Source organism: Xiphophorus maculatus, chromosome 9, assembly GCF_002775205.1.
Source record: "Xiphophorus maculatus strain JP 163 A chromosome 9, X_maculatus-5.0-male, whole genome shotgun sequence".
Classification (NCBI taxonomy): domain Eukaryota; kingdom Metazoa; phylum Chordata; class Actinopteri; order Cyprinodontiformes; family Poeciliidae; genus Xiphophorus; species Xiphophorus maculatus.
In genome coordinates this window covers 11870128-12158485 of record NC_036451.1, presented here as the reverse complement: position 1 = coordinate 12158485, position 288358 = coordinate 11870128, and the positions used below count along the sequence as shown (strand labels likewise).

The 288358-nt window shown below is 39.4% G+C and overlaps 8 protein-coding genes across 18 annotated transcripts; 4 read left to right on the top strand and 4 right to left on the bottom strand.

The window, feature by feature from the left end:
- Nucleotides 1-27757: 27757 nt before the first annotated feature.
- On the top strand, nucleotides 27758-29488 carry hes1 (hes family bHLH transcription factor 1). The gene is made up of 4 exons (XM_023339215.1): nucleotides 27758-28073; nucleotides 28191-28286; nucleotides 28397-28484; nucleotides 28631-29488. The coding sequence occupies exons 1-4, from the start codon at nucleotides 27966-27968 to the stop codon at nucleotides 29170-29172; spliced, it is 834 nt and encodes a 277-aa protein (XP_023194983.1). The 5' UTR covers nucleotides 27758-27965; the 3' UTR covers nucleotides 29173-29488.
- Nucleotides 29489-91257: 61769 nt separating this feature from the next.
- Nucleotides 91258-98138, top strand: c9h2orf72 (chromosome 9 C2orf72 homolog). 3 transcript variants are annotated; one of them, XM_023340198.1, is made up of 4 exons: nucleotides 91262-91440; nucleotides 92384-94520; nucleotides 96005-96121; nucleotides 97310-98132. In XM_023340198.1, the coding sequence occupies exons 2-4, from the start codon at nucleotides 93797-93799 to the stop codon at nucleotides 97396-97398; spliced, it is 930 nt and encodes a 309-aa protein (XP_023195966.1). In that variant the 5' UTR covers nucleotides 91262-91440; nucleotides 92384-93796; the 3' UTR covers nucleotides 97399-98132. The 3 variants fall into 3 exon arrangements, with proteins under 3 accessions (XP_023195967.1, XP_023195966.1, XP_023195965.1); XM_023340197.1 differs by having other exon boundaries at nucleotides 92208-94520; XM_023340199.1 differs by lacking the exon at nucleotides 96005-96121 and having other exon boundaries at nucleotides 91258-94520; nucleotides 97310-98138.
- A 1263-nt stretch (nucleotides 98139-99401) lies between these two features.
- psmd1 (proteasome 26S subunit, non-ATPase 1) lies at nucleotides 99402-134450 on the top strand. Of its 2 annotated transcripts, none has more exons than XM_023339940.1 (25): nucleotides 99402-99576; nucleotides 100137-100180; nucleotides 100376-100449; nucleotides 100599-100768; nucleotides 100947-101155; nucleotides 101451-101594; nucleotides 103208-103434; nucleotides 103540-103600; nucleotides 103704-103829; nucleotides 103931-104019; nucleotides 104108-104186; nucleotides 104271-104444; nucleotides 104565-104676; nucleotides 105045-105241; nucleotides 105591-105686; nucleotides 106101-106165; nucleotides 117708-117822; nucleotides 120697-120813; nucleotides 121698-121800; nucleotides 126786-126955; nucleotides 130251-130343; nucleotides 130661-130747; nucleotides 132315-132488; nucleotides 133191-133356; nucleotides 134250-134450. In XM_023339940.1, the coding sequence occupies exons 1-24, from the start codon at nucleotides 99561-99563 to the stop codon at nucleotides 133335-133337; spliced, it is 2889 nt and encodes a 962-aa protein (XP_023195708.1). In that variant the 5' UTR covers nucleotides 99402-99560; the 3' UTR covers nucleotides 133338-133356; nucleotides 134250-134450. The 2 variants fall into 2 exon arrangements, with proteins under 2 accessions (XP_023195708.1, XP_023195707.1); XM_023339939.1 differs by having other exon boundaries at nucleotides 99561-99576; nucleotides 103701-103829.
- On the bottom strand, nucleotides 106568-116217 carry htr2b (5-hydroxytryptamine receptor 2B). Of its 2 annotated transcripts, none has more exons than XM_023339941.1 (4): nucleotides 115861-116217; nucleotides 115095-115671; nucleotides 111933-112133; nucleotides 106568-110178 (listed from the first exon to the last, which is right to left on the bottom strand). In XM_023339941.1, the coding sequence occupies exons 2-4, from the start codon at nucleotides 115339-115341 to the stop codon at nucleotides 109226-109228; spliced, it is 1401 nt and encodes a 466-aa protein (XP_023195709.1). In that variant the 5' UTR covers nucleotides 115342-115671; nucleotides 115861-116217; the 3' UTR covers nucleotides 106568-109225. The 2 variants fall into 2 exon arrangements, with proteins under 2 accessions (XP_023195709.1, XP_005800379.1); XM_005800322.2 differs by having other exon boundaries at nucleotides 115095-115529.
- Nucleotides 134451-144783: 10333 nt separating the features above from the next.
- On the bottom strand, nucleotides 144784-197470 carry acap2 (ArfGAP with coiled-coil, ankyrin repeat and PH domains 2). 4 transcript variants are annotated; one of them, XM_005800305.2, is made up of 26 exons: nucleotides 197023-197470; nucleotides 184469-184526; nucleotides 181447-181566; nucleotides 180910-180963; nucleotides 178033-178091; nucleotides 176143-176326; nucleotides 170867-170911; nucleotides 170662-170757; nucleotides 165485-165559; nucleotides 164010-164021; nucleotides 161839-161901; nucleotides 158742-158854; nucleotides 157833-157884; nucleotides 156790-156890; nucleotides 156513-156618; nucleotides 156057-156265; nucleotides 155366-155435; nucleotides 155139-155233; nucleotides 154223-154425; nucleotides 153612-153713; nucleotides 152950-153042; nucleotides 151814-152040; nucleotides 151560-151669; nucleotides 151371-151481; nucleotides 151092-151153; nucleotides 144784-147345 (listed from the first exon to the last, which is right to left on the bottom strand). In XM_005800305.2, the coding sequence occupies exons 1-26, from the start codon at nucleotides 197073-197075 to the stop codon at nucleotides 147242-147244; spliced, it is 2577 nt and encodes an 858-aa protein (XP_005800362.1). In that variant the 5' UTR covers nucleotides 197076-197470; the 3' UTR covers nucleotides 144784-147241. The 4 variants fall into 4 exon arrangements, with proteins under 4 accessions (XP_005800362.1, XP_005800363.1, XP_005800365.1 ...); XM_005800306.2 differs by lacking the exon at nucleotides 161839-161901; XM_005800308.2 differs by lacking the exon at nucleotides 153612-153713 and having other exon boundaries at nucleotides 197023-197469.
- A 1000-nt stretch (nucleotides 197471-198470) lies between these two features.
- Nucleotides 198471-220172, bottom strand: ppp1r2 (protein phosphatase 1 regulatory inhibitor subunit 2). Of its 2 annotated transcripts, none has more exons than XM_005800309.3 (6): nucleotides 219793-220172; nucleotides 211070-211177; nucleotides 209932-210018; nucleotides 206609-206703; nucleotides 203621-203812; nucleotides 198471-200929 (listed from the first exon to the last, which is right to left on the bottom strand). In XM_005800309.3, exons 1-6 carry the CDS (start codon nucleotides 219921-219923, stop codon nucleotides 200910-200912), a joined length of 633 nt encoding a protein of 210 aa, XP_005800366.1. In that variant the 5' UTR covers nucleotides 219924-220172; the 3' UTR covers nucleotides 198471-200909. The 2 variants fall into 2 exon arrangements, with proteins under 2 accessions (XP_005800366.1, XP_023195838.1); XM_023340070.1 differs by lacking the exon at nucleotides 198471-200929 and adding an exon at nucleotides 200941-202810.
- Nucleotides 220173-224292: 4120 nt separating this feature from the next.
- rnf13 (ring finger protein 13) lies at nucleotides 224293-260104 on the top strand. Its single transcript, XM_005800310.3, has 10 exons — nucleotides 224293-224517; nucleotides 225516-225764; nucleotides 225915-225995; nucleotides 236100-236222; nucleotides 248882-248969; nucleotides 249686-249776; nucleotides 250229-250334; nucleotides 251546-251639; nucleotides 258629-258709; nucleotides 258960-260104. Exons 2-10 carry the CDS (start codon nucleotides 225651-225653, stop codon nucleotides 259313-259315), a joined length of 1134 nt encoding a protein of 377 aa, XP_005800367.1. The 5' UTR covers nucleotides 224293-224517; nucleotides 225516-225650; the 3' UTR covers nucleotides 259316-260104.
- Nucleotides 260105-262138: 2034 nt separating this feature from the next.
- On the bottom strand, nucleotides 262139-270987 carry LOC102228356 (profilin-2-like). 3 transcript variants are annotated; one of them, XM_023339535.1, is made up of 4 exons: nucleotides 270893-270987; nucleotides 270646-270790; nucleotides 268138-268330; nucleotides 262139-263928 (listed from the first exon to the last, which is right to left on the bottom strand). In XM_023339535.1, the coding sequence occupies exons 2-4, from the start codon at nucleotides 270772-270774 to the stop codon at nucleotides 263831-263833; spliced, it is 420 nt and encodes a 139-aa protein (XP_023195303.1). In that variant the 5' UTR covers nucleotides 270775-270790; nucleotides 270893-270987; the 3' UTR covers nucleotides 262139-263830. The 3 variants fall into 3 exon arrangements, with proteins under 3 accessions (XP_023195303.1, XP_005800368.1, XP_005800369.1); XM_005800311.2 differs by having other exon boundaries at nucleotides 270646-270957; XM_005800312.3 differs by lacking the exon at nucleotides 262139-263928 and adding an exon at nucleotides 264120-264338 and having other exon boundaries at nucleotides 270646-270963.
- Between the last annotated feature and the right edge of the window lie 17371 nt (nucleotides 270988-288358).

Sequence of the window (288358 nt, the reverse complement as noted above, 5' to 3'; positions counted from 1 at the left end):
TGTTATTGACCAGAACTTTCAGAAAAATGTTTTGTGGATTCACAAGACAGGAAATTTTCATTGCATGAAAGAAAATCATACAGACAGATAGACAAACACAGTGGTGATGGCTTGCTGCTCTGGAGCTGCTTCACTTCCTTAGGACCTGGATGAAACCATTTTCTGCTCTCAAGTAGAAAACCCTGAAGGACAATGTCCAGCCATCACTTCATGATCTTAACCTCAGTTGTACTTGGGTTGTGCAGCAGGACGATGAACCAAAGTACATCATCAAGTCCATTTTTGAATAGTTTAAACAAAAAAAGTGAAAGTTTGAACCGAGATCCAGTTGAGATGCTGTAACTTGATCTTAAATACGCTGTTTATGCTTGAAAACCCTCCACTGTGGCTGAACAGTTCTTCAAAGAGCAGATCAAACTTTTTCCACAGTGATGTAAAAGACTCATGGCAGGTATTGTGAATGAATGATGGAGCTGTTGCATCCAAGAGTGGCACAGACACTCAAATATGGTTTTGAGGGCAAGTTATTTTCTCAAAGGTTCAGTGTTTAATTTCCCTTTATTACTAAAATCATATTTTAAAAAAAGGTGCATTTACTCTAGGAATCTTTCTTTGATGTTGACGTTGAAAAAACATATACATTAGCCTTTTTTTTTTAACACTATATATAAAAGGTGAGGTGAGGAAAAACCTCACATGAAATATCTCAGATAATTATTGTTTTTTTCTCCACAGACAGCTGAATTTGGCATTAGCTGTGCTTGCGATTGTGAAGCAGGTTGTTTTTGTAATGGGGTTGTTCCAAAGTGTGAATTTATGACCTTGCGGTGAACAAGTGGCATCTGCTCTCCATTGAAGTCTGATGTTCTCAGAGCTAGTCGAAGAGTTCCTTTGTTTCCAGATGACTTCCCAGCAAAGAAAATGTCTGCCTCACTCAGCCGTCACCAGGAGCAGATAGCAGAAGTACAATGACTCGCATACAATCGAGTCTTAAAGTTTGTGCAACTTGGATGCTGTTGGCTTTGATGTTTCCTTATGATGTTTTGTTTAGCTTGGTGGATGCCGTGAACCACAAAACCATTCTGTCCCGTGTTTGTGAAGCCACAGGATTAGTGGTTTCGGGAGTCCTTCTAATGAAGCCTTTTTGATGTGAGGGCCCAATTACCACAGGGGAGCTTAGAGAGAGGGTGGGGTGTGCGTTCGTGTTGGAAGGGCTCCATCCACTGCGACAACCCAAATGACCTCGCCATCCACCTTTAGCTCTCATTAACACTCGATGTCTGATTGTCTTTACTGCCGGTTTTCAGATGTGCATGTTGATAAGCCTGAAATGTAAAGACAGGATCAGAATATATAATAGAAATAGGGCTTTACATGGAGTCAGGAAGTATCTCAGCGTAGATGTCAACTGTGTATAGACCGTTGCTGCTGGTAAAAATCCCAAATTAGTTGGCATATTGAAAAAGATCTTTTTGCTGAGCAGCAGCCAAAACAGATGATAGATTACTGCATTTTTATATAATTAAATTGTCAATAAACAATAAAGGATATAATCACTGGGCAGCATCCACCTGAGCTGTGGATATCTTCAGCTCCTCCTAAGTTACCATGGGCCTATTTACCAGCTATTCAGAATAGATGGATGGACAATACAGACATTCAAGTCACCATAACTAACACCTTTGCTAGGTATGATTTTGAATAAATATTCATAAAATAACATAGCCACTGTTTTTTTTTTAGAAAAGAGAAAGAAGAGCTTTTCAATGCTATGCAAATATGTGCAAAAACAAACCTTTAAAAATCAGCAGTTTGCTAAAAACAAGTATAAGAGAGAGTGAAAACTAAAAGAGAGTGCTGAAATGCCTCCCCATCGTTTTGGCCCGTATCTGAACGAGGAGTAAATATTTGGTTTGTGGGAAGGGAAGAGGTTGAATTTGTTAGTGAACATGTAAAGTGTGAGAGGACGTCTGGCTGCGTGTTCCGTGCCAATATTGTTTGTACAAGAGGAGTGTGCGGTGGAGTGTGTGAGTATTAGTGTGAGTAAAAATATACACATATTTCTGCAGGGTTTGTGTGTGTGTGCGTGCGTGTGCGTGTGTGTCTGTGTACATAGAATGTTTTCCTAAAAGAATGAAGGATTACCACTGCACTGCAGTTAACCAACAGCCTCATTCCACTGCTGGGTCATAAATAACTGAGCTTCAGACCGGTAGCGCTGCACTTTCGCCATAAAATAACCACTTCCTCTGTGTGTGGTTTAGTAGTGACTTGTTTCATTGATTAAAAAAATCAGAAATGCATTGTAAAATCTTTCATCTAAAAACTAGACTGCAAGAACTTTCCTTTGAAGTAAAACCCAACTATCCCTTCACAAACTCAAATTGATAGTTTCCTTTCTATTTTAGTTTGATTGCTATATTATAGGAGTTTTGTGTTTATTTGATTAACACAGACATTGATATTTCCGTCTGATTGTAGACACTGTCTACCTGAAGCTCAAAACCAGACTGAAAGCCTCATTCATCAGCAAGCTGTCTGCCCCAAAATCATGACAATACTGGCAAGCTGTGATGTCAGCTTCTCCCTCTGAAGGATGGATCAGGTGACATTACAGGTACAAGTCACATTTTAAACCCAAGCATCTGCTAAACTCTCAAACTGCAAATGAGGGTAATTCTTATTTAAAAAATAGATGTATTTTAGGAGTATTCTGTGTAGTACTTCTCAGTAATCATATTTCTGCCAGTTTCAACCATCCTTCTGTACGTGATTATCCTTTCAGGGTTGCAGGGCTGAGCAGTTCCAATTTTGGAGAATCTGGGAGACGTTCTAGTAGGCGAGTCAAGCTAACCACTGTGTTTTTTTTTACATTTTTGGAACTTATTTTGCATAGCAATGCAAGACATTCTATCTAAAATGACTGTCTTGTCATTTTAGATGTGTCATTTTTTACACATCATTACACAGGTAATGATGTGTAAAAATCCAAGTTTTAACAAAGAAAGATTTAAGTTATTTCAGAATTGTTTTCATCTATTTATTTCTCTGTTGGTATAGCTAAGACCTACATTTTCTCGAACAAAAGGAAATAAATCTCTTCATCCATTATCTTACACACTTATCCTTGTCGAGTAAATAAATCCTCTGGAAATAATAAAAAAAAACCATCAGATCAGATCTGACTAACAACATTAGATCATATACTGTTGTAAGTGGTATAGGTGTTACTGTCCTGAAAAGAGTCAGCTCCTAGTAAACACATTTTACACCTCATTTACGTGAACATTTCACCATCAGCTCATTCATTTTTGACTGGGTGGTCTTTGAGGAGGCAAGGATGTCGGAAAAGAGCAATCTGTGGGCTGAGTGATTTCATAAACATAGACAAGAGAGGAAGTGGAGGACACGCACTCTGTGGCATGGCAGTGCTGGGTCAGTGGGGGTTACAGTGGTCAAAGAGGGTGGGTGTTCTGGTGTGTGCGTGCGTGTGTGTGTGTGTGTGGAGGTTGCAGGGTGGGGGTGGAGGGGGGGGAGCACTGCTGCATGCCAACAGGGTTCTGTTTGCATCTCCAGAGAGGCCTGGAGAGGCGAGATCTTATCTGGCGCGTGCCTTGGCCGCTGTTTCCCACACTCTGCATGCTCCACTGCCAGTAGGGCTGGGGAGGAGGGGAGGACTTATGGTCATGTGTGTGTATGTGTTATGCCGGCAGGGGTCCCGTCCTGTCAACTTACGCTGTTTTGACTGCCATGACATAATGTGCCTCAATACAGTGACCCCCTCCCCACTGCCTCAAAACTCACACACATACCCCCTCTACTCCACTCTTTCTTCTTCAAAGGTTCCGCTCACCGACGACGGGCCTCCTTTTCTGTGAATGTCGCATATTTGGCTTTTCATCACTGCCCGCATTTTTTTTTCTAAAAGCCTCCATTCCTCCCCTTTCGGTCCCCCCTTGACTATGTCTTGCACTTTGATTGGGGCTTTGGTAGGATTAAACCCCCTCCTTAGCCCCCAACCATTCCCAATGTGTCTCGCTTTTCTTTTGCTGCATCCAATGAATGAGAAGCATTGAACCATTACAGGGCATATTGCAGAGATTAGGTTATGATGTTGGCAGCTTTGTTAATAGAAACTCTCTCCAGACCAAATTCTGCAGAATTTTTTAAAAAAGCACATAGATATGTGCACACATCTTTCTTAAAGGTTTGTTCTATGATCTAATCTGAAGTACAGTGTCTTTGATTGTCATTCTTTCACAGTCCAAAATCATCATGGTCTGAGGTGTCCGACAGGTGATTTGGGTGGCTTGGTGCCATTTAGACTATTTAAACCTGAGAATGTAGTAACACAGTTATTGCATTTACCATTCTGCATCTTATAATATTTTTTTGTTAAAGGTCAGATCCCAACTTCAACAACATGAGCTGAATTATTTTTCTGCCTGATTATAAATAGTTTCCATCTTATCTCTCTCAAAACCAACCTAGCATATAAAGAGTCATGTAGATTGCAAGTATTAGATGGTTATGAGTATCAAGGTATACTAATTGTGAGGGGTTTATCTTCCAGCAGACAGAGTTACCATGAAGTTGATCAGATCAAAGCATATACATGTGTTACAAAGGACCAGTCAAAGTCCAGACCAACATCTGCGATGGGGCTTAAAAATCAATGTCAGACACTTTCCACTCTCAATAATAGAGCGGAGAGAAGTATTTGCAAAAACATTCAGCCTGAAGCTGTGAACATCTGCCATAAAGACGGAGCAAGAGAATTGCAGCTTCACTTCCTGCAAAAAGTACTTTTACAAAATAGTAAAATTAATGGGGTTTTCATACATTATCACACTTTCAGGATTTTTCTTAGTGAATATGCAATAAAGTTGGGTATTTCATATTTTTTGCGACATACTGCATTGTAATTTAATAAACTGTTGCCTTTTATTGAACAGTTACATCTGTTTTGTGTGAGTTTGTGTGTGACCAGGAGTTACCTGCAATTTGTATTCAGTCTTTTGCATATTTTGGTGACTCGCACCAGGTGGAGCCCTGAGCCAATTACTGTACATGTGTTGCCACCACTTCCAGGTTCAGAAGCTGGTGTGTGCTTGCAGCCACCCCCACAGATGGGAACCAATCGATGCAGTGCTCCGCCAGCAGGCTCCTGGCCCCCCGGCTGCTGCCGTCTGAGAGTGAGAGGCGGCGGGATGTGTCTGATTGGGAGGACGGATGGAGGGAATGAATGCGTATCAGGGGAGAGATGAGGAAACAAAATGCAAGGTGAGGATGAAGAAAAGAGAGGTAGGGTGGGAGAAACATGAAACATCTTCCCTGGCTGACTCATTCTCTCCTTTACATCCCTCCGTTGCTCTCAACCACACATACCATGGCTCCCCTGAGAACACACGCAAACATGCACCGACCCACACTTATGAACACACTCCCTCAGCTTGCCAAGTGCTCCTGTGCCCCGGCTCATCTGCGTGGGGGGGAGGCCTGCAGGCAGTCTGGGCCCTTACGTGCCCTCTCGTTACACACACAGATGTATTCACACACACTCCCGGGCAAACAGTGGAGCTGTGTGTGAGACACGCTCTGATCCTGCAACCTGATGATGAAAGACAGGCAGCCGGGCTCCTGTCTTGGTGCCAGAGAGCGGGACCCGATCAGAGAGCGCTGATTCTTCATCCTCCACCTCTGCCTCCTCCGTCTTCATCGGCATCGGCGTCATTTGAATTTTTCCACCTTTTTGCTGCACTTATATTTATTTCAAATGACTTTCAGTTATCTGACTGGATTGCGGAAGGCAGCTGTGATCAGCAGGGCTAAAGAGGTCAAGGGTTCAGGGTTTATAATATTTTTATGAAAAAATGAGTTAAAAACTGTTGTTTTCTTTACAGAAACTAAATGATTGTCTCATGAATATTCCATGGTCAATATAATGTCTCAGCTGTGCAGTGGAGTGCAGTGCTTCTTGTTTTTACATGCATAGCTGCTAGCCTCACACCTGGCAGGATGGGAGTTCTGGTTCCACCTCTCATCCAGCGATTCCCACCTCCACAGCCACCCACTAACCCTCACCCAGCAGAGGGATAGACAGTGGGACCCCTCTTTGCTTCTTCTGACACACAAACTAAACTGTTGGGTCTAAATTAAACCTGTTGCCCACATTCCTGTGCTGTTTAGAGAGGATGTGCTTTATGTCTGATGGTCTAAGAGATGAAGGCATAAATTAGCCTGAGCACAAAAGGGGGATCCCCCCTCAATTGTTCTGATGGATTGCACACAAACCCCGTGAGTCTGGCTGAAGCAGGAAGATCACACACTCTCCCCGTCACAGCCTCTTAGATCAGTCTGTGCAGCGCTTCCTGTAATCCCTCCTCTGTAACATTAATTATAAACTGGTGCTTTGTGTCCTGTGGACCAACCGTGACTTTCTCAGGACAATTAAAGTTACTTAGTAAGAGGACCAAGAGGGGAGGACCAAGGATGGAGTCAGAGAATTGGACTGGAATTGTGTCTAAAAGCGCAGAAATAATTCATTGGTTGAGATGGGAGTGGGAGTTTTGGGCAGGGTGTACAGAGTGTCTACATTCAGCTCAGAAAGGGATAAGGCAAAGGTGCTGGAGCCTTTTACTTTGCTGCATAAGTGAGGATTTTACCATAAGCTGTGGCCCCTCTGTCGAAGGTTGAACAGGGAATGGCTAGGTGGGCAAATGCCGAGTGGGGGTGGAGGCGGATTAACGGCCATCTCAGGGGAGTCTTCTGCTGATGTGTGGGAAACAAAAGCCAGTTCTAGTGCTACACATCAATGCAAACAGAAGTAATGGAATACTTTTGAAATGAATATACTTTCTCCTTGACCTTCTTTTTATTCTGTCAATAAACTATAGCGTGTTACTGTATATTAAGATTTTAAATGATATGCCAACACAAAGTAGAAGGAAAATGATTCATTGTTTATAACAATATATTTTTATATAGAATTTTTCAAAAGCAAGCACTTTATGAAACTTTACTGAAAGTCTTTCAGCAAAGACTTTCAGTTTTACTCTAAGTACAGGAGTAAAACTTTCTTTATGTAGCACCTTTCAAGATATGAAAATCATGAAGTGCTTTACAAGGATCAATAATGCATGACAAACAGAAATGTATCTAACGTCACTGTGTGCAGTGTAAATTTTCTGTTTAGCCAAATCTGAACTGAGTACCTGCTCTTACATGTTTTCCTTGACTTTTACATGTGATAAACTCCACTCAGGACGTCTCGGGGCTTTCCATCAACAATATCTTATTTCTGTCCACTGTAATGGTCAGATGTGTCTACAGATTCTCCCACCTGAGCTGTGAATCTCTGCAGCTCCTCCAGAGTTACTGTGGGCTATTCTAAGCCGTTTCTGAGAGACACGTTATCCTTGTCCAATCTGTCCGATTGGATAGATGGCCTTGTCTCGTTAGATTTGCAGCTGTATCGTATGCATTCCTTTGGATGATGCATTGAACAGCAGTCTATAAGCAGCTTAGACTATTGTCTCCATGATGCTCGTCATGCACCATTGTTCTCCTCCAAACCTCTGAGGGATCCACAGAATAGTTGCATTTATACTGTCAGGCATTTGTATGCACATGAGTGACATCATATAATAATTAAATAATTATTATTTATTATTTAATTAATAATTAAATAATTAATTAAATTATTAATTAATTTATTATTTAATTAATAATTAAATAATAAATATGCCAACAAAATGTTAAAAAAAGTGTAAGATATAAAGCATTTGTTTAGAAGTTTAAATCACCGTCTTTGCTGCATCTTTGCTGTATTTGTTTTAGTGGTATGTTATAATTGCCTGAAAGTCTTCCCCACTGTTCGCTGACCTTTACCAGGCCACCAAATCACTAAATCCTATATCACTGGCTTTTTAAAATTTTTATTTCCTACCATGTGTGACTTGCTCCACTGGGAACACCTGCAACGCCCTGCACTGGCCTTCAATAGGTGGGGGAGGGGCAAAGACGTCAAATATTCGGCAGTGACGTGGCAAACAACCTGTGTCCCTGCCCTGCACTTTGCCTTTCTGCTTTGAGACGACTGCTCTTATGTGGCTTACTGTGCCAAAGGCAAACTCTTTCAAGTTGCTCGGGATCTGTGCGCTACATGAGGATTGAATTCGAGATAACTGGGGCCAGAGCAGTTTGTCAGGCAAGCCGGTAAAGTGGTTCATTTGACAGATGCTATCTAAAATGGATCTGATAGGCTGGTGTTTAATCCTTCAGAAGCACCTTCCTTCAGGACATTGGCTTCCACAGAGACGCCCTTTTTATGAACTCTTGGCAGAACAAACAGAATTACTCTGAGTCAGAGTAACGATTGCTTTTGGGATCGAATGATGACATTGTTTCTTGCTAATTCAACAATCTTGCAGTACTGACTGATAATTATAATTTTTGAATGGCAAAATCTCTATGACTGCCTTTAGATTCAAGCAACCCATTGTTGCTTGAATGCGAGAAAAAATATATAAACATGGACTTTCCCAAACACTAGTAAGACTTGTGTGTTTCAGTCAGATGAGACTAAAATTGAGTTCTATGACAAAACATCCAGGAATGTCTGGCATGGAAAAAAGGGAAAATATGTGGAAAAGAAGCTGCTGCATTGGGTGGAGGACCTGTCATGCTGTGGGTATTTTTTTCCAAACATCTTTGAAACTTTGTTAGAGTGAAAGGCAACATGAGCTATTTGACATATCGCAATATTTCGAATCTAAGTCGGATAGTCTCTGCCAACAAAAAAGGAAATTAGTTGAATCAACAAAACACATCATTAGACATAAAATCAACCTTTTTTCATGACCATGTCAGTTTCCAGATGGAAAACCAGTGGGATAAATTGAATGATTTCATCCAAATCCGAATTAGTGAAGTCAATGTAATCTTATAACCTGAAAAAACAGGAAACGCAACAGAAGAAATCTGAAATGGTGCTTTTTTTTTCACAATGCACAAGTACAAGTCTGAATAGGTGAACTTCTACTTCCCCAGAAGTAAAAGTTTGTATTTTGCTCTTTTCACTACAATAACCAGAGCATGTTGGTTTACTGACCCTCACCTCATCAGTTGTTTCAGTGCAGCATAGCAAGACGTGGATGTCCTGACATTAAAGTCAGAGGACAAGGCAGAAAGTTGGAGGCAGTAGAGAAGTAGCTGCACCCCCTACGATCCACGCCAACTGTGCCACAGGCAAAAGAAACTACACAACAAGAAATGGTAATGTCTTCTCACTTGGTAAAGAAAGCAAGGACAGGTAGCGCCTCGCTCCACCGAAACGTTTTAAAATTGTAAACAAGACCTTGGAATAAAATTACTGCTTTCTTTGTTGCTCTTATTTTTAATACCCTAGATACCCTGCAAGAGGGAGTGTGGAGTTTGTGTGTGTTTCCTCTCTACCTCCAGAGAAAATCCTGTGGTCAGTGTCGTTTTTGATTAGCTTCCACTATCAAGTAAATATTTCGAGTGTCAATGCAAGTAGTGGCTTACAAACCATAAAAGTTAAAGATATCATTAAACTCGCAGGCATTCGTGGTCAAATAATGAGTGCCCTCAAAGGTTATGGTACCTTAAAATGCATTATTCAGGTTTATTAAGAGTTAGGAGGGATGGTGGGATGTTTGAGGGAGAACATATGGATTTTAAATTTGCTATAACATTTTTGGTTATGCCTATTGTTTAGGCACTGTCTGTAAGACACTAAAAACTATGATTGGGTTGAAAAAGTGTAATTACTAACCTAATTACTCATTACTTAAAATATCCTCCTTCACAGCGCCTTACTTTGGTAAAAGGTTGGATCATGAAGCAAAGAACTAGAATACTGTATGCAATGCATTAGGAGTTAGATGCTATCTGCTTCTCATGAATATGTTGGTGTATCTTCAACAAAGCCTCAAATAAGTTATTCCATTTATTGATCCTTTGGGTCATGTTACCCACGTAAGCTTTTCATTTAAGCAATGTAGAAAGAATTTATCAACAAATCTGAATATATTTTTCTATGCATTTGTGAAGTAGTCAACACACTGTGGCTCTGTTTTGCATAACTTAATATTATGCAAACTGGGAGTTATTTCCATTCTTGTTAGAATAAACAGTTCTTTCTTGTAGTGCTGACATTTACCCCTTAGAGACCAACACCTGACTTAAGTTAAACTTAATTTTTTATTTTTTATTTATTGGATTAAATTACCTGCCCGGTACTCCAAAGCCCAATTAGTAAACGTCTTGATTTGGTAACTTTGAACCACATTAAGAGTCATTAACCACAAATGACAAAAACATGGAACAGTGGGGAACCTCCTCAGCAGTGGTCAGTCTACGGAAACAGCAAATTTCCTTACGAGCAAATATCTGACTCAACCCGGAGGTCATTAAAGAACCCAGAACAACATCTGAAGCTCTGTAGGCCTCATCAACCTCAGTTAAGGTCAATGTTTGTGACCAACACTACGAAATTGGACAAAATGGCCTCTGCGGGGGACTTTCAGTTCAAGAACCACCAGAGGCCAAAAATAACTCAAAACTTTTACCCGCCCTGATGATCACCTAGACTTTTCAGAAAATATCCTGCTGTCTAAATAACAAAACAAAAGTAGAAACTTCTTAGAAAATATGTTCCCCGTCCAAACTAAGACAGTATTTCAGAAAAACATTGGGGTGAAAAACATTAGGGCCAGCAGAATTTCCCATAATGCAGCTCTCAACCACAAAATTCTGAAGGAGAACATCTGTCCTTGAGTTCATGACTTCAAGCATAACTTTATTTAACAGAGCAATATTCCAAGGCACATCAACAAGTAGACTTCTGAAAATTTATTTCTTGTCAGGATCTGTGTTTTTCTGTGTTTATTTAGAGTTTTCTGTGTCCTTTAGTCTCTTCGTTGTCCTGTCCTCCCCTTGATTGTTCCCAGGTGTGTCTCGTCTCTGTGATTACCCTCCCGTGTATTTAACTCCACCTGTGTTCTTTGTTCCTCGTCGGGTCCTCGTCTACGTCTAGTCTATTCGTTGTCAGTGTTTCCTTGTGCCTGCTGCTTGTTCCTGGACTTATTCACCATTAAAATCATCATTTTCATCCCACCTGGGTCTACAGCGTCTGCCTCACCACTCTCACCACCCGCACCTTATGACAGAAGGACCCGACCAGGAAGAACGGTGAGGCACGCTATTTTTTTAGTTTTACATCATGGACCCAGAAGATATAAAGGAGCTGACGGAAACGATCAGCGAGTATAAGGAGGCGATGGCCAAGCCGTACGCTGCCATCCGACGGCTCGGTTTCGCCATCCGCTTGGGGCTCCTGTTGGACTACTGGGTTCCTCGCTTTCCGCACCCGGGGTTGGTGGAGTTGCAGAGGGAGGCAGAGTGGGAGCGTATGGCGGCTCTAGCCGTCATGGCTGGCGAACCTCTGCCTCCCAAGCCGCACAGTCTCTCCGCCAGCCCGGATCCAGCTCCAGCTCCGGGACCAGCACCCCCAACCGGTGCGGCCGGCGCACCCGGGGCCGTTTCAGCCGGCGTTCCAGCCGGCGCACCCGAGGCCGTTTCAGCCGGCGTTCCAGCCGGCGCACCCGAGGCCTCAGCCGGCGTTCCAGCCGGCGCACCGCAGGCCGAATCAGCCGGCGTTCCAGCCGGCGCACCGCAGGCCGAATCAGCCGGTGTTCCAGCCGGCGCACCCCAGGCCGAATCAGCCGGTGTTCCAGCCGGCGCACCCCAGGCCGCCCGGAGACAGCGACGTGAGCCGCCGGTGGACCCGGCCCCTCGTCGCCTTCCGGAGCTGTCACCTCCGCTGCCGGTTCCCAGGCTCCGCTGCGGCTCGCCCCCGCAGCCGGTTCCCAGGCTTCGCTGCGGCTCGCCCCCGCAGCCGGTTCCCAGGCTTCGCTGCGGCTCGCCCCCGCAGCCGGCCCCGAGGCTCCGCTCCGGCTCACCTCCAGCCGGCGCACCCGAGGCCGAATCAGCCGGCGTTCCAGCCGGCGCACCTTCCGAGACTCCCAGTGTTCCTTCCGAGACTCCCAGTGTTCCTTCCGAGACTCCCAGTGTTCCTTCCGAGACCCAGACTCCCAGCGTTCCTTCCGAGACTCCCTGCGTTCCGACTCTGACTCCCTGCGTTCCGACTCTGACTCCCTGCGTTCCGACTCTGACTCCCTGCGTTCCTCCAGAGACCCTGACCTCCAGCGTTCCTCCAGAGACCCTGACCTCCAGCGTTCCTCCTGAGACCCTGACCTCCAGCGTTCCTCCTGAGACCCTGACCTCCAGCGTTCCACCCGAGACCGAGACTCCCTGCGTTCCACCCGAGACTCCCTGCGTTCCACCCGAGACTCCCTGCGTTCCACCCGAGACTCCCTGCGTTCCACCCGAGACTCCCTGCGTTCCACCCGAGACCGAGACTCCCTGCGTTCCACCCGAGACCGAGACTCCCTGCGTTCCACCCGAGACCGAGACTCCCAGTGTTCCACCCGAGACCCCCAGCGTTCCGACCGAGACCCCCTGTGCTCCACCAGAGACCCTGCCTCGGGGGGCTCGTCGTCGCCGTCTGTGGGCGGTCCCCGGGACTCATCGCCACCTCCAGCGCCGCGGACGGCCGCCGGACCGCCTCCGTGGTTCCCGCCTCCAGCGCCGCGGACGGCCGCCGGACCGCCTCCGTGGTTCCCGCCTCCATGGTTCCCGCCTCCAGCGCCACGGACGGCCGCCGGACCGCCTCCGTGGTTCCCGCCTCCAGCGTCGCGGTCGGCCGCCGGACCGCCTCCGTGGTTCCCGCCTCCAGCGCCGCGGTCGACCGCCGGACCGCCTCCGTGGTTCCCGCCTCCAGCGCCGCGGACGGCCGCCGGACCGCCTCTGTGGTTCCCGCCTCCAGCGCCGCGGACGGCCGCCGGACCGCCTCCGTGGTTCCCGCCTCCAGCGCCGCGGACGGCCGCCGGACCGCCTCCGTGGTTCCCGCCGCCGCGGTCGACCGCCGGACCGCCTCCGTGGTTCCCGCCTCCAGCGCCGCGGACGGCCGCCGGACCGCCTCTGTGGTTCCCGCCTCCTTTGCCTCCGCCCACCCTGTGGGTAGTTTTTTGTTGTTTTTGGACTCTTGGCCCTCCCTGTGTTTCCGCCCACGATGGTGGGTTGTTTTTTGTTTTTCTGGACTCTGGCCCCCCGTCCAGCGCCCCTCCGCCCACCCTTGTTGTGTTTTTGTTTTGTGGGCGTCTGGTAGCCGCCCTTGAGGGGGGGGTACTGTCAGGATCTGTGTTTTTCTGTGTTTATTTAGAGTTTTCTGTGTCCTTTAGTCTCTTCGTTGTCCTGTCCTCCCCTTGATTGTTCCCAGGTGTGTCTCGTCTCTGTGATTACCCTCCCGTGTATTTAACTCCACCTGTGTTCTTTGTTCCTCGTCGGGTCCTCGTCTACGTCTAGTCTATTCGTTGTCAGTGTTTCCTTGTGCCTGCTGCTTGTTCCTGGACTTATTCACCATTAAAATCATCATTTTCATCCCACCTGGGTCTACAGCGTCTGCCTCACCACTCTCACCACCCGCACCTTATGACATTTCTGAATATAAAATTGATTGAGATGCTGTGGATTGATTTTGTGCCTGCAAAATCACCTGCTTGACTTAAAAAATTATGAAAAAAAATAGGATAGTGATGTAAAAGACTCATCGGCAGATATTGTAAAACACATGGTGGTGAGCATTGCAGCCAAAACGTGGTATTATCAGTTAATAGGCATATTTGGATAACTTTTCTTCTCTTAATAAATGAAAAAAAAATATGTTGAAAGCTACATTTAAAGTTTTTATGATGAGAAACAGTCCCAGTAAAAATTGGCCCAACCAAGAAAATAATTATATTTTCAAATCACAAGAGTAGAGCTAACAGGTACCTGACTCTTCACCTCTTGAACAAAAGGTCAGTCTGGACCTGAACTGGGTGTGGTAGTGGGGAGACTAAGCAGTGTGTTAATGTGACTGGAGCAACACTTTTGGTGGAGCAGTAACGTGAAACCTGGAATGTGCTGCTGATGAGGTCATACCTGTGTGTGTTTGTGTGTGAAGCCTCAGAGAGGATTTGGTTCACAGCGTCTCGACGCCCCATCAGTAATGATGTCATGGGAAACTCTTCAGCCCACCTTGGCTATTTGTAAACTCTTTCTGATTCCTTGCAGGAATCTGCCGGCCACATTAAAGGCCCAGGTCTGAACTCCTGAACAAAACCCCCCCATCGTGTCTGAAGGGAGTCTACTGTAACATTACTGCGCTGAAGCAGGCAAGTGGAAATGTACTCCAGCTTGGACAAGATGTAAATCATTACTCTTTCCTTTGATGTTCTTCCCATCTCTTCCTCTCGCTCGCCCATCTCCCTCTTGTCTTCACTACTTATCATTTCCCTTGTCCATAAACTCTGTGAACAGATCCCTGCTGCTGTCCTGCTGGAGCACGGGGGCCCTCCCCTTTTAGTGCTGAAAAACAGATCAACTTGGAGGACCTGGGAACATGAAAGGAGCGAACTAACTACAGGGGATAAACGCATTCCTGTGCAACTCGACCTGCTACCACCGCTGCTGCTGCTGGCCGGTGGCAGGGCAGGGGACGCGCAGCGAGACGCATGGATGGCTCAAAGTAAGGTGGAGAAGGGGAGGGGTGGCTAAATTTCCCAGCTCTCTCAGATCTTGCATGCAGCAAGCGGCACTTGACCTTTCCAGCACTAAAGGAATATGACAGCCGTGAAGCCGACAGAGAGAAACGTGATGGGGGCATAAGGAGGGGAGACGTGAGCGAGAGACAAAAGCCACACAAAGTGCAGGCTGCCACCAAAACAGTTAGTTTGCAATCAACGTCAGTCATCCCCCCTGTCGGGACAGTTTGATTTTCACTTTTCAAATGAGGCGTTTATTTTTGGCCTGATAACAGGGCTGGCTAAATTGAAATTGGCAGCTCGACAATCTACAGATAATAGTCAGCTACGCAGAAGATCATGTGACAAGCCTTTTCTTTCATTTTGCCCGAGCCCCCGCCCTTTCTCTCCCGTCGAAGGCGAGGAAAAGGGATAATCTTAGCAACAATCAGAGGAGGCTGAGAAGGCAAAAAAAAAAAAGAGGAACTTAAACTGATGGGAAGAAGACGACGACGAGCGAAAAGGAGGGAGGGAAAAATTGCAGTTTGAGTAATTTGCTGATGATCAGGAGAGGGGGAGGGCGAGGAGGTGAGATGGGGTGAGGGGTGTACAGGAGAGGTGAGGATAGAAAGAGAAAAGAAGGGAATTACTTTAATGTTTCTGGCAGCATACCAGCTGAGGTCTCAAGGTTATCCTGGCTTTCCAAACTCCCACGGGAAAGGTGGAGTGCTGAGGGCCGGGGGGAGGGACGGGGTGAGGGCTGGAGGTGAAACGGAGGAGGGAGAGAAACCTGCCCTTTTTCTACTGGAGGGAGGCTGTTGCTCAGAGGGGGAGAGTAATCCTCAGACCCGCTTGTATGATAAGGTTGGCCTTGGCCCAGGTAGGAGGAGGAGGTGAATAAATGGCTCTGGGGCTTCCCAGGGCATCTCTGCTGCACAGGAGCGAAACGAAAAAATTTCATAAAAGTTAACTGGAGTCATTACAAGCAAAACAAGGTGATGAAGTTATTTTCAGCTGATTTCCACTGTGAAAATATTTTGGACTAATGCTTTATCTATAAATGCAGTGCCTTGCAAAAATGGCTCGTACTAATTGATAGTTTATATTTGATAATTTGTTACTTATAACCACAAACTTCTGCATGTTTATGACAGACAAATGCAATGTGATGCAAAACTGGCAAATTAAAGGAGAACTGTTCTCAATAAAATTTTAGAAAAGTTTGGGATGCAGTTGTTGTAATTTTTAATCACTTTTCATTGCAGTTATAGCTGCAGCTCTCTTAGTTTTTGCTCCATTCTTCTTGGCAAAATAGCTCCACCTCTGTCAGATTAGAGGGAGAACATCTGTTTACAAGGCTTTCCAGAGATCACTTTTTGGTCTGGACTTTGACTAGGGCATTCTAACACATAGATATGTTCCGATTAAAAACTTCTGTTGTAGTTCTGGCTCTATGTTTAGTGTTGCTGGAAGGTGAGCCTTCACCCAGCAGGACTTTTTGCAACTTCTAGAAGCTTTCCTTCCAGGACTGACTTTCAAACTGTTAAGCGAAGTTTCTCTGGCTCTCTTTTTCAACAATGTCTGACTTCCTGCCATTTCTGCAGGTCAGGTTTGTGAAGTCCACCACTAATTAACCCAACATTTCTTCATTCTCCTGTGAAGTAACAAAACCCATCTTCAACGTGTGATTGAATCAGTGTTTTAGAGTCACAAAGAGATGTTTGTTGATATTGGCTGTATTTGTTGACACCAAAGTTGGCTTATTAGAGATAATTGATTCACGGCTCCAAGCTGTCAGTTGTGTGTATGCTAGCTGGATCTTCAAAGGCTGGCCTTCCTACCGTCAGTCAACAAACAGTCTGCTCAGAAGTAGACTGGGAAGCCTCGTTAACCTGTAATTCAAATGTGCTGAGAGTAAACAGGGGGAACTCCTCTCTCACTCATTTAATGTGGATCTGATCATAATTGATGGGATAATGGAGAAGAACTGTGAAATGTTTGAATCACTAACAAAAAGGCCTAAGTGGCCTTCCCCCCTCTTAGCTGCAAGCTTTGAGACAAGTCAACATGATTTTGTACGAACACATTTAAATACATTAATCCTGACTAAACATTGATTCAGCTCCGAGCAGTAAATCTGGGAAAGCAATAGATGTGTTTGAAAGCATTTTAAGGAAAAACAGCACAAGTGAAATATGCTGGGTAACGGGAATGTAAAAATGTAGTGCCTTGTAAAAATATTCATACCTACTGACATTTCAAGTTTGTCACTTTACAACCACAAAATAGTATATTTTTGAGATTTTATATCATAGCTGTATAAAAAGTAGCATAATTATGGAAAGGAAGGAAATGATGCAGGATTTTCTAGGATTTTTACAGGTAAAAATTTTAAAACTGTGCAATACATTTGGATTCAACCACCTGTAATTTAATGCCAAACTTTCCAGGAAATGGGTGTTAACTTAAACTGAACATCCAGGTAATGAAAGAATTAATGAGAAAAGAGGAGAAGTGCCTGGCGGTGACTGTGGAGGATCTGAAAAGATCCACAGCTCTGGTAGGATAGGTTGTTGACAGTAAAACTATTAGTTCTGCAATCTTCAAATCTAATATTTATTGATAGATGGCAAGAAGAAAGCAGACACTGAAGGAAAGCCCTGTTAGCAGTTTGTCACACGTCTGGTAGGAGACTCAAAAAACTTATGGAAGAAAGCGCTTTGAGAACATCAGAGCAAAATTGAAATTCTTGGCCCACATGAAAAATAGCAGGAACAGGAAAGCTGATCCTTCTGCATACATGCAGAATGATCAATAAAACTTTATAGAGGATTAGATGGATGGTCAATGTCCTTCCAACAGGACATTGACCTTAAACATACTGTCAGAGAAACAGTTAAATTATTTAAATCTAAGTATATTAATGTGAAAAAATGGTCCAGTCAAAGTCCAGATCTACATCAAGGAAGAATCTCTGATAAGACTTGAAATTTGTGGTGTACTGAGCATGAATCATGTGCAAAGAAGAATCAATATGAATGCATGCTAGACTTTTATAGGTTTTTATTTGGAAAACATTTTGAAAACCAAATTTCAAACAACCTTCCACTTACCAAGCACAATTTTGTGTTGGTCTTTTACATAAAATCTTAATAGAATAGAACAATTTTCAACACACCGTGTGCATGAAGTTATACAGTATTTCTGACCAGAATAAAAGAAATTGAAAATGCTATAAGAGCAACTCTGGGAACACCCCAAAATAAAATGAAGTGTAGACCTTATTTTAAGTGGGTGCAGTGTTTGTACCTGCTCCTATTGTGTTACTTTATTTATTCACTCACTCATGCAGTGTTGCATCAATTGGGCAGAAACATTTTTTATATATAAACAAAGAAACTGAGATTGTGAACATCTAGCTGGAATCTATTCTAAAATCTTTAATCTCTCCTTTTGCTCAATTGTTCAAAAATACGTCCGCGGTCAGAGCATCCAGTAAACTGCGGTTCATTTGCATGAGTGGCCCTCACCCCAACTCTTGCATCACAAAGAAGCAACAGAAGATATATTCCCAGTTTGCTCCTGCCTCAGGCATGCTAACCAGAGACAGAGGCCAACTCACTGGTCCTCTCCCTAACCACTTCCTCTTCACTGCTGCCGGGTTTGACTCACCATGACCTCTAACCTTCGACGCTACACCGCCTCCCCCACACATGCAAATAGCGCCGGTCTGCTCCAGGAGGCATTAAAAAAAAAAAGAAAAAGACGGAAGGAAAGAAACGAGAACAAGTAGAAGGAGCGGTGTGGATGGATGGAAGCTCAGGGAGCTGAGGCTGGTGAGGAGGAGAAGCAGGACCCCTAAAGGAAGCTTCTTGGTCTCTGAAGTGGAAGGAGGCCATGGCAGCTGTCTGGGGAACCTCTGCTCTGCAGCCCTACACTGAGGCCTCAAAACATCTCCCTGCTGAAGCCAGCCAAAACGGATCCCAGCTCCTGTGTCTGCGAGGCTTTCAGTGACCCATCCTGATCTCTCTCTGTGTGTTGTTGTTCGTGCATGCGCTGGCTCGTACGGGGGAAAACGAGCACCTTTACTGTACTTAATGTTTTCCTTGCTCCCAGGCTGCTTCGGGCTCTTCGGTTTGTGGGTCTGAGGGGAGGCAGGCGATGTGTGCGGCTGCATCTGGAGAGCCTCCAAAAAAAAAAAAAACAACAACAACCCTCATCTCCTCCCGTCTCTCCTCTTTCTGTTCTCTCTGCTCGGAGGATCTGTCAGTTCTCCTCCTCTCTCTTTGTCCCTGCTTTGATCCTGCTCTCCAAGCCTTGGCTGGCCTCGCTAACAGCAGCTGAGCACAGGTCCTGCTTCACTCCCACTATAACAACACATATTCATTCCGCACTGGGATGAAGCGCCAGAGCGCGTGCACACATACACACACGCACACACACGCACACACACACACACCCACACACTTTCACTTGCTGCTTCACTTAGCCCTCGGTAGCACACTCCAGAATCAGTAATAACAGACTCTGCTATCATCTTGTGTAAGTTGTCGACGCTAATCGCTTTCGCACGGTGAACTGTAAACTGTAACCAGACATTCACACCTCGAGCACCCTGGGTGATGGGTCACTCTGGCTGATTGTGGGTGATACTTCTGCTAAGAAAAGCTTCTCTTGGGCATTGTGTTTATATAAAGTGTGTTGTTTTCAAAGTGTAAGGAGTCTATAATTTGCAGATTTGATTACTGCTTCTGCACGGCTGCAGCCATACAGAAGCTGGCAGATTATTTTAACATCATGACTTAAACATGATGGGAAACGGTGGTGCATTTGGCTTTCATGCAAACATAACCTTTGTAGACTTTAAGAGCTTCTGCATAATCCACTTCTCCATTATAGATAGATATACATATATATAGAAAGATAGATGAATATATAGATTTGTATATGTTTACATTTATGTCCCTTTCATTGCTCTTTCTGGAGAGCCTTTAAGCGTCAACAAGTATAAAAGTCAGTAGAAATGGGTCAACGTACCTTCAGTATTGTGTCATTATGCAAGGTTGTATATTTAGTGTTTCAAATTTTGTCACAATCATGAACCTTTTTTGGGATTTAATGTAATTATCAACACAAAATAGTACACAATTTAAAAAAATTAAAAAATATTTCGAGGTATGTGAGCTTTGTACATGTAGAGACTGAAGCTTTGATCCAAGCTATTCCATGCGCTACATCAGTCTCAGGTTTTTCTTCCAGGATTGTCCTGCTTTTAGCTCTGTCCATCTTTTCATCAACTATGTCTGCCTTTCCTATCCTTGCTAATGAAAAGCAACCCCATGGCACGACACTTTTAGAACCATGTTTCACTATAGAGATAGTAAGGTTTTCTCTACATATATTCCAAAAGCTTCACTTTTGGTCTCATCTCAGCAGAGAACCATCCCTCACATGTTTGCTGTAACCTCTACATAGATTGTTCCAACCTGAAAATGGTATTTCTTGTAGCTTTCTTTCATCACAAGAAGATGAGTGTCTTAGAGCGTACAACTAATGGCCCTTTGCCACTAGCATCTAGAAGCACAGCTTGACTCAGCTCTATTCTACTCTATACAGTTTCTTTTCCATTACAGCTGAGTAACAGCTCCAGTGGGTGAGGTGGTCCTGGGCAGCCCCAGAGTCTGAAAAGTAGTATGACATGATCTGTGGCTTTTTGTCAGACTCAGTGGCTGCTGTGAGTTTTTCAAATGGCGGTCGTAGTATTGTAAATAGTTGCTTTTGTAGACAAAAGTGACTGTTTGTGTCGCTTTTGGCTAGAGAGTGACGGCACCCCCTAGCTGATCAGTGGTCAGCAGTCTTCTGGCATTGCATTTTTAGCCCAACTGCAGGGTATTAGGTATGAAAAAAAGGATGCTAACCCCATTATTGCTACAATGCGCTGAGTTGTTGCTACTGGAAATGTGTCATAGTAGTTGTTCTGTTAAAAGATTCTCCCACTTGAGCTGTAGATCTCTGCAGCTCCTCCAGAGTCACCATGGGCCTCTTGGCTGCTTCTCAGATTCTTCCTGAACTTTCCAATCAATGTCAGTGTTAATGTAAGTGGACCGCCATGTTTTGAAATGTTTATAGTTGTGCTTTGATTTCCATTTTCATGTGACAGATCAAACAGCTTTCTGAGATGCTTCTTGGACTCTGGACTAAAAGTAGACAAACACAAAACTTTGAAAAACCTTCACAGAAGAGAGGCTTTTTATCAAGATGACTTTTAAAGACTTCAAAAGCAAAGAAAAATAAATTAGTTGGCACAGTACCTTATGTCACCTGTCAGTTAACTGACAGTTTGTTTTGCTTCTTCTCATGCGAAGTAATTAACCTAAAACTATTTTTATTCTTCTTAAATTCATTGTTTTTTTTCTACTTTTACCAATGGAATTTCTTTCTGATTCATCACTTGATGGAAATCTGGTCCATAAAACTTGGGAAAATGAAGAGATGAGTACAAACCCTCCAATGCCTCAGAATTTAGAGCTTTTTATTTTTTGCATTTACAAACAAAACTGCAAAATCCTGTCTGCAGCCAACTGCACATTCACTGCTAACTTCTTCTAGGAAATGAAAGCAGCTCTTGTTGACTGTGTTAATCACATTGTAGGCTCTTGGATAAGTCAGGTCAAACACTGTTTCTGGCATCCCTCTTGGGACAGGATACTGTTTCCAACCAGTGCCATCCTCAGTTTGTATGCAGCAGCCACATTATCGCTACAGATTTCTAGCCACAATCTGCCATTTAGCTCTAATCCAACCTTTCTCAGCCACATCTGGCAGCCAAAGCTTACACATTAAGGCGCTGTGTGGCAGTGAGACACTTTTTCACTCATATATACTCCGAAGGTCCTTGGCTGAGTACAATATTGCAGTATGTGGCGGTCCTTACACAAGAGAGACCAATAAAGATATGAGTCCTGGGAAAATGTGAGCAGAGGTATGAAAAGAGGAAGAGGGAGATAAATGGAGAGAGAGCTGATATAAAACAAGAGATAAGAGCAGTAATGATAAAAAAGGATCAGGGTTGGAGGAAACCATTCAGATTTAGTTCCTCTTTGTTTTTCTGACTGCTTCTTGTCAGAGATGTGATGTTTTCTTTGAAAAAAAGCCAATTTTCTCAAAGCAATACGTTCTCAAAGGTTTTCACAAAAGAGATTCACGGTTCGCTGTGATTCCGCCCGTTTCCCACAGATTGGTGCGCAGGTAACACTCCGGGGACCGACAGAGCGGCCAGGTGTGCCCGATAAGACTTTCAGCCTGCAAGGGGGGAAAAGTGGGAGGGCCTGACAGAGCCAGGACTCCGTGACTCAGTTCACAGCCGGAGACCTCTTGCAACATGAGCGTGAGAAAGTCATTCAGGCGGAGAGTGTTTCAAAACCTACCCTGTCTGCCGAGCACCAAGACGTTTGTTTAGCAGCTCTGTCAGTGCCATTGTGTGCAAGGGGAAAAGAATGAGTCAGGTGCCCAGCTCGCAACAATAGGAGATGTTGATGATGTGTTTGACAGAGGCAGCGCACAGTAGGTAGCTTACATGTGGGATTAAAACTGGCTTACGGCCTCATGTATGCACCAGCATCACTTTGTCAATTACGCAGACAAGACGTGTGTGACTCTGCAGTAGTTCAATAGGAAATATCTCTTCTTACTATAACCACATTGTTAGATTTTAGAGAAAAACCTGGCAGGGGTGACTGTGGGAAGTTTTCGAATGAGGGCAACTTTACTGGGTACATTTAAATTTTGAACATTATGGACTTTTGTAATATTATATGTTGTATAGGAGAGTGGTTGTGGGCATTCCTTAAAGAACCATCAAAATGACATTGAAAGAAAATGTAAAAAGCTGTTGCAAATCATGTTGTGAAATCTACTTTTTCAAAACTATATTCACATAACTCTTAAAGGTCAAACGATGTTTTTTTTTTTTTTTGTTTTTTTTAATTTGGTCAATGTGGCATTCTGCCCAGGATGGCACAATAAAAACATCTGCAATTATGATTTCTCCTTATTCACTTGTACATCCTCCTTGTGAGCACAGTACATGCACTGTATGAAAACATACAGCAAAGAACAATGCAAAATAAGCTTTCCTTATTATAGTCTGGTTTGGATTTGATCATTTCTAGGGCAAAATAGCAAGTATTCACACTTAAAAGTTTGGATTATTTACTGGAGACTGTTAAACATTCAATAAACTATTATTGTTTGATTTTTTTTTAAAAAAAAAAAAAGCACACAATCTCTATCTACCCTACTGTTTTTCTTATTAATATTTCTGATTAGGTAAGTTATAAAAAGTTATTTTTTGTGTGTGAATCAGTTTTACTGCTTGTGTGTTTAGTTGCACGCACCACTCTCACCTCAAGGTCTGAGCTGAAAAACTTACGTATTTGGTCACTCAACAAGAAAATGTGACAAATAAAGTAGCTAAACTGTTTCAGAAGCGTCGCTCCTGCTCAGTCGACTGTCTAAATACCCGCGCAGCCCCCTCCTGGTTGCCCTTCAAATTCAGTATCTTGCGGCGAACCGCTGGCGACGCCCCGCAGATCCAGGCGGCAAGCCGGCGAGAGCAGCGCCTTCCCCCGTCGCCTGCGCGCCACGTGTCGCGGTCTGTGCACCAGCTGGAAGTGTGTGAGGCTCGGTTTAACCTGTGCGTGTCAGTCTGACTTCTTTCATGTTGATTTAATCACTTTTTTTTTTTTTTTATCTTTGTCGAACATCGCGCACGGTGTTTTCAGCTTTATAAAAACTAAACAAAATGCAATTAAGCAACGTTCCATTTCTCTTCTCATTTCTCTGTATTTTATTAACGACCGGGTAAGTTTAAGGCTTACCCGGGAGTAACATCTTTATAGATAAGATTTTAGTGTAGGCAATGACACACAGCGCAAGTTTAAAAGCGTTCTTGTTTGTGAAGTTGCACAACCTTAAGAGCTGCTGCTCCTCTATAAACCCCAAAGGGCGATAGTTGGCATCGTGTTCCTCTCTTTATGTCCGTCTGCTCTTTCGCCTATCTAACTACAATAAAGATAAGGAAATGAAATTATGACCTGATAACTACAAAAGCCTTGAACGCCGTGGGACGGCCACAGGCGGAAAGGAGGAGGAGGAGGAGAAAGAGGAGGAGGCATCGGTGTGAGCTCTGCAGGCTCAGAAATATCTCTGCTCTGGCTCACATTCCGATAAGGAAGCCCGATCCAGCTCGCTCTGTGGGCGTGGTTTTCCCAGGCTTTTAAAACAGCAGCTGCTATTTACCTTCCCCTCTAATGTAAACCACCGCCGCCGCCACATACCCTCCCCTCACCGCGCATGCACCCTCCTCCGCCTCCTGCAGCCCGGCGGCCAAAACCTCCAACCAGCGCGCGCTCATAAAACATCCTGGCACGTGCTCCACATTCACAGCACCGGCGGATGATTAAGTGGCAGATTCTGCACCACAGACCTATAGAAGCTGCAGTGTGACGTGGAAACGAAGTGATGCGCGCGCTCAGGGTCACGCTCGTCTACGAAAGGGAGACTCGAGGCAGAGGTCAGCCTCTCATGTGTTCCTCTCATGAGGTTTTAAACTCGTCATGAGTTGTCATCCCAAGTTGGTCCCTTTACAAATGTAATTATTCCAGTTGGTTGGAAAGAACCCAACACTCGGCCCTCCTGTGATTCTGTTGCAAAGGGCTGACCTGAGGTGGTCAGCGGCTGTTCCTATAAGTGAATTTAGGTGAAGCACAAGCCTAACAGACCTTCCAAGTTTGAGTCGTAACTTAAAGTTGTTTTTTCTGATGAGCTGAGAAGACATTTGATCAACTCTAGTTGGGGCCTGCCATGCAAAGCAATGGCAGGAACCTATTACTATTGTCGGAGAGAAGCGTCTCTTTAATCTTTATTTTTCTTCCGTAACCGTTAATGCGGCTCGTACCGCTGGGTGCACACCTACAAATGAGGTATCAAAACGTGCAGAAAATTCACGCCATTGGAGCTATTACTTCTGGTGGGATTTGGGCTTAACGTGGCGACATAATTCGCAAAAAACTACGAAAAAAACCCCATTATAACTCAATGGGAAAAATCCTAGAAATACCCTATTTTTGAGGATTTGCTGTGTCGTCACAAATTCACCTAGAAATGCCATTCAAATTTCATTTTGTAGATACGTCTGTGATCTCTTCGAAAGTGAAGACGGCTCGTCGATACCAGTTACGGTTTGTCCACAATTTGCCTCTAAGCGACCCAAACTTTCTCATTTTTGCTGAAATTACAGTGACAGCCCATCTCGGTTCATATCTGGGCACAACATTTCTTTCTCTCATCACTGTAAATGCTCTGAGTGAGGTACAGATATGAATCTCGGGACTATCGCAGAAGACACATTGAACTGTCATACGCTCGAAACGCTTTTCGAATATGTATTACGGTTCCCGAACAAGAAGGATTTGTTTCCAATGCTTTTTTTCAGTAAAGTGTGTTTGCTCAAACACACTTGTGTGTTTGAGAGCTCACAGCTCAGAGCTCACACCTGCTGAGACCATTATTTGCCATAGCAACGGAACTCAAGAGGCTATTGGCTGCTGATTTGGACTACGAATACGCATCGCTGTAGTTCTATCTATCCTCAGTTGAAACAGATCAGGACTGAGAACTGGCCTTTAGAACTACTGCTGCTATGGGCTGTATATAACTGATTTAACTCAGTAACTGTTACACATGGGATTAGTTTGGAACTTTAAAATGGAGCATAATAATAATTTCAAAATAAAAGCCTTGAATAGTTTTACATCAGGTAATTGCTGTTTTTGGCTTTATTTGACGTTTTCATCCAAAGCACTGTTACACATGGGATTACTTTGGAACTTTAAAATGGAGAATAATAATAATTTCAAAATAAAAGCCTTGAATATTTTTACATCAGGTAATTGCTTTTTTTGGCCGTATATGACTTTTTCATCCAAAGCAATGTTACACATGGGATTAGTTTGGAACTTTAAAATGGAGAATAATAATTTCAAAATAAAAGCCTTGAATATTTTACATGACGTAATTGCTCTTTTTGGCTTTATTTCACTTTTTCATCCAAAGCACTGTTACACGTGGTATTAGTTTGGCCCTTTGAAATGAAGCATACTGAAAATTTCAAAATAAAAGCCTTGAATATTTTTATATCAGCTACTTGTGTTTTGAGCATTATATAACTATTTTAACCCAAGGACTATTACGCATGGGATTAGTTTGGCCCTTTGAAATGAAGTTTAACAAAACTTCCAAAATAAAAGCCTTGACAACATTTTAAATCGTACCGAATGGTGCACGTCCGCCTTGCTTAACGTTCTTGTGGTTCTCCGCGTGCCACTGATTACGTTGCGGCGTTCTTTAGCGTCGACGCCAATTTGTGGCGTGACGACGCCGGGCCCGAACCCGACGGGCGCGCCTTGGCAGGCCCCGGCTAAATTTCTTCCGAAATTTTCTAGTTTTAAAATAACGTTTTGTGGTGTCAGATTGTAGTATTGTTATTGTGCAGAAATCTGGTGTATCAAGATTGCATAGAGGCGGCCATATTGGGCCCTTTGATAATTTTGAGTTAGCAGATCAAATCAAAAAAACATTATAGAATTTCCTGACTTTTATGTATTGTAGTCATATACAGTATATGGGGACAAGAAGGTGGTCATTTTAACTCGTCTTAGCTTGACAATTTTAAAAATGCACACAAGATTGCCTGGTCAGGGTTACGACTACTCTTAAATATCTGAATCCTTTTATATAAAAACCACTAAGCTGGCCAACGACTATTCCTGAAACTGCTCAATATTTATTACCTGATGTATATTGGTCATTTTTGTGCTTTAAAGTTGACTTTAAAGAATTTGCCCGTCTCCAAATCCCTTTATGATGACGGTATAATGAAACTCTGGGTTGTTGGGGTGACATTCCAAAGAATACATGTTGACTCCTATGAAAATTTTATGGAGGCACCCATGGGTTAATGGCTTTAACATGTGGCTATCAGTATGAATAAAACATAAAAAGGATTTTTGTAACTTTACATATATATATTTTCCAATAACACAATATATTGTAGTCATCTGCACTTCTCTTCAACTAATGACAGTCAACAACAAACTGTCAAAAGCAGATGGAAATTAATGGAAATGTTCTATTAAATTATTTCAAGAATATATAGTTGAACATGTGGAAGAAAGTGGTTCTGTCAAATGGGACCAAGATTCAATTTAATGGCTAACACAAAAAGCATTAGATGTGGAGGAAAACTAACACACCCTGAACGTGTCATCCTAAAGAAGAGCATGGTGGTGGCAGCATCATGCAATAGGGAAGCTTTTCTTCAGCAGTCACAAGAAACCCAGTCCAGGTCGACAGTTTGGGGATGTAAGCTTGGATCATCTCTTCATAGCCTTATGCGCATAATCTTCTTTATGTCTGAATTTAAGAGAAGAAAAGACCATTTTGGGGGGTAAATTCTGTTCAGTTGATTTTGGTACATGGCTACTTCATATCCTTCACTTACAGAAATTTAGCTAGCCATTTTTTAAACAAAACTGAAATTCTGTTATGGGTTTTGGATTTAGTGGTCCACATTGAGATTATTAGTGGCCCCCATCTGGTCACCCCTCATAAAACTTTCTGGAGGCACCCCAGAGATTTCCTCTGAACGGGGTTTCAAACGCTGTTACGTTTAATGAGAAACACGAAAATGTGCGAAAACAGAGTTGTTGCCGTTGCTCTTATTTTAATTCTTTGCTGCTAACTCGTGCCTGGCAGATAGGAGGTCTTTGCGCCTCTCTCAGTCAGCGGCTCCGCTGTTAATATGTAAACGCTACGATGATTGAAGACTGCAGACAGTTTCCCCGGCTGCGCCCTCAGCCCGGGCCGTGCGCCATTGGCCGCCAGCTCCAGCAGGGCCAAACAGCCAATGGGAGGGCGCCGACCACGAGCCGTCCTCCCTCGGGCCTCGTGTCCCTCGCCCTGATTGGTTGAAAGTTACTGTGGGAAAGAAAGTTTGGGAAGTTTCACACGAGCCGTTCGCGTGCAGTGAAAGATATAAATACAAGGCACACGCGGAGAGCCCGACAGAGAGAGAGAGAAACTGCGTCCGCTCCTGCTGCTGCTGCGCATCACTGACGGATTCTAACTCATCCCGGGATTTGCTTCCGACAGAGACGGACTTTAAAATACTAGCTGACAATATCAGCTGCATTTTTCTACACAAGTGGATGGAAGTTTGCTGTGATTTTGTTGGATTTTTCTAATAAGAAAGAAAAGATGCCTGCCGATATGATGGAAAAATCCTCATCCTCTCCGGTCGCTGCGACGCCGGCGAGCATGAACACAACTCCTGACAAGCCCAAGACAGCATCTGAACACAGAAAGGTTGGTATTTGTAAAATAATAAAAACAATCATATTATTGTTAACAATAAAAATTATGGTGGAATTCTGAGCTCTGTGCGGGAAGTGGTGATTTCAATAGCTTGCTTTCACTTTTTAGTCATCAAAGCCGATCATGGAGAAGAGGAGACGAGCCAGAATAAACGAGAGCTTGGGTCAGCTAAAGACTCTCATTCTGGATGCGCTCAAAAAAGATGTAAGTACTCAGCCGTCCTCGTGGATATTAATAAACGTCCAAACAGTCTGTGTCAGCCATGGGAAAACTGTGCGCGTAACGCTAACCAGGTGCGCTTTGCGCCCCCGCAGAGCTCCAGACACTCCAAACTGGAGAAGGCAGACATCCTGGAGATGACAGTGAAGCACCTCCGGAACCTGCAGAGAGCTCAGATGACCGGTAAGTTCAACATCCCACTCTGATTTATTTCTTAACTTTGAACGCATCTATAAAAGTCCCTCTTGTTTCAACATTTCCGAACTTTTCCTAATAATATCCTCGTGCTTCCCCCCCCCCCCCCCCCCCCCCCGTCTGTTTCTCTTTAGCTGCTCTGAACACCGACCCCTCCATATTGGGAAAATATCGCGCAGGATTCAGTGAATGCATGAATGAAGTCACCCGATTCCTTTCCACCTGCGAGGGCGTCAACACCGAAGTCAGGACGCGGCTCCTGGGCCACTTGGCCAGCTGCATGACGCAGATCAACGCCATGAACTACCCCAGCCAGCATCAGCACCAGCACCAGCTCCCCCCAGCCGCCGGGTCGACGCACCCCTCCTTCGCTCAGTCCATGGTTCAGATCCCCAGTTCCTCCCCGCAGGTGCTCCCAATGAACCCCGCGTCCTGTAAAGGGGGCTCCCCGCCGGCCAGCTTACCGTCAGACGCGACCAAAGTGTACGGCGGCTTCCAGATCGTACCTGCCACAGACGGACAGTTCGCTTTCCTCATACCCAACGCGGCATTTGCGCCGAACGGCCCCGTTATCCCCGTGTACGCAAACAACATGAGCACGTCGGTGCCTGTTCCTGCCGCAGTGTCCCCCGGAGCCCCATCCGCCAACACAGACTCAGTGTGGCGACCCTGGTGAAAAAAGAAGCACCAGGAGGGGAAAAAAGACTAGCTATACACTTATTAGTTTTAAATCTTTGGTCAATAGAAAGTTGTTTCAAACCTGTTTTTATTTTTCTTGTAAAATGGAAAGAGTATGCACTATATTTGTACAGCTAACAAGGGAGTAAAGTTCATATTGAAATGAGATTTGTATCGTGGAAGTCCGTTCACTGCATTTTTTTATATATATATTTGAGTTGTCTTTTTTACTGTGTGACGCCAAAGATATGTTCAATGCTCTTATGCTGTTCTTCGTTTTGGAAGACAAATAAATTTGTAAAGATACGGAAAAACTGGTCTAAGCGTTGCTTCTTGTAGAAGAAAGGTTTTTAACTTGTCGGGAGTTTGCTTGACTAAGTTTCTGTGGGTGAAAGCTCACTTCAGCTGCGCCAACAAGTTGAACTTTCTTTAGGTCTATTAGGTTTCTAATTAAGTAATTGTTTGCCGTATAAACGCACTTTTAAGAGCCAGAAGTTGGTTAAAATGTGTACATTTAGACATAATTATAGGAACAGCAGCTGTGTTGGAATTGTAACTACACGTTGTTTCAACCTTCAGACTTTGCATTTTATGAGAATGCACCAAATATTTGATATAGGCCTACTGTATATATATATATATATATATATATATATATATATATATATATATATATATATATATATATATATATATATATATATATATATATATATATATATATATATAATTCTAATTTAAAGTGGGTTGTGAGTGGCGTTGCGGAAAAGTTATCAACCAACGAAGGTCCGATTAGAGATCAATAAGCTGAACAAGTTGTGGGGGATGGGCTGGGGTGGGAGTGAGGAGGGGTGCAAGATCATCTGTTTGTGGTGTTACGCGCAGGTTCTCCAGCTGTTGGGACTTTCTTGAAGAAGCTCTGCAGCTTAGCAGAGGTCACTCACGCCATCTAGCAGCAGAAAGCGACACTGCAGTCTGATTGGCACAGTAGGATCGATAGAGTCAAGCACAATAAGTGGCTGCTGGTGTGATAAGTTAAAGAGACTTGGATGTTAGAGAGAGAGTGGGAGACTAACTGCTCACTGTTTTTAGAAACTATGGATGGGAGATTTTAATTCAGTATGTTCAATATTAATATTCAAAAGTTGTTGAAAGCAACCGGTGCAATGCCTGGCAAAGTATTCTTGAAATATGTTGAGGTTACACAACCGCAAACCTCACTGTGTTTTCTGGGTTTTTCTTTTTGACATGGATTGACTATGACAGAGCAGTGCTGATGACATTTTTACAAATGAGGTCAATACTTTGTACAACCACCTTTCCGTTCTGTTACAGCCACAAGTCTTTATTGATATATGTCGCTTTGCAAAACAGCATTTTCCTTCCATTGTGAAACGGAAGGAAAATGATACATAGTTTTAAAAACAAAATGAGTTTAAATATGAACAGAGTGATATGGAAATTGCTCCAAAGATGCTTAATTGGATGCAGGTCTGGACTGGGACTCAGACATTCAGACACATAATGTCCCTGTAGCTCTGGCTGTATTAGGTTTGTTTGTCCCGCTGGAAAATGAATGGTTTTTCATGACTACCTTACATTCACACCTCTTACCAGGTTTCCCTGCTAGTTGCTGTTGAATAAAGCATTCCTGCAGATTGAAACTGCCACTACCATGTTTCACCAAGGAGATGGTGATGGTTTTCCATGTTGGCTACAAGACATTTGTTTTGTTTGCTGGATTTCACTTAATCAGTTCCAAAAACTCTAGCTTGTGTTTCTTTAATAGTGGCTTTCTTCTTGCCTCTCTAGCTGTCATAGAGGACAGCTTTATAGAATATCAATTTTAGTTTTTCTATCACTGGATTCTCTTATGTAAGCTGTGGATCACTGCAGCTCCTAGATAGTTACTATGGACCTTCTGACTGTTTCTATGCTTAATCAGTAGGTTTTCAGCTGTATCATAGTATTGTCATATTCAGACGGTGGATTGATGAGTTCTCCATGACATTTTCAAATCTCAGGATATTGTTTAAAGAACAAAAACTGCTTTTTTATTCTCCTCATCCCTGAGCTTTCCGCGTGAGCTCCTTCATCGTTGTGATGCTGATTGTTCACTAATGTTCTCTAACAAACATCTCTTGCCTTCACAGAACATCTGTAAAAAAAAAAAAGAATAACTGTGTCATCTTTTACTTCCCACCACATTGCACAGTGTCATATTGTCATTGTCTATCACTTAAAATTCCAATAAATACAGTAAAGTTTGTGATAAAAAAAATATATATATATATATAAACCTCAAGAGATATAAATACATTTTGCAAGGTACCATATTGGCAGTGTTTGAATGTTTTGGGTGTTTTGTGTTCGGCAAACAGCCAAAGATTTACTCTAACAATCTTAAAAAGATCAAGCGCCGATAAAGCATCATCATAATGGGGATCTCTGCAGTTTTCTCTTGAGCAGCAACATTAATCTCGTGGAGGGGAAGCACAGAGAGGAGCCTCGGGCTGCGTCTTTAATCAGGGCTCAGTTCCTCGATGCCAGGGGGCCTGACGGAGGAATGACACGATAAACACATCGTCACTGAGCATGTGGTAGCGCTCTGCTCTGCCCAGGTGTGTGTGCCCCCTCCAGCTATCCGAGTGTGGCCCTTCTTTGAAGGGGGTATGGGGGGGTAAGGAGGTGGGTGCAGGTGTTTGCAATTATCACTGTGCTAAGAGGCACAAAGTGTGGATAAGTGCCATCATTTTGAATTTCCATCACACCTTTTTACAGAGGAAGGGGGGCATGCACCCGGTGTGATTGAAGCCATGTGTGTGCTCATGTCCGTGTGTGCATGCTTTCTGTACAGGGTGTGGACGTGCCTGGCTAAAGGGCGCGAGGGAGGTGAGGCACTGGGGGTTAAATGGGATGAGGGGAGTTCAAGGAGAGGCCTGCATGCTGCGGAGGCTAACAGTCAGCATCCTGTGTTTTTAGGCCCTCACACACACGCCTGGATGAAGCGTTCCCACAGCATTCCAGCTGCGCTCGCGCTGGTGTCGAGCTTCCTGCTCCCGGCCCCTGGGGCCACAGCTGGACACGGGACGTCTGGGAGGCACGTGGTGCGACCTGGACAACACCCAGCTGCTGAGTCCTCCCACCCTGCCTCGCTGCCTTTCAACCAATTCCTCTCCCCTCCCCAACCCATCGACATCTTCAGTGGTCGCTCTCCCCCCTCCTGGAAGCAGCTTTACGAGCCTCTCCAATTACCCAGTGCAGTGGCCGAGCTGCTGGAGTGACCGCACACATGTCACAACACGACCAAGAGGTTAGCTGCCATGCGTGTCCATTAAGTTTTCCCACACTCCGCGTGCATTCAGGGAGCGAAAATAGGGGGAGAAAAAACCCTCTGCTTCCTCCTTGGCTCCGTAAGTGCTACCATATGGTCCACTCTGCTTCTCTCTCTCACACAGTCCTCCTTTCTGTCTCTACATCTCTCTCCCAGCCCATCACTGCGGCTGGCTTTGATTGCAGCCCAGACAAGCGAGAGCTTTATGATTTAAGCCCAGAGCTTGCTGTACCAAGCCCTGGACTCGCATTGAAGCCAAACTCTTCTCCCTCCCCTCTTTTTCCCAGTTCCCTTGCAGCCCCCGCCTTCTCCTGCAGTTGCAAGGGAAGGCTGTTTTCTGGCAGGAAATGAATAGCTCCCAGATGAGCGCAGGAACCTGAGAGGTCGTGAGAAAGAGGCGAACCCCCCTCCGCAGGCCCGGCTTGCTGCCAGCCGCCGGGGGAATGTGGGAGAGCGCCTCTCTGACACACGCATCAACCCCTCTGCCCTCCACCACACCGCCTGACTGACTGCCTGCCCGCCTGCCTCAGCGCTGGGCCCCGAGCCTGGAAATAGACTGACAGACGGGGCAACCGCCACCGAGGCAGGCGGCTCGGCTTCGTCAGCCAGCCAGGCAGGGAAAGGGAAAGCTGTGGGAGGGGAGGATGAAGTGTTGGACTTGTGTGGGCAGAAGTGGATCGAGTTGTGTGTTTGCACTGAGAATCCTGACCCAAGCACGCATAACACTGCATAGTTAGGTCTGCAGCTTTACTTTCCTTGGTTTCAACTCATTTATGTTCCATTTACACAGATTTTGTTTGCAGACAGAGCAAGTGTGCACATGTGCACACTTGCTCACAGACGCTCTTCTCTCTCCCAGATGCTCACTCTCATTCCAGTCAGGACAGGTGTTCTCTGTCAAAGGAAAATGGTTCTCTCTTTGGTTCTCTGTGTACTGAACTAACATTTACCCCTCCTGAGGCTGACACTGTTATTGGATGTGGTCAGAAGTTTAATTACAGCTGTCCAGAAATATTCCAAGATCTTTTTTTAATCATTGCTCTGCATCCGCATGACTTGCTCTGATTAACTCAATATCGAGCGAAGACCAGCTCTTTTGTTTCCAAGTGTAACAGATGTAGAGGATCATGTCTGTCGGCCCAGACCAGGAGTGTGTAGTGGTGATAAGTAATTTTGATATACAGTGTAAAAATGAGTCTGCATGCATATTTATTGTAGGAAGCCAGAAATGGACTGGACACAGGTGTGTAATTCCTTACAAAAATTTTAAGAATTTGTATGTTTTCAACATTTTTGAAGTGTACAACAACTAACTTTAATGTAAACCTTTGCAACCTTTTGCTGCAACTCAACACAAAGTTCCACATATTTGTAAAGTGAAGTGAAAAAGGATAAAACATTTTCTTTTTTTTGCCCATTTTTCCTTTGCAATATGGCTAAAGTTCAGTCAGACAGGATGAGCTCAGTTAGACTGTGAATATTAATCTTCAAGTATAACCATAAATTCCCATTTGGATTTCGATCCAGACCTTCATAGCATCTTATCAACTCTGTTTATCTTCCTCGCACCCGCTGAAGAAAATGATCCCTGCAGCCTCATGCTGCCACTGCCATATTTCAGCCTGTGGATGGTGTGTTCAGGGTGATCTGGAATGTTAGTTTTGCATGTTGGTCAAAACGTTCAACTTAAGTCTCATCTCACCTGAGTGCATTCTTCCTCATGTTGACTATGTCCCCTACATGACTTAGGAAAAACTTTGAAAATGGTCCTTGATTCAACAATAGGTTTCTTTTTTAGACTTTTGTCCTGAGTTGTGAATCTCAGCAGTAAGGACCTCTTGGCTACTTCTCTGATTAATGCTTTACTTTATGGCCTGCAAGTTCAGGTGGCTGGTCATACATTTGTACTGTTGCAGTTCACTAATTGTTCTTATTCAGACAGATTGAAGTCCGGTAAATGGTCACCCTTTTTCAGATGACAGAACGTTTCAGACAAAATTTGTAATTTTTTATTTCAACAAATGGTGTCAGTAAAAAACTATCTAAAGGAAAAGTGGAAAAGCAGAGTCCACTGAATTAAATGCAGCAGTAACGTCATCCATGATGTCATTCAGGTGAGAAGATAATCTAAAAACGGTTAAAAACTTAAACTACACTAAAAACCTTTTTAGCAACCACCCATCACACAAGAAAAGCAATTTGAAAATTATGTGTGTTTGTGGTCTTGGTGAACCAACCAAGACATTGTCCATCTGTGTTGGTGTCAGTCAGGTTGGAAGGTACTGTGCTGTTTAAAAGCATTTTATTTTTAGACATTTAGATTATTATCATTTGGAAAATGGAAAGCAGAAAGGCTTGGAAGCAGAAATTATATTAGTACTTTAGTCTTTTATTTTCCAGTACTCATTCAGACTCTCCAAATTCTGGACAGCTACACAGGAAAACTGGAACTCGGAACCAATTAGATTAAATGTTTACATTAGACTTATTTTCCATGCCCTAAATGCAGGACTTCTTGATTCTAAACTGGAAGCCTATGCACTTACTTATGGCTAATAATAAATAACATGTTCCATTTGGCTCACATTTGACACTCGTCTATTAAAGCTGATGTTGTCAGGGACAGAGAGAGGGAGCTTGAAATGAAGTCTGGTTGCTTGCAAAAGGGCATCCAGATCACATGGATTTAATCTTCACTCCACTATTATTAGTGTATCAGTCATAAAAGTTATTTTGTCCCTTTAGTTGTCCACCTATAATGACTCAGTCCCCGTTTAACTCCAGACAACATGCCTCACCCCCCTTCGTGCTGCTGTTTCCCAGAGTTCCTGTCGTTCTTTCCCATACTGTCTTTGTCTCTTACAAGCCCGGTTGGTGCCGAGCTCCTATGGTAACCTGCGGGCCCAGTAAACAGGACAAGCTGTGTGCCCACTCCTCTTGGCTCACCCTGCATGACAACAAAACCCCCACCAGAGGCTCCCACTGCCAGCCCATTCAAATGTCAGCCGTGCCGTTTGAAGTCGCAGGCCACTATGTAAATCCACGGTGTTTCTCACCGCTCACATGCACTCCAGAACAAGAGTGCAGGCAAAAGGTGGTCCTGTGATGCTAGATGATAGCTTCTTTTATGTTCTCCACTCCTTAGAAGGCTTTCTTTCATCCCTCTAGCCTATCCTCTGAGTTTTAATTAGTAAATATCTCTTTTCTTCTTGTTTGTGCTGTGTAGTTTAACAGCAGAGTGACTTGAGGAGAGCCTGACATGGCAACCATATGTGGCTGTCAGTTGAAAAGTTGGCACATCCCTCAAGTCTGAGTGGTGACAGTGATGACCCTATCAAACTGCGCCTTTGTTTGACCTGTCCTCCAGCTACTCTGGGACCCAAGGCAAATTGAGTGGGAGGTCTCCCTCCCTCAGAGGCCATCACAACAAACAAATAGAACAGGCAAGCAAGTTCCCACCACACTATCGTCCAAACAACTGCCAACGGTGACAGTTGGGTTGGTTGTGATAACCCACAAAGAGGTTCTTCACGGACCACTCGGGGGACCTGCTTTGATCTCTCAAAGCCAAGGTTTTCTATGGTGCACTGAGACCCCCAAACTCTTTTCACAGGTTCGAAAACACAGATTATAAAATGCATATAGTATAAGTACAATTCTTAGTCCTGTTGATGTCAGAGCTTTCCTTGCTGTATCCATCCTAATGCAAGTTCTTTTTTGGGGGGTCATTTTCATGCCCCAGCACCCAGTTACGTCCAATTATGAACCACCTGACCCAAACTGTCACCTTCAGATGAAAAGAAATCCAATCCATGCTCAAGAACAAACTAGCCACTACCAGTAACTCTATCATAAACTTGAATGGTGAAGTGATATTTTCATCACCATCATTATGGACCAAGAAAGATGCCAATACTTCAAGACTGATATCAACCAAATTTCAGTCACTGAACTTGGCTGAAATATGTAGCAGGACAATTGCTTTCTTAGAAACATTTTAGGATCAAATAACAAAAGAGTCAGGTGAAGTTTTCAAACCTAAGAACACCATCTCAATTATAAATCACGGTGGTGACAGCATTATGTTGAGTGTATGTTTAGTTGCTGCTACATTCCATGAAATCAGTGGGCATAATAACTAGAACAGCCTCCAGTTTCCCATACTTCCTCTCAAATAAAAATTCAATAATTTGTAGCGGATCCAGCATTGGGGCATGAATAGTCACACCTACAAACTTGCTGACCATCCCACTTATCCTTTCATTCTCAGGTCTGGCTCCCTGTAAGTGATGACAACAGCATCATAAATCTCTTTCATCTGGTTGTTCCTTTAAAAACATCTGGAGGTTGCCCTTGACCATAAAAACTAGAACATCATTGAGTGCTCAAAATTAACCGCAACCTTACACCTCCACTCCTACAGGGCAAAGGGAGCTAAACTAAGCCTGTGACCTCAACACTGTTCAGTCTGACCAGAATAATATCAGAACACCATCTACTTACTAACTGACTTGTTAACTTTCATGTTTACTTATGCACATTTAAAAAATAAAGTGCCAAGTCTTTCAAAAACTATTATATTCTAATTATAAAGTGCTCTGCAACACTATTCATAAATCTTTTCTTCTTGATATTGTGACAAGTACAAATTTATTTTATTGGGATTTTACAGACCAACAGGAACTAGTGTACAGTTTGAAGGGAAGAGACAGGTAAGAAATAAAGTTGTAGAGAAGCTTAAAAGATGGTTAAGTTATAAAACAAGAATCATACAGTTTGAAAATATTGCAGATGTAGAGGGGTGAAAAACAAGTTGTTAGTAAACAAAACCAAGACGTAAGAAAATAGGCACCCCAACATAATTTTTCATTTTGTATCTTTAATTTCTCATCGTAATAAGTTCTGTAGTGTTATTTCAGTTAGTCCGTGCAATTCTACACATGGCCGCTAGGGGCGCTGACGCGTTAGTGACCAAGAAAAAAATTGAGCACACCAGAAGAATAAATCTTCCTGTTGAAGGTAAAAGGAGCTTAACGCGTGTGTCTCGTCTTTTCTATATCTCAGGTCAGTAAAAATGTATTTTGATGCATAAATGTGGTGTCCTTTAAGAGTTAAGAGGTTATAGACTCGAGAGTTAACTGGTGGGTCACTTTGTACAGCTTTGGATTGACATTGTGTAGAAAACGGGACGTATTTCGGGAGGCTAACTTATGCTAATGCGAGCGGACATTGTATATGTGTTGAGCTAGCTGAGAAACAGTTGAAGGATTAGAGATTGAATTCATTTTGAACTTATTGTAATTTTCACTTTTGAAATGGTAAAAGACATTTTTCTGGTGTCGTTTCTTTATGGGTTATTTAAAAAAAAACACAGAAACAATGTTGTTGTCAAACTCAATGAGGAAATGGTTGCATGAAGAGACAGTATTAACGGAGCAGTTTGTAGTTTTTTGGTGTAAGAGATAAAATACTGTAATGTTGTTAAAACGGTGGATACAGTTAAAAGCTACATTGCTTAAATATTAAAGTATATTTTGTGCAGAATAAAAATTGTTAAAGCTATTAAAATAGTTAAAAGCAAATCCATATATTTTTATTTTGACAGTTAAAAATACACAAGGTCTGAGGAAAAGGGAGAAGATATATGAGTTAAAACAAAGCTAATTGGTTTGGAGAATTAAAAGCTATCTAAAATATTTTGTCATTCAATAAAATTCATGATGGAGCATGTTAAAAATAATTCTCGTTCGGTTTAAAGGGATATTGCAGTCATTTGTAATGTACTGAATCGAAGGGTTATTTGTCGAAGCTATACAGTGTTACCTGAAGTGTTTGATATGAAGTATTGCATATGTAGTGTTGTATATGGAGTACGGTCATCAGAAGAATAAATCTTCCTGTTGAAGGTAAAAGGAGCTCAACGTGTGTGTCTCGTCTTTTCTATATCGCAGCATCACACGTTGAGGGTAGATCATCTACTACATTACCCTCAGCCATCCGAGGTTGCAGGGTAACGCAGACCCAGAGATTATAGGAGGTCCAGATCTTCTGAAACCCTTTGAATCCAAATTTTACCAACTTCTTCCTGATTGCGACCCTGTTCTTATTTTATGTCTGCTGAAACTTGACTTTTTTTGTTGTTTTCTGTGTGCTTCAGTTTGGTTGCTGATTGTTTGGTGTGCGCCAGCGTTGGGGCATATTGCATCATGTTGGTATTCAGAGACATGAAATGGCATTATCCCACTTCCTTCTTTCCCATCTGTACAAAAGCAGCAGAAATGGTGACGTGGTCCAGAGCTTAATCCTCTTTCCCATTTTGGATGCAGTGGCAGGAACCACAGAGGAGCTGGTCGTAGAGATATGACCACAAGACGCAGTGTAAACAAAGGAGCCCGTGAGCGCGTGAGTGTTTGAAGGTCTGCAGAATAAAGAGTAAGTCTGTGTCGTTTAGAAGGTGTGAGTGGATGATGCAGAGTGTGTTTGGATGTTGATCTTTCTTTCTGAATACACTAAAGAAGCCAGAGTGTGAATTTATAAAAGACAGAGGGTGTTTTTCCTCTGTGTGTGTGCCCTTTACCTCCCACTTCATTTGTCTGTGCAACTTCAACTCTGCTGAGCATGCTTCCAAAAACTCCTACAAGACCCGGTTACCTCAGCTTTAGTTTGCATCATAAATGAGACTAATGCCTGTGTGTACGTGGTCACCATGTTCAACTTTTGTTGCCTTGCAAGTTGTCCGTGGCGTCCTTCCTTGTAAATCCTGGTGTCTCAGGAAAATGTGTCCAAGGTGGTTATTCTAGAAGCTGTAACGAAACCAGCGAGTGTGGGCACAGGAAATTAAACCTCGGGAGAATAAAGTTGCAGTTTTGTGATGTTGCTGCGTTGTTTGATCAAATATAATTTTTTTTTCAAGTTTTCTTTAATTTTTACTTTGGCAACAGCAACTTTTCTTGATGTCTTTTTAGTTTATCCTGAAGAAAATTGAATAAAGCTACAAGATGCCTCCCTCTATGGGTTTTGTTGTGTCATCTAAATAACGTCCCCCTCACACCTCCACTCAGCACTTGCAGTGCCTTCCAACTTAAACTCTTCACATTTCAACAAGTTATAACCACTGACCTCAATGCATTTTATTGGGAATTTATGTGTTATACCAACACCAAGTTGTACATAATTGAGAAGTGAACAGTAAATTGTACAATTAAGCCCAAAATTATTCACCCCCTTGGCAGACTTTGGTTTAAAATTTGTTTCACTCAACCAAGAAGTTTATTTCTGATAGGAAATGAGACATAAATTTGTAAAATAACACATGAAGGAGTCTATGAATGTTTAAGACTGTTATCATGAAGTGCCATCTGATAAATAATGACACTTTTAATACAAAATTGTACTAAATGTTGCATTAAAAGTCCATTAAAATAGCCAACTTTGCATTATCTTGTAAATGTTGACTTTTAAAAAAAAATGTTTTCTAAAACTTACAACAAAAGTCCATTAACAGAGTCAACTTTGCACTAAAAGTGTAATTATTTATCGAATGACACTTCATGACAACACTCATAGACATTCATGAAGACTCCTTCATGTTCATTTAAGCTGTTATGTTGTGTTTTCACAGTATTATGTCAGTCTTGCTCACACACCTTCAAATAAAGTGTTACCGAAGTGGGATATCAAGATCTACTATGACAAAGATTGGTGTTCATTGTAATTAGGTCAAAATTAAAGCAGAAAACTGCAAAGCTTCATCTTTTTTTAATGCAGTTGTGTGTCTCAGGTTTGTTATGTTGGGTTGCCGTTTCTCTTTTTGTAACCAGTAGAAATTGTTTACCACCGCTTGATTGAAATCCAAGATGAAACTTTTACAACCATCCTTATTATCCCATCATGCCTAATAAAATTATTTGATAAACTAATCTAAAAATAAAACAGCAAAGTTTTGTTCATCCTCCACTCAGCCAGCAGACAGTGGGGCTATCAGAGTGTGTGATCCTTTGCTGACATTGTGCTGTGGAGCAACAATCTCTCTCCCATGCACACACAGTTGCACCTCTGATTTTCCCACATCCTCCACAGCTCCAGTGGTGAGCGCCCTCCCTCCCTTCCTGCGGTGCAGGCTGCATGCGACCCTCCACAGACCATATCAGGGTAATTGACAGTGACTGGAAATATGCAGCATCATTGAGCCTCGACCCGTGTGACTAACAGGGTTAGAGCCTCCCCCTTTTGGAAAGCAGCCCCTCCTACAGAGCCATCAGTGATATTCAGTTTGTGCTAAAATTCCCTTTGAGCGGGCCCCCGGGGGCCAGATTTTATTAACATATTTTATGGCCAGCTCTTGGATGTGGCTGCGAGTGCTTCAAGCTCTGTATTAATAATAGTCAGAGTCCATAATGGCTCTCAAAGTGATGACAGTGACAGTGAGGCCTGACTGTGGCTGACAAACGCCTCGGCAGGGAGACAGAGAAGTGACTGGCGCTCAATGGGATGAGGAGTCCTGCTTTCTGCTGGACCTCGGCGCGATTGGCTCGGCCGTGCCGGATTGAGGCTAATCAGAAGTGATTCATGCATTGGATTGAATTTGTCTCATCTACGGTTCTCTCCATCACTTACTGCTCTCCAAATAAATAGCTGGCAGACAATGGAAGCTGTTTGTAAGGACATTTTTCCCACAGTCCTGTTTGTCATGAAAATGGACACACACTGACTCGTGGACAAAGCCACAGACAGACGCGCACTCGAACCCAACTTCCGAGAGTGTCTACAGTAAGGACATTCCTGCACTCCGCACGCCTCAGTCATTGTCTGCAGCATGGTCGCCGCAGACAAAGGAGGCGTCCTCTCTTCCTGCTCAGCCTTGATGCTTCAGTCCAGTTAAATGTAACCATGTTACCCTATAAATGAGACTCTTCTTCCCCCAGATTTTATAGCTGGGTACAGGAATCTGCATGCATGAGGAACCCCTTTCACTGTCTACTATTAAACCGCTGATGTTCAGTAAATGCTACCTTGGCTCAGTTTATTTGAATTATCTGGCCCCTAAGGGAGAGCCCCTATAAATCTATAAATCTGTGCTTTTGTTGGAAGGAAATTTCCCTCCGGTATCATCCAGCAGAAGTGACTATTGTGAAACTCACCCTGAAACTGTAAGAAACATGTAAGACGATCCTTTTTGTTTGTGTTTAATTTCCTTCAGATGGAGACAGACGCATGAGGAGCCTCTGAAAGTGGCCTTCCTAGGTTCCCATAGATGAAGACAGAGAGGGAGAAATTAGGCAAAAGCTTAAGTTTCATCCTTGGCTTGGAATGGTTTGAAAGAATGTAAAGCCCGTGACAAAAGCGCCTTCGAGAAGAAACAGAGAACAGGTGGTCATCGCTGCTTCCCCCCATCCCCAGCCTCAACCCACAGACATGAAATCAGCCAGGGGGGCATTAGATTTCAGTGATAGAGACCCAAGGTTTGTTTGCTCTTTATTTTTACAAAGATGTGTGAAAAGATGCCGGACCTCTAACCCCCACACTTTCAAGTCTCCTTCCTGCCTGGTTGCTGAGAATTCAACGATCAGGATTTCAGCTCGCAGGAAGTCATCCGTCGGCGCTCGATTGAGAAGGACCGCTTGGGAAAACGTGGCCTTGGCTTCTGTTCTTCAGAAGGTTCTCAGCTACGTGAAACGGAGTGGCTATTGTGTTTGAGGAAATCTTAAGTCTGGATCAAAGTGGGAATGAAATGACTTCAATCAGGTGCTGATGTCTTAAATGTCCAATAATAGGAAAAATAAAAAAAAAGGACAAAAATGTTTTAAAGTAAGCCACTCTGAAGTGATGGTGTTTACTGAGTAAAAGTACTCAGATTTCTTTTTTTGATAAACATAAAATAATTTTATAGTGCTTTTTTTTTCTCATTTTACATTTTCAGCAGTAAATTAAACACGCAATATTTTAATGAGACGGGGATAATCTGGTGGGATTGCATCAGGAAGCGCATCCGGCGTAAAACATCTACCAAGTCTCTGTGCATGCAGCTGCGTGATTCAGTGATATGTTTCTGTTAATGACATTTTAAGTATTTTGTTTCATTTTTCAACATCTTGTTTTACAACTAAATCACATTTGGAATTTTGAACACTGTGATTTTTACAAGCTTTAAAGGCTATTTAGTTTTTTATGTGAACACTCTTGGTGCCGTATTTGTTGCAAAAGTTCAACTAAAAATATCCTGGTGTTGCTTCACAAATTCTAAACAGGAACCAGATAGAAAAGGACCGATGTATGAAGAAGTGAATACTTTGTAATACCTGTAAGTGCAGGCTGAGACGAGCTGCCAGCCTGGGTGCAGGCATGCAGTGTTTAACTAACTGGGCATGTGTTTGATTTGCAGTGTGTGTTTGTGTGTTTAACCATGTGTGTCCCTCGCCTATCGGCTCCCATCAGTGGGGGTGTGCGTATGTGTGTGTGGGGTTTAGCGTTGTAACTGTAGGAGCGCGATGACAGACAGGGAGAAGGGAGGGTGGCCTGGCTAATGGGGCGGCAGGCAGGCAGAGCTTCAGGTGTGTGATAAAGGCGAGGTGGGATGGAAAGGATGCATCGGGGCATAAGTGAAGTGAATTTCATGCAAGTGGGTGGGGTGGGTGTGTGTGTGTGTAGAGTTCTGCTTGGATGAGCTTGAAGAATGCCCAGGTAGATCCTGGCAGGGAAAGAAGGAGCTTCTTTCATCACATGCATCTCAGCGTTCCTAACTCCACCCCAGATTTTTCTGCTCCATCTACCTGTGACCCCACTCTCTCTCCTGTGGACCTTCTTCCATGCAGTTTTCAGAACTAAATGAGATGAGTTTTCCCTTTTCTACCTTCTCTCTAATCCTTCCCTCCTCCCTTGGCCGTCCTCTGCAGCGTGGGAGCTGTCGGCGGCGTTCGCTCTGACACACAGAGTTCCAGCAGCAGGCAGGTCCTTGTGCTTTAAAAGGGCAGCGGCTAATTAGCCATAATGGCTTCCATTTTGTTCTGGCCTTGCGTCACGTCTTTGATGCTGTGATTGGGAGCACCCAAGGGGGAATACCAGACAATTTTCTATGTCTGATTTGAAGGGCTGCTGTGTGTGATAATGATGTAAGGGCAAACCGAAACAATGGCGGTGTTTTTCCCACTAAGTAAAATGGACTGTGTTTTTATATCCTTGGCGGAGTTAATTACTGCTCACAGTTTTATGTTAAATTTGAGTTGTGTGGCGCTCTGAGGTTGAGAACAGGCAGTGGTGGCGCTGTGATGGAGTTTATCTTTCTTTCCTCACAAATGTATTGCTGCTTTGACTTCTAACCTTTTGGGTATTTTTAAATTTGAAGCATTTTTGCTGAAAATAAAGTAAGGAATTTTCAACTTTACACTGATATCATATTTTGTCCTCTGAGTGAACTTAACATGATGTTTGCATTTTAATTTATTAATATATTATTATAGACTATAAAAGGTTTCACTGTGCTAAAACAAAGACAAAATAATTACAGTTAACATTTTCACCTTTTTTAGCATCTTAAAATAGCAATGAGGGTGCTAGCATTGCTAAAACGGCAGTTTTTAGGTGTATTTGCTGGAGAACATACATGCTTATGTTCCCACTGGGAGAGATGCAAAATTTTCCAGATCCAACATGTTTCTTGATGGACTGAAAGCTAAAAGGGATCAGAGAGAGAAACTCTTCCTTCATGTTATCTGTTGAAAGTCCCTGTCTCTCTCTCACACAGTCTGAATCCACTGCTGACATGTCTTAGCATGTAAGAACTAGGTAACCCCTCACACCAGGCATCCTGGATGGATAAGCAGGGAGATGGACGGATGGACTTCTTGCAATAAGCCAGAGTGTTTTACAGTATTTTATTATAGTTTTCTATAATATTTATCCTGGTTTTCTGAAGGTCTTTCCATTTTTCTCTGGATCTTTCATTTTCTGTCCAGTCCTTGAAACTAATCGTACCGTGTGTATGTTTCTCAATTATTAACCAAATTGAGAAACATAGCAAATGCGTGACAAAAAAAGTGTAGTTCTAAATAACTATCTAAGGCAGATGAACTTTATGAAAGTTGCATCTTTAGAAAACAGGAGAATCCAGCAACAGATATAAGATGCTTTATCCAATTCAACTGATCCATTGAGCAGGTTTTCACCACAAACCACATTGTTTTTCTATTTTTCATCTTTTTAGCTACTCATCCATTTGTCTATACCTATGTATCCTTTCGTGTGTGTGTAGTGGGTTTTGGGGGTGCTGGTACCTATATGTTAGTCTGTCACAGGGCAACAGCGTCAGACAAGACACCCATGCAGCTATGTACTCATATCTGAGGGCAATTTAGAGAGTCCAATTAACCTAACACTCGTGTTTTTTGTAATGTGAGATAACGTTGGAGTACCCGGTGAGAGTCCGTGGCTACATGGGGAAAAAGGTGGCAAAATATAAGTTATCCGTTGACCTCATAGGTCAGAGTTTAAGACGCAAACAACTCTTCTGAAAATGGTCATGTACGAGATAGAAGATGTGTGATCTAGGCCATTTTAAACACTTACAAAGTATAAAGAAATGTACTGTATTGTATTTTACTTAAGGAGTTTCATTGTTTCAAAGTCTTGTTTCCAGAGTAAACACTCCCCTTTCCCCATCCCCCCACTTTCCTAATTTCCTATGGATCAGGTTCAGTAGCCACAACCCTTTGATCTTTCTTAACATACACCGAAAACACAAACAGACATAAACACAAAAATACACACACACATTGTGGCGCTAATGGTGCTTGAAGCCCAAAGCAGCTCAGTTCTCCCTCGGAGCAAGAGAGCGAGAGGTGACGGAGAAGAGGAGGTGGGGGAGCATCGGTTCCCTCCCACCACCACCACCACCCCCATCCCTCTCAGCATCTCTGAAATAGGTTTATCTCCACCGCAGAGGTGTCTCATTGTGTCGCCATGCTGAGGGCTGAAGTCGGAGAGGATGCAGGCAGCCAGGAGACACAAGAAGAGGCAGCCAGCGAGAGAAAAAGCGTGGTAGAGGGCGGAGGGGGGAGCTGAGCCCTCACCGAGATGGGACCACCTGGGTCGCCTCCTTTGCTCGGAGATTATGCGGGCACACAAAGCGGTGCCGAGAGGAGGGCAGGGGCACGGGGTGAGCGCTGCGTCAGGAGAGTGAGCGGCGTGGAAAGTGGAGGTGGCGTGTGTGCCAGGGGTCTGCCACATACTGTACCACATCCCCACAACTGCCCCTTAAAATGTGTTCATTGTATCTCCCTGTCCTCCGTCTACCCCCTCCCCACTCACATAGATTAAAACAACAAGTTGATTCACACCGCTGGGCTGTGTAGAAATGTAGTAGGAGAAAACAGGAAGGATTTTAATTTGAACATTTTATTTAAATGCTTTTTGTTTTTCAAATTCCTTAAGGTTGTAGATACACATGTTTTTATTACATAGTTTTTCAAGTAATCTTTTGTATTTTCTTCATATCTTATGTGAACTCCTGCTTGTAGGGGCGAGGATGAATTTGTATTCTGGCTGCATATCTTTATTTCAATTGGAATTGAATTTGAAAACACTTCTAATCCCACTATTAGCCTTTTTATGTATTGGATTGACAAAGGAATGGTTTAAACCAGTGCTGCATCTAAGGATTATCTTAGTAATTGATTATTCTACTGATTATTCTGATGATTAATCGATTAATAGATAGAATAATTGTCACATTCTACATATTTTTTTAATTTAATCACCTAACACTTTCTTTATGCAATGTTAGAAATACATGAAAATATGCAAATAAACAAATAATTAAATTAAATTCCCTTTTAAAGTAAGAAAATAAACATTTTGTTACCAAAAATGCAAAAACACAGCATTCTTTTAATGAATTTAAACTTCCGGTTAACAATTAATTGATTACTAAATTAGTTGTCCATTATTTCAATAATCGATTCATCGCTATTAACCCAAATAATCATTTCAGCCCTAGTTTAGGTAAAAGCATATGCATGTGTTAGAGTGGCCCAGATAAGGTCCAAACCTTAATCCAACTAAGAATCTGCAACAAGTCTTGCAAAACTAAAATTCACAGACTCTCTTAATCGTTGAGTTGATTGAGGTTGAGCTGTTTTGCAATGAAGAATGGAAGAAAATTTCAGCCACTATTTGAATTAAGCAAGTAGAGACATATTCCGGGTGACTTGAACTTGCAGCTGTTATTGCAAGATGTGGTTTACACAGTATTGACTCAGGGTCACAAAGCACAAAAGTATGCAGTACTGTTTGGATTTATTTTTGTCCACTTCGTGTAGGTCTAACACACAAAATCCAAACAAAATCTGGGCACTGTGTAAGTCAGTGTACCCAGGTGATTTATGGTGTTTTCATGTATCAAAAACCACAAGCAGGCAGGATAAAACAGATAAACGCAACCATTATAAGATACTAATTTTGGTGATTACTTTCCCCTCTTTGTTTCTGGTACATTTACTTGTTATAATAATTCCTGTGTGTCCAAAAAGCAAGTAAACTGCACTGTCAGATTACCCGTTATTCTGTCCCATTGGTGTTCACTCTGTGCTCACAGAGCTTCACTTCATCCGTCACTGTACTTTGTACTCAGTGAAGATGGTTCATTGTGGTTTAATCACTTTGGCGTCTGTTCCCCTGTGTCATGGATGGCCACATAACTGTAAGCCCAGATTTTCCACTGCGGACCTGAGCTCAATGATTGAACCATATCCATTAATTCAGGCTCCGTCATTTAGCCTGAAAGCACTTTCTGGTTAATTATTTCAGCCATGGGTATTCGTCTGTTGATGAACCTCAGCTAACCCCCCAACCCCTCCATCTGTTTACACCTCCCAGTTCACAGCAACCGGCCCTTCAATCGAATCATTGCTGAGCTCCTTTTGTCTTTTTGCTGATGCGAGCTGTTAGAGAAGCAGCTCGAGCATCTTGGGCCAGGTCTGGGTCGCGCCAGTTTTGACAAAGCCTTTCTGTAGAAGTTAGCCCCCCGTCTTGTAGTCCTTCTTTCCATTTCAAAGGGTTCTCTGGAAGCTGCAGACCTCGGCAAAAATTCTCAGCCCAAGGTGAAGAAGAGAACAGAAGGAGCGAGAGAAGAGAGGAGGACCGACCACAGAGGCAACCTGTGCTTCTCAAGGTCTCCCTGAATGGGGGTTCTTTGGTATTCATTGTTGCCCTCTCTTTCACCCACTCTCTATTCTTCAAAGTACCGTCGGGGCCCTGGCTTGGCTTGGGTCTAATCTTGCGTCCTACCCAGCGAGAGCTCTGCAGGACACACTGATGTTCTTATCATAACGCTGTGGCAGTGGCTTTGTGTGTAGCACTGGGAGAACTGGAGACTGGCATCCTGCCGCTCACTATGCCATTGTCCCCACTAGAAGGTGCCACAGCTAGGATTAAAACCATCTACAATGAAGGTCTCCTAAAAAATCTCTCTGCGCTCTCATTTGGGTGTTTTGTCTGTGGAGGCCAATGAGCGGTAGGCCAATGATAGCAAAGGGTTTTTTTTAATACGTTTTACATTTCAATTAACCTCGGAAGGCATTTTTACACTCAAATGAGGAAGCAGGTGTTTCATTTTTCTATTCATGAAAAGTTTTTAATCTACAATATTAAAGATTAATCTTAGGCAGACTATTTGGTCCAGTAATGTGTCCTCTATGGCTGTCAGCTTGTATTTCTATGATTGCACACATGATGCTGTCAGTGTACCAATAGGCTGAGTTTACTGCAGACCACAGATTTTACTTTTATCCTGATTTTGACTTCCTGATAAATAATAATGCTTTTGCCCATGTGTAGAGTAACGAATACAATTTCATATTTCCATTTAATTCAATTTGGTACAAATATACACTGTGTGCACAATTATTACACTAGTGAGAATTTTAACCATATAATTTTCTGCATGTTTTTCAGTGATAAGCTCTATAAACTTGAAGGCTCTTTGAATGCAATCATATCAGCTGATGTGTATTTGTGTAATTCTGCCTAAGAATGTGGCTTAAGGAGATTTATTGTACATCTGATGCCAAGGTGGCCAAATTAGGCCAGAACATGGCCTTTAACTGTTTCTGAAAAGTCATAAATTGAACTCTAACCCAGTACTGTTATCTGTCTTGTTGGGTTTCAACCTTTCAGTAAGCAGAGTAATACATCTGGGTACTGAACACCTTGTATTTCTGGGCGGCACAGTTCTTGAATACGAGTTGAAACATCAAGATTTGGCCAAGAATTTTTGATGATAAGGTTTTTATGGACTGATAGAGATGAGAGTGACTATTGATGAATCAAATGAATGGGCCCATGGCCGAACCAGAAAAGGGGACAAAGGTCAACTTCAATTAAGACACTGATAAGTATGGACTGGCATTCTTAAAGATGAACCCACTGATCCATTTCTGGTTGAAGATGGGCTCAATATTAGCTCCCAAACCAAATACCAATTTTTAAATAATAATTTCTTCAAATACCTCTCTGTTTTTCCAAGACTGTGATTTTTATCATGAAAGTAATCCACTGTTTTTTTTAGTTAAAGCTTAAATGGAGGATGTTATATATTTTCCAAACACATGGTGACATTTTATAGCACAATCAAGTAACTACGTTATCTTCACTTCTTATAAATTGCTGTATATGTTAAAAATATATTTGACTCCAATAATTGACGCCTTGAAATTGGTCACTGTCTCTTTAAGAATCTCTTTTTTCTGACATTCTGCCTTCAGCACATCATGACAATACTCATCCTTGATGCCATTTACAGCCGTTCTAAATAGTTTTGCCCTGAGATGAAGTTCGTACGATAATCAAACACACAGCTCCACCTGATATTAAATCATTGCTGCTGCCACTAGTCTGTTGGAGCTGAAGGTGAGTGGGAACAATGTTCTGTGAGGCGGACTCTTGGCTGGAGACTTCAGCTCCAAGAAAGAGCTTTGAGTAAATAGGTGACACATTGTACAAGCAAGCATTTAACTGTCATGATCTGTGGATCTTTGTGTTTTATTAGTCAATTTAGTTTTGTATTTTTATTCATTTTGTTTTGTATTTTCATTCATTTTGTTTTGATTTCATAGGGTTTACTTTTTACTTTTAATCTGTTCTTCAACTATTGGTTTAGATTCTCGTTTTTCTTTTTTTTGGTCTTTAACTTTAGTCGATTTACTGTAGATCCAATGATGACCTTTTTATATCCCTAATTATGTATTTCTGGGTTAATTTTCCATTCTCCCATAAATTCTTGTTTCAAGCCCTTTGCTATATTCTGTTGATTTTGCTCACCTGATTCCGCGTCTCTGATCTTCTCCCTAGCAGTTATGAGCCAGTCGGGTTTCTTTATTCCTCTTCAGATCATTCTGGTACCATGCCAGGTTTCATGCTCTCCTGTACCACTAGTTTCACTAGTTGGTTGTCCTTCCCAGATTTTCCATTCATCTTGTGTCTCTTCCAGAGTTGTAAGTTGTTCTTTAAATTACCACCTTCAATATGAGATTTCTGTTTTCCTGAGTACGTCCTGATTCAACTCTACCAGAACAAAACTAAATATTTGCTTTGTTCTAAAAGCTTGTCTGTAAAGTGGATCAGTTTCTTATCATCCCTAATTTTTATTTTGGCACCGTCATAAATAAAACCTGATAGTTTAAGACCTGGGAGATCCAGATCATAATTTTATTCTGATAACAAATTCTTAGCAATAAGACTGTGGTTTTAGTTTGCACCATAAGTGTACCTGTCTGAGAAACATCCAAATAGAGAGGATATGTGACTTCCAGGCTGACGTTGAGCATTATAGTGAACTGACACTTTTATCAAATTATGATGTGAAAACATTTAACACTTAACAAAGTCTTGCAGACAGTCCCTTTAATGTGACATTACATTGCATTGAATGGCAGCCGCAGACTGCTGTGTGAGTGAGAGACCCCAGAGAATATGCTGCAGTTCTCCACCCACGCTGCCTTTAGTCTTTGCTTAGAGGAGTCATGAAAAGTATCAGGTGAAACCATGGCATGATGACATTATTACATTGCTGTTGTCAAACTTCCCACCTGAGAGACAGGAAGTTGAAATAACTACTGAGAGGATGTCGGTTCATGTCATAACAACTATAAATGAGAAGGTTTCATCCTTAAAGTTCAACGTTTTCATTTTGAAATGCACAACTGATATCCTTATAACGGTTCAGAGGGATTTTTATTATCAAAAAACATTAAATTCGTCATTTATTTGTAGGACAGATGTGTTTTGTGGAATTATATAGCAAAGTATTCACAACATAACATACAAAATACTGGATTTATGTGAACAAAATGCTAATTAAAAACAAGTACAAGTTTCACAAACTACAAACTGTGCTTTAAACAATCTGCAATCAGCGTAGAATAGAGTTTGATCCACATCTCTGGTTTATTTGCTTATTTAAAGCATCAGGTTCCAAAGTGAATAGAACAATAATATTTTTTATTGTTATTATTTGCTTTATTTGTCACGGCTTCTCGCCATGCTGGTCATTTTGCTATGTTATCTATTTCATATTATTGTGGACACTCAGCTGTCAGCAATTCACTATGATTGGCTGCTTGCTTAAACTGGTTTGATCTGGCAAGATGACCAACAGGAAATCGGGAGTAAAGGAATTAAAAGGCAGGCAGGTCAGAGGAGCAGTACCTGCTGTTAGCAGATCTTTAATTATTAGGCTATTCAGAGAATATATCTCCATTCTGGTGATCACTAGTGTCTGATGACACATCTCCCCTTCTAAATACACTCATTTTGTCACTTTATGAGTTCTCTAAAGCATAAGGTACTTTGTGAATTATTTTTATCTTACCATTGTAAAATTCTAAGAAAAATCTAAGATTTTTCCCAGAATTATGTCTCTAGGAGCTACTTTTAGTCTCAGGATTCTTTGAGGATATGGATCCAAACTTTTACACACTGAGCCCACTTGCAAACCTGGATTCACTCCAGGTTCCTCCCAAATTTTGGAAACTTTGGTGTTTTCAAGATTTTCTGTTTAGCTTGAACCATGTGAAGATTTTGGATTTTGAATGTCAAATGTTGCTTAGGCTCATTGACAAAACATCTAAAATGCTGTAAATATTTGTATGTTTATAGAAAGACGCTAAGAAAAACAATATTATTGTCAGTGGCTAGCAGTTAAGGCCTGCTATCCTCCCCGTGCTTGCTAGTTGTTTGTCTCTCAGTCATTGCATATTCTTGCTGCTGACTCTCTAAAATGCTACGTGAATGATTTACTTGAGGTAGAGCCTTCTTCAAAGCTTTGTATAAAGGATAAACTGGTAATAGTCAACATTTAACAAGCTTGTCAACTCAAAATTTATGTGGTTTCTTACAGCAAAAGTAGTTTGAAACTTCAAGGTTCAAGCACTAATCTTCTGACGCGTAATGTATTCAACTGGATAGCAGTATCTACTACACCCCTCGTACACCAATGCATTGATAGAGACAGGATGAGACATGAGTGTGTCTAAATCGTTTGTCTAACTTTTTCACTGTCTCTTCTGCAAAGCGTGCATGCAGCCGTTGTCATCTGCGGCGCTGATAAAGCGTGGGATCACGCTCATGTCCCCGTGGGTGAGCTCACATTCCTCTCCCTAGCGCACTCCGCTTCTCGTGCATCTCCACCCGGCAGACCCCCAGCTGTCATGTAATAAATGTTCAGTGCTTTAATCAATTTGCAATGCTTAGGGAGCATCTCTCTTGATTCAGCCTGTAAAAAAAAAAAAAGAGGAATGAGTGAGAGAAAAGGATGAGACAGAACATAGAAGATAAGAAGGGTTCCTGTGAATGAAGTGATGGTGGTGGTGCAGGCGGGGGGCTGAAGGGGTTTGGGTGGGGGGGTTCTATTGGAGGAAAGACTTCCTGTGGCGTAAACGGTATTCATGGATGACAGAGTGGTCATGGAGGATAGACGAGGGTCTTCTTCTCTGCTGAGCTGGAGTTGACTCATTCTTTGGCTCGCTGAGGGGCTCCTTTGTGCTGAAGCAGCAGGTAGCAGCGAAGTGGCAGGTCGACTCCCGGCCCCGCACCAAAATCCCCCTTTCTCCCGCTGACCCCTGCTGAGATTTTCTCTGCATGAGTAAAAGGGTGATATTGTGCACAGGAGTGTGACATAAATGTACAAAATTCATACAAATCCGAAATTTAAAAAGAAAGAAAAATAGTCTTTCTTAATTTAGTTTTTAAATAGGTTTTTGTTAATCCTGTATTATAACACCTGGACTGTCTAAATAAAACAGACAAAATGAAATTAAAGATATGTTTTAACTGTCCTGAGAAATATACCATTGTACTCCACGAAGCATAACAAAGCTGTGTTTATTTTGCACCATACATCTTCAGTCACAGTCACCATGAGTTTCATATTATAGCTCTAAGAATTTGATGCTTTTTCTTCCTGGAGTGTTTTCTTTCTTTCTTCCATGGAAACATGAACATTTTTCCTAGTGGGTGGTTCTCGCCGCCAAAGGGCTGCAGAATGGAGCTGTCCGTGTTGCACGCGGCCTAATCGAATAACTGCCTCAGCATGGCGCCCAGTGTGAGTTCTGTCCCCAGAGGGGAGTTTGACCGGAGACTGCAGGTACTTTTCATCCCAGTCTGCCGAGCCAGCTCCTCTCCATAGAGTCCTGCTGCTAGAAATTTGTCGGCCCCCTCTAGTTCGCTTTCTCACAGTGTCATCCGTGGGGCCCCTGATGGGAGATTTGTTGATATGATAACTCGATTAGACTACAGGATGGATGACACGGTGGCAGCAGGCCAGTCAGCAGCACACAGGGAAGGCAATGACTCTTCTCTTTAACCTCTCTTCAGGAGCCTGGCGCTCTGCACCTGCCCTCGGCTAATAAGCCTCTCCGCCCAGATCAGAGCCCAGAGGACAAGTGAAGGCCTGCTTGAACATGAGGAATGATGAAACCCGACAGGAAGGTGGAGTCACTTAGCACTGATTTTAAAAGCCTGGGTAAAAGTATTCTGAAATGCATCTGTAAAACGCTTTTGAAAAAGCAGCTAAGTGATTGCTTTTTAATCAATTCTGAAAATCACCTGGACTTTTTCACTTGTAAGAAACATGTAGATCCAGTGTACTGACTCAAAAATAATGCGTAAACTGCAGGTTTGAAAACTAGAGTAATGCACATTTTTCTTAACAAAAATTCCATATGGACGGACAGAGGGAGGGAAAGAGGGAGGGACTGATGGATGGACGGACGGAGGGAAAGAGGGAGGGACTGATGGACGGAGGGAAAGAGGGAGGGACGGACGGACAGAGGGAGGGACGGACGGACTGACTCTTTTATACTTATCCAAACTTGAGAAATACTTTAATCAAATTCAGTACTTTTCCAAACTTTCACACAAACGCTGTGAAATGTGAGACAGGAAGCAGCATGAACCATCAAGATTAGAAACAATCTAGACACTCAGTTTCAACATTTCAATGCCTTTCAACATCCTTCAGAAATAAAAAAAAGTATTATTTTTCTAGCTTACAGTGCAGGAAATACTTTGCCTTTGCTGATGGGCTACTCACTCTCAAACAGATTAATTGCCTTAAAAATGTTTCCAAGAGAAAGCTGAAGAAGGTTCCGGAAAGGGGAATTCCAGTTTCAAAGCTCTCACTTCTCCCTATTTACATTCTGTTATTGGCTGCAATTTCTCTCCAGAGTGACACACACTGACAGCGTGTGAAGCATTTGATGTGTCCTTTGACATGCTCTTCATTAAAAGGGCAATAAATATTCACTTTGCTTACTTAATAATTTTGTTTGTTTTTTATAAAACTTAATGACGCTGTAATTGTTCATTGCATGAGGTACTTTTATCAGAAATTTGCAATACAGTAAACACAAATGAAACTGCCACTCTTTGAATTGAAGAACATCTTTAAAAAAAGAAAATCCTGTGATCCTCCCAATCATGTCATCGCCTCTAAAGTGCTGTCATCGACTGCTGTTTAGCTACATTTCCCTGCCAAAATCAGGTGGCATGAAACTCTCCAGGGTTTCATTAGCTGGAACGACTCAGGCCATAAAACTTTCCTCACAGGTTTTCATCACTAGTTGAGCAGCCAAAGATACTTTCGTATGCACAATACCTTCTCTGTATCTCCTCCAGGTTATTCGCAACATGGTGCACAGGGGCCACTCAAGTCAATTAAGTTCACATCTCCACTTTGGCCAAACAAGGGATTGTAGCGAAATGAGGAACGCTAAAGACCAACAGGAGCCTCCCCTTCCCAGCCCAGGCATTGAGGAGCAGCAAAAAGGACACCAAACAAAGGGCGGCCCCACTGTGTCTCAATGACTCCTCTCTTTGTTGCCTCCTCAGGCCCCATAAAGGAAGAGGGACGCTCTTGTTTGCCCAGGAGGTGGTTTAATGGCCCCGGGTAGAACAATAGCGCCACATTCAAGCCATCCAGAGGGGCTCATTATATGGGGCCGTCCTAAAACGCCCGATCTCTGGACGTTCCCACTGGAGTGCTGGGTGAATGGTTCTGATGGGCGTGGTGGGCCACAGAGGGCATACAGGGGGGAGAATAGAGACCATTGAGGTGACAAGCAGGTTCCATCTGCCCCCAGTGCCTCCTCACCTTGCATCACTGCATATAGGGGCCTCCTGGTGCACAAAGGGCAAATTTAGTGTGTCGAGGTGGTTTAAAACATTCACTTTAGAGAGACCATAAAGGGAAATATCAACACTGTGGACCAGGGAATGGAGCATTCAGCCTTCGCTGTCCCCTTTCCATTCACCAAGTTTCTTCTCCTTTTGGTTCTTTTCTCCTTTTTGCTCCATTCAAGCCTTACTTCTCTCATCTCCCAAGCTCCTCAGTTCAGGCCATTTTTCCCATACCTTGCAAAGGGGCGGATGACAAGAATTAAGTTAGTTCTGGCCCAGCCCATTGGTTTTGTTCTCTCTAAACAGTGGCAGGTAACTGTGATGAAGTGGATCATCAGTCTCTGGCCAAACCTCACTGGAGATACGACGCAAACGCTAAAGACTTGCAAATGTTGCAACTAGTTTACAGATGCTCATCTTCAACAAATTCAACAAGAAATAATTTGGCATAAAAGCAAAAAAAATAATAATATTGAGAATTTTGTGAAATCCAAAACAATGACAGAAAAAAACTGAATACATCCTCCTGGATTATTGATTCGAGGGGCAGGGAGTTTCAAATCAATTTTATTGTGTTTTATCTGACTTTCATGGGGTAAATTAGTACGAATTAGTGCAGAATCAGAAGGAAGTGAAAAGAAAGTTATTCATAGTTTTTAATTTAGTTTTTATTGATAAAACTCTGAAAAGGGTTGCATGTGTTTGTATTAAAACCCCTTTACTCTAATTTCTGTAATTAAAATCCAGTGCAACCGGCTTGTGCTTTTCTCCTTGTTCGACCACTTTCTCTGGACTGACTGGAAACTGGAAACGTAAAATGGGAGGAGTGGGAAGCTGGACTTAGAAAAACCAAGATACCTGAAGGATACAATGAGCAGCATGTGTTTGTAAACGAGTCCTAGAAGTGCTTCCAAGTTCGTTTTCTTCAGATCTACAACCTTCTCATTTAGAGAACTACAACAAAGTGGTTGCCCATCAAGTCTCCGTGACAACCATTAGACACAATCTGAAAGACAACTGAAATGAGATACATGCCAGAAAAATACATAATCTTTTCTACCATCAATAACATAAACATGTGGGGTTGTTAAACAATATTGTCACTTTCCCTGGAACTGTGCGATTCAATCAGATAAGTCTAAAATCGTGTTTCAGTCTTTGTCATTTCCTGGAACCATTTTAAACATTACAGCTGTTTCTTGTTTTCATTGCCTGGTCTAAAGCGGGACTGTTTTTGTAGATTGCCTCTTCGTAACAAAGTGCAGGTTTGAGCTGCGAATAGCATGTTGGCGACTTTTAAACTTTTACATTTGTTAAAGATTCATAATTATGGGAGACTTTCAGAGACTCTCAGAGCACACATTTTGTTAAATATTTTAACTTTACAAGCATATATCCTAAATCATATATCCTAAAACCCCAGGGTTCAGGAGGTTGATGATTTATGTGATTAACTTGGTTCATATTTTCAAAAACGTTAGGTAATTTTATGAGTGCATAGTGTGTGTAATTCCGGTGGCCTCTCCCATTAAACTGAAACTGGTCATCACCAGAAATCTTTGTTGAAAATGTGAAGACATGCACTCCAATTAAAGGTAGGATTTTTCTAAATCTTTCAGATATTATACAACTACAATAAAAGATTAATATAATTTAAGGCATTTTAGACATCTCTACAAGACTGGTCAGCATGTAGGAAGCCCAGCAGAGTCCTGTAAAACAGCTGTGAAGGAGGAAGAACGTGAAATCATTGGCAGTAAAAGCATTGAGAACAACTGTTTAATGATGAAACAATTCTCATTTTCTGAGTTTGACTCAACATATACATACAGTATATTCTGCCCTACATTTTCATCGGTTTGCTATCCATAGACACACATGCTTCACACTGTCTTCTTCTTAATCTTCCTCCCAGTTCTGATCTTTTACGGTTAACTTTGGGGATCTTTATGCGCTTAATGATATTGTTACATGTCAAAGCGATGTTAAGCCCAAAGAGTAAATGAAATGAGAAAGCTCTTTGCCATCCCTTCTCTTTAAAATCACTGTGACTGTGGATTTAAACGCATTGTCTAAAGTCTCATCAGAGATGACACAGACAACCAACAGCTGCTTTGGCACATGTGAAGTATGTTGAGAGTTGATTCCGTTTTTTTTTGTTTTATTCATGGACCTCTAGAGACGAAAATCGTGATTAACAACAGTGAAATAATTTCTCAGGACCCTTCGGTATAAGGCCATGGGAACAGCGGGTGCACAGACGTCGACACAATCGTTCACGTCTAGGAGTATATGTCTGCATCTGAGAAACGTTCAGCTTAAGGGACAGGGCCTTTATGGTCACAACACCAGTCCTAGGCTTTAAGTCTCCTGGATACCATCTCCCAGACACCCCACTGTGCATCTCGCAGCGAGCTCCGGAGCTCCCACTGGGCAAGCTCAGCAGGGGCCGTGGGCAGCGGGTAGGCTCCCCGGGGGCCACATTGCACCCGTTTTGCACCAGGCCTTTGTCTGTGTGTCTGCAAATGTATATATGCATTCCTAAATGAAGATCTCAGGACACATGCGTAAGAATAATTATGTCTGCATGAGAGGCATGCGTTTTCAACCAGATGCCTTCACTCCCAGAGGCCTTAGCGGGGTGCCAGTTAGGTCCCGCTGGGTCACAGTGGAAACATACATCTTCTCCACAGGGGAAGGCCATCAGGGAACAACGATGAGATGCATCCATCTTTCCTCTCAGCCCGGCCTGACATGCCCGGACGTCTTGTTCATGGTGGCATATCCGTGGTGGAAGAATGCGTGTGGTAGGGGTGCTTTATGAAGCCCTGTGGGAACCTGTGTTCGCTCTCAGCGGCGGAAGGCATTTAAACGCTGATCAGCGCAGTTGGCGCCGTTTACTCGCTTGGCGGGAGGTTGTGATCTTATTTCCCTTCGCATTGTTTCCCTCCCATGCATGCACAGTTGCTCATTTGTCCTTTTTACTTCTAATCAGTTTTGCTGAAACCATCTGACCAGGGCTGCATTAACTGCTGCTGTGGGTTTGGTTGCAGCTCAGTTCGACTGAGTCGAGATGAAGCAGCCTGGAGGACTCAAATTGAGTTTTGGTTTCAGAGAAACACAGCAGGCAAAAAGCGGGGTGGCAGGTGGGCTTTGAACAGATTATGCAGTCTTCAAGCCCTCAAACTTGGCTGTTTTCTTTTTTGGTGTTTTAGCGATGGTACCAGCGAGACTCTGCCTCCATCCAAAAAGGAGGGGAGCGCAGCAGAGGTCACACTGCTCAGCTTCACTGCCATCTCCCTCCCCCTCACTGCTTTCAACAGATCCATCACTTGGAGCAATCCGCTGCTGAACATTATATAATGATAAGCATTTTACTTCTGGTGCAAAAGCACATCAGAAAGCGGAAGCGAGATGGAGAAGCAGTCGAACAAAAAAGACCGGGGCCGAGGATGACTCCAGAGGTTGTTTTTGCATGAAAGGTTGTTTTTTACCCACTCTTCCTTTGTGTTCATCTCTCCCTCTTTTTTTTTTTTTGTTTCGAACGATGCCTCTCTTGCCTCCAGCCAAGAGGTAAAACTGAACTGCAGAGCCAGGCTGCCAAATGATGAAAGACTCTGGCATCCAGGGATGCTCAGCGCCTGGACCAAGAGCTCAGAGCAAGAGAAAAATGCTCGCTTTTCAACATAACACTTTTTTCCTTCTACGTTTCTTTTCTACACACTTTTTGCTTATCCTTTTTTATATCAGTTTTCCATCGTCAGGGAAAGCTCTTTTTTTCTCAGGCACCACAGCCTTGGAGCGAGAGTTCCTCGTGGGAGACGGGTGGACGAATGGAGGTACTGAAGAGGAGGAGGGCACAGAGATGTGGGTCTGAGTGCCTGTTTGTGAATGTTGAAGGGTAGCAGCCTGAACGTAGGTGTGCAGGGGTTTTTTTTATTCTGTTGGACCATCTCAGTATTTAATCTGTGTTTAAAGGCAGTCATCTACTGTAGATCTTTTCATTCAATAACAGCATAGTATTTTCCTCTGATTTTTTTTATTTTTTATGGGATTCACTGAATGAAAGGCAGTTAAAGATTTGATTAAACAAATTAAATAGGGAACGATTGTAAGAAACATTGCTCTTCAACACAAAAGGCAAGGTCACTCAGATTTTTATTAAATGGTTTGGTTGGCAACAAAAGATCCAAAGACAACACAGACCTGGCTTTACTTCATCCTTGACTTTAAAAGTTAGGAGTTTTTTTTCCAGTTACTACATCTCGCAAAAGTATCCATATAGCTTGAAATTTTTCAGAAATCTTTGTGTATTTTATTAAGATTTTATGTACACAATAAACTCAAAGTAGCGTACAATTGAAGTAGAGTGAAGTGGAAGAGTCCCCTCCTCCATACGTCTCCTCTTCAACTCTAAACAGTTTCGCTGTATATTCCCCCAGCATGATGCTGCCTAATCTTGGCTTTCGCACTCTGCTGTTGTATTGTCATTTTGCTCTTTCCTCAGCCAAAGCTGTTAAGCAGGTCAATGTGCTGCCAGTTTTTAATATTCACTACATAATTTTTGAAAACCAGATGCACGATCTTTCTAACAAATTTGATCTTCCTGTGAGAGTCCTTAAACTCTTTTCACTGCAATAGATTTTATTGGCTGCTGCTGTTTTGTGTTATTTAATATGAGTTACACAGCAGGTTCAGACACTGTCTGCCACAGAGCTAAACACTCTGATTTTCAAAGAAAAGCACAGTTTATGAATGAGGAGAATAGCCTTTTCTTTATGTTTTGTCCACACACAGCAATTGTTTTGCGTTTGTAATATATTTTATCACATATTTTGACATTTCTTTGGATAGTCTGTCCACCACTATTTCAGTTTTTCTATTCTAAATAAGGTGGAGTTTTTGTTTTTCCAGACCCCCATTGATACAAACTTTGGCATTTTCATTTGCACAGTCGGTACATTGTTCAAGTTAAAATAAGTTATTTTATTTGTGCATTTTGTGTTACCCTGATGACCATCCAACTAAAGAACAAGCAACAATGGGGTCTGTTGTGAAAACTATAAACACCCTTTGTTTTAACCACCATAAAAAAATTCCACCACTGTTTCTGTTTGGATCTTCGTCTGTTGTGCTGAGCTAAGCAGAGCCGCAAACTGTCCCCTGCACTCAGTTTAGAACCCGTCAGAGGTTTCTAGTGCAATAATTCTTTTAGTCAGAACCTTGATTCACAACTCCTGTTTGCAAAAGCAAAATAAAAATGACGAAAATTGAATAAGTCTTTACATAGAATAAATTTCCCAGTAATTAGTCACCTAATAGACGGAGCGGGTGCTTTTAAATGGTGGCTGAATTCAGTCTTATTCTCAGGGCAGACTGTGTGCGCCCTGCAAAGAATCCGGTTCCCCAATATAATCCTTTCTCAAACAGGGAAAAAATGTGATGCAAGGTGTCGGCAACACCATCAAGATTGCATTTTTCAGTCTTTACTGTAAAGCTACTCCCTTCAAAATTCCATCCAGGGGTGTAATCCTCCTTCTTACACAACTCCCTCTATTCATCACACCTCATTTTTCATCCCTGTGTGAAGAAAGGAAGGTGAGGAAACTGGAGGAAAGTCTTCATTGTGTCTGCATGAGCCACAAAGAGGATGTCGCCAGCAGCATGTCGGTGGAAGGGGCTCAAAGTGAGCTTGGGTCTATATCTGCCAATGCAATATAGATATTTAGTCTTTACAGTTTGGTGGAGTGCTCCAGCAATATGCTCTACAACCCTTATGTTAGCTTTACTTCATATGCACAGGCAATGGAATATCTATCTGCGTTTGTGTGTTTGCCTGTTTAGCTTTAGTGTATGCGCACAAGGGAAAATATGTTGAGCAATGGTCAGAAAATGGATCCAAAACAAAATGAGTTTCATATGTGAATGCTGTGAGAGGTGGTGGTGATAGGGGGTCCCAGTATATATGTGCTGTGTGACTGAGGGTCTCGCCAGTGTGCTTTGTTAATCCTGAGGCCTTAAACTGAGCGTATGCTGAAGGCCATTAGATATTTACTGCTGCACATATCAGCCTTGAAAAAGCACTTTGACTTGCATCCAGTCTTTAGAAACAATTTTTCACAAAATAAATGCCTGGAACATTTCAGAGGGCAGGACTGGTAGCATTTACTTTCTAGTAATAAACTTATCAGCATTTTTGTTAAGTCTTTTGGAAGCAACCACAATTGATTCTGGTAATTAACAACATTTGTTTTAATGCTACCCTTGGCACACTACCGCATATAAGTCCCTGGTTTCAGTTGTGAGGGAAGAAAATAGTGGTCCCACATCACCTACCACATTTAATACTACAACCAGAGGAAAATGATCACAAGTTGATCCAGTCTGACCATACACACCAAGTATGTCACACATTATGCAACACTGTTATGGCAACAACCTAGACTGCAACTCAAACTACCCAATAATGACCAGTAAAGACCGAATAATAGCATTACCTAATCTGATGCTAATTAAAAGAGAACTTTGAGCCACCATTTAAAGGGACAGTATTATGTAACATTGACGTTTTTGAGCTTGTTATTGTTCTTGAGCCTGGAATGTTACTTGATTATTTCATACTTGTTTGAGAAATCCTTTAATATCCCCTGGTAGCCATTCTGTAGGCAGAAAACGAGTGGTAAAGCAAGCACAGCCTTTTCCACACAGCTCCTTCAGACTAGCCAGCAGCAATTAGCAAACATCTGGTGAACTGTGCATCTGTTGAGCTTGTCATAGGAACTAGTACTCAGTGAAAAGTTGGTAATAATGTTGTTAAACACTTATAGAGGACTGATGTTGTGATAACATACTGAAGGTGGCGTGTCAGAAACAGCACCTTAAAGAGACAGAGCCCAAATTTCAATGCACTAAGTTGGGAAGTCAATTTTTTAAGTCATGTTTGATATATACAGCATTTTTATAATAATCAAAGGGAATATAGTTACTTGAAGTTACTTGATTATGCTAATTTCAGAAATGGCAACATTTCAACAAGGAATATGAATATATATAAAAACAATAAATAATATTATGCTAATTCCAGAGGTTATTCAAAGCAACTTTAATTTGACGTGGGACTTATTAAATAAAATCAAGACTTGTGAACTTTTTTAACAGCTTTCGAAATTCCGGCTTCTTTTACAAGATTCTGTTTTTTAGGCTTTTGTGGAATAAGGCAGTGGGATACATGGAAGGGTGCAAGACTCGAATGATGTGTTGATTGGGAAGCAGGCAGCCAACCCCGCAGCCAGTTACCCAACCAGCCATCAAGCCAGTGGAGTCCAAGAAACATCACCACAGTCCTCCATGTGCAGCGGATGTTTTCCACAATCTGAGCAGCCAGCTTGGCCACAGCTGTCCAAACCGCAGGCCCTGGGAGAAGATGAGGAAGAGGCGGAGGGAAAGAGCAGGGAAGGAGGAAGAAAGCTCAGGGGGGCAGAAGGGAGGGTGGCTGGCTTGGCAAAGGTCAGACAGGCTGAGGCAGCCGGAGTGTGGGAACTGTCCGGGAAGGCATGTGCGAAATGCTTTGGGATGAAGTATCATCTTACAACCAGACCGCCGAAGGCAATGGGGTGCAGCATGCCCATGTGTGTGCATGCGTGTGTGGGCGTGCGCATGGGTGTGTGTGTGCGTTTGTTTCTAATACCTTGTGGGGACCATTTTCCTGATATACTACGTTGTGGGGACACACTGCTCTTTGTGGAGATTGAAGCCTGGTCCCCACAAGGGGAAACGCTGTTTTTTGGTCAGGGGTCAGATTTAGGACTAAAGTGTGAATTGAGTTTTGGTTAGGGTAAGGTTTAGGCTGTAGAAATGAATGGAAGTCAATGGAAAGTCCCGCAAAGATAGCTGCGCAAACATGTGTGTGTGGGGGTGGGCGTGTGGGGGTGTGTGGCTGTGCCTTCTGCATACCTCTGTGCATGAAAGTGTGTGTGTTCACTTGTAAATGGAAGGCTACCATGATTCTTGGGAATGGAGCGTGAGTATTTTGATATGAAAAGATAAGGAGTGAAGATGCACTGAGGGATGGAAAGTGGAGGAAATGACTCTGAAGCCCATATTAAACACACACATACCCCCACACACACGCACGCACGCACGCACCCCCCCCCCCCGCACACCCCCGTTCCCCCACGCCCCCATGCGCACGCACACGTAAACACAGCTGGGAACATTCCTGCCGCTGAGTGCACGTCATGTCTGTATTAAAGGCTGAGCACAGAGGTATGCAGCCCATGTGTGGAACAGGATTTCATGATGCTGCTAACAACTCCATCACATGGAAATTAGCCCGCTGCATCATTAATAATCTTGTGGTTTCAAATACTGCATTGCGAGGGCTGATAAACTCTGTGTACATTAAAAATTGCCTCAAAAAGCTCTTAGAAGTCTCAGCAGTCAAATTCTCTCACGTTTCAGGGGGTTGGGACTAGATCTATAATCATCGTTGTTTGTTAGCAGTGGAGGCACATTCACGGTTTTAATGAAACACAGACATCCTTTGTTGAACTTTAGATGCACTCAGAAGGGATGCAGCATTTCCATGCACAGAGCTGCACGTGCACAAACACCATGCAGGGCTGATCGGGGGAGCCTGGCTGAGCCCGACTGAGCGTAAGACTAACACGTCAGGCAGGTGAGGGAAAGCCTCAACACGCAGACCTCATTCTACCACCATCCTCTCCACCCAGAACCCTCATACACACACGCACACACACACACTCTAATGTCCTTGATATTTAATATAACAATGAAATGGAAAAGAAGCAATTAAAACCACACCTATGCAGGGTGAGCTCTAATGCCCATCTTCACCTTTCTGTGTGTGTAAACTTTTGTCTTCTCCTCCTACTACTCTTTGAAAGGACGCAGCGTTTGAAGAGGTTATTTGCCAGGTTATTTGCTTTTCCATGCTTGTGTCAGATCCCAGTCTGAAATGACTGTGTAGAACATGCTCAGGTCTGCCGACCTCTACTTCTGTCCCTGACTTATCTGTATAGGATGTTTATGATGGGCCTACATAAAGCAGGCTGAATGATGCATGAATATGATCTCAGCATCACTCCTTTTCATCCTCAAGGAAACACTCTCACTGCAGCTCAAAAACCTTTTTGCAGCCTGACATCCATTCAGGGAGTATTTGTGTTCAGCCTTCTTCAGTGAAAAGTCCCAGAAGAGACCCACGCTTCGTTCATTACTGCTAATAATGAGGCAGACAGTGCATTCTATCCACAAATGAAGTTTGTTTAGTCAATTTAAATGGAAAATAGTTTGAAACTCACTGCAGGTTATGAATGCAGACGCCAGAGAGTATTCCAGAGCACATTTTAACTTAAAATGGGAAATTGCTCAACACATGTAGGGATTAAGGTAACAGCACTAAACTGGCCTGGATTATAATTGACATAATTTGTGATTGAGTACCACAGGACTCAGTGCTTGGGCAAATTTTCTTTTGTACATATATTCTTCCCTTTGGATAATTCCTTATAAAAAGGGATTTTTTTTTTTATTTATGGTGTGAATTTTACTTTTGTATTTTCTTGCTGTGGGACAGAAACTTTTCATCTTGAAAAATATAACTTAAGAAAATTATACATATCTAACTACTTTAATGTAAATTTACACTGCAGTAATATGTTCTTAAAGACACTTCTACTAAACGCACAGAATGATGTGAAGGTTGATGAAAGCAGTTATCAAAAAAACACAAATGTGACAAACTATTTTGACATGTTTTAAAATAATATTGTATATTTCAGTAGTTGTTTTTATTATTGTACACTATCAAAAGTTCATCTAGGAACAAGCATTGCAAGTCAGCTTAAACTTCAAATGCTGAAATCTTCTGTGTCTGTTGACACCAAATATCAGCAGGTCCAATTCATATCCACATATAAACAATTAGATCAATACCACAGAATCTGATTACATAGTCCAATTCAATTACATACATTTAAGTTTGATCTTACTTATAATATTACCCATGGAGGTAATTCAGAAAATTACATTTGTGTGCGTAAAAAAACAGATCCAACAATGAAGCCTAACATTCAAAAATTACAAAAATTTAATCCCACCAGCATAAACACATAATTTTATCTTTGATTAATATTTAATCCAAAGAATTACATATTTATAAAAATTCATTTAAAGTAGAGAACTTAGTTTTCTAAAAATATATATACAGTTTATGTCCTGCAAGGGTGAACAACATGGATATAAGACATACATTTGGTCACAAACATGAACTCTGTTATTTTTTTGGAAATGGAAACATTTCTGCATACAATGTGTTCTGAATAATTTGTGTTCGAAACAACATGCATTACTGCAAAGGACCACCTTTATCTAATTCACAGGGCAGAAATGTTCACTGCAGTTTCTCTGTGATACTCTCTACTGTATGGGCATCTCTCTCTACCACAGACATGTGATGACCATGACTGCCAGACTCCACAAAGTTGCTGGTTCCCAGGGGCCCTTAGAGCGCCAGCTTCTCCTGTTCCAGTCTGGCACACAGCGTTCATGTCCTGTGTAATTGCAGACCTCAGTCTACGCAGGAGACCTACTACCTCTGTTAGAATAGCTTGTTTTTTGTTTTTGTTTTTGTGTTTTTAAGTAAGGCCTATATCAACTTCTGCAGTCAGTCAGTGTTTCCCACAACCCCCAGCATGGCGAGACTGATGCCTCCCATTCCCACTGGAGCTCCTGATTGGATAAAGAGGAAATGACATGAAAGTTACCAGTATGAAACCTACAAATAGATCAGTTGTAGTCCAAAAATGAGCTACAGTACCCTCATAAGTCAGAATAGTTGACACATGCACATATGTTATGTACAGAAATACACATTATTCTTTTCTCATACCCCCAACCAGGCCTGGGGCCCACGCTTGGTCACACACCTTGAGCATGAAATGGGGGCCCTGTCTGGGAACAGTTAACCGGCCTGCTGCCTGGTGAAAATGGAAAAAGCGTGGTCCTTGTTAGCGCTGATGACGCTAACGCCCCTGTCATCCCTGAGGAGCACACTCCTCTGCTGCTGCTGCCAGGAGGCAGGGAAACATAACTAGGTTTGAGGTCAATGATTGAAGCTAATTTGCTGATTTTTTCATTATTTTAACTACTAGTTGCTAATTTCTACCTAGGTTTTCATTTCTTACTGTAACAAAAGCCAAGATAAACTTATATTGACCTGTACTGGCCAGGGAGGGCCGGACATATAATTTATTTGACCTCCAGTGCATCTCTCCCCTCCTACCTTCTTTTTCTCCCCGTGTTGGGAAGCAGAGGGAGATCAAGGGATGGGTGGGGTGATGGTTGGTGTGGTGACAGGAGGAGCACAAGGAAAAGAAGAAAATTCCTGAGTGCTTAAACCCCCTTCACATTTATCCTGGAATCAGAGAATCCCACTCACTTTCTGCCCACACAAACCCAGCCCCATCTGACACTCGTGGAATGCTAACGGCTTTTTTTTTTCCTCCTTCTTCACCAATTTAGGTAATTGCCGTGGCGGTCACGGTGCTCGGAGCAGAGACCGTGACCCTGGGCGGTACGAAGTGACAGGCTCCGAGTATCTGAGGCGGCACCCTGTATTGTGCTGCCGAAACCAGACCTGCCGACAAATTCATCACTGACTCCTCCACAGCAGCCCGTATTTGGCCAGATTAATGACTGCTGACTGGTACATTGTGTCAAATGGTGGATACCCAACATTTCTATGGAGTCTACATCATTCCTTATGATCAGTGTTAAAAGGGTTGGTTGTTTATTTATAAATGTCCATTACAACACTTTCAAATACTGTACACTCTTGCAAACCATGCATCACAGATTTATCTGAGTCTCACATTTCAAATGAAAAACTTTCATTTTTACTCTGGTTAATAGTCACATGCTAGTTTCACATGATTTATATGCAAAATATTGGTTCCACTGATTGGCACAGGCTTAAGAAATCAACAATAATGAATATTTAAAGTTACAGTTAATCATGATTTATTTCCAAAGATTGAGTTTTTTTTAAATTAACAAATTAAAATTCTAAAAAAAAAGACTTGACATGTATCACCAGCATTGAGACTAAATTTTCAACATAAAAGTTTTGCCAAATCTAGGAAAAACACTGGTGAACGTTTAAATGCATGAAAGACAGGCCCTGATAATATTTTCGGTCAACATATTTTCTTAAAATGTCCTGTGTAGATGTTTGCTTTGGTTTCTAAGATGCAGCCAACTTTAAAAACTTCTGTCAATTTACATTTGACAGAGTTTGTTCCAGTTGTTATTATTTTTATTTCTTTGCTTATAGGCTGTCATTGTACAGCACAAAAGTGCTACATCTATGCAGCTCAGCCAACCTGTTTGTTTTTGCCTCCAGGTGTGAACCACCACAGTATCTTCTGCATCTTTGCTGGCTCATCAGGATCTAAACAAACAGGCCTGTTATTTGTTCGTAGCTAATGTTTTTCACACAAAGGGTTCAGCTCATATTTGGATCCTCCATAAACACCTTATGGACACTGTCAGGTTAGAATTTGTTTAAAACATCAGGCTGGTGAAAAGGGGCTTTTCTATAAAATAGCATGATTCTTTATGTTTTAATTTACAAATCTTGACAGCACTACATCATTCACACTGTTTTCTAAGCAGTTATTTAATTTCTGGGACACAATGGAAGCCTTTGAACAGAGAAAAGAATGACGAAGTCAATAAAGTCAAGGTAAGGTTTATAAAAGCAAATAGGCAAACACTGGTGAACTTCTCTTCAACCACCACCAAACAAGCAAACAGCGTTTTTCTGTTATTTTGATAGAGTTGTTTCCTGCACAACACTTCATTTGTGGGCAGAATCTTGACTTCAAGGAAACAAACAACATAAGACTGAGGAACAAGGACACAGCACAGTTTATAGCAAGGTTTACCACAAATAGTTCCATCAGAGAGTCCATTGAGGCGACTGGTTGGTTGTGTGGAAGAGTGAAGTTTCTTGGGTAACAAAATGTTTCACCGTGTTCTTTCTTTTTATGTACCCTATGTGAATATAAAATATCTAGTGGTGTCCGTTCCACTTCATGGCTTTAATGACGATAATTAGCTGCAGCAGCGAGTAATTTTTTCTGAGAGTACGAGCCACGTGAACGAGAGACTGACTGCTGCTGTCATCTGATTGCATTAACTTCTCCCAGCCACGTTTCTTTCCTTCAGTTTTTTTACCTACAGTCTGAAAAAAAGGATTTGCCTCATTACAGCTTTTTGTTGTTTATTTTTGAGTTTTTGCCACATGTAAATACAGAGGCGGTCTTAATCTGTGCCCTTGGTGAACCACCTTTCCAGCACCCACCCAATCCCCTCATAAATGACTCAGATCATCAAAAATAATTATTTACACAAATATAACTAACTAGATAAAAAATATATTATTATTTATTAAAGGGGCAGTCCTGTGATGGACTGGTGACCTGTGCAGGGTGTACTCTGCCTCTCTCGCCCATTGGAGATAGACACTACCCCCCCCCCCCCCCCTTGTGACTCTGCAATGGTAAGCATGTTAGAAAATGGATGGATGGATAGACTTTGTGCAATTTTATAGCACAATCAAGTAACTATATTACCTTCATTTCTTATAAATTTGAAATTTGAGTTTACAATTTGATACCTTGAAAAATTGGCATCTGTCTCTTTCCACACATCATCGCAATAGTGCTTCTCCATTATGTTGTTTACAGCCATTGTGAGAAGTGCTGGATTGAAAAGCATTTCCTATGAAGAGTTCAACTGCTGCACAGTTCCACCAAGTGAGTACTAATTGTTGCTGCGGCTAGGCAGTGTGTAAAGCTAACCCTCACCTCTGACTGGTCACCACTGGAGATTTAAGGATTCTTCAAACATGCATGAATGAATTGAAGTAGCACTCCAAATGTGTTTTTGATTAGGGAATAATCACATAAAAAAATATAAAAATCAAAAAGTTTATTTTACCTAATAACCTCCTGTAAGTTATCCAATCTAACCTGCCTTTACTGACTCTCTCAGACAAAACCTTGTGTCAAAAAATCAAACATTGACTCAGATATAGTAGTTGCTCTCAGGGTGTGGGCATGTACAGCCACACCGTCTCAAGTTTCTGATGTCACCCTCATATTGAGTGGAGCTAACGTCAGCATTATATCACTCTAACAATACAACAGGCACTTGTAATAGTCTTCAAAACCTTTTGGCCGTGTTGTCGCCGAGTCCATGAGATCCTGACCCTGTTACTTGTCCTTTAAACCAAACGTCTGAGTGAGGTTCAGGTTTCAGTCTGTCCACTAAAGACCTCAGTTCACTGCAGGTGTCCCATCAAAATGCTGGCGAGTGCGCACCTCTGGGCTTTGTTAAGCGCCTGACTGGTTGCAGAGAGCTAACCAGTGATTAAAGTGCTCTTGTGTGCCAAGGCATGTTGGTGGGGTCTTTCTCTGCAGCACATCTAAGTCAAGGGCCTGAGGTGTTTTCCAAAGGAGTTTCTGGGAGGCTTCAGGGCTCTTACCCTTCCTCACCTTTTTCTCCTCTGTTTTGTTGCCCAGTACTTGTAATTGAAAATGTATTTATTGCAGCGCCAGAGGCTGGACGAGTCTGTGATGTGGATGAGGTGATGGCTGAGGGGCTTGGCTCCTCCTTAGCGCCACCAACCCACTTACACAGAGGGGTTTTTTTCCCCGTCTTTGTTTACTTCTCCCTCACATATGTCCACCTCTTTTCTATTTGCCATCCTTTCTTTCAGCATCTTGCCTTTCGTGTTCACCCGCCTGCTTCTTTTATCCTTTGTCTCTTTTTTATTAATCTTGATTAGGCGTGCACAAGGTCTGTTTCAAATGCAAATACGGTCGTCTGGATTGTTGCAAGTTTTGTGCCGCCAAAAGCAATTTCTTTAAAGGAAAGTGAATTTTAAGTCCTGTTTTTAATTTGCCTCTAAATGACTATAAAACCATAGAAATACAGTAGAGCCAAAAGACTGAATCAAAGACATAAAATTTTATTAAGTTGGAAATTAATTTCACTTTATATTTTTATTTCAGGAACTCTGAAGTGAATAAAATGTTAGTTTTTTTTTTTTTTGCACTGAAAGTGCTTTATTGACTAGCCAAAAATTGACACCTGATTTACATTTAGATCTGAATCTAAATGTAAATCAGTACATTTACATTTAGATGTACAGTACAGACCAAAAGTTTGGACACACAGTTGTGTACTGTATATGTACTGTACTGTATATCTGTACATTTTACCCGGTAACATTTCTAAATTTGCCGTGGAAGAGATGCTACATAGTCAACCACTGAGGAGGCAGGTCAGCTGATAAAGGATCCAAAGCAACAGCAAATAATAAAATGGAGAAAATAATCATGGAATACATCTGCTGTATGTTTTTTTAGTAAATATATTTATCATGAAGTTATTGAGATGAAATTTACTCCAGATCTCAGCAACAACCCAAATGATCCACGCATTTAAAGAAATCACAACAAACTATTCAAGAAAATAAGTTTATTTATTAAAGCGGAATTATTCTGCGAGTATTTGATTGTCTTGCCCAAATGTTGGGCATCAAAATTTAAGCAAACTTGTTTTTTCGTCAGTAGGAGAGTTTTGTGCAATGAGGGTGCATAGATGTCTTTGCTGTTAAGTGCATCAAATATTGTTTTCATGGAAAAACTTCACACCTGCTAATCTTTCTGAAGATTTCTACAAGCCGTATTCGTCTCTTAGACAACTCTCTTTCTTGCTTGGAATGCCTACCATGAAATGCTCTGTGTCTGATAATGAGAAAGCTTTTCACAGGCCATTAATTGGGAGTAAAGCAGCTCATAATAAAAGGCACAACAGTAGGGAGGACCACTTCCTAAATAGAAATATTGCTACTCAAACAACATTAAAATAATACTTTTGGTTTTTGTTTCTGGAAGTGTCTTTAAATTTTATTTGGAGACGCAACAGAAATTAAATTGAGTTGTGCAAATGCAAAATATCTCAAATCCTTGAATTGAGGAAGGAAGGAAATAGCTGTGAAAAACAATTCCAATTTTTTCTTATATAGAAAACATTTTCCCTGCTGTCATCTTCCATTCCAGGTTGCAATAATTTCATGCTCTCTAATCTCCATCTCCCCATTAGATTAGGGCTGAACAGCAAATTCAGAAATAGCCATTCCTTCAACAGACCACTTGAAGGGCCCTCATAAAGCGCAATTATACTTTACGAGTTGCCCTCTCATTCCCACGTCTAGTAGCGCATGGCTGTGGGGGCCTCCAAACTTTATCAGCCCTGTGGATTAGGAAGCCGGAGGGGAGCAGGAGGTAAATGAGGTGCTGGGAACTTTCTCTCTCAAAAACCTCTGTTGGTGTTATTTTGCAGGCACTGGAGAAAAACATATAATTTGAAGCATATGGCAAGTGCATGTTGTTTCTTTGCACAGTTTGTGGATTACTCTTAGAATAAAGATGGTTTTCCTTGATGTTTTCAAAGATCTTAAGCGCACAAAAATGCCATCATGGCAATGCAATACTATTTCTTGTTTAAAAACATTAGTTAAGGACACTTTTTCACTATTTGGTGTATAGGTAAGTGGGAAGTTGAGCTAGATACAGGGTAGTACTGTCTCTAGCATAACTACAACCCTAACTGCAATAATTACTATAGGAAGGCTTACATCAGAGCATATTTGTGTGTTAGAATGGCCTAGTCAAAGTCCAAGCCTGAATTCTATTCAGTGGCCATACTTGATATTTGTTGTTCATACAGGCTTTTCATTTAATAAGATGGACAAATTTTGGAGAAGAATGGTCAGTTGTTCCAGCTGGTAAAGACAAAACCCAAGACTTGAAGCTGCATTGACTTGGATGGAGTGAGTGAGGAAATTTAAAAACCACTTCTGCTTCACAATATGTCAAATCTTAGTGTTGGTCAATCCAATAAAACACACTGAAGTGATTGTACATGACAAAAATGAGTTCATGGGGCATGGGTGTATGTACACTGCTCAAAAAAATAAAGGGAACACTTAAACAGGTGTTTAACACTTAAAGTGTTCCCTTTATTTTTTTGAGCAGTATATATAACGTATATGTATTTAAACATTTACGTTCTTCCAAGAGAGACCAGAGTATGGTCTCTCTCTTCTGCACTGCATAGTTGGCACCATGAAGGGCTACAGGGCATGTTTCCTCTCCTTACCTACATCTGTTTCTGTTTTGACACAGTCTATCACCAAACAAGTGCAAATCATCAGCAGGTCTGCTTTCCCCCCTCTTCTTTCATTAAAGTTTTGGCACATCTGTGCTGAAAGTTGCAAAATGTGTCCCTTTCCTTAAAGCTGGTGGATGGCGCAGCATCGCATGCTTTGAAATCAACCACAAAGGCATTGAAAGCGGAGCAGTAGCCCTTGGCTGTGGATGGTTATCGCTTGCCACCACAGCCTTTGTAGCCACATGGGCCTTAAAAAAAACACACACACACGCTCCTGGAACCTGTCAAGTTGTTGATGAAGATGAGGTAATAGTTAAGAACTTTAAACACACAACGGTTAACTGAGAAAAGAAATCACCCTGCAGATGGCTGATTGGTTGCTGGCAAAGCGATGGAAATCTGGCAAGCAGCTAGATGACAGTGGCGTTTCTGAACCAAGATAGAGAGACTCCTCTGTGGAGAGAAGAGATGGCCGCAAGCATTGTCTACACAGCAATTCTTTGACTTCCCTATGACGAATCCCAGTAACACAGACACTTGGCAGACCAAAGTGGGGCGCTTTGCACTCGAGGAGCCAAAGGGAACCTTTAAAAATGAAGCAAGATGTAATGCAGCTTTTTTATGCTCATTCTGGGCCTCTGATAGCTGCAGCAGCGTGGATTTGTATCCCAGCTACACTGAAAGGACTGCCGAACTGGATGGAGCTTTAAAGTGAAGCAAGAAAGCTCTGGAAAATCGGTCCTCAAAGGCACATTTCAACTGGAGAGCATTTCTTTTAAGCTGTCACTCCTTGGTCGTTGACAATCCTATTATGGCACCAACTTATTGTAATTAAGAAGGGAAGGAGATATATGGGCAGACGCATTCATCACACCATCTGAGATACAAAGAACCTTGTTGATGGTCTCTGTTTTTGGGGGTAAAACACAGTCCTGAGCGACCAGATCGCCTTATTTGCATTGACATGTGAGTGATGTAAACTGTATCTGGAAGCCAATTTTCTTTTCTCTCTGTTCCTCCATCCCTTCACTGGCGGGCACCACTTTAAAGGGACGTAATGGAAAATAGGTTTTATGGCTTTTCTTCTTTCCCATTTTAGAGGTCAAGGAAATGGAGGCTTCAAAAGAAAAAGAAAAAAAATAAAACCCTAGGAGGTAACGATCCCTCACCTCATCAACCCTTCCGCTAAAGTCTAAATACGTTTTGCTCTAAAACTGCCCCCAAAGCCAGTTATAAAGAAGCTAGGAACGGATTGTGAGTGGCAAGTCCATATGCTGCTGTTTATTTGGGCCATAATAAAAGGATTGTGTTTTTTTTCTTCTTCCCTTTCTCCACAATAGGGCAGCGTTTGAAGCAGGACAGATGATAGTCCTCAAGAGGGCCATCAGATGCCATTGTAACTGAGGGATGTCCTGAAATTTAGGAGCAATGACAGAAGTACAAAGCTCCAAGCGGATTGTGTGAAAGAAGTCGAAACGTTTTCCCGAGGTTGACCTCTGATCGGTCTTTCCTGAGGATTGCGTTCTCTAAAGAAATTAAGCCAAATAACTATGCATCTGCAAACTACGTTCAGATTATTGTCTCTTTGTTTAACATGTAAAAGTGCAGCCTCAGTAGGGTGAAAGGTCATGGTCTTGCAGCCTGCTTGTGTGTCTGTGCATCTGATACTCTTGTCTGCCTCTTTGATCTTTAGTCTGAGCATGGACCTGTCCGGTGTTACAAATGAAGGTGGTGAGAGGGTCAGAATATCTGATGCACAGATCGACGGAGATACTCCCTGAGCGCTTCTGCACCCCTGCAGCTGCTCCATTTTATCATCTCATCTTGAATGTGAACAAAACAAAGGAGAGGATTATAGATTTTAAGAGAAACGGGGTTAGATCGAACCCCATTTCCATCATGGGAGAGAAGAAGTGGAGCTGGTTGAGGAGCATAAATACCAAGGTGTTCATCTGTACAAATGATGAAGACCAAGGACCAGACTGGAGTCTGAACAGTGAAGCCGTTTACAGGAAAGGACAGAGGAAGATTCTTGAGGAAGCTTAGATCTGTTCTGTTGTGGAGAGTAAAATCTCAATTCAGTTGTTTCACTGTGATCTGTGTGGCAGTTCATATTATAATTTCAACATTGACTGCCTTCAGACTTCAGTGTGAACTGCCTGTGACCCCGAAGTGACCTGCATTTCCAGAATAAGACGTGATGTCACACAGGGCATGCTGTATTTTTGGATGTAAAAATGGATGCCACATATGCTATGTATCAAATACTGAAACGTTATGCTGACAAAATCATATCTGACATCGGAGTTTTCCTCTTCCTTCAGCATGAAATGTGAAGCTGTCATGTTTTAATTTTGTAAATGGAGGATAAAATGCAGACTGAGATTGATCTTTAAAAAGAAAAAGATGTTTATCTGACCACATATGAAAGTAACCTGGTCTTATTTGAAAATTCAGTAAAGATTTGTGCCGGTCAGACTGTCATTAAAGTCAGATATGGGTCAATTATTGTACAAAATATATGGATTTGTGACCTTTCAGTGGCCATTGTTTCCCAAAAATGTTGCAAAAATCTTCCCTCTTCATGTTTCCATGAACCCAGTATTGTGCTTCTTTTCATTTCGTCTCATGAGCTTTACACCTCTGCAGCAAAGTAACAAAATGACATTTGGTTTGATATAATGTACAGCTGAATAAAAAGACACAGACAGGTTCTTTTTTTCTTCTCCTTTAAAGTCAAAGTTAAATCCGACCAAACTTGTTTTAGGCCCGTCAGACTTATCAAAACATTTTTTTTTTTAAGTGTCACAATAATTAGAAAAAGAATATGTTAGCTTTATTTATTAATGTCTTTAAAATCAGAATTTTACATACAGAATCTTTACTTTCTATGCAGACAATGAGGAAAAGCCCAGATGATGACCTCCTGGCTTTGGATGACAGCTAATCTGACACATTTGAGTTAATCAGAGGCACACGTGTGGATGTGTTTTAAGGCCATATCTTGAACACACTGTTCTCTTGTTTGACACAATAGGACAGACATTGAGGTGTAAAAGATGTGTGTGTGTAGGGGCGTGTGCAGGGGTGTGTGTGTGTGTTTTCAACAGCATGTGCTGCTTTCCTGAGGCCCAAATTTTCCTGCAGATGTAAATAAACCACAAGGTAACAAGTGGAAGAGTTCATACATAGCGTACTCTGCTGCCCGTCCTTTACTACTGAGTTAAGTCTCTATGATGTGTGTGAAAGATGATGGGTGACTGTTTTCTCTGCAGAGCACCAGGAGGAAAACTGAAATGACTCGGCGTTAATGAGCTGTTAACTCTGCAACAGCCCAAAAGACTCCAAAGTAACCTCTGCTGTTTGGCTTCCAAGAAAACACAAATACTTGCAATCTCTCACTCTCAGAGGAACGCATGCATCTGCTGAGAGGCAAAACAGTCCAAGTGCACATGCAATTGTCACGTCATCAGCAGACTCCCTCTTACTCGTGTTCTCTGTCTCAGATGCACATGCACTAAAGCGCCCACGTCCTTTTTCTCAGCACATACTCACTCAATCAGCGTCTCACTCCTAGGCGTAACGGGCCCCCGGCTCGGAGGCTGTAAATCTTCCTGATAATGACACGCACTTGTGGATGGCGTACACCCAGCTGAGCTGCTGAGCAGATCCGAGTCAAATAACATTTGCAAATGCTTCTCATTGTTTGTTTTTCTCCTAATGGAGAGCCAGGTGCGGGGGTTTACCACGTTTCAGTTGAGGTCAAGTGTCAGACAACAGAAGAAAAGTTTTTAGATCTCAGTTTTGAAGTTTTTTTCAAAACAAAATACTTCCTAAGGTAACACTTTATTTGAAGGGGTGTGCATAAGACTGACATGACCTGTCATGAACATGAATAAATCTTTACTACTGTTAACATTAAGTGTCATTTGGTAAATAATGGCACTTTTTAATGCAAAGTTCCATTAAAAATGTCAACTTTGCATTATTTGGTAAATAATGACTATTTTTAATGCAATGTTCTATTAAAACTTGTGTCAACTTTTCCTTTAAAGTGTCTTTATTTATCGAATAAAGACAGAATCTTTACTTTGACAACAGTCATAAACATCTATGAGGACGTCTTCATGACATGCTATGTCATGTTTATGATTGTGTCATGTCAGTCTTATGTAAATAAAGTGTTACCCTCCCAAATTGTGAAGTGGCATAGTTTTAAAAAATTTTTACTAAGAAAATTATGCTTTTGCGTTTAGACTCAGTAATTTTTCACGGCACTAACAGCCAATCTTTGCTGTTACACTGAACGTTCTTTTTTTTTTCAGCTCAGTCAGGTTGGATGGAAAATGTTTGAGAACATCAGATTTTAAGTCTTGCTACATATTCTGATCTAGGTTTAGGTCTGGATTTAGGCCTTTAACTGGGCCATTCTAATACACAAATATGCTCTAATCTCTAATCTAAACTATTCCATTGTAGGTTTTGCTACATGTTTATGATCATTGTCCTGCTGGAAAATGAGTGTTTCCGCGGTCTCTGGTATTTTGTAGTGGCTAACAGGTTTTCTTCCAGGATTGGAAAACGATCCATCCATCTGCCACCTATCTTCCCACTGGTTCTGTCATTTCCCTTCTGAGCAAACAGATCCAATGTAAAATTGCTCTGTCACCACCATAGTTACTGCATAAACCTCTCCACAACTTTCTCCCCGACCTGTCTGCTGCGTTTCTCGGTCGTCATGATGCCGTTTGTCCTCTCGTTCTCTAACAAACCTCTGAGGCTGTAACACAACAGATGGATTCATACTGGGATTAAATTACAGACAAGTAGTTTCTACCTAGATTAATCCTATAGGCAATTAGTTCCACAGAGTTTTATTTAAATGTTTCAGATTAGAGGCAGTGCAAGAAACTAATAAGTTTTTTTAGTGAACCATGTTTAAGACAGTGATTCTGGACTGCCTTTCTGACAGCACATCTATAGCAGGATGTCGTCAGCTCTGAAAAGAGGACGACTAAAGCCTTTCCGTTCATTGTCTTTTCACACCTGTGCAAACACCGTCGAGGCTAATTCCTTAACATTATTCTGGGTAATGAGATGATTTTGTTTCTGGGAGCTGGTGGTTGTTGAGGCACGATCCCGCCCGCCCTTTTTTCCAGGAGCACAAAGGCGCTATCTCTGCACCCGCACGAGGCTGGCTGTGAACAAATCATCTCAGTGCTGATGCTGAGCCAGATAAGCCGGCTTCCTCACCCTGTCTCCAACACACACACACATCTACGTACACACAGAGACAGAGAAGCGCCCGCTGCCTGCTTCTGCTGTGAGAGGCTATAAATGGAAAAAAAAAACAAAAGAAACGATGTGCTTTTGCAAAGTTGGACTCACCTGAGGGTGAGTGCGTGAGAGTATGTTGTTTTATGTGACAGTGTGGGAGAATGCACATGTTTATGTTAAAATGTGAGCTCCCAATTTATGGAGGCCCATTAACGGAGGATGCTGTTAAGTGATTTTAGAGGCTTCGCTGGAGATTGAGAGGAAGGAAGAGCGATGGCTGCCCACGAGGTGCTTTAATAGTCCCTGACAGCGCCCCAGCTTTATAGGCAGCAGCTGGACCAGGTGTTAGCTTCTGCAAACACACATGTGCACACATACCTCAAGCCTCATTAAGGTTGGTCAGACCAGCTCTGTGGTTTTGAACTGCGGGTTGTATGAACAGGACAGGAGGCACTGATTTAGTTAGATGTCTTGTTCAGGCATTTAAATTGCCGTTTATTGTTGCATGTGTAAAAATGACTCTCCAGAAATAACTTCCTATGTTTATAGCTCGTCTTCCCAACGCTAAACTTGTTGCAGTCAAGTGTTTGGAGTAGTTGCAGGAAGCAATTTAGTGTTCCTCAGCGAGTGAGGTTTTACCGCTGCGCTGTTTTCTTAATTTCTTCCAAAACAGCATCCATTATGTTCTCAGGTGTGAGGAACATATTTTTAAAATGTGTTTCACAGTCATGTGTGAAATTTGTAGTGCCTAAAATTAATGGGAAAAGCATTCCCATTTATTCTACTGATTTTATTACAACCGTCACAATTTTAATATTTGATTCTCAAAAATAGTGCAAATAATAATCTGAAGAGAAGACGTGGATTTGAAAGGCATGCATTGGTTTTGGGGAATGTCTCCACCAGCTTTGCACATGTAAAAACTAAATGTGTTTTCCATTTATCTTTGTTAGATTGGACGGAGAGCATCTGTGCACATCAATGTTAATGTGCTTCTAACCTGGGTGGGACTTTTAATATCTTTCTTTTGACATTTTTTTGTTATTGCCACTCTTCAAAAAACGGTCAGAGTACTGAAGTGCACAAGTTGTGGTTGTCTTGCCAACAGATTCTCCTACCTGAGCTGTGGATCTGTGCAGCTCCTCAAAAGTTACGTTTGAGGAGCCTCTTGATCTGATCAATGCTTTTCTTGTCCATCCTGCCTGTTTTGGTGGACGACCAGGTCTCGGTAAGTTCACCATTCAATATATCGTTGTAAAACTTAACCATGCTTTAAATTTCATAAAGTTATCCCTAACCTGTCCACTGGTTTCCATGGTTTTTATGATGTCTGTTTAACTATCTCTCCATCAAACCCCTGAGGCTTTCACAGAACGGCTGCATTCATAACAAGATTAAATCACTTACATGTAAATTTAGTTTACTAATTGGGTGACTTCTGAAGCAGACTGGTTGCCCTTGTGTTTCTTCATGGAATTAGAAATTTACAGCACACTTTTCAGGTTTTCATTTAAAAACATCAACATGTATCCCTTTCCTGTTATTTAACAATGGTGCAATACTTCGTGTTAGTCCATCACATAAAGTCCCAATAGGATACATTGCGGTTGTGAAATCTATCGCCTTGAATTCTTGGATGATTAGAAGAGGAGGATGCTGCTCTGTCATGCTGCCTTGCTTTTTTCTTTTCTTTAAATAATCTCTTAATTCTGTGAGCCACAGTGAGAAAAATCAACTGAGTCACATGAGTGAATCATAGTTAATGCAGACAATCAACAAACAACTGATTAGATGTGTGTATGAGGCAGAGTGGATCTTGTGATGACGAGAACGTTGAGCTGGGGGGACCACCTTCACATGCAATAATTGTAATTTGGCCTTAAGTAGCTTAACCAGTAAGGAGATGGAAAGGGAGCGGCGTGCTGGAAATAAGGAGCAGCAAGGGGGAAGGAATACAAAAGATTATCAGTTTGGAGTGTGTTCCCTCTCCTTTTCTCGTCATCCTCTGCTTTGGCACTCTCTCGCCCCAAACCAAAGCCAACATTCGTCTCAGGTCATCCATATCTAATGCTACCGGGCCCTTCCTGACACAGAGCTAGAACATAAAGGTGCACCTCCCCATTCATGCTGCCTGCACTCTAGGTGCGCTAATGAACATTACCGAGTGGTTCACTGAAAGGCTGAAGACACTAGCTGTTGGCATTCATCCTTCCCCGCCCCCTGCAGTTTCCCAGTGGGCTGAAAAACCTCATGGAAAGTGTTTTCTTTTACGGGCCTTTCACTTTTTAGGTATGTGCTTTTTTTCGCCAGAGGACAGGAAATAACTGTTCTTGATGTGTGTGTGTTTGGCAACTAGTGTATTTAATAAGAATTTTTATATGGCAAGCCAACTGTGAAGAAGAAGAAAATTAACATGTTTAGTTTCCAACATCGTTTACAAAGATAAATGTCTGAAAAATTTGGTTAACATGGATTCTGCCTCATTTACTCTGACACCCCTGAATAAAAATACAGTGCAACCAATTGCTTTCAGAACCTAATTAGGTCATGGAATACTGCTATGTTTAGTACATAGATATATCAGCTTTGTTAAAGAACATAAATTAACAGCCTCACAAACTCTGGAAGAGCTGCAGAGAACCATAATTCAGGAGTGAAAATCTGTTGACAGGACAGCTACTAGACAGACAACAAATCTACCCAAAATTGCATCCAGAATGCTTCATGCTGCTGTACATCACCCTAAATGCTATGAGATATACTTTTTTTAATCAGCTAGCGCTTAGAAAGTGAGTTGGCAAGACTTAAAGCTCAAATCTTACAAAGTTTGATGTATTTTACAAAAAACAATGGGTAAAGTGTAAGTTTTTTTTACCCCAAAAGACTTCAGCTGTAATCACTGCAAAATGTGACTCGACAAAGCATTGACTCAAGGAGAATGAACGCAAAAGGATACAGATATGAATACTGTTGTAAGGCATTGTATAATTTCTTTACTTTCAATTAGTTCTTTAAAATATTCTGATTAATAGTCCCAAATTTCTTAAGAATTTACACAAGTTTTCTTTGGACAGAAACAGTATTTTTAATTTCTATTCAGTTCAGAAAATACAGAAGACTGTTGATCAACATCATAATAAAGATGACATCAAAGTCTCTTCAGTAACAGATAAATAAATCAAGCACAAAGCAGCATGTCTGTTATTTGATTGTGTAGGAGCTTAAGCTGTGAAAAGTCACCCCACCACCAAGATGCTGAACGTACAAGAAAATTCCTCCGACATTCATACAACTTGAGCTTTGATCTCTGCATGAATGTGTCTAGTTGTGTCACTTCTAAAACTTCCTGCAGGAAATCTAAGCCGGGTTATACATTTGTTGCCGCCATGACTTTTCAGGATGTGGCTTTTTAGGGAGATTTGGATCTCAGATGAGACAGCTAGCCACAGCCTGTCTTTGTTCGTCATTAGGCCCGTTTTCTTTGATGGGTTTCAAACGCGGTGCCCTTTTCACTTTTCGATGTGAAACTGAATGCTTACCCCAGGAAAGTTAAAAGCATATATTGATATAATAATATTAGTAGAAGTTGAGCAGAAGCACATGTGAGCGAAGCAGGAGACTGATGGATCCGCATGCAGAGGAAGTGTAAGTTACACACTCCAAAGATATTTCAGATAAAGTGCTACTGAATGTTTCGGCTTGACAACAGTCACCGCAGGCATGTCTCTATGCATCTGCATGTGTGGGCGTGTGTGTGTCTGGATGCTGAGTCTCCATGGGAAGCACAGTCTGACGAAGCCCCCCATTGCCTGCATGCAGGAACATGACACACAGTTCCTGCAGCGTATCCTCACAAACCACAAAAGCGCAGCATTAATGATAAGCACCTGGATTCCCACAAGCTCCCAGTTAGCTCCTATTGGCAGTAACTGATAAATTGGGATGAGTGGGAATTAGACCGCGGGGCCTGAGTGAAAGAATCCTTTTCACTTCGGGATGGAAGAGAGAGGCTGCAAAGGGAGATGAAGAGACTCTTTATCCTAGCTGTGTGTTCACATGAGAGCAGACTGCACATTTCAGAAGGAAGCAGATAGAGGAGCAGAGAGAGGGACAGTGTCTTTCCCAGACGGTACATGAGAATCCAATCCACTCCCACGCGTCTCTGCTGGTGTGTGGCCTCCACACGCACATGCAAACACACTACATGTGTCCGTGTTCTTCCCCTCCTCGTAACATCAACCCTTCACTTTCCCAATCCGGGCCACGCTCCCCGCCGACTTTGATGCATTTCATTGCTCAATGTGTTTGACAATAATCTTTTTCACCCCTCAGAAGGAGCAGGCCATGGGAAGAAAGGCCCTTGCTCTCCAGGCTTTTGCTTCATCTTCTGCCCCGGCTCTCCACCGAGACCAAATTGCTTCTCCGGCATCAACTCCAGCTGAAAGGAGACAGGGTACCAAATCCCTCTCATATGTGACAAAACAACACTGTAGCCTTTTCACTTTGACTGCCCACAAGGAAAGACCTTTTTCTTGGCTGTGGCGGACACAGAGTCCATCTATCCGTGGGCTTCCTCACAGATGTTGACACTGTTTGCTGCGGGTTAAGATGCCCCTCTAAAGACCATTGTTTCCCTTGTGTCTTCTCCGTTATTGAGTTTTTTCCTCTCCTCATAGATGGCAGCCGGAGCTGGATCAGGGGGAAAGTGGTGAAAGACCTCCGGATAGCAGTCAGCGCTCCAGGGGGCCTTTCTGCCCAGTGAGACCCCAGCAAAGGACTTAATTGTGGGTAGCAGCAGGCAGCCACAGAAGGCTATATGCTGGAAGTATTGTGTGGCTGGATAGACCCAAGTTCCTCTCCCAAACAGGGTCAAAGGTTAGCCCCCCTGTGGTTGCTCCATACCTGCCCTGGCCAATCCCCCCCTTCCACTGAAGAGACGGAGGCTCAAACAATGGAAACCAGTCATCATGCTACTGCGGAGACTCTTAGGGCTGAGAGGTAGCAGAGCGAAGAGACTAATTCAGTGCACTTCCCACTTGTCGATGAATAGTTAATTCGATTAATGAGCACATGAGAGAGAGAGTAACAAGCAAAGAAGGTCAGGGCGATTAGAGGCCCTCTTTGCACTTCACAGGGCCTCATCTCAGCACTCAAGTGTGATAGGAATCTTATCGTGCACTCAAAACAAAAGCCCATCTGATTACATCTCCACTATCAGCATCGCGAATGCGGGTGAAGATCATAAAGGTGGTGTACGTGTGTGCGGGTGGCTGTGTGTGTGCGGAGAGTCTGCTGAGCCAGGCTTCACCCCCATTGCTTTGTTTTAAAATCCTTGTGGATTCAGGGAATGTTCAGGCCTGTACGCTCCATCAGCACATAGATGTCCAGTTTTGCCAAATATCAACACTCCACATTTTATCAAGTTGCAGCAACAGACTTCTGCTTGTTTTATTGAGACTTTACCTGAACAGACCAACACATAACTGTGAAGTAAGTATAAAAGAATACCCTGTTGAGCCATCTACTGATGCACCTTATGATATATGCAGATGAAAAGTGACACTGCACACCCACATGAACCCACCAGTACCGCTGTGAAACATTGTGGTGGCAACATCAGGCTATGGAAATCCTTTTCATTGACCAGGGTCAGAAAACTGAGATGATGGGAAGATGGATGAAAAAAAACCAGCAAAAAGTGATCATGTTCCAACAGAACAATGATTTAAACATGCATTTCCATTTCAGCTCATTTCTTGATTATTTATTAAAAATCACATGTCAACTCATCATGTAGTTCCAAACAACAAGTTCAGCGTTTGTGTCTTTTTCTTTTTTTGTCCTTTAAAAAAGATTGTGTGGAATAGTGGTAGAGTGGTCGCTTTATATACAGAGGCCATCATCCTTGATGGAGTTGTCCAAGATCTTGATTCCTTGAGACTTTTTCTGAGATGTCATTAAACTTTAAGAGTCAATTGTTTTGGTCAAAGCATTTTAACATGTTAAAATAGTCCAGGCAAAGTCCAGAATTCAATACAAATTAGAGAATGTGAAGCAACACTGAAAAACTTGTCATTCAATCTGACTTGGGTTGAACTATTTTGCCACCAACAATATATAGAAACCAGTGTCTACATGTTCAAAGATGATAGACGCATATCCCAAAAAAAAAAAAAATTGTCAGATTTGTAGTGAAAGGTGACTCTAAGACGCTTCGACTCAGTGGAAATGCATGGCACACTTTTCAGTTTTTTATTTGCCAGAATAAAACCGTTTCATGTCACAACTGTGTACTTCTTAGAGCTGCTTTATTGCATATAATCCTAATAAAATATAGTTTTTGATTGGGATGGGACAAAATGCAAAAAGAACAAAGTTCAAGGGGTGTGTGAATCTTGATGCACCATTTGTGGGAAACTTTAATGAATGTGGAATAAAATACAATTAATGATTCATATGAATAAAGGTGGTTTTATATTGCCTGAGATTTCATAAGCAGGCACCATTAAACACAAACCAAGTTAATCCAACCTCTTTATTTCACATGATGGTTTTCTGCTAAACTGTACACACATTCTCAACATAAACAGCAATTACTATTGTTGAAAATTAAACAAAATCCCCTCCTCTATGTCAGCGGGTAATTAAATTGAACTTTTATGACAAGTTAGATCCCTGCTGTAATTCCAAAATGAGACAAAAAAAATATACACAGGTTGATGGAACCCCTCATCGGTTCTTAGATAGTTGCTACAACACCAGCCTGAGTCAGTGAGGGTGGAGATTTGCTCTCCCATGAACAGAGCAAATGCGGAGCTTTTCTGACAGTTCGGTGCTGTCAGTGAAGATGTATGAGAGCAGAGGGGCATCTTTGACCCCACGCCAACAGTAGATTAACCAACTCCCCAGGCAAGGCCAGACTGGCTCTTAAAATCTGACCCCTGTCCTCCGACACCACCACATGGGGCTTCTTTCACCTCTAAACTCTGCAACATGCCACAGTGCATCCACCCCCCACCTCTTCACTAAATTTTATGCGTTCTTCATCCACTTGTTCACTGAGTGTCCAGTTAGTGTCCCTCAGAGGGGCGTCCGATCTGGAGCTGCAGGTAGTTTTCACTGACGTCTCCTCCAGTGTCCCACTGCTAGAAATTTGTAGCCTCCCTCCGGGTGTCTCTTTGGGAGTGTCAACTGTGGGGCCCCTGGTAGGAGATTTGTTGATATGATAACTCGATTAGGCCTCGGGATGGATGACGTTTTGGCAGAAAGCCAGTCAGCCGCACCCAGGGAGCCACTGGCTCGTCTCTTTAACCTCTCCTCAGGAGGCAGCAATTAGAGGTAGTAATTGGTGAATTAGGCACATTGCTAGACGTTTTCCCTGCTTCCTCTCACTTTCTGTGGCTTGCGGGTGGAACCGAAGCCAAGACAATAAAGACCTGCATCTGAGTGTATTACTTTTGCTTTGTCGAAATCGTTGCGCCCGCTGTGAGAATACAAAGTTACTTCTTGCAGATGAGAAGGTTGGCAATGATTGGGGCCTTTTCTATGTCTTTCTGTTGCTTTCTTTTATGTGACTGCATGCCTGGAGTTTAGAGGATATAATTCAATTAATGTGGCCAAGGCCAGCAATTCAAAACCTGGCCTTTTCATCTACAAAATTTGCATTATAAAACGTCACCAGACAGCCGAAGGTCCTCCGATGTTTTAGACTTTTAAAAAATATTAGGACGGCAGCATTTTCAGACAAGGCCATTACCTCGACAACACGCCATCGTCATTGTGTTCTCATGGAAATGGTTCATGACAGCTCAACGTCAGCTCATCTGTCAGGATTTTTCATCTCTAAAACTTGGTCTCACAAATAGGAGCATATAGAGTAAGTCTGATGTGAGGTCATTTGCTTATACGTTGAAAGTCATTTTGTATTAATTGTGAACTAAAGACTTTGTTACCCTTGTTTTGTTGTTTTCAGCTTGCCTAAAGCCCTACCAACATCAATTTTTCAGTTTTTAGGTCAGTAATATCCCTGTAAATATCTGACTCCTGTTTATTATACATTTATTGAAAACACTACCAATGCGGTGTGATATGAAAGCCTACATCCCCCTAGATGCCAGAAATTGAGGATATTTTCAATCATGTTGAATAGTGGTTTCCAGTTTAAAAAATAGCATATTGTATAGAAATTAAAAAATAAAAAAAGCACAAGTGGAGCACATAAAGGAATGACCCCCCAGAGAGTTAAATGTTCATTCTGCAAAATTCATTTTACGAGAATTGCTGATGGTGATGACGATGCATTGCCTAGAACAATCAAAATCCTGAAAATAATGCATTGCAGCAGCCAACCAATCACTAATGATCTCTTATGTATCTTTAAAAAAAATATCTGCCTATGGAAAAGCTGCAGTTTGTGGCTTTCAAGGATGTTTTTAATGGCAATATATTTGTAAGTTTGGAGGAAAAGCTGGTTGGTCAACATTTAGGTTTTTAGTCCTACAATATTAAAATACGTTGGTAATTTACGTGTTTTCATTCCATTAAGTTACTCATTGCTATCTGCAAACATTACATATTCTCCAGAGAAGCTTAGGTTAGTTTTTTTTTTCTGATATCTGGTTTTCTGTGACGTATAAAAGAAAATATTGAGTTGCACTGATAGAGGCAGATACCTTTAATAGAATATGAAAAAAATTACAAGTTTATCCTCACAGAGCCATCAAAATATTTGTCTTTAACTCTTATTTGAATTTTATTAAACTCAAAAAGTGCATCACATCACAGTACATATTGAGGCAGTTATTTAGGTTAACTGTAGGAAATTGGACATTTTTAAGAGAAAACAAAACTGATTTTTGATATGTTACCAGATCATGAATTAATTACTTAATGTATTTATTGTCACTATAGTGATGTATTATATTTATACAGAGCTAATTAGAAGAACATGGTAATTCTGCACTCTGACTAACTGACTGGTGCATCTCAAGCATTTTCTTCTCCTTAATGAACTCTTTACATTTTTTTCAAGTTTTAGTTGCTCCTTATTCCATAGAGATCTTTTTTGGCTACTCCAGTTTGTGCACTTTTCTCTGACGTTCTCACTGTCCCTGACCTTTTATGCACTGTGGGTTTATTCTCGCATATTCAAGGTGTAATCATCTGTGCCTTCCTTCGTCCCCAACCCTCCAGCTCTCCATGTCCGGGCCCACTGGGCTGGAAAAGTTGCTTCCAGTGGACTGTTTGTTGTGCTTTGTAAACGTCTAACCCCAGGAGGTTTGCTGGAAGAGAGGGACGCCTGGAGGACACTGGTTCTTTCTTTTCTGATGAGCATTGCTCCAGTGAACTGCAGCTCTGTCCTCCTACAACTTTTAACACAATGACCTCTGAGGCTGGGTCCAAACAAAACAAGCTTTGTTTAAAGACTTTGTGCTGTGAAACTCGCAGGCACTTAAAGACATGCTTCTTTACTTTGACCATAGATATTCTTGTATTAAAACTGGAACATCAGTTGGGGAAGAAGCCTGTGTGTCGTAATAGTTTATCAACTCTTTAGTTTACCAATATAATTAATTTAGGGAGGAAGACTTTTGTATTTTATGGCTTATTATTTTGTGACAATTTTAATGAGGTTTTAATCAAATGCCAGAGAAATGATGGAGCAAGCAGAGTTTTCTTTCTGTGCATTGCTCCTCAGCTGGCTGAAAGAAGGCGCCTGTTTTCAAAAATCTTACACTCTTTATTTAGGAGTCTGAGAGTTAAAGGGGGTTAAATGCGCATGTACACCACACTTCTCATATTTTTATTTGTAAATTGTGCTTTTTAACAGCCATGCACTAAGTTGGTTTATCACTTAAAACTCTCAATGAAATACATTGAGACTTGTGATTGTAACTTGACCAAAATGTGGAAAAGTTCAAGATGCTGTAGCTTGAAGAATAAAAAAATATTTACAGGATGGTGGAAATGGAAAGAATATTATTAAAAGATATTGAGAAAAGGACAAGCGCTGGAGCTGGAGATGGCAGAGCTGAAGACCTAAAAGATTAATTCTATTTATTCACTATTATTTCCTTTCCAAACCACTTGATGGAGTTTTTGTATAGAAAAACTTAAACCTTTAATTTATGTGTACTTCATTTATAAAAAGTATATGAATAAACTTGACTCACTAAATTTAAATTATTACAGTAACACTAATTTAAAACTGTAGTTGACAATCTGCAAAAAGCAGGTCTGTTATGAGGCTGACAGCAAGCAAGCCAAGCACTAAACCAGCTGGTAATACTATATAAATTGCAAATCCACAAAAATGATTAACACTCTGCACAATATGTTTCTGAAAGCTACTACTAAATTAATCTGGTGTTGACATTATATAACACACTGATCAATATCTTAAGTAGTTTTATTTAATTATTGCTTTGTAAATATGGTGAAACTGTGGGGGCGGGGGGTTAATCAAACTGTAAGTATATCATAGCAGTTCATGTTACTTTTTACTTCAGTGCAGCTTGAGGCGTCATGAACTGAAGTCCACATGCTCCTCCCATCAGCTCCGAGTTGTCGATTCATTTCTCATTTCAGCTAAATCCTGTGTGTGCGTGCAGCATCAGTTCTCTCATCTGTTTAGCTACTGATGTGCAGCACAGCCCCAACACACACCTATGAGCACTTGTAAAAGATTTAAACCTCTGTATTTTCATCAGAGCGAGCCATGTGCACATGGGACGTTCCCTCTTTCAACCTGGAGACGAGTCGCCAACACTTGAGGTAGACTTTCAAACTGAGGAAGATTTCTTGAGGGGAATTCAGTGACGTCTGTGCGGTTTGAATTCCGTCTGGCGATCAGAGTACAAATCAACAGCTTGGCCAGCTAACGCATGTCCCAAAGCCTTCACAGATGGTGCTGTGGTGTCCTCACACTCAGGATGTTCTCTGACACTCATGACTCAGTCTGTAGTAATGACACCACACAAAAAAAGATGAGCTGGCTTGAAATACTCATTGGGAGTCTGTTTCACTCATATTCAATATTTCCTCTTCAAGACACGCCTGTTTTGTTTTAAAGGACTTAAAGGGTCGATAATTTGTTTGTTCCACTTTGTTGTTTACTGAGCACTACAGAAGGCCGAAATGTTTGAGATTAATGCAATAATCTGTAGTAGATGTTTCTAATCTGTCAGGGACTTTGCCTGGCAGATCTAACATACTCTAAATAGAGAAATGGCTCCATCTAGTGGTCGATCTGTGTTCAGTCGTCTGATGCTTAATATTAATCTTGATTGTGACTTTAATCCTGAGTTCTAGTACCGCTCCTGATTCCTGCAACGTTTGCCTTTTTTTAAGACAACAGGCATTTCGTTCAAACTTGTTCATTTCTTTGATATGCAGGGGGAAAAAACATAACAAAACATTAAACATTAAATTTATTTATAATTTTATTATAAATAAAATAACCTTGTAATCTTTAGTGTTTTACTAAACTTGTAAAATAATTACATTAACTGCTTAAAGGGATTTTTTTTTATTAGAAAAAATGCCTACCATGAAACATGAGTGGGGGGTAGCAGATCAAGCAGAGCAAATAATTTACTATTAATAATTCAAAAGTATGGAAGAAAACATTTGTTTCCATTCTTTCTGTTTTAATGACAACTGAGCTGAAAGGAGTCCATGACTGTCTTGAGAAAAGAAATATTTCAGTTTTCCCCATTTTGTTAACACCTTTATTGGCTTTTATTGGAAAACACAAAATCCATCATAACTGAGAAGTGGGCTGATGCGTAATTCACTACAGTTGAAGCTCAGGCTGTTTGCTTAGATTTGCTATGCTGCTGGAGGGCGAGTCTTTACCCCAACTCAAGTTTCTGTTTTAGCCTCTAATTGGTTGCCCACCAACTCTGACCTGCTTCCTGTCCCCGCTGAAGCCTTGTTTACATGGTGTCTTAATGGTGATGTGCAGTGTCAGTTTTGTGCTGCACATCAAATTGCATGTAGGCAATTATTAGCACAGGTTTTCCGTTTATATAACACAAGGGAGGACAATATTTAATAATTGAGAGACTTCTGAGAGAAACTGCTTGCACTTTTCATCCGTGTTTTGAATCAAACCAGATTTTTGAACCTTTTTCAAAAGAGTTAAAACCAGGTTGAAATGTTACACCCAGTATTGTCAGTGAGTGTTTTGTCTAAAAGTGGGGCACTAACACAGTGTTTCTTCCCAGAGTTGCATTAGCTTTCCTCACAATGACAAAGAGCACATTTAGCTTCAGGGATTTGAAACACTGGTTGTTTTTGCTGATTTTTGGAGCCATGTTTGTCAGTAAGTAATCCTCACTTTTAAATGAACTGAATATTGACAAAATCATAGGAAGTGATTCAGACTCATTTGAGTTCAAACTGCCTGTATCAATTAAATCTGTAAAACAAGTCTCGGTTTCCAGACGACGTGAAAGTAAAAGCTATTGTTTGGTGATAAAGTTCGGAATAAGATTTTGTTTTCAGTTTTATTATACAAAAGTAACCCAAGCAAGTTCTGGTGAATTATATCACCCACTCACGATGATGTTTGCATCAATTTTTCTGATTCTTAAAACGTTAAGCAAAAATAGATAACCTTCCTCTCTTTTATGCGCTTCACAGCAATGCTCACCCCACTTCAGGTTCCACAGAACAACAAAATGGAGAATAATGATCAGAGAACAAGGTCTGCTGGTGCTGGAGACTCTGTGAGAACTCTGACAGCTTCTCATCTCTCTGCTCTCAGAGATCTATTATCAGACAGAAAAATCACAGGTGATTAAAAAAAATGTGTCCTAAATCAAGTTCAAATCTAGGTGCACCAACATTAATTAACAATCAACAAAAGAAGGGAAAATTAAATGCATATTTGAGTAATGTTACACACTATTTGACATTTGATAATCTGAATATTTCCCAATGCGCTGAGAGTTCAGCTGGATAAACTGTGGATTCTTTCCTATCGGGTTGGTGTGAAAGTATAACCACAAGAGGGCAGCAAAACATAACATTTCAGATTGCCCTTTAAGCCGACACAAATGGCGACTTCAGGGTTCTCCTCCAAACCTAGCGCTCTCCATTTATTCTAATGCATTTCATTTTGATCTCATCTGACCAGAGCACCTTTCCATACCCCTATTTCACAAATGCCCGTTTTTAGAGTGCAAAACTAATGGTTGTCTTGTTGGTTAGCATTGCCAAAATAAAACTTCTTATTTAAATTTATATTGGTTGGTCAAAGTGCTCTTTTTGATACTTTTCACTTTATGTGCTTTAATAAGAAATAAGACAGTTGTGAAGGGTAATCAGCATAGTTAATTTTCAAAAGAAAACAAAATACATAAGAGGTTTTGCCCAATTTCAAAAACCTCATATGTTTGCCAATTAAGTGACAACCCAGTGGTCCCAAATAATAACAGGGTAAATGTTTGTTATTTGACAAAGTCCAGCAAATACAGAGGTCGATTCAGTAAGACCAATATTTAATCAGCTTTGACAGTCAAAAGATAACATTTAATTTCAACATTTGTTCTCTTTTTTTAACTATTGTGACTAAAATAACACAGACATAGTGACAGATAGTCATCTTCTCTGTTGAGTCATCAAATGTTCTTCTTTACAGTTCGCCTAAGCCTCCATGTTTCTTTAATTGGACAAAGTGAGATTCTGGACTCCCAGATGCTTCTTCTTCTCAAAGAGGTCAGTATGTCTAAAGGTTATTTCTAAGTATCTGGAGATTTTTTTTATGATTGCAGCAAAAGGTTATCATAACAGCAACGTGAAAAGGTATTTGCCACATTCACATTTCTTCTGTTTATACTTTTTTTTGTCACAATTATATAATTCAGATTGTCAAACAAATTCTGATGTCATCATGTCATCAGACATGATGTTGATAATGTGATCATCTGGGACTGCTTTGCTGCTTCAAGACCAGAAAAAATTGTTATAATTGATGGAACCATGAATCTTGCTCTAACAGTAAATAATGGAGAATATCTAATCATCAGATAAAAACTTTAAGCTCAGGCACTCTTTTGCTGTGCAGTAGAGCAGTAATCTAAAGTCCACCTACAAATGGCTCTAAAAAACAACAACATAACAACATACTGAAACATGTAATGTGACCAAAACGTAAAAAAAGATTAAATATCTAAGGAAAAACACTTTTTTCACAGCACTATTGTTGCTCTCTCCTATTCGGTGTAATAAAGTAAGCATGTTAAGATTTTGCAGAAAGAACTGTGAGACAGCCCTTGCAGCACCCACCCAGTCAATGTTTGACAGGTTCAAAGGCCAAAAACCGGCTCCTTTGTATTAGTCAAAGTCAAACTATACAGTTTATCATTTGTTCATTCGTAAACAATTACGAAACAGACGCATGGGTGAAATCTGAAGCTTCACTAACTTAATCTGGTTTTCCACATGAAGAAATCAGCTAGAGTGACATGTCCATTTAATTACAGACCTGGCGTGAGTGGATTAAAGGATTAGAGTCAGGAGAACTCAGCAGGCTTTCAGGTCGAACAGCTTTTTGATCTTGCAGGAAAGTGAAACATTTCTGAGGATGTTTTAACAAAAGCAGGTTAAAGTCTACATTACGATGACTGTCATGTTTTGTGTGTCTCTTCTTTCCTTTGAGACCCCTGATATCTACAACATAGGGCAGAAGTCGGGACTCTTCACCATGAGAGTTGTGAAAGTAAAGAAAGTGAGCGGCAGGAGATTTCATCATCCACCAACAGCCGTCCCACAAGATTAAAGAATTTCACAGAAATCCATGTAAACATAACTGGAATCTTTTCCATTGATGCAGTGACCCAGGAAGTGCTTATGGCTGCTTTTGTAATGTTTCATTTATCTTTGTAGTCCCAGATTTGATCTAGTAATGACATAGAGCATGTTTTAGTTCAAAGCTGAAAAACCAGTTGGATTTGCTGACTGATTGAACTGCTTCCTATTAGCTATATTAGCTAATAAAGACATGGAGCCATGACATCTGTTCTTGTTGATCGTCTAGGAAAACCTAGAGCTCTTCATTCTTCACTCTGCTCATAAACCAACACTGCCAAAGTCACCATTACCTGGGGTTATAACCATATAATGACCACTATTCCTGCCTGGCTAGTAAACTGATTCATCACTGGAGTGGGGTGTAAAGAGGACAATGAGAAACCCCAGAACCAACAATACAGAAGAGCTAAAGGTCAGTAGTGGAGCAATATGGGTTTCCTTTACATTGCATCAGAGCAGCAAACTGACCATTTCAATGCAACTCTGCATTAACACAGGAACTTGTGTAAAAGGAGCCCACACCAAAAGTATTTTCTATATAGCACATGGAAAACCTTTTCATTAAAACATTTAAAAAGTTTCAATAATTTGTTTTGCTTTTATATAATATTCAAATGTTCAGAGACCCTGAACATTTGAATATTGCCTTTGTAGTCCCAGACTAGATCTAGTAATGACATAGAGCATGTTTTAGTTCAAAGCTGAAAAACCAGTTGGATTTGCTGAGTGATTGAACTACTTCCTCTTAGCTATACTAGCTAATAAAGACATGGAGCCATGAAACCCCTCATTTGAATTTGGGGTTTTCATAAGACGTAAGAATTTACAGAAATATGCGCTCAAAATATCTGTAATGATGTAAAATGTGTAATAGAGTTAAGGCGATAAAATACAAAAAAACCTTTTCAATGATACTAAAAAAATGTTGAGATGCAGCATATACTTGTGATTAAAGCATGAGAATTACAGAGGAAGCATTAAATGCAAATGTAACTTAAGTAATTGCATTTGGCCGTTCATTAAAGATTAACCTAATCACCTTCAAACAAGCCCGTTTACTATTAGCCCCGCCCATTGATGATATTAGCCAATAGAAGCGTGCAGCGAACCTTCGCCCCATCCCTCCTCATTGGTGTTCGCTGTGGTCGTGGAGGAAGTTTCTGCTGACGGCCAGTGGAGCAGGTTTCCACGGATTCAATGCCTTATTTTAGTTCAAAATTATAATAAAAAGCAAATCCGCGCTGCCGTGATCGCGCGTAAAATGTCCGTTTTGGAGTCTCTGCCTGCGGAGGAGAGGGAGTTTCAGAAGGCTGTGGCTCAGATCGGAGGAAAGGAGAGGATTTATCTGGTCAGTGATGTCTGTGGAAGTAAGGAGGTGGACGGAGATGACGTCGGGATATTTCAGGAGTTCATACGTGACATGTTTCACAACAGCAGCCCTGACATCGGCGAAGGACAGCTCCCATGCTGTGCGCCAAGGGATCATCGGGGCGACACTGAAGGCAAGGCAGAGTCCGGAAAAAGCAACGACATACCTTTAACAGAGAAGCGCAAGGATTTGGAGGAGGGAGAGAAAGAGAAACGACCGAGGAGCAACCCTCAGAGAACCGCAACCAGGAGGTTTAATATTTACAGCTCCAAGCGAGCTATAGACTCCCCGGTCATCGTCTTCATCTTCAGACAGACCTTCATCAGCAGAACTTCAAACGAGCTGTGTCTGCTGGAGATCCTGAAGGACGTAAAGGCGCGCACGAAGCGTGGCCCGGTCACCCGGCCTGCTCTGATTGGATTAATACACACCACGCAGGAGAGCGCAGAGACGCAGCGCTGTGCGCAAGTCCTGGAGCTTTTGATGCGCTCCGTGTTCCGCAAACACTCACCAGACACGATTTGGGTCAGCTGTTTTATCCCGAAGACAGAAGACAGAATCCTGAGCGTCAAGAAAAACACGTGCAAAGCTGTTTACGCTGCATCCCAAACAGCAGGTGTAGACATCAATTCATTTAAGATTAAGTTAATTTATTACTCAATTTTCTTAATTTAATATGGGGAATACAGACGGGAGGTCTTGCCTAGGGCACATTGCATGCAAGAACAGCCTCTGAGTGCAGCATTAAAAAGTGAAATATCTGGAATTAGCTTTACAAAGCCTTGAATCCAATTTTAGCAGTAAGACCACCTCTCTTAATTTGCTGGCCCCAGGGCTGGATTTAGGAAATTGTGGACCCCCTGGGCAACAGCTTGTTTTTGATGGCTACACAGTTTTGTTGTTATTTAGATTTTCTTTGTATGGGATTATGACTTTTAGGCCTTTCTCACAAAGCAGAGCTTGCTGAACAGTGAAAATACTTTTTTTTTATGTTTAAATGCAGCTGAAATATGTTTGGAGCTGATCATACTGTATGAGCTAGGCAAGCCTGCCTCAAATATCTCTGTGTTGGCTAAATTTGGACAGGAGATTTGGGTAACAAAATCTATTTTTTAACATATTTTTCTGGGCTAAATAATAACAAAGTCTGACCAAACTAACACAGGCATGAAAAAGATATCCTAAAGCATCAATTGCTTTTAGGGAAATTTAGTATTTGTTGTACAAAGTCCTATAAAAGGCTTAATTAGAAGGACATTATTGTTTTCAAATAGTTGCATGTTGCTTTTATATGTCAAAATCCAGTTAATTAAACACCTCACGGCCAGGTGGGTCTAAATGTTGTCAAACTATAAAATACTGTGCTTGGAAAGCATTTATTTACAGAGACATACATCTGTGTTTTGGGGTAATTAAAAACAGGGAAGGTCACTGAGCTACAACATTTATTTTTTATTTTTTTATTTATTTTAAACCTTAGTAGCTGGTTACAGCTACAAAAGTTTTGGTTATAGTTTGACTCGAGACTTAAAACTGACTAAAGACTAGGATAACAGTGACACATTCTTGCAGGGCTCTTTTGGGCAGGACTTTACCCGGACCATGAGGTTTTGTGGAGTCTAAAAGCAGTTTCTCTCTCTCTCTCTCTCTCTCTCTTAGAGATTTTCAAAGAAAACCTATAAGCCTATATCAATTTATTTATTCAAATTTATTGGAAATTAATTTATACAATGTTAGAAATTATCATGGCCCCTTGGACTGACTGTCCAAAGCCAAACACACAACAGCTGGCCAAAAAATCTCTGAGTTTGTTTACCCAAGAGTCTTTATCTGGCTGCTGCAATTTGTTAAAGAAACTTTTGTGGGTTGAGACCAAGACTTGCTCATAGCTGAGGGGCCCCACATCGTCCTAAAGCAGACCAGCATGCACCGTGACATGTGGGTCAATGTGTGACATTCACAAGACCACACATTTTTGCACACATTCTTTTCCCCTCCCAGGCATAGTTGCAAAGTCCATCGAACAAAGGCAGGATTCATAAAACAATCAGGCTCTTGGATGTGATGCCAGACCATTAAATTCTTATTATTACCTTTCAGATAATGCCGGGGAAAGTAGGAGCCAGACTTTGTGGCCAATCCAGTGTTGTTTCAGGCCTCAGGTGGGAGAAGTCACAAGGCAGACCAACAGCAAATCTTCGAACTGCAAACCAAAAGGTGGCAGCGTTATACTTATGAAATGATGTTTTATTTATTATGTCCTTTTGTCATGTTAGCTTACACTATGTAGGGTTGTCTTAATTACTTATGGTCATTAACGTTTGTCATAGACCAACACAAAAGAGAACATAACTGTGAAGTGAAAAAATGGCATGGTGTAAGAATGAAAACGTAATGTGACCTGCATTTGTACTCACTGAATCCACTCTCGGTGGAATCCCCTGCGGTTACAGCTGCAAGCCTTTATGGAAATGTCTCCAGCAACCGAGACTGAAATTATTGCCCATTGTTGTTTGTAGCGTAGCTTCAAGGTCAGCCAAACTGGATAGAGAGTTTCTGTGAAAATGAATTTTTCAATTCTTGGCACATATTCTCATTTACTGCTAGGCCTGGACTTTTACTGGGCTGTTGTCAGACATGCTACAGCTCTGGCTGTGTGTTGAGCTCCATCCATGTTTCCAGCAACCTACTTCCCTGAGCCTGCAGGGGGGAAACATATTCACAGCATGATGCTGCCAACACTAAGTATAGCATGGTGTGGCGCAGCATTACCTGAGAATGTGTGTGTGATTGTTTTCTCCCTCACATAGAAGACGTTTTGCATGACTGAAGGCAACCTATAAATAGAACTTCTCCTTGTTTTTTAAACAGTGGATTTGTTTTTGCCAGCCCTTCACATTTGTGAAGTGCTCATCCGTGAGTTGTGGGTTTTTGCAGCTCCTTCAGAGTTGGCATGGCTTAGAGGGGTGATCACATCTTTATAGGTTTCCAGTCGGACCACGCTTTTATTCAGACAGTGTACAAATCTTTGGAATATGTTTAAAATTTGGAGTATTGTTTCACAACCTAAGCTTGCCTTAAATTTCTCCATAACGTTTTTTTTTTAGGGCTATCAGAGTAAAGTATAACAATGCATTCTAAAAAATTTTAATATTTATTTGTAAAATAGAAATTAAAACCATATTATTTTCCTTCCACTTTACAATTATTCACTGCGTTGTGTTGGTCTATTTTTATAGTTTTTTGCTTTCATTCTGGTCTTTCTAGCAGAGAAGCTGAATTAGTTAAAACAAATGGAAAATACATCTGTGTAGTTACATCTAAACTCTCACGACTAAACTGTTAAAGCCATAAATGGTGACTTAATTAAAAACAAATCTTGTTTGGTTTAATTGAACATTTCAGGCGAAGATGGGAGCCCAGACGAAGGACTCCCTCTGAAAACTGGCGTCTTCGCTGCTGAACCTCATGTGAAAGCTGCAGTGGACCACTGATGTTAATACATGTGGCCAGCTGTAGACCTATCACTGTGGACATCCTCACTGTGGAAGTTCAACAAAAAAAAACATTATGTCATGTAACAGCCTGGTTATTACATGATGCTGAAACTATGACCACTGAGCCAACCAGACTTCTACCCTGAAAGATGCTGCCTGACAACTTGTTCTTAATAAATAACCTCAAGATGATTTACTGTATCTGTATAGTTTTACTGTAACACCACATTAACAGGGTATTTGATGAGATCAACTGAGGTGTAATACATAAATAAGCACATGTTGAAATGAGCAACAGAATAGCTGGTTGTTAGTACAACGAAGTCAACTCTTATTTTAACAGCCTTGAACCGAAGTGAGCTTTCTTCTTGAAGTCTTTTGTTTTTTACATGATACTTTAATTTAAACACTTAAATGATGCACGGCTCTATATTATTCCATTTTTTTAAGTTTAATTTGTTGCACTGTCTGAGGTGACACTGTGAACCCAGAAGAGCTCCATCTGTTGCACAGAAAATAAATGACCCAGACATTTTAAAGGGATCATTTTTTTAAATGCTGTGAAGCAATGTGATTTTGTTTATGCTTTTGCTTTTATTTTAGTAGAACTTTGTGCCTTAGACAAAGTACTGTTTTAACTATTGTTTATCACAGGAACAAAATGCAACTGTTTAAAGTTTAAGTATTTATTTAGAATGTCAGTTTAACTGTCTTTATGAATAAAAATACTTTAACATGGATCGATATGGATTTTTGTGTGTGTGAAATATAGTTGTTGTGTTGAACTAGGTCCATTAAAAATATATAATTTGAAAAGCCCGTTTATTTTAGGAACTTATCACTAAGCAAAAACACATTATGTAGAATAATTAAATATAGATAGATATTTCAGTGCTGCTATCTAAGATAATTTTCCACTTACAGACAATAAAAACTTCACATTTAAAGTTAAAATATTATAAGACCAATAAAAAATATTTTTTACATACCAAAATGTAGGCATAATGAAAAATATGTTTAATACCCGCTTTGAGGTTGCTATTTTCTAAAGGTATTTTTAGTCTGACAAACGAGACAAATATGACGGTATCTTATGGAACAGTATATAAGAAAAAGTAATTGTCCACCATGTTACATTATGAATTAACTGTGATTAAACTACATCTTTTTGAAAGCTGAGCTTAAATGAACAAGCCGAACCCAGTGGCCTACAGCTGGTAGATAAGACCTGTACTGCTCACCTGCTTAACGCCTCCTGCACTGACTGATCAGTGATTCTGCACTGTTCTTCAGACCTGCCCTTTCTAGCTATTATTAGAATGTGGTCACTTCAGCTGCTTTAGCTATCTGTCTGTGGTGGATTCCGTAGACAGTTTTTTCCTCCATGATGGTTCATCCAGCTAAGTCTCTTCTACTTTAATTGTCATGTGACATTCACAGAGCACTTTGTCTCTTAATTGGGGCCATCTTTCTGATGTATTTTTGGACCTTGGATGTTTCATCTTGGATGGTGGCTCCATAGTCCCCTGCCTCTTTCTCTTAGTACAAATATTCTGTAGGTGCTGAATCTGTTGTGGAATCCACCATACATGGCAAGTAGTTATTATGTTTTAACATCTGTGGTTAAAAGTTCCTCCTTCTGCAAATTAACATAACTTATGTAGCATGTACATAAGTGTTTGTAATGATGTAAAACACTTTGAAATGCCTTGCTGCTGAAATGTGCTATACAAATAAAATTGGATTGATCGATTGATTGATGTAGGAGAGGAGGAGTCTTGTCAAACGAAAGAGGTCGTCTTTAAAAATGCCTTTCTATAACCCAATTACACTCAAACTCAGTTGAATTAAAAAAACACACAAAATAACTATTATTTTTTCCTCATTAATTTTTTTATTTATTGATAATTATTGGACATAATGAGCATATGACAATTAAAGTAATATTATCGTGTGTATTTATGATCAGGCAGAAGGGAGGCCAGCTAACAAAGGTCCTTTCCAACGGGGGCTTACGATATTATTGGACAAAAAGAAGTGTAGCTGGCTCAGAGCGTTTACACATATAACAAATCTTATATTTTCTCTCCAAGAACCCGTGAATACGTCCGCTTTTTAAATCTAATTAGTGGATCCGGGGATTTATTCGAGAAGCAGTCATGATAACATCTGCCGGTGAGTCTCAGAAGAAGGTTTTTAATTTTGTAGTTTTAACTTTAGCTAGCTGCCATTGAATTAGCTGAGTCACACGGTACTAGCAACCGGTGACAGCGGACAATACAAGCCGTCTGGAGGGCTTCATGTGGTTCAAATAGGTTTAACGGAGTAAAATATTTATTTTGGGGGAAACAAATATTTCAACTGTCTGAAATAATCTGTTTCCCCCAAAACATGAGAACTAATCACTCCGTCACAAACTCCTCAGCTGTGTTCATTTCTATCATAATGAACAACAAATTTTGTGGAATTGAAATATTTGTCCTTTACTTGCCAAAGTTATGTGTGGGGGTTGGGGCACCAAATATTTTAGCTGTCTAATAATCTACTGCCTCTCTGTATTTTACTGCTTATGGAAAGTAAAAATTTCTTTTTCTTTTCGTTTTTCATACTAGGAAACGAAGTGCTTAAATGTTGCTTAGGGCGTGGGGAGGTGGAGTGTTTTTTTTTTGTTTTTTTTTTTTCCATTTGCAGAAATTCAGGATGTTAAAGTTTCTTTGTGTTTGTCTTTTACAAAGCTGGGATCATTTCCCTCCTTGATGAAGAGGAGCCAAAGTTAAAGGTAAATATTATTTGCACAGTAATCTGTCAGACGTACTGAGATGGTAAACATTTCTGAAAATCTTTGCAGTTCATGTTTTAGTAAAAAAGACCTTTTTATAAAAAAGTTAGTAGAAAAAGATTTTCCTTTCTTTTTTGGTTAAAGCTTTAAAATATATGAATTAAGTTGTAAGCAATGTTTTTGTCTAATTTGCAGGAGTTTGCTCTGCATAAACTAGACTCCGTTGTGAACGACTTCTGGGCTGAGATTTCAGGATCTGTAGATAAAATGTAAGTATAAACTAATAAGTTTGAATGTGATGAAAACGGGACAGCAAGAACATAAGTGTACAATTGGAGTAAACATTTACAGAAAAACAAATGTGAATTTCAGTGTTTCCCTTTTCTGTCAAATAAAACTACTTCTCTTATATGTCCAGTGAGGTCTTGTATGAGGATGAATCTTTTCGGAGCCGAGAATTTGCTGCCCTGGTGGCCTCGAAGGTTTTCTATCATCTTGGGGCCTTTGAAGAATCCCTGAACTATGCCCTCGGAGCTGGGGATCTCTTCAGTGTTACAGATGACTCCGAATATGTGGAGACCATCATCGGTGAGTGATGAAACAAGAATTCTTCTGTTATTACTGTAAAACTTGGTACATAGTGAGATGATGATCTTTATTGTTAATGTTTACACAGTCGTTTTTCTGGTGGAAGTGAAAATCATAGTGTGTCATATTACTCCTATTCAGGCAGAGTTGATGCATGTATTCCCTTTATTCTGTTCAGCCAAGTGCATTGATCACTACACCAAACTGCGGGTGGAAAATGCTGAGCTGTCGGAGGATGAGGAGAAGAAGGACATCGACCCTCGCCTTGAGGGGATCGTCAACAAGATGTTCCTGCGTTGCTTAGATGATCACAAATACAAACAGGCTATTGGCATCGCCTTGGAGACCAGGCGTCTTGACATTTTTGAGAAGACCATCCTTGAATCGGTCAGTACCTTTGTCATTCACATATACAGTTGGTAATATTTACTGCAAATTTAAACCTTTCCTAATAGCTCTATATCTTGTGAAATATATTGCATTTTTAGATCAAAAATTAAAGTAATGATCAGATTTGTTCTGCAAATATTGATGTATTTAATCAAATTTAACTTGTGAAAGTGTTTTCTCTCTCTCTCTCTCTCTGTCTTGTGACATTACATTATAGTTGTTTTGTATGTATTTTTTTTGTTGTCTAGATTTTTTGGTAATATTAATTCATTATTTTGGTTGTCCTTTTCAGAATGATGTGAGCGGCCTCCTTGCTTACAGCTTGAAGGTTTGCATGTCCCTGATGCAGAACAAGAAGTTCCGTAACGAGGTTCTGCGGGTGTTGGTCAAGTTGTACATGAATCTGGAGAAACCAGATTTCATCAACGTTTGTCAGGTAACTGCAGTAAAAATGTCTTTAAACTTGAACTTAACAACGACTACAAAAAATTGTAGGGTTGCAAAAATGCTGAATGAATGCTACAAGCTGAATATTTTTTTTATGAAAATTGCAGAACAATTTAAAGTAAACTGCAGAAATGTAAAAAAATAGACAGGAGCAGCGGAATAAAGCAAAAGCCTACAAAATGCAAACAGAAAAACTGTAGAATAGCAGTGAAAACTTTCAGTCAATGCAAAAATCCCACCTGAAGAGATTTAGAAATTGGTGCGGAACACAGTTTACAAAGCTAAACTGTATGGTCACAACAGTGTCTAAGCTAAAATGAGCTAAAAAGTGAAATCTAGCTGAAATGCTAATATAGTTGGTAGGTTAGGACTGTAGGCATCTTGACCTATAGCAGCATACTCCATGCAGTGTGAAAAAACACATGTAAAAGCCAGAGTTAGCTAAAATTGGGAATTTGGGGTTCGATGGAGGGTTGTTATCATTCTGTTGACAATAGGTTGTGAATCTGATGCATTTTAAAACCATAAAATCCATCAGGAATGTATAGAGTTGTTTTGGTTTGGTGAGCAGTGCTTTTCTTGGCTTAATATACATGGTGGGGTGTTTTTGCACCCCTTACTGGGAGGGACGTACAACGGCAGGTAGATGACGGGGAAGAAGCTGTAGAACAGGGGTCTCAAACTCCGGTCGTCAAGGGCCGCAGTCCTGCAGTTTTTAGATGTGCCACAGGCACAAAACACTGGAATGAAATGGCTTAATTACCTCCTCCTTGTGTAGATCAGTTCTCCCAGCCTTGCTAATGACCTAATTATTCTGTTCAGGTGTGGTGCAGCAGAGGCACATCTAAAAGTTGCAGGACTGTGGCCCTGGAGGACTGGCGTTTGAGACCCCTGCTGTAGAACCAGTGTGATGCTTTGTGTAATGTTCTTCTGTCAAGCCTTGGGTCTTGTCATCCATGTACATGTTTTGTTGACAGCAAAGAGTTTGAAGTATTAATTTGTCCTCCAAATCTCCCTGGGGAATTTATTGAACAGTTCTGAAACAGGGGGACTCAACATCACAATTTATAGTAGTTAATGGATCTGCAGGTATTGGTTCCAGTTACCACAGCACACCTCCAGGGGGCGAGCAGAGTACATTTCTCAAGTTGTCCAGGCGTTTTCTTGTTCTTTTTTTTCTTTTCTTTTTTGTTGCAAGTCTTTTGTTATAACTGTATATAAATGCGCTCCGTGTATACGTGTATAGCTGTTTTGTGCTCTTGCACAGATGCATCAGTATTATTATCTCCCTCCTCTTAAATGTAATTAAAAACATTTTGAGTTTTTTTTTCTTGTCTAGTTATATTTGGCAAGGTTGTAGAAAAATTGGAAAAAATTGTCCAAAAATAATCTATGACCTAAATATCCTGATATATAGTTCTTTTAGAGATCTATTTTACATTGTGATACAAACACAATTTTACTGTTTTTAAACAGCAACAAATAAAACCCAGATCCCTTATTGCCTCCCAATCAAACACTAATCTTTTCTCCATTTAGTTCCATACATAACATCTGAACAGTCCCAACGTTTAATGTTTTGCTTTCTTTCTTCCTCATTAGTGCCTGATTTTCCTGGATGACCCTCAGGCTGTCAGCGACATCCTGGAGAAGCTAGTAAAAGAGGACAACCTTCTAATGGCCTACCAGATCTGCTTCGACCTCTACGAAAGCGCCAGCCAGCAGTTCCTGTCCTCTGTCATTCAGAACCTGCACACCGTAGGAACGCCCATCCCTGCAGTGCCTGGCTCCACAAACACAGGCACTGTTCCCACAGCAGACAAGGAAAGGTACAAAGAGCTGAAAAATATTTAGGTTCACATTTTCTGGCCAGCTTGACCAATAACTTGTAAACTAACTGAAATTAATTAAAATATTTCTTGATGGGATTCCAGTGAAGCAATGGAGACTGATGAAAAGGCTGGAAGCTCACCAGCTGGAAAGGCTGCAGAAACTGTAAGCATTTCATGTTGTGTAACAATGCTGGCTTTTTTTCTGTCTAAATAATGAAAACTGTTACTTCAGTTTTCCTCATGGCCTCTGTGAATCATTCTAGAAGGAAGAACCCAAAGACCAGAACGCCAAAATGATCAAAATTCTTAGCGGGGAGATGACCATAGAGCTACACCTACAGTTTCTCATCCGAAATAACAACACAGATCTGATGATTCTGAAAAACACAAAGGTAGAAAATGCTGAGATGAACCCCAGAAACTGCTGCAAACTTGTTCAGATGATTGACACATTGTTAAAGTTTGCTTAATGTTTAATTCTTTGGTGCTGCAGGACGCAGTTCGAAACTCGGTGTGTCACACAGCTACAGTTATCGCCAACTCCTTTATGCACACAGGAACCACAAGTGATCAGTTCCTCAGGTAAAAAAATACATAAATAAAAAGACACTAAAGTTTAATATGTGCAGCACATTTCATTTTAAACAAGTTAAATTTTCTTCTCCTATAGAGAAAACTTGGAGTGGTTAGCAAGAGCCACTAACTGGGCAAAGTTTACAGCCACAGCAAGTCTGGGTGTCATTCATAAGGTAAGACTGAATCATTATAAAGTGAAATTTGAAACAACTAATCTGTTAGCTCGTTTAAATTTGTGATTTGACTTTGAATTTCAGGGTCATGAGAAAGAGGCACTCCAGTTAATGGCCACTTATTTGCCTAAAGACACTTCCCCCGGCTCCGCCTACCAGGAGGGAGGAGGCCTGTATGCTCTGGGCCTCATTCATGCCAATCATGGTGGGGACATCATTGATTATTTGCTCGGTCAGCTCAAGAATGCCAGCAATGATGTAAGGTTTTTTTCCCCCATCTTTTTATATTGTTTATTTCCTTTCAGAATCTAATATATAATGTTGCTTGAGAAACAGATTTTTTCCTAATTGTCTGGATTAATTATTTTTCTTTTGTAGATTGTCCGTCACGGCGGAGCCCTTGGATTAGGTTTAGCTGCTCTGGGAACAGCCAGACAGGATGTTTATGACCTGCTGAAGTCCAACCTTTACCAGGATGACGCCGTCACTGGTAAAGCTGCTGAAATCACCAAATCACTGTTGTCATTTCTGGCGAAGCAAATGCACTATAAGAACTTTTGTGAATTCTAAATAATTTGTTCTCAAAAGAAACCCAAATATTTTAGTTTATTTTGTAACATCAAAATTTGGTGGCTATTTCACGCTACAACAAAATGAAACGCATAAATTATGCAGTACAAACTAGGGCTGCACAGTATATCGCGATACATATGATGTTTCAACAGATTTTTCTTCTCTACCTCATTGATTATGTCAGTGAGTCACAGCAGCCCTAGAACTTGTTTATTTTTTATACCAATGTGTTTAATGAGGTGAAGTTCAAAACAAAGCATGCTGATGGTTTGATATGAACTCCAGGCGAAGCTGCAGGCCTGGCTCTGGGTCTGGTCATGCTGGGCTCCAAGTCGGCCCAGGCGATCGAGGACATGGTGGGCTACGCTCAGGAGACGCAGCACGAGAAGATCCTGCGTGGCCTTGCTGTGGGGATTGCTCTGGTCATGTACGGACGCATGGAGGAGGCCGACGCCCTCATCGAGAGCCTCTGCAGAGACAAGGTTTGACTTCGAGCCACTAAGAGGATAACTAACTTTTGTTGTTTAAAACAGAACAATACATATTGCCCAGTAGATTTTATATAAACTTGCTTGATTTATCATGGGAGGAGGAAATGTGGAGGACATTAAACAATTTGAGAATAAACTAAAAGCCATTATTCTTTATTAGGCTGATGCACTGCACATATGTTTGATGTATTGAGCACTCTGTAGCAGACTGTTTACTTTATGTCACGTGAGGCTTTGTACTCTGTGCCAGGTTTCATTCTGTTAAAGTTAGCGGTGGGAAGGGAGTCAAACCCAAACAAACACAGCTCAACTCTCTGCTTTCTGTCATTGTTTATGGTAGGACCCCATCTTGAGGCGGTCTGGTATGTACACCGTTGGAATGGCATACTGCGGCTCTGGGAACAACAAGGCCATCCGACGCCTGCTGCATGTCGCTGTGAGTTTCATCTGTAAAGCTCTCCTACTGGCAGGTGGACGGGTTTATCCACCTGGCTGTAAAACACATGCAAAGTTGCTTTTTAAAAGAGAATATTGTACTGTATTAACCATATTTTGACTTCTGTTTGATCTAAACCTTTTCTAAAAACATTTTCACAATTCTTTTTGAAGGTTCAGAAACTTTATGTTCAAAGCAGAAAAAAAAATCAAATTTGTTCCTGCTGCTAAGTTTTTATACTGAATCACTGATGTTTTATTGGTTGCCCTGTAGGGGGTGCTCTCTGCAAGCTACGTTTGTGCATGGGTGTGACAGTGGAGGTGCTTATTTTATGAGAAGCCACATCATTAAAACTAAAACCGAAGAGGTCAGTTTTTTCCACTTGATATAATGACTCTGCTTATTTTAATTAAGGTGAGTGACGTGAACGATGACGTTAGAAGAGCTGCTGTCGAGTCCATTGGCTTCATCCTCTTCAGGTAGGATCCCATTTTAATTCCTTCAGCTTTCACCAGCATGCTTTTTATTTTCCATAAAGGCCTTTTTCAGCTTAATCAAAGTGATGCATTGTCTTGTAAAGTTAAGACCACATTAAGGTTTGCTTTAGTAAAATGTATTTTTGGTGTGATTGGTACCAGAGTGAGAATAAGTTACCAATTTATGATTTATTTTTATGTTTTCATTACTTTTTAGTTTTACAGTTTGCATAAAGTAGAGTTATTTCACAGCAACAAATATATATATATATATATATATATATATATATATATCTTCTTTATACCAGATAGACCTGAATTAAAATTTCTGGCTTGCCTGCAAGAAGCTATATGTTGCAGAAAGCTTGCACAGAAATAATCCCTATGGTAAAACTTGGCTGTGGCAGCATCATGCCGTGGGAGTATCTGTGAAAAGGCATGAAAACTGCAGTTCGGAGGCTCTCCATCTAACTGAGCTGCAGTCATTTTATTAAGGATACATTTATAGACTATAGGTGTTGAAATCTGGTTGAGAAGTCCTGCTAAAGACCTGCAGCTGTTATGAAGATAAATATTTATGCTCAGCACAGTTTGCAGATATTTATTTGATGAAATTTGGAAACAAGCTGTAATTTTTCTTCCACTTCAAAATTACGAATGAGATTTTGTTGATCTATCACATAAAATCCCAATAAAAAACATTCAGGGTTTGCATTGTGACAGTCGCAATGCAGAAAAAAGTGGAAGCAATAAAGTATGTGAATACCTTTAATATCTTTGCCAGGCATTGTATTTATATGTGCTTTTCTCTCTTACATTATTATGAATTTTATCATTAAATCCAAGCATTGTTTAATGGCATGTCAAATAAAAATCAGTGTGTACACACTGAAGTCCAAAAAAGGTTCTGGATGGTGTATGTGATCAATTTACTGCTTGAAAAAACCTCCATAAATCTCCTTTGTTTAGAAAGACTCATGAACCACAGGATTACACTTAGTCCACACTTTTCCAACCCCAATGACTCATTTAGTCATGTGCACAACCAGGCAATCAGGTCAACTCCAAGTTTGAGTCTACCGTGTTTCTCTCTTTCATTATAAATAAATGGAGCTCTTGAAAGGAGTCGGAGGTCTAAGCAAGGATCACACTTTCTTCTTCTGCTTCGTTTTTACCTCTGTGTAAACTGGGCATTTCTTTCTCGTTAATCCTATTTTCTCAGTTAGGCTGAGTTTAATCTAAACTAGAAGTGTTTATGTGTTTGAATTATTTTTGCCCCTGAAAAATGTCATCATCTGATGTATGCATACAAATAATTAGCTGCAGTTGAATACATGTATGGTTGCACAGTACATTGCGGATATATCAATGTATGCAGTACTGATTCTGGATAATGCTGTTTGGAGAGCAATAATGCTTGGCTAATACATCCCAAGTGTTATGAACATGCATTTTCTTAGGCTAATGTAATATTTAATCAGTTGGATGTCCTCACAGCAGCAGGCGCTCTCACAGGACACAAAAGGCTAAAGGTCACAGAGTGCTGGAAGCAGAGATGAGAAAAAGAGGAAAGAAGAAAATGGACAAATGTCACAACTGACACAACTGATATCCTTATCGCAATATGTACCAACACTATAAGCATCATTTCTCACTCGAATATCGACCAGTCCTAATGCCGTTGCACTTTAAGTCTACACACACTGGAATTGCTGCCAGACTGTTTCTCTATTCCCCTCAAACTTTTATTTATTTAGTCATTTTTCAGAAGGCAGCATCTTGGCATCTCGTTGTGCTTTGGACAGTTTTTGCTTTAGAAGATGGCAAAACGAAGTATTTGTTTTATTAAAGAACATTCAGAATCCATTTTATCTCTTTGTTCATTCATATGTACAGACTGCCATTCCAAAACCATTTTTAACATTTCAAACCAGCAGGCTGCAATACACATACAGGAGAACATCCCAATCATTCTCAAATTTAAAAAGTATCAAGAGTTCAAAGAATTTGCCCTTTACAGAAGAGAATCATATTGTTTTAAAATGTAAGCATGTGGTCTGAGAGGGTTTACAGCATATTTAGACAGTCCAAATTTAAGGATCAGCAGAGGAATATATTATTATATACAGCATTCAGAGTTTTTCCCAGGTTGTCACGTCTTTTGGCCTAAACGGGTTCCTATTCAGCATATTCTGCTCGTTTAGTGAAACAGTTGCAGCTTTTTTTTTTCCAGCTCTTTTCTGAATACTGTCTGGAAACTGAAGCTTTCTCTTCAAGTATATCAACAAATTACATGGTAAAAATAACATGTGTTTAAAGGCCCGCTGCAAAGATGATGCAACAAGAAACACTGACTTGCAAAAGTTTTGAAAGCCCTCAGATTTTTTTTGTCAAATTACATTCTCAAAATTTAATGCACTGTACTGAGGATTTTTAATGTGTTAAAGATTACCTTGATTATTGTAAAGTTGAAAGAAATGATACCCCTAAATGAAATCAATTGCAACAAATTGCCTGGAGGGGGCGCAACACAACCATGGGGAAGAAGGCGCTCTGGTCGAATGAGACGAATGTTGACTTTTCATGCCAGAGACAGTACATCACCCCAAACTCACCATCCCCAGGGTGAAATATGGTAGTGGTAGCACCATGCTTTGGGGAAACATCTTAGGAATAGGAATGTGGATTTGAAAGTAGATGGTGCTAATTGCAGGATAAACTAGAGAAACTCAACTATGTCTGAACAGACAGACTGAGGTTTAGATCAAATTATGTTTGTTAGGATGCCCCTGTCAATGTCCAGAGCTTTTTATATCCTAATTTGTAAAACATTTTGTAAAAGTATGTAAACTTTTTTCTTTCATTTCATAATTATCCAGTACTTTATGACAAAATGTTAAAGGGGTTGTAAAACTTTTGCAAGGAAATGTAGGTTTTGTTGCTTCATCATTATGTCATAGGTGCAGACTCCAATCTTAGTCTCTTTTTTTTCATATCGTGGGTAAGCCTTTGTCTTTGAATTTGAATATGCACCAAACCAAACCACATCATCTTTGTCTCTATTCATACACAGCTTACATGTTCTTCCTGTTTAAAATCTTCATTTTCAGTCAAAAGAATTGTGTTTAGCAGAACACCACCTGGTGACTGCACAGCCTGCTGGCACCTTAGTGGACTTTGGTAGCTCACTCGTCCAATGCCGTTCTTCATTCCCCGCTTCATGAACAGTTTTGAGTTCTCTGCCATGGAAGATTTAAACGAAATGCTTGTAAGATTCCAGTCTGCAGCAGTCGAGCCAAGCTGCCGTCCCAGCCTGTCCCTCGTGCAAGTTTTGTAGTTGCAGGTGATGTAGCGCGTAAAAGCTTCCCTGAAGGTTTTATTGAAAAGTGTGTAGACCAGAGGATTGATCCCTGATGACACGTAACCAACCCAGACAAAGATCTCCATCAGACGGGAAATAACTTTCTCAACACAGCTGGAGCACAGAGCAGAGGTGATGTTTGTGATGAAGAACGGGCACCACATGACGACAAACAGGAGGAAGACTATGCCCAGCACTTTGGAGGCGCGCTGCTCGTTGCTCAGAGTCTGCATTGACTTCTTGCCCATCGTCGACATTCTGCGGAAGGATATTTCATTCTCCGTGGGAGCGGTCATCATCTCCGCATTTGGTTTTTCTGGATGCCTGGGAAGTCTGATATCCAACATGTTCATTTGCTCAGCTTGAGGAGAAGCTAAGGCCGGGTCGCTTTGGAAAACTGTGGAGATCGGTGAGGAGCTAAAGCGCTGGCTCACCTTTGACCGCAGCAAATAAACCTTTTTGCGCAACACTTGCACGGTGAGAAGGTAGATGATCATCATGATTGTCAAAGGGATGAAGAATGCTGTCAGGGAGCCAAAGATGATGAACTCTGAAAAAGTGTTTGGTTTCAGCAGGCATGTGTGATTACTGTTGAAGGTGACATTCTTGTCGTGAAGATTCTTCAGCCCTTTTATCGGGATTGGGATTGCAATACCTGGAAAATGGAAAATACTGTTAATATTGGCAAAAATAAACACTAACAACTCTGAAGCCATTTTTAAATATATTTTTAATCTAGGAGATTATGGTATGTTTGGTCAAGTACAACACTATTGTTTTTGTTGGCAGCTCATTGTTAATACCCAGTGAACGATGGAAAAACTTTACTGGATAAATTGGCCACGATACAACCTTCCATCCGTTTACTCATCTACCCAATCGCTTTCCCAGATGAAAGATTTTCATTTATAGCAGCTGACAGATATTTGACTCTTGACCTGAGCTGCAAAAAATCCTAAATCAAAAACTTGGTTCTTATGGGGAAAACTAATGAGTAATATGTGACTACTCCAGAGATTTGTGTGACAAATGGTTGGTGCAGCAGTGAGCAATTCGTTTTCCTAAAGGTCCACATGAAAAACTAGGATTGGTTCATAGTTCAAATTATATATTTGATATTAAGCTCCTGAATCTAATGTTTGATATACTTTATTAACAACTATAGCTTAATGTTTTACTGTAAATATTTGTCTTTTCAAACTCATTAAAATAAGCTGTAATATAGGGGTGGATATTTATTTTATCATCATTTATCATGAGAAATTTCTTACAAGAATTCAGATTTATTGTCATGATAAACTCCAACTAATGTAAAAGTATAGTGTTACTATTTTTTTCCACTGTTCAATGAAGAGATCAATAAATACCAATAAATTTGAAGATACTGCTTTTGTGTGCAGTTTAGTAATATAAATTGCACTTCTTTACTTGACTTGTGTCCTAAAGAAGCATTTACAAATGGGAATGTTTTTCAAGAGCATAATTGATGTTTGTGGGGCCATATTGCTGTGACACAGTCATACTGTTACCTAAAAAAAAAGTAATAAATGGTTCTTGTTGTCAATTTATATTGTTATCACAATAGCAACCCAAAATATTGTAATTAGACTTTAAGTCCATATCACCCACCCTTACTGTAACCCCAGACGCTCCCTGTTTTGTTCTTTACATTTCAATTCAGTTGAATTCAGCTTATTAGTAAAGCGCCACATTCACAACCACTGTTGTCTCAATGCACTCCACAAAAAAAAAAAAAAAAATATATATATATATATATATATATATATAGTACAGACCAAGAGTTTGGACACACCTTTCTAATTCAATGGGTTTTCTTTGTTTTGATGACTATTTATAAGGCAAGAAATCCCACTTATTAACCTGACAGGGCACACCTATGAAGTGTCAACCATTTCAGGTGACGACCTCTTCAAGCTCATCAAGAAAATGCAGAGTGTGTGCAAAGCAGCAATCACTGCAAAAGGTTGCTACTTTATTTATATATATATATATATATATATTAGAATGATGGGCATCATCTCTTCTAGTTCCTTTTTGAAATCTTGCAGCTCACTTCAAGGTGCCAGACAGATATTAGGTGATTCTGATTCATTAGGTCAAACAGTCATCAAGTTGGTGTGGGTTTTCTTGTTTTTTTCACATAACATAAAATCATCATTTGAAAATTACATTTTATAGGTTTGTTTTGTCTGATAATATAATATTTTGATCTAAAACATCTAAATGTGACAAAAATAACTTTTTCACGGCTCTCTAAAAGCTAGTTAACATAGCAACCCAAGCACGAACACTAAGCCTCTTCATGGGTCACCTAAAAGGCAGGATATGGTCCAGAGATCATAAAATACCCAGTTCTTTACTTAGAGGAAGGATAAATAATAAGCTTACAAATGGATATGAGCCAAACGAGTGCGATCTTGGCCAGGGCTTTGGCTCTGGATTTGTATTGGCTGTGTTGAATCGGCTTCTTGATGGCGATGTAGCGATCCAGTGAGATGGCACAGAGGTGCATAATGGACGCTGTAGAGAAGAGCACATCAAGGAAGAGCCAGATTGGGCAGAGAAAATCTGGAAGAGGCCACCTAGAGTCTGAAAAGAAGACGAGATAGAGGTTAATCTTATCAACCATTTCCTCGTACAGTAGCTATCACTGATTTTATTATGTCTAAAATTAGCAGCTAAATTAATGAGCTTGTTAGGTTTTCTTGTATTAAGAAATCCTTTTCTGACTATTATGGGAGATTCAGGGCAGCTGAAGAGATTACAAACATCAGTCATGTAAAAAAAATTGATGTTTGTTTATGTGTGTGAGGAATGTCTTTACTGGAAACTGAGGGTTCACTGCCTGTTTATGGAGCTAAAAGTGCTTCATGTAGATTGTGGCTTAGACTCAGCTCAACAGTAGTGTTTATTTTGACTTCCAGGCGTAAAACTGGCAAGAAATTTGTTCTGGCTTTTGTCTCTGACTCCATTAACTTTACAAAAGCCTGTTTGTGGAAATATTTTGTATTTTTTTCTCTTATTATGATTATGTTCACTTATGTTTCATACTGGGGGGGATTTTTGACTCACAGTTTTGGTCAGTTTGGGAGGATTTCATTGATGAATAACAGCTCTCTTTCTCCTTGAGTGGATGCTCACCGGAGAGTTTTTTTTTTTGTTGAAATGTTGATTAAATTTGTCTTGAGAATAAACAGAATAGGCTGTGAAAGTCACCTAGCCACAGGCGAGCTTTTCATTTTGTTAAACTGAAACAGGAACGTATGAATCATACAACTTTGTTATAATATTCAACTTTGTAAGCAGGCTGCTGCCCAGTTGTGGTCACTTAGTTTACAGAAGCATTCTATCTTCTTCTCAGTTTATTTTAAAGTAGTTTAACTGCCATCATTTTCTTTCATTTGTCCATTTATGTGTTTTTCAACCAAACATCACTGGTTATTATAATTTTCAGAATTTTCTGGTCCTCACTTGTACTCATTAAGAATTACAGAGCTCTGAGCGTTGCGGTGTAGTTTTGTGTGTCTTATTATTGTTAGAAAGTTAGAAAAAATACAAAATGGCATAGCAGCATCTTAAATGACATTTTTCTTTGGAATCACAATGTTGATCTTAACAAAAGTAGCAAGCCTGAAGAACTTAAATTTGGTGATTGTAGGCAACACTGGCCCTTTTACTCTTTGTATACATGCAAGAAAATAAATAAAACAGATGAACAATTAATAATTTAGTTATAAGTGTACTCATTGTTTCTTGTTTGCATTTATTTATCTTTTTCATGACAATTGTACTGGCAGTATTTGCCTCTTCTGTAATTTTGTAGTGAGGAATCCATGCAGCACTATGGTGGGGCAAAACTACAAGCCCTATGATGCATTGAAGCAATAAATCCTGATGAAATGAAATTATCCTCAGGTTAGGCATTTAAAATGAAAATGTTCTCCTTAAATTGCTCAGCACCAGCTTCTTCATTTTTGAGTGTATTTATAAAGAATTGCCATTAAAACAGTAATCACATTAGCTTGCTAAAACCCTTAAATATTATATGCTTTAAGGGATGAAATTTAGTAACTTATGTGTAAACCACAAGCCAAAAAAGTGTCTGTTTAGGCTAATAAAGTTCAAATTTTAACGTGCCTTTGTTACTAAGTTGAATATAAGTTAATAGGTAAGAAAGTTTTTCACTTTTCTTACTCTAAAAACATTTAGAAACTTGAATATAAATCGTTTTGATCTGCAGTTTCCACTGGGTTAAATGTTTAAACAGAGTTTCTGGTTTAGTTTCTGGTTTTAGCACAAAGCTAAGGAACATTTCTAGAATACCTGTCTGGATTTACATTGCACATACACAAAGTATCGGTCAACCGATACTGGCCACTTGGCCAGCGTCGCTTTTAGCATTGCTTAAATATTCAAAAGACAGCCCACTTAAAAGCAGGTTTGATTTACAGAGATTCCACTTATTTTATATTATCTTTTACATATTTCTAAATGTTGTTTGTTGCTAACCTCCTCCTGGCAGCTTCATGTTGATCAGTCAGCTCTGCTATGCCTCACCCCGGCCTCATGTACATGTTATATGTCCCTGTTTTTGCCTCCTTGATCTCCTGCACATTTCAGCACTTGGTGCTGCATCTTCTCTGATTGGAGGTTAAAGACAGCTGTCTGTCAAGATCATCAGCGTTTAAAGAGACTTCCTCTTTACTGATGGCAGAGGTGAAAAGCACCTAAACAGCAGTGAAGGAATTAAAGAAAATTACTGAAACCATATTTATTGGTTTACTTTAACATAATTCCATATAGCTGTTTGGGAGGGGGGGATTATACTTTAAACTTCTCTTGTCATCCTGATTTCTTTTAGGCTTCATGCGTTTCAGAAAATCTTAAAATTAACTTTGTTGACTTTCATCTTTTCCATTCTTTCTCAAAATGTCAAAAAGGAAAAACTGAACAGGGTCCGTGTTGAGGCAGCAGACACATCCAGTTCTTTTGAAAACCATTATGATAGAGGACGCCTTGTGTAACACCATCTTCCACTCTTGTGTGGTGTGTGTGTGTGAGAGAGAGAGAGAGAGAGAGAGATACACGATTACTATGTGGCCCATTACCTTCTAATTGAATTAATGAAGAACAGCTTCACTGCAGTACTTCGCCCTGAACTGTGTTGTTGTGTAGAAGACGTGGAATAAATTTGTAAGTCGGTGGACACGCCGCTGTTTTTATTCAGAATGGTAAACAAGTTTAAATGGGAGATATTGTTTCATATTTCGTGCCTGTGCTGAGTGGCTCAGTACAGGCCTTACTGCTTAATCTACAGAGGGAATTTAATTTCTTTTGTTTTAGCTCCTCTCAAGTACTTTTCTGTGCTTTGCTGAGTGTATTTGGTGCTTCCTAGAGGTATTTTCCACTTTCAGTGCCAGTTTTTCTAATTGACAAGTTAAATTGAGTTGGAAAAAGAAAACTTAAATGTAGCTTTTCCGTTTGAAGACTTTGCTTTGTCTCAATAGGACACATTTTATGGTATAAAATAATATATCTTGTTATACTCACTATAGAGAATAGTGACGAGTGCGATGGGCATCACTAGGAGTCCCACCAGCAGGTCGGCGACCGCAAGCGACATCAAGAAGTAGTTGGTGGCATTTTGCAACTTTCTCTCCAGCGACACGGCCAGAATAACCAGAATGTTTCCTCCTATGGTGGGGATAATCACCATGACAATGAGGAGGGCGGCCCATCTCAGCTGAGCCTCGGGCTCCTCGTCTGCATCTGAACTGTTATTGAGCGGGTGAAACATGTTGCTGCTGATGCCGCGGCGGGCCTGAGCGTGGGCGGTGGCTCTGATCTCTGTGCTGTCAGACGCTCGGTCAGCATGGTCACTGGGTCCCGCAGGCGAAGGCGCAGGGTCTGCTGGGGCCGCTCAGGGCCGGTGCACAACATGCATCGTCCCGTGAGCAGAATGACAAGTCTTTGAAATTACGATGGCTGAAAGATTTAGGGTGCAAAGTTAGCAGGGCCACTGCAGTAAACTCCAGAGCTGGAATAATCCCATCACGAGCAGAACTTCCACAGCAAGACGAACACAGAGGTCCTCGCTTTCCCACGCAGCTAATTCTCCCATCATCCACTTAAAACAGCAGAAAAAGTTTTACGTTTTGTTCCTTAATGTATCCCCATGTTGATATTATGGAGAAGAATATGGCTTACTTGGTTTTACATCTAATTCATCAGTGTAGTTTCTGTCTATTAGAATAAATCCATTTCCTAAAATATGCCGCTGTTTTTGAAAATGTCAAAAACTTCAACAAATTCTTACCTTTTTCCAGGTTGGTGCTTGATGAGCTCCTTTTGCTTCTCAGTCCTTTAAGTATCTTCCCAAGCTGCAGCTCAAAGCCAAATGCATTTCAATCTTAACTTTCTATGTATATTCTTCCACAGCTTTTATTGCTTCCTTTTACTGCAACGTTTTCCACATAAGAATGAAGCTGAACGCCCCGCCACAGCAGTTAAATCTGTCCCAGACTGTAGCGATCCATGATGCCGACTTGGCTTTCCCTCCACATGCTGGAAGGAACTCCAGGCTTGCTTTGCATCACCTGAAGCGATCACAGGTTTAAAACTTTCAGATGTGCTGCCTCCCTCTCTCGCCGGCTCTGCTTCGCAGTCTGCAATCGCCTCGCACTCTGTCCTGTCTCATTCGCCGTCTCATCCACCCCCCACTATACCCACCCCTTCATCTTGCGAGCCAGACTCGATACGAAACAGATGAATGTCTTCTTGCTGGCCACGTGCCAGCGGTTCAGGGAGGTAATTTCCCTCAACACAGCCGTCCCGCTGTTTATATTTGCCACTCTGTGTTCTCTCCCCCATTGGAAACGAGCAGTGACCCAGGGGAGGCCACAGCGGTTTATGGGGGGGAACCTTTTTCTGTTGTGGTTGTACTATAAAGCTTTTCTCTCCCTTTTTGTTCCCATTGGACTCAGATGTTCAAGCAAAGAGAGGTTGAGCCAATCCTCTGATTGTTGAGACACATGGAGACACAGATTTAGATGTAGCTGGCTTCATTTTGAATAATGAAAACATAAAATACCAAAATATTATTTATGCTGCACAAATAACCAAATTAGTATCTGAAGATTACAATATGCTTATAACTGCACTCAAATAGACATTCAGATATGTATAAATGTATTTTATTTCCACTTTTTTGCATATATTTCCTTGTTTGTACAAAGAGACGCAGAACCTTTAAAAACTGTAGAAATGGGTAAAAAATACTGAGATTCTGTAAATATGATAGGGACATATTCTTATTACAAAGTATAGAGTTTAAAATGCCTTAATTGGTAAAGTATTTTCTTAATGTGTTGTAAAGCATTTTCTGCTTTTTATTTGGTGTACTGTACTCCCAAACCATGCTTTGTGACATGAAAAGTTTGACGTGAAACCTTGTTTTTGTGGGGAGGGGGTGATTTTTTTACATTCTGGCAGTCTGTTCATTTGTTTTTATGTGAGCATACTATCCAGAATATATCCTCCCTATTTATGATTTTTTTTTTTTTTACTTCCTGGACATGGCTTAAACTTTAATTAAATCCAGGTGTCAACAAGGAAATCCTTGCTAGTTTATTGGCTTTCTAATAAAACCCACGTTCTTTATTGTGTGTTTAGATGAGTGCTTGTAATGGATGCAGGCGAGCAAATGATGTGTTCTTTAAATGTTTGTTACACATTACCCAGCATCATCATTTAAACAGCTTGTATTCCTGCTTCCTTTTGCAACAACAGCAAAAACACTCACTGAACTAGTTAAACAAAATTTAAGTCATTGACAATTGTTCCTTTCGTTGACATTTTTGCAAGTAATTTTCATCTTTAGTCTAACATTTTATCAGTTTTTAGAAACATTTCAGTAAATACCTCGTTTTCAGGTTTGCACAAAGGCAGAGTTTTAAGATAGAGAAAATAGACAATAACTAAGCTATTAGTTTTTTGTCAAATCATTATTTAAATGACTTTAATATGATGGAAATCACTTCTGTTTTGAGTGGGGGCCATGTTATAGTGTGGGTGCGGGTTTGAAACGGATTATTTTGAGCTGAATCTTTTTTTTTAAAGAAAGTGGACTCTAATCATTTCTTTCCCCTGTGTTTTTCTGACCAGGACTCCGGAGCAGTGCCCCAGTGTGGTATCTCTCCTGTCAGAAAGCTACAACCCTCATGTTCGCTGCGGGGCGGCCATGGCTCTGGGCATTTGCTGTGCTGGGACAGGCAACAAAGTCAGTTCATCCTTTGTTTCTTCATGTTTATTCGATCCTCTTCATAGGTTTTGATTAGGTGCTGATTATTAAAGCTACACATTAAAATTGATTAGTGAATCTTTGTTTATTTTCAAAAAGCTGTATTTTTTGTTGCTAATTTTTACATCACAGGTCCAGCTTGTCCACCTTGCTATGTTTCAAGTCCATCTTTCTTTCCTCCTGGCACAAAGTGTGCGTCACTGATGTAAAGATAATCCAGGCTGAATGAAGCAGCTGGTTGTTGGCTTGTTTATGAAATTAATACAACAGAAGATTTCAGCCTGGGCTATCCTTCTTTGACCCCTGCAGGGAAGGAACTTGTCCAAAACTTCCTGACTTACTTTTCCCCTTGCTTTGTATACTTTTACTTATTACAACCTGGTGGAAAATATTTAGATTTTTGATTTGTTGACATTTCTTGGCGTTATAATGGCAGGCCAGCACAGAAAAACTCAGATGTGAAAAGTTCATTGCAGATTAGCTTCTAAAGTGATCTGAGCTGGCACGCTGTCGTTCGGCTTTACTCTGTGCTTGTGATCGGGTTCTCTGAAGTCCAGAAACCAGAGCAAGGAAGGCAGATGTAGGGGGTGCTGCCAGTTCACAGCGTGTTTAATTATGAGGGCTGATCAGCACCGAGGCACTAAAGTTAATGTTTTGCATGTGATCAGCTGTTTATTTTTCAACATCTTAGCGTTTGAATATTCTTCTGACCGGATCAGTGTCGCCTCAGGAGAAATGCTAATTTTGTGCCATTAGGAAAATTTCAACCTATTTTTCAGCTTTTCTTGCAAATAGGAAGAAAATTTCTCATTGTTTCTGCACTCTGTCACAAGATACTGTTTTCACAAATTTGTATAAATAGAGAAATTATTTTGTGGTTGAATGAGTTATGCTCCAATCCAGTTGTTTATAAGCTTCCAGACAGCTTTTAGAAATATTGAACTTTAATGTTGGGAGCAAAAACTGAAGGAAGCAGCCCAGCAGTTTAATTAATGCGTTCTTTAGCAGCCAACCGGGGTTGCTGATTGGATAAGACAGTAAATGCCTTTAATTACCCCCCTCCCTCAACGCAGTGTGGGCAGGATGTGGTAGACGAGCGCTGGCTTTACACGCTGACTTATCGTCTCACAGCGCAGCCGTCTCAGCCAGTTAGGCCGAGAGCACTGATGAAACATCGTTTATTTTACCTCCACTGTCATCATCCTGGTTTGTTGCTCTTTCCTCTGCGGGCCCGACACCTCCCGCCTGGCCTGCTGGTGTTAGTTACAGCCATAACTACTCAAGAGACATAAAAGCTGCAATGATAGACTGGCTGCAGAGCAGAGGAGAGCGTAGAGGTTGTCCTCCCTCGTTCACTCCCTCATTCACACCACTCATGGGAAGAGAGTAATTGTTAACTCTGTTGTCCTGGGAAACCAGATATGGATGACACTAATGTCATTAATTTGTGAGGTCTGTTTGCCTCTGCTGATAATGTCTTTTCCTGTATTTAACCAAACAAAAGTAGCACTGTTGGAGTGATCTGTTTGTCGACAAAGAAAACGATTGAAAGCAAACTTTAAAGCAAAACTGTGATTCTTGTTTTTGCACAAGTGAAAGCCTGGGTACACAAAATCTTTGCAAGGATTTTTATTTCATCTAGTTTCTAGTACAAATATCTTTGTATCAAGTGTGCTAACATACAAGTAACCTTTCAGCAAGATTTTAGGTCAATAATTCTTTAAAATGCATTTTAAAAAATGTACTAGTTTCACTGGCAGATACTTTCACTTGTAACATGAGAAAGCTAGTACATTTTATATCAATATTAAGGAATTATTGACTTACAACAACCTTCTATATCTTGCTGAAAAGTTACTTGTAAGATAGTTTTGTCTTATTTAAAGTGTACTGAGATATTTTCACTAGAAGCTAGACAAAAAATTTATAAGATTTTGTTTTTGCTGTGTCCTTTGTGAATTATCTTTAATTCACAAAGGACTTTGTTTTGACTATTTAAAGCTGCGATAAATATAACCACTCAGTCTTGTTTCTGTCTCTTATCTGATGGACTTCCTGCAAATGCAGCAAAGTTTTTCACTTTGAAAATGTAATGAGGACAAGTAAAAGAAAGAAATATTTTGCAGTGCAAATAATTGAATGTTTATCTGACTGTACCACATGGAAAAAAGAATGCTAAGTGAGTTAAGTCTGCCACCTGCAGCTAAATTGGTTATTGTTTGGCTGGTTGCATTTGCTCTTCAGAGTCGTTGTTACCAGACTGTGGGAGTTATTGGACTAACGGCAGGTAGTTGTTGATTTGCTTCCCTTCTGGTTCAGGTTTGTTGTGATGCACCAAGCTGAAGAAGTTAAGCCAGTGAAACCGTGTAGTCTGGAGCCATCTTAAATGTTAGCTTGCTGCAACATGGATATTTTCATTAAATGATTGCAGCAAAAATGAAATTATTGCAAGTAGAATGTTTTTGAAAATGGTATCTCATTTGGTTTGGCGTTGGTCTCACCTTCCTGAAAGTTTTGGTCTTGACTTGGGCTCGGTTTGCTCTGGTCTCAGGTCCGTTGTTTCTAAACTGCAGCTCCAAACCACAGCAATAATACTGCTTGGCCTGGAAGATAAAGCAAACTACACAAATTATGGAAAAAGTACCAAGTGATCCTTTATTTATGTCAAATAATCCTTGACAGTCCTTCATGGAAAAACTATATTAATGAAATATTTATCATTAATCATTCAATTCGTTTAGCTCCCACGTGGAAATGTTTTGGATTATAGATTTATAATGTCCCACCTAAAGGTTTATGACATGCAGCTTAACTTACTCCTCTGTTTTCTACTTTTATATTTTTCCTTCACAGGAAGCGATCAATCTGCTGGAGCCCATGACTAACGACCCAGTAAACTACGTCAGACAAGGTGCCCTCATTGCCTCGGCCCTCATTATGATCCAGCAGACTGAGGTTACCTGTCCCAAGGTGAGTAAGTCGGGAAGCTGGCTTTATTGTCTGCAGCCTGGATCAGAGAGTTGATCTAGACTTTTGTGTTCCTCATCAAGAAAAACTTTAGAAAGTAAAATACATCAGATTTGTGTGGAGAGAATCTATTTGGGAATACTAAAACAGAGAACGTAGCTGGCATAACGGCACACACTTGGCCTTGAGGCGCCCCGGCCTTTGTCACTGACTGCTAAGAAATGCCAGACACATTTTCAAAGACTTCTCATCTGCACAGCAACAGATCTAAAAGCTTGAGCTGGTATGCAGGATTGTGCTAGGAACACTTTTCTTTCAAACGTTTAGTCGTTTGAAACTTTTCTTTTAAGTTTCAAATGACTAAACATCAAAGTTTTGCTTTGCCTGAAAAATATGTAATTTGTCAGACAAAACATTTTTGGAAAGATGTTTTTAATGACATAAATCAAAACACATTGTTCATACTGGTGCTTGCAATCCTTGAAAATGTTTGAATTTCAATTAGATGTTTGTAGAAAGTGCTTGATTTTTGTGTAAAGTCCTTGAAACTGCTTGATATTCAAACCACACAGTTTTGTAATTGAAATAAAGGTTGTCTTATATTTTATAATAAAGTCATTGATATTGGAGGATTTTTTTTTTGTTAATTTAGCATTTGTTTGTGAAAGAGACATTTCAAAACATAAAATAGTTTGTGATCCCTGCTATGTAGAAAACTATAACATTAACAGTAATAAATGTAATGCAATAGTGAATTGAAACTGTCTTTTTGAGTTCCTTTGTATTGTTTTTGTCTCCAAAGTGTGGTGCTGTAAAAGTTTGAGAGTGCTTGAATTTTACTGTGAGAAAACTGCTTGAAAACATATACGAACATATTTTCTTTTTAGGTGAATCAGTTCAGGCAGCTTTACGCCAAAGTGATCAACGACAAGCACGACGACGTCATGGCGAAGTTCGGCGCCATCCTGGCCCAGGGAATCCTCGACGCAGGTCAGTCTCCAATCAGAGCGACTGCGGGTTTACCTTCACCTCTCACTGAGCGAAAGGTTAAAACGGTTGGTGGTTGTAGATGCTCTAAGTGGTCTCACCTCTCAGGGGGAACAAAAAGCTCTGCATTGCTTAATTACACGATGCACGAGGCTAACTGCGCTTTGTGGTTTCTCTGCGCCTTTCCACCACACAAAGTAACTCCGGGTGCTGACCACCCGTGTGTGCCGCTTCTGGAACAGATCAGGCTAAGGTGCGTTAGCACCCGGGGGTCCTACCTCAGCTCTACGCTGCTCTCGTTGGCTTCCACCTGGTGATTATTGTTTGCCTCAGAGTCTCTGTGTTTGTATGTCTATGTGAATGTTTGTGGACACAAGCAAGCAGTCGGTGTGTGTGTGTGCGTGTGTGTGTGTGTGTGTGCGTGTGTGTGTGTGTGTGTGAGGTCCATGAGAGCTGTACATCATCATATAAAGAGGGCTTCAAACAAATCCCACAATCCCTCAATGTACAAAAGAACTGGTGAGTTCACACTGACAGAAAGCAGCTTTCTCGCTGACTTGTTTCCAGATGGAAAATACTTATTTGTAATACATTTGTAATAAGCTTCCATTTCAGTTTTTAGAATATTTTTCTTTTTCCACAGAAGCAATCATGACAAAAACACACATATGAAATGAAGAAATATTTGAAAAAAAAAAAAAAAACCAAACAAAGACTTTATTAAACTATTCAGTTCAGTTTGACAAAGTAAGTAAAGAAAGCCATCTTTACTCTGCCTCAAACAAACAGTGCTGCAGGGTTTGTCCAGATGACTGTAGATAATAGGTGGATTGTACCATCTCTTATTCCAAACCTTGACAGAGGAGCTGGCTGTAGTTGCAGCTGGGCATTTAGAGGAAATGTCACACATATCAAAGCTTTTCTCTGATTAGACTGACAGATGTAAAGATATCAGGGTTAAGTTTTGAGAGACCAAGATTGCTAAAACCACAAATGCAATTTTCTGGGGCCAAATATTTTGTACAAGCTTTTCTTTTATGAAGATATCTTCATGTAGAGATTAAGAGATAAGTGAGCAGGTTCTGATCCAGATGTTAAGTAAGGGAAAAAATTAAAATGGGGGGGAGGGAATAAAAAATGGCAGGCAACAAGGGCATTTATTAAAATTGCAGTATTATGCATTTTCCATGCAAATAGTGCCAGTCAAGAAACTTTTAACCTCAGTTGTTATAAAAATGCAGCATATATCAAACATAACATAAAAGAAATTCAACTTTGTAATTTGACGCCTTGAAATTGGGCCTCTGTCTATTTAAGAATCTCCTGCTTTTTCTGACTGCACCTTCAACATGCCATCACAACTTTGCCCCTCTTTCAAGCCTTTAACATTATTCTTGGGAGCGTTAAACTGAGAAGTATTTCATATGATGAGCTCAGCAGATGTGTAGTTCCACCAGGTGTTCGCTAATTGCTGCTGGCTAGTCTGGAGGAGATAAGTGGGAGAGGTATAGAGGAGGGGTGCTTTGTGGAAATAGGCAGTGGTTTGTATGACCGGGCAACCCAAATGGTTGCCGAGGGAGATTCAAGGATTTTTCCAACATGCATGAAGTAGTTATAGCAACATTCCAGGTGTGCTTATGATGAGGGAACATCATTATAACATGATGTAAAGCTCAAAAATGTTGATTCTACATAATACTGCCCCTTTAAGAGAAGCAGCCTAAGGGTAACCTCTGAGAAGCTCAAGTGGGAGGATATTTTTTCTTTAGTTCTTTTGGGAAACGATTGCAGCCTAATACAGGATATACCAGGAAGAAAACTTGTTAGAGGCTGGCCTGAAGGTTCACCCTGAAGCAGGAAGGCAAGATCAGAGCATATAGATGTCAGAATGGCCAGAATGGCCCACTGCTTTGAGATTCAAGATCTCAGTGCAGTTGAGCTTGGAAAATGTTACTCCCAGATACTCTTTATCTGAGCACACTGAGCTTTAGCTATTTTGCAAAAAAGAGTTTGTGAAAAATTCACATTAGCGCAGTAAAAACATGCACCAAAACACTCACTGTTCTTAATTTGGACCTACTTTGTGTCGGTCTGTCATATAAAATCTCAATGAGATCCACTGAGGTGTGTGGCTATGTAGCCTGACCAAATGTAGAGAGTTTGAAAGATGTTCAGCTGGTACCTACCTTCAGCCTGGGATCACTGTCACTGGTTTTCCTGTCAGCACTGAACAGTTTGGATGAAAGTATCTCGCTGCTAAGGCTCAATATAAAACCAGTTCTGGATCCAGTTAGACATCAAGCAGTGAATCACTTCACAGTCGGGCATCCCATCTTGTAATTTTACAAAGAGTCAAACAGTTTAGCAATCCTGCTAAAAGAGAAACAAATAACTTCTGCCTCCCACATAAACATGGCTCAAGCTGCTGATTGTTTTCTTTTTTTCTTTTTACTAGTTTCCACATTTCCTTTTGAATTCCTCAATCTGTCTAGCTTTAGCCCAGGATGGTTATTTTGTTTCAGGACCTACATTATTTGTCAAATCAGCAGAATAAACCCAGACTAGACTCTGATCGCTGGTGTTTTTTTGTGGGTTTCATAATTCCTCTACATCATATTCTGCTGCATAATACCAAAATATATTCTGATGGAGAATATGTACTAGACATAAGGCATGTTCAGGCTCTTGCAGCATAAATGTTTAAGTGTTCTGGGTCCTGCAGGTCGTTAGTAGTGTTTGAGGTGCAGGGAAATTGTATTTAATTTCACTGGAGGAAGCGATTAGAGCTCAGTTTCATGATCACTGGTCCTCATTAAGCAGGAAATGTCAGCCTCCAGCTCGTCCTTCCTCACTCTCCATATTCAAGTCTTCTTTTTCTCACCTCAGCAGTTTGAGCGTCCACAGGCACTCTTCAGTTTTACTGATATAGACTATTAATTTGCCGTTTTACCCAAAAAAACAACCCCTGACTTTATTCTCTTGTCAAATACGTGCTTTGGTTGTTCATACAGTCACGCTACACCACTAAAGGATCGCCGTTGTCCCATCATCCCCCCATAACAACTCCCTGGAATGAAAATTGGCTCTCCAATCTGAGAGTTGGCAAAAACAGCGGGAGGAGATGGTGGGGGCTCCTTGTGAAGCCCACTCATACGCTTAAGTATTTAAGAGACTTTTAAGTACGGGCTTGTGGCGTGGCGAGCGGAGCTCGTTAGTGATTCTGGCCGTCGTTCAATCTGCTGCAGAGGAAGGAGGTTCAGATGTCAAGATAAAGCTCTTGTGTTGAAGTCATCCCAACGACCTCAGACCAGAATGGATGGGAGACGACAGCACGTGATTTAAGTGGTATTGTTTAAGATGAGTTCATTTTTAGTTGGAAGAACTACTCCCCTGTGAAATACGCTTCTTCTCTCGCCCACAGAGATGACGAGTTCATCTGCTTGTTCTTCCCCTCCTTTTGTCTTCTGGTTTTTGTTTGCTTGTTCTGGACAGAAACACACTGGATTCTGTTGCAACTTTGGCCAGACATGTCGTTCACCTTTTCAGCTGACACCAAAGATAAATGTGACATTGTCTAATTTAGACGAGCACACAGTTACACTGTGAGTCATGCTGTTCTGAAAAATGTTCCCCTAAGTATTACAAAATAGTTTTGTCATGTTTAAATAAAATACCAGAATGAAAATTAATTGAGATGCTTTTTCTGACTTACTAATTTGTTTGGAACATGAAGCTCCTTTTGACCTAAACTAGTAAATATACCTAATTTAGAAATGATTATATGGCATCTTGTTAAACAATTAAAAGGTTCACATGTTGCTTAAATATAATCTTTAATATTCCTATATATGGACATCAAATAAGGTCAGCTGAGCTGCTACACACCCTTCAATTTAATCCAAATTATATAAAAAAAATGGTAACGATGGATGTAAAGATATATTCCTATTGGCATCGCTAGTGCTCATCATCTATCAGCCATCAGAGAGGTTTGTCAGTCCAAAACCTGCATCTTATCCAGGTGTTGGACTGACAAATTATTTAGTTAGAAATGTAACTAAAATTAAAAGTAGTCAGTTGTCCTCAATCACTGCTTTGTAGATGAATAATGTATCTGTTTTGCTAAGATAAAGATAATGAATCTGGTTTGATCACAGGATGCAGGAGGCAGTGCCTGTCTGGGTGTACTTGGCTTGACACAACCTCTTTGTTAATTATGACCAAAACATCCCAAATCGGAGCCAGAACACGTCTAACTTTGGGTGGTGAACATCCTGGAATGAGCCCTTGTTAACCTCACAGTCCCTCATCTCATCATTTAGAGCACGACTGGTATAAAATGGTTCAGGACGGATGACAGCTGTTTTAAAAGTTGAACTTTTTTGGTCACCGACTGTCAGTCTCAATATCCAGTTCAAACCAGAAGTTTACGTGCACCGAATAAAAAGACACATGCACATTTTTTCTACTTCTGAAGTCAAATAAGACTAAATTTCTCTTGTTTTTGATCAGTTAGAATCTCCAAAATTATTTCCATTAAATAAACCCCACAATAATGAAAGAATGTCAAAGATTTATTTATTAATATCTTCAAAATCAGAAGTTTACATACTGAACTATTACTGTCTCTTTAAACAACTGGAGAAAGCACATTATGAGAACATTATGTGGAAATATTGGAGCGACATCTAAAGTCATCAGAAGTAAAACTTTGGGCACAGATTGTTTGTCAAATGGAAAATAGTCATCAGCATAAAGATAATGTGGTTATAAAGTGGCTTAAGGATAACAAAGTCAATGATTTGGTGTGACCATCACAAGAATCCTTCTGTTATATGGACTTTATTACATTGATATGTTGGACTATCTCTCACAGACCTTCACGTCATTCTTTTCCACATAATCAACCTGATATTTTATTCCATTCTCAGTCATATTGACTTGTGTCTCTGCTCAGCCTGAAACGTCTCTCGTCTTCCTTTGTCCAGGTGGACGCAACGTGAGCATCTCTCTCCAGTCCAGGACCGGCCACACTCACATGCCGTCGGTCGTCGGCCTGCTGGTCTTCACTCAGTTCTGGTTCTGGTTCCCTCTGTCTCATTTCCTGTCGTTGGCCTTCACACCGACAGCCATCATCGGCCTCAACAAGGATCTGAAGGTACTGAAACAGTGACCTCTGACCGCTGCCTCTGACCGCTTCATGACTTGCTGTTCTGCTTGCAGATCAGCAAAAACTAAATACAAATGAGAAATATTCAAAATGATTTATTCAGATATTTTGCTATAGACCAACACAAAATAGTTAAAAATTACAAACTTTTTCTTAACAGATTTTCAAAACTGTGACACATTTCTTGTCAGCCCCTTAACTCTGGTGTCCCTAAATATAATCTATGGGGGTTACAGGTATCTAATTATTACATATACAAACCCATTTACTAAATTAAAATATTATTGAAATTTATTTAACTCAATTTATAAAGTGAAACAATTTATAGATGAATTAAACACAGCCTGATGTTTTAAGTCTTTATTATTGTTAAATATGACAAATTTCTGCTCCCACAAAATGAAAACAAGACATATAAGATTAGAATATAACATTAGACCAATAAACACACATTTAATGCAGAAATGTGGGCTAAATGCAAAGTATATTTAATTCTGGATTTTTTCGTTATCGTCAAAAACTACTTTTAGTCTGACCAGTAAGCCTCATCAAAATCCATTGTCTAAATTTCTGGACTTTTGGTGGATATTAATATTATGCCGATTTCTAAAGGCGCCTAGTTCATATGATTTAATTTGGGGGCATTGGAGTGAAGGGACCAAAGCTCACCACATTTTCATTTTTTTTCATATTTTTTTTTTATGTAAAAAGTTATGCATCATTTCCTTCCCTCTTAACAATTATGCATTGCTTTATGTTGATGTTTTTGGTTACAGCCTGACAGAATGTGACCAATCTAAAGGTGTAGAAAATATTTTAAAAATCACTTTTGACAACATTTTATGTGTGATTTTGTTTCCCGTTGTGCATTTAGTGCAGAACGTCTGTGGCGGTCCTCTCTGTGGGCCTGTTCTGGCCTCCAGCCATTCGAACAGCGGTGCCAACAGATCAGTGTGACATCCTGCAGCTTTAAGCTGACATTAAATAGGCTTTATCTCCTCTTTGCTTCTCCAATCAAGAGCACCTGATATCCAGGGCACTTTATGAGCTTCATATGAACGAGAATCTGCTTTAAATAATACAGAAAGAATGTAGGAACGCCGGGAGGTTTGGGCTGTCAGATCAACTCGCTGCATAGTTTTGGTTGAATCACAAAGCACAAACCTCTCACAAGTAGACTGAAAAATAACTTCATTTGATAACAAATGAAGTTATCATCGATTTGTTTTACTTCATCAGAGATGAAGTAAAACCTGCTGGTTCCACATCCTGCAGCAGAACGCTGCTGTTGGAGTCGCTTAAATCATCTAGCTTTAGTGAACTGGTCTTAATCTGGAGGTTTACACTAAACAGAAGCAGCTGCAGCTTCATGACAGAACCCTGGTTCAGTTTCACAGAAGATAAAGTCTGCTGCTGTTAGAAGAAATGAATAACTGAGGTTTAAGCTATTGTCTCAGAAAGTTGGTTAGAAATGGATTTAACTCTTCATTTTTGCTTCACCTCAGTCCCTTGGATGACTTTGCAATTATTAATTTCAGCTCTTAACATACGAAACGAATATTAATTCTCCAAAGTTTAAATCCCTCTTATGTCACTTTATTTTTTCATAAATTAGGCATTTCATTTTTAATCTTTATTTAAATGTGATTTTATTTTGAAAATTAGTTTCTAAATCAAATCCCTGGGTCTTTGGCCACTTAAAATAATGGTTTCCAGAAATTTTTTTTTGCATCTATATATTTCTTCAAATTTCTTTCCTCTGAATGCTGTTATTGTCATTCTTTGTCATACACTATACTCTTTCATTCTCACTAATTTTGAAGTGTTTTAGTGGATCAGATGTTTTTTTGAGCAAAGTTATTTCTTTCATTTTAGTCATTGCATTAGTAAGAAATATTTGATTTAAAAAAATAATCAGGTGGCCAAGCCAGGTTAGAAATCTATATACAATATGCCTGTCAACACTCGCTACAATAATTGAAAAAAAGATTATTTTGTTTTTTTTAACGTTTGTTTTTGATTATAATATGAGAAAACCAGTTTGAAAGCGTACATATATTTGAATATGACTTGTTTATGTCAAAGCTCAACAGAACTACACGGTGACTTGGTGCATTTCTGACACTTTGAGTTTCTAATGCAGCAACCTTGATTTAAGCCTCTAGATGAGCAGCTGACTGCAGGCTGTACCAGACCAGATAGCCTGACTAATTACTAATTATACGTAATTATGGCATATCTGGGGTCTCAAACTCCATTCCTCTGGGACTTTTAGCTGTCTGTCTGCTTCACCTCATCTGAATTAAATGATTAAGTCATTAGTAGGACTCGTACTGAGATCATTCAATCATTTGACCAGAGATGCATCTAGACACTGGAGAACAACTGAAATTTTAGATCCCTGCTCAATAAATAGATCAGAATAACACTAAATGAAGGTTAAAATATCATAGTACAATAACCAATATATTATTGTAGCATTAATATGGTTGTTCCTTTTTGGTTTTAAGTAAAACCATTTATTTAACAATTCAAATTTCAGTGTACCTACTGTTCTTTAGGCAGGTTAGAATCGTTCAACGGACTGTACAGAACAGGTCCATTACTTTTGCTTACACAAAATCATTCTTAGATAATGAGATTTCAAAACACTTTTCCAGCAGACATTGTACCTGTTGACCAAATGTTCTAGAGCTCCTTGGGTTGCTAGGTAACAGGGCTGGACTTGAGTGGGGTTGCTAGGTAACGGCACAGAACCCATTGATTCTGACTTGACAGTTGGGAGGTTTTTGAGGTCTGGGGTTGTAACTCTGCTCAGTCTGGATGACTTCACCACTTAATATCTTGGGTGAGAACTGTCACTCTGCTAGATTGCTCAAGATTGGTCTTGGATGTAAAGAGTAACTTAAAACAGTGGATGGAGAAGAAGCATATCATAGCAGGTCACAGAGTGGCTCAGACAGTGTCCAGATCTCAGTCCTGCAGAAAATCTTTGGTTTGCGGTGAAGCTTCAGGTTTTTAAGCAGCAGCAAAGAAACGTAAATGGGACGGACCAGAGTTCCTCCTGATATGTCTTCAATCCTAATGACCTCCTGCAGGAAGCGTCTTAGCCTGCCTGGCAACAAAGGTTTCCAAACACCAAGGCATGTTTTGGAAATAAAAATAATAATAAAAAAAAAACCAAAACAAGAATTTCAAAGTAGTCTGATATGCTACATTTGTTATAGGATATAAAAATCTTGTTATCGCTTAAAAAGTCATCTTTGCTGCTTCCTCTGTTCAGATGCCGAAGGTGCAGTACCGCTCCAACTGTAAGCCCTCCACCTTCGCCTACCCGCCGGCTCTGGAGGTTCCCAAGGAGAAGGAGAAGGAGAAGGTGAGAACGAAGGCGCCACGGCGCATTTCTGAAATTTTTACTCTGGGAAAAACGATCTCGCTTCATATTGATTTGTTAATGATTTCACACACCCACTGGCAGAACTCATCATTTCCTTCCCCCATAGTGTTTATTTGCCTAACATCTTCTGGCCTGTTTCTTCTCGGTTGCTCCGAACGTAGTGGAGAACGTAGCGGCAGATGTTTATTTTGTGGTCGGCTAGCTCTTGTGCTTTTAAAGCAATTTTTGTAGAAGGTCTGAACTGTCTGTGGTGTTGTCTTACCTCGTGGAAATGTCTCCCTCTGTTTGCGTGGCAGGTTTCCACCGCTGTTCTCTCCATCACAGCCAAAGCCAAGAAGAAGGAGAAGGAGAAGAAGGAAAAGGAGGAGGAGAAGATGGAAGTGGTGAGTGGAAGCCTCCATAAGCACCTTCGTTTTCACTGGTCCTGCGTTTATATTACTGTGGTTTTAAAAGAGGGATTCTTTTATTGCAGTTTGGGTTAAACATGATGTAAATAAACCTAATTGCATTTACGTTTTATAGGATACTTTTGATGTTGTAACATTTTGGGAGATTTCTACCCCTGTGGGAGGTTCACACTAAATGTTCAAATGTATTCTGTGTTTTTATTGGCTAATGGGAAAACTTTATTACACCCTTTACTGAATGCCTCTGGTATTCTAATAAAATAACTGTTAAATGGTCTTTTATTGGAGTATTTGAAGCACACATTCATTCTTCACTTAAGCTCTCCGAGTCCAACTCTGAACACACACCTCGCTTCATTTCTCTTCTGCCTTTCTTGATCTTTGAGACGGACCAGAACCGGTAGAGACTTACTCTGGGGTTTTCTTTGGGTGTGTGCTGCATGTTTGATTCGCTTTGCCACGCCGAATCTCGGCTCCGGGGCTGAGAGACAAGCCTGCAAATGTCTGGGCCTTTAACCTCCTGAGGTTTTTAATTCCTGCTGGGCTGAATGTAACAGAGACCTTTCTGTTCACAAAAGTTTTCATCCCAACCAAACTGTTGCACGTTTTGGCAAGTTACAACCAGAAATGTCATCATGTATTTGTTGTTTTTTTTATGCCATAGATCAACTTGGAACGGAAAATAACTATAAAGTAATTATGAGTTTAGGTCTTTGACTGGATTTGAACTTGAATTTCGGAATTCAAGTTTTAACTTCACATGGGGCCATTTTTCAAGATGGCTGACATTTCTGAGCCTCTTAGACCTTTTAATAGCATAAAATGTTACCCATTTTTAATTGAATGAACTTTGTCACATCGTATGTTTTCCACAATGATCATCTTATTCATGCAACTTTAAAGTAATGAAATGTCACAAGATAAGACGCCCACTGAGGACTTTGCTTTTTACAAATCTCACATCAGTTGTCAACTGGAAGGAGGCGAAGATGTGCGACACAAACTGAAAGTTGTCTTAATGTTTAGCATTAGTTCGCACTAATTTTTTGTGGGTGTTTAACTTTAGCACCTGGTAATTTTTTTGTGATTAGCCCATTTAGCATTGTTAAGTGAATTAGTGGTTAGTGATCCAAACAATTTTCTCTATTCTCTATTACAACCATGGTGGCCATGGTGAAAATATCCACCAGAAAAAACAAAAATCGAGGAAATATATATGATTCCTCTGGATCAAATTATCTATGAGTTTCATCTGTGATAAAAATTGGCAAATTTAGTGCAGAAATGCATTTTTCTTGATGGCCATGTTTCCATGGTAAGAATGGTAGCCATGTCTTGGTAGGTTTGCAAATTAACCTTCTAATTTGAGACGATGGATTCCTTTCATGACTTTGTTTTTGTCTGTCACATAAAATCCCCCAAAAACCTTTTAATTTGTGGTTGCAATGTGATTTAGAAAAGCTCAAGGGATATCATTACTCTCTCCAGGCATTTACGTGAGAAATAAGTCAGTCCATTTTTCTGTTTATTTTTCCCGTTACAGGAAGTCCAGGAGGGCGAGAAGGAAAAGGAGAAGAAGGATGAGGAGAAGGAAAAAGAGAAGAAGAAAGAGGTGGAGCCAAACTTCCAGCTGTTGGAGAACCCGGCCAGAGTGATGCCGGCGCAGCTCAAGGTCCTGATGATGCCGGAGTCCTGCCGCTACCAGCCTTTCAAACCGGTAACCACAGCCTCCATGTTCATGTGTAGAAACATCTAAACAATTCTTCACTTTAATAATGACATGCGTCCCATATCATTTTCTGACCTAAAACATTTCAGACAGGACATATCCTCCAAAACAAACTGCTCGGTTTGTTGGGTTCTTAAGCTTTTGACTCGTATCTAAAAGTCTAGAAACTTCCTCTCCGTGGCTATAAAGCAGAATCCGGCGTTCCTGCTGTAAATGTTGACATCTCTGCAGTAAATAGCAGGAACAGCGTGCAGTCACCCAATAGGAGCTCACCCCAGTCTCATAAAGAGGAAGCTCTGTTTGATTCTTGTGTCCAGCAGGGAAAGCTTCAGAGTATTGCGCTATACGCAGCGCTGCGTCAAGCGCCAAAAGGTTGTCTGCGCTTGTCTGAGGTTCAGTTATGCCGCCTTCCTTTTAAGGGTTTGTTTTTGATTTAACGGTCGGGTTTAGGAAGTGGAGAGGTTTTACAGGCTTATCTTGAAATCTGTTGAATGTAACAGCATTTATTAAGAGATTTCCTGTTTAATTTGGTGGAGATTATTTTTTTCTTGCTTGACTTTTTCGATTTTGTTCATATCGAGCTGGCTTCAAGCCACCGTCTTTCTGAGGCGCCGATGATTTAAAATATCACTCAGTATTTAACCTGCTAGCCCGCTGCGTTACTGATTGCTCTTATCCTTCTCTGACCAGCTTCACACCGGGGGGATCATCATCCTGAAGGACACCAGCGAGGAGGAAGAGGAGCTGGTGGAACCCGTCTCAGCTCATGGACCCAAAATAGAAGAGGAAGAGCAGGAGCCTGAGCCTCCTGAGCCTTTCGAGTACATCGACGAGTAGAAATGTTTCCACAGGAATGGTATGTTCACGTGAGCCTTGTGAATGTTTTTCTTGCAGTTTTTGCTTCTCCTGTTGGCCAAAAAAAGTTTCCACATTTACTGGCACCTGTGGTTAAAAAAAAAAGCAAAAATAACTGAAATCTATTATTAGTTTGTTAGGAAAACTGCTATCAAAACAGGTTAGCTTAACATTTTAACCTTGTGTTGCACACAGGATGGCTAGAAAAAGGATAAGAGGAGAGGGTGGAATTAGGGTTGGGATTTTAAATTAGTTTCTTATTTAATGGACACGCAGTAATTTGCAAAATTATGTTTTTTTGACATTGGTCAAATATTGACAAAGCTACAGGAATCAAGGCTGTCTGAAGCTCAATACGGTGAACATGAACTCCTCATCCTGCAGCCGGCAGGAGAAACCTTCTCATGAACTCATCTGTCTTCAAGCGCCATAAGGATTCCTGGCTGCTTGATGTGTTTGTGTTGGACAGTCCGCTGCCCGTCTCCCTCTATCGGGGTGAACGGCTGCGTGTGGCGAGACCGATGAGGTGTCAATGACCAAATTAGGTCCTCGGTCCTTACCGTATCGTCTCTCCACGAGGCTGAAGCGCTGTGGCGGATTAATGGGCGCAGGGAGGATAGCCGACTGACCTCATGGGTTTGGATTGGATGGTGCAAACAGATCTGAGGGCAGCTGAAGGTTTAATAAGGTCCAGGTTAAATACACAGAACATGTTGAGTCCTGACCACTGCCTGATCCAAAAGGTGATCACGCTTCTCTTTTGGATAACAGCAGAAATAAGAAAAAGTTTTCAGCAAATTGCAGCAATTTTCAAAATAACGTTCCCAGTTCTGTTCTAGGAGGTTTATTGATTATTTTTTTAAATTTTCATTATCTCTGTTTTTCTCTCGTCAGACACAAGAAGACTTCAGATAGCAACGCTTAGCTCCCCTCTGTGGGTGTGTGTCTTCATATCCAGCCACATCCTTTCTTCACTTCTTCTACACGTTTACTTCCTGTTCTGGCTGCTCATTGGCTACTCAAAGAATATATCACGTTCTCATTTTGTATATTTTTTTTTCTGTTCTGTTCAATAAAGAAAAAATGAAAATTGAAGAGAGTGGGTGTTTATTTCACCATCCGTGCCCTGAGGGAGTTTCTCTAATGTCATACATTTGATCTGGATTTACTTTTACAGCTGAGGCGATGTTTCTGTAAGAACGTTAGCGCTGAGTACTGGGAGTACTGGGAGCCGAGGAGTCGCCTTCATAACCTAATCCTCACATATCCAACTGAAAAATGCAATGGTATAGTAGTACAGCAGCTCGGTAATTAAAATATACCCCAGTATATATCGTTTAAAAATATTTAAACACAACATAAACTGAATATTAATGAATCACCTACAGATAAAATCTAAATTTGAATTGCAGAATATGTGAAGAGTGTGACCCGACTTATTTATATAAATATTGCACAGAATGGACTGCGATATGAGTGCAGAGTGAAGATGAAAGACTTTGTAGTGTTGGTCTGTTCAGTGTGTTTACATCAGGGGTGTCCAATCTTTTTGTCACTTGAGCCAAAATCATGAGTTCAAAAGTTATCATGGACCAGAAAAAATATAATTTTTTTTTTAATTAAAATCAGCTAAATGTTGTTTTTTTAATCTGCTCAACAATAAACTAGACCTTGTTAAACGAAAGCCATCCGGTTAGCTTATTGTTTAGAGCTAAATTGAGGAAAACTGAAAAAATGTTGAATGTATTCTCGTCAAAGAAAACAGGATTTATCTCGGTCTTTATTAAAACTTGGTTGATTACGGCAAGTGTTTTCAAAATAAGGTGATTAAAAGCAGATGCGGATGCACCAATGAGTAGATATCGACTAACCATGACAATAGAAGGAAACCTTTGGACCTCTGGTCTGCTGTCTTATGTCTTTTATAAAGTCTGGCCCGGTTGATTACTCTGAACCTAAATGACAACATATTGATTCTAAAAGGTTGATTTTGACCTATCAATCAATCAAATTTTATTTGTATAGCACATTTCAGCAGCGAGGCAAAACAAACACAAAAACACAAAGTCATGCAACATAGAATCAACAATCAAAACATTACATTACGTCAAGTGCCATCATTAAATTTGTAATTGATTACGTTTCAAATACAACAGGTGGGTTTTAGTCGAGATTTAAAGGAAGTCAGTGTTGCAGCTGTTTTACAGTTTTTTTGGAAGTTTGTTCCAGATTTGTGGTGCATAGAAGCTGAATGCTGCTTCTCCTTGTTTGGTTCTGGTTCTGGGGATGCAGAGCAGAACCAGAAGACCTGAGGGGTCTGGAAGGTTGATACAACATCAGCAGACCTACATTTACATTGATCTGGTCAATTGTTTCTCAAGAAGAATACTTTAACAATAGTTTGATATAAAACATGGCTCCTTTTGCACAGCACCATCATCTGGTTTAAGAATACCAGTTTAAAATTGTGATCTACCATGTTTCTATTTACTTATCAGTTTCAATGTAAAACTCATTAAAGGCAAAATCTTGTAAATACCTGAAACTATTCAGAGCGATTGGAAAACTGTTTTCCTTTTCCTGTGATGGACATGTTTCCTAAAAAATCAATCAGCAATGAAATGAAATGTTCAGTTCCAACCCTCCATGTTGTAAAATTACTCCTCATTGCAGAGGAATTTATTTTATTTCGTTGTGGGTTTTTTGGGGGGGGGGTTGGGTTTTGACACAGGATAAAGTTTATCGTCTCAAGAGGCTGGTTTCCCCGGCTCTGGGTTCGGTCAGTTGGTTAAACAAAGCTTCCTGAGCAAAAGTGGTTTGGAAATGTTATAGGAAACGACGACACCGGCAGCTCTTTTATGCATCATGTGTTGGACTGCAAAGAAAAAACATCTAAAAATGTGATTTGCTGCTTGTCGGCTCCCATCATGGAACAAACCCATGCGAGTTTCTGGCCAGACATATTTAGGTCTAATCAATTTCTCCTCTCCACATTCCTGCACACTCTTGTCACGGCAGGCGGTTTAACAAGCTTTTTGTTTCCGGATCTCTTGGAATTGGCCGTTCAGGAACAAAGACCTGATGCAGAGCGCAGCGGGTCGCTCCAGCTCCCAGTTTGAGTTTCAATCTCTAATCTATCATCCCTGCCACTCAGAACATCCTACACATAGAGCCCACAGCTTCCTGCTGCATTCCTGGAGGTGTGATCATGCAAACAACACGGAGTCTTTAGTCATGCTTCCAACTCTCACCCCTTTCCATCCTACATGAACTGATGTCCGCCCTCACCTTCACTTCCCGTACATCTCCATAAATCCAAGGCTGGGATTAGCTGCAGATCTGTGGAGCATCTGCCTCTGTTCAAAGCCACACTTCATGCTTCCTCTACGATGAGGTGGACCGCCTCCTCATCATCATCGTCTCAGTTTCTCCACCGGTCGACGGGAATCCACTGAGAGCGTGTGGAAACTCTCCAGCTGTTGTAGGTGATTCATAAAGGCAGGTGTGGGATCTTCAAAGCTCGGTTGTCACAGTCGGAGTAAAAACAAATCTACAAACTATCTAACTGGATGGAAATGACTAACAGCTTTAAAAATCAAGGAAATAATAAAAAAGATAAATGTTCAAGTCAAACTCAATATTTATTTATTACAAAGGGAAAATAAAGTTTCTTCAAAGAGTTGTGGATGATGCTGTGGGCCGGGGAGGATCTCCAGTAGCAGTCAGTCTTGCAACAAATCTGAAGAGGCCTCTAACTAAAGACGCATGCTGGCAACCAAATATCTGATTCTATTAATTAGAGTCATTATAATTTGTGTTAAACTTGTGTATATTTTTAATTTGTTTCGCCAGGTTGCTGTATGTTGCAGACATTTTGCATTACTTTTGGAAAAACTGGAAGTGGTCCTACTGATGGTTTCTTCTAACAACTCTTCCAAAAGGCCAGGTTTGTGGAGTGAATGCTTGTAGTAGATACTGGATTCTATTTGGAGGTATCAGTAAAGAAAGGTGACTAAAATTACTAAACACAATTTTTACATTTGTATTTTTTTTATTCCGTTTACTACATAAAATCCCATAGTTTGTGGCTTTGATATGAAAAAAGGTGTATACGACCTGTTCAGGAACAGACGAGTTCCTCTTACACCCATAAAACCACATTTTAACCGCTGCTGTTTGCGGTGTAAAAAAAAAAAAACAACAAAAAAACATTTGCACCCCTGAAGCCCCAAAGAAGAGCTACAAATCTCCTTACAAGGAAAAAGTGATGCTGCGGCTGTGGGGAGGAGCCGATATCTGTCAACGAACTGGTTGTAAGCAGCTGTTGAGGAGACGGAGCGGTCCGGCAGACGGAGCATGTAGTCACCGTCTGTGGATGCGGTGATGGCGGTGATTGAGTCGATGAAAGGAAGTGGGGTCAGCAGCTCGGTTAAAGCAAACAAATCGACCCACCAGAAAGCCCGACCTGCTTCCACCAGGTCAAGGTCTCGCAGACTTCCTGGCAGCTCTGTGGGACCAGCGAGTGATGTGCTGGTGGTCCATGATGGAGTTCTGGATGTTCTTGGTGGACACATTTTTTAAAAAAAAAAACATAATAATGTGGATTTTGGCCTCAGGGATATGTTTCCTCTAATCGCAGACAAAGATAAAAACCACCAACGAAGTATTTTGAAGAGATAAAACACACCCCAGCTTTGTTTTCTGTTTCATTGTATTTTTAAAAAATATCCCTCGTGTGTGTGCATTCTGCACCCGAATTAATAAAATTAAATGTCATAACTGAACTAGAAAATGTGAAGTTGGCCTAATCACAGTTCTTAAATTTTGTCGTGGCAGGACTATTTGGTGTATATTCTATGTAATTTATTTTTCTCGTGAGACTTTTCTGTCAGGACGTTTGACATCTTCGTGACCTTCTGTGACTCGAGGCGGTTGAGGCTGTAATTAGCTGCTAATAAATCTTTTCTAACTAACTAGCTGGCTTTTTGTGACTGTTATTGGTAAATGTAAATTATCGCCAATTGCTTTTGCCATTCTCTCACTTCTGTTGCCAATCCGTACGAAGCTACATTCAAAAAAAACAAACAAAAAAAACCAACAACTTGGCACTACTACTACATAAAATAAGTGATTTTCTTTTGTACATTTGTGTCCTGATGCAAGTCTTAAATTTAATTCTTAATGGATTTAAAAAGTCTTAAATTCGAGTTGGTGGAACCTGCAGAAACCCAGATGTTGTCCTGAAAACTTTCTTGATTCAGAAGCAAAAACTTCATAAAATCTAAACTGTTCATTAATTTGACGATCCACGGCATAAGTAAGCTCTGCTTTCCCTGAAAACAAACACGCAGGTAGCATTCAGTGGATTCAGCGCTCCTCACAATACAAGATACTTTTAGCACTTACAGGTTTTTATAACACCGAATGTTTTCCTCACTTCAGCCACAAAATTCTATGTGCTTCATCAGCATTTTGTGTGGGATACAAACACAAAGTTGTAAAATGGAAGGAAAGGATTTTCAATATCTTTTTTTTTTTTTTTTTTTTTAATATAAAATGCATGCCACAAGTTGAAAGAGTGGCAAGTCTTTGTAGGAGGAGTGAGAGCGACTCTACATGTCAGAAGTTTTAAACAGAGCAGGAAGATGGAGCCCAGATGTTTCCAGTCAGCACCTGATGTCCTGCCAGTCCCGATTTCTCTGGGCCGTCACGTCAACCATCCTGATTCAACACCCGCTGGAGCCACTGTTTCCTGTAACACTTCAGGGTAAAAAACGAAAAGAAGGTGCCTATTTTTCACCATTTCAGAAACATCACCTGAAGAATAATTGATCATCTTGCAGGTCTACTCAGAATTCATGATCAGAGCCATTTAAAACGCGTTAAAAACAGGCTGCTTTGGGCTCTTGCCACGAAATGAACATGTGAAAAAGGAGTTTAACGCCTTTGCAAGGCACCGTGTGAATAAGTGTGACAGGAAACAGTTTATGTTATTGCATCGCAGGTTGTGTGCTCGCTCTGGGAGTCACTGGGAAGCTCCCTGTCCCAGTGGCTCCCAGAGCTCACTGCTCACATCTTCACTTGGCAAGCCTGAACTAGGGAGAAGCGGCCGATGTCAAAACATTTAAAAGAGTTATATAAGGCTGGCTGTCGTCTCTGGCAGCCGTCAGCTGCAGCAGCTGTGCAGGACGAGTGGCGAGTGTGAACCCTGTGTTTGATCCCTGAGCAGCTCCTCGCTGATTAATTAGCTTCTTGAAGCTTCTTGAATTCCTCATTCAGCTGGGGGAGGAGAGCCGTGTGAAGTCAGGCTGACTTCTGGGTTCTCCAGCGTGGAAACTGTGGAGACCAGATTGGATTCCTCCCAGCATTTACCATGTAGACAAAAAAAAAAAAAAAAAATACTGCTACAGTGGAGATGAAAGTCACCACTCTGGAATCGGCTTAATTACAGAAATGTCTCAAATTAAAATTCCATTTGATGTAAAGTCTTATGAAAGTTACTTTTATTTTGTCACAGATGCTTCAGATCATCGAAGGCATTTAATTATCAGACAAATGTGAGCAGAACATGAGCGTTAAGTGAAAAAAAGATATGAAACAAGCTGGTCTTATGAGCAAAAAGTAGTAAACCTAATAACTGAGCCATCCTCAGTTTTTGTAACTGAATGACTATTTTGTTGTGAGGAGATTTTAGGCTCTATGTTTTAATTTAGCCACCTTGGACGGATTTCAATAACACTACATTTTTTATTTATTCTTTGTTTGTTTGAATTGGTCTGGCCAGAACCATTTAGGGTTTTTCACCCATTCCCAGGACTTTCTGGTTTGCTCTGGATCATTGCCCTGCAGTTTTAATACCAAGGTCATTACTGAAGTCTGGACATTCATTGCCCATCAGGATTTTCTGCTACTAAACAGAATTTATGGTTCCATCAATTACAGCAAGTTGTCCAGATGTTGCTGCACCAAAGCATTACCACCTTTTTGAACGGAGAGGCGTTATTTTTCTGAAATGCTGTTGGTGTTAAACCAGATGCAGTGGTGGGCACACTTCAGCTGACAGCGGAGCCAATTTTGCGTTCAGCACTTCTGCTAACTTCGAAAACGTTTAGCGCGCTTGTAATCCCCCATGTTCATTTTTTGGATAAATTCTTAAAGCGCTAATTTACTTGGTTGTTTTGTAAACTTCTAGTTGAGTAAAGTTGACATTTGGGTTAAGGTTTTGGTTATCAGCTATTAAGAACTCTCCAATTATTTGGGTCGATTATAGTCATGCTCTTCCATTTCTCTTCCCGCTCTCTCCCCCATAACTTTATTTAACCAAGAAATATACAGGAACTAAAAAAAAGACAATAGAGAACAAGATATGAACATAAATCACCTACAATATCTAGAGCAGTAGAACATTTAAATAATGTCAAAATTAAATTGGTGCTCCGGGTTTTTGGTTTTTCAAGGACAATTTGCATCGAGATTAGCGCAATAGCATTAGCTTCTGCTAAATACCTTAGCACGAGTCTTAAGATTAAGATGGGAAGTTTTAGGATGGGCTACTGTGTTTGTTTTGGTCAGCAGCGGTTTTAAAATTGATCTCTACCCTTCCTGTTGAATCACAAACAAATCTTTTATTGAGGCAAGTGACGCCTGCAGAGTTTTAGATGTTTTTGGTTCTTCAGTAACATTCTGTAAGGGTGTTTTTGTTAAATTAAACTTCATTTTGAGTGTGACTTTGTTGAATCCAATGTTTTTATGTACAGACACTGAAATACAAAAAAACCTAAACCAAACAGCTTTTTGTATATTGTTACAAAAAACCTTAGCGTTTGATTCAGAGAGAATATGAATTATTGTTGGCTTTAGGAGGTTAACAGAGAGAAAGAAAAAAGACAAGCTTGTCTTTTTTTGCAGTAGCTGTTTACAAAGCTTGGAGTGAAATGTATTCATCCACTTGTTCGCAGCTGCTTTGAGGGAATATAACAGATGACCCACCAGCAGAGTGAGAGTTTAGACCTTCAAACTCCTTCATATTTTTTCATATTTTTAAAGTAAAAATTTTATTTTTCAGTAAAATATAGATCTATTGGCAACAATTAGGGAGGAAGGCAGGGAAGGAAAATAAGAAAGAAGGAATGAAGAAGAAGCAGGGAGGAAAATGTGGGCACAGGGAAATGTAGGACACAAGGAAGAAGGCAAAGACACAATGAAGGAAGAACAGGGGTAAGGAAAGACAGATGGACACAAGAGAAGAAGCAAGGACACTTCTTTTCATACTCAAATTTTCTTCCTCCAAACTTTTTCAGACCTGGAAAATATCGGAGCGAGCCTCCAGTCTTTCCCAGACTGTAGGACTCTGGTGTCCAACAGCTGGAGGGAAGACCTGCTGGAGGAAGAAGCAGCAGCAGCAGCAAAAGGCCCATTTTTCCCCTTCAGATGGAGAAACCTGCTGGAAACATCTGACTGCTCTCCAGGGAAGCTCCTGTTGGGGGAAAATAAGGCGTGTTCATTCTGGGAAACGCGCAGCAGAGACATAAACTGAACGGGTGGAGGTGACGGCAGCGCATGGTGCAGCACGTTGCTCCACCAACATGTGCTGTTAACACTGAGCCTATTCATGCCGCCGTCCATTCATCATCAGCACTTGGAGAAAACGGGCAGGACTGTTTGGATTGTCGGCACAAGGCCGCTGCAGAATATGAAACCCGAGTTGTTCGGTTCGGTGTGAGCGCTGGCGGTGTAAACACCACAGCTCAGGGCGGAGGAGTTAAAGACCACAACAGCACAAATGTTCTTCAGCGTTTCTGACAGGATGACGGCTCCTCTCTAACACCGTGGAGGCTGAGAGCTGTGAGGTGACTCCCGGCGAGCCGCCGTTTACTGTCAAACTGTAGTCCTTCAGGCGTTGGACGCTGCAACACTGACCGCAACCTTGAGCCTCCTGGTTTATTCCTCAGCATTTTAAAAACCAGAGGACGTTTGTGGAAAATGTGAACCATCTACCAAAGGCTAAATCAGCTGCGGCGAGATCCACTTCTTCCACAACAAGGCAGCAAATGAAGGAAGCTTTTTTTTTTTAAAAAAAATAATTACCCTCACTTAAAGAGTTGCAAGAGGTATTTCACAATGTGGAATCAACAACTTGAGAAGAAAGTAGAAAGATCTCAAAATGTTACCAATTATCCCCGGATCTAAAGAAATTCAAGAACAGATAAACACCTGTTCACATCTTTTGGTCTGAAAGGGATACAGGGACATTTCTAATACTTTGACACACCATTGAACCACAGTGAGTCGATGTCAAGAGAGGCGAGTTTTAAAATTTACTTTTTTGTCTGTTTTTTCCCCTCTTCTGAATAAAATAAAACCTCTCTGTCTGGCATTTTTTGCACCTTATAAAGCCATGAGCGACGAGTCCAGACTTTTGCACTAAACCAGTTCATTATTATTTTTTTTTAATTAAATCCTTATAGACTTAAAGATGCACAAGTTTGTACTTTTGTTAACTTACCGAGTTAAACTGCAGAAGGTGGAAAAGCCCTGGACGGGAGAACGGAAGTGGCGAAAGCAGAGACTGACCCTGCGGCTCAATCTGAGCAGCACCAACATGTCGGCATGTTGACATTCGGCAACCCAAAACACGGCGCTGAACTCAAGACACTCCTGGCTTGTGGATGTAAAGTTGGTGAAATGATCTAATCCCACAAACACCTGCGCGCTCCCTCTGTTTAAAGAAAACAAGCCCTCAGTTACCGCCGGACGCAGCGACTTGTTAACATGACTGCGCTGCACAGTTTGGGCCCTTGGTAGCCGCAGCAGGATTAATGGGAGCTTGGCCCTCTGAGCATTTGTTCACGTGGTGTTTTTATGGGGGGGAAACATCTCCTTCGTTTCTCCACAGGCGAGCAGACCGCAGACTTCCTGGAAGGAGAAGATTCAGAGCAGAGGGCGAGGAGAAACGAGCTGCAGGCAGGCAGGACGGGACAGGAGGGAAACAGGTCGACGACTTGACCGTTTGGAGGAAAACGAGCATCGGGAATTGTTTCAAGTTTACCCTTCAGCTGAAAAAAATGCTTTTGCAACATCTTTGTTTCAGTTCCCCATGTTGTGCTATTTATCCAGAAATCAGATTATCTCTCAGTCATGCTCAAATGTGGTTAAGGCAACATGTTGGCAGGATGACTTCCAGGTGGGAATGCGGCGTCTGAACTGAAGCCGCCGACGCTCCTGGGAACGAAAGGCCAGTCTCAGAGCGGACCGGCCAGTAAAATAAGATGGCGGCACGTCGCCCTGCAGCCGCATGTGATCTGCGGACAAGCAGCAGCAGCTAACCTGCACTTTGTGTTTGAGGTGGAGTTTTATTGTGGCATTTGTTGTGAGGAGCATTAGCTGGCAGCAGACTAAACAGATTTGTTGGCAGACCCAGTAGTTTGTGGTGGGCTTTGTTGAAACAGCTGCAGAAATAAACACCATGTGATTATTGAAGCAGGAAGGAGCCTGTGCCACGTATTAATGGGCACCGGGTCGGTTTTCATCCATGTGGACACCGAGGCGGGACGAACACGCTGCTAGATTACTGTAGGTCATTAGGGTCATGAGGCAGATGTGGTTAATCTGCAGAGACGGTTAAAAACAGAAGGAATTAGTTATGGGGGCAATTAATCAAAGGAGGGATTATTAATCTTAATAACCTTGTAAAAAAAATACATAAGAGGAGTGGAGTCTACTTTATGTTAACCGGCTAACTGTTCCAGTCGTAAGGAAACAGATGAACCACATTAACTGCTGTAAAAACCATTTTAAATTGTCCGTAATTCCGTACATCTCAACTATGCAAGCTCATTTTTGCCATGAAAGAAAAAAGTCCAACAAGAAGTCATAATTTTGACGTTTAATGTCAGAATTATGAGATATGAAGACATCAATTTTAAGATTCAGTGATAATTTTGACTTTCTAAGTCATAAATATGACCTATAAAGTCACGATTATGAAATGTGGGCTTCCACAGGAGCAGGACTCCTTAGAGAAACAGTGACTAAATGACTTTGAAAGTCAAATTTATTACTACTTCTTGAGATTTTATGTCATTTTCATGGCAGAAATTAACTTTCATACTCTATAGTTCGGTTTTTTTTTTTTTTTTTTTGCCAGTCAACATCTTTTGCAGATGGCAACATAAAAATGAATTTCAAAAAGGTAAAAAAAAAATAAAGAGGGATGGAAGGAGTTTTGATTTCCAGGTTGTATTCACAGCATGAAAAGGGGAGTGGAAGCAGCTCTCCCCCTGCTGGACAAATTTCAGAATGTAGTTTATTGTAGAGGCGAACTAAAAAGAACCTGAACAAATAAAAACAAAATTAACTTTTTTAATCAGCAAAAAGCATCCATGCATTCCTGCCCATTCAAACCAAAAAGAGACCCAACAATCGGAGGTTTATCATTTGTTTCTGTGTATTTAAGACCTTGCAGATATTACAGGTGTATTATACAGTACATGTATACAGGCGAACAGACGGCACATATAAAAACATGCTATGGCTATCAAAGGATACAAACAGCATATATAAAAGCTTATTTAAATCATTCAAGTACCTCTAACTCCTTACTTCAGTCTTGAGAATTTGAAATCATCTGTACAAAATGTACAAAAACTGTATCCCATGTTGCTTTGGACAGATTTGTCCTCTGATCAGAAAAATCTACACAAAATATCAAAAAGATAAAAAAAAAGAGAAAGAGAAACGAGAACTTCTGATTTCAGCACAAAATGCTGAAATCACCATCTAAACTTTAGAGCTGAATTTCTACATTTGGGAACTTATTCAGAAGTGGAGGCTAATTCCTAAACAAGATCCTAGATGCAAACTTTGAATTGAATTTTATTCAACAAAAACACTCTAAACTTTAAGCTCCTTTTCCTCTACTGAAAAAGAAATGCAGGGATTAAAAAAGAAAATTCATTCATGATCAGTTCCCTCCGCTGTCTGCATCAGCTCCGACTCGGCTGAATAATTACAAACAATGCACTGTTACAGTCTGCAAATTTATCAACATGGATATTTTTACTCTGATTTTCGGGCTGATCTGTTTTCTTCTGCAAGATGAGCAGCAGAAGAGCAAGAAGAGGAGCAATAACTCTTTAGCTAAGTGTTGTGGCGTAGAAAACTTGACACTCAATGAAAAGCTTCACTTGTGGGACAGGCGGCGTCCTGTCCTGGACAGACGGCGTCCTGTCCTGGACAGACGGCGTCCTGTCCTGGACAGACGGCGTCCTGCCCGGTTAGTGCTCCAACGCAGCTGATTCAAATGGTCCAATCACCTCCTCCTTGTGTTTCTGCTAATGAGCTGTCATTTTATTCAGGTGTGGTGAACCAGGTAAGGAGCTAAAACATGCGGCCGTCGAGGACCGACTTCAGACACCATTGAGGTAACAGCTGCACTGCAGTGAAAAAAGGATTTTTCTCTTTACAGATCTTCAGGTTTTCTTGTTTTGTTCGGCACACTTAAATGTTTCAGATCATTAAGTGAACATTAACTCAAGACAATGAGAAGCTGAGTAAAGCTGGCCCCATGTGAATTCACGATTACTCCCCTTGTTAAAAAGATCCCTCACTTCTGGACACAAGAACCTGTCTGACAACACGAAGCAGGTTAAAAGAACAACTCATCATGCCCTGATCGAAATGCATTTAAGAAAACAAAAGCAGTCATGATGTCAGTCAGTCTAGAAAGGGTTACAAAGTCATTTTAAGGCTTTTCAAAAATTCTATTTATTTTTTAGTTTTATTCCATATTGAATTCCAGTAAGGTCATTATTCAAAACAGGAGAAAACATGGAGAAGAGAAGTCACTCAAAGAGCAGCAAGAGCCTTGGTTAGGGTCAAAGTTCACTATTGAACAGGAAGAAAGAGACTGGGGGAAAAAACCTCAAAGACCCGTCTCATATTAGCACAAAAACAGCTTAAGGATCCCAAAACATCTGGGAAAATATTCAATTTTCTGCCAAGTATTGGCTCTAGGGAGAATAAGTTGATTTGATCAGATTTATACTCTATATAAACCATATTCTGTATTTACTCACCTGATTATTAAACTTGATGATTTGAAACTTTTAAGTGTGACACCTTTTCAGTGCTGAAAGTAGCTTTGTCTTTTTTTTAATGGTGTGTTATTGATGTGGAAGACGCTCCAGTTAACAGATGTTTTAGCATCAACTGCAAAACAAAAATCCTTCCTCGAAACTTGTCAATTAACGTGTTTGGCTGATGTTTTCTTGCTGTGCCACAACATTTAGTTCGAGAGTCTAAGATAAAAAGTTTTTCCCCAAATCTTCCAATGATACAATCTGCAGGCACCAAAACATTAAAACTACTAACATTTACAAATCTACTTAAATCAATGTTTTAAAATGACAAATGAAATATTAATAGGTTTGCTTCCAGTACATGAAGAGACTTGTGCAAATAAAGTAAAAGCATGTACAGGCCAAACCTTTCATGAAAAACATGCTGATATGCATCAACAATAAAGGCTTTTTTCCCCCCATAACTTCTCTACATATGTTTCGCAGATCCGGATGGGAGAAGTTAAACTTGGTCAAAGAACGATGACTGCTCTACATTCAGAGTTCAGTTTTCATCTGAGATCCTTTCAAACAGCTTTAACACTGTACCATTCGTTGACAGCAGGAAGGTCAAACTGAAAAGCAAACGAATGAGTGAGGTGGTTTTTTTCCCCCCATTCAGTTGACCAAAGTGCTACCAGACTCTTACAAAAACTAGAAGTGACATGAGATTCTTTCCGAATGATCCTGCAAGGAAAGTCGACGTCACTCCAGACCCGTAGTTGTTGTTGTTGGGTTTTTTTTTTGAAGTGCGGCAGCGCCGCAGCATCAGGGTCTCTGAGGGTCGTACTGCTGGTAGCGGTTCAGCTTGTCCGGGTCGTTGGAGGCCATGTGGGTGAAGTCCTGGAAGATGTCCTGGTAGGTTTCGTCCCCTGTAAAGAAAAGAAAAACAAGTGGAACAAACATAAACAAAACACAGTAGGAAAATAAAAGCCATGCAGCTGTTTCTGATGTTCAGCGCCGAGTTATTGTCCACAATCAGCTGCAGACAATTTTTTTTCGTTACTAAAATCCTTCAGACTGACAAATTACAGCTTTCTAGTTCTGCTGCCGCAAAGTGAAACAGCGTCTGACAGAATTAAAATTCGGACTAAAGTAATGAGGAACTACATTTACCATACTCAGGGTTTAGAAATGGTTTTTCAGACTTGCAAAGCGTTGATTCGGTTTTTTTTTTTTTAAAGTTAAAAAAACAAAAAAAAAACATGAATTTGTAGCAAATATTCCAATGGAAGGAGAGATGGATGAATGAACAAATAGATGAATGACGGACAAATGTATGGATGGACAGACAATTGAATTGATGGGTAGGATGGAGGGATGAATAAAGGGATGCATCTACTGATAGGAATGGATTAGACTAGACAGCTGGACGCAACTTTTACAGAGTCAAGGAAAAAAGTCAGAAGATAGAAATATTTGTAAACATTCATCCCGACCAGGAAATTCCCAAATCAAATTCCAAATTTTTCCAGACAGTGTGGGGAACGAGCTCCAGGTCAGCAGCAGGACGGGTCAGAGTTGAGAAGCTCATGCAGTGAAAGTTTTCATCGGAACAGAGAAGGAAAAAGTCGTCCCTACCTGATAGAGAGTCGGCGCGGCTCGAGAAAATGAAACAAAACAACACAGAGGAGAGAAGGAGAACAGGAAGAGCCAGCAGGGCTCCACTAAGGAGGAAATAAAGAAGCCCACAGACATTTGTTTTTCCTCAACAACTGTATTGTGATTAAAGTGCAGGAGTTTATATACAAAATACAGTTGTGTTGGCCTCAGTACCCCAAAGAAACAGAGAGAACAGAAGAAAGGCACAAACTCTGGGGTGGAGAGCGAGAAATGAAAAGCAAAATACAAAAACAGAAAGAGAACAAGATGAGAAGAACAACTGTTTGCGTCAGGAAAGTGGTTCTCAATCTGAGTTGATGACACAATAAATCTTCATTTTAGGTTTTCTAAAACTATTGTTGCAGAATTTTGAGTATTTAACTTCAATGCCATTTCTCAGATTCAGAACCACGCCGCTGCTTTTTATTCCAACTCATTAAACCTCAAACAAAGATAAACTTGGCTCCATTAAAAACATGGAGGATCAATGAGGCTGGACCTTCCTCACCGTCCTTCCACCTAATTATCCATCAGTCTTCTCATAATCAATAAGTAGAAGTCAGAAACAAAACCCATCAGTGACACAACATGCTTATTCTGCTGCTAATTTACCTCCTACACATTTTTACAACAAAAGTTAAAAACTTTAACAAAAATGTGTGATGCCTTGCTAAAGTATTCACACCCTTTGAACGTCATAACGATGAACTTCAGTGCATTTTGTTGGTATATTTTATACAGACCAATAAAGAGTAGAGCATGACATAAACTGAAACTAAGGATATAGTTGATTTAAAATCTTTGACGAGACTTAAAGTTCACTGCTGTGCTCTGTGTAATCTCTTTGAAACTATTTAGAGGAGAACAACAGGCAGAAATTTTATTCTATTAAATTTTATTAAATGTGCAAAGTTGGTAGGGACACAACCCAGAAGACTTGAAAGCTGTAATTACAGAAAAAGTTGTTTTGACTCAGGAGAGATGAAGACAAATGCACCCCACACTTTTAAATTCTATATTTTTTACAGCTCTGGAAAAAAGAGCCCATTGAACTGAACCCCATTGAAAACCTCATGGCTATTCCACCAAATATTGATTTCTGAACTCTTCTAAAGTTAAAACATTAGTATTGTTACTTCTAAATGAATATAAACTTGGTTTTTTTGCATTATTTGAGGTCTGAAAGCAATGCATCTTTTTCATTATTTTGACCATTTCTCATTTTCTGCAAATAAATACTAAATTATATGTATATATATATATATATATATATATATATATATATATATATATATATATATATATATATATATATATATATATATATATTCCCTTCCACTTCACAATTATACACTACTTTGCATTGGTCTGTTACATAAAAATCCAATGTCTGCTATTGTAACAGAAATGTACAAAGAGAAAAGGAATGAATACTTTTTCAAAGCACTGTATGTATATTATTATTTTTACCAATCAGTTCCAAATGTGATAAAGAAAATGAAAAAAATCAGCGTAAAAACATATCTTTAGTGCGCCCTCCAGTGGTTATCACAAGCAGCATCTTCACATATTTCCATAAAAAAATAAATCAGTGATGAAGTAGTTGGCTTTTACTGACATTTGTCTTTTTAAACGTCTCATGTTGTACAGCAGGGGGCGCTCTTTCCCTTCCCATTAATTCAAAGTGCTTCAGGAGCCCTCTGATGATTTCATGCAGCATGAAGAAAACGTATGAGATGAAACTGGGGTATATTTCAATCAGCAAAACCAAACTGAGCTCATTCCACAGTCTTTCTGAAGATTTTGATATAAGTTGCCATTTTAAAGCTCCCACGTGACTCTCACACAGAGAAGCTATGGCTAGAAGATGATTTTAAAAAAAGCTTCACACAGTTACATATCCATTTTTTTCTAGGCTATTGCACTTGAAGATGCATCATCCCTAAATGGGTTTTGTATATCTGAAGAGAAATCTGCTAACATTCCAGACGATCGTCTTACAATTTTAGATTTCCTGTGAGCATAAGCAACACGCAAGGACACTGACTTTTCATAAATACCTTTCAATCAAATAAAAATAAAAAATAAAAGTACCCAAGGGTGTGAATACAACATCCTCATGGCACCCTGCAGCTACAGTCCCTCCTAACGCATTCTGTTAATCACAAACTATACACATGAATTATTTACAACATGTACAGTGAAAATAGCTCTCGCATGCTTCCTAAAGGTACTTTAGAAAAGAAAAATGATCTAAAATAGATTTATTTTTTCCAGGCATGTAGAAACAGCAAGACGGATCATATATTTAGACCATAAAAACAAGTAAACAAGCCCTGAACGTAATTAAGACCTTAAAACCAGACAGTCACAAGAAAGAAGGTACAGTAGTTGCATATAACCAACAACTGGAATGTGCATAATTTCTAAAAATGGATGTTTATAGTTTACAGACACAGACTACGCTACCCTACACTGAGCTTCATTCAAACGTCTTGATTATTGCCAGATCTTGTGATGAAGTCACTGAGTTCAGCAGGCAGCTACTTTGCGTTGTAGCAATAAATACTTTCATTTCTGGACCGTGGCTGTAAGTCAGAGAAGCCTTTGACAAAAACAGAGATTGAAAAAGAGACATTTTGTGCTATCTCACATGAATAACAGTCACAGAAAGGAAAAGTCACTCGCTTTTGGAAGCAAAACTCTGGCTTAGAGTTCAGATTTGATGGCTTTATTGTGTCACGTTTCTCCTGTCTAACACCTGATGAAAAATGGTGCAGAGGCCGTTTCAGCTCCCAGCAGGAGCTCAGCTAACAGAGTTGGGCTAAGCTAACTCTAATCACAGATCACAATGCTCAGAGACTGCGTTTTCTCGGTTTGCTGCTTTAACTGAGCTCAACTCTGAAGCCCGAGCTTTTACACCTCTAATCAGACTCATCGTCAAGCTGCAGGCTAATGAACTCCTGCATGCACTTCCTGTACTGCATCTCGGTGGGGCTGTTGGAGTTATATTGACCTGACGGGTTGTAGGGCCCCTCCGCCTCCCGCATCTCCTCGTTCATCTTGGCCAACCGCAATCTGACGGAGAAAAGCAACAAGTCGGAAACGTAAATCAGAACAGAAATTACACCCATGAAAGCTTTAACAAGATTTCAGTAACACTGCAATCTCTTTACCACTCAGTGCAAAAGTATTCATACCTCTAATCATATTTGATAGACCAACCCAGGTCAGGTGTTCAACATTTTTAAACATAATTGGACAGACCTTCTGAGTAACAAGGAATAAAACTCACAATGTGACAATATCTGCGTTTGCCGCCTCCACTGCTATGCTCAGCGGCGTCTTCTCGTCGATGTCTGCGGCATTTTGATTTGCTCCTCTTTTCAAGAACAAACAAACTTGGCTGTAACAGAGAGAAGTTGGTTAGATGCTCTGTTTTTAGAAACGTTACAGGAAGATCGGCGTGGCTGTGTGATCGAACCCCGTGTGTCCCAGCATGGTGGCGTGGTGCAGCGGCCCTCTGCCCTGAGCGTCCAGCTGGTTCACATTCACTGCGTTTTGGAGCAGAAACTCACAGGTGACCAGTGAGCCCTGGAGAAGATATCATGATGGGCTTTTTTCTAATTGTACTGTATATTTGAGTAGGTATTCTGCTGGATTCATGACATTTCTAACAAATTAATCAATGAATAAATATATAATAAGCCTGACAGGACTTCTTAAATTCACACTGACCCCATGCACTGCCATGATGAGTGGCGTCCTCTTGTCCTCCTCGGTGTTGACCCAGTTGACCTCGGCGCCGTGGGCCAGAGCCTCGGCCATGTCCGGCAGGCTGCGGCTGAAGGACGCCCAGTAGAGCTGCAGACCCGGGCTGTACTCCTTCGGCTCAAAGAAAACCACCTCCTTACAGGGCGACGCGGTCGGGAGCGTGGCGGGCATCGGGGGAGACTCTGCAGCTTCTGGAAATTAGAGGGAAAGATCTGTGTCATATTTGCCCTCTTACATTTATTTTCTGCTTTTTTTTAGTCAAACATTAACGATTCAGGTCAAACAAACTGGTGACCTGCATGCAAAAATAACTTGTTAAACAATGATTTCATTTATTAAAGAACAGAGTTACTCAAATATTCTTGATCTGAATATTTACTTTTAATGTGAAAAAGTAATGGGCTCAATTTAAACAGCGACAAAAAAACCTGATTACTGTCAAATCAAGAAATAATTTCACACAGCAGATCTAGATGCTCAATTCAGATTTTTTACTGATTTTTTTTTCTTTACGTGGTCGTTATTCTTCTAATTCAATGCAACTGCAGTGAGACTACTACTACAAAGTGATTTGCATGTGCAAAACAACATTGACGTCACATAGCGTACAACTTATGGAAGTAATATATATTGTATATTGCCGTTTATGGTTCAATTTCAAATTTGTGGAGCAACGAGAGGTGACAGTGTTGTCACAGGTTTATTAAACGGGAAGCAAAGAAAAAAGGAGAGGACAAGTGATAGCGATGTCTTTTTTGGTACAAAATTATTATCCGTTCCATGTCAATGACATAAAAGTCAGATGAAATGCAACATGATTGCAGAGACTTTAAAGACAAACTGACATGATTCAGCACCACATGTGCAAGTGGAACGAATCTGATTGCTTGGTAGTGAAAAGAATCTCAATTGGACCGTTCAGACAGCCTTGAAAAAGTTGGACATACGTTGCAAAACCCAACAAAAAAAAACAAACAAACAAAAAGAATCACACTTGGGTCACATTTGCCTGCTGTGAATAAATTGTTAATCATGTTTGGCAGCATGAAGTAGGCAAAAAAAATCTCAAAAAGCAACTCATTGGGGTTGGGGCCTCTCACCTGCATCTGGCAGGCTGTTACTGGACGGAGTGGTGGCCAGCATCTCCCTGCTCCCATCGGCGCTGTTCTGAATGCCGCTGTCCGCACTTTTCACTGTAAAACAAACAATCTGATTCACTAGATGTGGTTCACTACATGAAACTGTTGTTGCCAAAGAACATGAAATAAAAGGAGCACCTTCCAGCTGATGAGTTTTGATTTGAGATAATCGATATGACACTCCAGATGTTCCTGAATGAAATGTTTTTATGAACTTTAGTATTGAGGTTTGTGCAGTCTGATTAGGAAGGTACACCTAATATTTCTCATTGGGAACAACTACATGACGGTAAACAAAACAGAGCCCTGGATGACAGACTCCCTCCATCACCTTAAGATCCCGGTCCCTAAAAACAAAACAAAAAAAAGAAAGAAAGAAAAAAACAAAACAATGACACAGATATAAGTGCAAATACCAGTTTGAGTGAGAGAAATACTGCCCTCCTCCTTTATAAACACAGTAACATGTCATGTTCTGCAAAGCTTACAGGACAGCATGAGTCTGGATGAGAAAGGAAGAGAAGAAAGGATAAAGGGCCGCTACTCCCAAAACTGTGAAATTCAAAACGAACAGCAGAGGGGGGGACGGAAAGCAAGCCAAATACTCAGCTTTTATTACTTACTGCTCCTGAGCTTGGAGGAGGTGTCAAAGTAGGAGAAGAGCGAGTCAAGCTCATCAGGACAGAAGAGAGAGTCGCGGCGGGCCTCTTTGCCGCAGGCAGCAGCTACGCAAGGGATGATGGGAAGTGCAGTTAAGGTGGCGGGGTGGGGTTGTAGAGTTTTGAGGTCAGAAATACAAGAGGGGTTAGTCCAGAAGCGCAGAACAGCCAGGGAAGGAATGAAGGGAGTAAAAGTAAAAGGAATGAGAGAGGAGAGAAAGAAGAAAGCAAGGTAGGGGAACAGATGGTTAGACTACAGGCTGGGCTAACACTGGAAGAGACAGACTGCAAAAAGCAATGCGAAGCAAAGAGGCTGCAGACATATGCTGCTCACAAAGAACGTATGTTATGCCGATGGGTGGGCTACAAACACCACACAGCTGTCAGTCTGGATGAGAAACCCCCCCACATCTAAATCCAGTAACATTTTACAGCCAGGTAAACCTGAAACGCTCTCAAAGCTTCTAAATGTACAGTAGTGAGAATGCAGTCAGGGTGACATTAAAATGTTTTTTTTCTTATTCTGAAAGTTGAGTTAGATAAAGAGCCACATGGTGTTTTTATTAGGCACCGACCTGACTGTCCAGCGGCATGAGAGCCCGGCCGAAGTTTGGGAGTGGGTGGAGGTGCTTTAGGCGGCAGGTGGTCCGAGCTGCTGCTCAGCCTCTTCTCCTCTTTGCTCAGAGAAACAACCTTGTTACGAAGCTCCTCGTCTGACGGCCGGCGGACGAAACGCCGATCCACGTATTTGGCTTTGATGTAAGCCTCCACCTCGTGTCTGCCGGCAAATCACACAGACATGTTAGGCTGATTAATGCAACCAAAGGAGGTCAAAAGCTATGAATATTTTTCCAGGGCACATTACGGTGTGAAAAACTAACAGCAGGTTAGGGATGCAACTAATTATTTTAGTAAAGTTATCAATTATTCTGACAATTAATCAGATTAAAAAATGGCCACATTCTGCAGATTTTTTTAATTAGCCACTTAAGCTTCTTTATACACTGTAAAAACACATAACCTTACCAAGTATGTTTGTTCTAGTTTATGGTGCAAATATCTTAGTGCATTTGAAATAAGACAAAACTAACTTAAAAGTAACTTTTCAGCCAGATATAGGAGCTGAAAGTCAGTAATTTATTAATACTGATGAAAACGTCTGACTGCTTCACTGGTAGATTGTTTCACTGATAACTAGTACGTTTTCATCAGTATTAAGAAATTATTGACTTAAAATATTATATAGGTATTTACTGTATCTTGCTGAAAAGTCACTTGTAAGTTAGCTTGGGCTTATTCAAAGTTTTCTGAAATATTTACACTAGAAACTAGACCAAAAATACTTGGTAAGATATTGTGTTTTACCAGTGTACAATATTAAATATACATTAAAAGATGCAAAAAACCCCCAAATAATTACATTCCTTTTTTAAATAAGAAAATAAACATTTCATTACCTAAAATGTAATAACAACATAGGCAGTTTTATACCTGGGGTCTCCCGGCTGTGGTTTTCTGGCTCCTAGTTCTTCTCGTCGAGCTTCATATATCTGGTTGATCACTCTGTTTCCCAGTTCACACATCAACTGGTGAAATTCATACAAAAAACCCCCCAAAAAACAATAATTACTGAACTTGGCATAAATCAGAATAAAATACGGTTTGCAGCAGGGTCAAGACTTGACATGATATGAATCTCAACAATGAAGCTGAATTACCTTCAGCAGTTCTGGCTCCCATGAGTCTAAAGTTAAAGACCGAACCTTGGAGCAATGCACTCCCAGGCTCCTGTAGGGGGAACAAGTAAAAAAAAAAAAAGATCACTTTACATATTTTTGTTACAGCAACACAAGTGAATTGAGCTACAGAGCAGATTTGACTCTCTTTCCTGCATTGTGAAGTTACAAAGCAAAATTTCCTTTCTATTCACTCTTTTCATCTTTGAGTAATGAAGTTTATTCTATGAATATATCCTGTGTGCAAGAGTCAAGAACAAAGATATGCCATTAGATTATTTTTTTATAATGTAGACTGTGGGAAAAATCATTTTCATATTAAGCTTTAATTAACATTGCTATGGAAAGTAATTAAATGTTGTGATAACATCCCACACACATTGAGGGTTTATGTAATCGCAGGCTTACATTTCACAAATCCCAAAGCTTTTCACACCATAACAGGAAATATTTCCCCAAACTTACAAAAGCAAACAAGTTTTAATTATTTTTTGTTTTCACAGAGCTGAAGTGAACTCTACATGACCTGCGTTATGTAAGATCTCTAAAAGATAAATAAAATGCACTCAAAGTGCTCACTTGGTTTATTAGTTTTGCTGGATTTGTTAATGTAGAAAAACCTGCTGCATTTTGAGAGCATTTATCGGTGTGTGGAAAGCATCTGCATCTCTACCTGTGGATACCAGAGCACTGGATGCAGAGAGTGATGCCCAGGTTGATGCTGGCCCAGCGCGGGTCCGGCTGGCCACAGTCACAGCAGCAGGCGTTGCCAGGAATGGCCAGGACCTTCTGCAGAGCGCTCTCTCCTTTCAGCGACTTCTCCTTAGGTTCTCCTCCGGAGTCCAGACTCCCTGTTGACGTGGATGACTTCCTGTCCAGCTTCTGGCATGAGATTGCATGAGGAAACAGGTCAGTGTTCAGAATAGACAGTAAATTAAAATCAAGACTTAAATAAACAAACAGCTGAAAACTACGCCAGAAGTCCACATCTCTCCTCTCACACACATTTCTAAAATGAAATCCTATTCAATTGTGTTGTTAAAAGACTTAACATCTGAATCTTTCTGACATCATTTTTTATATTTGAATAGATTCATGCTCTCATGTTTTTTTTTTTTTTTTTCTTTACCTCGCCGCTATCTCCCTTGTCGCGGAAGGCGGTGGCGATACTGTTCTGGACGGCTTTGATCCAAGCCTGCCGCAGCTTCTCTGAGTCGGCCTGCATCATGCAGCTCCTTCACAGGGGAACACAAGCATCAAACAGCAGCTGTGAGAAAATCTGTTTGTGTGTCTTAAATGATAGATTTGCTGCTCCTCCAGCCCCAAACCCTTCATTTCCACATGCATTTCTGATAGACTTCAGTATTTCTTAGACTGCTAGAAATGTTCATGTGATTCTGTCTTACTTTGTGGGTGAAACTACTTCAAAGCAGAAGCGCCGCTCGATGTCCTCGCAGTGCTTGACTGTGCATAGCCTCAGGTCTTCTACCACTACTGTCGGGTTGTCCTGTGGGGTGGCAGAAAAACAAAATACCACTCACACATCTAAGATACATACAAAGAAGGAAAGTATTGCTCAACACTTTTACAAAGTTAAGGTGCTACCCTGAGCCAATAGTTGAAAACAAACAGCTACTACAGTAATTACTTTAGAACTTATGTAAAGTCATTTCATAGAAATATGCAACTTTAAAAAACTTGAGTATATATAACACATGCAGATTTAGACTTGTGTGTAGCCTGTCTGCTTTTTAAATAGATCCTGGTCAGGATTACAACACATTATTCTAAATGCCAACTTTGAGATTCTGAAACAACATTTAAATCACTTCTATATAAGATTTTTTTCTACTTTCTCAGGTTTTGAAGAGTAAGACAGCATTAAGTATCCCAAAACGAGCATTAACCCAAAACACGCACGTAGTTACGAACCTTGTTTCTTGAAATCGCTTTTTAATACACAACTGGTATTTGCAATGTGAACACCATTTAAAACGTTCTATTATTACTTTAAAAGAGAATGTACTGTCACTTTGCTTTCACAATCCATTTAATTTACAAATGAGGGTAGAAGATTTTATTAAATCATGTAAATCTACATGAGTGACTGGGTTTGAGCGATGTGTTTCTAATAAAATAATTTAAAAAAAACGCTACTACCATTGTATCAAGCACTCTAATTTTGAGTTAGTAGTAAATATGCATAACATTCATAACAAGGGTGAAAAATAGATGTGATTATCTTCTACTGAATCATAAATACAAATACTTTTCAAAATTATAACCAAAACAGAAACCCATCCTGAAGTGCAGCAGTGCTTTACTCCACATAGTACAGTTGTTTCAAAGTTTTGCCTTACAGCAGTAAACTAAAAATACTCACAAAAAAACAAAAAACAAAACAGAAGCATTTTTCTGTGTGGTTGGTGTGGGGAGTCAGTTGACATACCTTAAATTTCTTCTGGTAAACTAGCTGATTGTTTTGGATGGAGAACCAACGTCTGAAAGGAGAGCATGTATTTAAGAGGAAAATCAGTCGCATGCAATGAGCAGAAATGATGCTAAAATATCTCACAGGGAAGTCCAGAGAAACTGATGACTAAATAAATAACTTTTTTTTTTCTCAAAAACAAAGGACACCAAATTTAATTTTAAAGTAGTAATGCATCACCAGAAAATTATCAGTTTGTTAAATTAGTTGAGATTTCAAGGAAGAGAAGAATGATAGTTAAGGAATGTGACTTATGGAGGTACTGTAGTTTTATGGCGAAACTGTGCACAAACCCTGACGAAAAATGCACTTTTGAACATGTTTTCAAAGCATGTCAGGATTATTTTCTATACTTGAAAGCAAATTCTTTGGAGATATAAGTTTTAGGATTAATAAAGCTGGAAGTCATTGCATTTCTTTACTCAAGATGCTTTGAAGCAGCTTCTTTTAACCATCGCTTTTTTGGAAACTTTAATTTCTGTCTTCAAAGACTGACAAACATGCTCACTGGGCTGAAGTCAGATTGTTTTTGTAGTAATTTTAAACTTTATTGCCATCTGAGCAGTAAAGAGCCCTACAGTCACTGCTGCAGGATCAGACTGAATGTAAGAGGAGATGAAGAGATTTCTGTACAAAAAAAGTTAACATGTGCCATGTTTCTTTTGACCCAGTTAGGACACATTTACTTGAATCTATACGTCATTACTAATTCCTCATAAAATATTAACAATACATGCTATTTTGAAGCAAAAGAGCAAAAAACTTCTTATATTTGTTTATCTACTCAAAAATGTTTCAGTCTTAAAACTAATAAAGTTATATCTGGTACAGATTACTTCTAAGCCAACAGTTCAACTGTGTCATTACCTGTTCCATGTCTTGAAAGCGTTACTGGCCCTCTTGAATAGATAACCCTCCATTGCAATGCCATTATCTGCATCCACATTATACTCCAGCTTCGTGTCGTCATTTGAGAAATCCTGGAAATTACATGGAAAAAAAGGAAACATTGACATATAAACAAAAACAGTAAAAGAACAATAATCAGCATGAAATCTTTAATGATGCTTATTTTCTACACTGGTATGAAACTAATTTGGAGCATAACTGAGAAGAGCGAAGTGGTCTTTCAGAGGGTAGCTGCTGCTCAGCCTGACCTGAATATATATTCCAAAAAAATCAAGCAATAGTGAGACAGCATGCCTGACTTACAGCGGCTATTTTAAATTATAACCACTGCATGCAACAAATTGAAACACAGAAACACACATTTACCATTTATTTGCCTCAAGCAATACATAAAGGGTATCAAGTGAAAAAAAATACATAAATGTTTACAACCAACCTACTAATAAAATAAACTGTGACATAAATAAATGGTAAGGTTGAATGCTTCAGATTAGGGGTTCAATTCAAATGTTCAATAGACAAAAATTTGTTTGAAGGAAAATCTATGCAAAGCATAAACAACAACAATCGACCAAAGACTGGAAACCACCAATTTTCCCTCAACTGTCTATGATTGGAGGTCGGCAGGTCAAATACTTCACACTTTTTTTTTCAGTTCAATATAAATTAAATAAAAGTAAAAAGTATTTGCATGGATGCATAAATGTGGTTGATCCTGTAATTCCTACATTTCCTGCTGGATTCCAAACTACTTCCTCTGTCAAGGCTGAGCTGCCATAACTGTTTACGCAGCCCTCTTGACTCCAGAGAACGTCAAAATTATGGTAGTATGATTTGCCAAGTTTATGATTTTATCAGTCAAATCAAATCACTTTTTATTTTTACTATGTCAGAGTATATTAATGTGATTAATTAATGTAATTTTAAGATGTACTCCGAATACAGAAAAAGCTATAATATATTATCAGTCTGATAGTTCCATTAATGCGTTCTGCCACAACTGGCCTTTGAGGAAATTCATGATCTTGATGTGACTCGAAATGAAAATGAGTTTGACACCCTGGTCAGAATCACATCAGAGACCCAATCCTAAAGCCACGAAACGGATTTCCTCAACATTATGGCCGCACCAAGAAAATCTCTCCATAAAGGTTATGAACAGAAACGGAGACAAAAGTAAACCTGGGCAAACTCCGTCTCTCACAGGAAATGAGCCCAACTTATTGCTCCGACACAAGTTATACAGGCTACCAACAGAACCACCCAGAACATTATTTAATTCGCTCTGTTATAGCTCTTAGAATAATATGTTCAATTGGTCAAAATCAGAGCAGCTCAAATATTTAAGAAAATCTGAAACCAGTGAGACTATGAAGCTGCTGCTTTCCATATTTGCTTGTAGTTTGCATAGTGAAGAATGAGGCATCACAGAGCCTCTCTCTGAATATCCTGCATGTCTGCTGTAACTCAGTCTCATGTGTCGTTATGAGACTGCTTAGCGTTAACTACCCGAGGTGCTGCCACGCTCTCCTCAGCTTCAGGTGACATTAGGCACCACCCTGTACAACTGCACAAGAGTGTGTAATAGTGTGTGTGTCCTTGAAGAGTCAATTTACAGCAAGCATCAGCGTCTCCATAAGCAATTACAGCTTCAAGTCTTCAGATCTGTTCCTGCAACAAGCAGGGGGATCATCTTATCTGTTGTCCTTCCAGAAACATCCAATGTCTTTCAACAAACCTCCTGGGTTAGAAAAGCGCTTTTGTCAATGTAAGCAAGCCGATATATATTCAAAACGGCATTAGTTTACTGAATTTTAACTAAGAGGAACTAAAAGATTTCTCTGTTTGGGGATTTTCTATCAAGTACTGTTAATGTTCTAAAATAGCTATAAAACTACAATTTCATCAATGCAAGTCTACCTTAAACAAGCCTTGGGCTAAAACCAAAACATCACACAGTCATAAACAAAGCAAACATAAACCTGCAGAAGTCTAAACATTTCAGTGCCGATGACTGTTTGTCAACTGGAAGTGACCTCAGAGATACAGCAGGTTGTGACAATGGCCACCACTTCCTGCTTATTTCCTGCACATCAATAAGTCAGTTTTGGATTTCTAGACAACCAGAGTGCCTTGCAAAAATATCCATACCTATTTAACATTTTGTAACATTGTAGAAGAAAACATTTAGGTGTTTTAATGGGATTTTAATTGTCACGTGAAAGGAAAATGTTGCATGCTAATCTAATTTTTTTTCCCTCCAAAAATTCTGAAAAATGTGGCATGCATTTGTATTCAGCCCTATCCCTCAAGTCAATACTTTGTAAAAGCACCTTTTAGTACATGTCTGGAGATTGAAACTTTCACTGCTTTCTTTCTGCAGAACATCTCTAATTCCCACTACATCATACTGACACTACCGTGTTTTATTGGTTAGCAGGTTCAGGGTGAGGGAAAGTGTTTTAATCACATCGTATTTTATATGTAGGTATATTTAAAGATGTAAAACACCTTGAAAATCATTTTCCTTCCAATTCACAACCGTGTGCTGCTTTGTGTTGAAAAAGATTTCATTTTAATTTAAGGGTTAAGATTTGTGTTACCAAAGATTTCCTGTGGGATTAATAAAGTTTTTATCTTATTTTGGGAGTTTACTGTAGTATCACAATGTACAGCTACAGATCTAAAAAAGATCTGCAGCTGTATATTGTATAAAGAGATTATACTGAAACTCTTCAAAGCTGTGGTTTCCTGGTCCTGTCATTTAAAAACCAAAGGACTAAAATGTGGCAATGGACAACAACCCTCACATCAAACCAGCAATCAAAACTCCCTTTAGAAGACACTGACAACAATACTGACATGCTGCATTATGAGGAGAGCAACACTGATGCATGTGTCGGGCTGTAAAAGTGAGGGAATGGACAAAGATGCAAACATCTACACGAACACTGCAATGCAGTTTCCAGGCATGTGCTGACGAGGGGATGATGGGCTGAGGCAGGTGGGGTTACAACACAGACATCAGATGGAAGTCAATGCATCGACTACGTACAGAGGTCGACCTCCAGGCACAAAAGCTGCGATGGTCTGGTAAAAAGTCAAGCTCTGTCACCTCCTAAAATTTCACACAAACAGCAAGAGAACCACACAGAGAAAAGAAAGGTTGCATTTCCAAGAAAGGAAGAAGAGGCGGTCCAAATGAGAGAAAACGTGAAGCAAAAAAATAAAACACTACTTGAGTGGACATTGGCAGAGTGACACCGTTACATGCTCAACATGCACTCACCAGATACCACACATAGTGAAAACGGCTGAAAATCTTCATTCTTCTCAGTTTCTCCTTGCTAACTTGTATGAGTTTCCCTGTACAGCTGACACTGGTCAGCGCCTCAGTCTGTGTCATCTCAGTGACTGAAGTCACTTGAAGCCTCGTGGATCATCGTGTCTACAAACCATCACCTCCCCGCCTCTCCTGTCGCTACGTCTATCCAACTAGAGCAGCTGGTCCTCCTTCAGAGTGCTCAGGATTCAAGCAAAATGTCACCTGTTTGTGTGTGTGTGGAGGGGTGTGTTTGTGTGTGTTGGGGTTGGTTTTACAGAGGACTTGGAGAATAAAACATGACTTCACTTTGATAGTAGTACGCTCAGCTTCCTCTTCTAAAAGCTTATTATTAAGAATTTATGTCATAGAAGTCTCTAGTTTATTGTCACATAAAAAATGTCTGCAGTTGTTTTAAACCATTGATCCCTACTTATTTTCTTTAGATAAGATAGAGATAGAGTAGTCCAGCAGCACGTGACTGCATTTCTTAAAGGCACTTTAGCTGTGTCATTGTCTGACATCAGTTTCTGCTGAACAATGCACACAGGCACAGAGTTGGCATACTAAATACAACTTTAGGACCCATTTAAACTCCCATAAGGATGTCAACAGCAGAATCATGATGACATTTTTTTATTGTGCACAAAAATAAACATTCTAGGCTGGCAGACTTCCTTCTTGTATAATGGGGAAGTAACGTGATAAATGACTGAGTGATGATGTGGATGGTTTTTAATAGAAAAAGAATTGCCTTGAACTGGCCTTATATATTTAATTCACACTTTCTGGCAAAATATTTCCATACACAAGCAGAAACTTTAGGTTTGACCTTGCAAAAATATTCACACCCCTTGAATGTTTCCACATATGGTCACATATAATGCAGTTGTGCGTGACTTTTTCTATTTTCAGAAGATAAACTGAACATGTCAGTCCACACATCCAAAGCCTGGAATATTGTTACATAACCAAATCCTGCTTTACATTCCTCCAAATCGTTCTCCCTGCCATGTCCACTCTGTTCCTTGATCTTCACTGATTTTGTTTGTTTTCCAGCATTTTCTAACAAGAAGGCCTGGATTCTCTGTTTATTAATGAGAAAACTTAGAAAGGCAAGCGTTTGCATTTAATTTATAACTGAACACCAAATTTCTCAGCTTCTTAGTAGTAAAATATGTTGAAACCCGTACATCATGTCCACTAAGTTGCATTTATGTGTTGCTTTGTGCTGGTGTATGACATAAAATCTTGATAAAACATTATGTGGCTTGAGGTATTAAGGTAATGTGACAAAATGTGAAAAAAATAAAATAAAATTGAGGGAAAATACTTTTTCAAGGCATTGTATATCCAGAATGAAGTGGAGTGAAATAATATGACGCCAAGGATAGCAGGCAAAAGCGTTAACTGCTTAGCCTTGTTTTCACAAAATGAGGGACTGTGTCAGGAGTAAATAATTTAACTAACTGAATGCTTTGCTTGAACTGATTTGGAAGAAAACATGTGCGATAACCAAAAATAAATGTGAAGAAAAGCATTTCTTTTAAAGACCGTATAAAAACCGTGAATGATCAAACCTGCCTCAGGATGAACACACCATGTGAAGTCATGTGCAGTAACCGACTGAAGCATCACAACAGCACTAACGTATTCAATAAACTCAGCAAACTCATAAACGCATCAACAGCACAAAGCACAGAAGCATGCCTGGCAACTTAACTCAAATATGACAACCTATTATCCACATTGCCAATTAAATGTCTTCATCACTGAAGTCTTTCTAAACAGTGAGACATGCAGAAATCAATTCTGACCTTCCAGAGATCCAACACTAAACTATGTTCATGCAGATGTTGCATGGAAGTAAAAATGAGGGAAAAAGGAAAAGAAACACCACTTACCTGGAGTGCAGCCTGGAGAGATTAGAAAAAAGATGAAAGAAGAGCAAAAGCAGAAGGAAAGAGAAGACAACATGATTAGAAGGGTGTAGGTAGATGCAGCCAGACAGAGAGAGCAAGAACGCATAAAAATAGCATCCAGTTAAACTTAGGAAGGATAGCTGGAAGTTGGCACAGATGCCATAATGAAGATAGATGGAGGAGAAAACAAGAGGAAGGAGGAAACACATACAGTATGTGTTTCTTCCAGCTGAGTTATCAGAAAGTGGAATAAGAAAATCCCATTAAGAGAACAGCTGGGTAAGTAACTATTTTCTGTATTCAATGATGCTGTGTGATGTACAACTAAACCACAGGGCAAATAACTTCCATTACATGCTGGGATATAACAACCAGCTCCCGGCCTCACTATCTTTTAAGGGCATCATCAAACTCAACAGATGCAGGAGTCCCAGATCAGAAGATGTGCCACTGATCTGCTGCATGCTTTAGCAAAATGAGAAGCAGAGAAACTGAATGGTGAAATAAACAATTGCTAATCAGGAGATCTGAAAGCACGCTGAAACCAAACCGAGTTTGTTTAGCAACGGATTCCCGTCTGTTGTCAATAATGCATGTGTGTGTAGCTGAGATCATCGTCACCTGACACCTGAGGGCGGACTACTACTGCCATTCCCTCAATTGACAAACACACACTCAACTGAACAAGTTAATACCCAAGTATGGCATTGTCTTCCTTTATTTCTGACTCCCTTTACAAACTTTTATCAGATTCCTGATATAATTAAACAGCCAAACAAAATAGTATTACAGTTACTAAATATGCAAAATGCAGCTTTATGAGTAAGTGTTTGAGTGTTCTTCAGGGGACACAGCCAACAAGGAAGAAAAATCACTTTTTTGGCCTTCATGGAAAACGTTTTACAACACATGGCCCTGAAAACACCATCTTCACTGTGGCACATAGTAGTGGCAGTATCATGCTGTAGGGATATCCTTCTTCAGCTGGTCAGAGTTGATGGATGGAGCTAAATTTTAGAGGCTGAAAAAGACTGAAGCGTAGGCTCACCTTCCAGCAGGACAACGAGCGTAAACACACAGCCAGAGCTGCAAAGGGGAATGGCTTTTATCACAGCAGACGTGTTAAAATGGCCTAGTCAAAGTCCAGATGTGAATCTAATTAAGAATATTTAGAATAGAATAGAATAGAATTACTTTATTCATCCCAGCAGGGAAATTACTTCGCAGTTACAGCATAGAGACAATTTGGCAAGTTTTTACAAAATGTATGTTCACAGATACTTTCCATCCATTCAATCAGGGCTGAAGCCATTTTGAAAAGAAAAATGGGTAAACAAGTGAGAACATTTCAGATACACTACATGTACATTACAGTGTGTGTTGGTATGGAAACCATCAGACCATGTTTGATTTAAACCCAAAAGAATGATGAGGAAACAGCGTTCATGTGAATTTACCTTTTGTTGGATGGTGGAGTGTTTCTGCTCCATGTCCCTCTTCTCCTTGGCAGCATCGACCACCAGCTGGTCCAACTGCAGGAGACAGAACAATATAGTTCAGTTTACCAAACCAACCGGTCAAAAACAGCCAAGCATCTCAGTCAGAAACAGCTTTAGCTTATGCATAAAGAGCAAAATGATCTCCCAGCACAAAGATAAATAGCAGCGCTTAGAATCTGAGGAATGACAACCATTTATGGTTTGAGAGTGAGGTTTATTTTTGACCTCAAATGTGTTGAAAAGGCAAATTTTCAGCTTTATACTGATCGAGCAATGATCAGACTTAAACAAGGCAAGTTTTCTCTTCTAAACAAAATGGGCTGTATAGAGCTGGCTTGATCAAGGGTGAAATTAATGAGAAATCATCAATTTATTTCATTCCTTACAGTAAAAACTGCACGCAGGGAGGAAAACAAGGGCTCCTTTGAGAACACAGCAACTTAAAAAAGTTTTCAATAAAGAACTGGGGTTCATAGGCTGCTGCTGAAAATCTGCCAGTTTGCCTTAAAGCTGTGAAGTCTTAACTAGGTCTCTCAAGGGTTTGTTGCTGTGGCATGACCTAAATTATGCCGTCTGCAGCCTTGAACACAAAAGAATCAGTATCTGATTAGAGGTCAGTGTTTGAGGGGCTGCAGGAGGAATGTGAGGCGTGATGAAGAAGGTTCAAAATTTCCTCTGCAAACTAAATATTCAGATATTGAGTAATGTTGGAGTTTTAAAGTAAACTGAAGCATTTGTGGTTATCTGAAAGCTCACAATTCAAAATATTTATTTTGTTTCAACAAAAAAAACCTAAAATCACATCATGAAGTTATTTCTCAGCGAATGACTGGGCTGGTTTTGCCAAACATTCTGGCTGCAATATGAAAGAAGGTTGACAGACACATTTTAAATAAATAAATAAATGTGAAAATTTAACAAAGGGATAATTAACAGAAATGTTAATAAAAGATTGACTGCCTCTGGAGTCAGAACTTGGATAAAGGAATGGCTTCACACCCAAGCTCCACATCAGAAAAACAATAAATGTTGCTCATTGTGTTGCTAACTATTATCAGCACAATGTACATCTCTCCATTTTTGATTCAAACATTAGAAGCAACAGGTTTGCATGTAAAGATTCATGGTGTAATGTGTGCCACAAAAATGAAAACAAACATTTTATTCCTTCAACTTTCATATTCCATTTATATTTATAGTCCTGCATGAAATTAAATCTTAACTTAGGGTTGCTTCTATTTAAACATTTATTAAGACATGAGCAGATTTAACCATGATTTTTTTTTTTTTTTGCAAAACTCTATTCAGAACACAAAATAATTTTTAATCATTTCAGATGGTTAAAAGCAACAAGTTAAAGCAATATCACAGTAAAACACACATCGTGTCATTTTTCTAGCTTTTCATGTCGACTGCGTCCATTTACATTCGCTAGGAGGAAAAGGAAAGCTGTTGTCCCAAAATATCTATCTATCAGGAAGTTGCTTAAATCTATTTTGTTTATTCATGGGACATACTCTGCCATATTTCATAAGATTAGATAGACAAAAGGATCAAAACCAAAAGAACTAGGAATAGCGTGTAATGCAAAGTCTTGAGACTTTAACTTGCAGTTCAAATTTTTTGTATGTTAGCTATATCTAGTTATTGGACTACTTATCTTCATCATTTATGATAATACTGAATGAACAAGATAAATAAATGTATACGTGGTATGCAGATACAGACTGTAAGTGGGAAATGGCAACTCATGGATACAAAATGGGGCTAAATCCAAAGGACTGAATTGATCTGGGGATCATTTAGAAAGGTTTCTTTCTAGGGTGAAAATAAAAGAAATGAACAAAAGTCAGCCAGTCAGCTGTAGCAACTTTTGTATTTTCACTTTTATTCCCCTCATGGCATAACATTTTTAATTTTTGTGGACATCAATGTATTTTCTTTTAGTAAATGAAGACTATACAAATAAATAAACATCTTAAAATGGCGTCTTCCATGAAGTACACACAGATTTTGCTGCTATCTGGCTGTTTTAAAGAAGACAGGACTGCAGTGGGTATTTGTTTTGCTTAGAACGGAAATGGGTGGACGAGAGTGCAGCAAGCTGATAAGATCAGGATGGAAAATGTTTTTCTCTGTTATGCTTTGATAACCAGTTCAGTCAAAACCATTCAGTCTCTCTGCTGCCTTCTATAAAACAGCAGAGAGTTAAATACATAAACCTGTATTTAACATTATATCTGTCTTTCCATCTCACGGCTCCCATGACAGAGTTCAGCAGTGGCAGATGCTTCATGACTGACTGACTGACCACAGATCTGTGCTTACATGAAAACTACAATGACAAGCTTTATGACTCATGGAAAAGATACAGAAAATCCCTCTAATTGAACATAGCCAGTGAATTCATTAAGTCATAAGGTTGTGCGTCACTGAAAGTTTCAATCAGAACGATTAGATCTGTGGGGCCAGTTGAGCATGAATGAAAAGTAACAAAACCAGAAGATCAGAAACCTTACCAGCAAACCAATCAGCTTCCCTCAACATTTCTCAAAGTTTATTTTACGTTTCTTTTCTTAAATTCTCAAATATATTTCTTTTAAATTGCTTGACAATGCTTGATACCTGTTGGCAGCTCCTCCACACCTCCCTGCACAGTCTCTCCACCTTCTTCAACTTCATGATGAGAGACAATAGAAAACACAATCCTCTCGCCGCGGCTTCCCACAGCCCACACGCTGATCTCCCTCTCCTTTCTGCTCTCTTTCAAATTCAGAGCGACAGGCTTGTAATCCACAGCAGGGTTATAGTCCAGTTGTTTGTCAGCTTGAATTCAAAGTCTCTTGCTTTTTGTTTCCTCCCTCTTCAAGGTCTGGGTCTTTTTACAGTCCTTTCCTTGAAGCCCTGAGAGTTCCTTTTATTCCTTCCAGAAAAGAAAATCTGCATTTGAAAGTTTGCTCCTGTCACTGTCCTCACATCACTGCATCGGATGTTCGGGAAGCAAAGGAATGCTCTTCCCTTCAATTAGGTTTCCACTGCTCCATATTTTCAAATGTGGCTCCCAAAGACGCTGTTGTTCAAAATGTAAAAAAATATCTAGTTATCTAGTTCAAACATCACAAAAACTTTTTCTCCAAGGTCTATCTCACACTGCTGAGGATCCCTGCCTCAAAGCTCTGATTCAATACACTCCATATCCTCCAACTTTGAGCATCATCCTTCAGTTTTTGCGCTGCGTTCGCTCAGCTGACTATCAACCGTGTGAATCTGTGAAAAAACCCTCTTTCCAGCCTCCTGGCGGAAAGAGGGACCTTCCTCATTCCTGCTAACTGCAGCAGCAGCTCCACTGCGATAATCATCTTAAAGTCACATTTGGGCTGAGTTCTGCCCTAGAGGGCTGGCCCTGTTTGCTGGGGGATGCATGAATACAGACAAGGCGGAAACACACCACACACACACACTCAGATTCACACAAACACTGATGAGATAGGAACAGAAACAGTTTGTAAGGGTGGATCCTTTTGGGTTGAAATCTCACAATTTAAAAGTACCTTCTATGTGGTTTGGTTAACAGACTTGTTTAACATCATCACATAAATTTTAATCTACAGATTGCCTACTAAGAATAATAATGTTTTTAACAAAATCACAAGTGACAAGTGAATAATTAAAAGCCCTTTAATCAGCTCTTCCTGCTTGACTTCACATCAATACTGAGTAGAGCTGATCTGTTGACTTGTTATTTTTTTTTCAATTAACCAATTACTAATCAAACTGCAAAACGTGCGTACTAGGCAATATGGTTTGACAGAATCTGAAGCTGGTCAGTGAACCCTAGTTAATGATTAATCTCTAGATTGTCCAGAGTCCTGGCTCCTCTTTTCTTCAGCTCAACCCACAGATGTAAAACTGCAAAACACCTGAAACACTGACATCCTTTACATTAAGACTTAAAATCCCACCTGTTCAGAGTTGCTTTTGACCCATAAAAAAAAAATCCTACATTGCCCGACATATAACGATTGCACATGACAAAATGCAGTGTCTGTTGCTGGTTTTCACAAGTGTTGCCTGCGTTTATGAGGTCTTCTCATTATGCAAAGCAATTCAAACCGCCTTGTTGCTGAAATATGCTGTACAAACACCATGAGTGAAATAAAAACCCTGAAAAAATCATCTGAATGCAAAAAAATGACTCCTACAGTACCCAACAGTATTACTTTACGAATATTTATTCTGTTTCATGCCATACCCTCAAGAATATTTGTTACTAACATGTCACTCTTAAGACATGTTGAGGTAAAGTCTCACGACAGAGAAGCAAACTTGCAATGGTAGGATTCAAGAAGGTATTTTTTATTTAATGAACCACCAGGTGATATGTAAATGGTACCTAGGTGATTGTCTTGGAGCCAATTTTAACTTAATAACAGATTGCAGAATGCAGTTTGTGGTATCACTTAATTAACACAGGATTAACATGATTTTTACCTGCATGGAAGGTGTGACTGAAGAAAGGATTTTATTTTTAACTCAAGGTGAATATGTCAATTCATTTATTTTTTGCCCTAAGTTCTTTTGAGTCCAAATGGATTTGTTAGAAGATCAGATCTACACCTGCACAGTTCAATAATGACCAAACGGAGGCTGAAATGGAGATTTGGCGACTCTAAGATGCTACAGTTATCTGACAGTGGGTTTTGGAAATGTTTGCCTTTGTTAACATCCTGCTTTCTTTGCAAACTGGCAATTTTAAAAATACAAATTTAAAAGATGTATCAATTACATTTATCTTAAAGTGTTTGCTAGACAATTTCAATAATTCAGTCACTAAGACTAAAACAACAATAATTTTTTTACTTAAAAAATTCGAATTAAAGTCTTTTTCCAATTGTTCAATGAGATTGTGCTCAACGTTAAGTTTTTATTTCATACTTCCATCATGGGAGCTAATAAATGTGTCCAAACTGAAAAAAGATCCTAACAAATCTAAAAAAAATATTCAGCAAGTAACATGGATGATTTTTTGTAGGTCACCACACATAAAAACAGCAGGATTTGCACCAAAACATGACATCGCAAAAGTCGAATAAGTAACAGCGTAATCTGGATGTTTTTCAGAAAGCTGCTTTTACCTGTCCACCCAGCTGCTTCATAAGAGGTTGCAGTTCACTAAAGAGGTCGTAACCTTGATGGAAGAAAGTCAGATGGGCGTACATGAAGGACAGCATCTACATATTAAAAGCAAACAAAAAACAGTGATTGTTCAAACAGACGTTAAAAGAAAACCCCAACAGATATTATTCAATTGGCTTTATTGTGATTAGAAGGTAGATTTACCGATTTCAGGATTTCTGATCTTCTCTTTGACTGTAGAACATTTATCTGCAAATAATAAAAGCAAAACAGTGAGAGTCAACAACATAATGTGACACAAAAATCCATAAAACACATTTAAAAGAATTAAATAAATGGAAGAAAACATTTTTAATGAATTTTTATTTCTCCAATAAAATCAGCTGACCTAAACTGAAACAGAAAGTAAAGTTGATGTTAAGGCTACAAATAGAGAAAGGACCAACAACCAAAAACAAACTTAAAAATACATACAGACAAAGATGATAATAGAGATCAAGCTAAACAAAGACCAGCCAATAAATAAATAAATAAAATTTATTACACCATTTGCTGCAAGCATTTCCAGTCAGTGCTTCATTTTCTCAGCAGCAGGGGGCGCCCAAAGTCACACAAACATGGAGTTGAAGTCGCTTTCTCCTTACCCAGCTGAACTTCAGCCTCATGTGTTCCTGCTTATGTATGACTCTGTGTGCAGCAGTTTACTGTCTCAAATGGCAGTAAACTTCTCAGGGGGAGTTTATCTCAGGTTAATGTTGCAGAGAAGGCATACAAAATTGAGAAAAATACATAAAGAATTATTAAATACTTGCCAGCCTATATTCATAGGCAGGAACCAATAACTGGGGCTGCACTATTGATGGCTTAGATGCAGCAAAAAGGTCATGAGTTGAAATCCAAGCTGGGGCTTTTAGGGTGGACTTTGCATGTCTTCCCTGTGCACATTACAACACTTCACTTGGATGATGAACCAAAAAACAGTCATTGCCAAAAATCCTAGTAGTTCACATAGTGCTGTATCAAAGCACGCTAATGGAAAGTTAAGTGGAAGGAAAATGGTGAACCAGCAACAAAAACAACTGCAGTTAGGGCTGCAGTTGTTTTTTTGCAAACATATTGTCACAGCAATATCAGCCTGTGCAATATTAAGCATAACTGAGTAGAATAATTGTTGGGTAGTGCATTCCAAGTGTTATGACCTAATGTAGTAATTAGTCAGCTGGAGAAAGTCTCAGGCCAGCAGATAATCACATTGGATACAAGCAACTTTGACCACGATGCTAAAAGTCACAAAGTATTGGAGGCTCAGAGGAGAAACAGAAAAACAAGAAACTACACATATTTTGATAATTATGAAGCAAATCCCTGCAGGAGTTCATTGACGCAAACCAAAATAACATCACACATCATGCCATGCCAAACTGATGCAGTAATTCTTAAAAGAAAAGGACACACCCACGTATTGAGAGCATATGATGTCCACTACATGGCAATAATTTCCATCAGGCTCACTGTTCTTTATTGTTATTATCATTATTATTATTATTATATATTTTTTTAATTTATAAAAATGTTCTGAGAAACTGAATTTTGCGTTCCCATTAAGTATAAGCTTTTATCACAAATAAATTCATTGCTCTCTGGGTGCAATGAATTTATATATTGGTGCTTCACTTTTGTATTAAAACAGAGTCGCATTTTAATCTATCCAGATGCATTTTATTGAGACAGAAAGGTCACTCCAGGGTGAAGTGGTGCTTTTAGCTGCTAGAAAAGACGAGAGACGCTCTAAACTCTCAGGTTAGCTTGTTTGCACACAGGGAACTGCTTGTGGTCAGGAAAGCATGCTCCCAAATCATCGGTACCTCAGAAAACAAAAGCTTGGATTAGTTTTTGTGGCCGGCGATAATTTCATGGTTGTAAGGCAACACTGACCACAGCTGTATTCCTACAAAGATCTTAACTTCCATCCTGGAAAGAGTCATTATTTTGCCACAGTAACTGAAGCATCACAGCTTTTAAGAGCCTCACCCTCCCCTTCTCTTTTGATGGCAGGCAGTTTGTAATTGTGCCTGAAGTAGCATGTCAAAATGACGGCGATTTAGTTAGACTAGTGCAACAAGGGGCTGAGACAACAGCCATAGGCAAAAGTTACAGGCAATTACAACTGGTTGCTCAGTTGTGGTAAGTCGCATGTTGCCGTGCGGAAGGGAAACAGAATTTTAGAACAATTAGGCCCATATTTGCCTTTGTTTCAGCTCAGAGGAGGCTAAAAATAAGTTAATATATAAAAATGTTCTGAAAAGAAAAAAACAACATGTCTAAGCGTTTTCTATATCTTTTTTTTTTTATGGATTTTGTCTCTGTTTTTAGGGTCTGTCAGTTTCAGTAAGTTACTGTCACCAAATGCAAATTCTGCAAAAAGTGTTTACTTTTATAAATAACAAAGAAGCCCAGATACAGCTGAACGCAATCTATATATAGTGGGAACCATTATTTACATTAACATATACAGTTTGCTTTTCTCGTCCAACATTAAATCAAATTAAAACTTTTCATGATTCCACTTGTGATTACCAAAATACATTTTTTTTACCAAATAATTTATGCAAGCTTTTGATTTTGAAAAGCTTAGTCTAATTTAATCTCAGACAGAGACAAAAAAAGTTCATGTTTCAGGTTCTTGTCTGTTAAGAGTTGACAGCTTTTTGTTTCCTGTGGTTTCCATTTTTATTTAAACGTTAAGAATTGGTGTTCATTTCAGGGATGAAAAGATGAAACTAGTCAGGAAATTTTTCATGAATCTGTAGTTGAATCCAAAGCCCGAATGTTTAGCATTTTATTTGATTTATTCATTTCAAACAGGTTTTTTGAAAACAAGAAATCAGTAGGCAGAAAAAGAACATGTATATACATAACCAAGACCAAAATAAGCAGCTTAACTCTACTTGTTCTGTTTGAAAAGGCATGAACATTTAATTGTTTTATTTATCACGTAGCTTTGCTCCTCACAGTCTGGTTAATACCTGTCTAACTAAAGCACAATGTTTCATCTGTATTTTCTCCTTCCTCCACTAACCAGAATGTCAATTTAAACTACATAACACATAATTGGGCAAAGACAATCTAGAAGAAATGAAAAAAATAAAGCTGAAATCTCTTAAATATTCCAGTAAGCACTGCCTGAGGGTGGAGTTTTAAAATGCTGACAACCCTAACCAAATATAAAGCATTAAAAAGGCCCATTTAAATCAGCTGAGCTAGCAACTCATTTAAAGATTTCCTGAAAGCAAACTAAAGAGCCTGATAAAAACTAAACTAATTCCACACAGTCAGGCTTTATTTTATAAGGCAGCGATTATGCAGAGCTGAAGCAGAACGTTGAAGTCTGCTATTGGGGGAAAATGGTACAAATGTAGCAGTGCAAGTTCCTTTGGAGGGAGATTGAATGGAAAGTGCTGGCAGCTGCTTTATCAGAAATCACAAAGTAATTAGAGGTGCTGAGACTCACAGACACAGCTGATGCGATGGACTATATGCAAGTACTTTACAGCAAGAAAAACTTGCAAAAATGCAACACTTCTCACACCTGCCTTGTGATGTGTCTTGGAAATAAAGTGTTAAATCTTGATGTATGAAAATGTATTTCTTGTGAAACCTAACAGATATTTTTATTTAACATTAAACACTTCAGTTGTTTTCTTGCAAGCTTCCCCTTTTTCATTTCCTTTTCAGCTTATTTTCGATTAACTGGTTGATGAAGAAATGAGTCATTTGTCTTTTGTCTTTTCCTTACTGTTACTGAACACGATGCTGGGAGAAATGGGAGATAATATGACAGCCAGCGGATCTTTTTATAGCCATCACTCCAAGCGCAGAGTTGAATGAAAATTAAATCACATCAACATAATTGAGCAGAGGGACATCCTCCATTCAGATGGGAGTATTTGACAAGATAGCAGCAGCTGATACTGGTTTAATTAGCCATCTACCTGAGAGGAAGTATATAGATGCAGTTCGCAATAGATTTTTTAAGTTGTTTCACAAGATATAATTGCTTATTTTACTACTACTGTGTATTCATAAAGTATTCATACTTTGTCACATTTTGAGATTTGTGTGACAACAAAACAAATTCATAACTTTAATAAATGATACATTGTTTTCAATAAATTTTACTTGTAAATCTGGAAAGTGCGGCATCTATTTGTATTCAGCCTCCTTGAGTCATTACTTTGTAGAAATATCTTTTGCTGTAATTATAGTTCCAAGTGTCATCAGTGTTGCACGTCTAGAGACACACTAGAGACAAGGTACTTTGCATTGCCTTGTTGCTGAAAATGTGCTGTACAAATAAAATTACCTTTACAAAAAATCTGCAGGTTGTTATGTGAAATGAGTCAGATCATCCATAAATATCAATATCCAAGTCTTACCACAGATTACAAGAAATATTCATTTTTGGACTTTGACTGGGCCATTTTAACGCATAGATATGCTTTGGTTGAAAACAATTCAGTCTTGTTGGGCTCTGTGTTTCTAAGTAAACGACGTATCAATGTAAAGAGGTCGTTGCCTGTTTTGCCCTGAATTTAGCTTCATCCAGTCAACACTGACCAGACTTTCTTACCCTGTGTAACACATATCCACACAGAATTATGCTGCCACCAACAGGCTTTAAAATAGGGTCCTTATTGTTTACTCTGTTTGACCATTCGGATCATTTCATTATGTTTCTAAAAGTTGAATGTTTGTTTATCTGTTTTAAACTTTTAAACATGAAAGATCTTCTATAAATAGAGTTTGGTTGATTGATATGCATTGTTAGATTTCCACCACAACAAGCGATCAACCAGAGCACTTTTAGTTTTCTGCTAACAGTTGTTGTCTTCTTGGCAGTTTCCTTTAAAAGCAAGCCTTCACAGAACATCTGGATCTAAACAGATTAAATCACACAAAGCTGCACTCTATTTACTAATAATTCAACTTGTGATGGCAACTGGCTGAACCAGATTTTATTCAGGGGAATCAGAGAAAAGGACCTGAGCACAAATGAATACCAGATGTTTCACATTTCTACTTGTGAAAGTAAATATAAAAAAAACATGCTTCCACTTCACAAGTAGGCCTTCTAGCACATTAAATCCCTTGAATATATAAATAAATTTATTTAATAATATGCTGATTTTTGCAAGGCACTGTAGGCTGACATCGCTGAAGTACCACATATCTGTAAGTTAGGAGAAAAACGGCATTATGACAGCACAGCTCATTTTTTAAGCTTTTCATCAGCAAAAGGTTACTCTATTTAAAGCCTTGTTAAAAATTACTTGTGCACCATTTGACAAAGCACAATGTTCTGCTGAATAGTGCTACAAGATTTGAACTAAAATTTCTGTCGCAACATGATGTAGAAATATCAAACTGATCCCTAATGCACTGCCGTTATTCTGTGTTTAAATCCCACAGAGTCAGCATACCTGTAAGACGTAGTCGAGGACAATGTGTCGGAAGCATTTGCGTGTGGCGGTCAGGATGTTGGTGGCCTCCTCTACTTCATGCTGCTTGTTGCGAGGAGCCTGAGCATTCTTGATAAGCGCATTCTCCTTTTCTTCACTAACTTTGTCAAACTGTTTCTTGGCTTCTTTAAACTTTCGCAGATCACTGCAAAGAAGGACAATGGAAATTAGAAGCTTTTCAAACAAGTTTATTTTAAAACTGAAAAGAAGATCAAAGTATGGGATGCTGAAAGCAAAAGTCTTAAAACAAAGCTGTTAAAAAATTACTTTTGTGGCAGATGATGCAGATTTAGGAAGCAAAACCAACAATTCAAGCAGATATATTTACACATAAAACGAAGACACTCTTAAACTCATATAGAAAAAAGAAAATGATGGTCATGACACAAATTACCATTAGATGGTAATTTAGCTTTAATTCTTACAACAGTCACTGTGCTGTTATAATTCAGCCTGTGCAGACAGTTGCTAAAATTAACATTTAATTCTAAAAGTAATCGCAATAAAACTCTTTATATCCTACTAGTGTCAATTAAGCAACATATTTTGTTATCCTGATATATCTTTGAAACACATTAGGCTTTTAAAACTATTACTTCTAACCTAATATAAGTGATAACATTCACAAAAAATGTTTATAAAAGAGTTTAGCTGCAATAAAAGCTTAAAGCTCTTGCTTAGACTCTGAATTTCAGGTTGCTAAATTATGCCTCTGTAGACTATTAAATCAAAGAATAATGAAAAGAATTATATTTTTAGAGAATATGTGGATAATGCCTCATAAAATAGTAATTTATGGTGTTTCTCATTATCTTCAGTGGTCTTTTATGGGTAAAGTGACTTGTTGAAGTAAGACATGCTCATCTTTCAGCAAGGTCATACAAAAACAAACTCATTAAGGTCCAAGGTAATTCTGGAAATTTCTGGAGGTCAACTCTTGCTTTACATATTTTCCATTGCTATTATCAAAGCTCTCAGCAAAGGTACTCAGCCTTTTCACTTTGAGGTTTTTGGGAGTAATAACAAATAAGAACAACTTCTAGCTTCCCCTTAGATGTATTAGAGCTAATAACGTGGGAGTTCAGTCTTGGCGTGCCTGAAGCTAAAACTGTTAATCCTGCTAATGAATTAATCCCGAGCTGTGACTGCTTCCTGTAATTATGCCAATGGTCTGGAATTTCAAGCTGAGGTTTAAAACACAGAGATATGATAATGCAAGTTGGGAAAAAGTAGTCATACACCTTTATCCTTTCCACATTTAGTATTCTAGCAGCAACCAAAAATATATTATAACAGGGGTTTTATTTGGTATTTTGATATTTTACAAATAAAAATCCAAAAAGTATCTCAAGCATTTGTATTCAGTCCCCATTATTCAGAAGCTGATAGTGTAATCAACTAGGATGATGAAGAAGACCTAAAGATTCAATCCCCTCTCAGCTTCAGACAGTTTGTAAACTGGACTGGCCAGAAATCTCTGTCTCCAGAAAATGTTTTAGCTCAAGAGGGATGAATAAAAATTAATCACACTTTCAAATTTTTTCTCAAAAACTTTTTTTTTGATAGTTCCCTATATTATGAAATTAAACACTACTTTGTCCTGGTCTTCATAAAATAATAATGTGGCTTTCCCACAAAAAAAAATGGAAGAAACTGCAAGGAGGAATTAATACTTCTGTAAGGCACCAAAAAAAAACATTTGACTGTAAATCGAAACTGTGAAAAAACATTTCTGTTCTTCTTTCTGTTTATTCTTCCCAACATTACATTTCCTAAATGTTGGCTACTTATGTTCACATCAAATCTCTAGAGTATTTCCTGCTTTTGCCCTTTTCTTTCATTGACACTCACTCTTTCACAAATGTTTGCAGCTGAGTCTTGATTGATCTCTGCGCCTGATCGAACAATATCTGTGAAGAAAGAAAAAAAAGTGAGTTTTGCTCCTTTATCAACATTTGTTGACAAACTATAAAGAAACATTTTAAACACTTGACATGGCGTGTGTTTATCCAGAACAACCACAGAAACAGCAAGGTTTCCTTTTTCAAACCAGTTAGCATTCACCATCTCAGTTATGGAGGGATTTTGTTAACATCACAGGCTGTAATTAGGAAACTAAATTTACACAAACGGAGCAACTCTGTAAACTCCCCTCATAAAGGGATAAACACAAGGAATGACGCAAACTGTTTATTCTTGTTGGTGAGTCATACTCTCATTAACCTGCACGCTTCCTTAAAAAATTTGATCCCCAGCACAAAATAAGACCCTACAAGCACTTTAAGTAGAGCCTTAAGACAATATGAGCAATGTGCCTGGGAGAGGCAATCACTGACTAACAGATTGAGCTCTGTGTTTGAGAAGATCATGTGCTGAAAGGTCGCTGAGTGGCAAAAACCAATCAGGCAGTCAGCTGATATGGCCACAGTCGCCTCAGATGAGTAACAGTCGCAGGCTCACAGTACGACTCCTGGAGGCTTTTAGGGAACCAGACTTGAGTCACTATGGACTTCAAGTTCTGTTTTCATTATTTAAAATCCAAGTCTGAGCAGGTTTGTTACTATTTATCTCTTACAACTGGATTAGTGGCAGCTAGCTTCTATATCCAACATAGAATCAATCTTTTCTGCATTCCATTCCTGTTTCTGCATTTTTGAATCTTTGCAAGGACTGCTCTAAGCTGCTTTTTATATTGACAGCATGTTATATTTTATTTTTATTTTATCTTGTCTACAATTGCTACTCAGTGGTGGTTGTTGTGTGTCTTGTCTCTATGCTGCTGTAACTGCAAAATAATTTCCCTGCTGGGATGAATAAAGTAATTCTATTATATTCTATTTTCTTAGCACCTGTAACAGAGAAGTTTGCTCATCATAGTTTTCTTCCTTTGCAATACAGATAAATCATCCTTCAATTCAAGTATATTCTCAATCTAAATCTGGATCGTCACAGAATACTGGTAAACTTAACAACAAGAACCATAGCTGGGAAAATCTAGTTGCCACCAATAAATTAGTTTGGTTAAATTAGGAAAATGATCTGTACTTTCTGTAGGTTCAAGGTTTGATCATTTATCCATCAATATTTGCTTGGAGATGCTCTGAGAAATTGGCTGGTGACTGAAATCAGAAAGTTTTAAATTTGACCGCACCATACATAAGCTCTACCAGGTCAAATTGGCAACAACTGTCTTCAGTGCGGAAGTTGTTACTGAGTGAAACCCCAAAGTTACCTATTTTTAGCTTATTTAAGAAGCTATCCAACATATTCTGTGTTTCATTCAGGCTGTGACAAATTGTGAGAGAGTGAAATTATCAGCAGATAACAGGAGGTTTGAACACAACAAGCAAAGCTGAATGTCTGCCATGGAAAAAACTGGGTTTGGAAATGTTTCTCCTTATTTACTTTATTATTGTTCTAAAATATTATTTAAAACCTCTGTTACAGCAGCTATTCTCTCAAACACTTGCACAGTGCAGCTTCTGGTCCTAATATAAGCAAATAATGACCAATAAGAGAAGGAAAGCACGACAAAAAAATATTTTGAAATCTTTATTATTCAATTGAATTCAAAAATACTTTATTTATCCGAGTGGTAAATTAATTACGTTTGTAACTGATACCATCCAAGTATCTTCTAAAGGTTGTTGTGGATAGTGATGCTGTGGACACGAAAGATTTGAGTTTGTAGTTCTGGTATTTAAGCTTTTAAGATGCTAATTAGCTGCTCTGAGTTGTAAAGACAATTCTTTGTTGCCACAGTTACACATCATGACAGCTATGCAAATATAAAAACGTAAGAGAGAAAATACAGAAATTGTAATTTGTAAACTATTTGTATTAGAAAAGCAAAAAAACTGAAAATCAAAAATTGGCCACATAACTTATCTTCAAATTAACAGAAAAATAGCTATCGACCTAAAGAAACAAAATTTAGACTTGAGAAGGAGGACCAACATTGGAACAGTCACTGCATAAGAAGAGTCTCTAGCTCATCTTGTGCCTCTTCTCTGTGGTTAAATTAGCATTAATAAAGTAGAACGCTGTGCCTTCTTCTTTACATTCAACTACAATCCCAATCAGACACTAATAAGTCAGGATGTGACTAAATCAAAGTCATCACATAAATCTGTCAAGGCAGGTGCCTAAAAAGTTTAAGAACCTGGGAATGGCTGCTACGTATTAGCAAATATCCCACATTTGAAAGTGAGACTTATTGCAGCAATACGGCACTAAATCTGTAAGAGCAACAGAAACTCGCATCTAAAATCTAAATACTTCTTCTAAAGTGTTGAATTGTCCTGAAGGATGATAACCGCATCATAAAAAATTGACCATGACCATGCTGACTCCACTGATGCATAATTTATTCTAACAGTTAAATTCCTGTGCTCCACAACATGCACTCTACCCAAATAGCTTTCAGCTAACCACTGTTTTATGGCAGATAGTGTTAGCTACTCAGACATGTTTTCAGCAGCGCTAAGCTTTGGGGCTTTTAACTCAGACATTAAATCTTAGCATCAGGTTTACTAAAAACTGATCCTAAGACAAAGTATTGTTTTAAAAGACATTGGAGAAATTTTCTGGGTTTCCCAGCAGTGAATAGAAACTGAGAGTAAAACAGCTGTGGTGAACTATCTGCCCATCTGGGTTTGTCATCAGCCAACAGCGGAAAGAAAAAGAACAACTATTGGGAATTCATCTGGTTTTCACAGAACAGCGTACCGTGTGATAGTTGATCATCTCCTGCAGACTCTCGGCAAACTTTGTGAGGCTGGACTGTGAAAGAAAGAAAGAAAAAAAGGAAAATGAAAATAGGCAAAAACAGAAGACAAAGCAAATCAGCAAAGGTTGGATAAACACAATTTATCATATATACGAGCTAAAGGAAACATAATCTTTAGATGAAAAAAGAAACAGTCTTAATGCTATTTTCTATTCTAGTTAAGGTCTATGATATATGGGTGTATGCAGAGTTTGAATTTCACATTTCAGAGTGAAGTTGGCAGAGAAAAAGAAATTCACAAGAGAAAACAAAACATCTGGTCTCCACAACAAGAAGTGGACACAGGCTTTTATGAGCCATGTTACAGCATAGTTTATCTCATCCAAAACATTTAATGGAGGGAAAAAAAATGTGTTAAATAAAAACGAAAAAAGTAACCAGGAAGAGGGAAACAAAAAATAAAAATCTAACAAAAATACCCTTGAAGCTGGGAACTTTCTTTGATCTCGTTCGGGTTAGATTATTTCATTGTTTACCTCAATGACTTCATCTTTGGCAGACTGCTGGGCAAGCTCCCGGATCCCGTTGACAAATTGCTTGTTGGCTGCATTGTAGGCTTTTCCAGCATCTATCATCCCAATACACAACTTCACCAGCTGGGGAAACAAAGGCGAAGTTGATGAGTTAAGTGTTAACAAAGGTTATTAGAAAACAGAAACAGAAAGCAATGTGCTGGTCAATGTTTCAAGCCATATTAATTTACATAGGAAAAATTTTATTATTTCTGAACTGTATTGTTCTCTGGATGACAACAACAAGAAAGGGTGTCCACCTCGAGTAAAGTAGATGCCACCTCATGGATGCTTGTTAACAAACAGAGAACGCAATTGTGAGGCACAGTGGCAAAACCTTAAACTACTGTTTTGCAAGTAACTCAACAGGTCATTGCTAGGTAACCAAAGAGTGAGGTAGTTGATGGCACCAATCTTGCTTAGCTTTTCCTAAATCCCCCAGAAAGCTGTTTGGTTCTGAATCGGAGTTCAGTGAATATTCTGTTGAATATTCTATCAGATGTGTTATCTATTGATATTGATCATATGTCAATCATGATATATACCATTATTGATTTATTGTCCAGTCCTATTTGAGCTTAGAGCAAAGAACTTCTATAAAATAACTGCCAATAATTACGTTCTAGCTTTAGACATAATCATTATGTCATAATCATTTTTAAATTGCCAAGTTCCTTAGTTTCAAAATATTTGAATAAACAATTTAAGAATATGTTGTCTAGTGTTCACTTTATGCATTTCTTTGTGTCACAAATATTTAGTTTTGGTTTTACATGTATTGCCCCATACCTCTATACAATCAGCTATGAATCAACACGTAATATAATATCTGGACTTTTGGTAGTTCTAAAATATTCTTTATTTTATATTTTTTTTGTATTTTATACATGAGATTTCCAGTTGAGTTTAATCCAAAACAACCCCTAAAAATTACTCCTCCCATTAAATTTTCATCTATGGACATTCATAGACATTCATGATAGAATCATGACTTCTTTTCCAGTTTATCAAAAATGTGTTGCATTTTTGCAGTTTAAGTTTAGTCATGTGAGAAATCATCATTCTCAGAACAAAATAAATTTGTAACATCTGCAAACAGGATGAATTGTAATATTTTATCAGATGTGACAAAGAACATAAGTGTGCGCTTGTGTTCAAAGCAGCTAAATTGCTTCAGGAAAATGCAAATAACAAGAAATTGTTGAACTAATCATTCATCCTTTTTCTACATTTGCTAAATAGTAATGCAGGGTCACTGGGAGCTTGAGCCTATTCATGCTGTAAAGAGGACTGAGAGCAAAAGGGTAAACCAAGGACAGCCAGTCCATCACGGTACCCACAGCCTTTCCCACATACACACCGAAGGGTGATTTAAATGTTCCAGTTAAACAAACATGCATGTTTCCGGATGGTGGGAAGAAACCAGTGAGAACATGCAAACTATACACAGAAAGGCCAAAAGCCAAGATTTGAACTAGTGCTGCCCTTCTGGCCATGAAGCTGAAGTGTTAGCAACCACAACCAAAGAGCAGCAACTTAATTAACTGATAAAAAGATAAATAAAATTTTTAGTAAATTGCATTTTGTATGCTTCTTTTTCTTTAACAGTAAAAAATACACATGGTTCAGGTAGATTAATGCAAGTTACTGTTAGATTATTTTAAGATTTTAAAGAAAGTCAACAGTAGTAAAGAATACTAATCCACATCAATAAAAATAAAAGGCTTTCACTTTGCCGCTCTGAAAGCATGTTTACTTTTTATTCAAGATGCCTGTGTGTGAACTGGCCAGGCAAACTGCGAGCTCCAAATAAAAAGAGCTGAACTTTGGTCTGTCGAAGCAGGACTCCACCCTAGACATGGGTGACATTACACACTGTCACAGCCACACTCATGCACGCAAACACACCCACTATCTGGCAGATCCTTCCTCTCCACAGCAAGAGGGGAAGTGAGGCCGGGGCTGAGTCACAGAGGTGGGGCTCTGAGACTGTAAGAGTCAGGAACAATGCAGTGGGTTCTCCTGGGATCGCAGCCCAGCTCTCAGGTAGTGAACGCAGCTAGTGAACTCTGCAGCACAGAGCTGCAGGGCGGTGGATGTCGGGGAATTTATGGTTTTCAGATCTGAGTTTAAAATGTATTCACCAGCTTGGATCTTTATATCATTTTATTGCTTTTACAAAACAATTATGATCAACAACATTTGGCTTTTCTGACCAATAAAAATAAAAATAAAACACCATTAAAATAACTGATCAGTTGATTTCCAGTCTCAATGTAAGCTTTTTTAGCAACAATCCCCATGCTAATCGCAAATATGTAACGCTAAAGACGGTTTAAAAATAATGCTAATCCTCATACACCATCTTTTTTTACACAGCGGTGCTACCTACCACAACCTTTTTCCAGATTCAGTAACGGCGAACCAGCTTCTAATGCCTTCACGTCGATAGTCTGAAACGTGTTTCAGACTATTGACTATTGACATAGTAATCTTATGCTACTAGTACAGAAAAAAATATGAGTCCCCAATGGAAGGAGGACTAAAAAATATTGAATGCTGTCCTTATGCATTCTTATATTACAGGTATAGTTAAATAGGGCATTTTTGACTCCTCACATTCTCAGTTTTGATTGGCAAACTGTTAGAATAAACCGTCTTTGACTTGAATAATCAAATACAAATAAGTCAGGTAAGTTACTGTGCATGTACATTGAGATCGTAGAGGTTATTTCTTTATCTTGACATTATGCAGAATTTCACAGCTGAATTACAATCATGCACTTTCACTAATGCAAACTAAATCTTACATATCTTAGTTACATTGTCTAAATGATTTTTTTCTTCTGCTAAAGCAGTCTGCCTGAGGATATACAGTAGAGGAGGGCTGGGACAAACCTGCACACAGAATGTCCGTTTGCAGCTGCCAGCTCTCACCGTGGAGCAAATGAACAATTAAGCAATGTTTTTCATGGGTGGTACTCACTTTGTCAAGCTTGGATTCCAACTCACACACATCCCCCTCCACTTCCTCTATGGTTGCTCTGTGAGGAGAGAGAAAAAAAAACAAAAAAACATAAAAGTTTGAACTTGAGCACTTCACAAAACTACAGTCGCAGCACATGTATTAGGGGTCTGTGGAACATTGACACAAGCATGTGTAAACACAGAAACTGGTGGAGGCAGCTAAAGAGAGAGCTGCCATTTTGGGTCAGGCCTCTGAGCTGAAATCAGGACTGGCATCCTGCCCTTTAAAATGTGACAAAGCACAGATTGGGTCTCTGCAGGATCAGCAGACTACAAGCTGCAGAATATCACAGAGAGAAGAAGAGACTTAAATGACTCATCCCAGCTCCATCTGAGTTCATCTCTGCTCTCCTACATATTAATGTGCACAGTTTAACACATTACTGTTGCTGCACTTGATTGTTAGAAACCCTTGTAAGCTTGTGATTAAAATATGAGAAACTGGAAATCTCTAAATGAGAAATTGTGTAAAAAGAGAACAATAAACCACAATTTTAAGAACAACCAACATATTGATTTATTTTCATAAAATAGCCCCTCACTCCACTTTAAGGTCTTAGATAATATTTACATGGCATATCATATGTCTATATCAAAAGTTTTATTTTGAAAACCATTTTTTCCTTATAATAAATATTTTTTTTATAAATTGTGCATTCTGTACTGAAATTATATGACTATAAATGATGTAAACTGCTGAGAAAGAGAAGAGTAATCAGTGAATACAAATGATCCTTTTCTGTTTTATGTTGTAGAGTTAAAGCAAAAATAATCAAGAGTAGGATCATGTTGCAGAGGTAAAACTCACCCCTACGGGTCTATGGCATTATATTTATGCCACTCACTTGAGTGTGCATTGTTCAATCAGTGAGACTGATTTGAGCGCACATATCTATGTTACTGAACAATAATTTGAGGCATATGCTTTTAAATATCAAAACGATAGCGTCAATAGCGTTCTGACAAATGCTCAACTATGACAACTCTTGCTCTGTCTGCTCTCTGTATCTTCTGTATCTTTGCTCACAACCTAAATTTATGTAAATAAACCATCAGACAGAATCAGGCAATCACAGAGAAATCTTTTTTCAGCTACACATTCAGCACACATTCAGCTAAAGTGATCTGCACAAATGCAGCACATGACTGTTAAAGGTTGACTCAGCAGAATAGTCCAACCACAAAAAAAAAATCTACAAAAAGTAATTTCCCGTATTTATCACTGTGGAAATACATTGAAGTTTCACAACGCATAAAGTGGTAGTTTTTCAAATTGCTTTCCATTTCTTCACTTGCTATAAAACATGAACATGTAATCTCCAAGCTCCTTGTATTGTACGCCTTAACAACAAAATACAAACTGCAGCTTCTCTCATGGCTAATTTTGAAAACAAAAAGACTTATTTTGTAATTATTGAGAAAGGGGCAGGTTTTAATAAAGTTTTTTCTTCGTCCTGCTCCCTTTCACTCATGTAGATGAATTGTTACAAGACAATGTTTTTGTACATTGGTGAAATGTGTTTTGTTGAGTGAATAAACTTATTGATTGATTGTTCACACTATTTGTTTAAAAACCACCAGTTTTACTCATAAAATGCATCAAAAAGCTAAAGATCATTGCTTCATCCTCAAGATACCTTATATCATTATTTAAATCCTGATTTGTAGTCTAGTACTACCAATAAGCTACCGAATAAGACCTAACTAGCAAATAATTTTTAGTTTGTCTAATTTTAAGATTTGCTTTTTCTAATTTCTTAATTCATAGCACAGCTGCTACTCTCAGTGATGGATCCAACATGCAACATAAAAATCACATTTGTAGGTCTAAAAACTAATCTTCCACACTCATGCATACAACCTGAAAGACATAAAAAAAAAGTAGGTTTAAGCTCAATAGATAACTTTTCAGCTTGAAAAGAGCTGACTGCTTCTGTGACCCAAACAAAAAGGATGAACTTTAGTGCTAAAATAGACTGAAAGGCCAGAAACGGGGTCAAAAGCAATAAATGCTTCTCACACACAGACATTGGCTGTGTTCAAAACTTGAGAACATATTATGTGAACTTTTTACCCTCATCTGTTGTAGTAGGCAAAGTCGTTTTTTAATGGATCAATTAGGCCACTCACCGAAAAAAATAAAAAAATCACTGAGATAAAGAGATTTTACTTTTGTAAAAGGATATTAAAATTATTTAATGCACTAGATTAAGTACTGGCGAACTGTTAGAAAAATTATCCTCCTGTTCATTTACTTATGAGTTTATTTTACAAGTTATGTTTTCATATTATTCTTTTCATATTATTACTCTCATATTATTATTCTTTTTATATTTACTTAACTTCTCTTTCTTTTGTGGTATATTATTAACTTTGTTTAGGACGTTTGCTTGGAAGCTAAAAACGTTAAAACATTCATGTGTTATTAGTTCCATATGTAACTGATTAGTTGTGGTCAGTCACATGCCCTTGTAAGGGCATGTCCACAGACGGTTCCAGAATGTAAAGACGGTTGGTCAATTCTCTGTGTGACTGTGTGAAGAAGCCCAACCTCCTTTTTCTATACAATAAAGAGAAATGCAAAGAAAGATCTGGCAGAATTGATTCCAGACAGTGTTTGACAGCGATTCGTCGAGTCTGTTCTCAATTCTCCTATTCTGCAGAAAAGAAAAGAAAACTAATCTCTGTCTCTGGCTGATTCTTTGCAGGTTAGGACAAAAATAAACCTATCATGAACAAAACTCAAACTCATTTAAAATTCACACTCATTCCATAGCCAAACACCATTGCATGAGCTTTTTCCCTTAATCTTGAAACTTAAGCCGGTGTGGTGAGGTTGTGAAAGTGCTGACAGAGGATAAGAAAAGGAGGGGCCCGCTCAAAATGAAAACTTGGGCCGTTGCCTTACATATCTGGCCTTGGAGAGTGAGCAAAAAGCAGAAGAGAACAAGAGCTTCAAGCTTTTCAATGTAACACACACACACACACAGGCATGCACAAGCCTCTTTTAAGTAAGAAACACTGTTCATTAGGAGGCAGAAAGTATGTAAAGAATACGCAGAAATCCTTAAGGAAACACTGACGGTCCTTAACCTGGAATCCATAACAGACTCTGATATTCCGACTGTAGAGCAATGCCAAGTTGAATAATTGGTTTCAGCAGATGGGAAGAAAGAACGAGGCCCAAAAATAAACACAGATATTTAAAGAGACAGAAACTCAGTTTGGAAGAAGCTTCACATCCAGATTCTTACATAAAAAATAGAATAGTCCATTTTAGTTTTTTTATTATTTTATTTTCATCAAAAAACAATCAACTAAGATTTAATTAACCCCCAACAAAAACCAAGTAGACATAACTTTCTATAACTATTACAACCAAAAATAATGAACTTGCAATCTAAAGAGAACACATTTTACAATTTGTATCCTATATTATTTAACAATTTCTATCAAATTCAGCCAGCGGCTACTGAAGAACTTAGCTTTTTAGGATAAATGTTGAAGTGTTTGACCATAACACCATAACATACAGCGTCAAACTTGGGGAAAACTAACTAACTAACTAACTTAGCAAGGAGGAGCATATTTTATCAGCACATTGACATTTATGTCCAAAATATTTTTTACACAAAGGTTAGTTGCACCAGACAACTTGTGCTACAACAAAACATTGATTAATGTTAAGTTGGATGGCTGGGTTATGATTCAGAGTACACCAATTAAATAAGAATTAAAATTCTTTTCTTTCTAAAAAAAGAAAACAATTAAAGTCATGCAACAGTTCTCTTAAAACCCAGACATGAACCCGACTGATTTTATGCAAGTTACGCATAAACAAAACCTTTCAAAGCTCAGTGAACTGTAACATCACAGTAAAGAAGGGCGGGTAAAGAATTGCAGCACAATGCTGTCAGATACTGATAAGGTTACACAGAACCTATTACTTAAAGGTTACTGCTGCTCAAAGGTGGTTGGAAGCACTCTTCAATCATGCAGTGGATATTATATGTTGCTACCAAATATCTGGAAATGTCAAACAAATAAAAAGTGATGTGATTAAGACTTTAAAGGCTTACTTCAGATGCTTATTCAGGTTCTCTCAACAGTGTAATAATAACGCATTATTATTGCAAAATTAGATTACTTCATGAGCTGCGTTAATCTCTTCAGAGCCAACGTGTCTGATAACTCGGAGACGATGTGATAAGAAGCAAGAATAGATGATGATGCAAGCATTCTCCTTCCAGGTCTGGAGAAACAGAAAAGTCAAACCAGGAAAGCAGCTGGACAGAAGTGTAAATAATGCAATAAGAGGATTATCCAATCAAAACAACAAATAAAAAAAGAAAAGAAAAGAAACCAAACAACATGTGGGACATTTTTTCTTTTCTTTTGAAACATATTTGAGTCAAATGTTGTGCATTAAAGCTTACACATTTAAATAGGTTAGAGGTAAGTTTTATGGAAGATTTCCCTTTGGAAATAGATTATCAATGAACCAAAAAAATATTTTTAGGTAGTTTTTGTATCTGAAGTAAAGGGCAATAAAATATGATGTAAAATTGTATTTAATGGTTATTATCCGATTGTAATCTAGGTAATTATAAACAATAATGCAGACTGTGGAATGCAATGGCAAATATTTTCCCATTATAATACAACACAATATCAATAATATACAACAATATCACATTACTGTGAGTATTTGAAGCAACATAACGGTATATAAACATAATAAATTAGAAATGCAGTTTGGCTGGTGAAAGCTTTTCCAGCTTTTTCCATCTAGTTAAAGACTAAAAGGTATTTTTCCCATCTGGGAAAGCATCATACCCAGGGACTTCCAGGTTGTGTCAATTGCATTCTTTGTGGTGTTACATATTGAAAAAATTTAAAGCTATTTTCAGTATCAGTGACATGTTTAATATAGTAATCAGATTAGAGAAAGCACAGAAATATACAAATTATTTCCTTCTTTAGTCTGAGAGAGGTCACATTTTCTAACATTGTATTCTAGAAACTTTAGAGTCTTGATTATTTTTTAAAAAAATCCCCTGTTAGAGTTTGTTCTGACTAAAAAGCTTCCCAAGATATTGGAAAAAACAACAAAATAACTCAGCTCCACGTTTATTGCTGCACTGACTAAAACGTTTTGTGACAACTGCAAGAAAATCTATCCGAGATGGTAAACCGGACAGAAAAAAGTAATGTACAAAAAGAAACATAAGCTTATTAACTACATTAAGTAAAAAACACACTGAGAAACTGGATATCCTGAGGTAAGTGTTTGGCTGGGTGGGTGAAGTTAAATAAAGAGAAATATGTGGTGTAGAAGAAAGACTGGAGGCCATGAAAAGAGTAATATAAAAAGCTTGCCTTGTGAACCACATCAGTTAAAAACAGGCCTCTTCAACATCACTGAGGAAATGTTTGGCCCCGGTTCTCTTTATGATGACTGAGTGTATAAAAGGATTCTGATGAATACAACATGCCAGACAGAGGAGCTGACTAGATTAGAAATAAATTTCAGTAGCACAATTCTATGCAGATGTTCTAAACGATCAATTCCATTCGTTCTATAAGTCAATATTGAATCACTGAGAATTTCAACAAAAGCTGCAGGTTTCAGGCCATTCTTCCAAATGAGTCTAAAAAATAAACGTCTCAAATTTCCATTCTTTCTAAGTGTAACTGAAGTTGAGGTGGTTTTTGGGTAAACATTCACATAAAACTGCTATTTTTTCAGCGGGTGACTACAACACTCTCACTGCCAATGACCAAGAACAAAAATAAGACAAGGCTCTGGACTCTTACTGGAATAAATTACTTGGCCACAAAAACTTGACTTCATTGCAGATGTGTGTTTTTTTTTTTTTCAAATCTTAACTAAAGACAGACACCTGATTCTACAACAGTGGTTAAATGACTCGATTTGAAACAGAAAGCACCTCTTCTGAAGCTCTGTGCAGCTGTTGGCAACCAGCTGCCGACCTGTTTATGCTCTGATTTCAGAAGTGAGCAGATGAGACAGATTTGTAACTCATTCTGTTGGCCTGATGGAGTCTACAAGGCTTCACAAACTAATACTCCAAAACCATCTCTTATACACTTATTTTGAATTTCCTCCAGTTATAAGGATCAGATGAAAATGTTAACTCTAAACTACTCTGGTTTTCATTACTAGGGAAAGAGAAACCAAAACATCTTCCAGAAGGAAAACATCCCCATTTTAAACCAATGAAACCGAAATTATTTTCTATTAAAACACTCTCAAAACAGTCCACGGCCATCCTAATACATGCTTACATTAACAGTGCTTTAACAAATACTATTAAGATAAGCTATGATTTTTTCCCACAGCAATTTTTTGTCTTTATCAACTCTCCTTCTATCTGCCTCCTACATATGAGGAAATAGCTAAATTGGTTTTAGCTAGTAGTGCACCAATTGCACTAATCCCCCATTACCAATCTTTAAAAAGCTTCATCTGCCGATTCTGATTTTGGACACCAATTTTTTTGTCTGAAATGTCGCAAAATATAGCAGGAAAGTCACTGAGTTGGAAACACTATTGACTATTGCAAACCTGCAGACATGACTTGGTGGTCCAGTCTATCAGTCAAACCTCTCTCACAAGAGAGCAGAAGAAGCAGTGGTTGATTTTTAGGCTTTTGCTTAGGTAGATAAGAGCGGGGAATAAGAACAGTTTCACATGCAAGTATCATCCAATCATCAATCTCCCAAAATTAAGGAAATTGGCGTCGATAAATCTGTTTTGCTTTTTTTAAAGAATTAAAATCCTGCAACAAAAGCTGAACAAGGAGAATGAAGAGGGTCTGAAATAACAGTAGTGGAGGGTGGAAAACAATCCCACTCAGTGAAACTGTTACTGTGGATGGAAATGTGAAGAATAGGGTGAGCTTTGGTGCTGTGACGTAGATCCTGTGATTGTTCAAAAGAGAAGCAGAGGCAACATGCAAGAGGGTCCCACTGTGGTAAAAAAAAAAAACCCATTAAGACAACACAGTGTCAACAACATCCACAAGATGAAGTCATTACTTTAACATAAACACTTACAAGCTTGGGGAAATTTTCTTTGCTGTCGTAATGACTGAACATTAGGGGTAATTTTACAGAGGGCGCAGATCCGCGATTGATCCTTCGTCACTGACATGTTGCAGGAAGGAAACACTGAGGAGAGGAGGGAGAAACTACAGCATTGTCAGGATCTATGACGACGATGGAAATGATTCTGACAGCCTTGTGTTTCAGATGAAAGCTAAAATTAAATAATTTGAATATGAAATGCTAATATTTCCTGAAATCTGTCAAAAAAAAATCCCCAGGACACCAAAATTACAATTGAAAATTATAAATAATAAACTAAAATAGGGTAGAAATTGTCCTTGTATAAACACTAAGGGTTTTAGCACAGCTGCAGTAATGAGCTCAAATAGACCTGATAAACTGATCAATCACGCTCTGGTCAGCGATCAGAAGATTTCTCCCTGATCTGCTGGCTCTTCAGCAGCTCTAATAAAGTAAAACTGAAACAGAACATGTTCCACCACTGAGTTCATCAAGACTATTTTGGAGCACATAATATATAATATTACCATAATTAATCAAAGGAACCTGAATGGAGCAAGAATTTCTGCTCAGTTTTCAGTAGGTCATATTTACTTTATTTACACCCATTTACAGGGCTGGATTTACAAGGATGTGGGCCCCTGGGCTGGAGCCCGTTTTGGTGCCCTATCCACCAAAGTAAAATTGCTTTATTGATGCAAATTAAGAAGTAGTCCTATCAGTAGGTATTAACTGATGCATGGTAGGTTTAATAGGTCCAGTAGCCAATAACTACATGATGTTCCCAAAGATATCAATATAACTTCCTAATTTTTAATACATAAATATTGTTGATGATCATAAAAATCCCACAATAATACAACTCACATGATTTGACCCTATGAGGTAGAGTAAAGGGGAAAAGGATGAACTGATCAATAAAATAATGGACAGATAGATGAAAGAATTAAATGTATGGATGGACAGATAGACAGATGAATAGTGAAGGTGTTTAAAACTCAAGATTTAATGTGTAGCGTGAAGAAGAAAAGTTGACTGTAATTATGTGTCTTTTTTAAAATAAAACCAGCATAAACATTGCTGATAGGAGCAACTTATTTACAGAAATCATCACACAGACAACAAAGCCGAGAATTATGTCTGAAAATGGTAACCTTTTCCATACCAGCCAGACTTGGACAATACTTAAAAAATCCCACACTTTTCTGGACCTTTCAAGTCAGCTCTAAGCAGGATGAAAACGTCTCCACAATAGCAGTCGTCCAACCAGCATTAACTGTATATGAAAACTATGTTGTGGCAACTGGCTTTGTAGGGATGGAAAGTCATCAAATATGTAAAACTTTTGTTCCTACACATGTGGGGAGTGAAGCCACAGCTCTCTGGAAGGATTTTTCCAACTCTCATAGTTGCAATGGAGCCAACAGAGCTCATGAGGCCGAGCCTCAAGTGGGAAACTAGGCTACAAGTGTTTATGCCAAAAATACAGATTTTTTTTGTTTTGCTCTCTAGTGTTTGTGCTCTCCCCAGGCTAAGAGCGAGGTCTATAACCAAAGACAGCTTCTCAGCTAAAGCAATGATGAGAGCTTAAAAAAAAAAAAGACACACGAGGGTGTGCCAAATTACCACTTAAAAAAACCTTCTCCACATTTCAGGGCTCCATATTCTCTGGCACAAAGTTAAAAGTAAACACCAAAATGGAAACAGATGTTGAGCAAGCTGGAGTTGCTCTGCGCTGCTTCTATATTCAATGTTTGTCATCCATCCCCTCTGTCTCTGCCACTGTCTTCTTTCCTGACCAAATTTAACTCATTGGGAGGGAGGTTGGAAAAATGTGATGAAAGCAGCGGGGACTGGAGCTGAAACTGTGCTGCGATTGCCTCTGATAACTACAGAACTCCTGCAGAGTTTATGTTGACAGGCGGCTCTGAGAAAGATCAATGGTAATGAAAACAAAGATGGAGAGTGGGGGATAGTTGGACCTCTAGAGAAGAAACTTTGTATCAGAAAAACAATATTACTAGCAATAAAAACAGACTGCAGTGTTCATATTGCTTAAATTCAGATCTTCCATGATATTGGATTGCTAGTTCATACAGGCATCAACTAATTAAAAAACAAAGTATCCTGTGCCTGATTTCAAAGTAAAAGTAGCAGCTTTTTACATTAGATTACAGTAGAGTGTGCATTTAATGTTAGCCAGATGCACTAAGACACCATCATGGATGCTGGCTTTTTGAAGAAATAGTGTTCATCAATTCAATTCAATGGAGTGAAACTTTATTTGTACCTGAGGAGCAATTTGAAGACACATTCATCTTTATTATAATTGCATGTTAGGCTGTTAAGATTCACAACATATTAATATTTTATGCCAGTGGTTTAAGTGAAAGGAAATTTACAAAGTTAATGGTGTCATTTATTAAATAAAGCTGAGTCTGATGTTTGGAGGTATTCTGAACTTAATACTTGCTTTAGATATGGAAAGCAACAGGATTTTTTATTTATTTATTGTTAAATGTTTTGACACCAAAAAAGTTAGCATTTATTAGAATATAACATAGCTTATTATTCAGAAAACTACATCTGAAATTGAATTTGCCTGTTTATGACTAAACTTCCAGGTATTCTCTCTGTAATATAGATTTCTTACTTTAATATCAGAAGACCAGTAATCCAGTTTCCCCATTTCCTGAGTGTACTAATTTCCCTCAAACTGCTTATCTCTTTGTGTGACTGAAGAAAAACCCCCAGAGTATATATACTTGGTCTCAGTAAAATTCAGGGATGCTACAGAAATGTGGCTCATTAATAACTTTCCTTTCTTTGTTTCCAAAAACTGTGCCTTGGTGGTACAGCAGCCTACTCCAACCCAGTTCTGCTGTGACTCAGCCCCTCTGTTGTTCACAATCGATCTAAAATTAGCTCCTTATATTAATGTTAAGAAGGAAGAGGCTTTAAAGTCAACCCACCATCTTAGACTAACAGAACAACCATCTGTCAGCAGTTTAGCACAGTTTGGCTGTATGCTTTCACTTCTTATACATGTATTGCATATTTTCCTTACAAGTTTAGGCAACTCCACTGTGCGGGAAGTCCCCCTCTTCTCCAGCCCCCCTTACGTGATCCTGAAGGAAATGCGCTGATAAAAAAGCAACTTTCTAACATCTGTTCCTCGTTTGGCTGGGGGAGGATGTTCGAACAACAGAGTGTGAGAGACAGGAAGAAGAGAGATGCTTTTCTCAAAACACTGAACGCAAAGCAACCCAAGGGGGATGGGGTGGTTGAGGACAAACACTCAACTTAACACCTCCCAAAGGGTTGACAAAGTGGGGAGAAAAAGCTGCAAATGATGACTTTTGAGATACAATATGGTCTAAAAACACATGACTAGTACAAGAAAACCAAACTAAAGCAACATTGGTAGGAATGAGCAAGTTTAATCTTGTCATTTATGGAAACTTTAGTTGGTCTTTTTTTTTTATTTCAAGTGTAACATCCACTAAGGCATGAGGAAGGACATTTATTATATCACTTGTTGCCATCGTAAAAAATTTCTTATCACGTCAATGATACATTTCAGTTGACATTTGAGGCTCCAAAATCTGACTGTATCAGTCACACAAATTTGTTATTTTTACTATTTTTTCCACTGTTGGTTCCATGAAAGCATTAATAGATATCAATAAAATTGAAAACATGATTAAAAGCAATAACTACATGAAAAAACGTGATAAAAATCATTTGGTGTTCCAATATTTGTGTTTATGATACCCAACCTTAAGGTTACCTAAAAAACGACCGCTAAGAAGTTGTAAAAACTTTTTATTGTTACTTTTATAGTTATCTCAATAAATGACAGTAAATATCAAAATAAAATTTTAGGTCCATATCGCCAACACTTACAAGAGCAGCATACAACTTTGCTACAGCGTCAGTGTAAGCATTACTGATTAGAATAATGACTGTTTAGTAAGCTATATTGATTACAATTATACTTCAAATATCAGGAATTCATGGTGTAATATCTGCATACACCTGACAAAGACGATTAAAAAGAGAGGGAGCTTTGGAAACATCATAACAGCTGGGAAACAAAGGAGAGAGAAAATGTCTATTTACTCCATCCATCCACTGTTTATACCCACCCTGTGATGGACAGGTTGCCAGTCCATCACAGGGCAACACAGCGAGACACACAGCATGCAACCATCCATGGAAAACCAAGGACATTTTAGGGGGACCAAAAAACCTAACAGACGTGTTTTTGGATCGTGGAAGGAAACCAAAGTACCCAGAAAGAACCCACACTTGCAGGGACAACATGCGGAAAGACTCCAGGGTGAGATCTGACAGAGGACCTTCCTGCTGCAAGGCAACAGTGCTTCCTGCTATTACAGAGGAAACTGATTCAATTTTCATGCAGGTCTGTCTTTTTGTAAGACTATGTGCTATGGTGGTTTAAAAGACTTAGATGAACTGTTTGAGTCCAAGAATTACAAGATTATTCCCATTTATGCATCCAAGATGTTTATCTAATATATATTTTTTAATAAACTCAACAAAGCAGGGCAACACCAGTCAGTCAGCTAGAGATCTGAATTCTCAATTGATCAGATCTGATTGATAAAGAACTGAACAATCTTAATTTTCTTGGTCCATTAAACATCTCAAATTTTTCAGCTCCTAGTTTGTTTGGTTTATAAATGCATCAACCATCAGCTTTATGCTATTCAAGATTCAATAAACATCTACTTAAAGGTTCAGGAAATGTTTTTGATGTATAGATCAGGACAATCTTGTCATTCCTTCAATTTTTTTCTTTTATAGGAAAAACCTGCAGGACATTGGCATCAACTAATCAGAGCAGTTGTTGATTAAGGATGCACTTTTACTATAGAAAATATGAACATTCTAACGTTCAAAACATACATTTTAAAATATTTTCAAACTGTTTAAAACCAGCAGAGGAGACTTTAAAGTTGTGACTGTGCATATTATTAAACTGTAATATACAGGTAGTGTGCTTGTAGTCTAGGAGTAATATGATTGGGCAACATGCTAAATCATTAATAATTAAGGATATAGTACAATGCACTGTCGTGTCAGTTCAGGCTACTGGCACAGCCAGTAATTCCCAACATTCATATTTAATACATTTTCCTATCTCTACATAATTTATGGTGAAAAACATTCCCTTCGTTTGGTCTCACCGAACAACTCAATGAGTTTGTTTGGTTTCTTTGCCCCACCAGCAGCCTCCCAGTCTGGATCCGGCTTTCTTAAGGGACAAAAATAGAAGAGCAGCAGGCAACAACCAGCAAGCTCCTTACTGCTGATCATCGCGCTAACTGGATACTTTACACCGTATAAACAAATATCCAGATAAACAGGGAAAAGACGGAAATTATAGTCGCTCACCTGAAGCGTGGGGAGTCTTTCAGACATTCCTCAAAGTCCACGGTTATTTTCATCTTCGCCGCAGTGAATTGCGCCTGCACAACCTGCTCTCTATGTTTGATTAAAGCCAATAATCCAAGCCCAGTGTTTCTGGCTAATTAGCTTGCTCGCTAACGTTCCCGTTTCTCCGTCCGACCAGCTGGCTCCACTCGGTCACCGTTCCGCTAAGCCAGCTAGCCTCAGAGGCCAGCAGCTACCAACGAGAAGTGGCTGGACAGCGCTCATAAACGACGCTTTTCTTTGTGAACGAGTTCACCACCAACCCCCCCCCCCCAAAAGAAAACCCGTCACTAAACTGTCCCAAAAGCGGAGGTCAGCACTGAAAACAGAAAGTGTTGTCCAGTAGCTCTATCATAGCAGTCCGCGGGAGAGGAGCTTTTCTCCAACAGATCTACACACAAAGATCGTCTATTTGAAAAGACTGCACACCGGCTCTGGAAATGGGTCTATAAAATCCAGTCGGACACTCTGAAACGTATTTTCCCCCACCGCCAAGAAGTGTTTTTTTCCAACTGACAATTTGATAATATTAGACAGCCACACAACTAAAACATGGTTTGAGTATGTTATTTATATGAACATTTTAACCGGAGGTAAGTGTGGTCTTTCGCTTCTGTTGAACATGCACAATTCTATTCAGTTGTGCAGTTGATGACACAATTACACCATACACACACACAAAAGGAGATAGATAGATGATCTACATGTATTTATCGTATGTCTACATAAGTATCAAAAAGTCTGCAACATATTTTTTAGTGTGTGCTGTATGTTAAGGGCCAGCGTTAAAGAATTGAAATGAGTGGCAAGTCTACCTTTGAATACACAATCTTTGCGTCAGTTGACAGGAGCTTCCTGATCCTTAAAAAATACTCAGGAACCGTTTTCTTAATATTTTTAATCTTCTCCCCTTCATTGTGCATCTGCGCACTGCCAAACAATAAAAGCAAAGCTTAAATACCTTTGAACATTTCTATTGTAATTTAATGACGCACTGCGTTAAATAAGAGGTTTCCCCGCTTTGATTTGATCAGTCTCACGCTTTATCCCATTACTTACGAGAAAGCCTATGGGAACGAAAGATTGTGTAACAGCGCCATCTGGTGGCAATTTAGATAACAACAAAACCAAGCAATAAAACAAAAGAACTTTCTAAAATAATTCTGCAATTGATTTATCACTTTTCACACTCAAAATTAAGAGGTTTCCTGTATGTTTACACTTCTATTTAAATAGACCAGAACTTCACAAAAAGTGACTATTAAATTCATTTATAAAATAATAAAAGCAAAACGTTTTTATCAGTGTCAGAATAGATTGATTGCTCATTTGTAAGTTATCACCAAATCAAAACTGGCATTTATCTCATTCAAATTGCTACGTCCAAAGCAAATGAACATCACACAGGATTCTAACAATGTTTGTTTAATGACGGGAAAGAAACAAAACAATATACACAACTTGATGAGTAAGAACATGCAGACAGAAAATTATAAGAGAACATTTTTGAGACATATGATGGCCATAAGTAGAGAAACACCAATAACCAATTAATACATTTTGTTTTCTTTTTTTAATTTTCAAATTATTAAATGCACCATAACTAAGTCCCACCATTTTAGGTCCATAAATGCATCAACTGATATCAAGTACTTTGAAGCAGCTGATTTATTAAAAATCAGATAAAGGTTTGAGACATTTGCTTTGATGTATAGCAAATGTAAATGGGGATAGTCTTGAAATTTCTTTATTTATCACAAACTTTGTCAAACAACTTGCAGAACACGTTTTATAATCCCTGGGGAAAATAATTGAAATTGGCAAGTCAGATCTAAAAAAAAAATAAATAAATAAAATTAAAAAAACCTGGAAACTTGCCAGAAAATATCTGATCGGTGCATCTCTAGATCAGAGGACTGCATAAACATCTACCCACCTTGGAAAACACAACAGAGCAGGTGTAATGCAAAACAAAAACAGAAAAAAAGAGGCAAAAAGTATCACGGAGCTTGTTCACTAAACACACAAGTATATTAAGTCATTAGAGGCACATTTGTCAGGTCACAACCACCTACAGGATGATTCATGTCCATTGTGTTTTGTCTAAAATGAGAAAAAGTATCATCTCTGCTTCTCTAGAGTCACACTTTTTCCACAAGTTTACAAATTAAAACAGCCGTATTGTCAAAAATCTCTGTTTCTTTGCTCAGATACTCATTCCATTTGCCAAACTCTATACTTGTTGGTTTGCTTCTAAACATGGGGGAAAAAAATGCACAGAGACTTTGGCAGGAGTCGTACCAACAGCTGTGACCTGCAGTATTTCCGCAACATAAAGCTCGACGTGTCCGGTCACAGTGGGGCGTTAAAGGGCAACGGGGAAAATAAAGAGATAACATAAGACATGCTCATGATTCCTGCATGCTTTTTCTACTCCATACTTAACTGAGTTCCCAGCGTATGCAGAAAAGTCTTACAGTCAACACGGGAGTGACTGGCTTTCTTTTTCCTTTTAAGACTATTCAGTGACACATGGCTGAACCTTGAAAGAGAACTCAAGTCCTCAACACACCTCCAATGAGCTGTAGTGGTTTAATTTGTCTCCAACGTCCTCCGACTTCAGTCAGTAGCATTACAATCATTTCCTCCTGCCCTATGATGATCCTGAGCTGAGTCATGCAAGCAGATCAAACATTGTAAAAAATAAAATAAAACCGTGGATTAAGCCAGGTTAAAAAAAAACAAACATTAAACAACATTGTTCTGACTTTCCTTCAAATAACTTGGCACAGCTCAGACTGTTCATCTAATACCTATTCGCCAGGTCTATCAGTAGCACATACCAAAGTTCAGCAGCAGCACTTCCATACAGTCTCTTCTCGCCAACTTTACAATCAAAAATACTGTGGATTTTACACAGAGGAAGGAAAACACGGACGACCGAGCAGCTTGTCCTGTCTTATTCTTTAACAAAATTATCTTGAAGGGATGAAAAAGGATTCCATTGAATGAAAAATGTACCTCAAGATATCTGGTGACATTTAGAAATGCTTGTAAACTGGAAATGAGAAACTGAAAATGAGCATCCAAGTGGGACAATCAAGAATGAGTCAAATGTTCTTCCTTGAAAAATACCTGTTATTTTAATAACACAATTTGGATTAATATATTCCCCAAACCAGTAATCATGTCATTTCAATATTGTATGTGGAGAAGCCTTGTTATTTTAGCAATTTAACTATTCCTAAAGACATACAGCCAGTAGAAATAAAAATGCAGCGGTGTGATTGATCAGAAAGGAAAACAAGAAAAAGATCCGAGTTGCAGCCACTGGAAACTCCATCATGTGACATAAAACCCTTCAGAGAGGCCGTGGGGTTTCCCCCTGGCTTCTTCCACAACCAACAAGCTGTTTCAGCCAGAATAAGCTCAATGTTGTGAGGTTTTTCTTGTCATTTTTTATTCTTATTTTTAAAAAGACTTTGATCCTCTTTTCAGTGTCTGAGTCATAGATTCTTCAGTGCGACATCAGTCCAGGAGAGGTGAGAGGAGGGCATTCTTGGCAGCAGGAGAGGGAGGAGGGACAAGCAACAGCCTTCGTGTGTGCATTTCGGATATATTCCTGGAGCTGAAAACCATTTTTAAAATTAAAAATAGAGGTTATATTGCACAGTTTTATGGGAATAGTGGAGACAAGGAGGGGACCGGTAATCTTATTGGCTGCTGGGAGATGTTGGACAGGTGGTGAAGCGGTGTTTGCCTTAACGTCTCTGCTTTCAGTCACAGATCCGATGGGCGGATCTCGCTGAATCTTGATCTGCCACGGCGCTGACGGTGGGAGAAGTCATCTACGACTCTAGGGAATCAGCTGGAGGACAAACACACAGGAATAAACAAAGGTAGATGTTTGGTATACACGAACATCTAAATATTCTCTAGTAAAACCTTTTTTTTCCCCCCTCATTGCACTCCTTGGTTTCCATAGTTCAGACTGATGTCATCACGCCCTGACATGATGACATGCCATCATGCCATCATGTCATCTGCCGCCATCTTGTTTGACAAGCTCTTTTTTTACACCTTGTATTCTACAACATAGGGCTATAATTATTTTTTTTTACACATGGGAATAAAGTTAGAATACTTTAAGAGCAAAGTCTAATTAATATGAGGATAATTAGACTTAATATCACCAGAGTAATATTGTCATATTAAGACAGGGTGGCAAACTAGTTCAGCATTAAGAGCCAAATTAAAGAGCCACACAGCAATTTCAAGATTAGCTTTATACCGCATTGCTTGCTGAAACAGTTTTGTCCTTAGTTCCTAAAGCTAACTGTGCCACCTAACAGTGTTTATTTTTTTACCAGTATCTCTGGGTTTGGTTTGTACTCTGTTACAGCCACTTGAAGCAACTCTTTCACAATGATAAGACTTGTTTCAACATAGTAAAATTTCATTCAAAGACATAAAGAAAACTTTTGAGCTCTGTGGAAGTGACCCTTCCACTCTTCACGTCACCGCAATGCGAACAGCATTGACTGCACTCATGTGATCAGAACCGGTTTACTTTTCCCTTTAGTGGCACCAGAAACTGCTGTACAAACTCTGACATCATGTTCCCTTATTTGCACAGCAGCGGCAGCAGCTTGTTCTGCTTCACTCCCACATCTGCGCCACAATCCTCTGAGCTTGGGTGCGGCGCAAAGTGTACCGACGTGAAATAATGCAGCCGCTAGAAATATAGAGACCTGCTGAGGAAAACTGTTACCATGGAAACAGATTATATTCATAAACAATTCAGGTTAGACCTAAATTCTCTCCTCCTAGACCAGTGTTTCTCAAACTTTTTCAGGCCGAGGACCACTTACCCTTTTTACAAACACTCACGGACCACCTAATATGAAATTGGCCCCGCAATAACAACATCTTTATATGTCCTGAAATGAAAATATTAGTCTCTTAACCCATTGTCTTTATTCATCCTAATGTGAAAGGTAGTGCTGTTTTGTAAACGCGAATGGCAATGATAAAACCATGAACTACTGCTGCTCGGGATGTTTTGAGTTATTTACAGATTCTGAAAGCGTAGATTCTAAGCTTTCCAATGATAGAAAACACATACAAATCAAAAAAGTTCTTTACGACAAGTGTTGTGTGTATTAATAACATTTTAGGGCTATTTGCAATTAAGAAGCATAATAAAAGAAAAATAGACTGGAGTTGTTTTGGCAAAAACAAACATTTTCTTTCAAGCCTACATAAAAACTTTATTTTAGGTGTTAAGATGCAGTTAGTCAGCAAGGGGTGCAGCTTTGCTCATCGCCTCAACAGCGTCATATCAGACTCAGCACATCCGCCTAGATCTGCATGCAGGTGGCATGCTATTTATTGCAATAGTTTTCAAAAACAAAACTTCTGCAATTCACCCTGAGAAATTTCCCACCGGTACCTTCAGCTTTGGTAAACTAAGTGTGTGAGTCGGACTTTGAGCTAACCTCACGGCATGCAATACCGTGCGGACCACAAGGGAGTGCCCGCGGACCACTAGTGGACCGGGGACCACAGTTTGAGAAAGACTGTCCTACACCAACAACTACTGCAGACTTGTAGCGCTATCTTAATAGAATTAATTTCACCACCTGCGCTGCACGTTACGCTGCTTCTGCCTTCAAGGGGTGTGGGAAATTTCAGAATCAAAGAGCCACACAGGATCCGTCAAAGAGCCGCAGCATGCGGTTTGCCACCCCTGTGTTAGGAGAATGTAGTATTAATGTTATGAGTACTCCAACACGAAAATAACAAATAATTTAAATAAGGAATGTTGAGCATCCTCCGAAGTTGTACTTTGGTATTGGCAACAAATTATTATCAGTAGAAGGACTTTGAAACGATTGAGCAAACGACGAGTCTATTTCGAAGAAAGAACCACACATATTGAGCTGGTCACATTATATCTTGATAACTTCAAGATATAATCAAAGCTTTTATCTCATTAAAAAGACTTTTCTCATAATTTCATGAAGTTCTTTTGGTAAAAACCCATCTTTATTCTGCTAATATCATGGCTATATTCTCATAATTAAACAAAAATTATTGTAGCCTGGCCCTATTCCTCTGTTGTACAAGTCATGGAAGTGATCGTTGATATAAAAGCCACTGTTTGAAAATATTTTCTATCATCTGTATTTTTGTTTTTAAAAAGAAAGAAAAAAAAACTAACTAATCAATTAAAATCGGATCTGGTATAAAAAATCTGATGTTTTTAAGTCAAATTGCTCAGCCATAAAGGCCGTGTGTATTTTTATACACACTGAGTGATCACAACACGCTTTAGTCACCATGACGATGAGTTATCGCTCTGATGCTCTAGTGTCTGGGAATATAATCCATGGGGAAGCAGAAATGGAGCATAATGAAATTTAAACTAATGATGATGAGCAAAACCATTATGTCTGATCATTTTAACCAACATGTTTACTCATTCCTGTAGTGGCCTCCAATGCTCCCTTTCTACAAGCTCTGATGTGCGAAGGTACAGTGTCTCCCTTCTCCTTACCTTCCTGTGGCGGGTCTACACTGATCTCCTCCGTCTCCTCTGCGTTGTCCCTTGGATCCTCTGTGTCATCCCTCATCTCTTCATCGTCATCATCTTCTTCTAGTTCTTTAGCAATGAGCTCGCGAGCCAGCCTTATGTTCATGCCCTCATCATAGTGCATCTTCCTCATCATCTGAAAATGCTTCTTTTTGGCTGAAAGGAGAAACAAAAAACAAAATTACTTCAAACCAACAGAAAACACTGACTGTGCTGACTTGTGTGGAATTGTGTATAAACTCAAAAACCTGTAATTCATTTGGATAAAGCTCCATCCATATTGTAATCAGATTACACGAGCACCCCTATCGCTGCTGGGGAAAAATGCATGCCCACACCATGATGCCGCCACTACCACTGACAATGTGAGGATGATGTGTTCAGGCCGATGAACAGCGGTAGTTTTCTACAACGCAGAATTTTGCATGCAGGTCTGAGTGTGTGTAGTTGTCTGTCCTGTGTGTCTCTGTGATTCCTTGTGATGGACTGTCAACCTGTCCATGGCGTACCCCGCCTTTCAGCCTTTGGGGATCGGAACCAGCCCCGCCTCTACTACTGTTTAAGGATAAATGAGAAAAGACGACGGACGGATCAGAAAACTGAGCTGCTTTTGCGGTTTAATCGTCTCTACAAGCAATTGTTCTTAATTGGTCTGAAAAACTTAATGTGATTCTGAACTTTGTACATTTAATACAAGCAATAAAGCAAGACTCAACAGTCAAAGAGGCCACCGTGACGTTTTATTTCTAATGCGCTTAACCACAGCAAAACCTTCATCCATCAACATTAAACCCCACAGTGATCAAGAAAATCCTCAGATTAGTTTTAGTCGCCACATATTTCCTCTTTGAAGAGCGACACAGATCAGCCTCCACTCGGTACCACAGAGCATGCTGACATTGTTCACCTGACCCGGCCTCTGCTGCTGGGTCACATGTTGCAGTCTGTCTTCCTGGTTGTGTGTGGAACCTGATGATGGTGATGAAAGCTGCTCAGCTAGCGTGTTTTGATAACAAACATCTAAAAAAAATACAATAAAAAGAAAGTCTTTCATAAAAAGCATTTAAATATATCAGAAAAAATAAATGCTGTCAAACTGGGTGAGGAAACCATCCAGTCTTTCCGTGAGCAGTCTACACTTTCATCTTTTTCCAGCAGGTGGCGTTAATCGGCACATGGATCAGCATTTACTGAATCTGCAGCTGTGATGCTGAGTGATATCGACTTGATTTGCAGATTTCCCAGAATGTATTTATTTTTTTCAACCTTCCGGATATAAATCTGAAACCCCAGCGATCGGTCTGAGTGGATTATTTCAGTGGTAGTACAGTGTGTGTTCTGCTCCGCCTCCACAGTCGGTTAAATTATGAACCTGAGAGCTCGAAGACGGGCGAGGTCACGGACTGGTTAAAATCCTGCTGACACGCTGTGGATGGATAATGCATGCGTCTTTGTCTGGAGAGCAGAATAAAAGGTCAAAAGGATCACAAAGACCACTTGATGACTTTTGATGGAGACCTTTTGTGCCGACACTCCACTGTGGAGCAGCACTGAGTCACCCTCACAGCAACAGAGGACGCTTTATATTAAGACCATGGCTATAAATAGAAAGGTGAACAGTGGGGTGCCCTTGATAAGATGGAAAATGAAACCTGCAACTACTGATACTGATCCAGAATCTACCAGCAATATAGTAGAAAAGTATTCTGATACCCATAAATGAATCCAGTGCAACAAACTGCCTGTAAACGTCCACCTGTGTGTCATTTAATCTCAGTTTGAATCCAGCTGCTCTGTGAAGGCCTTGGCGGTTTGCTACAAAATATTGGTGAACAAACAGTATCATGAAGAGCAAGGAGCTGACCTGACAGGGAAGGGATGTAGTAGAGAAGCTTAAAGGAGCATTAGGTCTTAAAACATTATCCGAAACTTTGAGCATTTCCTGTCCGACATGCGACCATCCCATTTCCAGTTCACCACAGGTCATATAGTGGACACAACAAGCATGTAGAAGAAGGTGCTCTGGTGAAATCACACCAAAACAGAAGTTAAGTGTGCAAAATGCTATTCCTGAAAGAAAATCGACACTACACTTTGAACACCCAGACCCCATGGTGAAACATGGTGGAGGTGGCATCATGCTGTGGAACAGGGCAACAACCTTAAGCAAACAGCCAAAGTCCTGACCTAAATTCAGGACAAGAGGAGAAAATCATTCATCTTTACAAATGCTTTCCATCCAGTCTAGCCGAAATTAAGATCATTTGCAAAAAAAAATTATAGAGAAGTCTTTAGATGTTGGGTTGGCAGATTCAGAGTCAGTGACTTAAAAAAGCTCAGCATGCTGATGAAAAGGCAAGCTCTGTTCTGCTCTGGAGACACTAGAGATGATTGTACAAGGAACGATGCTTTATAAAATAAAGATGAAACTAAAAACCCCAGACATTCCTCTTCAGGAAACTCTAAGAGTGTTTTCAGTCAGAGCTTTTTTGAGATCTGCTTTATAGGCTGGTGCTTATCTTTGGCAGGTACAACCTGGACAGGATGCCAATCACAGGGTCACACAGGGACATACAGGACAACCATTCACATACTGTATACACGCACGCACACACACCTCTAAGGGAAATTTAGAGAAACCGATTAACCCAAAAGTCATATTTTTGGAGTACCAAGAGACAACACACACATACACAGGGAGAAGACGCAAACCTCTTAAACACAGACACCAGGCTAGGATTTAAACCCAGGACCTTCTTTCTGCATGGCATCAGTGCTGCCAAGTGAATGTTGTGAATGTAATCTATTCTTAGTATAATTATGTGGTTGTATTGTGACAAAATGTGAAAAAATTCATGAGGTAGAAATAGTTCTGTAAGGCACTGTTTACTATCTCACCATTATGACGGTATTGACTGAAAAACGGAAAATTAAAAAAAAAAAAAGCATCACCTTGCACTTGTGGAGTCAGCTCCTCTTCCTCCTCCTCGCTGCTCTCTTCCGCTTCTTTCATGAAGCGTGGCTCCGCCCCCTCAGCTTCCTCCAGCCTGAAGAACAAAGTGAAGCCGTCTTAAATATCTCCGAGAAGCACGTCGACAATAACTGAACACACCAGCCTTCAACAACAATGCAAAGAGATCCAAGCTCTTACTGCATCTCACTATAGAAATAGATGTAAGAGGAAGACGTTAGCAGGAAAAAATGTACATTAAATGATGGAACAAAAGGTAGAGTGAACAGCGTTAATGACTCAAGAGATAAAAAATAACACAATTTACTATTCTCACCTCTCAGCCCCACTAAATGTTTCAACAGGGTTAGACAAAATGAATAATGGCTTATGGTGAATATGTGGAAGCGCCTGAGGGAAACACCCCTGCACTGTGCTACTGCTCTCCAACCAGCTGGCACGAGTCACTCCAGGTCAAGAGTTTACATTTCACTACAGCTTCAAAGTGCTCCAATAATTGTGTTTGATGGGTCAAATTGGATGGGATAGAACAGCTAATACAGACCGAAAAGGAGGAGAGAGAATCTGTGATGTAAAAACATGAATGATGGGAGGATGATGAAAGGAAAAGAGCAGCAGCTGTGGGTACTGTCTGATGGGTTTAGTGTAAAACAAAACAGGGCATTCATTACAAAAGTAAACAACGGCAGCTAATTGACTTGCAAGCCTGAAGCTAATCACTGAGCTCTCTGCAGCATCCAAACTGCCTCATCCAATCCCAGCTTTAATGCACTTATGTAAGGATGATGGCCCAGAGCAAAAAACACTCCTCAGGCTCCCATTAACATTCTGCTGACAGCTTAGAGTGGCAGATAAATATTTCTTAACCCAAATGGACCATTAGGACCTAAAATGACACAGAAAAAAGATATAATCCATCCATTTATTCACATTTGCTCTATGTAGCGCATCACAGTTGTTGAATTGGTAAAACATCTGTTCTTTATTAGGTTGTAAAAAAGAGCTTTTTGATCATGGCAGCAAAAAGGGAAAAAACAATTTAAATTAGAACATATGGACTGTTTTAACACAAATGCCTTCCAGCATTGACGTGTTTCCAGCAGGAAAGCGTGTTCAGGACTGTTTTCGTCGAGCGTACAGCCTCCTTGCAAGCTCGACATCACATCCCTGGAAAGCAGGAATGTTGGGAAACACCCTGCTTATTGGCTGATCTGCACTCGTATGGAATTTCATTGAGTGCCAAAACTAAATATTTTCACGTTTCACACACTGAAACATATGAAACATTTTACTGTTTCATACGTTAAACAGTAATTACACATCTTAAAAATCTTAAGATGTGCGAGATGTTTTCACATCTTACAGTCATCTTAGAGCCACAATCTGGAATGTGTTTTTTCTGGATTATTTGTGATAGACCAAAGGAAAGAAAATATATGGTTTTGCATTTATAAAAATGTCAAAGGTGTGGCATGTATTTGCTCTGACAATCTCAAATAAAGCCCTGTGCAAACAACTGGCTCCCGAAGTCACTTAATAGAGTTAATTTATGTAATACTCTTCTCTAAAGTGGCAAAACTACCAAAACATGACGGCCCATTTAAACTCATAGCTCAATTAAAGGAAACACAGAGGACCTTGCTAACTCTGGAGGAGCTGCAGAGCTCTAGAGGAAGAATCTGTCAGCAGGACAAATCCATTTAGACTCAGCAGAAAGAACAGAGTGAGCCAAACAAGGAGCTGTCACATTTGAACAATAAAACTGTACAAATGTGTGTGGCGAAGACCAGTTGCCTGCAGCACATATCCCTCATGGGGATCCATCTAAACAGAGCCCAGGAGGTTGCTACACCCCTGATGGAGAGAACCTTCACACCCCGGTGCATTGGGAGATTCCCGCTGCTATAAGCTAGAGACTTAGCCTTCACTATCTAATGGGAGAGTCTCTTTCTGGGTAGCGTCTTCCCCATGTTATCAACATAAACAAACAGTTGATCACATAACACAATCCATGTGCAGTGAGGGATTGTCCCATCAGACCTTCAGCTCCCGAAATCACAAAATAAAAACCTAGTAAAAGTGCACGCAGGGTCAGTGTGACCCTGCTGGACTGCGCACAAGGTACAAAGTTTGTGGTGTCCAATCAACCCCGTCTCTTAAAACTGCAGGAGGGTTAAAAGACAATAAAACAGTGAACTAATTCAAACATGTGGTCATAAAACCTAAATGTTCCTATTTTTTTCATTGTACAAATGCTCCAGTATCCAGGCGTGATCAGTCTGACACCAAGTCTGGCCCATCTTGCCTGCTGTTGCTGCTGATTCTCCTCTTTGGTTCATTGCCAGTCTTTGTTTCCTGGGTTGTCACTGCGGCTGCTCGGCATGTTGCTGCTGACTCTAAGTTACTTTGTACCACTGGGGCTTCACAGCTGAACAACTGTCTGCATTATTTGTGAAGCTACATGTCTGCTTGCTTTGCAGCATCTGCCAGTGAGACAGTTGTTTGTTTAACTGTAGTGTAACATGAAGTTGCCCCCAGGTTTGTTAAAGGAGAAATACCCTCATTTCTAACTCAAAACTTTAATAAATGTCCTGTATGTTTTGATACCCGGCAGTATTACAGCTTTCTTAAACCCCTTGTTCTTAGATCTCGTTTAATTAAAGTAGAGGATTGTCCATGACTTGGGCAGAGACATAAATTACTCACAATAAGCTGTGGGATTTGTTTCTATTGTATAAAGGAGAATAACACTGACACCTAACACTAGCACACACAGCAAAACCAAATCAGCTGTCAGCAAGCTAAAAACGCTCAACAGGCAGTTTTGTTCTTAAATGTTTAAGTTTTCCTTGTCAAGGTTTTGCTACAACGTCCAATATCTAGAGACTGGGCCAAGGAGAATTTAGCTTTTTATGTCTCTGAGCAATATGTTTTGTCTTTGTCATGTCCTTTAATAGCAGAAACATTTTCCCACAGTGCAATTATCTTTGTGTGGCCAATGACTGTTTATTTAGACAGATTTATAAGAATTTTTCATTGTTATTCCATTGTTTATTTATTTCAGAATGATCAAACTTTAACATCAATGTGTTTTGAGCGTTACTACCTTATGTCATTTGTTTAATTTACACTAAAGTAAAAAAATAAAATAAAATGACAAAATCCCTGGTCTCACATTGATTGCTGTTAAAGCTGTAAATATTTTTGAAACAGGCCCACAGCATCATGGATCCTTCTTTGTTGTTTTTGTTTGTGTTCCCTCTGATTTTATTCTGTCTCCATGCATTCATGTTTCCATTCTTACTTTGAGGCCAGGTCATCAGGCGCGAGCCCACCGCCGTGGCCTTCTGAGTCACTGAGTGTCCCCTCATCATCGTCGTCCCCAACCATCCTGAAAACAGAAGGGCAGCAGGGGAGAAAAACAACCAGAAACATCAACAGGAAGAATGGAGGAAGGATAGAAACAAGCTAAAAAGACTTTTATTATTATTATTATTTGATCTCAGGTTATTTATAGATCTAATTTTCCAGAAAAAAATATTCTAGAGCAAAATAAGTAAATCGATTCAATTTAAAAACCAAATACCAGTTAAATTAAGTTATAACCCTCTTCAGTTTATAATAATCTAATTTTACTAAATTGGATTTTTACAGTGCAACCACAATTTCGTTGTAATCTGTTGATGACAATGACAAATAAATCTTATCTTAATTTGAGTCTTATTTTAAAAAGCAATTCAGTCCAATTACAATTAAACTTAATTTATTACAATAATCTTATTTTGTTAAATTCTGCATCTAACATGTACAGTTGTACAGAGTTGTCAGGTTTAGGAAGCTGACTTTACAATATTACAACAATCTCAGTTTAATCCATTGCTTTTAGCTGTGCAGTTCTCTCTGCAAGCACAGAGCATCTAGAAAGCTTCCACTTCCTCTTCATTTTTTCTGCATCTTGTTATGCTATCATTTCCAGAACAAATTCAAGTATTTTCTTCCTTAAGGTGAAGAACTTTAAAACTCTGCACATACTACACATTTTCATGCAGTTTGAAGTGGCTGACAGGGGTTTCCCTTTGCAAATAATCTCCAATCAACTGATTTAACCACAAGTGGACTCCAGTGAAGTTGTGGGAACATCAAATAATGTTCAGTAGGGACAAGAATGGAGCTAAAGTTTCTTTGACTTTGAAAGACGTATTATGTTCATAATTTTCAGAATCAAGTTCCACTGTACTGTAAATACATCCCAGATACATTGCAATTTAGAGCATTTACTTCTAAGTCTCTAAATTAACATATGTATTTTATAATCAAAAAAATAAAGCATGCCCTGAATATTAAATTAGTGGAGATTTGAACAAAAATACAGTGACTGCTGTTTTAAAAATATTCAATCAATAGATTGGATATTATGAGCATGTAAATATGAGGCTTTTAACCTGTTATAAGGTGTGCTGGGTTCATCTATCTTCATCAGGCCGTAGTCCTTGTCTGGAGGATGATATGTCGCTAGGATGTTCATCTCATCCCATTTGGCAGATTTCTTTCTGTAAAGAGATCAAAGAAAGAAAAAAAGGAAACGGTGTTAAGAAAAGAAGGCCCAACACAGACAGACACCCACTGTGTGAGGACGGCTACACACCGACCGTCAATCCACCGCACAGAAACCTCAGGGGCGACAGAGTCCAGTTATAATCTAGAGCAGAACGTGGCCCAGTTTTGAATAAAACTGCATAAATTTAGGAACACACAGAAAAAAGCCCAGATACATCTCTGGTACAAAAATAACTGAATGATTATGGGGTGAGATACTTATTGTTTTGGTTTTTTTTTCATTTTTTTTGTTATCAACTGTGAAACTCTAAAGGACATAACAATCCAGTTAAATTGTCTCTTTCTAATATTTTTCTTCATATCATTTTTGTACTTTTTAACCTTGATATTTTTAGTTGGACATTTTACGTTTTTGTACACTTCAGTTTAATTTCCTAAGCAAGTAATTATACAATGTTTTTAAGGCTTCAGAAAACATCTCTTCCCTCTTATTCAAGCTAAGCTACAGCACACACTCCTTGAATAGGTCCATGGAAAAGGTTGAAAGCATCACAGGAAACAGGAAAGCAGAGGGGGAGAAAAGGATGCTAAATTCGCCGCCTGCTGCCTGTAAGTCTTGAATGAGCCTCCACTTATAGTCAGAACTGATCCATTCAGAGTACATAAAGCTGAAATACTGTCAGACAGCTGATCAAGGAACTTCAAGCTCAGAAAAGACATTTTTCATCAACTGACTCCACAGATTTCCTCATCAAAAATATCTCATATTTTCAGAAAAACAAATTCTGACAGCTTGTACCAAACATTATGAATATGAATATGAGTCATTACATCCAGCCTTAGCAGACATAGAAAGCCACTCAACATCTGGTTAGATAAACAATACTTTATTAGGTTACTCAAAGGAAAAGAAGGCTGTTATTCTGAACATTTTGCAACAACTTGTGACTTATTCACAAGTTGTTGCAAATTCAAAAGTAAACTCATCTGACTGACATTGTTGGCTTGATACCGTAGCATTATTAGTGTTTAGCTGCATTTGGAAAAGGAAGTGCAAAATGCATGCCACACTTTCCAGATTTTCCTTTTTGTATCTTGAAAACAGAAATTGATTTTCCTTCCACATCACCGTGCCATGCTACTTTGTATTAGTCAATCACATGAAATCCCACTAAAAACTATCAACATTTTTGATGTGAAATGTGAAAAAAGTGCTTTCTGGTTACACAACATGAACCAGAAACCTCTACTCTAGCTAAACTGCGTCAGCTCCTTTAAATGACTCGGAGATATTCATCATAACTAAAACACAATGATGGAGCACCGGCAATTGTAACATAAAAAAAACCAAAAAAACAACTTTGCTCACTAAACACTCGTAGACTCTAAATATAGAGGGCACTCTCTTACGTGATAAGGTCTACCTCTCCAGGGTGGTCAACAGCTGGCGACATAACGCTTCAGGGAAACTCATTAAACAGAGTGAGTCATCTCTGAGAGCCGAGCTGCACTATCAGGTAGCATCGCCAACGTACGGCGAGGAAAGGTCGAGCCTGGTGCCCCGCACAAAAACACCGCACTCGACGCTTGCTTTGCGCGGGAGAAAGGCGCTCATCATGATGTAGAAAATATGCTGCCTCCAAATACTGCACCCAACCAAGAGAAAATTGGTGCCAGCAAGAGCCAGAGGGAAAAGCTCATCAATTTCACATTCAAGCCTCCCGTCTCACTGCAAGACTCTGGTTAATTGGCACAGATTTCATTAAATATGAAATGTGTCTTGGTCTGCTTTAAATATTTAAAGGAAGCTAAATTCTCTGACATATTGGCAGCTCTATTTCACGATACAATGTGTTTTAATATTGTATTATATTTAATTGTAGATGACTACAGAGACAAAGTTTTGTGCTGGTCAATGAAAAACTATTTGTAAAAACAAAAAGTGGCTATATTTCAACAGTTATCAAAATTATCTTCCATATCCGAGTAATCACATAATTTTTTATTTATCTCTGTATCAATTTCCTTTGCTATTCATCAAAACAGAAACTGGGTTGCCCACCTTGAATAACCTGTGCAAAGTAAGATGTAAGCTGTGCTTTTCTTGGTCAGATTATGGAAAGTCAGATTCACTGAGAGTCACTCAAACGGCCCATCACTCAGAGAGGAGAGATTCACTTTCATGGAAGCAGCCATAAAATATGCATCACTAAGTGTGAGGCCTACAAGTCACTGTTAACTAAATAAAAGCAGCTAACAAAACAGGTGACAAGTAATTCACAGAACACAAGCCCCACTTTGCCCCAACACACAGAGGTGTCAAGAATAACCTTAACACTGATTTTACAAACGTATAACAACTCATGTAGTTTAAAACTGCAAGAAAATGTAAGTATTAGATCGAAGACCCATTCACAAACGCCCTAGAAACCCCTCAAGTTAGAAAGTGAAAAACTAGAAGACAGGATAAGTATTTAACATTAATTGTATACATTTTAAGATTGTCGAATAAGAAAATTTTAAGTCTTACAAAAACAGAATAAATGTTTCTTTTTTCTGGAATTCTATGTTTATAGTCGTTTCAAAAAGTAGTTTGTATAACTTTGTATTTGAAAATATTGCTAAGTTCATTATTATTTTGGCCAGAAAATATTAAGAGCAACAATGCAGCTTCATAGCAACAGACTGCAGATCTCTGACCTTTGTACATCTGAACCCTATCCCAAATTCAAAACAATCAGAATAACTATTAATCACTGCATTCGTTTTAATATTTGGTGCTTATTTTGGTTCAATGTGACATTTTCTAATAACTCTGATTTCTTTTAGCAACAACAGATCTGCTGGAAAAATGTCAATTGAATACTTCTATGGATTGCAGAGAATCTTTTACTGTCTAAGAGCTTTTGGATCGATGACCACCAACTACAACTCTGCTGCCAGCATTCAATACAAATACCACATGGCTACTTGTCATATCAACAGTGACACATATCAGGGTGTCACAGTGGTGCGGTTGTATTCTCACCACAGAGATACAAGGTTAATTAGTTTGACCAAGCAGGCTTTTCCATTCTGAAATGGCTTATCCTCCCTGCGCATGACTTGGTTTTGTTATTGTAATCAAGCTTCCTGTCAGTGAACCTCCCAGTGTCTCTGCATTGGTCCCTTGGTGGACAGGGACTCTGTCAGTCCAGGGTTTCATGTTTAAAGCTGGGATAGAGTCCAACCATCCCCAAAACTCTGACTTAGATGAAGAAGTGTGGAAAATGAATGGATGAATCAACAGTGGTGAGCATTCTTGTTATGCGGGGTGTGTAATAATTTGGACTATTTAGGTGTCCCATATGCTTCTGCAGACTAATGTAATACGAATCAACTAGAACTAATACGATTCATCATGATGAATCAATTATTGAAACAACCAACTAATTTAGAAATTGATTGACCGCTAACTGGAGTATACAAACTCAATAGCCATTTGTTGAAAGAACAACACACTCAATCTATACATTTTGCATTAAGAACAAAAATCAGACCTACTTTGTATTGATGTTAGAAAGGGATGAGTTTTTCACATGTTGATGTAAAAAGTATTTTTTAGGTGAAGATACGGTCTTTACTACACATGATCAAGCATACACTAAAGGAATGCTAAGTTATTGCATTTTTGGCAATAAAATGTGTATTTTCTTAAGAAAAAAAGGAATTGATTTCTTTGTTTGTATTTTTAAATGTATTTCTAATATTGCATAAAACAAGCTTAGGTGGTTAAATGTAAAATCTTTAGATGGTGTCAGTTTTTTAAATTGATTATTCATCATTGTAAGGGAATGAATAATCAATTACTAATATAATCATTAGTTGCAGCTCTAAAATCAATAATGGAAAAAACATTTAATATGTAATTTTGAAGGTTTCATTTTGGCATAAGAACCATTCTTTAAATATATTTTATTTAAAACTTATGTGGCCTGTTTGTTTTAGCAACCTAACAAACTGTTTTTTATGTAGCTGCTAGCAGTGTTCAGGTCAAGACATCCAAATTTTAAAAACTGCAATTCAGGCCCTACAGAAGCATTCATTAAGCAGCTTCGTGCATCTGCAGACCGCAGCAGTAGATTTTAGGCCACCAGATCCTGACAGGAAATTGACGACATAAACAGACAGGTGGTCAAATAAATCCCCTCTGGATGGTACATGTTTGTAGAGGCAGAATAGCACATCCTCCAGGTACCGCAGAAGGATTTAGGAGGGCGATGTGATCAGTTCTGAACAATTAATGCAGACGAAAGGGGAAGCAGTTTGTACGGCTGTTAGTGAATGCTGCGCCTTAAAGAAACAGCAGACACAAAGCGAAGCCTTTTGAAGATAGTCTGTATAAAACAAGTTGTGATTGCACACACTAAGTATTATATTTTAATTTGCATTGCTATCAACTACATAAAGACATCAGACAGAAAAAATGTTATTGGCTACTTTTACTATGAATGGCTCAGATTTGTGATTTGTAAGCTCAGTGGGATCAACTAACTCATCCACTCTTAGGTTACCTAGTAACAACCAGCTAGGTAACTTGTGGTTACCTAGCAAGTTACAAGTTACTAGCTAGCAACAACCTGTTGAGTAACGTACGCAGTACCACTTTCAGGTATCGCCATGGTGCCTCATAACTGCTTAAAAATAAAAATCGAGGTGGAATGAAAACTGGATAAAACAGGAAATGTCGCACCATTAATATTTCAAATATTTAAATAGATAATCAATAATTATCTGTATCAAAACATATGAAATACTTGTAACGTGATACATTTTTCAGCCATTCTGTCTAGCTAGGCCGAGGATTTATATGTATTTCTTATTTTTAATAATTAAAAAGAGCTTTATTGAAGTTCAATCAATAACAATAATGAAGATAAATCATGAAATAAGCATGAAAGAACATAATAAGTTCCTTGTTAATATAACAATGGCACAAATAAATCTAGGGAAATATGTGTTACCCAACAGACAATCCATCCCCTGCATAAACAGTCTTTTTATTTTTTATGTTTTAAACTTAAAGCTGACAGCAGCAGCATGACGGTCAGCCCTCATTCCCTTTAGAGGATTTGGCACTTGGCTGCACACAGAATCCGTTGAAAATCTCCTTTTCCTCCACTTCCTTGCTGTTCAAAAAGAGACTATTTTTGTAGCAACACTGAAAACACTGGGTTCACTGCTAGGGGGGGGATCCTAACCGTTACCATTCTATGGCCTAATTTCTCATGCAGCAACTCAGATTACTTCTCCTAATTATCAGACAGTGAAATAAAAAGAGAATACCGCGGCTTTCCTTACATGACTGTCCACTGTAGTAAAACATCGTCTATGGTGCAAACCATTTAAAAGTCGCATGTTATTTTATTTTAAAGAGATTAAAATCTACACAAACATTTGAAAATCCAACTCAAATCAAACATTTAGCAGCATTTGGCAGGTGGGTGGTGTTCGTTCATCTCTATGCAGAAGCTCTTGTACTAAACAGCTTGTATTAGGCCTTAAAAGCTCTCGTACAAGTGAATTTATTTTTAGACCCAAACACTTTAACATATTGTAAGCCCCTAGATTAAAACATGATTGCACCAATTTGGATGTCATCGTGTGTTGCAGATCCTATTCTGAAGGCAATCTGGAGGAAGGGCTTTGCTTTGCGCCCAACGTGCTCAAGAGAACAGAGTTTCAAAAATGCAAACTATGGAGTAACAAGAAGAGATAAGAATAACCTTCAAACCTGTAGAGGACCTATAACTGTTGTTTCTTTGTGCTGAGAAATGTTAGTGTAACTCCCCAAGCCACAGCAAAAACTAAAAATATCCACATCATCTTTTGTACGTAAATGCTGTTAAAATTCCGTGTGCAAGTCATTTCTTTGTTATTTTTTAACTATTTTGGTAATAAATAAATAATTTTTTTTATACAAAAAAACATGAAACAGAGAACTTTGTGATGGCTGCGATGGAGAAGATAAGAACAGAAAGATCTTTGCGAGTTCAGTGATTTATGGCAGTGCACCTCACCGCAAAAGTTAAAGTGTCTCTGGCAGAGATACTGATGCATAAGCGTCTGCAAAGCAAGAGAAGCCGCCGCTCCGACACTTATTAGCTGAACCAAGCGGCAATGTGCCCACTGGGCAACAGAACAGCTGACTTGGCAAAACCAGACCTGCTTTTAATGATCTGAATGAAACTATAGACAAGATTTCCCAACCTGATAGACTTATACTCCATACTATGATTATTTTGCGACTTAGATCAATCCTGAATTACATTTACCAACCAACTCGCACTGCTGTGGCGGCGTATATGAGCGATCATTCTGGTAATCAATGTGGAAGTAAGTATTTAAAAATAAGAGATCCCGGACAACATAATAGAGATCGGGTCTGGACTAAAGAGCACAGTGACGTTTTCCAGCAGCTACAACAAATACCATGATACAACAAATAAACTCATCTTTTATGAGCTAGAGCAAGTCTATTACTTAAGTGCAAAAGTTAAAGGAAATGTTAACCATTCAGATTTGCCTCATCGCAATAATTCTATGTCTTGGTTGCATGAAATAAAGATCAACTTTACATTTTGTGTAATGAGCTGCATATATTTATATGAAATGCTCACACAATATTCATACATTGGATCGGTGTTACTGCAGCTTTTTGTTGTATTGAGTGAATCAACACAATACAAATACATTTTTATATCCCTTAAAAGAATTTTCCACAGTACGTCTACTTTACGATAAAATTTTACACGTTTTTTTTAATTTGAGGTTATAGAGAATCACAAAATAGGGCAGAATTGTGTATTGGATCAATACTTTGGAGAACAACCTCTCATTGCAATCACAGCTTTCTTCAATTTTGGATCATTCAGACTGGATACAGAGCACCTGTCAACAGGTTTTAAGTCTTGCTACACATTTACGGTTGGGTTTAGCACAAGACTTTGACTGGGCCATTCCAAAACATGAAAAGTACATGGATATAAATTATTACATCTCTGACTGGATGTTTTGGGTCGCTGTCCTGTCCTGAAAGGTAAAATCTCCTCTGCAGTTTCAGGTTTTGCTGCTGCCAAGTGGGTTTTCTTCCAGGATTGCTACATCTTTATCTCATATATATTTCCTATTCCTGCTAAGCAAAATCATTCCAAAGCATTATGCTGCCATCACCATGATTCGTCATAATGGGGATGTTGTTTTCCATCACACTTACTGCTTTGAATTTAGATGAAAAAGTTACATTTTGTTTCATCTGACCAGATCATCTTACTTCACAATGGCTTTCTTGTTGCCACTCCTCCATAAAGGCCAATTATTTTGAGTGCACAACTGATTCTGTGTTTATGTTATTAAATGTTCCCACTGGCCCAGTCTGCAGGTTTTGGCAGGCAGTCACTGTTTTCAGAATCAAATAGTAACTAGTTATATTAACTCAATTACCTTTGCCGTACTTGAGTGACTTTTTTTGACAAAATGTACATATAAGAGTATTTTTATTATGCTGTACGTTTTAATTTTTCTTCAGTAATTTTATTATGACATATCACTACTCTTACTTGAGTAAAATTTCTGGATTCTCTACCTATTGTGAGTAACTTCACTGAATGAAGAACAAGTATGTTTTAACCAAAAATCCGCCAGATAAAGACATACACCTGCAACTTTTGTTAAAGGTTCAGAATTTTTTTATTGAAAGGAACTGATTTGGAAAAATGTTATTTTGCCTGATACGAATCATTGTTATGTTTGTCCTTAAAATACCAACATTTACACTTAACTTTATAATTTGGTCCATCTGATTATGCAATTTTTAAATATTAAATTGGTTACTAATAATTTGATTGGTTACTAAGTATTTGAGTAGACTTTTTACCAAATACTTTTTTTTACTCTTACTTTAGTCATTTCTTGGATGGCTACTTTTTACTTTTACTTGAGTAAAAATAAGTTGAAGTAGAGCTACTAACTTTTTGGTTACTCTACCCACCTCTGACTGTGTTTTAACCTAACCACCGATTAGCTGACCTCTGAAATCACTTGAGTTTTATTGGAGTATCAATTTATGGAAGCATGACTTCCCTTTCCAGTTCACAATTATTCACTACTTTCTTTTGTGTCATAAAACAAACTAACATATGTGGCTGTAATATGACAAAGTGAAAAAAAATTAACAAGTGAAAAAAATGAAGAGATAAGAATACATTCACAAGATACTATAAATAACCTTGTCAGACTCATGAGACTTGCTGTTGTAGAAATGTCACCAATCATTAATTAACGGTTACAATCACATCAAGTGACGTGACTAACTTATTTTTAGCTAACGACTAAGCTAACCAGAAATGAGCCTTACTAAAGTCAGTCAAATATCACAATTACACGAAAGGTAAAATTTATATCAGGGGAAAAAGATGTCATTTGATACTCTAAAAAAAAAAAAGACCCAGGAAGCTTTTAGACTCGGACTGGAGGTTGCTGGTTAACCGCCAAACAAATGTCAGAGCGCGGCTAACAAGTGTTTAGCTACCAGGGTACCACCCTGGGCGCAGCTGAGAGGAAAACTTACTGGTGGTCATCCTCCGAGAGTCCCGGGCCATGCTCGGTCACCTCCGCCGGCGCCTCGTCGGACAAGGATTTCAGGTTTCTGCCGCTGTTCTTGTTTTTCAGGATGCCTTTAATCGGTCGGGGAGCTGCCATTCCCACACACACTGACACAGAGAGCCAGACCCGCCGGTTGCTTTCTGTTATGTGCCTTTCTCTCTCTCTGTCCCTAGATTCAGTGATGCTTACCAATAATTTCCTTTATGCGGGTTATTATTTAAAGCCGCAGTCGTTCATAATTCAACGCTGTTTAATAAACGCAGGATAATAACAGACAGGTTCCTGCATGCACTGTTTCAGCATGCCTACTCTCCTGATCGCCTGTCTACTGGACAAGATCCCTACTAGCGGGTGGTTCGGCTCAAAACATCGCGAGGTTTCCGAACTGCGGACCATGACGCCCTCTGCTGGCTTCATATGGAATTTCATATAAAAACGTAACTATTTTTTGTGTTTATAAAAGTACCTGCAACAAACACATGTATTGTAATGCAGGAGAGAGATATTTTAGAAATAACAAACAGAAATAACATATTTTTTATTAAAGTTATATACTGCAGTTTGAATAAAATGTAACAACATAGCAAACTAATAGAAAAAATTTAAGCAAACTATTTGCAAACTGTATGGAGACTCTTTCATGTAAAATTCACGAGCAGTAAATATTGTGCTGGTATCAGTATTAAACCAAAGGAAGTAATGCAGTTGCAAGCCTTTAAAATTGTGACGCTTTTTATGGGTCAGATAGACTCAAGAAATTATACCAGCAGCTGCACGGGGGGGGAGGGGGGGGGGGGGGGCAATTTCATTTTTTGTCATGGGGCCCAAGACTCCTGGCGGCGCCCCTGAATAGTTGTTTTGCATTGTGGCAAGTAATAACACCACTTGTTCAAAAAGGAAATTTATAAGTAATTGAATTTCATGGAGGTAAACTAAATCTACTACAGAAATTTACATTTTTGGTTAACATTTAATAAAAACTAGTTTCTTCTTATTGTTTTTAATATTTTTTATGCAGACAAAAAATGGTGCATATATAATCAGTAAAAATGTCATATTTAGCTAAGTATCCTTTGTGTCTCTTATGGTATTTCAGCAGTTTAGATATTAAAGACTATGTTGTTTTGCGGTCATGGAAGACTTGGATTCATAAGTGGATTCTTTTCTGGCAATTGTCCATACTTGGCTTCTTCAACCAAAATTGTTAGTTAAATCTGAATGAAAAATAACAAATAGTAAACCTCCATACAATCAGAACTAACCATAAGTAACACATATTTGCAAAACAAGCTGCTGTGCATTTGCCAAAAATATTCACTTACAGTTCCAGATAGTCCTTTAAATCCATTCAACTTCCACAAAAATGTTATATTATTTTTTGGTATTTTAATGAAGCATCTCTTGGCTATGTCATACAAAAAATTATTTTATTGGTTTTAAGAGACAAAAAATGTCATGCACACATTTGAATTGATAGATTTTCTCTAATTCATTCAATTTTTGAAAGTAAATATACAGCATCATGCATATACCCCAACTAATATTTGGAAATTTGGAAAGTTGCAGAAAAAACACACACTTTTTCAGTCATCAACATTGTTCTGGTATAATTCTGGCTGAGTATTACTTTTCATCAGAAATAAAGCTCATTAAATTAACTGGTTTTCTTGCAGTGTCCAATAATTTTTCTACAGGGTTAAGGTTAGCGACCTTCCAGAAGATAATGTCAGCCTGCTTCATCCATCCAAACCAGTGTGAACGATGATGTGTTTTACATGGCAAAGTATTTGACGTGATCTTTAAATGAAAACTATATGGAATCTGTATGTTGCTAGCAATGAGAATAGTCCCTAATTATATCCATAACATCCCAGGATTTATCTGATTTGCAATGAAAAGGCTTTGAAATGTTTTTGTAGCACACACAGATAAAGTGAAAACATCTGCATTTCTGTACATCACAAACAAGTTGTTTGTGACTTACAACAGGACATTTTTTCCAACTGAAGCTTCATATGGCCATCAACTGTACACATGACCAGTTTTCTTTTATCTTAAAGCAGTAATAACACTTTCCTGCACATGACACCTTGTGACCAAGTTCAATGATTCATCCTTGCGAGTTAATATCACACACACACAAGTCCAGTATTGATAAGAGTATCTGACGAACCCTGTATACAAATTCTGTACAGTATTAATAATTTTCTCCTCTATCTTGACTGTGTTTAAATATTGCTTTATCATTATTTCAGTGGTTTTCCAGTTGCAGCTCAGGACAGGAGTTAGCATATTAGCAGAGACAGCGATCACAAGACTGAAGGTTCCACAAGTGTGTTAACTTGAATGAGCGAGTCTCATCGGAAATGTGGTTCACACCCCAACGGTTCCACACCAGCCTTTTCTTCAGACAAAACAGATCTAATCCATCATTGTTTTGAAGGTTTGAGTTTCTCTCTTTCTTTCTTTCTTTCTTTCTTTCTTTCTTTCTTTCTTTCTTTCTTTCTTTCTTTCTTTCTTTCTTTCTTTCTTTCTTTCTTTCTTTCTTTCTTTCTTTCTTTCTTTCTTTCTTTCTTTCTTTCTTTCTTTCTGTAGCAGTCCACGTGTTTATTGTATTCTCTGTTGGCAAAATCAAAGCTATAAATTAATTTCTTAAGGCCCTAAACTTGCTGTGCTTGTTCTTCTTTTTCATTTTAGCCATAAATAAGTACATATGGTGGAGTGAAAAAATATTTGCTTCTTTACAGATTTCCTCTGCTTTTGCTTGTTTTAATTTTAGATAACTTTGTTAATGTAGAATGCAATTTAAAAACAATTACATTTATTTAGTAAGGAGGAAAAAAGCTACTCAAAGCAAACTGCCTCTATATGTGAAACGCATTAAATAACTGAATAACCAAATATTTGGATTCAGTTTCATAAGATATAATGAGGTCTAACCCAGCTTTGTTGACCTGTAGAACTTGATGATTCCCATGAAGCTTGGAAAAAATGTGGCAAAATATTTGACAGAAATTGCTCTTTCTAAAATGTGTCCGATTTAACTGGGGTAAACTAGCATATTTAAAAAAAAATAAATAAAAAATAGAACAAAATGACAACACATGGTGGCAGTAGAGGAATATTCTTGGATGCTATTTTTTTTTATAACAAAAACTCCTGATAGAAAGTATAACTTTCAAAATACTTTTAAGATTTTCATGTCACCATTGCAATACACACAATAAAATGTGACAATATTTTAAGTCTGTTTTGCCCATTCCTAACTCTAGGGCAGACAAAATATTTGCTGAAGGGATTATATTAAGTGCCTTGATTAAAGTATTCATACCTTTTGCTTCTTTTCTTTCTTTTTTTTTTTTTTTTTTTTTACATTTTGTTACATTATAAATAAGTATAAATATAGATATCAATATATTTTATTGGAGTTTTATGTGACACACTACCATAGAGTAGCTCATAATGTTCTGAAGTGGATGAAAAATGGCACGTTTTTGGAGTTTTAAAATTACTATTAAATAATTAAGTGAACTTTGAAGGTCAATAGAGGCACAATGTATTTTATTTAGGGTGAAGAGAGTCTGAAAACATGTCGAACCTCATGTCAGCAAACAAACCAAATGAATGCTGCCACTGCATATATCTGAAATACATTTTGAAAAGCTATAGTAAAAAAATCACTGGAAAAGTGATTTCCAGATTTATGTAATTCAGTGTAATTATGACCTACTACTATTCAAAATCTGTGCAGCGTTTTAAAGTCTATAAATTTAAGAATTTAAGAAAACAGGCAGCAACCTGGTGTGTACCTTTTGGTCTTGTGATCAATCATTATTGCTCTCCGCGTGTCTGATTAGTTTATGTTGGAGCTGTGACCTTTGCCTTCTAAAGCAGGTAAGTAGAGGATAATCAAAGAAACATACGCAATTTATCAATGATGTCCTTATTATTGCTCTCCGGGTGTCTGATTAGTTTATGTTGGAGCTGTGACCTTTGCCTTCTAAAGCAGGTAAGAAGAGGATAATCAAAGAAACATACGCAATTTATCAATGATGTCCTTATTCACCCCAGGTTATTGTCAATGTACTGAATAATAACAATTTAATGCAATTTAATATATCCAAATAACGAAGTTGCATCTTATTTTCTATAGATCGTGCTAAACATTTAAAACTCATTGTTCACTGGTTAATTTTTTACTCTTCTTGTTGTACTGTAAGCCCTCACAGTAACGTGCAATTATTGAGCAATTCTTGCTTTTATCTTAAATGAATCAATTATTACAATGATCAGGTCTGCTGATGGTCAAATATCGACCTCTCACTCAGCTCATGAGACTGCAAAAGGCAGCGGATTGTTGCTAGCGTGTCACGTGGATCTGTTTATGTCCTTAGTCTCTTCCGGGATTGGATGACTGACGGGACTTTCGTCCAATCAGAGGCTGAGGGTGGATCGCCGCAGGGGGCGGAAGTTGTTGCTCTCACATGAGAAGGGAAAAGAAGCTAACGGCGAGGATTAAACTGTAACGTTTATGGTCATACTCATCGAGCTCCTCGTCCAAACGGAATGTGTAGCATCTGTTGTCATCACTTTTGGGTTTGTTCCTTAACGCGATGCGCAGTAAAAGATTGTAATGCCGCAGACAGCTGGTAGTTTCTTGGAAAAGGCAAAGATACGTGCAGAAAAAGAGGTAAACACCCAGAAGGGGGCTAGCTGCTTGTGCTAGCCTTATGCTAAATTGCTCTGTTTTGGTCGCTGACATCAACAATTTAAGAGGGTAAATTGATTCTTGCACAAGTACTGTCCTGAACATGTAATGCTTAGCGTTATTGTGATTGTATCAATTTATTTGCACCGACACGCGTGTAATTATTAATGTCCGATTTAGTTTAATGGTAGTTTAGACTTATGGCCATGTTTTGTCATTTGCGGTTTCCCCTGTTGGCTTTCAGTAATCAGGTCGTGATCTCATCGTTACTTTGGAAAATGTGATCACGGTCACTTGATGTTCAGTCATCATTTGACCCTTGTTGTCCTCACTTCCCTATTATAGAGCCTTTGTTATGCAGGAGATATAGGGAATGCCAATCAACTGTACGACAATCAAGCAGTTGAATATCAGCAGCAGACTCGATAATCATAACATATGTACTAAACATAAGTGAAATGATTTTTCATGTGTGTCTTTGACATATAATTATAAGAAGGCAGAGTTCAGGCTAGGAGTAATAAGAAATCATTAGAATTGTAATAGTATTTTAAATGGTTGGCGTTAGTTTTTCCAATAAGAAAAAGAAAAGCCACATTCAGGAAATAAAAAATGTCTTTTTGCATATGATGTTTTCATCCAGGAAAGCTTGCTAAAGTTGGTACTGCTAGCATTCTCTCTCTGCTTTTTATGTGTCTCTTTAACAGTTTGGTTTGCAACATGTTTTTCTTACTTTTGTGGTTAGTTATATATAGATAAAACTTACCGAAAATATATTATTCACATTTATGGATGTTGTGCTAACCTTGGATTGCCAACATTTTTAATACCTACTGTTGCAGCTGCACCGTTAGCGCTGCTTTCAGACATCCAAGCTCCCATTAAGCAGGTCACCTGACACAGACAGACAGGAAGCTGCAGCAGCCAACACCGTCTCACTCTACTTACACAAATATCCCTGTATTTTCTATCTTTTTCAGGTGTGACGACCACAGCTGACATCAGGGAGCCCTGCTGCTGGCCAGTCTGCGTGGCCATTTGAGTATATGTGCTTCTGGTTTTGTATGTTAATGAGCGAGTGGCATAGAAGCTGGGGATTGTAAGGTGATGCCAAAATGCTGCTGTCTCTGGGAATGCTGATGCTCTCCGCCACCCAGGTTTACACCATCTTCACCGTCCAGCTTTTCGCCTTCCTCAACCTCCTGCCAGTGGAGGCCGACATCACTGCTGTAAGGAATACAAGATACAAAAAAACACACAAATTGACATTATTTTTGATCAGATTAGAATAGCTAATTTATTGTTGTGTTTTAGGACTTTGAGCAGTCATTGTGCTGCAGTTGTGTTTAAATACTGAATTTATTTTTGCTTTATTTCAGTACTCCTTTGATAACAAAACCGAAACCTTCGACGACATGCCTGCTCGGTTCGGCTACCGGCTCCCCAGCGATGGACTTAAGGTGAGTGTTTGAGGATCAGCTGTTGTTCTTATCAGTTCTGAGTTTCGGGGATCCCTTGCAGACTTGAAACATATTTAATATTTTTATTTACCATTTATAAAATTAGAAACATTGACTAAATCTGCCCAGACTAAATTCCTTTAATCAATGATTTAATGGATGCAGATAAAATAAATAAGTTGATCTTTTTAAACTGATCTGTATTCAGGTAATATTCTTTGTCTTTGATTCACCACATCAAAACTCAGGTTTTGGTCCAAGTCAGTTATTGTTGTGATTTTTGAGTATCAGACAGAATAAATGCACACACATTCAAAATCACAAAAGGATAATTTCACAGTTTTTTTTAAATTTTTTATCTTTATGTCTTCCTGAACTGGACCTTTATGTTCTTAAACAGGGTTTTTAGCCACAAAAGTGTCAGATAAATAACTATTCATAAGTCATGATTTTACAAGTATAAGTATGCTGATCCATTTTTTAAGGTGCCTCAAAAGCCATAAAGTAACTCTTTGCCACGCATACAAACTAGATACATAATTCAGTGTTGTATTGTTTCGTGATTTGTGGAAGCTGTAGATAAAAATCTGACAAAGTTAAAGTTTTACGTTTAAAAATACAGAATGTTACAAAAACAGATGGAAGAAGCTACAATGGTGTGTCTGGACATGTGGAATTGTGAAATTGGTTATTTATTGAATTATTATTATTATTATTATTTCCTTAATGCTTTTCTGAAGGTTTCAAAGTCTCCAACATTTAAACTCAATCAAACTCAATGCCGTAACGGTGGGTATCTTCCTAAAGTAAACCTTTAAAGGTTTTGTAAAATTTCCATGGTGACATTTGAGAAAGTGTAGAAACCTTCAGATTCTCTTTAAGAAAGCTTCATTAGAGAGTCAAAACTATTTAATTTCAATGTGTTGTTGTTCAGTTGTTTTTGTTGTTTGGATCTCTTTGTATCCCATAATTAGCAGCCCTCACAGAAGTTGATCCACAAAGCTCCCAAACAGAGGGGGTGATTCATGTCTGCTATCTAAGCTGGCCATTTTAGTGATTCCCACAGGCAAGAACTTGTTGATGTTGCACAAAAAGGCTTTTCATTCAAATAGACAAGTTGATGGAGAAATATGTAATGCCTTGTTTTGTGTTTGTTGGTGTTTGGACAATCACAGTTTGTAACACTAACAAATTAGTGTGTGCAATGTTTATCATCATTATGTGTGTTGTAAACTATAATCTTAGCAATGACACCAAGGTATGATTTTAAATTTGAAAGTCTTGCGTTGTCACTTTTTTTTTTCCAAGTATACAGTTTCATTGGATTCATTACCTGTGAAGTGGAGAAAAATATTTATGATCAGATGGATAATTGTAAATGCAGATGCACTCACAGGGATTTTGTGGCTGATATTTTGATCTATAGTTTTTGTAAAGCTTTAATCTGTCTATTCCAAGAATTAAAGGTATAAAATAAGGGAAGATTAAAACAAAAGTCTGTCTATACTAGAGAGCAGTCGTAAAACTGTTTTTTTATTTTATTTTTAAAAACAAAATCAAAATTATTTGCTGATGGATTTTACAAACTTTCTTTAGCATTTGATAGTAAGGACCGGTGAGGTTAGCACATCTAGCATAAAAAAGAAAAAGCAATCTCTGGGTGCATCCCCTTTAAAATAAATATAATTATATAAATTGAGATCTGTAAGGGCCGTCCACATTTGCAATTTTAACATGCTTCAAACAGAGGTAGGAACCATAAAAAAGATCAACTTTGCTGCATTTCACTTAGCCTTCCTGGAAGCTTTCCTCTCTCTTTCTTGCAGCCTGAAGGAACATGTCTGAACATAAAAAAACACAATTTCATTTTAAACAACTTTTCACATCTTTTCTTCTTCTGACCTAATTTTTAACACCTAACTGGTATCAACCATATCTAATTTTCTCCCCAGTAACAGCTTACACTCTGTAAAATGCTGTCAGTACAGACTGGCAGCTCTTAAGAAGAAATATTATAAATAATATAAAAGTCATCTGTTCCCAGTCAACAGCTCATTTCTCTCTGTGTTTTCAATTATAAATAGATTGAACATCTGAAGAAGCCTAAGCGAGTTAACACCTTTATCTAAAGTGCATGACATGACCATCCTGTTACCAGGTTTTCTTTCTCAGATCAAAAATACTCATGGATATTTTTTTTTTACTTCAATCAGTTTGAAAGTGACTCACATCAACCCAGAAAAACAAAAAGGATTATCATTCAGTCAATGCAGTTTGTTTATGTGTGGGAGAATATTAGTATTGCGTAACAATAGGATTAGTCTCTCTGTTTTCCGTTTTAAATTATTTCTAATCTCTGTGTTTCATCGATCTCCTTTCTCTACCTCTGGCCTCATGTTGCTGTTCGGAGGGACAAAAAGCTTCAACGTCACACATACTCGCTGCTCAGGTGTCTGAGGGTTTCCAAAATTACTCCCTTCACTTGCTGCCTATATTTGTCTCTGTCTGGTTGCGTTTGGCATCAGGCTGTCACAGTCTGTGATTTTTACAGCTGCACGGAATAACATTTTGTTGTCCAATGTAGCCCAGAAATCAACTTCGAGAAGGAAAGTTTTTGGTTTTTTTCTGGTCATGGAGGACATTTGCCTAGAGTCGTAAAATCTGTGTTTTCATATTGGTTCATCCCTTAAAAAATGCTCATGGTTTTGACATGTTTAGGAAAAGTTAGGTTTCAAACTTCTGGTTTAGGGTGATTTGCAGTATTAGTTTCCCCTACACGTGACGTACTATTGTCCTCCAGTTATGCATTACTTTGTCTGTTGCTCTATTATATTAGATCCCAGCAAAAAGCAAAGGATTTGTGTTTGTAATATGACAAGATCTGAAAAATCTCCCAAGAGCTGTGAATCATTTTTAAGGCTGTGTATTGGATATTTACTTTCTTTACTAAGAACTGCTAAAAGTTTATTGTAATATAATACTGTAAGTTTACAGTTGTTTTAATCTCCAGAGAAGCATTCGGCATCACAAGACGACACGAGCCTGTTTATTTCCTGATGATTCCCCACAGGGAAGATGGCTGCATACAGAGCCCTTCCTGTTTCTAGTTGCACAACTCTGTGTTTACAGTCAGCACAGCCTCTGCTCCAGACAGCTCTAGGCCTGTGCTACTCACCAAATGTATTCGCCAGATCAAACCGTTTTATTGGTAACTTTAATTCTGTTAATTATGCCTGCTGGCATAATTAGGTTTAGATGCAAAACGTTTCTTTTATGAAGTAATTGTTTCACGTTTTTCTAGAAATAGTTTCATTAAAGCTGAAAACTTTCTAGAGTACCATAGACAATGCTCTGCGATTTCAGAGGTGGCGAGTTGATTTTGTTGCAAAAATTTCCTTGAGAAACATCGGATTTGTTTAAGTTCCCAATTTCTACGGGTGTTCTAGATAAGGCTCGGCGTAAAAGCAAACATGAAGGTCTCGTTCACCTGGAAAAATCAAGCTAGTCGCTTGATTTGAGGTGTTTTTATATTAGACAGTGCCTATAAAATCACAGCTTATAAATAATCCTGATCCTCTTGAAGCAGAACTATGTTTGATTTGGTCTTTTTTGTTTCCGTTCTATTCATTTGCTTTCTTTCAGTTCTGAAAACGGTTGACTGTCTGACAGGTTTCTTTTTAAAAGCTTGTGTCATTAGCAACACTGATTTATTAAAGACATTGTTACTAACAGGTAGGAAAAACATTGTGAAATAAACCAAAATAAATGTTTAATACAATATTTTTAACCCAAAAGTCAGATTTCTCTCTGAATGTTTTTCTACAAGTTGTAAATATGGAAGGGGACAGAGAAATCAAACCGCATCTGTTACTATTATTTCTCAGTGATTCTCAGTAGCATTTTTTAGTAAATGCTTTTAAGGTTTGCTTCACTTGATCTACATGAAAGAATTAAATAGTTTTGATCTTAGACCTTTGTTTTCATGCAGACTAAAAACAGCACTATGCTTTTCACACAGAGTCCAGAGTGTCAGACAAATTGACACAGAAAAGACTCAATATGGTGACAGTACAAACAGAAAAGCTTTGTGCAAACAATGAGGCAAACTGTTGACTTGCTGTTTAGCTTCAAATGGTCCAGGTTTTTTTTTTTTTTTTAACTCGGTCTACTTCTATATTACCAATTCACACTTTTTTTTACTCTGGGGAAATTTTTTCTCACCTTTTTTTGCAGAATTAATTTTATTCTATCAATTTGGAGCACAAAGAGCTTGTTTAAGGTCATTACACACCATCTCATTTAAATGTAATTCCAGTCTTTGACTAGGCCACTTTAAAACCTTTATTGTCTTTATTTTTTAAATCACTTATGCTTAACTTGTTGCCATGCTTTGGTGTCTGATGCATAGCTAAAGCATGCTTGAGCACAAATGGCTAAACTTTGTCATTCAAGATTTTCTGCTAGGAGGCAGATTTTAGGGCTCCGATATTTATACCAAGTCGTCCAGGTCCTGAAGTAGTCCCAGATCATCACACTGCCACCGCCCTGTTTCAGTGTCATTGTGACATTTCTAAAATGCTGTTAGTGTTAAGCCAGATGTAGCCACACTTTAAACATTTGTGTATGGCAAAACTCAAACTAAAACAGATAAAATCTGTGAGGTGGAAAATACTTTTTCACTACACTGCAATTCCGGCAGCCAGTTCTGCTCACGCACTAATGGCATTTCTTGCTCAATTATATTTAAATTGAGGCGTGAAATCTCAAAAAGCCCTGAGGTCATCCTGGGTTTTCTGTAGCTTCCTGCTCAAGTGTGCAAATAAGTGAATTCATTTCAATTCCAGGAGAAATGTCAAATGTTCAAACCGTGAAAGCACTTAAACAGTTTAGTCAGTAGCGAGTCATTATTGCCGTTCTGCGCCTGCAGCAGTCACGTGTCTCTTTTTCTTGTTCTGGCAAAAGCACAAAAATGACCTGATCACCTCTACTCACTTAAGCAAGCTTTGTACTCCAGCTGAACTGGTTGTTGCAGAAAAGTTTCTCTAGCCTGGAAATTCCTCCCTTTCATGCTTTTGCTGGGAGATGTTTCTGACACATCAGCTGCATGCCGCGATTAACCAGGTGTTGGACAGAAAGCGGGGCATTGTTTTTGCAAGTTCTTCTGTTCTGCTTTTTGTCAGTTTGCAACCTTTACGTCTGCAACCTTTACAACCAAACACACTTTTGCACTAAGTCCAGCTAAATATAACTCATTCACTCCAACATGGGATTTTAATATTTGTGGAAAATGCTAAAAACACACTTGTAGTATCATTCTGTCATGATTAAATAAAGTTACATATGGTATAATAACAAATGGTAAAACCTGCATTTGTTATTATACCATATGATATAAAAGCATTAGTTGACTCTTGCTTTTATCCAAGGTTATCGAGAGCCGGTGAAAGGCCCGTGTTTCCAGTTTATATGAATGTCTTCCACGAGAGAAAATTAGAAAAGTTATAATTGTCTGGATCTCTGGATTGCTTGTGTAATCCCAGTAATTTATTAGTATAAGTGTTTTAGCTGAAGAAAACATGGCGGACATTAGTGCCAGGGTCAGCTGCCATTATAGATTATAGACCTGCACATTTGGAAACCAGCACAGATGGACCAGTTCCTATTTTTGTGGGTCTCACTAACTGCTGGGGCATCTGGAGGGAAATTCTTAGTTCTCTGCGCCAACATGCCAGGTATACTTTCTACTAGGGCAGTGGTTCTCAAACTTTTTTCAGTGATGTACCCCCTTAAAAATATATTTTTAGTCAAGTACCCCCTGACACGGGCAAAACATTTTTGGAATTAAAAAGAGGTACAGTGCTGTAAAATCACTGTCTGATTTATTAAAGCCAAACAACTTATATCAGTGAACCTGACAAATACATCCATATTGCAAACATTGCATGGTTAAACAAAAAAGAAAAACAGAAGACGGTGACCACCAGGAAGGTATAAAACCAGTCAAACCGTTTTATTTTAAAGGATATTGAAACTAAATACTGAATATAAAATTCAGTGCATGAACACACATTTATATTTTATCGAACTTTTTACAAAATAATTTTTCCCAAGACTTATTATGAGGAGCCTACTGATTTTTTTAAAGATATTTTGAAAAGCTTCACGTACCCCCTGCAGTACCTCCACGTACCCCCAGGGGTACGCGTACCCCCATTTGAGAACCACTGTACTAGGGCATAGGTCAGCTTATAGCCAAAGAAGCATTTTTTTTTTTTTTTTACCATTTTGTACTTTTTTTTTTTTTAAAGTGAAACCTTTTTTCCCAGCTGGTGATTTCCAGTCATTTTCCATAAGGTTCAGATTTCACTGTAAGGAAATGTGGTGATGTGATGCTAACAGATACTATACTAAATTGTCTCTAGAGAAGGTTTTTTGTGAATCTCGGAATCTGTGTGCGCTAACGAAAGCAGAGGGAAGTGTTTAGTTTGTTCCTGTTTTAAACAATTTCGCTAGAAGTTACAAAATCAAACACTTCGCTTCTGTGGTTTGACTAAGTGGCTCATGCAGTGAATGTGGGGGATCAGTCCTGGCCCGATCAAGTGATCAAGTCTTATTTATGGTTTCGCTGGGTTTTTCTACCTACTTTAGGGGATTTCCAGAAAAATGTCCTCATTCTCCATCCATGTTTTCTCAGCAGACTATAACCCAGACACAACATGATTCAGATTACGTTCATTCACTTCCTCCCACCCATAAAGGTATTCAGTAAGAGGGCTTGTGGCCCGTGAAGCATCCTGGTCATGTAGACACTGTGCAGTCATATAATTATTGTTGTTGGCTAAGTGCACGGTCTGTACGAGCGTCTAAAGACGAGCTCTGCAACTCTGTGTGCATGCAGTCTGCTATGGATCCCAACATCAACTAATCTGAGCCTGAGGTCGCTCGAGCTCTTAACCTGCTCTCAGGAAGCCTCGGTCAGTCCTCCAGCAATCTAACCAAATCTATTGATTTTAGTCTTCCAACTAGCAGCAAAGCTTCAAACAAGCCTGATAGGGTGCATCGCTCTGACAGGATTAAATGTAATCCCTGTGAAATCATTTGGAAGAAATCCTCCCCTCCTCTCACTCGCCTGTGGAGCGACGGAGCAACATGAAATCCCCTCTGTTTATCAGCTCTGTGGGTATAAAGCATTCATATCACATAAATCGTTTTACATTTTGTGACATTGCAACTGCAGAATGACTTAGAAATAAAAAATATATATATATTAGCATTCATTAAGATTCAGCTCCCTTTACTGTCTCTAAACAATAAAGTCCAGTGAAGCCAGTTTTCTAAGTTTCCTCTTTAGAGTTGATAGATGCATAAAAAAAAGAACAAATATGAACAGAAACCTAACACTTACCCACAGGAATGGTCTGGATGTGAAATGATTAATCGGATTAATTATAATGACTCGATTATTGAAATGATGGTCAACTAATTTAGTAGTCGATTAACTGGACTCAAAAAAAGGGTCTGAAAGGACAACACACTCATGTTTGAGTTTCATTTTCTTTTTAAAAAAATGAATGGGATTTTTTTTATTTGCATCATGCAATGTAGTTTGTATTGCATGATGCAGTGGTTAAATAACTTTGTTTATATGATTAATTATCAGGATAATTGATCAAATAAAATAAACGTTAGTTGCAGCTCTACACAGGTCAGGCAGAAAGTTACGTAAAAGTTTATAACAGGACTAGGATATAAAACAACATAACTGCAAACCAAGCAAGACATGGCCGTCTACCTAAATGGATGGACCTTGTACGCGAGAAGAGCATCAATCAGAGAAGCAGCTAGAGGCCCATGGTGACTCTGGAGGAGCTGCAGAGATTCGAGGTTCAGGAGGGAGAATCTGGTGACAGGACATCTATTAGTGATGCACAAAACGACTCTGGCATCGGCAGAAGAGTGACAGTCCTGCTGTAATTGTTATTTTGGCTTAACTTTAATTGGACCAGACCCAGACGACTTTATTTTTTTAATATATTAGCAATTATCTTTTTTATGTAGTGGAACTTTGGCTACATTTTAAAACAGAATGAGTTATCACAGAATTCAAGTTTGTGTTTAAATATTTATCTACAGAATGGTGTTAACCTTAAAAAACAGTTTCTTGTATTTATCTATTTATTTTTCGTTGCAGCTGATAGCAGTGAGACGATTGGCTCCTCAGTTCTTGTCTCTCCAGATCTTACAGGCAGCACAATTACAGTTAATAACCCTTAAAGATCGGATTCATGACTCGATCACAGCAGAACATGTAGAAATTTGATCTCAGATAAGAACATTTTCAAACTGCGGCTGAACGTTTCATTCTCAAATAGTTATGCTTTTCTTTTCTGCCTTTTAGACATGGATAGATTAATGATTCATCTCTTGGACACGGTGCTGTCACGAGTCACGCATTTGTCACTTATCTGCTCCTTAAACTCTGGCCTTCTCAGATACATTGATTTGTTCATTAGAAGCTGCAGAGAAAGCTTACTTCATGAGCTTCATGAGTATTTCTAGAGTTAAGTAATGCTGTATGGCTCTAATTACCTCGTTAGGCTTAATGTGCCATGCTTATCCCAGTGTTTGTCTAAAGTTAATATCTTTACTGAATAAGAAGAAGAAACTTCCTCCCAGTCTGTTTCCAGGATGGCTCCTCCTTCCCCTTTAGCTTCCTGTCTCTCAGCCTGATGCTGTCTCTGCATCCTGCGGTGTTTGCATGTGCATCTCAGTATTTATTTTCCCTCAACAGAGGGCACTCTTGCTTTTGGTTTGTTTGGAATAGGAATGTAAGGCAGTGGCACAGTGACATCATTTAGCAGCGGCTGCACTGGAGGCACCCAGAGGTGATGTTGTTGTAGGCACTGGGTGATTCCTCACATTCCTTCTTCTCCATTTCCTGCAGAATGTAGTCTCTATATCTCAAGTTTTGCTCAAGTTAAACCACAGCGACACGGTGCAGATTTCGTCCTCCTGCTGGGTTACAGACGGCTGTGCGAATGCGATGCATCACTTTGGTCATTAATCAATTGCTGCTAGTACTACGTCAGTGTGGCATCCAGCCAGATGTGCTCAGAGGAAATGGGTTTGCTGCAAGCTGACGCGGGCCTTATGTGTGTGAGAGAAAGAGTTGACTCCTCAGTTTGTTGTGCCAGGTTTGAAAGCCCCAGCTTTCTAAGAGAGAGGTAGACGCAGAGTCCCACTGCGATCCACACTTCCTGTCCTCCTCTGGTGTTAGTTACACTTGCATAAGCGAGGCTGAGGTTTTGAAATGTTCCTAACACTAGGCCATACTCTATTCTCTTGTTTATAACACCTTACTCCTCTTTAGACTGTAGAGAGTTGTTTTGTTGAGTTGGTTTAACTATTTTTATCTTATTTTTCTCCCCTGTCGTTCTAGAACTGTCTCATTTCTGTCTCTCTGCTGTTTCTCCTTTTGTTCTTGATCACGGCATCGCACCAAAAAGCCCCCTCTTCTCTCATCTTCTCTCTATCTCCTCATCACTCTCTTCAAAGCTGTAGCTGCAAATGGGACAAAAACAGGAAGTCGCAGAGAGGAGCTGTGATAGTGAAATGGAAGAGTCTGAATTTTTCCAGGAAAATCTATGAACAAAAGCTTTATTGACATCAAGCTAACAATATTTCGTATGTGTAGTTTTTCTTAGTTTGGTTTGAAAAGTATCTACTTTCATGTTTTGCCAGATTTATTTCTATCTCTTTTTAAGCCAAGTTGCAGATTAAAACTCGGCTTTCTATAAGAGTAACATTAACAATGTTTTTAGTTAAATTATCTGATTGCAAATTATATGTTCCTACATACGTTTGAAATAAAGCCTGTAATTGCGCTAATAAACAACTGCTTAGCTTCATTTAGATGTTACTCTACAATACTAAAATGATCCTTCATGAGTTTTTAACAATAAGCACAGCTGCTTATGCATTTTCTCTTTTATTATGTATTTTATCTAAAAAATTCTTTCTTTAGTGTCATTGGGGAGAAAATGTGCAGATAAACAGGGACAGATGAAGTATTCCTCTTAACCTGCACTCATGTCATTCCCACAGGGTTTCCTGATCGGTGCCCGACCTGAAAATGCGTGTGAGCCCCTCGACCCGCCTCCCAGGGAAAACTTGACGGGCGCCTTCATCGTCCTCATCAAGCGATACGACTGCAACTTCGACATGAAGGTACCAAGTTCAGACTTGCTGTTTTTTGCGAAATCCTCTTTCATGAAATGCCAGCAGCATGATTCCCAGACGTATCAATTTTTATCTTTACATCTGAACTCAGGTGTCTTGAGCAGTTTATTCAAATATATCCTCCTTGAAACCAAAATGAATAAAACTGACAAAAATTTCTAGAGTAAAAATTATTTATTCAGCTGTGAATTTATAGAGTAAGGCTGCTAAAACCTGATAGAACAGTTTGTGTTGGTTTTCTGTTCATTCGTATCAGCAGGTGGTGTTTCTGAGTTAGTCTGCTCACAGATCGCCCTTGTTGAGGCAGGAAAACAGGAAGTGGCCATTTCCCTAAATACAGTTTCCTGCATGATTGTCCAGTTCATTCTGTTGCCTCTCTGGCTTTTCCTGAGTTTTTTTTTTTTTTTTTTTTTTTAATGCTGCGGTCAAAGGAGTTGGAGACATTTTTATCAGATGTGAAACTGACAGCATGGGCGGTAAAAGGCGTTTGTTGTATGATTGTTGAATGATTAAGGAGAACAAAAATATAAAAGTTATAAAACCATGATTGTAAGGGTAATCATGCAATAAACGGAGGTAAATAATTCCACCAATACTTCTGGCTTACAGTGAGGAATTTGGAAACATTATTAATCAGCCTCAGGGTGATTTATGGTGACAGTTTCAAGAGAAGTTTGTCATTACCTGTTTTTTTTCCTCATGAGTTGTTGTCTTAAACCATAATAAAGACAAAACTACACTATGCAGTGATCCAAAATAATGAGCCATTTTTTAAGCACACTCAAATGGCAGATATACTTCTTGTTCACTCAACTTAAGTTGTGTTAATTTATCCTGTAGATAAAATATTCCTGTTGCCATCACACAGGTAAAAGTCTGCACCTTTCATGTGCAGAATTGCTTAATCTTGCTGGAAGTGGTGCCAACAAAGATCCAGTGGTGGAACTGGTTTGGTGGAAAAAATCCCCCCTGGGCCTTGTGAATTGTCTTGTGACTGTGAGAACTGACTCCTCACACAGGAGCTTCAAACTACCTGTGTCAAAAGACCGGTTTTCAGTTCTCTAACTAAATGGCAGAACAGTGAGGAAAAAAAAACGAAGAACAGAGGGAAAGATGGAGTTAAAATAGTGAGAGCTGAGATGAGTAATAAGAAGCTTGGGATCTGTCTTTGAACTGCTTTCCAGCTCTCCTGCTCACTCTTTCTCTCTGAGCAGGAACTTTTCCACTTCCGTTCTTTTCGCTTTCTTCACTCTGTGTTGAGTCTGATCCACAGAGTCTAACATTTTCCATTTTTTTTTATTTACCGTATCACTCTTTGTCTTCTCCGCCTTGCTGTTATTTCACTCTGTTGCAGCCACGGCCTTATAAGGTCGAACTGCATCACACAAACGCAGAAACATGTTGACAGACTGGGCAGTGATGTGTTTCCTGGACTGGAGTGTAACCAGACTCCACATAACTGTGCACGCTTTCTGACCTGCCTCTGATTGGCTCTTTAACCTTCAACAACTTTCATGTGATGTGATAAAAGTTTATTCTCTTCCTTTCCTTTCTTTCATATTCATTCTGCCTTTTTTTATTCTTTTTTGTGTGTTCACATAAATGACAGCGTGTGAGTCTGTACATGTTTAAAGTGCTTTGTTTGCTTTGGATTTATTTCTATGGTCTTGCTATATTCCAGAGGAAAATGGCCACTTTATGTACATTTAATGGACAATAAAGTAGCTTTGTTTATCTTACCTTGTAGATGGTGTCTGTAAAACTGACACCATCTAAAACTGAAATTCATACTGTCAAGATGAATTTCAGTCAACAACAGCATCTGATTAACTTTTAAAGAAAGTTTGGCTGACTTTTGTTCAGTATGTTGTAAAACATTCCAACATTTCTGTCACATGATTTGTCTTTTTAGCTTCTTGCTGAACTGTGTGACACGTCGGCATTTCCCTCCATTGTGGAGCAGTTTAATGCGTCCTATCTGGTTCTAATTAAACAAAATCACAGTCGTCTGAAGGTCACTGATTCCGTTGGATAATTTTTATAGTTATGGATGCATGTTGTATTAGCATTAACATAAATATTGGCTGATGTTAGTCATTTTTAACATATCGGTATTGATCTGGTCCGATCTGGGCCGATGCAGTGCTTTGTGAAATTATTCCTGCCTCCTGAACTTTCTCACACTACAAGAATGAAAGTCTCAACATCTATTTCAACGAGATTTAATGAAATATTAAAGAAGTTAATAATAAAAGTGGATGAATATTTTGAATTGGACCCACCTTTACTCTAATACCCCTAAATAAAACCCAGCGCAACTACCTGGTTTAAGCCATGTGTGGGTGTTCAGCAAACAAAGAGTAAGATGAGACCAAACTTGAACTTTTAGGCCTGAACACATAATCCCCACAATGAAACATAGTGGTGGCAGCATAATGCTGGGGGGTGGATGAAGCTAAATGCTAAATAATAAAGTCCAGGCCTAAAACCAACAAAGACTCACTCAAAAATTGATCTTTGTTGACACTACCCATCCAGTCCGTCTGAGCTTGAGCTATTATGCTAAGAAATTGATAACATTTCAGTTTTAAAAGCTGGAGACATATCAGAAACACTTGCAGCTTCAATTACAGGGGAAGGTTTTTCTACAACATATTGACTCACAGGAGCTGCATATAATCAGCCCTGTTTTCATATACGGTCCTAATAAACCATGAATACTTTTACAAAGCACTGTGTTGAAGTTTTCTCTGCTTCAGTACGACAAGGAGACAAAATTATTAAAGGTTCAGATTGTCTCTAATGAAATTGGTTTAAGTAGATGCTTTTGCATAGAGGAGTTGCAGTCATGATCTATTCTCCTAATGTTGTTTTCAGTCTATAAATAGTGAGTCTTTAAAAATTAATTGGCTCTAAATGTTGCCATAAATTCAAGTTGCAGTGAAGGTAAAACTGGTTGCAGATTTGTTTCTTTTTGGGAAGAATTTTTCTGTTTTTTTATCTCTTTTTTTCCCCCCCCGATTCATTTCTGCATCTCTTCAGTCTGTCTGGGAGATCTGGCTTGAGCCTCTGCCATAATGATCAGTCATACCTGGAGGCATCATCACACGGACACACAGCTACAATCTAACAGCTCTTCTCTCTTAGACGCACACATCCACACACACTTCTTCCCTTCCTCACATGGCAGACTTTGTTTCTCCATCACTCGCTTTCCTTTTTCCTCTTATCTTGCCTGTCCCTCGCCTTAACTCTTGTTGGCCATCTCTTGCTCACACATTGATACTACCATGCCGCTGTCGACCCTCCACCCCGTCCTTTCAGTCACACACACCCCATACAAAGGAAAACCCTCCCTCCTTCCTCTTTTCTCCTCTCTTAGCTGGGATCTGTTTCCCCAGAAGCTGCAGGGAAACAAAGGGATAATAGATCCCATCTTGACTGAGAAGAGCCACTTGTCTGTGTGGGTGTTTAGTCCAGGGGTGTCGCCCACCCCCGCTCCAACAAGCTCACTATGTTGATATATTCTTTCTGTCCTTCAGCAGCATCCAGACGCAATGGCGTTTTAATGGATCCGTGACCGTAATGGCCAATAAAAGCACGCTAACCCACTTAACCTTCCTTAAAGTGTTAGCATTTCACCTCTATGGAGTATGGCTGCATGTTAAGGGGAGGGGGAGTACATCAGAAGATGCATACAGACTTTTACAGGCATGCCCTCCCCAGTGTGAGGTCAAATGCCGAGGAGTGTGTGTTAGAGATGGAGAGGGAGCAAAAGGGATCAATTAGAGAGATGTTAATAATCACTCTTTGTGCATTCCTTCATGGCTGCTCTTTTTGAAACAATTCCAGAGGGTGAGGGTTTGAGCTTCCTGTATGGCCGGGACTCTTTGAGGTGTTGGGGGAGCGCCTCGGTGGTGACCTCTCTGACATGGAGGGAGGGGGTCGCACAGGAAACTCCAGAGCTTTTTTTTCCCCCCTGCAATTTCCCTTAAGTCAACACCCTGTTTTAATAGCCGTGCATTTCTTGTTGACTTACCCATTCAGCTCCGTTTTCTCTTTAATGACAGACGCACCGGCACATCTGTATATATTAATATTGTCTGTATGTATTGTAGAATAGAAACAGCTTTTATTATACCACAAAAAGGAAAGTTGGGTGTAATAGCAGCATCACATATAAAGGATCACAAAAGAAAGTTCCTAAAGTGTTAAAACAATATATATAATAAACAAGATGAACAATAATAGTAATAATCATATACTGCCCAAGACTATAACATAAAAATACGGTGCGGTTATTAGAAAAATGAATCTGACTCACAATCTCATTGTGACGTTTTTCAAAAATTTACATAATATTCATATTGAACATTAAAAAGAAAAAGGCTATTTACAATACAGAATATCAGTGTAGAAAACATGTGCAACAACAGCATAAATGTTATTTAGAAATGAGTAAGAACGGTGTACTCGGATACAAGATCTGTGTAATCATTCAATCTCGTTTTGCTAGCCAAAACATTCTTTTGTTCTGTCTTGCAAAGATGAATGATTATACGTTAGAAGCGCAGTGCAAAAAAATATTGCATAATAGCCGTGTGGAAAAAAAACAACACACACACAAAAAAAAACCTACCGGATTGCTGAGCTTTTTTTTTTCCTCTGGTGGAAATTTCCCAACTTGAGACCTTGGTCGTGCTGTGATTCAGTCGGCAAGGCGCTTTGTGCTGATGCAACATTGTTCACAAAGAAACATGCACATGTAGTTAGATTTAAAACTGGATGAGAAATGTTGTGTGGCTTGCACAGTTCAGGTTTCTGCACGTGTGTTCAATAAGCATTTGCATAGAGAGGGGAGCAACATTTTAAAAATTACACAAACACATTACTTTGACACTTCTGCAGCTACCATCAGTTCAACAAGATGAGTTTCTATAGTTACAGGAACAGAGGAGATGGCAGTCATTACTTGAACAAAAGGAATAATAGCCTGGTTAGACCCACAGTTGAGCCTAAAGTATTCACACCCCTCGCAAATTTAGATTTTAATAAAAACTTTAATTTAAATCCAACACTGTCATAAGTATGAATAATTTTGGCCATAGCCTTTTGTAAAAAGTATCAATAATAAGTTTTATTTTAATACTGACACTCATTTCAAAACATTTAAACATGACATAACTTAAAATATTCATTATCCATTTGTATATTGCAATGGAGGATACTTTAATTTCTAATTAAACTAAACGGAAATTTTCTGTATGTGAAAGTCTGCGGTATCTCCCACCAAACTACAGGATAGGTCTGTGAGTTATACAAAACATGTTCATTACATTTAATACTGAAAATCCTTCTCAGATATTGAGATTTCACCCGATCAGTTCTGCCTGACTGTTTCTAGAAGCAGGAGATTCCCATATGGAAGCACAGAAACATGCAAAAAGTGAATTTTGCATAATAGTGTACATTTAAAACATCCTGACAGTTGCATTTTTGATTATTTGTACCCCTGGTTTATGTCTCATTTAATATTTCATACAGTACAAGGCATGTAAGTGAATCTGTTGCTCTAGTGTTTGAATAAATGAAATGCAAAGAAAGAAAGAGCTTATTGGCTAATTAGCTCCACATTTACCTTTTGAATAGTGGATACATTTCTTCTTAGTGGTGATAAAGGTGATCCGAGTACAACAAGTGGTTCTCGTACCACAGTTTGAGGCACCTTGGATCAAAATTATTTTATTTCATTCTGTGTATTTATTAAAAAAGATATTACTTTAAAAAAAGTAATATCCTTTTCATTTTCCACTTTATTTTTACTTATCCAGAAGGTAATGGTTCTTTGAAGAATGCTGTAAAAACTAAATGAGTGCAATGATGTGGAAAACTGGTTGGACCAGTCCTGTGAGTTCAGACATGTTTACACCTTTATACCTATTGTTGCTATGGGACTGTGATGCTTATCTATCTAGGTCACATTCTGTTATTTACAAGTTGAAGGCTAACCTGAGCGGGAAAAGGACAACAGAGTACTTGTTCTGAAATAATCCACGACTAGGTGAAAAGTACCAACAGTTTAATAGCACACCGCCCAGTTTCTGCTGGTACAGAAGTCAAAGAGAAAGAGAAGAAATCCCAGAAAGGTGTGGGTCAAAGTTCCCTAACTCACTTGAAGTTACCGTCTCATGAAGATTCTTCCTCTTTAGTTTGTTATCAGCAGATAAAGCAGGACTGGAAAGATGTAGATTAGCAGAGAGTGGTCTTTAAACAACACCTCAGTTTTAGTTTACTTAAGTCACAGGTATGAAACGGTGTCATATGCTCATCAATTTAAGTCAGCCAGGGTGTTTGATTTCACCAGCAGCAGGGCAACTGTGTCAGCATCTGCCCTGAGGCCAGTGATTTCCCCTCTAACCCACTCTTCTTTCCCAGCTCTTCCTTCCAGTGAAATACTTTTCATAGCGAAGCCTGTTTGCAGTGCAGTGACCTAACGCCCCTAGCACCCTCCCTGTTCCACACACACACGCCCACACCCCTACACACACACACACAGAGACTTCTGTCTTCACTCAGACCAGGATATGGCCTCCTGCACACGCTCATAGTCTTATGACAGGGTATGACTTCGGCTGACTGGATGTATGACTCGCTGAAGAAATGTGTTTGTGAGAAAACGGTGGACCTGGACAGATCTCATATTGGTGGTTCTCTTTCTGGGCTGGCGTTATGTCTTTGCAATTTGTTGTGGCAACAAACGGCTCAGAGTTGATATCTCTGACCTCCAAGACTCACAGGCGCAAAAACATAAAGCGCTCAAAATATATTTGTCCTTCAGAAACATCTCCGTATTTTTCCATTAAAGCTGCAGACGTCGTCGTATTCTTAGCAGAATTTTTAAGAGAGACCAATCTAGGTCTGGAGGACGACATGGTTGAACAACGTATCATGATACAAGCATTTCATATCAGTTGATGTCGGTAATTATTGATTATTGAGTTTTCACTCCATGCTGTTGTTTTTTATTTTTGAGCCGTTATGAGGTCTGGGGGCAAAACGTGACACTGCTGTTGGACCAGCAGATTGTTGCTAGGTAACCAAAGAGTGAGTGAGTTAGTTGATGCCGCCAACTTGGCTTAGCCGGCTGTGAGACGTTGAGCGGTTAAAGCTTTTTCTCTGCCTACATCCCCCAGAATGCTTTGTGGTTCTGGATCAGTTCAGTGAAATTATTGAATGCTCTGTTCTCAGATGCTCACACTTTAATCCGTCCCAAGGATTGAACTCAAATGACACTGACTAGATTTGCACCCAAACAATATTGCAGCTACAGTGAAATTCAGATTTACTATTTTATTCCTATTGGCTAATAATTACAAATACGCGCCACACTTTTCATATTTTTCCATCCAAAAAATATCCTTACTACTTGAGTTGGTACGTTTCAAGAACGTCTAATGAAAGTGAACTTTGTCATTGTAGCATGACCTGATAAAGACTGTACAACTCTGGCACAGAGCTGGCTTGGCATGCACCTGACTATGAGAAGGAAGCAACAATAAAGGGAGCTTGAATTATCTTTATTGCACCTGTAGTTCAAACATTTATTCTCTCAACACCCCGTCGGTGCATTGCATGAATTACAGCTGTGCTTTGTTATCAGGACCCGTGGCCCCTCCCTGCAGCTTTATTGAACCCTTTATCTAATCAACCGTCTCTGGACCTTGAGAGTAAGACCCAACCAGCATTCCTCTGAAACACAGTGGGGGGTTGGTCGTCGCTGAAACCAGGAAGATGGGTTGGGCAGACTTCTGAAGAAGACGGTAGTTTGAGCGATTTACCGATGCTAATGAGAAAACGAGGAAGGGAATTTAACTTTTTTTTCGATGAAGGGAGATAAGAGTGGAGTTTGAGGATTGGGATGGGCAGAGAGGAAAGGAGAAATTACCTAGGAAGTGTGGCATAAAGAGAGACGGAGTGAGAGGGGAAAGGAGAGGGAGGGAACAGAAAAACTAGAGGGAGAAGAGGAGACAAAACATGAAAGTGTGGAACAGAGAAGAGAAAATGCTCTGATTTGTTATGTGGTTAGATTCTGGTTTCTGTCTGCTAAGGTGTAGTTTGTTTTGAGATTTGTCCAGCATCTGCTGTGCTACTTCAACTCATTTACAAAAAGCTGAGGTCAGGCCTGCTTTATGCAAATCCTGACCAAGAACTGCCACAAGCTCCGTGTGGTCTGAACTGAACAGGTTCTGGGGGAAAAAAAAACAACAACCAGGAAGCGGATGAAAAAGGAAGGTAGAAAAGGAGGGATAAACTGTTTGTTTTAACTGCAGCGCTGCATTAAGAGACTGCTGGCAGCAGATTTCCACACAGCAGTGAAAGAACTGCAAACTCACACACACCCACAATCACACACACAGAGCGTGGTGATGCAGCAGTAGTTAGTGATGCTATCAGCAGTCTTGTTTCCACACGGTGTTATATGGATCCTGGTTTAAAATAAACCAAATATAATCAGACGGTTGAGATATATACAATGTAATTTATCTATAGCTCATCTGGTACATAGATAAACAAACTCGGGTCAAAAACAGGGATTCAAACTCCTACTCTGGTTCCCTGAGACGACCCAGACAGACCAGCTGTACACACTCACACACACATCCGCCAAAAGGATCGAAAGTGCACTGACCTGCAGTAGAAACAACTTTGAAATGCCTCCTTTCCATTATACGGTTGAGTAGAACCATGTTTTTTTTTCTTTCCTCCTGTCTTCAGCAGCACATTGCCTAGCATTTCCACACAGTTACTGGTTATTCGATACAGCAAAGTCGACTGCTGTTGGCCGCAAGACAGCAGCTTTATTCAGCCAGAAGGACGTGTAGCAAATAGTTTGAAGGTCACAGTCAGTTAAAAAAATATCTGGCATTCATTCACTTAGAAGGGAAAAATGTCAAAGATTAACACAACATATAAATAACACAGCAAATATTCATACTTTCACAGCTTCTCCACATGTTACTGTACAGCCACACACTTTAATGTATTTTACTTTTTTAAGATTGCTGTATAGTTAGCTCTTTCCATTTTCCCATTTACGCTGACCGCTTTCCCTTTTCCAGCTAAGCAAAAGTCTTCCCTCACCATGATACTGCCACCACCATGTTTTATGCACAGTGCAGCTCATGTAACAATTTGAATATTGGGTAAAACGTTTAATTTTGGTTTAATATGAGCAGAGCACCTTCCTCCACATGTTAGCTGTGTCCCCTGCATGAGGAAACTCCAAATGGCTTTATGCTTGTTAATTCATTTTACAGATACAGTGACGTACTTTCTGCAAGCATTTGAACTGTAGCATGTGTAAATTAGAGCACAAACATATTTCCTTGTGTGAAACAAGGAATCCTTTAAAATAATATTGTTATTTATATTTACAAGAGATAACTGTCTTCATCATGATGCTTTGATGGTGTGGAAATGAAACTCCTCTCCTGATTTCCAAATTAGCCTGTTTTTGTATTTCTGGCTGATTTCTTTTATTCCTTCCCGGTGGCCTTCGTGTCTCTTTTTCCTCCTCTCTCCGTTTCTTCCCTCTCATTCGTCTCAGGAATGCCTAGAATGTGCTTATCTGTGCCCATGCAAACACAAGTGTGAGCCGGCAGGAGAGGTCGAGTTTCTCCGCAGAACCCAGTCAGACTCACTGCAGCACAAACTGGCATCCAGACAGCCTGAAACCAGAACCAGATCCTCATTCTTCCTGTAAAGTCCCCTAAAAGGACCGGCTGTGCCAGTGTGTGGCCAAATATGACAAGTGGGCTAATTTAACAAGTGGTGAGGATACCATGGAAGCTTTAGTTGTTTTTTTTCTACTATTATTATTATTTGTTAACTTGATAAAATCTGGTATGTAAAGTTAATAGCTCAGTAAACCCTTTTATTATAAAGACCTGAAGAAAGTCTGATTGGATCTGTCCAGCACAACTAAGGGTTTGTCCACTTTTATTGAATTCTAGAAAGACTGCTTCATTTGGGAAAGTGTGAAGTCAAACTCTGATGAAAACCAGAAAAGCTAATTTTGGTCCGTCTAATAGCTTAGGTCTTGGTTCGGTTGAAGTGAACTCTGGCGCGGTTCGGATACATAGGTGGACCAGAGAATTCTCTAAACCCAGGAAGCGGATTATAGTGCATTGCATTCTGGGTAAATACAACCAAAACAAACTTGTCTGGTTCTAGAGTCTTGTGTTAGTGGGAGGAATGGCTTGTTTTCTTTCACTAAAGACAAAAGAAACATACAGAACCACTGAAATCTGAGGACATTCCATTATTTACTTTTCATGAAGAAGGAAGTTGGACTCATGTCTTGTTCAGAGGTTTTCATATAGTTTTCTTTTAATTCTTGGTGCACAAGATGCAAAGGTTTTTGTAAAAAAAAAAACTGGCAAAAAAGCATTTCTTAGGTTTTTCCCAATCTGAAAACTGAAACAAAGTTGCCATATTGGTCCCCAGTCCAACCAAGTCTACCAGACTATCAGCTGTGAACAGATGTTACGCTTATGCTGTGAAACTTTACAGCTTCCATTATCACACTCCTAAAAGACAAGTAAAAGACAAATGGATCAGCCCAGACTTTTTATATTTTTAAGAATTTTTAAAGTTGTTGTTTATTAATCACCTTCGGACAGGTTCTGTAAGACTGGGCTCTGGGTAAAGCTGGTGACATTATAAGATTTGAGGTAAATTACTTCAGGTGCTAATACAGGAGAAAAACAGTGAGAGGGTCCACATACTGTTTACCAAGATAATCATTAAACACATTTGTGATTATATAAAATAAAAGCAATTTCTCATAAAAAGAGGTTTTTAAATTCATAGCCTTTTCGTGCATAAATTATTCTCTAGTCGTCGGACTTTGCATCTTTAAACAGCCACACAGAAATGCGTCCAGACATGGTTTATTGTGTGTTTCTCTTGTCCAGACGGCCTGCCTCTAGACACACACTAGTAGCCATTGATGCATCCGCACAAAGCATCCTCACAGGCAAACACATGCGACAACAATACAGCCACTACCATACGCCCTGCTTCACGTACGCCTGTGCATAAAATCAGCCTGACAAGGAGCAGACAAAAGGCCGGACTGTTGGCGTCCATGAAGGCCCCGATACGCTCGCAGCGTTCAACCCGGCAGGTCTAAATGGATTTCTTCGCATCGCCGCAGAGGACAATGAGTCTTGTTTGAACTGCAGGGCTTGGACTCATGCATATACACACACAGCTGATTCCCAGGTTATAGTGAGAACCCTTGTCTTTTAAGAAACATCAGACGACACTTGTATCCTACAGTGCGACTCAAACTGAAGAGATTTTCCTCGTCTCTCTCGCTTTGTTCTCGACGCGGCGCAGACTCTCACTGTTCTCACACTGCTCTCACCTTCCCCGTCTGATTCTGTGTGTTAATTTACAGCAGGAAGGCGACACGCAGACTCTGAGTAATGATTAACATCAGCCTTTCCTCTGTGGCTTCAGTCACAAGGGTTATGATAGAGACAAAAAAAAAGAATCCAACTCTGCTGTCTTTTATGGCTAAATATTATCAATCACTACTTTCATTTGTGTTTTATGGTGTCGTTGCACAAGGCGACTTTGTCCAGCTTTGACTCTGGAACAGATCTGATCTGTGTAGATCTGTTGTTTTTATGGCATATTTATGCTAAATGGATTTTTACAATGACTCTGAAGTCCAAGTGTACTTTCACATTTAAATATGGCTAAGTATTGTGTCACCTTTGAAAGGTTCCCAGACAATTTGCCACAATTTATGCTAAACATCCATCTTAAGGTTCCAACTAACTAGAAAGAGATTAACAAAGATTAGAGCATAAAATTAAAAAGTATATCCTGATATCTATGATCAAGTTGCTGAAGTTGCTGATGTTGGACACTACCTCTGCATAAACTGGCCGATTATTTTATTATTAAATCAGTTCTGGGTATTTTTCTTCTGGGTTTTATAGAGAAAAGGTTTCAGCTCCACATTTATTTCCTTGTGTTAAAACACACAATGATTCATTGTGAGGTTATGCTGTCACATCCTATTTCCTTCTTCACATCTGCTGTGTGAGAGCTCCTCTAACAATGACTAACAGGATACTGTAGCTCCTCTATGTGAGAGCAGCAAAAACAGCCGTACAGGTGCAAAGTTCGTCATTGTGCCAGTTTTCCTTGCATTCATGATGCAGCAGACCTGAAACTTTTTTTTATTTTAAAGTTGGCCTGTAGAGTAAACCGTAAATCCCAGTTAGTGTTGAATTTCTGGTGAGAATGGCCAATGCAACCACCACCAGCCGTACAATCTTCTGCCTGGAAAAAACTGGCGTACAATTTTTAATACTCACTTAAGGTTATCATAATGGATTCCACAAAATATCTCAATACACGTTTAGGTCATTATTGCCCATCTGTAATGGCATCCATATTGGATTTTAAAGTTTAGGTTGATAATACTCTAACTTTCTTGGCTGGAATCCCTAACTTGAATGCTACAGTTGATTTTTCTGTCATTAATTGTAACTCATTAATCAACAGTGCTCTGATTTCCTCTACAAAAGTGTGTTTTCCCTTCATCACAATGTTTTCTCTCCACTCAGGTCCTCAATGCACAAAAAGCTGGATATAAGGCAGCCATTGTTCACAATGTGGACTCTGATGACTTAATCAGCATGGGATCCAACGATTGTAAGTTAATGCACTGTTTTAGCCCTCACATGCCGACTAATCCCGAATATTCAGTGTCTTGATTGTTGAACAGAGAAAAAGTCCAGCAGCAAATGTTCTGTCGCGAGGTTCTGGTGCAGCTCATGTCACAGACTGTGTGTAGCACCACTTTTCTTCTGTTCTTTTGAACAACCAGATGTGTCAATGTGCCATGATCAAAGTGATTTTTTTACTTAAACTGAGCATTTGACTTCCCGTTTGAAAAGTTGTAGTTATTGTTTAATGAGTGCAGAAGTGGTAGCGAACAGAAAACATTTTCTTTATTCTTATCGTATCCCCTGAACTAAAGCACAATTGAAATAAACAGAACTGAAATTTCATCCACCTTACTGATTTTACTGAGACTGCATCATTTTATGATGGGTCTATTGATTAGCTTTGAGAACAAATGAGATAAAAATTACTTCAGTGGAAAAATATATTACCAAATGATAAGCACTGATTAGAAAAGCAGCCGAGCAGGAGGCTTGTTATTCCCTAAAGAGGCTGTAGTTTATTAGTCAAACTGTTTTAACATACACACATAACATTTTGAGATTAGGTTAGCATCAGCTCTATAATAAAAGCTAAAACTTAACTTAAAAATATTAAACGGCAGTTTTTTCTGATTTTCTGTAAACACACCATTTCTTTTTGCCTGTACTTACATGATGAATGTATTGTTTTTCTGTTTTTAGTGGATGTTCTGAAGCAGATAGTTATTCCCTCTGTATTTGTGAGTGAGCTGACCGCCAATGCTCTCAAAGACGACTACATGTACGACAAAGGGTGAGTCTGAGCCCAATGGTCCATTTTAACAGAAACCATTTCCTTCTCATCTTCTCTAAATGCTGTTTGCAAACCCATTAGCTCACCAGCTACATGCTCATTTTAAATAGTATCTGAATCTCACTGTGAAACATCGTCATTGCTGCTGATGTGATATTTTCCGGTTTTGTAAGGTCTCCTTGTGAGCTCAGCATTAAGATCAGCTGGTGTGTTGTTGTGGGTCATCCTTGTACTTTTCCTGTCATGTGAATAAACGGCAAACATGACATTGGCACAGTTTTGAGTCTTACTGGCGAACAGAAGCTGAGGAAATCCTCATTGAATTATGTGTAGTGATAGAATCAATACGAACAGCTCCAGTGAGAAAATTAGCCTCAGTGTTGCTGCCATGATGTAGCTTTGACATGTTAAAGGTTGATGATTTTTTATGTGTTTTCTGCCTGTTTGACCAGAGGACACCTGGTCCTGATCCCAGACTTCAGCCTGCCTCTGGAGTACTACCTGATCCCCTTCCTCATCATAGTGGGGATCTGCCTCATCCTCATCGTTGTTTTCATGGTAAAGCCTTTGTTTCTAAACTCATTTTACTTGCATTAAAGTGTGCTTTGAGGTCTGACTGGCCAAAGTTTGATTTCCAAGCTCATTATATTGTATTTTTTATGCCTTGCGGGTAGAAATGAGAGATTATTCTTTAAGGAACTAATTTCTGATATCTGGCTCTTTTGACCTGCTTATATAAATTTAACCACAATTGTAATTCCTGTTCAAGTGTTGTAATAGACAAAGGTGTAGGCACAATATTCAGAAATATCAGTGATCATTAATTGTTTAATCACTTTAAAATAAACGAAAGTCTTGCTCTCGCTTGCTTTGTTGCAGCCAGAATGACCAGCACACATCTCACAGAAAATACCGTTTCCTTTAAACAAGCTTCCTCTTAAACATCGCTGCTTTATTTAGCGACACTCTTTCCAAAAATGCAACTAGTATCAAATTGATCACTTTGTATGTTGTTATTGGAGACTTTTGGAGACTTATGTGAAAGTACACATCGTTCTCAATACACAGACCTAAAACAGTCAAAGGCGGCCCAGTCCTCCTGTAGCAACCCATCACAGCTGTATCAAGATGGGCAACATTTTTATGTTGGAAATAAAATAAAAATAAAGCACATTATGGTGTTTTTGCTTGTGTCCTATGATTAATCCTCTCTCCTACATTAAAATTACATGCAGTGGTCAGTTATGCAAATTATATATAATTTTAATAATAATTAAGATCAGCTGGTGTGTTTGTGTGTGTCCTCTTTATACAGTTCCTGTCATGTGAATAAACGGCAAATATGACATTGGCACAGTTTTGAGTACAATTCTTACTGGCGAACAGAAGCTGAGGAAATCCTCACTGAATTATGTGTAGTGATAACAAACAGCAGCCAGTTATTTTGTCTACAAAGCAGTTTTCAGCAGTGCTCCATGTTGATTTTAAACACTTCACTGATGTGGAAAACACTCCAACTTCTTCCCTTAGTAGTAATTTCCACATTCAAGAGTGTTATTTTTAGGTCAGTCTGGTTATTGCTTAAATATGATGCCTTCGCTGCTTGGGAAAAGATCAGATTATTGAGTTTTGGACCAATTTAGACTCAATCCAAAAATCATCTGACTCCTGGTCGCCAGTCAATTTCCTCAGTGCATTTCTAGTGATGGGTCTGTTTTAGCTCCGTATCCCTAAAATCCCAAAGGTCTTTTGTTTCCCGTTTAAACCAGATCACAAAGTTCGTCCAGGATCGACGCAGAGCTCGGAGAAGTCGTCTGAGGAAGGATCAGCTGAAGAAACTTCCCATCCACAAGTTCAAGAAAGGTAAGGCATCCCCAAACATCATCTATCAAAGTGAGAATAACAGTAACATTTAGCATAATCTAAATATCCCCAAAGCACATGTGGTATTGCCTATTAAACCAAAAAAATGAAGATAATGCATGGAAAATTACATTAGAGAAAAAAACATTTTTCCCTCTTCGAGGAATGTCTTTGACTGCCTGACAACACCTCAACTCTCCACTTTATATAGAACCAGTCACACCAAAACTATTCCCATAAAAACATACTGGTGAGCCTGGTCCAGACATCAAGCCTTTTTACTCGTCAGCATTCAGTAGTGTTGCCGTTTCCTCAGCTTTTCCTCACGCGATCCGAGCCAGGAAGAAAGCACCATCCATCCATTTGTATGGCACATCTCTCCTCACCACAGCTCCGCACCTTGGAGTTAATCGGATTAATGTGGGCTTGATTTCTCCACAAAGCCCACTGCTGCAGATTAGAGCTCGTCTCTGTTGAAACTGGACACATGACTGCTGATTTGGAATGTGACTTTAAAAGTTTGGTGGTTTTCTTGAGGCAGGTTGAGCTGTTTTTTTTTTTATTATTGTAAAGACAGACGGAGGAAGAGAAGATGTCATAAAGGAGCTGCTGCATCGAACTGCCGCTTCTTCTGAGGTTTTATTAGACGACACTCTCTGTGGGTTTTAAATAAGCTATGAAAAGTCCTTTTTGAGGCTTAACATGTGGAGGTTTTCCCTGCTTGCTGCGTTTCCTCTTGCAGCTCTGTTTTGCAGATTGGAGAGCAGTGACTTCAGTCAGCCGTGCTGGGAAACACCGGGGGAGCTTTGGAGAAAATAGGTGGTGCATAATAAGTATTTCCCTCTCTCCCCCGCTGCAAAGCTTCAGAGTGAAGTGGCTGATTGAGCCGAGCCACTAGGACCCGCCCAGAGAGCACAGACGTTCAGCAGCCAATCAGCTATGAACCACGACTGTTGCTCACATTAGCAGAGTCATGGCTGCGTCTGTGGGCGATCGGACGCAGGGTTTGCACAGTCTGCTTTGGCCTCTGTTACAGCGAGTCCAGGAAAAAAAAAAAGAAGCTGGGGTTCTCGTTTGCACTTTCTGCCAGCTGAGTCAGAGCGTTTGGCTGTAAAGGACGGGGACGCCAAATCTCTGCCTAATCACTTTTAAAGCCGTTCTCTGGAGCGGCACTAGCTTGGCACAAACTCATTGCTGTGATTTGACCCTGGGGTGCTGCTGGAGTTTTCTGAGATCTGGGGTGCCTAAAGTTGTGGCCCTTGACCAAAATTAACAAATACAGTGAATCTGGCCTGCACAGCACAGATGGTTGATGCAAAGAGACACTGTTTTGTTATTTATAAAATTAAACTACTTTATTTTTCTCATTATTAATGTCTTGCATATTTAGCGTATTATTTAAAAAATGACTGGAAACGTACTTTTCCATTTGAATTTTTCTCGAATTATATTTCTCTTTTCGAGTTGCTCTCATCTTGGCAGTTTTGAGTCTCATGGGCAAACATTTGGACAATGCTCTCTTAAAGGGTGTAACGTCCAGCAGCTAAGAAGAAAATGCCTCTGCTGATTCTAGCATCTTTGTTTCTGAAATTTAGAATCAGAAAGAGAGCAGATTTTAATCTGCAGCATTTTCTGCCTCTGCTGTTGTCATCCTGCACCTTTTTGGAGTTCATTCCTGAAGTTTATGCTGGCTTATACATGGTCAGCAGAGCGTGAACAAATAATTTGAAACAAAACGTGTTGCAAAATTTGCTTAAAGTGGCAAAAGCTACATTTTGTTTGGAAATTGTTTGTGTTAATCTATTTGTTGTTGAATTTTTAAACAAAAAAACAATTTTACTTTTATCTTTTAGGTGTTAGTACGAAGAAAAATATGAAACCTTAAAATCTAACAATTTTTTTTTAGATGAAAGCAAACTTTTATATTGCCAAAAGAACAAAAATAATAATAAATAAACAAATCCCTCAATTATTAGTGTCATTCTGTTGTTAACATCCTGTGCAGATATTGCATGGAAACAGAAAAAACTGCTGCAACTCTCCTTTTTTGTTACATTTACATAGGAAACAGAAGTTCTGAATTTTGCTGCATTTATTGAACAAAAATAAAACTTTCCCAGTTTTTGACCTGCCGATCCTCAATCAGAGACTATCAATGGAAAATGTAACAATTCCAATCTCTAAACGATTGATTGGTGCATCTTTGTCAAAAACATTGAACAAAACCTTTTTAACATCAACTCATTAAATTACAATGACCATTTCTAGTCATTTCTAGAGAGTTGTTTGTGGAGATGTGAAGGTGTCGTCCCCCGCTGCTGCTGCCGCTGCTGCTGCTGCTGCTGCTGCTGTTGCTGCCGCTGCTGTTGCTGCTGCTGCTGTTGCTGTTGCTGTGCTGGCAGGATTTCTTCCTGCTGATGAACACTTCTACCCACCTTCACGGTTGTTTCACACATTTCTTGATTCTGCTTCTTTGAGAAACTGGTTTGGATCTTTACAGATACCACAATGCCAATTTCTGGCTTTCTGAGCCTGGACTTGATTGTCATGTTTTTGTTTTTTTCTAAGGATGGGAAAAAAGTTGCATCAGGGTCAAATCTGATGGAAAATTGGCTGATTTCTCTTTGTAACAAAAAAACAAACAATAGCTGTGTTTCGACTTTAATTATCTCTGACATTCTTCTTTATGAATATATCATGCATTTCTAAAGATGAGCTGATGTGCAGCATCCAACTTGCATGTATGTGAACAGAAAACCTCAGGCTGACATGAATATCAGACAGAGTGTGTCTTTCTGTATGGACAATGCCTTAATGGAAATCACGCCACCCATGTAATTAGCACACAATAACAGCCTGAGCAGCGTCCTGCAACCGAGGATCTGTGTCAGTGTGTGCAGGATTATGTAATAGCTGCTGTCCTGGCTGTCAGAGTACGCCGCTGCCCTGCCGTTAACTTGACTTATGCTCACGGTTTATTACAGAGCCTTACATCATCCTCACTCACTGGCTGGTTTGGGTTGTTCAGACTGGCTTTCTGACGGAACATTTTAGACAGAATCTGGACTGTTCCTCTGATCCCTCCTTGGTTATGATGACTCACTCCATTCCTCTCTGCGGCGCTCTGCATCCAAACTGTGGGCAGAGATCTGAAGCGCACCCACAGAGTGAGCAGACCAGCTGCAGTGTGTGTGTGGAGCATGTTGATGTCCCTTCTAAGAAGCTCTCTCTGTGTGTGTGTGTGCCAGTCAGCCCGGTCTGGTTGGTTCCTGCTGTGACACGCTGGAGATGTTTTTTTTCCCCCTTTATACAATTTTCTTTTTCTCTGTCACACTTGCTTTTATTCGCTCACTTGCTCTAACTCCCCCAGACACATTCATCGCTCATCCCAAGTTCAGTGGGCCAGCGTGGCTCCTTTGAGAGCCAGGAATGCTGACATCCTGTGCGATTAATGAGAGAGAGGAGCTACTAGAGCTTTACAAGCACAATCTGGGCTCAAATGGTTAAATGCAAAGAATTCCCAGCAACTGAATATAAATCCCGATCTCTTTAGGTTAAGTAAAATATACAGTGGTGGCCACATTTAGTGGCTCCCATGGGGAAAAAAATTTGTAAAATAGCTAAATTCATCTTTTAGCGCAGTAGCATGAGACTCACTGGAAAAATGTAACAATGGCAGCTTTAACTTGACTATACAGTAGAGGGGTAAAACTAAATCAAGTAGTTTTTTTTTACATCACTACTGCCACAAAAATTGATAACTAGAAAATTTCTGAAGAAATTTGAATGGGAGCCACTTAACTGTGCATGTCGGCTGCACCCACATCAAAATTAGCAACGTTGCTGGGTTATCTTAAATGTAGTCAATAGCATGTGGGTTACAACAAGCATAATTTAATCCATTCAGTATCCAAAATATTGTCTAAGATAAAATTAGCAACAATGCTAAGGTTAGCATGGTTCTCAATAGCAAGTGGAGTATTATTAGCATATTGACTAACATGGACATACTCCATTCAATATGCTAACATTAGTGTATAGGTTTAATTAGCTAAAATGCTAATGTTGACTAGATAAAAGTTTAGTTAAATTGCTGTCAGTCGCCAGTGGGCTTTCATTATCATATTGGCTTCCATTAACTCACTCCATTTGGAATGCTAGACTTAGCTTAGATTTAAAAAATTAGCTAAAAGTACTTCTTTTAGCTATAAGGCTAACATTAGCATGAGGGCTATCACTAGCATGTTACATGCTAGTGATAGCAGTATCATGCTAGTTGATACATACAGTATCAACTAGCATGTTGATACTACCTTTAGAATGTGTGTTATCACAAGCATGGAGCCTATATTCTAAGCCAGTATCCCATTGTACTCCTTTTCTTAGCATAATATGTAGAGTAGATAAAAAACAATGATGCTTTTGTTTTGAAAATTTGAGTAAGCTTCATTTTTAAAACTTACCAATCGCACGTGTAACATTGGTTGAGTTAAAACAGTCATATAAAACCCAAAGCTGCAGTTACCCTATTTTGTAGGTATGTGTTGGTCTTATTTTGAAATAAGTCCAGTGTTTAGGTTGTCCAAGTCTCATGAGTCGTATGGAACCTACTTCCTTTGGTCATCTGTCATTTTGACTCTGCCAGTCACCAGAACCGGTTATGAACTCTATCCTCGTCCATGTTCTGTTGATTTGGTAATTAATAACTGTCAACTGACCTGTGAGAGATACACACAGGTGCAGATAAAGGTCTTTCTATCTGAGCCACCTAATTTGACTAAAAAAACCCCAGTCTGATCAGCATCTTCCCTCTCAGAAACCACAAGAGGTATGGGAAAAATGATCAAAGCGTGTTTTTAATTTTCTTTATTTAACCAGGTAGATCACGTTGAGATCTAGATCTTATTTTCAAGAGTCATCTCTTTGCATTGATTATACCGCGATTCACATCTGTACCTCATTCACAGTGAGAGGGAGATGGTCTGTGCTGGGTGCTCAGATGATGAATGGCTGGGAGTTCCCGCTGCCTCTGACATCAATATACTCTGAAGCGCTTTAACAGAAAACAATCAGCCCCTGAGCAGTTTCAAAAAGATTTCATGGAAGCAGATGTACTGGACGATAACATGAACACGCATCATCGTGGGAGAGCGATATTTGTAGTTGTGCGGGTGAGTTAAACAGTGTAGCCGATTGGCATTTAATGTCTGCCACCCTCTAAAATCCAACCTTTTAACATTGTTCCTTAACACTGTACAAAGAAAACCAGATTTTATTTGACTGATAAAATAATATTTAAGCACACAACTTCTATCCTGAAGTTTTCCTTTTGTGACTCTCTACAATCTAGAGGGCCATAAAAATGGCTATGGAGTACCGGATTTGGCCCGAGGGCCTTGAGTTTGAGGCATGCTCCAGAAGAACAGAATCATGTATTACTATTTAGAGTAAAATAGAGATTTGAAAATATATATATTTGAACTACTTTTTTTAAGTGAAGGATTTTACTAAAAACCAACTAAATTAAAGGAAGAACATTTTCACCACTGTTAGTTAAAGGTTAGATTTTTCTACATTTCTTCCAAGTGAGATTATAATACTGCAATAAATACATAATTACCAGAAATATCATAAAATACTGTATGTTCCAAATATCCTCTTATAAAGACTTACTGTAGATCAGATTTATATTCAAGCTGCTGTTGGTTTTATCTGCCGCTCTTGTGTAAACAGATACTCAGCTCACACCTAGAAGGTACTAGAAGCTGAGAATTGGGTGCGTGAATATGTGACGAGTTGTCGTTTTTGTGCGTTTAAAATCATCAGGTTTCATATTCATCTTTAGACATTGTCCAAACAGAAGAAACTGTTTAGATGATAAGCAGCCCTGTTCAGTATCTCTGCAGTCTGCAGAGTTCAGAAAGCCACCAAACTTTTTTTATTTTCCTGCTTCTCTTAGAATAGCTCCCGTATTGCTACAGATCAGCAGTTCCTGAGTGTATTCTGGACCCGAGCCTGCATTAACGGCGTCTCCCATTCACCCCCACTGTCCAGCCCTGTTGGAGAGGAGGAAGGTTTGATCATGAAGACGGTTGATGAGGACAGCGGTTCTATTTCTGCTCGAGATCTAAAAGAAACGGAGCTGAAAATGTAAAGAGGAAGGGGGCCGTGGGCAAGCTGCTGATGCTTGGAGAGAAAAAGAAGAGGGGAGGCGGTTTCGATGCGACTCCCCTTCCTTATACGGTCACATGCAGCCCTGGCACGGACACAGAGTCCAGTCAGGGAAAACATACTCTTTTAAAGCTTACATAAACACGCAGGCCTCCGCCCCCCAGCAGGGAAGAGAAAGGGAAGGAAAACGAAGAGGAACTCTGAGGAATCTGTAAGGGAGTACAAAGACAAATTCCTGAACTTTCGGCGCGCGCACCAGAGGCTTTGCAGCACTTATTGCATCAGAGGCTGTGCAGCCTGCTGGCTATGGACCAGTCCGGCAGGGTGGGACAGACGGGTGGGATCAGGGACATATTTGGACAAAGAATGGAGGGAAACCCAACTTGTGAGGAAGCAGAGTTTTTAATTGCCTGGTGCGTCGTGGAGCTGCCTCTAGGCTTTTGATCTCCTACAGAGGACTTTAACAGGGCCTTATAAAAGTATTCACGTTTTGTCATCTTAAATCTCCAGACAAACCAATGTGTTTTATGAGACATCCACAGAAAACAGGACAAAAACCCTTCCAGATTAATTTTTTTAACAAATATGCAAATTGTGATGTGTTTGTACCCCTTTTACTCTGATACCTTTAAAGTTAATCCGGTACCACAGAGTGCCTTCAGAAGTCGCCTCTTTAGCTGAATTCAGCCCTTCATTCATCAGACCAGGTCTGACTTGGTTTGGCAGTGAACCTCCCCTACTTTTAGCTTGTGGGAAAATCAGTAAATGATACAAAAGTTTCATATCAAACTGCTCAGTGGTAAATATTTTCATTTCAGGGGATAACTATGATGTCTGTGCCATCTGCCTGGATGAATATGAGGATGGAGATAAACTCAGAGTCCTGCCGTGCTCTCATGGTGAGTATGCTCAAGTTTATCAATATGATATATTTAAAAACAATGACTAAAGTGATGAACCGAAAGTAAATAAATTACCACATAGTACAAAAAGACATCACCAAGGAGAATAAAACTTCCTGAAATCAGTCCCTTGTTCAGACGGTCTAAACTCTCGGCTCTTGGAGTCGCGCAGGAAGTCAATGGCCAGGATACTGACGTGCGGAAAGGAAGCTTGTGTTTTCTAAACCCGATGCTCTTGTTCTCCTAGCCTATCACAGCAAGTGTGTGGACCCCTGGCTGACCAAAACCAAGAAGACGTGTCCTGTGTGCAAGCAGAAGGTGGTCCCCTCTCATGGCGACTCGGATTCGGATTCAGAGGAGGGGGACAGCGGCCCCGACGAGAACGAGGTGTCCGAGAGCACGCCCCTGCTGCGCTCCCAGGCCTCGACCAGCGCCCACTCCTTCGGCACCATGTCGGGTGCGTCGCGCTCGGAGCAGGACTCCTCCGAGTACGACGACGACGAGCTGGACAGCAGCGACAGCGAGGAGGAGGTTACCGTGGAGACAGTTGTGGTGCAGATGCAGCAGCCGAGCTCCGACGAGCACGACTTACCGCGAGCTTGACTGGCACCCTCATATCTGCAGAGACTTTATGGGAAAACAGATCCATCATCTCTGTTCTTCTGTCACTGCTTACATTAGGCTCCTGTCCTGTGTAGGAGTTCAGACATGTTTTAACCTGAGAGAACCCGACTACAGTAGACTGCTACACTGTATTTATTCATGGAAAAGAGCCATGAAAAGGGTCCTGCTGCCCTCACCATGCCTGACAGAGAGCAGCATAGATATTGTCTGTTTATATAAAGTATAAATCACAAGAAGCTCCATATTAACCTTTGATTATCTTCAGTCCTACATGTATATACATAGAAGCACATTGACATGAACTGAACCACTATGCAGCACTCACAGCGTTTCAGCTCAGCAGTACTGTGTTGCCATTTTATTTCTAGCCTGATGTTTGCGGGAGTTTAGACACCGACGTCTTTTGTGCCACAGTTTTTCTGTTACCACTGACTGACATGGAGTGAAGCACAAGTCAGTCTGGATCGACAGACTGATTTAAGGCAAAAAGAAAAAAGAATGTGCTTTCTATGATGCATCACATTTTGTTTTGTGTTACAATGTTCTGCACTCCCTGTGGTACATATTTTGGCTGCTGCTTTTTTTTTTTTTATAAACCTGGTTATGGACTCATACTGATATGTTTTGTAGGAAAAGTGCAGGATTATCCTGTTTAATTCATAAAATAATTCCTGTTGCCTTTTTAGTTGTATTTTTGTCCTGTTTTCTTCCTGCTCATGTACATTTGTTCTCAACAAATCATGTCAATAAATAACCCCGAACTACAAATGTTGATTCAAATTGTTTTACTAGCATTTTCAAAGATCCAGTTGTCTCCATCCACCAGTTCTGCTTTTGTTTTCAAGCATATTAATGGAAAGTTGAGCGGAAGGAAAAACTGACTTAAAACAGAACATTGCAGTTTTGAAAGGCAAAACATGTTTTTTAAGATGGATATACGCTACAGTACCTCTAATCCAGAGCAACAAATAGAAATATAAAGTCGTGGATGTCAACTTGTGTATTCCTATTTATTCACACATTACATACATTTCTAGATTTCATTTTTTAAATAAGACATTCAGGATGACAAAATGTTTACTGTGAAAGTGTTTGGTCATTTCTCAAAGGTGTGATTAAAGTTAGCTTCTTATTTTAAAGTAAAGGGTAATTTCACCACTTTTTATGCATCTGAATTGTGTCACAATAAATCTAAAATATTTGTAAAAGCATCACATGGGACATTTTGGGACCTATATTCTCTTACAAACTAACTAGACCTTAAGAGAAAGTGTACAAAAGTATTTATTGCATCTCTAGGTTATAGTTCAGCAAGTCACTCACTGCAGAACTGTTAAATTCAAGGTGGGGTGTGTTAAAAAAAAATAAAAGAAAATGAGGAATTTTAAGACAAAAATGAGAAATTCATTCCAGGGGGATTTTCAGGCAGCCAGACTTTACATTATTTTTTTTAAATTCCAAGTTTGTTGTATTTTCTATTTAATCTTTTATCTCACAGTAGAAGAGAGGGACAAGAGTACACAAAAACGTTGAATAAATGTCTTTGCTGATCATGTTATGAGGAACTCTAGTCACTTAGCATCCCTACATCTCAAGACCACAAACTTTTGTGCTGACGCAATTCAAATTGAAACATCCATTGCCTTCTTTAGTGGTTGGATGATGAGTCATATGGGCCAACCATTTGATTTGATTTTTCCTAGGCAGAACCATCTCATAACATTGTACTGCGACAGTTTAATCGGGTTCCCCGCTTGTTTTCCAAGCTCGTTTCTAAAACAAGTCCCATGTTTAAGTTTAATTTTTTCATTAGTTAAACCTTGTCACTAAAAGAAATTCTCAAAAACAGATCCATTTTCCCTAGACTAAATGCAGATTCATTTGATTTAAGTTTTTAAATTTTGTGTCTTCATTTTATCCTTCCTTCTTTACATTTATCCATTTTCCTCTAATTTGTGCTGTGGCATTTTAGGTCAAATTCAATCCCAATTTAAAAGTCTGATTTTGTCAAGTGGGTAATGAAATTTAGTTAAATGCTAGTGTAATCAGATATGGCCTCTCAAGTTAATTCAAAACTCACTCAGACATGACCGGACTTTTTCCTTCTGTCTGGACAGAAGCTTTCAACCCAAAAGAACAAAAGCAAATTTGACCTTGCTCTAGCAGGGGTCGGCCATCCTGGTCCTCGAGGGCCAGTGTCCTACAACTCTTAGATGTCTCCCTGGTCCAACACACTTGAATCCAACAGCTGAATCACCTCCCAAGTGCAGTCAGAGTTCTGCTAATATCATTATTTGACTCAGGTGTGTTGAAGTAGAGATGCATCTAAAAGTTGCAGGAGACCGGCCCTCGAGGCCTGGAGTTGCCCACCCCTGCAAGGTGAGCACTGATTATCAGCTCTTGCCCCTCGCGCATTTTCAGGCTGACATGGAGCCAGAAAAAGTTAAACACCCTGGCAAGTATGCAGCCCTTCAGAGAGCTGACCCTGAGTTGTTTAGTCTGAAAGCAGCCATCAGGAGAGCTGCTGCACAAGTGAAATGACCAACAATCTGACTTTACAGTAAGAGGAAAACATACACTGGTTAAATTTTTTTAAACAGATACTTTTAAGATGCAACATAACCAATTTTAAGAGTTTGACATTTCTACAGGAAAATACAAAGTATTAAAACTTAATTGCAATGAGAACTTTGATTAAATCTGCAGTTAGAAGTGCATACACCCAGGTCTGATTAGAGCAGGTCAGACCACATTTCCCATAAAATGAACACAAGACATTTAAAAGAACAGAGTAAACATTTATCTGGTTGGAATAAATTTATTTGATCTGTCTGTAAACAAGGTGATAAATCAATTTATGGCATTTCTTGGTTTATGCATACAACATCAGATGCATTAAAGACTGTATCCCAGATGCAAGAAAAAAATATAAAGTGGTGAGGAAAGAAAATGAACAGATCAGCTAACAGGACTTGAACAGTGTTTTTGAGTACACATATCCCACAAGGCCTAAGACAGTGGAGCTGAAGCTACAAATTAAAAAAAAAAAGTGCCGATGAAATGACTCCGTAGCCAACAGTGGGTAAAATCCATCTTACAGATCTCTACATTATGGCACAGGATACACAGGTTCTGTAGTTATATTTCAACAAGACAACCATGAGCATCTTTGTTCCAACCAATACCCTCGTCTCCCATCGAGTGTCATTTCTACTTTTAGAAATTAGGTGTTTCTCAGTTGGACGTTAAAGTTAGCAGTTCTGAGCGTGGACAGATCAGCAGACGCCCCCCGTAGCTCAGTTGACTATAAAGGCAATTTATTCCACAGTTATGCAGTTGTCAACACAGCATGGCTTTGTACAAATGCAGTTGTTTCAACAGTAATAGTGAGGACTTTTTTTAATTTTCCAGATTCTCCCACCCTTACCTGCCCTGTACCCCCCCATTCCCCTTTTAGTTTTAGCCACAACATCTCCGCCTGGTCACAGTTTTTCTTCATCAGAAAAAGTTAGTCATCCTTCACATGATTTGGAGCAGTTGTATAAACACCCGGGCTGCAACTACACTTGGTCCTATAAAAAAACAAAAACAAAATTCAAACTGGACACACTCCAGATTGGTATATGCTGGGATAGCTACTGTCCAAAAAAATGGCAGCCTTTCCAAAAAAAAAAACTTAACAGATGGCAAACAAAACAGTGTTAAGTGCCTGAGCCTGTTACTGTGGAATGTCCATGGAGTTTGTGTAGTTGGGAAGTTTGTGATGCCAGGGTGGGAAGGGGGAATGGGGAGGACTAACTGCATCTGGATGTCATGAACTGAACTGATCCCAACCCCACTTCTATCAAAACTGATTCAGGACAGTACAGCAACTCTGCTGAGAGAGGTGGGTAGTGTTCAATAAAGGGTGAGATATGATTTAGTGTCATCTGATTTAAGCCAAAATAATGGGGGGAGCTAAATAATTTGGCAAGGAGGAGGTTAGTGTGATGTTTGTTGAGGATAACATGTAGACAGTCTCCTCTCCTGGACATGGAGGAAATAAAGGAAGACATGACGAGCTTCGTTAGAGCTCAAACGCTCCAAAGGCATAGGCTGCTCAAGGAGGGAGTGTGTGTGATATGAGAAGATTTAGTGGTGAGTACCATAAAACACAAAAGCAAGGATAGTTTACAAATTGATGCTATAGCTTCCTTTGTCTAAGTTCTGCCAATTTTTTTTTTTTGCTGGTCTTGGTAAAGTACAGATTTGTCATGACATCCTGTTTAGCAACATGCTCATTTTTACTATGGATAAACATAAGAGTGCTTGAAAGGAGATAAGAATACACAGAGCGAATGTGTGGAGGGAAGAGGTTCGAGGATAAATGGGGAGGGAGGAAAGAAATGGGGAGGAGAGAAGGCAGAAAAACAAACTACAAACTAGGACTGGAAGTAGTGTCAAATGCAACAGGGTGGCAAGGGTGAACTGCTAGGTAGCTGGTTACAGGTTGCTTTAGTAGCCGGCCTTCCTCAGGTACTCAGCCATCAGAAATGCTTTCTTGTTGAGCTGTCCTCCATGGACACCATCTTTTCCCATGACAAGAACCAATGCTGGAGTACACAAAAGGACAAAAAAAATTGAAGCAGCATGATGAGAGCAGGGATGGGAAAATAAAAACACTTTGTTCTACCTCTGATAAATATGGGACTACACCGTTTAGGCTGGGTCTGAGCCCTGCACCATTAAATGCTCCTGGGGGGTTTTATTTGATGAGACTGCCTGTGTATGGTGTGTGTGTGTGGTGGGGGGATGCGAGCTTGACAGAAACCTTTTTTGTCCTTTTGAGCTTTGTTTTTTGCTTTTTTTTTGTTTTCCTTTAATTTTTTTCCTCCCTCTAGTACACCACAAAAGCTACTTCTAATCTAAAACCCTGAATCCCTCAAGTATTTTGCCATCGAGTATGCCTTCTTATTCAATCCGCCTCCATGGACCCCTTCTTTGCCCATTACCAAGACCAAGACTGAAAGAAAAGAGACAGAAGGAACATTTAGAAGGGATGTTGAGATCACACAGGTGAAGAGAAAAAACAAGCAGAGCCAAAAAGCAGCAAGCAAGACGAAGAACCGTACGAAAAGTTGTGCAGTGCCTTTGTTTGGAAGGTTGTATGAGGGAGAAACCATAATTTTCTTATCAGTGCTGCTGGTGATGAGACATATTACTACAATTAGACAGAGTGAGTAGGACATGATTGAAGATGTGTTGCATGCAACCTGTTTGACAGTGTACTTTCGTTAGGACGAGAACAAGCAGAAGCATAGTGCAGCAAGTCTGTGCAAGGCCTAATTAAAGCTCAGCATTTTCACAAGGAGTTTAAGTGACCCATTTTGTTTAAGAATGGTGCTTCAAGGAAAATTTCTAAGTATAAAAGGCTAATAAAATTAAAACAGTTAAAAAGGCAGTATTATACATTTTCAAGCCACAGTGCTATTTTATAGCACAATCAAGTAATCGTTAACTTCAGTTATAAAAAATGCTGTATATGAAATATGGCGTAAAGTTTTTTTGACTTTGTAATTTGGTGTCTTTAAATTGAACCTCTGTCTACCTTCTGGAAGTCATAACAGCACATCTCCTTTAACAGTTTTACCAGCGTTGTACGCAATAGTATCCTGAGCTCCGCAGACGCACAGTTCTACTACATGTTTACCAATTGCTGCCAGCTAGTCTGAAGGAGCCGTGGGAGGATGCTCTGTGAGGTGGAAGATCGGAAAGTGCAGCTCCGGACAGAAGCCTCACCTCGAATGAGATCAATTGATTCCTCAATATGCATGAAATACTCAAGGCAACTCGCCAGGCACCTTTTTGATGAGAGAATATTGCAACATGTTGTAATGTTCAAAAAGTTGATTTTACATAATACTGCCCTTTTAAGAAGCTAGAGATTTTGTGATTAAAGTGGTACATGTTACTTAATAGGTAGAAGTAAGTTGTTACTTCATTTTTTTTTTGTTGCCAAATGTCCATGCACGCTGCGCTAACTATTAGAGCTGCATACAAACTGAGCCAATTCAGTCAAGGATCTCAAAGTACGTTAATAAATTATAAAGTTTAGAATCTAACATTGTGAACACACAAATATGTTAATATCACTGCTGAAGCTGAACCAAAGTGAAAAATGTTATGAATTCTTGTCATTTAAAGGAAACTGGAGCATTAAAAATGGTGGTTTCATTGTTCCTTTTGGTCACTTGTTTTGTAATGTATGTTAGTGATTAGCAAGAAATTTTACCCAAACATACCAAGATTATATCCTACAATATGTCTACATTTCCTAGAACAAAAGACTTTCCAAGTAAACTTTAGAAATTTGATGAGAAATAGGAGTTTATCTCAAGAACCTAGAACACAAAATGTATCACATTTTTATCACTTAGTTAAATTAAATTACAACACATAGCCCTTTTGGGTGTCTTAGTGCTATACACAGCTGCCTGCTATATTCACTACACCAGCAGCAGGGAAGATAATGAAGCTTCTCACCAACATCACCAAAGACACATGCAAGTAGCAGCATGCTTAGGGTACCTCTCCTCAATACATGTGAGCACCGTGAAGCACCCAAACCCTTCCACAGGGGAACAGTTACTTTTTAGAGTGGGCTGTGTTAATCAGAAAGGCAGACATTGCATGCAGTTCATGGAGGCTTAAGGAAATCCTCCCCCAGAAAAGGTTTTCAGTTAGAAAATAGAAATCTGTTTTTCTCACCTGAAAGCATTAACAGTAGAGGAAACGGTGCACATGGGTTCAAACAGACAACATAGAAGCCGCCATGACAGACAAATCCATAAAGGCATCTTGAATTAATTTTATAGGCAACTATTTTATGGAGAATGTTTTTAAAAAAAGGGCAATAGAGAGGACTTGTTAATTTAGTAATCATTTAATTTCACTTAAAATAGGCTAGTCTTTGACACCAAACAGTTTTAGTCATCACCACTACCCTAATCGCCAGATTGTTCATTGGTCCAAAGAGAAGTTTAAATTCTGAGTCATGAAAGACAAAAATCATGTAGCTTTGTTTTGAGCATCAGACATCCAGCTCAAAAAGTTTACAGCTTAAATGTGCAAATATCAATTTGATATTTAACCCATTTAATCCCGCTCACAGCAACTGTTTCATGTGGCTAGAGTGAATGGTCACATGACCAAGACCTCTTTACTTCCCGTCAGTACTCCTGGAGGTAAATTTCTCAAACTTGTACAACAGGAAGTCAAAATGCTTTAATAAACAAAGCAGAATATATGGTAAATATGTTCTTTAAGTAGTTATCTACTGATGTATGACAATTTTGTTCCTGCATGCATCTTTTAATATGCAAACATGGCAACAACTATTGCCAGTAGCATACTAAAGAGACAGCACTATGCTAGGTGTCAATGGTTTTGCCATTTACTCAATATTAGGAATTCTCCGATAAGGTTTTTTGCTGCCGATTCCAATCAGTTTTTTAAATCTCATAATAGATTCGTTGTGTTGATGCATTTTGACGTGCTTCAACCCTGAATTTTCCACCGCAACACGCAAACGTCCCCATTCACTCTCAAAGCATTAAAGTTCCACACGGCATCGCTTAGGTTTTGTTGCCACGCGCTTGCATAATGTGAAGGAAATAGGAGATAAGCTGCACACACAGGCTGCGAAGTGAGATATAGGTGATCACCCATCATACACTTTTTCACGGAAATCGTCTGATTTTGATTGGTGGCTGATCGATCAGCACACCTCTATTGAAATTTTCTTTTCTCCCCCACACAGCTCAAAATTGTCTGTTTTAAATCTTCTAGACCTGATAGAACCTAAAAATAAAGTCTTCTACACCACTGTTATTCCCACAGTTGAAAAAGAGCCCCCCTCCCAGTCCCATACAGGTAATCATTTCCACAAAGTGGAATGGCAAAGTGGCCTATGCACCAAATGACTGCTACAAGATGATGCCATGTTACCAACTGGGTTAGGACAGACAGGGCCATGGTGTAGTGCTTGGTCTGTTGGAAGAGGGAGGAGTTCCTCCAGGATGCACATTTGTACAAGATAACATTTTCACCTGATTTTGCCTCACTAATGAAATGACCAAATGAGGTTACAAGGCCACTTGGCACTTTGAGACAATGCCATCTGCGAGATGTGGCATTTAATCTTTATGCATCTAAATCAGTTCTGAACACACTTTTAACCACACCTTGTTATAACAGGTTATGCATGACATTTTTATTTTTTATATTTTTTAAATAGGCCAGATTTGTGTAAATTAGACTATGCAGTTTCTCAGTAGCAACAATTGGTGGAAAGTGTAAAAACTAAATTTTTACTAAAACAACCAACATAAACTGATAATATGTAATGATTCATAAATATGTAAACATGTTCCTACTAAAAGCTGCGACATTATGAAGCACCACTAAATTATGAGAGAACAATGTCCTTAGCCTACGCTAACACGTACATTCAGTTTAAATTTAATGTTAAGACAAAATGCCTTTCTATTCAAATAAACTTCTTAAGGTGCTGCACAAAACATGTTGAAAAACACATTTCTGCAGCAAGAACAGTTTCAGTACTACTGTTCCCCCATCATAACAAAATTCCAAAGAGAAGAATTCATACCTATCATATATTGAGGAAAGGGTGCATTCAACACCTCCACAACATGCACTCACAACACGACCACTAAAGAAAATCTAGGAATACTAAATAAATGCAGACTGAAACAGAACTTTAATGCAGAAAATATGTAAACTATAGTTAATGTTGTACTCACTTTTGCCTGCTCTGCCTATAGTTATATTGTATGTTGGCTCTCCTCCTTGACTCTTTGTCCGGACGTCCATTGTCCAGTCCCCTTCAGCTGACAGGCTATCTCTGAGTACTGAGCACTTTTTAGTGCCTATGGTCAGCCCAGTGGTGAAGAGATTCTCCCGGTCCTTTCCTACCAACACGTCGATTTCTGATGCCTAAAAAGAAAAAAATGTAAAGCAAATTTCTTTATCGTGACAGAGTTGAGATACAAGTTTTCAGACAGAAAACATGTTCTCAAGGAGACCTGATATTTAGATATTCAAGTCTTGAAATAATGTCACCTTTACTAAATTTGAATAAGGGCTAACAATGATGCTTTTATTTCCAATCCCAGAAGAGAAGGCACAAGAATTCAAACATGGACTTTTTTCTATTAAGCCGGCAGTAAAAAAAAATTAAACAAAACACACACATGCACCGAGGACCATCAAGTAAGGTCTGAGAAAATTAAAAGCCAGATTAATTGGTAAAGTATTAAATCTTAGTGTAAATAGATAATCCTAGCTCCCAAGAACAAGAAGCTAATCTCACATAAAAATGGAAACTTTCAAAAAACTTAAACACCTCAAATCAAAAAGGTACAGGCCCAAAGTGCAAAGTCATGGCACTAGAGAGCTGAAGAGGGACAGGGGAGAAAGGAAGAAGAAAAAAAGTATTTTTCAGATTACCATGAATACTTGCTATACAGAGTTGATCAAAACCAGAACTTCTGTGTTGCAATGTCAACTTATCTCAGGCCAAAACCTTGTCTTTGAAATATAACATGTTTATAAAGGGACTGAGGCATATGTCCATGCTTTAAGGGTCAGTTAAAGTTTGACACTTTTTCACCATAATCAAACTGGTCATCTTCTGTTCTATCTATCTATCTATCTATCTATCTATCTATCTATCTATCTATCTATACATTCTTAGAAAACAAAAAAGTTTCTTGATCTCATATCTGAACACAATTTTTTCTATTTTCAATTTTTTACAATGACAGTAAAGTATATGAAAGATTTCTATCCAATTTGCCTGAAGACAGAAGTAATAACATAAAAAAATTTTCAAAATGTTTGAGTTCTGCGGTCTGATGGCTATATCACATCTGCAACTGTAAATGTCAGTTACTTGGAATAACTTTCAGATAAATGTGCAGGTTGTTTTATTTACATATAAATATTTCAAGTCCAGATAGACTTGGATGCAGTTTGATAAATATATATAATACACATTTGACGGAGTTTTAAAATAAGGGTAAGAGTACATACTATCACGGGAAACCTTATATATCGAAAGACGTCTATAAGCGATTCTCCACCATAATGTTCGAAAGATCCATCTTTACTAGTGTAGGAAAAACGCTTAGCTAAAAAACGTGGTTTCCATAGTGTCAAACATTAATATATTTTTTCTGATTATGATCGACAGAGACGAGAAAATTACATTTTAGATCGAAGGGGTGGACACTCCCAGTAGCTTTAGCTAAAGGCGGAAAACACGTTCATGTATTGTAGCATGGCTCAGCATTTTATGGCGTTACACAATGCACATCAAAGCGTAAAAATATAGTTATAATCCATATACAGCATCATGAAATCCCGTAATATTATAATTACATTTTTTATACAAAATGGTGGCTCGAGAAAAACGCGAAGGACAACCGACAAAGATTTTAAACCCATAGCTGCAATCGATTGATATTGAAAAAAAGAAAACGTATTTAAAACAGACAGAAGTTCAACAAAGATCCTGGTGTGAAGACACCAGAATCCAAAATAAGAATAAGAGACATTTTCTAATAAAAAATAAAGGGACAAGAAACTGAATGTGTATCCGCCATTTTGGAGAAAAGGGGCGGTAGTGAGATTCACAGAAGCCGAACAGGAAAAAAAGACCAACGGCTGCTAGCTCGTAGCGTTAGCTTCCAACGGTTTTCCAATGAGGATGACCACCCCCATTTGAGCTAAGCCGTTAGCTTGATTACCGATGCCGACATACAGCTTTCCTCAGGTTGAATTCTCAGCTACAGAGGTTTAATTGTTAAATAAATTTTTAGCTAAGCTAGTATTAAAATGTAAAATTATATATGGGTAACGTTTAACACACACACACCTGCTACTTAATGTTCAAAACAAATGACCGGTATAAGAAGCAAACATGGCTAACCCCGTTAGCTACAGTTTTCCGACCACTTGGGTCATCTCCGATAACTGTAGTGGGCATGTATAAGGACAGTTCGGGAAATTGAAACCCCTTTCGGGTTAAAAACATAAAACGAGTAACTGAATAGTAACGAAAGATTAAAAAGCAAGTATGCACGCTAGTTCGTGTACATCTCGTGGTGGACCACTGCATACCATGTGTACCGCACTCATTCAACAAGGCCAGGCTATGCAGATAAACGTTTTTTGTTTTTTTTTTTTAATCAACAGCGTATTTTACAGGGTTCTAATCTACATACAGAGGACACAGAGAGCACACTAACCGTAATGTTGGAAAAGGCTCCGCCATTAACCGATGCCCAGACGTATTTGGCGTCCGTATAGCCCACAATGGCCGCGTCCTGGCAGCTGCCATCAGCCATCAGGTTGTCCACGTAGCTTTGCCAGGACATGTTATTGATATTAGTTCTAGGATGGGGAATAAAGCACGGCAAGTGAAAATAAATCACGGTTGTCTCTCCAACGAAGAAGAAGCAGTATTTTTTTGATGGTTAACGGGCATCCAGCAACCTCAACCCCCGGCTCTGTCACGTCCCGGCTTTCTTCTGGTCTAGGCAACGAAGAGCAGCCTCTGCCACCAGACACAGACTTGGGTGTAGCCCTTACTAAATCACTCCGCCAGGCGTTCTTCGCCCTACGCCTTCGGTGCATGATATACTGCGCCGCGGATGAATACAATAACAATTTAGTATTCCCTAAGATAGGGGGGGTCTATTTTCTTGGAATTGAGTAGAATTTGGACTGTAAATTATAAAACATAAATATTATAAATATTTTAAAGATCAATTTTAAGTAACATAATTGTCCAAGTCTTACTAAACATAACCTTCCCTTTTGTTTACCAGTGATTCTTGAGAAGAGGGACAAAATGGGTTTAAATTTTTCCAAATCTTTTTTAAATTATTCCTCAAGCATATGTATACAAATATGACAAATAATGTTTTGGAAATGTAAAGATGCTAAGGTGCAGACTCCCAGTTGCAAAATTTGAAAATTACATTTTTAATGGACCTGACCCAGAACTTTGTCATCACCATCTGACAAAAATAAATATAAAATTATTTTTTAATGACCCTAGTAGTGATATTTTTACTCAGTTTTACAGACAAATGCTTCTCAAGAAGCAAAACAAATATATATATATTTTTAAAACTTTAAATAACAAAAACACAGAAATTAAACTAATTTGGGCTTGATTAAACACTATATAAGCTCAAGGCAATTACCATTTACCATTTAATTTGGTTCAGGCTGTCTGCATTATAAATGCCTAATCTGTATGTAGTTTCTCAGACAAGAAATACAAAACCACACTTTAGGTGTAAAGTAAAATTAAACTGACTATTTTTGTTCTTGTCATTATCTTTGGGACAACAGTGGCAATGGTGGTAGGAGCAGCTGTGGTTATGATACAGTAGCTTCCCAGCATGTCGGTGTGAGGATATGTGTGTGAATGGGTGAATGACTGAATGACTGAATGTAGTGTGAAGTGCTTTGGAGTCCTTCAGACTTGACAAAGTGCTGTACAAATGCAAGCCATTTACTATCTTTAGGACTTGTTTGTGTTTTTCTTAGTTTTAAAGGGACAGTATTATGTAAAATCAACGTTTTTGCGCTGTACATCATGTTATAATGTTACTCCCTCTTCAAAAACACATCTGGATTGTTGTCTTGATTCTTTCATGCATGTTTGAGAAATCTTTTCATCTCCTGTGGCAACCATTCAACTGTGCTCTGCAAAAAGCCTGGGTGGACCTAGTGCCTCCTTCAAGGTGCAGCTCATCCTTGGAGCTACAGATTCCAATCTTCCAAGCTTCCATCTCACAGAGCTTCTTCTCCGTCACTCAGCTTTGTCAGACTTGGCAGCAACAATTAGCAAACACCTAGTGGAACTGAGTTCATTATACCAGCTACTTCTCAGTGCAATGCTGGTGAAAACATTGTTAAAGGGTAAATAGAGGAGCGATGTGATTTCTTTTTGAAGGCAGAGTTTCAGAAAGAGCAAAAATGTTTAAAGCGACAGAGGCCCTATTTCAAGGCATTAAATTACCAGGTAAAATTTCTTTTAAGCCATATTTGATACACATTTTATTTTTACATCTAAAGTTAACATAGTTAGTTGGTTATGCTATAAAATGACAATATGTTCCTGGAAAAGAGATAGTACTGCCCCTTTAAATATCTTTCAGTAAGTCTGACCAGAATCAGAAGGCATAGAAAGCCTTCTGGTCTTCCCATAAGTTTCCCTGGATTTTGTTTTTTGTATTTTTTTATGTTATTCAGTAAAGCTTTTAATTTTAAAACAGGTTTATTTGAAAGATAAGCAGCCTCCTCTCTGCATTAGGGTTCCGCTTCACACTGTTCTTTAGCAGTTTTGGTGCATTACAAGTTTAAATCAGTAGGGTACAAGACTTGTTATCTAAAACACAGAACTGATTGGATTCACGACCTGTTTATGCAAAACCCCATGGGAAAATCCATTTTATGTTTTTCCAGGCACTCATGGGTGTGGCATTTCCAAGTAAAAACTGTTGCATATATACATGTCAAGTCAAGTTTATTTATATAGCACATTTCAGCAAGAAGGCAGTTCAAAGTGCTTTACATCACAAAAACATGATACAGTCATAAACTATGAAACAAGAAATAAGCATTGCATTTTGACAAATGTAATTTTTAAAATCCTCAAGCAAATACACATCAAATATGACGATCAATGTTCTGGTTACTGCTACTCAAAAGCAACTTTAGAGAGGTAGGGTTTAAACCTTGATTTCAAGGAACTCAGTTATTCACCTGTTTTGGAGGTTTTTCTACGTTTGTTCCAGATTTGTGGTGCATAGAAGCTGAATGCTGCTTCTCGATGTTTGGTTCTGGTTCTGGGGATGCAGAGCAGACCAAACCACTCAGGTCTGGAAGGTTGATACAACAATATCTTTAAAATACATTATTATTTTTAATGTATTTTGGTGCTAAACCATTCAGTGATTTATGAAATAATAAAAGTATTAAGTATTTAAGTATGTTCTGTTAGCCAGGGAACCAGTGAAAGGACTTTAAAATGGGCGTAATGTGCTCTGTCTTCATGGTTTTAGTGAGAACACGACCAGAAGCGTTCTTGAAAAGCTCTCACACAGACACTATAAGTATATGCAATATATTAGAAAACTATACCTTCCTCTTGAGTTTTTTTTCCCTTTATTTTGTCACATTACAACTTTAAACTTGTCACAGGTACTGTATATGTATGCAATAAGGTCTTAGGAGTTGAACAGTGCACACTTTCACAACTCTTCAACAGACAGATCATCAGGAAAACTAGTGTCATTATTGCTGATAGCTCTCACCTTTTACACACCGAGTTCCGGTTTCTTCCTCCGGCTCAGACTTCTCTTCTCTGTATGAAAATAACAGGTAGAAGCACTCTTTCATCCCTACAGCAATTACTCTTTCTTTTGTTCAGGACAAGGTAGGAGGAGTTATATCTGATTGATTTGGGGTTGATTTGGCTAATTTCTATTTTCATTTATTCCATATACAGTGTGTTACTGATGTTAGTAATATCAGTTGATGATGCCATAGACTGCTGGTATTCTCCCAATCAAATATGAACTTATATTTGATGTTGCTCTGGCACACTGTGTTGTCCCTCACTTTTTAAACTTTGAATGTATATCTATTACATAAAAATACACTGAACAGGCGTGCCGTGGTGGCGTAGTGGTTAGCGCGACCCATATTTGGAGGCCTTGAGTCCTCGACATGGCCGTCGCGGGTTCGACTCCCGGACCCGATGATATTTGCCGCATGTCTTCCCCCCTCTCCTTCCCCGTTTCCTGTCAGCCTACTGTCAAATAAGGGACACTAGAGCCCACAAAAGACCCCCTGGAGGGTAAAAAAAAAATACACTGAACTAAAGTTGAATTAATTCTTTGGGACTTTTATGTGGTCTGTCTAGGCAAAGCAGATCATGATTGTGAAGTGGATCAAATGATGTAATTACAGCTACAAAGTGTACGAGTTTCACACATACAGAGTTTGGAGTCTTTGTCCATTCCTCTTTTATATCAACCCAAGCTCAGCCAAGTTGGATGTAGCATGTCTATGAATGGCAAGTCTTTCCTCAGTTGGACTTTGACTGGGCCACATAAATACGAGCTTACCTGGGTTTAAGAATCCAGTCTTGCTCTGACTGGATTTTTAGAGTTTCAGTCTTATCTAACCACCTCACCTTCCTCTACATCAGTGGTACGCAACTCCAGTCCTCAAGAGTTACTATCCTGCAACATCTAGATGAATCACTGTGCAAGCACACCGGAATCAAATGAGCAGCTCGTTACCAGGCCTCTGCAGAGCTGAATGAGTGAGTGTTGATGAGGGAATTTGATTCACGTATGTTAGAGTAGTGATGCAAAAGTTGCAGGATAGTAACTCTTTAGGACTGGACTTGGGCACTCTTACTCCACACGTTTGCTGTGTCCCTACATGGCATGTGGTGAAATGAAAACATAATTTTTTATGGCTTTCTTTCAGCAATCCCTTTCTTCTTGTACTTGTTCCACAGATCGTTCCTTTAAATACATTGGGTGCTTGCTTTTTCTCCTAATAACACTTTCCTTGAGGTCTCCTTAGGTCAGGTGGAAGGCCATGTCTTGGTATTTGTGCAGTTGTGTCACACTATTTTAGTTTTTGGATAAATTGAACAGTGATCTGTGAGATGTTGAAACCTAAGAAAACTGTTTTATGACCTAATTTTGCTTTAAAAGTCTTAAACCTCTTGCTTAAGACCTCTCAAGTGTTCATAGAGACACAGTACTTATGCAGAGTTTAAATTACAATCAGCTGGACTCAAGAAACAATTCTTTCTAAATCATTACAACAGTCAGTGTAAAGAAGGTTAAATTAGCTCACCAGGAGAGACACTCACACCCAGTGGTGATATCAGCTCTGAAATACAACCTTTGACTTCCACGCGACAGCATCAAACCGGCAGGCCTCTGTGTACCTTTGTATTTGTATTTGGTCCATGGAAACCATTAATAACCATATGAATCTCATGATCCACTTGTTTTCCCTCTTCTACACCCTGTCACATCCATTTTTTTCTGGACATGACTTATAAAGAAGGTTAGTCAAGAACTACCTCCTTTTTACAACAGTAACCATGATTCTGAGACTTTTACAGCAGAAAAAAACCTGCAATAAAATATGCGTAATGAAGACAAATCCACTCAATGCCAAAGAAAATGTAATTCCTGTTAATTTAATTGCATACTAAAGTGAACGTGAGTATGTTAGAAGTATGACAGTTTTATCTTTCTTCAGAGTTCCGCCTGTCTTTGCCTGCTGAAGAATTAGAGCACAGAAAGTTGCTCTTTCACCCGACTAAAGAAGAAAAGCTGTCGCTCAGACAGAGAGCCACACCCATATCCTGCTTTCCCATTGGATGGAGGAGTTTCCATGGTCACCTCTGCTTGGCACCTATGTTGAGTCAAAATCATTTGACTTGCATCTATCATCCATACAGCGTATGAGTCATGCAGCAGCAGAAGGGCTAACCTGTTTGCTTTAGTCTAAGCTTGCTTTTGAACCATATAGTTATGACGAAGACTGCACAAAAGTGTCTTCTAGCCTTTCTCTCATATTCCTATTCATGAACGCATCAATATCTTGTGTTTATCTCCGAAGTGAGAGGATTAAATTGTTAAGCCTGGAAGTAAGCATTCAGAAAGCATGTGATAAGCTTTTATTTTGAAGACAGTGGCAGAGCACTGAATTTGCTTTTATGGGTAGTGGCCAAATATAATAATTGATATCAGTGATAATCTAAATTTGAAATATGTACACAAGCAGACTCGCTGAAAGATAAAGCAAGTTTGGTCATTTCAGCTGATTAAAATCAATAGGAGTGGTTTGGGATTGAAGAACTAGAGTCCTTTTCTGGAAAAGAAGAATGGTGTATAAAGTTTAATCTAGGATGTTGGAAAGGATCAATGTCAAACCTCAGATTCAGGAAGATAAGGATGGCTTTTGTTCTGGCTATGGGACTGTGAATCAGATCTGTGGGTTTGGTAGTTAGGTTTTCCAGTCCGCTGATGCTTTATAGGTTTAAAGAAGGTTTTTGACCATTGTTTTTTTTTTTACCTTAATTGTAGAGTTAATTTAGGCTATGTGATTACTGGCCATTGCTTTCCTATGAAATTCTTCTCAGTTGTCATCTCCCCTCAGGGCTCCATCTGGTATTTCTCCTATAGAAGTGGATTTCAACTGAGTCGATCAGCAAAGAGGAGGAGTTGTGAACAAAGACTTTGATTTTCTCTTTTAGAAATGTATTCTACCTATGTAGGGTTGCAGTTTGGTTGTAGTTTGGATGGTAGTTTAGTGGAGAAAGTGAAATGAGCAATTCAGTTGGTGTTGGACACACTTTCAAATTTTGAGCAATTAAAGCTGCAGTGAGAGGAATGTTTAAGACATTTTAATGCTGGCAAAAATGTCATGGCCCTTACAGCACACACAATATCTGGTAAGTTTTTTGAGCTGGAGCATTGCACGCCACAGCCGCATGTTAGCGACTGGAAACAATCAATTGCAGTTTGACGGGGTGATATTATGTATTTTCCAGGCATGTAGTGCAATTTTATAGCACAATCAAGTCAGTTGTGGTGTTTATAGACAAAATCTCAGGGGGTAGTCATCAGGAGGCGGGTCTCTGGTTTACGAGTTTCAGGGTCACAAAATGTATTGTGTTTAAACTTTATTTAGTTTGGTGTGCTCCTTAGAGTTAGAGTGAGATCATCTTACCATCTGACAATGGTAAGATGTAAAGATGCCATCAGAAAGAAGATTGTAGCAGCTTAAGAGTCTGGCAAGTGGTTTAAAGAGGTCTCAAAAGATTTTGAAGTCAATCATTCCACTGTAAATAAAACAGTCTGCAAGTGGAAGACATTCAAAACAACTGCATCAACATGCACATATCTGACGATCCAATCAGGTTCACCTCAACAACAGAACGTAAGATGCTAAAAGAAGTTTCAGAAACCCTCAGTTGTTATCACGGGACTTATAGCAGACTGCTGTTGCTGCTGATATGAACATAGATCCTTGCATGATCAGGAAGAAACTAAATAAGTTTCACTTCCCTTCCAAAAGATTGTCAGAGAAAGACCTTGGCAGAGTGATAGCCCAAAGCAGCTCTGGGGTGACCTTTGACTGACTTTGCATAAAAAAACCTGACAGGAAAACCATTGAAAAAGTTGTATGTTGAGCAGACACTGCTAGATGGCTACAAGAAGCGTCTGGTTGGATTAGCTTCCACAAAAGGGCCACTATTAGGGAGTAGGGTGTCCTAACATTAGTTTAATAAGTGCATATTAAGTGCAGTTTTCTTGTATACCTCAGATAAAATACAATTATTTTTCAGAGATACATAAAAGCAAAATTAGACTGATCTGTAAACAGTTTGTTTACATATGTAATTGTCCTTCTGACAGTCATGAGAAAATCTTCATAAACAAATTGAGATAATCAGCCTTCTGTTCTCCTTCATGACTTTATAGGTGGCTCTACAGTGAAGACTGAGCCAAATACAGGTCAGACCATTTTTCACCACAATTACACCAAATTACTTATTCATAACCCCTGCTTCCTTCACTGTCTTGCAGCAGCAGAATAAAAAGATATTTTTATATCATGCATTTGAAGGCTCTCAGGTAGCCTCATACATCAATGAGGATTTGGACAAATGTCTTTGCAATAACTGGATAGCGTAAAACGTACCGGTTTAGATTTATTTAAGATTCGTTTTAAAAGAAAATTGAAAATAAAATGTCTTTTTTGTTATGCCTTTTCAGGAGATGCTCGAACATGGAACCTTAAATACTGAACATCATTAGGTAGAGAAGATAGAGTGCTGATGATAAGTTTCTTTCCAGAAAATGTCTCCTGGTTTTGCAGGTTTGGATTGTCACAATGAAAGAAGATCTTTTTTCGAGAGAACTGGAAAAACATGTCCTAACCCCTGCAGAGATTAAACCTCTGAGCTATAACTGCTTCTGCAGGGAACATGTGCAAACATATTATCATGAAGAAGGACAATGCTGAAATTCATCCAGTAGAACTAGAGGAAAATCGCCACTGTGATCTGTAGTACACCCGTACAACTTATACTACACCCTTGCATAGCTACAGTGACCTTTGTCCTCCAAAGAAATGAGTGAACTGGTCCGTTTACAAGTCCAGCAGCCACTCTGCTTGTGCAAACAGCGAGGTCTCCTCTTCAGAGACTCGCTCTCCGCCCCTTTGTGGAATGGAGCTACATCACCAAGAACAAGGACGTCACGCAAGTATGCAAATCGACCCTGAAAAGCTTGCACACACCCAGCTTTTTTCTCTTGTGCGAGCCAACTTGTTATTCAAATGTGTACGACACACACAGTCGGCACGCATATACGAAAGGTAAGTTTACATAAAGTCCAACAGACCTTAGAGGGCAGAGGGTTAGTCTGGATTTGAATAGCGAGGATGCGGCTGGAGAGCTTCACATGCATTGCATGGCAGAGGAAAAACTGAAGCCGCAGATTTGTTTACAGTTAAAATATCACATTTGTTTGGTCAATAATATGTAAAGGGATCAAAATGATTAAGTTCAGTAGATTTCTATAAGTTAGATCTGAATGATACAGTTACATTCACTTGACAAACCCCCGGTTGTCTGGTTTGTTTTTGTTCATGATGCTGTGCTGGTGATTTGTTACAGGAGAAACAAAAAATATGGCATCAGGATGAAAGAACCTTATATCTGAAGTTGGACTCAAATGCCGAGATATGGAGGTGAATGAATGTGAAGGTTTTATGAAAAGCAAACTTACAAAGTTAACAGCTAACCAGGGCGGGAATAAATACAAATCTAAGTAGGAAAACCAAGAGGGAGACACAAGGATAACACAAGGAGATCATGACTGGAGTAGACGAGAGGATCCAGCAAGGAGTGGCTGAAAATGTAGTGCTTAAATACTGGGAGGTTGAATACTGAAAGAAAGGACCTAGACTGATGAGCTAAAGGGTTGCAGGTGTGAGTGAAGGGAGGATATCGCTAATGTATGGCTGGTGCATCATTCAGTAAGACCCTTCCATGAAGAACTTTGGGCAGCAGTACCATAAAATATAGGTGGTAGGAAAGAGAATGTGGCTGAGCATGCTACATCCCACCAATCATAATCTGGATAAAGTCTTTAAATTGATGCTAATTTAACAAAGAATGTATAATTTATCTGACAAAACCTCTTTTATGTGGTGCAGAAGAACATAGTTGTAATTGTGTAGCTCTGTCCTTGCATTCCCAGTGGTGCATCAGTAAGATAATGTACAGTCTGGATGTAAAGCCCCACTGTTCTCCAAGCATGAATAGTCATGATTCATAGACAGGCATTAAGTGACTCTCAGCTTGAATAATGGTTTTTATTCTGTGAACTCAGTTTCTGTGCTGTGCAGGCTTCTTTTTCCACACCTCTCATCATGATCTGAACGTACAGCGACACAAGCCTGTGATTCATCATAAAACATTTCCAGACCTGTGTCTGAGTCTAAAAATATAATGCTGGATTATAAACAGTGAAATGAAAATGATGGAGTGGTTTGTTTTAGCAGCAACAGTTAACACAAGCCACAACATCATTCTCAGTGGATCTGAAGTAGTTTGAATTCCTAGATGATTTCATATCCGGCAAATCTTAAAATGCAAACAATGAGGTATCATGAGCTCAACATTAATTGCTGAGGATTTTACTGTATCTTAATAATCAAACATAAGCATATCTTTGATCTGTTTTATTGGTGAAGCTTTTACCTTTATATTTCTTAGATGATTTGTTATTAGAGTTTACTTCTTTTTCCTCCTTAGTTTCTGTAGGTGGTGCTATTTTTCTGGCTGATCCATCCAACACTCTTTAAAAAACATCATAAAACCCCAAACCACTCCCCACTTGCCAAAAATTATTCACTTCACATGATGATGAACAGACAGCAGAAGTTTATTCTCTCTTGAGCTCATTGATTTTAGGAAGAAGAAAGCTTTTTCTAAGGCATTTCTTCTTAAATTAGAATTCAGGATCAGGAACTCCTTTCTGTGTACAGGATTAAAAATGCAAACATTCTGAAAGGTAAGATTTATTTTTTTGGATTGTATTGGAATTTTCTGAAGACATGAACTGTTAGAAATATTAAATCACGTTTTATCAATGTAGCATGTTATCTATAACACATATAATTCATTTATATATTCTATTCTATTCTATTCTATTCTATTCTATTCTATTCTATTCTATTGCTTTAGAGCAGTAACTTTACAGACAGTAGATCTTCTGAAAAGCTGACTTGTACAATTCTTATTCTTTTTCTGATTCCCCTTTCTGTAGTTTTCATTCTACGGCTTTTATGGCAGAAAATGCAGAAAAAATATTACAATGTTAGATTGTTCTGCAGTAAAAAGGTTGATCATGACAATACATTTAGAAGTGAAAATTGAAATAATCAGTAGATATTGTGTTTTATTTGACAAATGTATGTTTTTGCAGGCGATCAGGAGACCAATAAGGATGCAGATGAAGTCCAGTTTCGTCTGAAGATGATCACAGTCTTAGGAACATCTGTTCTTGTTTCTGTTTCATTGCCTAACAGTATGGGTCAAATTTTTTGGGGTTGTGTTTTAAAGTGTTTTGAGATGATTTGCTTTTCAACTCAGAGGAGCTACGTTTTTAAATTCGCAAATGATTTAGCAGATTATTGTGTGCTTCTATAGCTTGTTTTTGCATTGCAATTTCTGAATATGTAAAAATGATGATTTGAAATGGTTTTGAATAGTTATTGTTCCCAAATTTTCTAAATTATTGTAAACAAAACAGGTGAAATGTATGTTGTGCCACTGTACTGTGCAAAGCTTCAAATTCTAATACGCAGGAGAGAGAAGTTCAATCCCTTTATTCATTTGATAATTTCATAGTTCTGTTTTCTGCAATGAGTTACTGCTCTCATGTGGTCTCTTTGGCAAAATCAACTGCATTCCTGCTGGTAGTTCATGAAATAATATTGGAAAGTATGAATAAAATAAATGGTATATTTTCAAATCTGCTGAGTCAGGGTTCATGCATAAGAAGGAATTTTTTTCCTGCATCAGCTAAGCATTGAGCTCATTCTGCAACACTAATGCACTATTTAGTCAATTTTTCTGCAATCATTTTCATCAATGCACCTTAAGACATCAAAAATTTAAATCAAAATCTTTTTAGATTAAACTAAAATATGGGATGAAACACATTCTGGAAGCTAAAACTAAAGCACTGCAGACACTTTGTTGTCAAATAGGTCATGTGTCTATGGGTTGCTAACAAACTGCAAAACTCCTGGACCAAATTGGATAGAGTCAACATTTCAACACACCTGGTTCAGCTTTGTTCACCACACCCACTGATATGTTTACAGGTCACATACAAAACACCCATTGTGAAACCTGCATGGCCACTTCCAAACCCGCCTATCTCTGTAGGCGTACACACCTGCACATCGACTTCGAAGTTACTTAAAGAGCCATCGCCATTGTAGGACAAATGAAAAATATACATCGGTACTGCAGGACACAGAAAGCATTGAAGAACAAGGTTAAAGTAAAAGGATGTAGTCTCAGAATGTTTCCTTTTAAGACAGCCAAGAGTAGTTCTGTATCTTTTCTTTATCACTGATCATAATACTCTTTAAATATTATTTTAGAAATCCGTTATCTAAGCAGATGCATGAAAAATTCCTCCAAAGGGATGGCAGTTCAACAAGTTTAAGTTGAAGTCTATGCAGACCCAACACTTGATATGCAATCGATAGTAGAAATACTTCCAAAAGTTCAGACAAATTCTTTGAAGATGTCAGTCTTACACAGAGTTGTGTTCATATTGAAACACTTCACCAAAAATATACATTGGAGATGCATCAGAATTTCAATAAATTTCGAACAGCTTTAAGAAGGTATTTACAAGAAAAACAAGTCAACTGAATGATTTGTCTTAATGGTATAATTCGATCATACAGTTTAAAAGATAGTTATCCCTGATACTGACTAAATTTATGTAAACTTTTGAATTCAAAGAAAGTTCCAGAAACATCATTAAAAAAAATTCTCTCCAGATTTCTGGTATTTAGCAAAGAGAAAAAAATGTGGTTCTTACAGCTAAGCTAAAACAAGAAAAGTTTAACTTTAGGCAGAGAGAACAAAATGTATATGTGTCTTTTTATTCAGTGTATATAAATATCTGTTTTCAAATGTACATTTTGAGCTCTTTAATAAATGCTCACATGCAGCACATCAACATGTCAGCAGCAGAAGGATGAATAAAGTCAGTACACATTCAGCTCCATACTATTGCAGAATAATGATCCTAAAACAGGCTAATATCCACATAGAGAAAGTAATAAAAGCTTTTTGTGGTATTATAAAGGTACGTTCAGTTCAGTTCAATTATCTTTATTAACATTTAAAGAGTTATAAATGGCTAAAAGGCTCAGACTCAAAGGGAAAGACAAAATAGAGCATTTGCAAACATTAAATAATAGACTGAATTGATTATAAAAAGTACTTACAAGCTCTTTTTTTATTTTTAGCATTCTATCCCAATCATTAACACACTTTGGTATGAACACGCTTGAAATAAGACGATAAGGAGAAACGCACAAATAAAGAGGTTGTCAGGGCAGCAGATGATGTTTCCCAGCTCTGCAGTGACATCTTGTGGCTGGAAACTTTTCCTACAGCTTTGATTCAATGCAGGGGCAGGAGTAGGGGCAGTAACGGAGACAGCACTGGCTGCACAAAAAAAAAAAAAAAAATATATATATATCAACTGAGTTGCAATGCCAATGACAAACCTCATCATAGAAACCAGAAACTGGTTGGAGGAGGAAGCTGTCACTGTTTCAAACAACATAAATCACATTTTTCATAAGGAGCAATAAGCAAATGAAAGTAAATCTCATTTGAATATAAACTACCTGCTCAAAGGCATGAGATATTTTCAACAATAATTAGTCATGACTAGGTGTTAAATTTCATATTTTCAAATCCGTGCGAATAATAATTATTTTATTTCACCTATTCTGTTCCAACATGTCCTCTTTAAAATTCAATTAAAACCACTGTCAAATTTTTTTTCCAAATTATCAGTTGCCTGAAAACAAGTGCTGATGTGTGTCACTTAGTGTTATGGAGGCAACAAAGACTGAAATGGCACAGAAAGTCACAATGTGTCACAATGCAGGCTTTCAGGCTTCAGTTCTGATGTAGATAGTTTCTGCAGAGAATGAAATGTTTTATTTTTCTCTGAACTGGTAGCGAACAGGAATTTTATGAAGAATTTTCATGAAGGAGTTTTTATAATTATCATTCAGTCTCATTCTATAGGAACATCATTTAAGTTAATTTGATCAAAATTAAGCATATATCCAACTTTTAACAAAAACTACACCTCCAATGAATATTATCAATGCACTAATCTTTGTATTAACTTTAGCAAGTTTTTTTATTTGTTTGAACTCAACTCAAAATAGATTGATTTCAACAAAAAAAAAACCTCAAGGATTTTATAAAAATGAAGCAATATTTGCCTTTTGCTATTTTCAAGACCTTTTATGAGAGAAGCAGGATTAAACCATCTCAGTTAAAAACATTTGTGCAGGAACAACCGTGCTGAGATTGCACAGATTGCATCTCCAATTTATGGTACCAGCTGCTGTGATTTTACCGTATTTATACAGTTAACTCTGGAAACCACGGCAGCCGGTATGTAACTATAATTTAGAGACATTTGATTTTTTTTACAGTGTGCATTAATTTTTTGTAAATGTCTTATCCAGGCATCATTTTCTAAAGATGAAAAGGAATAAACTACTGAAAGATTTATTTTAGGCCACAAAATATTTAAAAATTACTGATTAAAAAAAGCCTTTGTTGCATGAATAGTAAAAGCAGTGTTTGAACACCTCATTAGATGTTTTTCTTCATTTTGTTACTTATACTTGATGAACAGATGAACACAACACCTTCAAGCAGCTGGAAATGATATTTTGACTAATTTCTTTTGACTTTCCTATTGTGCCACAGCTGGAAGTGATTTCCAGGTGCAGCCTTAAGATGAACCCAAATCATTGTTGAAATGTCCCTGTAACCTAAAGGCTTGCAGTTACAACCTGTATAGCTGTTTCTGAGCTCAGAATGTGATGCTCACTGATCACAGTGTGTCCACCTCGTCTGTTCTTGCAGGTTGAACACTCTGACCTCTCCCCCATCTCTCACCCCATGCTAAACCCCCTGATTGCCCGCTGGCCTCTGAGACACCATAATCCCCTTCAATCTGAACAATTAGGAAATTAAGTCACTCAGGATTTAGGATACAATGGAGGGATTAAAAGTTGGCCGGTATGTACATGGGGGTATGAGCACAGGTTAAAGGTCGTTAGTTCTAATTAGAAAATGAGAAATATAAAGCTCATGACTCTGATGTTTAGGATCAAATTATGATTTATGTGGGCTGAAACTAAGAGAGTTGAGCACTGATATCATGTTTGACAAATTTATGATTACTTCGCAGAGTCCCTGTCACAGAGTGGTGATATCGTTCAACTTTTGCTCTCTGCGCTCCTGTCGGCTTCAGGCTGAATTATATATGATTGAAGCAGAGCAGCTCTTAGGATGCAACAAATAGAATAACTTACTTTGAAATTAAGCTCACATAAATAACTTACACATCTTGCCAAAGGCATGTGTTTGAGAGGTGATGGGTGGAGAGGCACCCGCATGTACAGTACTTTATGTTCCCTCCTTTAGTTGCAAACCCTGTTTCTATGGCTGGAGGCAAACTCACAATTAAGACACAAAACACAAGAATTTACCTGTGAGACAAACAGTAATGTGTCAATGCATTTTCTGGAACACAGAAGAAGAAGTGCATTTAATCTTTGAGAAACTCTGCAAATGATTTTATTTTGTGTAATTTAGGTAAAGTTTATTCTAAGTTTTTAAATCTAAAGTCCTGAATGAAATAGAAATGTTTGTAAACAGCTTAATGGAGGAGCATTGTTGTGATGAGGTGCTGAAGAAGTGGCAGAAAGACCAGGAGCTTCTTAAAGACACAGAGACCCAATTTCAAGGCATCAAATTACAAAGTCAAACTTCTTTTAATTCATGTTTGATATTTACAGAATTTTTATAATAATTGAAGGAAGCATAGCTACTTGATTGTGCTATAAAAAGCACTATGTGCCTGCAAAATAACCAATACCACCCTTTTAACACTTTGAAGAACCTTTTTTCTGCAGTTAGTGTTGTATTAATAATTATCCTGTTCTGTACATTTTGCCATCTGGGTTCTCATTAATTAAGACACCTGGAGGCTAAAATTATGGACCAGATTTCAGATTCTCAGTTGGATTTAGCCACAGGCTTTGACTGATCCACTCCAATAGATGAATATGATCTGATCTAAATTCTCCAATTGCAAGGTTGTACTGATGGACGGTGAACCTCTGTCCAAGTCTCAAGTCTTTTGCAGAGTCAAACAGTGACCAGCTTCCTTGACCCTTGACCCCTCTCACACTCCAAAGAAAGAAAAGAAAAAGATTCTTTGCCTAGCATGATTCAGCCTCCACAATGCTTCGCAGTGGGAGTGTTGTGTTCACGGTAACACGCACTGTTTCTCCTGATCAGATCACATAGCTGCATGTGTTTGTTGTGTTGTACTTCAGATGCTGATGTTTGTTTAGTATTTTGTTTAAAGCTGTAAAAAAAGAGAATCATCTTATCTGATACTGGTGAAAGAGTATTGTCAAAGTTAGAGCATGCTGTTTACAGAGGATAAGGAAATTCAAAGGGTCAGGCCATGGTTTGCTAGTTTTATTTGAATATGCTTTTGTTTTGATCTATTTAAACAATGTCGCCGCAGGTTTAAAGTTCACTGGCCACTCCTGATTCCCTCTTCTTTGGTCATAATTGGATTTATCTTGCTGCACCAAGTGTGATGTGTAATTATAAAGTACTTGTTTTTAATTTTTGCTTTTGGTTTGTTTTCAGCATGATTAATTGAATTGAGGTGTTCTAAATACTTTCAGGTTTGTAAGCTCCAGTGCATAGCCCTGAGGAGTGCCTCAATGAATATTTTTAGAAAGAATGGGGTCGCACTTAGGAGTTCAGTGAATTCCAGTGAGGTAGTGTGATAGGATGCCATCTGGGAAATTTCCTCATCGCTAAATATTCCACAGTCAGCTGCTAGTGGTATTAGTGGAAGAGCCTTGGTATGACAGCAACTCAGCCATGAAGTGGTGGGCCATGAAAAATGCTGGAGTGGAGTCGAAAGAAAGTCAATAGTTGAAGATCTTTTCTAGATTAGATTGAACACTGTGCAGACAGCTTCATGGACGGGTTTCCATGGCCGATCGACTTCACCAAGTGCAGCGGAAAGCATCAGATGAGGTGTAAAGGACACTGCTAGTACATACAGCAGTGGAGATGAAATCTCTAGAGTGACAACTCATGTCTCTGTGTAGGAATATAATGGAGGAGTCTGGGTGTGTCAGTTTCCAGGAGAACGCCACTCGTCTGACTGCACTGTGTCAGACGAGTATAAGGGGGATTATGGTCTGGCACTCTTTCAGGGGTCAGGATGGCCCTTTCTGAAAATGTTAAACTTCCGACTTTGAGAGACAGTTTGGAGATGGCCTCTCTTTGTTCTGACATGACTGTTGTAAATCTTTTTCGCTTTCATCATCCCATAAACTAAACTTGGTTTAGAAACTGTGAAATAGGTTCATCAAATCCATAACATTATGCTTTAAAGTTTGATTTTGTTTCCTATATTCTGAATACTTTCCATACATGCATTGTTTAAACCTGCTTCTCCTCTCAGCATTGCTCTGGGGGTCTGGTGTCCATTGCCAGCAGTCATGAGTCAGTCCATCACAGGGCCACTGAGAGATACAAAAGGACCATACCTCAGGTCAGGTTTTTGTCACGATTTGCAGTGAGTGGTGGTGAGGACCTAGGTTGGGATGAAGATTGAGCAGGAGGCTAAAAGCTCAAATTCTGGTAGCAACTGGTTACAAAATAACTGACAGCAGACAAGACGTCAGACTAGACAACTTGACATGACTAGACAGATTCGACAGACTGGTACAAGGACCCGACAAAGACACAGAAACACAGGTGGCATTAAATACACAGAGGGTAATCACAGAATGAGACACACCTGGGAACAATCAAGGGGTAAACAGGACAACAGAAACCCAAAATAAACACACAGAAAAACTCAAATCAACACCAAGAAAACCAAATCCTTACAGTTTTAGTATTCAGTTGACCTGTAGTTAAGTCTTTTTATTCTATTTTTTGTTTGATTTTAGCATTGTTGCTTTTACCTTTTGTGAAGCTCTTCTGTCAACTTTGTTGTTTTTAAATGTGCTATATAAATAAATTTGACAACAAATGTTTAAAAGTCATGTTTTTTTAACTGTTTGAGGAAGCTGGACTACCTTGAGAGAACCCACGTCTGCAGAGGAAGAACATGGAACTCAATGCAGAAAGATCCCAGGTGAGGATTTGAAGTCAGGATCTTCTAGCAGCAGCATTACCTACTGTACTCTTCTGGTGCCCCCTTTTGTGTTTACCTTTTTGTTGTTCATTTTATCTTTAAGCATCTTTGCCAAAAACACCCACACACCCACACACCCACGCATGCACACACACATTTTCTTCATCTTTTTACATGGGAAAGTTATTTTAAAAAATTCTTATTCATTCACTAAATTCAGAGCAGTTTATTGTTAGCTACTTCAGAGCTCAGTTAAAATGTATCCTGTTCAAATACATAAAAAGTAAGGCCACCTATCTTTCACATTTCATGTTTCACCCTCATGTTGAGTGGAAGTAGAGCAAAATATTTTTTAAAATGT

What these genes read in the sequence shown, in the direction of transcription:
- hes1 (XM_023339215.1), top strand. Translation starts at nt 27,966, where the DNA reads ATGCCTGCCGATATGATGGAAAAATCCTCATCCTCTCCGGTCGCTGCG. An exon ending in CAGCATCTGAACACAGAAAG is followed by an intron (nt 28,074 to 28,190) that starts GTTGGTATTTGT and finishes TTCACTTTTTAG; the next exon opens with TCATCAAAGCCGATCATGGA. An exon ending in TGGATGCGCTCAAAAAAGAT is followed by an intron (nt 28,287 to 28,396) that starts GTAAGTACTCAG and finishes GCGCCCCCGCAG; the next exon opens with AGCTCCAGACACTCCAAACT.
- htr2b (XM_023339941.1), bottom strand. Translation starts at nt 115,341, where the DNA reads ATGTTTCACCCGCTCAATAACAGTTCAGATGCAGACGAGGAGCCCGAG. An exon ending in ACTCGTCACTATTCTCTATA is followed by an intron (nt 112,134 to 115,094) that starts GTGAGTATAACA and finishes TCTTCTTTTCAG; the next exon opens with ACTCTAGGTGGCCTCTTCCA. An exon ending in CGTTTGGCTCATATCCATTT is followed by an intron (nt 110,179 to 111,932) that starts GTAAGCTTATTA and finishes TCCATTTTCCAG; the next exon opens with GTATTGCAATCCCAATCCCG.
- acap2 (XM_005800305.2), bottom strand. Translation starts at nt 197,075, where the DNA reads ATGAAAATAACCGTGGACTTTGAGGAATGTCTGAAAGACTCCCCACGC. An exon ending in GTGCCTGGAGGTCGACCTCT is followed by an intron (nt 158,855 to 161,838) that starts GTACGTAGTCGA and finishes TGTAATTTCCAG; the next exon opens with GATTTCTCAAATGACGACAC. An exon ending in ACCATGCTGGGACACACGGG is followed by an intron (nt 151,482 to 151,559) that starts GTTCGATCACAC and finishes TCTCTGTTACAG; the next exon opens with CCAAGTTTGTTTGTTCTTGA.
- c9h2orf72 (XM_023340198.1), top strand. Translation starts at nt 93,797, where the DNA reads ATGTCCGTTTTGGAGTCTCTGCCTGCGGAGGAGAGGGAGTTTCAGAAG. An exon ending in CGCTGCATCCCAAACAGCAG is followed by an intron (nt 94,521 to 96,004) that starts GTGTAGACATCA and finishes ATTACCTTTCAG; the next exon opens with ATAATGCCGGGGAAAGTAGG. An exon ending in TTCGAACTGCAAACCAAAAG is followed by an intron (nt 96,122 to 97,309) that starts GTGGCAGCGTTA and finishes TGAACATTTCAG; the next exon opens with GCGAAGATGGGAGCCCAGAC.
- ppp1r2 (XM_023340070.1), bottom strand. Translation starts at nt 219,923, where the DNA reads ATGGCAGCTCCCCGACCGATTAAAGGCATCCTGAAAAACAAGAACAGC. An exon ending in CTCTCGGAGGATGACCACCA is followed by an intron (nt 211,178 to 219,792) that starts GTAAGTTTTCCT and finishes ATCTCTTTACAG; the next exon opens with AAAGAAATCTGCCAAATGGG. An exon ending in CCCAGCACACCTTATAACAG is followed by an intron (nt 210,019 to 211,069) that starts GTTAAAAGCCTC and finishes TTCTGTTTTCAG; the next exon opens with GATGGTTGGGGACGACGATG.
- psmd1 (XM_023339939.1), top strand. An exon ending in ATTTCATCAACGTTTGTCAG is followed by an intron (nt 101,595 to 103,207) that starts GTAACTGCAGTA and finishes CTTCCTCATTAG; the next exon opens with TGCCTGATTTTCCTGGATGA. An exon ending in CTGGAAAGGCTGCAGAAACT is followed by an intron (nt 103,601 to 103,700) that starts GTAAGCATTTCA and finishes GAATCATTCTAG; the next exon opens with AAGGAAGAACCCAAAGACCA.
- rnf13 (XM_005800310.3), top strand. Translation starts at nt 225,651, where the DNA reads ATGCTGCTGTCTCTGGGAATGCTGATGCTCTCCGCCACCCAGGTTTAC. An exon ending in CAGCATGGGATCCAACGATT is followed by an intron (nt 248,970 to 249,685) that starts GTAAGTTAATGC and finishes TTCTGTTTTTAG; the next exon opens with TGGATGTTCTGAAGCAGATA. An exon ending in AGTCCTGCCGTGCTCTCATG is followed by an intron (nt 258,710 to 258,959) that starts GTGAGTATGCTC and finishes TTGTTCTCCTAG; the next exon opens with CCTATCACAGCAAGTGTGTG.
- LOC102228356 (XM_023339535.1), bottom strand. Translation starts at nt 270,774, where the DNA reads ATGTCCTGGCAAAGCTACGTGGACAACCTGATGGCTGATGGCAGCTGC. An exon ending in GAGCCTTTTCCAACATTACG is followed by an intron (nt 268,331 to 270,645) that starts GTTAGTGTGCTC and finishes TTTTCTTTTTAG; the next exon opens with GCATCAGAAATCGACGTGTT. An exon ending in TATAGGCAGAGCAGGCAAAA is followed by an intron (nt 263,929 to 268,137) that starts GTGAGTACAACA and finishes TGTGTACTCCAG; the next exon opens with CATTGGTTCTTGTCATGGGA.